The 243,793-nt window shown below is 44.3% G+C and overlaps 9 protein-coding genes and 6 non-coding genes across 20 annotated transcripts; 5 read left to right on the top strand and 10 right to left on the bottom strand.

Annotated features, from left to right (window-relative positions):
- Positions 1-5,669: 5,669 nt before the first annotated feature.
- On the top strand, positions 5,670-152,012 carry EIF2B3 (eukaryotic translation initiation factor 2B subunit gamma). Of its 2 annotated transcripts, none has more exons than XM_060083102.1 (12): positions 5,670-5,765; positions 10,956-11,112; positions 17,210-17,355; positions 60,882-61,041; positions 72,663-72,774; positions 104,074-104,163; positions 124,698-124,825; positions 125,976-126,166; positions 127,983-128,060; positions 128,620-128,768; positions 143,847-143,947; positions 151,794-152,012. In XM_060083102.1, the coding sequence occupies exons 2-12, from the start codon at positions 10,965-10,967 to the stop codon at positions 151,844-151,846; spliced, it is 1,356 nt and encodes a 451-aa protein (XP_059939085.1). In that variant the 5' UTR covers positions 5,670-5,765; positions 10,956-10,964; the 3' UTR covers positions 151,847-152,012. The 2 variants fall into 2 exon arrangements, with proteins under 2 accessions (XP_059939085.1, XP_059939078.1); XM_060083095.1 differs by having other exon boundaries at positions 143,844-143,947.
- On the bottom strand, positions 23,532-23,638 carry LOC132484718 (U6 spliceosomal RNA). Its single transcript, XR_009531277.1, has one exon. It is a non-coding gene; the product is annotated as a U6 spliceosomal RNA (small nuclear RNA).
- LOC132479538 (small ribosomal subunit protein uS14-like) lies at positions 97,093-97,272 on the bottom strand. The gene has a single exon (XM_060083085.1). The coding sequence runs from the start codon at positions 97,261-97,263 to the stop codon at positions 97,093-97,095; it is 171 nt and encodes a 56-aa protein (XP_059939068.1). The 5' UTR covers positions 97,264-97,272.
- Positions 152,013-158,159: 6,147 nt separating the features above from the next.
- Positions 158,160-173,694, top strand: PTCH2 (patched 2). 2 transcript variants are annotated; one of them, XM_060083070.1, is made up of 22 exons: positions 158,160-158,538; positions 158,987-159,179; positions 165,474-165,663; positions 165,771-165,840; positions 166,030-166,121; positions 166,762-166,957; positions 167,559-167,680; positions 167,829-167,976; positions 168,062-168,193; positions 168,276-168,431; positions 168,516-168,608; positions 168,887-169,012; positions 169,106-169,224; positions 169,331-169,679; positions 169,829-170,141; positions 170,233-170,375; positions 170,450-170,630; positions 170,758-171,038; positions 171,128-171,265; positions 172,318-172,460; positions 172,548-172,647; positions 173,021-173,694. In XM_060083070.1, exons 1-22 carry the CDS (start codon positions 158,446-158,448, stop codon positions 173,282-173,284), a joined length of 3,642 nt encoding a protein of 1,213 aa, XP_059939053.1. In that variant the 5' UTR covers positions 158,160-158,445; the 3' UTR covers positions 173,285-173,694. The 2 variants fall into 2 exon arrangements, with proteins under 2 accessions (XP_059939053.1, XP_059939043.1); XM_060083060.1 differs by having other exon boundaries at positions 169,808-170,141.
- A 2,525-nt stretch (positions 173,695-176,219) lies between these two features.
- LOC132484854 (U5 spliceosomal RNA) lies at positions 176,220-176,337 on the top strand. Its single transcript, XR_009531386.1, has one exon. It is a non-coding gene; the product is annotated as a U5 spliceosomal RNA (small nuclear RNA).
- Positions 176,338-177,466: 1,129 nt separating this feature from the next.
- On the bottom strand, positions 177,467-185,378 carry BTBD19 (BTB domain containing 19). 2 transcript variants are annotated; one of them, XR_009531127.1, is made up of 9 exons: positions 184,817-185,378; positions 183,296-183,509; positions 183,150-183,203; positions 181,905-181,964; positions 181,737-181,805; positions 181,528-181,659; positions 181,278-181,403; positions 180,868-181,150; positions 177,467-180,630 (listed from the first exon to the last, which is right to left on the bottom strand). XR_009531127.1 is itself a non-coding variant. In XM_060089700.1 (8 exons), the coding sequence occupies exons 1-8, from the start codon at positions 184,900-184,902 to the stop codon at positions 181,016-181,018; spliced, it is 876 nt and encodes a 291-aa protein (XP_059945683.1). In that variant the 5' UTR covers positions 184,903-185,378; the 3' UTR covers positions 177,467-181,015. The 2 variants fall into 2 exon arrangements, 1 of the variants encoding a protein (XP_059945683.1); XM_060089700.1 differs by having other exon boundaries at positions 177,467-181,150.
- A 1,687-nt stretch (positions 185,379-187,065) lies between these two features.
- DYNLT4 (dynein light chain Tctex-type 4) lies at positions 187,066-187,728 on the top strand. The gene is given in 4 exon segments (XM_060089699.1): positions 187,066-187,415; positions 187,417-187,525; positions 187,527-187,589; positions 187,591-187,728. Coding segments are annotated over 4 exon segments (660 nt in total).
- A 13-nt stretch (positions 187,729-187,741) lies between these two features.
- PLK3 (polo like kinase 3) lies at positions 187,742-193,048 on the bottom strand. 2 transcript variants are annotated; one of them, XM_060089697.1, is made up of 15 exons: positions 192,376-193,048; positions 192,109-192,216; positions 191,898-192,014; positions 191,629-191,758; positions 191,460-191,547; positions 190,575-190,670; positions 190,289-190,487; positions 190,051-190,177; positions 189,756-189,847; positions 189,421-189,514; positions 189,201-189,284; positions 188,945-189,107; positions 188,658-188,787; positions 188,366-188,479; positions 187,742-188,258 (listed from the first exon to the last, which is right to left on the bottom strand). In XM_060089697.1, exons 1-15 carry the CDS (start codon positions 192,583-192,585, stop codon positions 188,067-188,069), a joined length of 1,944 nt encoding a protein of 647 aa, XP_059945680.1. In that variant the 5' UTR covers positions 192,586-193,048; the 3' UTR covers positions 187,742-188,066. The 2 variants fall into 2 exon arrangements, with proteins under 2 accessions (XP_059945680.1, XP_059945681.1); XM_060089698.1 differs by lacking the exon at positions 187,742-188,258 and having other exon boundaries at positions 188,400-188,585; positions 188,695-188,787.
- Positions 193,049-202,020: 8,972 nt separating this feature from the next.
- BEST4 (bestrophin 4) lies at positions 202,021-205,374 on the top strand. The gene is made up of 9 exons (XM_060089694.1): positions 202,021-202,172; positions 202,264-202,358; positions 202,951-203,184; positions 203,370-203,524; positions 203,924-204,001; positions 204,296-204,481; positions 204,581-204,661; positions 204,773-204,927; positions 205,101-205,374. The coding sequence occupies exons 1-9, from the start codon at positions 202,021-202,023 to the stop codon at positions 205,372-205,374; spliced, it is 1,410 nt and encodes a 469-aa protein (XP_059945677.1).
- A 2,999-nt stretch (positions 205,375-208,373) lies between these two features.
- Positions 208,374-211,041, bottom strand: RPS8 (ribosomal protein S8). The gene is made up of 6 exons (XM_060089696.1): positions 210,936-211,041; positions 210,433-210,539; positions 209,876-209,975; positions 209,316-209,491; positions 208,956-209,085; positions 208,374-208,536 (listed from the first exon to the last, which is right to left on the bottom strand). Exons 1-6 carry the CDS (start codon positions 210,937-210,939, stop codon positions 208,427-208,429), a joined length of 627 nt encoding a protein of 208 aa, XP_059945679.1. The 5' UTR covers positions 210,940-211,041; the 3' UTR covers positions 208,374-208,426.
- On the bottom strand, positions 208,655-208,723 carry LOC132484774 (small nucleolar RNA SNORD38). Its single transcript, XR_009531324.1, has one exon. It is a non-coding gene; the product is annotated as a small nucleolar RNA SNORD38 (small nucleolar RNA).
- Positions 209,190-209,255, bottom strand: LOC132484775 (small nucleolar RNA SNORD38). The gene has a single exon (XR_009531325.1). It is a non-coding gene; the product is annotated as a small nucleolar RNA SNORD38 (small nucleolar RNA).
- On the bottom strand, positions 210,052-210,155 carry LOC132484776 (small nucleolar RNA SNORD46). The gene has a single exon (XR_009531326.1). It is a non-coding gene; the product is annotated as a small nucleolar RNA SNORD46 (small nucleolar RNA).
- On the bottom strand, positions 210,623-210,702 carry LOC132484764 (small nucleolar RNA SNORD55/SNORD39). Its single transcript, XR_009531315.1, has one exon. It is a non-coding gene; the product is annotated as a small nucleolar RNA SNORD55/SNORD39 (small nucleolar RNA).
- An 11,232-nt stretch (positions 211,042-222,273) lies between the features above and the next one.
- KIF2C (kinesin family member 2C) lies at positions 222,274-239,901 on the bottom strand. 2 transcript variants are annotated; one of them, XM_060089692.1, is made up of 21 exons: positions 239,710-239,901; positions 238,760-238,854; positions 236,838-236,939; positions 236,622-236,670; positions 234,337-234,459; positions 232,504-232,626; positions 231,853-231,953; positions 231,108-231,203; positions 230,398-230,452; positions 230,144-230,306; positions 228,866-228,956; positions 228,534-228,597; positions 228,363-228,454; positions 227,456-227,598; positions 226,468-226,672; positions 226,239-226,349; positions 225,300-225,367; positions 224,857-224,962; positions 224,650-224,763; positions 223,047-223,170; positions 222,274-222,937 (listed from the first exon to the last, which is right to left on the bottom strand). In XM_060089692.1, the coding sequence occupies exons 1-21, from the start codon at positions 239,774-239,776 to the stop codon at positions 222,855-222,857; spliced, it is 2,175 nt and encodes a 724-aa protein (XP_059945675.1). In that variant the 5' UTR covers positions 239,777-239,901; the 3' UTR covers positions 222,274-222,854. The 2 variants fall into 2 exon arrangements, with proteins under 2 accessions (XP_059945675.1, XP_059945676.1); XM_060089693.1 differs by lacking the exon at positions 232,504-232,626.
- Positions 239,902-243,793: the final 3,892 nt, after the last annotated feature.

Raw genomic sequence — 243,793 nt, 5'->3', positions numbered from 1 at the left:
TTTAAAAATTGATTAAATCACTTATTTTTAAAGTTGGCCCATCAGTTTAGAGCATAAATGTCCAGATTCTGACCTTCAAAACCACCAACAATGAAAATTCTGCGTGCTTGAAAGGAAAGATTGAATTCCTAGTTAATGAAGTTTCTTTCCAAGCTCTTTATGTAAACAGTGGAGCATCATTTGCTCTCTAACTTGTCATGAATCTATTAGGAAACTGCTGGGCTTATGTACAAAAATAAAACACAAATATTTTGGGACCTGCAATTGGTTGCCAAAGTAGAGTTTCTCTTTTCACTTTTATCTTTCACTCAGCACTCTAAAAATAATAATCCCCTGCCCCACTGACAAGTCCTCAGCCAGATGGAGTAGATGAATATTGTGATGTGGCCAGTAAATTCCCAAAGAGAGATCTCTTGCAGACCGTGGGAAGAGTATTTCTGAGCCAAGGCCCAACTTTTGAAAGGTTTCTTTTGTCTCCCATAGTTTAAAGAGAACTTTAGAGCTTGACCTTCTTAAACTGTTTCCCCACCACATACAAACACATACACATAAATGTCCCTTAGGGAAGAAATGTGAACAGGAAACAAACATTATAGGGAATAGCCTGTATTCAATAAGCATTTATTAAATACTTCCTATGTAATTAATAATTAAAAGTAAATAATAAGAATGAGGCTAGGCATGAGGGCTTATAATGTAGATTGACTTAGTGAAAAGAAGTGTTTCCAAGAAGAGATGTTGTCAGTGACCCAGGCCCTCAGCCCAGCTTTCCTACCACCAAATGGGAGGACAAGGGGAAATTTCTGAGAAATTTCTAATTTGTTTAATATTATTACTTAGCATGTCCCAGATCCTGTGCTAGGATCTGTGGAGAGAGAAGTAAATAAGATACAGCCTTTGTCCTCAGGGGGCTCCCAGTGTGATACAGAAGACATAAAAAAGGAGATGACAATCCTTTGTGGTGAGTGCCATAATGTAAGGACTAGAAGCAGTGGGAGCCAGCAAGAGGTCCATGAGGCAGCAGTTCTTAAAGTAAGCTCCGTGGACCTCAGCGAGTCCCCAAGACCCTTTCAGGGGATCTATCAGGTCAAGGATTTTTTTTTTTTTTTTTTTTTTGGCGGTACGCGGGCCTCTCACTGTCGTGGCCTCTCCCGTTCCGGAGCACGTGCTCCGGACACACAGGCTCAGCGGCCATGGCTCATGGGCCCAGCGGCTCCGCGGCATGTGGGATCCTCCCGGACCGGGGCACGAACCCGTGTCCCCTGCATCGGCAGGTGGACTCTCAACCACTGCGCCACCAGGGAAGCCCCAAGGCTATTTTTATAATAATACTAAACACTATCTGCCTTATTACTTGCCTCTTTCACTGCACTGATATCTGCACTGATGGTACAAAAGCAGTGGTGGATAAAACTGCTGGTGCTTTAGCATCAATCAAATCAGAGATACCAAACTGTATTAATAGTCACTGTATTCTTCACTGCCACACACTTGAAATAAAAATTAAAATTAAAATTAAAAAAATAAAACAAAGTAAGTTTCACTTAATGTCTTTGATGAGGCAATAAAATAATTTTATTAAATCTTTGTCCTTTAATATTCTATGTGATGAAACAAGAAGTACACACGTAAAACTTCTGTGCATATATGAAAGAAGTATGATAGTTGTCTCCAGAAAGGCACTTGGGCCATTGTTTGATTTTTGAACTACTGCTTTTTTCACAAAACACTATATTTACTTGAAAGAAAAACTGACAAACTGTGGACAAAAAATTATCAAAATGAGTAAGTGGGCTTCCCTGGTGGCGCAGTGGTTGAGAGTCCGCCTGCCGATGCAGGGGACACGGGTTCGTGCCCCGGTCTGGGAAGATCCCACATGCGGCGGAGCCACTGGTCCCGTGAGCCATGGCCGCTGAGCCTGCGCGTCTGGAGCCTGTGCTCCCAAACGGGGAGAGGCCACAACAGTGAGAGGCCCGCGTACCACAAAAAAAAAAAAAAAAAAAAAGAGTGAAGTAAGCCACTCACTTCAAGGAAAACCACTAACAATGATAATATTGGAGCTTTCAAGAGAAAATCAGAAGTCTGGGAAACTTGTATTTGTCATCACAAGCTTGCCAACATTCTTAAGGACTTTTCTAATGAGATTGGTGGTGATATTAACAAATGTGACTTTAAAAATATTGTATAATGAGTCAACATTGGGAAGATCTACATAACCTAGTGAACCAGTATTTTACAAATGATCAATGCATCAAGTTGCAAAATCATGCATGGGTAAAATGCCCATTCAGAGTGCAAGTATTATAACAGAGTACAAAATGGTCATTGATATAAATGATTCTACATCGCAACTGATCTTTAACAAACTACCACTTATTGAGTTTGGTGTGTAGTATCGAAGAATACCCACGTTATCTGACAAAGGCTATTAAAATATCTTTCCCTTTTCCAACGATGTATCTGTGTGAGGTCGGGTTTTCATCACCCAAAACAACGTATCACAACTGATGAGAAAATTCAGCTGTTCTCTATTAAGCCAGATATTAATGAGACATGCAAAAAGATGAATGAAACCATTGCATTGTTCTCACTAATTTTTTTGCTTTGGAAACATAGTTATGTTTTCATTAAAATTTTACTGTTACCATGTAATAGGTTTGTTTCAATTTTTATGAATTACTGTTTTTAAAATTTCACAGTTTGAATTTTTAATATGGTAGATATCAACAGATATAATCTATACAAACAAAAGTTCTTTGGGGTTCCCAATCATTTGTTTTTTTTAGAAATTTATTTTATTTATTTATTTGTGGCTGCATTGGGTCTTCGTTGCTGAGCGCGGGCTTTCTCTATTTGTGGCGAGCAGGGGCTACTCTTCCTTGTAGTGCATGGGCTTCTCATTGCGGTGGCTTCTCTTGTTGCAGAGCACGGGCTCTAGGCGTGTGGGCTTCAGTAGTTGCAGCATGAGGGCTCAGTAGTTGTGGCTCACGGGCTCTAGAGCACAGGCTCAGTAGTTGTGGTGCATGGGCTTAGTTGCTCCGTGGCATGTGGGATCTTCCTGGACCAGGGTTCAAACCTGTGTCCCCTGCATTGGCAGGCGATTCTTAACCACTGTGCCACCAGGGAAGCCCCCAATAATGTTTTTCAACTAATTTTTATTGGAGTATAGTTGCTTTACACCCAATAATTTTTTAGAGTGTAAAGGGTCCAGGGACCAAAACGTTTGAGAACTGCTGCCCTAAGGGAATAATTTAAAGTGAGTTTAAACTGAAGTAATCCCTCAACTACTTTCCTCAACTAGAGGAGAAAGTCCTCTAGCTCCCTGAAAACATTTGCTAGTTTAAACATGAGCATTTAAAATGGATGACAGAACCCTCTTGCACTGTTGGTGGGAATGTAAATTGATACAGCCACTATGGAGAACAGTATGGAGGTTCCTTAAAAAGCTAAAAATAGAATTACCACATGACCCCGCAATCCCACTACTGGGCATACACCCAGAGAAAACCGTAATTCAAAAAGACACATGCACCCCAATGTTCACTGAAGCACTATTTACAATAGCCAGGGCATGGAAGCAACCTAAATGTCCATCGACAGATGAATGGATAAAGAAGATGTGGTACATATACGCAATGGAGTATTATTCAGCCATAAAAAGGAACGAAACTGGGTCATTTGTAGAGATGTGGATGGACCTAGAGACTGTCATACAGAGTGAAGTAAGTCAGAAAGAGAAAAACAAATATCATATATTAACGCATATATGTGGAATCTAGTAAAATGGTACAGATGAACTGGTTTGCAAGGAAGAAATAGAGACACAGACGTAGAGAACAAACATATGGACACCAAGGGGGGAAAGTGTGTGTGGGTTGTGGTGGGATGAATTGGGAGATTGGGGTTGACATGTATACACTAACATGTATAAAAAAGATAACTAATAAGAACATACTGTATAAAAAATAAAATTAAATTAAAAAAAATGAATGACAGACATGAAGTTGAATGCTGTTCTTACTTCATAACTAGTTCTTACCTCAAAACCATGCTATAATTCCCAAGGCTTCTGCTTGCTTGGGCAAGGAGAGAGAGAATCTTGCTGCAGAAGGAAAGGGTAGTCAAGTTTCAGGTCTCTTGTGGCCAAATCAATCACTTCACGGCTCGGCTCCCTTTTACCAACTCAGTGTTTTGAGTTAAAACAAATAATTTTCAAATAACTCATCACCAGCATTCTAAAGTGAAGGAGAGGCAGGGCAGGGATAGGCTGGTTTTATGGATGTGGCTCAGGACTTTTTCTTAGTAAGTTCTAAGTTGAGCTCCTATTCTTCTGGCTGAAAGTCTGGGGAAAATTACAAGTCCTATCTTTCTCATTGATTGCTGTATCCCCAGCATCTAGCATCTAAGATATTGGTTGGCACATATTAGGCACGCAATAAATATTGTTGAATGAGTCAAACTCATTTATTTTTATTGCAGAAATTAGACTCTGCCTCCTAACTGGCAGGGAGCTAAGGCAACTCAAGATTTAAGAGATAGAGAGAAAAAGAGGAAGCTTCCAAAAGATTAGGAAATTGCAGGAATGTGTGTGTGAGAGAACGACCATTGTTCCTGCTATCTAATGTAGTTTAGGGAATTCCTTGGTGGTCCTGTGGTTAGGACTCAGTGTTTTCACTGCCCTGGCCTGGCTTCAATCCCTGGTAAGATCCCCGCAAGCCACGCAGCAAAGCAAAGGAAAAAAAAAAAAAAAAATCAGATTATGTAGCTTAACAATCTGTGTCAAAATGTACTGCTTAAAACAAAAAAATTATTTTATTATTATCTCTCACAACTGTTGGAGTCTAGACTCAGGTGTTTGGGTTCTTTCGTGCAGTTGCCCCTGCTTCCAGGGAGTCTGTTCTCAACACAGCAACCAAAGTGATCCTTTTAAAAACTGTTATATCGCTGCTCCTCTGCATAATTCAAGGTCCTCACAATGGCCTACAAGACCCACAGGAACTGAATTCTTCACCCTCTCCCCCATTGCCTCTCTAGCCTCCTCTGCCATTATCCACTCTCACCCTGGCTTACTTTGCTTTAGCCATATTGGTCTCCTTGCTGTTCTTTGAACTTGCCATCTCTCTTCAGGGCCTTTGCACTTGCTGGCTAATCTTCTGGGAAGGCTCTTACCCAAGATACACATTTGACTCACTCTCTCCAAGCCACTGCTCAGTGTCACCATCTCAATGAGATCTTCCCAAATCCCACACCCCGACCAACTGTTTTGATGGCTACAAGTGGATGTTTTCCATACCATAATAGTCTGGTTCAGAAAGCCAACGCTGAGTCGCCACATTAGACCTCACTGGACATAGAAAACCTTGGCAATCCTTGGTGAGTTCTCCACTGGCTAGCCCCATACCGCAGCTCCCAAAGAGCTCTCTTTTCGCAGAGTGGCAGTTGAGGCCAGGTCCTAGAAGGAGAACTGCCTGAAGGAAGAGGTTGTGACTAGTTCCCCTGCCCTGTGAGGGACGCTCAGTGGGCCTTGGTGATGTGTGAATGAACGAAAAGGCTCAGGCGTCCCCGCCTCCTCGCCTCCTCCCCTCCTCCCCGCCGTGCCCTTCTTGGCCGGCATCTATCACTCGGTGCTCGTTCCTTCTCCGCGGGCCTGCCCAGCTCGTCCCATCGATCTGCCCGGCCATCGCGCGCCTGCGCCTTTGGGCTGTCAGTCGGCGGCGGCGTGGGGAGCCACCCGAGCGAGCGGTTGTGGCGAGCGGGGACCTGAGGTAAAGCTGCGGCTGGTGCGCTGCCAGGCTGCGCACGAGCTGGCTGGCGGGGTGAGCCGCGCGGTGGAGGCCGCCGGGCTTCGCTGCACCGGAGGGAGGCGGGCTCCTCGAGCCTGGTTAAGGAGGGCCTGAGTGGCTGGCGGGGGTGCAGAGTCTGAGTCGCCAGCTCGAGTGCCTGCCCGACCCGGCCGCAGAGCCAAGTGCCCGAACTAGACGGAAGCTCGGGGGAGAATCCGAGCCAGCCACCTCGTGCAACAGATGGGGAAACTGAGTTTCAGGGAGGGGAGGATCTGCTAGAAGTCACAGCGAGTGAGCACCAGACCCAGGACCAGACGCCCTGAGCACAATGCCTAGTCCTTTACACTTAAGTCCTTCGTTCATTTATTCTGTTTTTGGTTGTTTAGGTGCAAGACAGTGAAATACAATAAGGTCTGGCTGAGAGGTCAGTTATGATACGGTGTTTTATCTTACCAGTTTACAAAGGGAGAAGGCAGTGTGTGCTGTGACGGAGGCAGGTCTGGGATGCCATGAGCACCCCCTTTAAAACTTGAGTGGCTAACGCGTCTTTGCCTTCATTCCCATCACCCAGAGTCGTGGTAGTGACAGAGACATTTGACAGGCTGCCTGGTATCATGGGTGGTTATGTTCATGATTATCACCCAGAGCCTCACTGAGAGCAGGAACCTCTGTGAACCTAGTGACCTGGGTTCTAATGTTTGAGCTTGAGTCTTACCACGGGGTTGTTGTGAGGTTCACAGATGCTCATTCCACAGAGCACTGATTGAGTGCCTCGCATCTGACGGGAGTTGTGTCAAGTACTGGGGATACAGCAGTGACAGTCAAGGAACTCATAAGAAATAGACGTTTAAATAAATGCGCAATACAGCCTGTAAAGGTAGAGATGATCTGTACATAGTAGAGTGGAAGCACTTAAGGAGAAAAGAGTTACGTCTCCAGGAGGGTGGGAACGGATAAGAATGGCTTTTTAGGCAAGGTGGTTCTTGAACTGAGTCTTAAAAGTCTAATAGGTGATTAAATACTAGGCACAGGAGAAAGGCAACCTAAGAAGCAAGAATAGCAATACAGGGACCAGAATTATGGTTCAGCTGGCACAGAAGGCTTCCATGACCTGTCGAATATCAAACACATAATGCTTGTCATGGGATTGACATTATTATGTGTGCTTTACATAGATTAACTCATTTAATATTTATAAATCTCTGTGAATTAGAAACTGTAATTATTCTCATCTTAGAAAATTAAGAAGACTGAGGTGGAGAAGTTATGTAGCTTGCCCTGGATCACACAGCTAATTCATGGTAGAACTAGAATTCAGACCCAGGCAGTCTAGCTTGAGGGCCTGTGTACTTAACCACCAGTCTCCCTTCTAGAAACTGCGGACGCTGAGAGTTTTAAATGTCAGGCCCCTTGTTACCTCACCTGTAAGTGGCAGAACCAGAACTCAGACTCAGGTCTTTTGACCCTTAAGGGTCCAGAGCTCTTTTCAACATAACATCAGATGTTATGGGAGTTATACAGTGCCAGATTGAAGTTAAATTCCAATCTTGAGGCAGTGCCTGCTGGAATTGAAATTACCACATCTTTAAGTTGTGGATGTTGTGCAAGAGCCTTCACTTTGTGCTTGGGTGTACAGGGTGTGAGTGTTGTAGATTAGATACTGACGTGAGGAGCACAGGACTGATCACAATTATGGTAAAGGTGCAACATTATTTGCCAGTTTGGTGTTAAATAATTTTTTTTTCTAAACATTGAATTTCACACTTGTTTTTAAAAGGTTACATCATTGGTTGTAAGTCAAAGAGTACTTTTATTTTAAATCAATAAGGATTTGTGATTTTTTAACGTCTTTATCTGAGTATAATTGCTTTACAATGGTGTGTTAGTTTCTGCTGTATAACAAAGTGAATCAGCTATACATATACATATATCCCCATATTCCTCCCTCTTATATCTCCCTCCCACCCTCCCTATCCCACCCCTCTAGGTGGACACAAAGCACCGAGCTGATCTCCTTGTGCTATGCAGTTGCTTCCCACTAGCTATCTATTTTACATTTGGTAGTGTATATATGTCCATGCCACTCTCACTTCGTCCCAGCTTACCCTTCCTCCTCCCCGTGTCAACTACATTCTCTGCATCTGCGTGTTTATTCCTGTCCTGCCCCTAGGTTCTTTAGAACCTTTTTTTTTTAAGATTCTATATATATGTGTTAGCATATGGTATTTGTTTTTCTCTTTCTGACTTACTTCACTCTGTATGACAGACTCTAGGTCCATCCACCTCACTACAAATAACTCAATTTCATTTCTTTTTATGGCTGAGTAATATTCCATTGTATATATGTGCCACATCTTCTTTATCCATTCATCTGTCAATGGACACTTAGGTTGCTTCCATGTCCTGGCTATTGTAGGTAGAGCTGCAATGAACATTGTGGTGCATGACTCTTTTTGAATGATGGTTTTCTCAAGATATATGCCCAGTAGTGAGATTGCTGGGTCGTATGGTAGTTCTACTTTTAGTTTTTTAAGGAACCTCCATACTGTTCTTCCTCCACACCCTCTCCAGCATTTACTGTTTGTAGATTTTTTGATGATGGCCATTCTGACTGGTGTGAGGTGATATCTCATTAGAGTTTTGATTTGCATTTCTCTGATGATTAGTGATGTTGAGCATCCTTTCATGTGTTTGTTGGCAATCTGTATATCTTCTTTGGAGAAATGTCTGTTTAGGTCTTCTGCCCATTTTTGGATTGGGTTGTTTGTTTTTTTGATATTGAGCTGCATGAGCTGCTTGTATATTTTGGAGATTAATCTTTTGTCAGTTGCTTCATTTGCAAATATTTTCTCCCATTCTGAGGGTTGTCTTTTCGTCTATTTTATGGTTTCCTTTGCTGTGCAAAAGCTTTTAAGTTTCATTAGGTCCCATTTGTTTATTTTTGTTTCTATTTCCACTTCTCTAGGAGGTGGGTCAAAAAGGATCTTGCTGTGATTTATGTCATAGAGTGTTCTGCCTATATTTTCCTCTAAGAGTTTTATGGTGTCTGGCCTTACATTTAGGTCTTTAATCCATTTTGAGTTTATTTTTGTGTATGGTGTTAGGGACTGTTCTAATTTCATTCTTTTACATGTAGCTGTCTAGTCCCCCAGCACCACTTATTGAAGAGGCTATCTTTTCTCCACTGTATATTCTTGCCTCCTTTATCAAAAATAAGATGACCATATGTGCGTGGGTTTATCTCTGGGCTTTCTATGCTGTTCCATTGATCTATATTTCTGTTTTTGTGCCAGTACCATACTGTCTTCATTACTGTAGGTTTGTAGTATAGTCTGAAGTCAGGGAGCCTGATTCCTCCAGCTCCGTTTTTCTTTCTCAAGATTGCTTTGGCTATTCGGGATCTTTTGTGTTTCCATACAAATTGTGAAATATTTTCTTCTAGTTCTGTGAAAAATGCCATTGGTAGTTAGATAGGGATTGCATTGAATTTGTATGTTGCTTTGGGTAGTATAGTCATTTTCACAATGTTGATTCTTCTAATCCAAGAACATTGTATATCTCTCCATCTGTTTGTATCATCTTTAATTTCTTTCATCAGTGTCTTATAGTTTTCTGCATACAGGTCTTACTTTTCCTTAGGTAGGTTTATTCCTAGGTATTTAATTCTTTTTGTTGTAATGGTAAATGGGAGTGTTTCCTTAATTTCTCTTTCAGCTTTTTCATCATTTGTGTATAGAAATGCAAGAGATTTCTTTGTATTAATTTTCTATCCTGCTACTTTACCAAATTTATTGATTAGCTCTAGTAGTTTTCTGGTAGCATCTTTAGGATTCTCTATGTATAGTGTCATGTCATCTGCAAACAGTGACAGTTTTACTTCTTCTTTTCCGAGTTGGATTCCTTTTATTTCTTTTTCTTCTCTAATTGCTGTGGCTAAAATTTCCAAAACTATGTTGAATAATAGTGGTGAGAGTGGGCAATCGTGTCTTGTTCCTGATCTTAGTGGAAATGATTTCAGTTTCTCACCATTAAGGATGATGTTGGCTGTGGGTTTGTCATATATGGCCTTTATTATGTTGAGGTAAGTTCCCTCTATGCCTACTTTCTGGAGGGTTTTTATCATAAATGGGTGTTGAATTTTGTCAAAAACTTTTTCTGTATCTATTGATATGATCATATGGTTTTTCTCCTTTAATTTGTTAATATGGCTTATCACATTCATTGATTTGCGTATACTGAAGAATCCTTGCATTCCTGAGATAGACCCCACTTGATCATGGTGTATGATCCTTTTAATGTGCTGTTGGATTCTGTTTGCTAGTATTTTGTTGAGGTTTTGATTTATGATCTTTTATTGTGCCTCTCTTCTGTGGTAGCTGCTGTAAAGAGATTTTTTTGAATGTCAGACAGGTTCATTTATTACCTTGAGTGTGAAAAAAAAAGGAGTTAATTTGATTTGTTTCTGCAATTGGGCTCTGCAAATCTAGGTTAAGATACAAGCCTACCTTTGTGTTTATAGTGATATCTTTCTAGTTGGGGGTAATGAGAAGATGGGGGCAAATGACTGGATTATTAGAAGAATCCTAATTCATTTCACACTTTTCAGAGATCTAATGTGCTTGCATTTGTGCTGTTAATTCTAGTCAGAAATTTAAAATTTTTTTCAAGGAATATGAACTCACATATCAGAAGCCAACTTGGTAAACTCCTACTCCTTTAAGAGTCAGCTCAAGCATTACTTTTCTGTAAAACCTTCCATCTTTTCTAGGAAGACTTAGGTGTTACCGTCACTATACATGCCTACTGCATCTTAGCTGTATCCCTGCCATGGCATTAATGATAATATATTGTAATTTACTCTATTTGTCTTCACTTAATTGTGAGCAACTCAAGAACCAGGGCCAGATTTTTTTTTTTTTTTCTTAATTCATATCCCTCCTCCAGCCCATCTCCCCAGGCTGGAGCTGAGAGTATATATCCGTGAGTAAGAGAATAGGGTAAATGTGATGTTTAGACTGCAGCTAAGGAGTCTTTCTTATTCTGGTTATTGGAGTTGGAAATGATGTATTTGTCATAAGTGGATATCAATAACCTAACTAAAAATAGGATTAATACTGTATGTGCTTTGATTTTTGTTACTTCTTTTTCTCTTGTTTTTCTCTGTGATTGCAGTTTGTAAAAATGGAATTTCAAGCAGTAGTAATGGCAGTTGGAGGGGGATCTCGGATGACAGACCTGACTTCCGGTATTCCCAAACCTCTGCTTCCAGTTGGGAACAAACCTTTAATTTGGTACCCATTGAATCTACTTGAACGTGTTGGATTTGAAGGTGAGTTATGGCAATGAGATGTATTCATAAAACTTTTAGGGTGTTTGATCCCAGTGATTTGTCAGTTTTATGAGGGTGAGACAGGACAAATGAAAGAAGACTAGGACTCAATGTTGGCTGGAGACTGGCCTCTTTAAATTAGGAACTCAGGAGTACTCTATCGCTGTGTGAAAAATGTTGAGAAGATAGTGCTACGTGTTACTTTTTTAGAGCTAGTCTCCACAGTGATCTAAGATGAACCCTGGAAGGATGTCAGAACATGATATGAGGAATACAAGTGCCTCATAGTCAGTACTTACTGAGAACCTGTATGTGCCAGGTAATATATTAAGCACTAGGGTACAGAATTGAAAATATTAACTCAGACCCTCATTTCTAGAACCTTAAAGTCTATTGGAAAGATACACATGTAAACAGATTATCGTTGTGTAATGTGATAAATGTTATAACAGAGGCACATTATAAGTGCTTGTTATAAGGAAGTTGCTGTTTCTACTTGAGGGATTCAGAGAAGGCTTACAGAGTAGCTGACCCTTGAATTGAGTCTTGAAAAATAGATTACCAGGCCTACCAGTGTGGAGAGAGCATTCCATACAGAAGTAATAATGTATGCAGAGATAGAGTCATGATCAACACAGCATGTTCTGGCAGCTACTTTTCATTTTATTTGGCTGTAATATCAAGTGTAAGGGGGGAGGAGTAGATGTAATGAGAGAAATAAACAAGGATCATGCTATGAAGGGCCTTGTATTGCATGCTGATGAATTTAGATTTTTTTCCTGAAAGCAGTGGGGAACCAGTGAAAGGCTTAAACCGAGGTTTAATATGGTTAAATTAGTGTTTTAACTATTCTAAGTCCTTTGCATCTTTATATAAATTTTAGAATCAGCTTATCAGTTTCTACAAATAGGGTTGCTTTAATTTTGATTGAGATTGAATTGAATCCATAGATCGGTAGGAAGAGAATTCACAGCGTAATAATATTGAGTCTTCTGATCCAGGAGCATGGTATATCTCTCCATTTATTTAGGTCTTTTGTAATTTCTCTCAACAGTGTTTTATAGTTTTTGGTGTATAGGACTTACACATATTTTGTTAGATTTATTTCTAAGTAGTTGATGTTTTTGATGTTATCATAAATGGTAATTATTCCAGTTTCCAGAAGTTTGTTGCTAGTACATAAAAATACAATTTCTTTATGCTGACCTTGCATCCTGTAACTTTGCTAAATACACTTATTATTAATTCTTGTAGCTTCTTGTAGATTCCTTAGGATTTTCTACAGTTTGACCTTTATAGGTCAAACTGTAGACATTGACATTTATAGAACATTGACATTTATAGACATTCCACCCAGTAAAGGAGAATGCACATCCTTTTCAAGTTCTAAGAACCTTTACCAAAATTGACCATATTTTTAAAAATAAAACAGGTCTCAATAAATTTATAAAGATTAAAATCATACAAAATATATTCTCTGACCACAGTAGAGTTAAATTAGAAATCAATAACAGAGAGGTATCAAGAGAATCCCTAAGTATTTGGAAATTAAACCACATATTTCTACATAACCCAAAGAAGAAACCACAAGGGAAATTTTTAAAAAAATTTTTATTGTAGCATAGTTGATTTACAATGTGTGTTAGTTTCAGGTGTACAGCAAAGTGAATCAGTTATACATATATCCACTCTTTTTTTTAGATTCTTTTCCCATATAGGCCATTATAGAGAATTGAGGAGTTCCCTGTGTTATACAGTAGGTTCTTATTAGTTATCTATTTTATATATAGTAGTATGTCTATGTCAAACCCAATCTCCCAATTTTACCCCCCCATCCCCTTGGTTTTCTACATCTGTGACTCTGCTTCTGTTTCGTAACTAAGTTCATTCGTACCCTTTTTTTAGATTCCACATATAAGCGATATCATATGATATTTGTCTTTCTGTGTCTGACTTCACTCAGTATGACAATCTGTAGGTCCATCCATGTTGCTGCAAATGGCATTATTTTGTTCTTTTTTATGGCTGAGTAATATTCCATTGTATATATGTACCACATCTTTATCCATTCCTCTGTTGATGGACATTTAGGTTGCTTCCATGTCCTGGCTGTTGTACACAGTGCTGCAGTGAACATTGGGGTATATGTATCTTTTCAAATTATTGTTTTCTCTGAGTATATGCCTAGGAGTGGGATTGCTGGGTCATATAATAGTTCTATTTTTAGTTTTTTAGGGAACTTCCATACTGTTCTCCATAGTGGCTGTGTCAATTTACATTCCCATCACCAGTGTAGGAGGGTTCCCTTTTCTCCACACCCTCTCCAGCATCTATTGTTTGTAGATTTTTTGATGATGGCCATTCTGACCAGCATGTGGTGATACCTCATTGTAGTTTTGATTTGCATTTCTCTAATAATTAGTGATGTTGAGCATCTTTTCATGTGCTTTTTGGCCATCTGACCAGAAGGGAAATTAGAAAATATTTTGAACTTACTGAAAATGAAAATCCAGTGTATTAAAATTTGAGGGATATAGCTAAAGCAATGATTAGAGAAAATTTTTTAGCATTAAGCACTCTGTTAGAAAAGAAAAAAATGTCTCAAATTATCATCTAAGCTTCTACTTTGACAAGCTGGAAAAAGAGCAAATGAAACCCAAATAAGAAGAAAGAAGGAGATAAAAATAATAAGAGCAGAAATAAATGAAATAGAAACCAAAAGTGTTAGAGAAAATCAGTAAAACCAGAAGATGGGGGGTTTTTTGAAAAAAAATCAATAAAATTATTAAATCTTTAGTTAGACTGATCAGAAAAAGGAGAGAAAACACAAATTACTAATAACAGGAATGAGAGAGGGGACATCACTACAGATCCTATAGACATTAAAAAGATAATGAGCAGGGGAGTTACCTGGTGGTCTAATGGTTAGGATTTGGTGCTTTCACTGCTGTGGCCCAGGTTCAATCCCTGGTCTGGGAACTGAGATCCCACAGCCATGCAGTGCAGCCAAAAAAACAAAGAAAAAAGATAATAAGTAAATATTGTGAACAACTTTATGGTGATAAATTTGACAACTCAGATTTTTTTAAAAATTGCTTTGGAAGCTTCATGAAGGATCAGTGTGGAGGAGTTAAGACTATAAGCAGGGAGATGAATTAGGAGATTGTTACAAAAGTCCACACTAGCAATGAAGAGGGTCTGAGCTAAAGCATTAGCACTAAGGATGGAGAAGAAGGACCACCTGAAAAGGTTGTTGATTAATGGGGATGGGTAGCAGAAAGAATGGCAAGAGTTCCTTCTACTTTTTGCTTGGGTAACTGGGTGGATGGTGATGCCAATAATAGGAAAGGGAATATGGGACAAGGAACAGGTTTTTTGTTTTTTTGTTTTTCATTTCAGGTGACTTTTATTTTTTTTAATTAATTTTTATTGGAATATAGTTGCTTTACAATGTTGTGTTAGTTTCTGCTGTACAGCAAAGTGAATCAGCTGTATGTATATATATATCCCCTCTTTTTTTGGATTTCCTTCCCATTTAGGTCACCACAGAGCACTGGGTAGAGTTCCCTGTGCTATACAGTAGGTTCTCATTAGTTTTCTATTTTATGCATAGTAGTGTATGTATGTCAATCCCAGTTTCCCAATTCATCCCACCCCCCCTTCCCTCCTTGGTATCCATACGTTTGTTCTCTACATCTGTGTCTCTATTTCTGCTTTACGCGTAAGTTCATCTGTATCATTTTTCTAGATTCCACATATAAGCGATATTATACGACATTTGTTTTTCTCTTTCTGACTTACTTCACTCTATGACAGTCTCTAGGTCTATCCACGTCTCTGCAAATGGCACAATTTCGTTCCTATTTATGGCTGAGTAATATTCCATTGTATGTATGTACCACATCTTCTTTATCCATTCCTCTGTTGATAGACATTTAGATTGCTTCCCAAGGAACAGGTTTGAGTGAAGACAATGAGTTTGGCTTTGGCCACAATGAGTTTGAGGTGTCCTATAGTTAGATATAGCAAATCAGAATACCAGATGGAGGTGGTGCCAGATCCTGGGCCCCAGAGTTGTGATCCAGTGTTTATTCCACTCATACCTTCTTGAGACAGACCCATGAACACTTCTTTGCAGTAGTCTGTGTGACACTGACGTTAAGGGATGTGTTTTATTTTTTTAATTAAACATTTTAAAAAATATTTATTTTAATAAAATAAAATAAAAATAGTTATTCGGTTGTGCTGGGTCTTAGTTGTGGCTCACAGGCTCCTTAGTTGTGGCATGCAAATGTGAACTCTTAGTTGCGGCATGCATGTGGGATCTAGTTCCCTGATCAGGAGTGGAACCTGGGGCCCCTGCATTGGCAGCGTGGAGTCTTAACCACTGAGCCACCAGGGAAGTCCCAAAGAGATGTGTTTTAGAAAAGATTTTCTTTTTAGATCTCAGTCTCACAGGTGAAGGACACATCTTAATACACTTTTAAATATACTACTTCCCTTTATTAAGTTCTTATGGATTTGTCATTTATAACCCTTTTTTTCTTTTTACTTTTGCTATATATCTTTAGTTATGCTTGGTGATGGCCTTTTGTGGTATATAGAAAATTCCTTCTCAGTGAGGCTCAATCAGAATTTGGAGAATGTCTCCTAAACATTGGATTCTTTAGTTGAACAGTAAACTCTATGTTCACTCTGTTCATATTGTTTGTGATTTTAGGGAAGTTAACAGGGCCCTGCTTAGCATTAGTCTCTCTCCATACAGAAGAGTCCTGGTCCAATTATGAGACTGACTGTCCCGTATTTATAGTTACTCCCTTCACTCTACCTAAAATGTCCTCTCCAACCTATGGAAGTGTCACCTTCTCTTTGAAATCACAAAGAGTTTAAATCACAAACAGTTTTAATCAGAGCATAATCATCCTCTATGCTTTCATCACACTCTGTTTTTCTATCTCAGTACCTCTCAAGGCCTGCTTTATGCTGTAGTTAGTGGCATGGGAGACTGATCTCCCTGAGAACAGGTACTGTGTCTAATTCATCTTTGTAACATCAGCATTTTATGTACAGTATGTACTAAAGAAATTTTTGTTGGACTTGAATTCATCATGGCCTGCCTCAGAGGCGATCCCTTCCATGAAGCCTTCCTTAATTAATCATTTCCATGTCTGATTTTTTCCATGTTACGTTTCTTAAGAATAGGGGCCATGTTTAGTTCATTTCTGAATTCTCAATGCCTATTTATCCTTTATATATTAAATGTATTTGTACTTATTGGTTGAATGAGTGAGTTAGTGACTGAAAGAAAGACAAATGGGGAAAGGAAGAAAGAGAGAAGGAAAGAAGAAAGGTTAAATGATTTGAAAAAGAAAGAGGAAGAAAGAAGGGAAGAAAATAGAAAAGAGAATGATTATAGTGAAAGGGAGAGATAATTGAGCACTATCATGGAGCAAGTAGTGGAAATTGTTATACTTTAGAGATGCTAAAATCTTATCTTCAGATATCAGCAACACATGTTATATTGCAGTGGATTACATTACCCTGCCAAAGATCTATGACAAAACCCCAAGTTTTCTGTCATTAATTGATAGCTACATGGATAAGGTGAAGGCATCTATTACATGGAAACTGCCTGTTACTAGGTTCATTGTGATCCTCAGTGAAGCACTAACGGCTGTCTGATGGAGAGTGGTGATAGCTCTTTCTTTGGAGTTAATGAAGAGTTAAAATGTGATCCTATTTGTATATGCTTTGATAAATGCTCTTCTAAATTCTTTACATCAGGAAGAAGTGGTGTGTAATGTATTAGTTAAAGCGTGGGCTCTAATCATACAGACGCGAGTTTTATCTTAGATCTCGTTTACTAGTTTTAGTACCCTGAACATTTCTTTTACTCCAAGTTTTCTCATTTGTAAAATGATATTGCTGTAAGAATTAACTGAGAGAATGCACATAAAATACTTTGAAAAGTCTCAATAATATTAGCTGTTATTACTAAATCTAGAAACAGACCAAATCTAATTGAAAAAGTGTAACCATTGTCTAAATGAATGAGAGTTTTTGCATTTTTTCCTTCTTTTTTTCTTTCATGCTATAGAAGTCATTGTCATTACAACCAGGGATGTCCAAAAGGCTCTATGTGCAGACTTCAAGATGAAAATGAAGCTAGATATTGTGTGTATTCCTGATGAAGCTGACATGGGAACTGCAGATTCTCTGCGCCACATATATCAGAAACTTAAGGTGAAAAACTATTTCTTGATTTTTATTGTTCATTGAAGATAAATATCATCTGTGTGTTTCTGTATGTTTTCCCAATGCATTGCAGTTTACAGTGCTTTTTGTTCTTAATATTTTATTTTTTATTTTGTTTCATTTATTTATTTATTTTGGCTCCGTTGGGTCTTTGCTGCTGCGCGCAGGCTTTTCTCTAGTTGTGGTGAGCGGGGTTTACTCTTTGTTGCGGTGCGAGGGCTTTTCATTGCAGTGGCTTCTCTTGTTGCGGAGCATGGGCTTTAGGCATGCGGGCTCAGTAGCTGTGGCCCTCGGGCTCTAGAGCGCAGGCTCAGTAGTTGTGGTGCACGGGCTTAGTTGCTCCGCGGCATGTGGGATCTTCCAGAACCGGGGATCTAACCCATGTTCCCTGCCTTGGCAGGTGGATTCTTAACCACTGCACCGCCAGGGAACTCCCTACAGTGTTTTTTAAAAAATATATTCTTGCATCACATACTTTCTTGCCCATGTTTCAACTGCTTTTCAGTTTGGTTACTAGTGAAGACTTAGACAGTTGTTACAGTCACTAGTTTCCAATATTTTTCAGTCATACTACATCTTTATAAAAAAGATATACTTCAAATATACTTCAAAAGATTCCATTTAGGGGCTTCCCTGGTGGCGCAGTGGTTGAGAGTCCACCTGCCAATGCAGGGGACACGGGTTCGTGCCCTGGTCCGGGAGGATCCCACATGCCGTGGAGCAGCTGGGCCCGTGAGCCATGGCCGCTGAGCCTGCGCGTCCGGAGCCTGTGCTCTGCAACGGGAGAGCCCACAACAGTGAGAGGCCCGCGTACCGCAAAAAAAAAAAAAAAAAATCAGACCAGTAGTTGACTCTGCAGATGAGAGATCGACTGGAAAGAAGTACGAAGAAACTTTCAAAAATTTCAGCTCCCCCACATGATAATATTTGAATATTCAGTCTCCTTTGATTAAGAAATTAACACGGGTCTATGGTTATGAGGGTACAGTCTCCCCAGTGGCCTGTGGCCCGTAAACTGAGAAAGATCCACTGTCAGTTGTTCTCAAATTGATGTCCTTTGGAAAAAATTCATTCTGTGTGACAATGTTGCTATCTTACTTGAGTTGGGGGGCAAAATTTCTCCTACTATTTCTAGTGACTGCAAACAGACGTATTATTATTTTCAACCTACCTATGCACTAAAGAACAAAAAATTAATGCAGATATGTACACGGCCTTTCCTTCCCTTTATTGGGGAATAATTTACACACAGTAGAATACACAGGTATTAATTATATAGTTCAATGAGTTTTGACAATTATATATACCCAGGTTATCATTATCCAAATCTAGAACATTTTCATCACCTCTCAAAGTTCCTTTGTGCTTTATTTTAGTCAATCCTTCACCTTTAGAGTCAACTGCTGTTCTGATTTCTATCACTATATATATATTTTTAAATTTATTTATCTTTATTATTTATTTTTTGTTAGCTGCGTTGGGTCTTCGTTCCTGTGGGCGGGCTCCTCATGGAGGTGGCTTCTCTTGCTGCGGAGCGCGGGCTGTAGACGTGTGGGCTCTAGAGCGCAGGCTCAGTAGTTGTGGTGCACGGGCTTAGTTGCGCCGCAGCATGTGGGATCTTCCCGGACCGGGGATCAAACCCATGTCCCCTGCCTTGGCAGGCGGATTCTTAACCACTGCGCCAACAGGGAAGCCCTATCACCATATATTAATCTTGCTTGTTCATGAACTAGGTATAAATGAAATCATATAATTTTATTCTGGTTTCTTTTGTTCAACATAATATTTTTCAAATTCATTCATATGATTGCAGGTATAACTAATTTGTTCTTGTTTATTGCTGAGTAGTATTCCATTGAATAAATATACCACTATTTACCCATTTTTCTGTTGATGTTCATTTGGATTGTTTCTAATTTTTAGATATTATGAATAAAGCAGTTATGAACATTGTTCTGCAGGTCTTTTTGTAAAAATATTATAGGTTATAGGGCTTACTTTATTGCAAACTGCCAAATAGTTTTCTAAGTGGTTGTACATTTTACACTTCATCAGCAATGTATAAGAATTGCACTTGCTTCACATCTTCATCAACACTTGGTATTGTCAGTCTTTTTAATTTTAACCATTCTAGTGTGTGTTATGTACCACTATCTGATTGTGGGTTTTTTTTTTAATAACTATGTTTATTCTTTTTTTTAATGATATTTTGTTTATTTATTTTATTTATTTAATTTTGGCTGCGTTGGGTCTTCGTTGCTGCATGTGGGCTTTCTTTAGTTGCGGCGAGTGGGGGCTACTCTTTGTTGCAGTGCACGGGCTTCAGTAGTTGTGGCATGTGGGCTCAGTAGTTGTGGTTCACGGGCTCTAGAGCGCAGGCTCAGTAGTTGTGGTGCAGGAGCTTAGTTGCTCTGTGGTATGTGGGATCTTCCTGGACCAGGGCTCGAACCCGAGTCCCCCGCATTGACAGGCGGATTCTTAACCACTGTGCCACCAAGGAAACCCTCATTGTGGTTTTAATTTGCATTTCCTTGATAATAATGATACTGATCACCTTTTCATGTGATTATTAACCATTTGTATATCTTCATGGAATGTCTGTTCAAGGCATTTGCCTTTTTTTTGAGTTGTTTGCCTTGTTATTATGATTATAGAAATTTTTTATGTACTATAGATGCAAGCCTTTTGTCAGATATGTGTTGTGAATATTTTCTGCCAGTCTGTGGCTTGCCTTTTTACATTTTTAATGGTGACTTTGATGACCAGAAGTTTTCAATGTTGATGAAATCCAGATTACTGATTTTTTCTTTTATGGTTAGTACTTTTTGTGTCCTAAGAAATCTTTGCTTACCCCAAGCTTATAAAGATATTCTTTTGTATTTACTTCTAAAAGTAAAAGTATAAAGGTTTACTTTTTTCTGTATGGATATTCAGTTGTTCCAGCATCATTTGTTAAAAAGACCTGCCTTTCCCCATTGAATTGCCCTGAAGCCTTAGTTGAAAATCAATTGACTGATTGTGTGTGCTATTTCTTTTTTCTTTTTTTAGATTTATTTATATTTAATTTATTTATTTTTGGCTGCGTTTTTTGGTCTTCGTTGTGGTGTGTGAGCTTCTCATTGAGGTGGCTTCTCTTGTTGCAGAGCAGGGGCTCTAGGCAAGCAGGCTTCAGTAGTTGTGGCCCACGGGCTCAGTAGTTGTGGCTCGTGGGCTCTAGAGCACAGGCTCAGTAGTTGTGGCGCATGGGCTTAGTTGCTCTGCAGCATGTGAGATCTTCCCGGACTAGGGATTGAACTTGTGTCCGTCACCAGGGGAGTCCCTGTGTGTGCTGTTTCTGTTCTCTCTACTTTGTTCCATTGGTCTTTTTGTCTCTCCTTCCCGTACCACATTTAATAAAGTATTGATTATTTTTAACTTTATAAAGTAGTTCTAGAAATCAGGTACTATAAATCTGCCAACTTTGTTCCTTTTCCTGAAGATTGCCTTGGCTATTCTAGGTCCTTTGGATTTCCTTTTTCTTAAAATTGCCTTGGTTATTCTAGGTCCTTTGCATTTCCATATAAATTTTAGAATTAGTTTGCCAGTTTTTACAAAAAAAGCTTTCTGGGATTTTGATTGGAATTGCATTGAATCTGTAGGTCAATTTGGGGAGAATTGACATCTTCATATTGAATCTTCCAATCCTTGAATATCTGTTTATTTAGATTTTCTGTAATTTCTCTCAGTAATGTTTTTATAATTTTCAGTATAGAGGTTCTGAACATCTTTCAGTAATTTTATTCCTATTTCATTTCAATGTAATGATATTGTAACTAGTATTTTTAATTCTATTTTCTAATTGTTTATTGCTTGTATATAGCCATACAACTGTTTTTTTGCATATTGACCTTGTGCCCTATGACTTTCTTAAATTGTAGATTCTTTAGGATTTTCTATATACATCATCATGTTGCCTGCAAATAAAAACAGTATTCTAATATATCTTCCTTTCTAATCTTAATGCCTTTTATTTCTTTTTATTGTCTTATTGCCCTGGCCAGGGCCTCCAGTACAATGTATATAGGCATTTCCTTTCACTTTTTGGCCTCCTTTTTGTCTTTCTCTGCTTCCGCCCAAGTCGGCTTTGGTGCTTCTGATTACACTGGGGATTTCTAATACCATAATGTTGGGTGTGTTGCTTTCTTTAGTGCAGCTGCTTATTTCTTTAGGGAAGATATGGGGAATTTCACTAGGGTCATGAGAACTCTGTTCTTTCACAGGGATAGACGCCAGGTTTACCAAGAAGCTAAGGGTGTTTAGTGGTCTTCCCAGGAGCTGTTTTAGTTACTGTCTAACAATTTAGTATGGAGGTATAAACTAAACTCTATGCTCCCTAATCTATAAATCTTAGAAATGTTATTTTTGCCCTAGCCTAGAACTGGAGATCCTGGGAGTTTCATGCAAATAAGTTCCTATAACTCTTAGAGCCTTGAGAAATAATAGGGGCAACTATTAATAAATAGGAGAGAGCATGAGATGAAGGGTAAAGTAACTGCCAAAAGGACATTTTACTCCCAAGTCACTACCTCTTCTTATGGTTTTGATCACTTACTTCTTATTTTAGGGCTTCTCCTTATACCTAGGATCAGAATCCTCATTAAGTCATTCTGCACAGTCTAATTTCTATTCCTCCCTTACCCCTTTGTTTTCACATCATTTACCCGGCATCCTTTATATACAGTCCTACCTCTGAGCTTTCTTCTCAAGCTGTGACTTTGGCTAGCAAGTCTCTGCTCTCTTTGCTATCTCCACTTGGTTTCTCCTATACCAATGGCGCCTGAAATCCTGGCTTCACATCAGCTTGCATTCCAACCTGGAACAGAAGGCAGCAAAGCTAACCTGTGGAGAAACATAAATAGACGCCTGAATAGCCATTAAGAACAAAGTAAAACCTGAGCCAAAATTCAGAACCGTCTGATTGGGATCAACATGAGCTTGTAGGAAGCACAGTGGAAATACGTATAAACAGTTAAAAAAGTGAGACAGCCTGAGGAGGCAGTTTGTTAGTGTTTGCTGAGGGATGACAGGTACCTCCTTAAGGGAGAAAGTTGTACCCACAGGCTGTGCCATGGTTTAAAAGTAGTGCTACTTTGAGCCATTTATTTCTCTTCCCCTGTGCCCACAAAGCAGCTTCCTAAACATTTGGAGACTCTTTTTCAATAAGATTTTAGGTAAGATAAGAATATTCCCTTTGTGAGTTTCAAGTTTATTTGCTTTTGATTCTTTTATCTTTACCTACTTCCTCCAGATTGAGTTCCCCAAATATAACTGTGAGGTTATCCCATGTGGCTTCTGCTTTGCTCAGAGAAAGACCACAGTAGTATATTCGCTTTATGTGGCTTCTTTGTTTAAAATATGTTTTATTGTTTTCGTTTATCATCTTTGTCATTTGCCTTGCATTTGCCAAATGTATTGCAGTCCTACTTGTATGTGGAAACTTCTGTCGTGTGTACTTATAGAATATTGGAGCTGGACATCATATCTGCTACGTTATGGTTTCTCAACATATTTCACTTGGTTTTATTCTTCTGGCACTGTTTTCTACTTCATTTTGCCTTATCTCATCCCAAATTTTTGCTGATTTACTGGCTTTTCACTTTTTGTTTCAGCTGCCCAAACCTCTTTCCCTGACCTATCAAGAGAGATTATTGGCTCATTCATTCTCCCAGGCCCTGCGTGAGTGAGCTTCATTCTTATAACTGGTGCTGATAATATAAAAGTTCTTAGATTTTATATTTTCTTCATAATTGTGTTTCATATTTGCTGATGAATGATTCAGTCTTACCTATGTCTGAACTCATTCATTCGGCAAATATTTGTTCAGTCAACTAATAATAATGATTATAATTGTTATTGAAGGGGCTTCCCTGGTGGCGCAGTGGTTGAGAGTCAGCCTGCCGATGCCGGGGACAGGGATTCGTGCCCCGGTCCGGGAAGATCCCACATGCCGCGGAGCGGCTAGGCCCATGAGCCATGGCCGCTGAGCCTGCGCGTCCAGAGCCTGTGCTCCACAACGGGGAGAGGCCACAACAGTGAGAGGCCTGCGTACCGCAAAAAAAAAAAAAAAAAAATTGTTATTTATTAAATACCAATTGTGGACCAGTTATTTTTTTTAACTTTTTTTTTTTAATATGAAATGCTTCATGAATTTACATGTCATCCTTGTGCAGGGACCGTACTAATCTTCTCTGTTTCGATCTGATTTCAGTATATATGCTGCCAAAGCAAGCACTTTTTAAAACTTTTTATTATGGAAAATTTCAAACATGTACAAAAGTACATGGAACATTGCCTATGTATCTGTCACCCAGCTTCAATAGTTATCAACCCATGGCAAATCTTATTTCATCTGTATTCCCACCCAACTTGCTCCCTCTCATGTTCTTTTGAAGGAAATCTCAGACATCATGTTATTTCATCTGTAAATATTTCAGAACATTGCTATATGAGGGCTTTTTAAAAAATAAAAATAAAAGTATAATGCCATTATACCACCTAAAAAAAGAAATTAATAATTCATTAGTATCATCAAGTATCCAATCAGATATGAGTTTCTAGTTGCCTCATAAATAGAATTTTTAAATCTTTTTAGTGTGTTTATTTAAATCAGGAAGCAAATAAGGACTACACATTATAATTGATTAAAATATCTCTTTTAATATATAGATTTCCCCTCCATCTCTCTTTTTTCTTTTCCCCCCCTTATCATTTATATGTTGAAGGAACTGGGTATTTTTCTTGTAGAGTTTCCCACAGTCTGCATTTTGCTGATTGTGACCCTGTGGTGTCGTCTTTTTTTTTTTTTTAATACATGTATTTATTTATTTATTTATTTATTTATTTTTGGCTGCGTTGGGTCTTTGTTGCTGCGCAGGGCTTTCTCTAGCTGCAGCGAGTGGGGGCGGCTCTTCGTTGGAGTGCACAGGCTTCTCATTGCGGTGGCTTCTCTTGTTGCAGAGTACGGGCTCTAGGTGCGTGGGCTTTAGTAGTTGTGGCATGTGGGCTCAGTAGTTGTGGTGCATGGGCTTAGCTGCTCCAAGGCATGTGGGATCTTCCCGGACCAGGGCTCAAACCTGTGTCCCCTGCATTGGCAGGTGGATTCTTAACCACTGCGCCACCAGGGAAGCACTGTGGTGTCATTTAAAAAGTACTCCTCTCTCTGTATTTTCTATAAATTGGTAGTTGGACCTAGATGCTAAATTAAATTCCAGTTTGAATTTTTTTGGCAAGATGCTTTTGTAGGTGGTGGTGTCTTCTATCTTGAGGCAAATCATTTTCTGATTGTCTTTTTTTGGTGTTAGCAGCTGTTAATGATCATTACCACCAGTCCCTAGTCCTTGTCTCTCTGGTGGTTTGGCTGTCTGAAGCTTATTACTAGTAGATTCCTTAAGAAGTGGTCATGATATCAGTGCTCAACAGATTATCTGCAGCCTTTGTATTCATAAGCCAATTTATGGGGATATAATATCCTTGACTCACATTTTTTCCTTAAATATCTTAAACGAATTCCTTCTTTATCTTCTATTGTAAAGTGTTGCTGTCAAAACAGTCCAAGTGAAAATCTGCTTTTCTTTCCCTTATGAGTGAATTGGTCCTTTTGTCTAGGCTCCCAAAGGAGTTTTTATTTTTCTTTAAAATCTTGTAGTTTTACTACATAATACATCCCATTGATGTTATGAATCATATTTTCTAGATATGTAGTATGTCCTTTCCCTGTGAAGTTTCTGCCTTTTTTATTACTTCAGAGAAGTTTTTTAGAATTACAGTTTTAGGCATTCGTTCTGTTACATTGCTTTGGTTTTAGTCTTTGGGACTCTTATGTGTATGCTGGATCTTTGTTGCTTATCTTCTCTTTCTGCTACTTTGCCTCAAATCCTTTTTATCTTAAAAAAACTTTTTTTTTTTTAGGATTTTCTTCCTTTTTTACATTCTGTTTCCCTTAAGGCAGCGGTCCCCAATCTTTTTGGCACCAGGGACCAGTTTCGTGGAAGACAGTTTTTCCATGGACCAGGGGTGGGGGAGTGGGGGATGTGGTTTCAGGATGATTCAAGCGCATTACATTTATTGTGCACTTTATTTCTATTATTATTATTACATTGTGATATACAATGAAATAGTTATACAGCTCACCGTAATGCAGAATCATGGGAGCCCTGAGCTTATTTTCACTTGCCACTAACTGATAGGGTTTTTTTTTTTTTCCTTTTCTTTTCCATTGTGGTTTATTACAGGATATTGAGTATAATTCCCTGTGCTATACAGTAGGACCTTGTTATTTATCTATTTTTTTAATAGATCTTTATTGGAGTATAGTTGTTTCACAATACTATGTTAGTTTCTGTCGCACAACAAAGTGAATCAGCCATGTGCATACACATGTCCCCATATCCCCTCCCTCTTGCGTCTCCCTCCCACCCTCCCTATCCCGCCCCTTTAGGTGGTCACAAAGCACCGAGCTGATCTCCCTGTGCTATGTTGCTGCTTCCCACCAGCCAACTGTTTTACATTTGGTAGTGTATATATGTTGATGCTGCTCTCACTTTGCCCCAGCTTCGCCCTCCCACCCCATGTCCTCAAGTCCATTTTCTTTTTTTTTTTTTTTTTTCTTTTTGCGGTATGCGGGCCTCTCACTGTCGTGGCCTCTCCCGTTGCGGAGCACAGGCTCCGGATGCGCAGGCCCAGCGGCCATGGCTCACGGGCCCAGCCGCTCCGCGGCATATGGGATCCTCCCAGATCGGGGCACGAACCCGTATCCCCTGCATCGGCAGGCGGACTCTCAACCACTGCGCCACCAGGGAGGCCCCTCAAGTCCATTTTCTATGTCTACCTCTTTATTCCTGCCTTGCAACTAGGTTCAACTGGTAGGGTTTTGATATGAGTCTGCAAGCAATTGATTTATTATGGTCTCTGGGCAGTCAAACCTCTCTGCTAATGATAATCTGTATTTGCAGCTGCTCCCCAGTGCTCCCTAGCTTAGCATCACCGCTTCAGTTCCACCTCAGATCATCAGGCATTAGATTCTCATAAGGAGGGCACAACCTAGGTGCCTCGCATGCACAGTTCACAGTAGGGTTTATGCTCCTATGAGAATCTAATGCTGCTGCTGATCTGACAGGAGGTGGCACTCAGGTGGTAATGCGAGCAATGGGGAGCAGCTATAAATACAGATGAAGCTTCGCTTGCTCGCTTGCCTGCCCGCTGCTCACCTCCTGCTATGCGGCCTGGTCCTAACAGACCATGGACCAGGACTCCTGCCTTAAGGCATTAAGAACTGCGTTTTATTCATTCTTGTGTTCTTCCTAGTTTAGCTGTTATTTCTGAAATGTTTTTTTTCTTTTATTTCTAATTCATTCTTGAGTTCTGGCATTTCATTTCTAACTTTTCTAATTCAGATTTATGTTGTTCTTTCAATTTTCTATCATTTTCTTATTTTAGATAATTTTGAAATCTTAGGCTATGAATATAATCTGTCTTTTGAGCATGTCTTTCTGACATCTGCTTTTATGGTAGAAATGTTATTCTAACTTTTATTATTATATTTTTCAACAATAACCTTGTATAGGATTTGACTGTAATCCTTTTCTATTACTAATTTTAACCTGAAATTAGTTTTCCTAAATTTTTAGAAGGGAAGGCTGTGTTGTCAGCATAGCTTTTCTAGCTTCATAGCTCTAGAGCCCCCTCTTTTGAGATCTTTCTCCTCTGCTTCTTATCTCCATTTTATCTGGCCTTTCTCTTTCCTTTGCGCTGATTATCCCTGTGCTGCCCAGTTTGGATTCTTTTCCCAGTGGTTTCTCCTCAGTGCAAGACTTCATGTTGAAAGTGAGTATTGGTTCGTTAATTTCGAGAATTCACCAGCCCCTTCAGACCTTACTGAGAATAGATAAGGGGACTGTCTTAGGAGAGTTTAATGGAAGAGTTAGTGATTGAACCTTAGTCATTTACTTCAAAGCCCATGCTCTTAACTACCGTACTGTGCCAGAGAGACCCTGGGAGGCTCTTGCAGTAGCCTGGTAAGAAATGAGGAAGGACCAAACCAAGTCAATGGCAGTGGTAATAGAGAGAAGGGAACAAATTGGAGAATATTTAGGACACCTTTAAGGCTAATTAACTGGATGTGGGAGGAAAAGAAGGAGTGGTCAAGTGTGACTTCCAGGTTTCTAGCAAGAGCAACTGGACGGATGGTGGTAACATTCACAAAGTTAGAGACTGCAGGGCAAGGAATAAATTTATAGGGGTAATATAATGTGTAACTACATTTAGCTTACTAAATATACTCTGCCTTTGCAATTCCACAAATTTTGATACTTGTACATCCACCTGGAACATGTTCAGTTTCCTCTATCCATACCTAAATAACTAATTCCTGATCTTCCTTAACTTGGATTTCCCCCCAAAAGCAGAGCCTGAGATAAGGGTATGGGTATGGGTAGTTTATTTTGAGAAGTGATTCTAAGGAATAGGAGTGGGATTTAAAGAGTGATATAGGGAAAAAGGGAATGGCCATCTAAGTGTGTGTTATGGACTTGGTTACCACTGTGGGCAACTGAAGCTTAGCTCTGGAGACCTTCTCAGGGGCCATGTGGAATGTACCTTAGAGTAATTGCCCAAGACTTGGAAAAGAGGAGTATTTATTCACTAGCTTCCTTTACCCATTGGTCAAAGGTTGCCCCATGGGTATAAATTTCCTCACACTTTAAGGTTTGTATGTGTGCCAGAATGGCTGAGTGGGTTCCCACAAGTATCCCACATGGTGGTTGCTAGAAATTTCAGGACAGCAAATGAGAGATGACTGGTGCACGAAGTGAAATGCTGTCAGGTTACATAGCTGATGCAAGAGAAATGTCTGGAATAAAAAGATGGACCCACAGAATGCGAGATGGGTCACAAGAGATGTCTTACTCATCTTTCAGGATTTGGCTAAAACTTTGATTGCCTCTGAAGCCTTCCTTAGCCTCCAAGTTAAAATTAATTGCCCCATCTAATTGTTCCCTAAGCACCCCTGTGTTTATCCTTATTATATAACTTTTTATATAAAACTGTATTGTAATTCCTGTTAGTTATCTGTTTCCCTCTCTTCCTATCTCTTGATAGATTGGGATAGAATTAGAGTCCGAGGGAACAATTTTCTTGTTTCAGATGAGAGAAACTGAAGGATAGTAAAGGATTAAACCAGCCACTTTAAATATTAAAGGCCATAAGGATCTAGGTGGTTGGAAACTTACCTTCACTGTAGAATCTACAGTGCCCAGCACAGAATTTGGCACTTATTACTGGTCAAAATTTAAATATTTTTGAATGGATGAATGAATGATGACTGACTGACTGAATGAATAATAGATTGATGGATAAAAAGATAAGAGTTTGGCTTCAGACCTGTTAAGAATTAGATTCAAGTAGGATATCTAGCAGGTAGTTGATAAACTTATGTAGAGTTCAGGAAGAAGATCTGAGCTACAGTTACAGGTCTAAGAGTCATCAGCTTATAAGTGATAGCTGAAGCTATGAATGTGAACCATCTTTCCCACAAGAATAAGTAGAGTAAATAAAAGATGGAGTCCAGGGGCTTCCCTGGTGGCGCAGTGGTTGAGAGTCCGCCTGCCGATGCAGGGGACACGGGTTCGTGCCCCGATCCCGGAAGATCCCACATGCCGCGGAGCGGCTGGGCCCGCGAGCCATGGCCACGGAGCCTGTGTGTCCGGAGCCTGTGCTCCGCAACGGGAGAGGCCACAGCAGTGAGAGGCCCGCGTACAGCAAAAAAAAAAAAAAAAAAAAAAAAGAAGATGGAGTCCAGAGGGCCTTAGGAAACACCAATACTGAATAGACAGCTAGAAGAAGAGAACCCTCTGAAAGAGAGACACTCATGATCATGGATGTTTTAAAATAATAGATAAATAATAACTAATACATGTGGTTCAAAAATTTTAAAAATATAGGGCTTCCCTGGTGGCGCAGTGGTTGAGAGTCCATCTGCCGATGCAGGGGACATGGATTCGTACTCCGGTCCGGGAGGATCCCACATGCCGTGGAGTGGCTGGGCCGGTGGGCCATGGCCTCTGGGTCTACACGTCCGGGGCCTGTGCTCCACGGTGGGAGAGGCCACAGCAGTGAGAGGCCCACGTACCGCAAAAAAAAAAAATAATAATAATAATAATAATTTAAAATATAAAAAGGTTTATGGAGAAATGTTTTCCTTTCTTCCCTATCTACCAGCCATCCAGTTCTCCTTATTAGCCAACGTTATTAGTTTCTTATACTTTGAGGGTGTTTCAGTTTAGGATGGAAGCAACTTGAACATTTTTATAAGAGAGCAAAAGAGACAGTGGAAAAGTACAGAAGAAAGGAGATAAATGATGGATAAGTTTCCCAAGGAGACAAGAAGGAATTAAGGTACAGTTTTGGGCAGGAAGAAGGCTTACATCTTCCACTGAAATGAGAGGACAAGAGGGAAGAAAAGGCTCAAATGCAGATCAGGAAGGAGAGCAGGAATTAAAATAATTCGCTCCTGAGGCCTCTATATTTTTGATGAAGTAGGAGGCATAGTTGTCTGTTGAGAATGTAGAAAGAGGAAGATGATGGGATTGGGACTTGTGAGTAATGAAGCTTTAGAATTGCTACTGGAAAATGGGAGAGAGCTGACCAGAGACACTGAGAAAGAGGTATAGTGGCAACATCAGGGGTGTAGCTGATGTTGAAGAATATAAATTTATAGTTAATTCAGTTAGCACAATTGTTGGGGGGATTTCCTTTTTTTTTTTTTTCCCCCTTTCACCATTGCTCAGGTGTCTAGGTATGGAGAAGACATGTTTGGATTGATCAAGGGTATGGGCAAGGTCAGCATTTGTACCCACTGGAGAGAGGAGAAAACTGAGGCTAGGAAGAATGAGATTTGGCTAAGGACTTAACGGACAAAGCCCTTCCTTCTCTTCTTTCTGGCATGATCTCGGCACAAGCTTTCCTCCCAGAGCCAGTCCCTCCAGATTGGATCTGAGCCCTGGGTGAGAGTTTATACATTCATTCTTCTTCTGTGGGATAGCTAGTTTGCTTTCATTTCTTTTGCTATGTATAGTGCTACAATGAACATCCTTGCACTGGTTTATTTGCACTCTTGTTGTGAAGGTAGACACCTGAAGTGATGTGTGGGTTGTAAGTTATGTGCATCTCCAAGTTTACTGGATACTGGCAAATTGTTCTCCAAAGTAGTCATACTAGTCTACATTCCCACCAGTAGTATAAATGAAGAGTTCTGATTTCTCCCTGTCTTCACTAACAACTGATGTTCTAAGATTTTTACATTTTCAGTAATATGGGTGTGAAATGGTACCTCAGTGTTGGGGGTTTTTTGTTTGTTTGTTTTCGTTTTTGTTTTTTGGCCATGATACGCGGCTTGTGGGGTCTTACTTCCCCAACCGGGGATTGAACCCAGGCCCCTGGCAGTGAGAGCACCGAGTGCTAACCACTGGACCGCCAGGGAATTCCCCTCACTGTTGGTTTAGTTTTGCATTTTCTTGATGACTTGAGAATTTTTTGCTAAGTATATTGACTCTTTTCCTTTTCAGTGAATTTCCTGTTCATATCATTTGCCCACTTTTTGTTTGGGTTGTTTGTCTTTTTCTTGCTAATTTGTAGTATATACTCTCTATGCTCTGTATACTCATCCTTTGCTGATTATATGGGTTGCAACTTTCCCCCCACTGTTACCCCTCTTCTCTCTTTGTTTATAGTATCTTTTGTCATACAGAAGTCTTAACTTTTTTTGTGTGGTGACCTAGATCAATCTTTTCCTTTATGGTTGGTGCTCTTTGTGTCTTACTTAAAGTATTAAAGATAGACTCCTGCCATCTAAAACTTTACAATTTTGCTTTTCATATTTGGATTTTTAAATTAGTATTTATATTTACATATGACATGAAATAGATATCTATTTTTATCTTTTTCCCAAATGAAGAGTTGGTTATCCCAGCACAATTTATTGAATAATCTTTTCTTCCCCGACTTATACCAAGCTCCACATATACGTGGGACTATTTCTAAGCTTTCTGTTGTGTTCCACTAGTCCAGTTGTCTTTTCCTTCGCTGATATCCTATTGTTTTAATTACCATAGCTTTATAGAAATTCTGTCTAGTAGGATGACTCCCCTCTACCTCACCTTATTATAATTTTTCTTTAAAGTTGTCTTGGCCACTCTTCACCTTTGACGTATGAATTTTAGTATCAGCCGTGAAAAATCTTATCTTAGTGTTTGATTGGAATTACAGTGATTTTCAGATTAATTTGGGAGAGTTGGCATTTTTTAATACTGTCTTTCTATTCCTCGAACATAATATGTCTCTCTTTATTAAAGCTATTTTTGTGTTTTTAAATAAAGTTTAATAATTTCCTATAAAAATGTCTTACACATCTTTTGTTGAATTTACTAGTAGATGCTTTCTAGTGTTGTTATTGCAATGGTACTGTTTTTAAAGGTCCACATATTATATTTGGTTATGTCTTTTTAGTCTCTTTAACTCTAGAACAGTCTCCCCTCCACCTCCTTTTTTTTCTTATGCCATTGACCTATCAAATAAAACAAGTATTTGTCCTGTAGAGTCTCCCACATCTCCAGTATGTCTGATTGCTTTCTATTGATGTCATTTAACTAATTTTTGATCGATATTTTGTTTTATTTTTTTATTGAGGTATAATTGACATGCAATATTAGTTTCAGGTATACAGTTATAATGATTTGATATTTGTATATATTGTGAAATGATCACCACAGTAAGTCTAGCTAACATTCATCACCATATGTAGTTACAGAATTTTTTCTCCTGGTGATGAGAACTTTTAAGGTCTACTCTCTTAGCAACTTTAAAAAATGTGCAGTACAGTATCATTAACTGGTCACCATGCTGTACATTGCATCTCCATGACTTACTTATTTTATAACTAGAAGTGTGTACCTTTTGTCTCCCTTCACCTATTTCTCCTACCTCCCGCCCCCTACCTCCAGCATCTACTAGTCTGTTCTCTGTATCTGTGAGCTTGGCTTTGTTGTTGTTGTTTTAATATTCTGTGTATAAGTGAGATCATATAGTGTTTGTCTTTCTCTGTTTGACTTATTTCACTTAGCATAATGCCTTTGAGGTCCATCCATGTTATTGCACATGGCAAGATTTCACTCTTTTTTATGGCTGAATAATATTCTGTTGTATTCATATACCACATTTTCTTTATCCATTCATCTGTCAGTGGACACAGGTTGTTCCATATCTTGGCAATTGTAAATAATATTGCAGTTGACACTGGCTAACTTGTTTCTCTTTTTCAGTATTTTCTTGTAAACTGGAGTTTGGCTCTAACTGTTGATTAGATTCAGTTTCAAGTCTTTTGGCAGTAATACTTCATATGTATACTTCATATTTCATTATATTCAGATCTGAAATCAGACATTTCTTTAAAAAGCCCTGATTTTGATTATGATGTCAGTCATACCTCAAAAAAGTGGTTAAAAAAAAAAGAGCCCTGGTTTCTTTTTGTGGAACATGATGTTTATGGACTAAAATCTGGGCTCTAGGAAAAATAGAAGCTTTTAAATTTTATTGTAATTGATTTTTCAGTTTTTCTTTTATGGTTTGTGATTTCTGTGCCTTGCTTTAGAAATTCTTCCCTATTTTAAGGTCTTAAAGATATTTTCTTATAATCTCATGTAAAAGTTTAGTCTTGCTTCTCACATTTCAGGCTCTAATTCACTTAGAATATCTCTGTTTACTTCAGTCTTTTTAAGTATATCTCAAAGTTTTGTAATATCCTTCATAAAAATCTTATTTATCTTTTGTTAGATTTGTTCCCAGATTGTGTTTTCATGCTCTTTTTATTAGTATATATACTGTATATGTAAATAATACATATATAACTTAAAGAATCAAATAGTTCTACAAGACTTAGAGTGAAGGACAAGGGTCTCCTGCACTATCATTCCTCATTCCTTATTTTTGCTCTTCAGAAGCAACTGCTTTCAACTCTTCTTTTCTTCCTTCTGATAATGTCCTCAATATTTTTTTAAATAAATTTATTTATTTTATTTATTTATTTTTGGCTGTGTTTGGTCTTCGTTGCTGCGTGCAGGTGTTCTCTAGTTGTGGCGAGCGGGGGCTACTTGTCCTTGCTGTGCACGGGCTTCTCATTGTGGTGGCTTCTCTTGTTGTGGAGCCCAGGCTCTAGGCGCGCGGGCGTCAGTTGTTGTGGCTTACGGGCTCTAGAGCACAGGCTCAGTAGTTGTGGTGCTCGGGCTTAGCTGCTCCGCAGCATGTGGGATCTTCCCGAACCAGGCCTTGAACCCGTGTCCCCTGCATTGGCAGGCAGATTCTTAACCACCACATTACCAGGGAAGTCCTGTCCTCAATATTTTTAAGTATCATATTTATACTACTATTTCCTTTAATTTTTATTTTTTAAAATTAATTAATTATTGGGCTTCCCTGGTGGTGCGGTGGTTAAGAATCCGCCTGCCAGTGCAGGCGACACGGGTTCGAGCCCTGGTCCGGGAAGATCCCACATGCTGCGGAGCAACTAAGCCCGTGTGCCACAACTACTGAGCCTGCGTGCCTAGAGCCCATGCTCTGCAACAAGAGAAGCCACCACCATGAGAAGCCTGCGCACCACAGTGAAGAGTAGCCCCCGCTCCCTGCAACTAGAGAAAGGCCACGTGCAGCAGTGAAGACCCAACACAGCCAAAAATAAACTAAAACAAAAAATAAATAAATTAAACAAAATTAATTAATTATTATTTTTTGGCTGTGTTGGATCTTTGTTGCTGTGCACGGGCTTTCTCTAGTTGCGGCTAGTGGGGGCTACTCTTTGTTGTGGTGTGTGGGCTTCTCATTGCGTTGGCTTCTCTCGTTGCAGAGCACAGGCTCTAGGTGTGCAGGCTTCAGTAGTTGCAGCATACGGTCTCAGTAGTTGTGGTTCGAGGACTCCAGAGTGCAGGCTCTGTAGTTGTGGCACACGGGCTTCGTTGCTCCACGGAATGTGGGATCTTCCCAGACCAGGGCTCGAACCCGTGTCCCCTGCATTGGCAGGCAGATTCTTAACCACTGCGCCACCAGGGAAGTCCTTTTCTTTAATTTTTAGATAATATCTATTGAATTTCTAGTATGGAAAGTAAGGATTTGACTCATTTAACACTTTGTCTGCCCCTCTCTATGTACATAGGCAAGCTCCCCCTTTCCTAATCTCCCAAATACAGTAGCATCATAATTTTTATTAAATCAATTATGAGGGCTTATTTATAGCTGAGTCTTATAGTGTACGAGTATTATATTCCCCTTTTAAAAAATCAACTTTATTGAGTTATAATTTGTATACAATAAAATACACCCATTTTAAATTGTACAGTTTGATTTTTTTTTTAAATCAGGTTTATGGAGGTATAAGTTACATACATAAAATTCACCCTTTTTGGTATACTGAGGTTTTTTTTAATTTTTAAAAAATTTTATTGGAGTATGGTTGATCCATAATATTGTGTTACCTTCAGGTGTACAGCAAAGTGACCCAGTCACACACACACATATATCCTTTCCCCTTCAGACTCCCCCACCCCCCATATAGGATATCACAGAATACCAAGTAGAGTTCCCTGCACTACACTGTAGGTCCCTGTTGGTTATCTATCTTATATGTAGTAGTGTGCGTGTAGTATACTTAGTTGTTTTGTTTTTTTGTTTGTTTTTAATAAATTTATTTTATTTATTTATTTTTGGCTGCGTTGGGTCTTCACTGCTGCACGCAGGCTCTCTCTAGTTGCGGTGATCAGGGGCTACTTTTTGTTGCGGTGTGCGAGCTTCTCATTGTGGTGGCCTCTCGTTGCAGAGCACAGGCTCTAGGCACGCAGGCTTCAGTAGTTGTGGCACAAGGGCTCAGTAGTTGTGGCTTCTTGCAGGCTCTAGAGCACAGGCTCAGTAGTTGTGGCGCACAGGCTTACTTGCTCTGCGGCATGTGGTATCTTCCCAGACCAGGGCTCGAGCCTGTGTCTCCTACATCGGCAGGCGGATTCTTAACCACTGCACCACCAGGGAAGTCCCTATACTGAGTTTTGATAAATGTACTGTGGTGGTATAACCACCACCACAATCAAGATATAGAAGAAAAGTTCTATCAACTTTTCCAAGCTCCTACTTTTTTTTAAAATACAGTGTTTTGTTTTTCTTAGTTATTAATTGCCTCACTTTTAAAGTTTCTTAGTTTTCTGTTTCTATTGCTCATTCATCCTCAGATCCTTTAAAAGGAACATAAATGTATCTATATGTTTAAACACATCAGGTATTCTGTCAATCACTTTTGTTTTTCCTTTGAGACAACCCTCCTGGAAGCCATCCATTCTCTCTTCAGATTTCTACTGGTTGCTGTCTAGCCTGCGGCAGATCTGTCATCCTGGGACTTCTCTTCACCATCATTCTGTGAATTCCCTTCTCTCTTCTGTATTGGATGCCCTGGTTCCTAGATCTCACGTTTTCCTCTTTCTTGGTTTACTCCCTCGTTTCGAAGGAACCCGGTCCTTATTGGCTTTTTAAAGAGAGCATAGAAGTTAAATATTTTGAGAACTCGCATGTTTGAAAATGTTTTATCCCATCCTTACTCTTGAATGATAACTTACCTTTGTATAGAATTCTAGGTGAGAAATAGTCTCTCAGAATTTTTTGTTCCAAGACCAAACAGACAAACGTCTTTGATGACTACCTGTGCCATAGGTAGATTTTTTTTTTTCCTCCAGAGTTTACCCTTTCACTGAGGTCCCATTTATGCAGGGTCTCAGTTCAAACTCCCAGGTTTCATACCAGCTTCAAGATACATCTTTTAGCCCAATGTAACACTTTAAAACCCCAGTTAGGGCAGCCAAGATTTCAAATTAGTTTTCATTTCCTTCTTCAGTTCTGGCACTTGGTATTTTCCTATTCTTTCTCGTAAGTTTGAATACATTTGGAGTAATTTTTTGTTATTGTCTTATCCAAAATTCTTAGGTGTTTATAACCATTTTTGGGTTCCTAGTCCATTTTCCAACACCAGAAGTCTCTGTGCTAAACACTTTATATGCATTGTTTCATTTAATCTTCCAACTATACTCTGAGGTAGATGCTATCTTTATCCCCCCTTTTTTTGTTGTTTGGAAAGATATCCCATGTTTATGGATTAGAAAAATTAATATTGTTAAAATGTCCACACTACCCAAAGCAACGTACAGATTCAATGCCATCTCTGTCAAAGATCCAATGGCATTTTTTACAGAAATAGAAAAAAAATCCTAAAATTCATATGGAACCACAAAAGACCCCTAATAGCTAAAATGTACTTTTCCTGAATCATTTTTTTCTTCTTATGTTTTTTTCAATATCTTGTAATAACCCATAATGGAAAAGAATCTTAAGAATATGTATATATATATATTATATATATATATAATATATATATAATATATATAATATATATATAATATATATATATAATATATATATAATATATATATATAATATATAATATATATATATTATATATATATATAAAACTGAATCTTTATTCCCATTTTACAGATGAGAAAAGTAGGGCTCAAAGAGGTTGAATAACTTGCCTAAAGTTCAGGTGGAAAGAAAGACTGTGCATTAGGTGCCAAAGTCTTGGTAAGTGCATTGAGTAATCGAGGGATTAATAGGATCCTGTCTGCTAGGTACAGTCAGATGGCACTTATCTCAGTGGAAACTGACTTTTTATTCAGGAGTGCAGTAGTGGAGTGGGTTAGGGACATGGTAAAGAGTTAGAAGAGTACTATGCGCCCTCTAGAGGAGTATCAGGAAACACTACTTGGATCTGCTTATTGAAAAGGGAATGCTTCATGAATATCACTTTCTAATGGAGTATTGTGGAAAAATAGGAATTTGTGATGGTGGGGTGATGCGGAGGGATAGATATTACTTGTGTGAAGGAGATAGAATAGCTCCAGAAAAAAAACATGAAAATGTTGGTAGATTTGTTGAAGAATTACTATAAAACTGAGATATGGGGGTATTTTTAGCTCCAAATTGTGTGATCTGAAGGCCTCACCCAGTGTTAAACATATACCTTTAAAACTTATACCCAAGTCTATATATTTTTTTGAAATATACTAAAGAAGAAAACATGCCAATTAAATAACTTAACTGGTATTCTTTTGTCTTTCTGGGTGGCAGCCTGAATTATATCCATTTAAGGTTAATTTGATCATTTTTTTAAAAGTTGAATAATAATGGGAGAGAACAGAAAAGCAGATGAAAAATGAAATCGAGGGACTTCCCTAGTTGCGCAGTGGTTAGGAATCGGCCTGCCAGTGCAGGGGACACAGGTTTGAGCCCTGGTCCGGGAAGAGCCCACATGCCGTGGAGCAACTGAGACCATGTGCCACAACTACGAGCTCTAGAGCTGCGAGCCACAATTATTGAAGCCCACGCACCTAGAGCCTGTGCTCCGCAACAAGAGAAGCCAGCACGCCGCAACGAAGAGTAGCCCCCACTCGCCGCAACTAGAGAAAAGCCCATGTGCAGCAACGAAGACCCAACGCAGCCATAAATAAATAAATAAATAAATAAATTTTTAAAAATCGAAAAGCAACAGTGACCTGCTTTGCAGTAACAGCTGATTATTCACACAAGATCTCTATCTATAGCCATTTGAGCACTTTTGAGGATAATTAAATTGGCTAAAGCTTTATAAATGAGTACATTTGAGAAATTAGTTAATTTACTTCAGAACTTTAGCTTCTGTTCTTAGAGACTACTCTAAAGTAGGGAGTTAATTTATTAGCTAAATATGAGGATGTAAATTTTATTTTCCTTGGAGCTACCTAGAACGTTTGCTCTGAAGATCGCAAGGGAGATCTTTCATAGTTACTGTGCGTGTCTGGCCTGGGTTTCTGATCCCCACAGCCACCTTGAAAGGTAGATGGTATTACTCTATTTTGCAGTTGAGAAACCTAATACTCAGAGAGCTTAAAGAACCTGCCCCAAATCCCACACCTGGTTAGGTGCTGAGCGAGAGCTAGAACCCAGTCCTGGACTTTGAGATGCATTTATGAATTTCAAATGCCTATGCTTTTTTTACTCAATCATGTTGCCTCCAAAAGACAAGTATCAGTAGTCCTTATAGTCTACTCTAACTCTAGACTCTTGGCTTTAGAAGAGGTTTAGTTGGTCTGGTATTTTTCAAAATTATATTTTCCTCTTCTTTTTGGGTCTGTGCGGTTGGTAGTTATCTTTATATATGGGCTTTTATATACAGAACTCTTTCAAAGTATGCAATTCAGTGGTTCTTAGTATATGTAGAACTCTTTATATATATATATATATATATATATATATATATATATTTTTTTTTTTTTGCATTGGGCCTTCGTTGCTGTGTGTGGGCTTTCTCTAGTTGTGGCGAGTGGGGGCTACTCTTTGTTGCGGTGCACAGGCTTCTCATTGGGGTGGCTTCTCTTGTTGCAGAGCACGGGCTCTAGGCACCTGGGCTTCAGTAGTTGTGGCACATGGGCTCTAGAGTGCAGGATCAGTAGTTGTGGCACATGGGCTTAGTTGCTCCGCGGCACGTGGGATCTTCCCGGACCAGGGCTCAAACCCATGTCCCCTGCATCGGCAGGCAGATTCCTAACCACTGCGCCACCAGGAAAGCCCTAGAACTCTTAAATAAATATTTTTGTGTAAAACATTTAAAAATTAACAAATCTCCTAACAAGACTCAAGGAACTATGTTGTATCATTGTCTTCCAAGAGTGCTGCTTTTGCTCGATGATACCTTTTTCTAAGTGGAGGGAGATCAAGTGTTGTAGGGAGACTTTCTATCCTGTCTAGACCATATGAGCAAGAAACCTGGCTCTTCTTGAGCAACAAGATCTCTTATCTCTTGTGCAGGAAGTAAGGATGCAGTCTGTGGTCAGCACATAAAGCAAAGCTGGCTGATTCCTTGGACATTGAGCCTAACTTACATTAGATGCTCCTCTGATTGTCTGAAGTAAGTGGCCAATGGCGCCATTTTTGTGCTTTAGAAACAGTGTATTCCTTAGATACGTGTTTTGGGAACAGGTTAGTGAAGTATATTTAAGAGGCCTCAGCAGACTAAATCTATAATGGAGTTCTGTAGCCTGTGTTTAAAGCACTTATCTTATATTGCAGGTCTCATGGCTTCTCTTAATTTAGGGATTGTGGAGCTGATAATTTTCTATCAAATCTAGACAGGAATCTTTCTTTGGTGTCAGGCAGACCTCATTTACCCCCTGCCTCAGTTTCACAATGAAGGAAATAGGGATAATGATACCAACACATTAGTTAGAGGTTTAGTTATTTAAGTCCTTTGATGTAGAAAAAAAACTATTGTCACATGTCTTATGAAACAGCTAACATGCTACAACAAAGAACAAACTATGCTGATGAAATCCCCATTGGAGAGACAGCTTATTAGAAAGATTGAGCATATGTGCTATTTTTAGGTGTTCAAAAAGCTAGGTGCAAGTTGTTTTCAGTTGAGTGCTTGATGTCTTTATCAAATTACAAATCTCTGTCATTCTTTCCTGGAACCTTTCATTTTGCCCAAGGATTTGTTTTTGGCAGATTTCTATCTGCTTGAAAAAAATGAGTACACTTTGGTCAGGGGAAGATCTGAGAACTTGGCCCCAACTTGCTTGAAGACTTTTTTAAGTGGTAACTTTCCTTCTTATGACTGCTTTGGTAGGCTGTGGTTGCCCGGGAGGGGCTCAGTGTATCCTCGATGATGCCTCCGTTGAGCCTGCTGGTGGCATAGAGAAAACCCAGGAGTTACGACAGATAGAAGTTAAAAAGTTAGATGATGGAATTTTTGAACCTTTTCTTCCATTTCCCATACCCCCTCCAGGAAATCTCGATGGAGCTTTTCTCTTGACTGTACTAATCTAGTATATGTGTCCACAAGCTTGAAGTGCTTTCATCTTACCCTTGTTGGAACTCTGGTCTGTGGGATGGGATTTCTACAGCCCTGTACCACATTTGGTAGCCAGAAAACTTGCAAGTTCTGTGTGAGCTTGATTCCTTTGAGTCTCTTTCCTTCTGTAGGGAAGCTTTCATGGAATGAGGGCTGTAGGGTAGGGGGGAAATGTGATCATTAGGATTATGATAGAAAGCCCAGGCTGTCATCACAAACTCTCTTTACCTTTGGGTGACAAGCAGCCCACATAGCTTAGGTTTTTTGAAACTCTTGGTTGGGCCACCTGTCCTGCTCTGAATGATAAGGTAACACCATAGCCTGACCAGTGAAATGGACCCTTATGTACAATTTGTGGGAAGTCAGTAAGGATTCTGTCATCATGACCAGAGAGTTCATTTGAAGAAGGCTGTAGCTACCCAACCTTTTTTCAGCTCTTACCTTGGGTATCATCTGCTCCAGCAAGCTTTCCCTAGCTTTCTAAGACTGGTTTAGCACCATTTTTCTGTAATCACACAGAGGATTTAAATTATCTGTTAAATCATCATCTCCCTGCACTAGACTGCGGAATAAGAACCATATCTGGGCCTCTCATAGAGAAGATGTTCAATATTTGTTTGGTTTTGGGGTTTTTTAAATAAATTTATTTATTTATTTTTGGCTGCGTTGGGTCTGCGTTGTGTCTTTGTTGCTGCACGTGGGCTTTCTCTAGTTCCAGCAGGCGGGGGCTACTCTTCGTTGTGGTGCGTTGCGCTTCTCACTGTGGTGGCTTCTCTTGTTGTGGAGTATGGACTCTAGGCACATGGGCTTCAGTAGTTGTGGCTCGTGGGCTCTAGAGCGCAGACTCAGTAGTTGTGGCTCTCAGGCTCTAGAGTGCAGGCTCAGTAGTTGTGGTGAATGAGCTTAGTTGTTCCGCAGCATGTGGGATCTTGCTGGGCCAGGGATTGAACCCCTGTCCCAGGCATTGGCAGGCAGATTCTTAACTAGTGCACCACCAGGGAAGCCCCTCAATATTTGTTTTTAATGAATGACAGATGGAGGTAAGCTCTTTGTAAACACTTGGAACAAGCTTCTTACTCCTTTCATATAGACACAGATGTTTATGTGAGTCTAAGCGTGAGTGGATGAGATTCAGTGATTGTAGACCAGAGGGATCATAACATTGGCCGTCTGGTGTTCACTTTATCTACATCTGTAAGTTCCCACCAAGCCTTATGTTTACTGACATGACTGGCCCTCTACCCCAAGCAGGTTATCCCAGAGGGAGGATTATTTTCTTTTATTTTATTGAAGAGGTAGGATGGCATAGTGAAAAGAATACAGACTTTCACAAAAACAGGTAGACCTGGATTCTAATTCTTGTTCCATCACTTACTAGCTATGTCACCTTTGATGATATTACAAGTTCATTCCAAGTTTGCATTTAATTCATCTATAAAATATTCGTATTTTTCATTTATTCACAAATATGTATTGAACACCTGCTATATGCCAGGTGCTATTCTAGAAATACAGTGGTAAACCAGATAAACAAGATCCCTGCCCTCATGGAGTTACTTTTTAAGGAGAGAGAGAGATATAATAAATAAGGAAACAATAAATAAATAATTTCAGGTGATAACAAGTGCTAAGAAGAAAAATAAAGTCAGGGGACTTCCCTGGTTGTCCAGTGGCTAAGACTCCGCACCCCCAATGCAGGGGGCCCGGGTTTGATCCCTGGTCAGGGAACTAGATCCCACATGCCGCAACTAAGAGTTCACATGCTACAACTGAAGGTCCCGCATGCCACAACTAAAAGATCCCACATGCCGCAACTAAAAAGAACCTGCATGCTGCAACTAACGATCCCATATGCTGCAACTAAAAGATCCTGCACACGGCAACGAAGACCCCGCATGCCGCAACTAAGACCCAGCACAGCCAAATAAATAAATAAATATTTTCTTTTAAGAAGTCTGATAAGGGGATAAAGAGTGGCGGAGGAAACAATAGCCAAGACATGGAAACAACCTAAATGTCCATCAGCAGATGAATGGGTAAATAAGATGTGGTACAAATATACAATGGAATACTACTCAGCCATAAAAAAGAACAAAATAATGCCATTTGCAACAACATGGATGCAACTAGAGATTATCATACTAAGTGAAGTAAGTCAGAAGGAGAAAGACATATAGCAAACATATATTTCAAACTTGTATGTGGAATCTAAAATACGACACAAATGAACCTATCTATGAAACAGAAACAGACTCACAGACATAGAGAACAGACTTGTGGTTACCAAGGGGGATGGAGGGTGGGGGAGGGATGGACTGGCAATTCGGGGTTAGTAGGTGCAAACTATTACATATAAAATGGATAAACAACAAGGTCCTACTGTATAGCACAGGGAACTATATTCAATATCCTGGGATAAACCATAATGGAAAAGAATATAAACAAGAATGTATATATGTGTACACTCAGTTATGTGTATAACTGAGGCACTTTTCTGTACATCAGAAATTAACACAACATTGTAAATCAATTATACTTCAATTAAAAAAAAGTGGTGGAGGAAGGAGAGCTCTTTTAGACAGGAGATAATATTTGAGAAGAAACCATAATGATGTAGGGTAGTGAGCCATAAGAAGATCTTTCCTCGCAGAGAGAATAGCAAAGACCCTGAGGTAGGAATAAGTTTAGTATGTTTGAGAAGCAGCAAGACTAGTGTGACTGGAGCACAGTAATTAAGTAGTTGAATGGTAGCATATGAGGCCTGAGGGTTGGGTAAGAACCATATCATAAAGGATCTTATAGACTGTAGTAAGAATTTGGAACTTAGATTTTATTCTCTGTTGGGAAACTTTGGGGGATATTGAGTGACATCATGTGGTTTATGCTTTTAAAAGATTACTTCAGCTGCTTAATGGAAAGTAAAACTGTACGGGCATACCTCAGAGGGTTCAGTTCCAGACTACTACAATAAACTGAATATTGCAATGAAGTGAATTACATGAAGTTTTTGGTTTCCCAGTACACATAAAAGTTATGTTTACACTATACTGTAGTCTGTTAAATGTGCAATAGTATTATGCCTTTAAAAACAATATACAGGGGCTTCCCTGGTGGCACAGTGGTTAAGAATCTGCCTGCCAATGCAGGGGACATGGGTTCGAGCCCTGATCCTGGAAGATCCCACATGCTGCAGAGCAACTAAGCCTGTGCGCCACAGCTACTGAGCCCATGTGCCACAACTACTGAAGCCTGCGCGCCTAGAGCCCGTGCTCCACAACAAGAGAAGCCACCGCAATGAAGCCCGTGCACCACAATGAAGAGTAGCCCCCACTCGCCGCAACTAGAGAAAGGCTGAATGCAGCAATGAAGACCCAGTGCAGCCAAAAATAAATAAATAAAATAGATACAACATTAAAGAAATTAAAAATGTTTTAAAAAAAACAACAACACAATGTACATACCTTAATTTTAAAAGTACTTTATTGCTAAAAAATGCTAACCATCATCTGAGCCTTCAGCAAGTGGTAATCTTTGCTGGTGGAGGGTCTTGCCTTGATGTTGGTGGCTACTGACCAATCAGAGTGATAGTTGCTGAAGGGTGGAGTCACTGCGGCAATTTCTTAAAATAAGACAACAGTGAAGTTTGCCGCATTGATTGACTTTTCCTTTCACTAGCAATTTTTCTGTTGCATGCAGTGCTACTTGACAGCATTTTACCCACAGTAGGACTTCTTTCAAAATTAGAGTCAGTCTTCTCAAACTGTGCTGCTGCTTTATCAACCAAGTTTGTGTAATATTCTGAACCTTTGTTGTCATTTCAACAATCTTCACAGCATCTCCACCAGGAGTAGAGTCCATTTCCAGAAACCGTTTTCTTTGCTCATCTGTAAGAAGCAACTCCTCATCCATTAAAGTTTTATCATGAGGTTGCAGCTATTCAGTCACATCTTCAGGCTCCACTTCTAAATCTAGTTCTCTTGCTATTTCCACTATACCTGCAGTTACTTTCTCCACTGAAGTCTTGAACCCCTCAAAGTCATCCGAGAAGGTTGGAATCAGTTTCTTCCAAACTCCTGTTAATATTGATATTTTGACCTCTTCCCATGAATCACGAATGTTCTTAATGGCATCTAACATAGTGAATCCTTTCCAGGTTTTCAATTTACTTTGCTTAAGTCCATCAGAGGAATCACTGTCTATGGCAGCTATAGCCTTATGAAATGTATTTCTTAAATAATAAGGTCAAAATGACTCCTTGATCCATGGGCTTCAGAATGGATGTTGTGTTAACAGGCATGAGAACAACATTAATCTCGTACACTTCCATCACAGCTCTTGGGTGACTAGGTGTATTATCAGTGGGCAGTAATATTCTGAAATGAATCTTTTTTTTTTTTTCTGAGCAGTAGATCTCAACAGTTGGCTTAAAGTATTCAGTAAACCATGTTGTAAACTGATGTGTTGTCATCCAGGCTTTGTTGTTCCATTTGTAGAGCATAGGCAGAGTAGATTTAACATAATTCTGAAGGGCTCTAGGATTTCTGGAATGGTAGATGAGCATTGGCTTCAACTTAAAGCTGCATTAGCCCCTAACAAGAGTGTCAGCCTGTCCTTTGAAGCTTTGAAGCCAGACATTGACTTCTCCTCTCTAGCTATGAACGTCCTAGATGGCATCTTCTTCCAATATAAGGCTATTTCACCTACATTGAAAATCTGTCGTTTAGTGTAGCCACCTTCACTGATTATCTTAGCTAGATCTTCTGGATAACTTGCTGCTTCACCTTGCACTTTGGTGTTATGGAGATGGCTTCTTTCCTTAGACCCCATGAATGAACCTCTGTTAGCTTCAAACATTTCTTCTGCAGCTTCCTCCCCTCTCTCAGCCTTCATAGAATTGAAGAGAGTAAGGGCCTTTCTCTGGCTTAGGCTTTGGCTTAAGGGAATGTTGTGGCTGGTTGATCTTCTATCCAGATCACTAAAACTTTCTCCATATCAGCAGTAAGGCCGTTTCACTTTCTTATTCGTGTGTTCACTGGATTAGTACTTTTAATTTCCTTTAAGAACTTTTCCTTTGCATTCACAAGTTGGCTGTGGCACAAGAGTCCAGCTTTCGGTCTGTCTCAGTTCTCGACGTGCCTTCCTCACTAAGCTTAATCATTTCTAGCTTTTGATTTCAAGTGAGAAACATGCGACTCTGCCTTTCATTTGAACACTTAGTGGCCATTGTACGATTATTAATTAATTGACCTAATTTCAATATTGTTGTGTCTTAGGGAAGTCCGAGGTAGGGGAGGGCGACAAGTTGGTAAAGCAGTCAGAAGACACACAGCATTTATCTGTTGTTTGCAGTCTTAATGGGTGCAGTTCATAGCACCCCCGAAAAATTACAAAAGTAACATCAAAGATTACTGATCACTGATCACCATAACAAATACAATAATAATGAAAAAGTCAGGGCTCGACATACAAACCTGGGGATCATCAACAAATTAAATGGTATTTAAAGCCAATGTCGGGACTTCCCTGGTGGCGCAGTGGTTAAGAATCTGCCTGCCAATGCAGGGGACACGGGTTCGAGCCCTGGTGCGGGAAGATCCCACATGCCACGGAGCAACTAAGCCCGTGCGCCACAACTACTGAGCCTGTGCTCTAGAGCCCGCGAGCCACAACTACCGAAGCCCGCACGCCTAGAGCCCATGCTCCCCAACAAGAGAAGCCACTGCAACAAGAGAAGCCTGTGCACCGCAACGAAGAGTAGCCCCCGCTCGCAGCAATTAGAGAAAGCCCACGCACAGCAACGAAGACCCAATGCAACCCAAAATTAAATAAATAAATAAATTTAAAAATAAAATAAATAAAATAAGTCTAGCAAATACTGTTATGAGTTTTTTTCACCTGTGTTCAGCTTCTTGGATTCAGGTGTAAAGTAGGCAAAGAACTGGGATTTATCCAACATTGGAGCTTTGCCAGATGAGTACAAGGTATAGAGTGGTGAGGAAGGCAAAGATGTATATAAGGGAGTAATTATAGTGATTGATCACCATAAGCTGTGTAAGTGAGGTCAGCAGGGGAACAAGGATGTGAAAAATCAGTGTAGTGAATGAATCAAGGATCCTGTTAGAATCAGAATTGCTGGATTCAGAGTACCAAAGTAAGTGAGTTGGAAAAATAGGAGAAGGTGGTGGTCAAAGAATAGGATGTAAGCTCAGTGAGGACAGGGATTTTTGTTTTGTCCACTGCTATGTCTTTAGCCCCTAAAATAGTACCTGGTCATATTAAGGGTTCAATATGTGTTTTATGAATTAATAGGATATTTTAAAATGAGACTTTGGAGATAGTGCAGTTATTGGTAATGCCAAGGAATAGAGTATGACAAAATGGTTGAGTGAGGTGGAGCAAAAAATAATCAGCAGTGAGGTCAAGGAACCCTAACATAAGGATGTTGAAATTACTGAGGTAATAAAAGAAGGAATGAAACAGAGGAAGATAGTTCTAAAGCAGTTTTTTTTAATCTTAATGAATATTTATCAAAGTTATGTGTACACATCATTTAAAGAGTTCAGCAGTTCAGAGTTTGTCCCTAAAAATTTTAGTCCCCTGTCGCCCTCTCCTCATAGTCTTTACCATAAAGGTAATCACATTCTCTTCTTTTATCTAATGATTTTGCTTTTTACCTTTGTATCTCTAAATAACATGCTTAAATGGTTACTTTCTGTTTTAGACACTACTTATTGATTCCCTACTATGACAGATGAGGATTTTGCTCCTTCTAATATAGTTATATTGTAATTTTGGAAGATCAGTATTTAGTGTTTGACTGTGTAGTTTGACCATGTAAACTGCTGAGCCTTGTGGTGATCTACAGTTTCTTTCCTTTGCCACACCATTTTTTTCCCTTCAAGGTTATAATCATAGCTTGTCTTTCCTATGCTTAGTTTTCTGTGAACTTATTGATTAACCCCAACTTTTTACTGGTTTTCTAATCGTCTTTCAAGATATTTAGACTCCTCAGCTGTTCTGTCAATTTCATCTTCCTAAAGAAGTCTCTCCCAGAGTAGTAGTGATTGCCTTCCATGCCTGGTGTGTGTGTAGTTATCATTCTGTCATCTCCCTTCACCATCATGAGGATTTACTTTGCCTCTTTTCTTCAATTTCCTGGAATCCATATTTTCCTTTTTCTTGATTTACTCCCTTGTTTTTCTGAAAAACATACTAGAGCTTCCTGACAAAATTTGTTTGGGAGCTAAATTTTTTGAGACCTTGCATGCCTGGAAAATCTCTTTATTCTACCCTCATACTTGATTGATAGTTTGATAAGGAATAGAATTCTCAGTTGAAAAGCTGATCCTTAAGAATTTTGAAGGCATTGCTCCATTGTCTTTACCTTCCAATGTTGTTAAGTCTTTTGTAATTACTAATCTTTTGAATCTGATCACCTTTTTCTCTGGAAATTTGTATCATCTTCTCTTTGTCCCAAGTGTTCTGAAATTTCATGATGATGTACTTTCATGTGAATCTGTTTTATCCATGTGAACCCTCCACTCAGTGAAACCTTTCAACTTGGATATTCATGTCCTTCAGTTTAGGGGAACTTAAAAAAATCATTTTGTTGATGATTCTTATCTATTTTTTTCTGTTTTTTTTTTCCTGGAAACTTACTATTCTGATAATGGATCTCTTAGACTGGTACTCTAATTTTCTTATCTTTTCTCTCATATTTTCCATTTTTTTATCTTTTTGTTCAAATTTTGTGTATGGGTGGAGCCTGTTGACTATGAGCTTCACTGTAAGGGGGTGATATGGTAATGTGGTTGGGCTCTTTCAAGGGAATCTCTTACATCTGTATCTTTAGGTTTTTTCTCTTTCTGCTGGCATTCGAGGAAATGAATGAGGGTCAGGGCAGGGAGGGGAAGTGGGTGTCTCAGAATCCTGTATGTATTCTTTTTTTTTTTTTTTTTTGGTGGTACGCGGGCCTCTCCCGTTGTGGAGCACAGGCTCTGGACGCGCAGGCCCAGCGGCCATGGCTCATGGGCCCAGCCGCTCTGCAGCATGTCATCTTCCCGGACCGGGGCACGAACCTGTGTCCCCTGCATCAGCAGGCAGACTCTCAACCACTGTGCCACCAGGGAAGCCCTGTATTCTTTTTTTTTTTAATCCCCCCTTTTCTCTAAGGTCCATCCCCTCTCCCTACTGCCAGCTGTGATTATGCTTCTTCCCCAGTCCAGATATCCTCTATTTTATTCTCTTCAGCCATCTACAGCGGTGGGACCTGTGCAGTAGTTGGGTTGCACAGAGTAGAAAAAAGGGATCTTTCAAAGGGCCTTTTTATTTTAACCCCTCCCTTCCCAGCTTTCTACTCATATCAGTTTCTGAGCCTTTTGGGGAGTCTGCTATAAACTGAGTTGGTTCTCAGTTTTCCTACGACTGACTTAGGAGTCATTGTTTTCAGTGTTGTATTCTCTCCCATTTTTCCTGTTTTTGTGCATTTATGCCCATTTAAAATATCCTATTACTATTATTCCATTGATGTTTTGGGAAAGGGAAATATAGTTGTGCCTCTTCAATCTATCATCTTTACTTAAAACTTTCACCATCTCTAAAGAAGGAGAAGGGTGACAAGGGAGTTCTGTAGCTGACTGCAACAAGGAGCAGTAGGTGATTTTGTCTGTTGTCACGTGCTTCATGTCATGAACTGGGGTAATGGAGTGAGAGAAATGGCCTGGAAATGATAATGAGTAAGGAGTTTACTTACTCCATCTCTGGGCCCTTTGGTTGGAGGACAGTATGAAGGACAGAGAAAACGTCCTAAACAATTCCTTCGGTTCTTTTATAATCAAGAGTGATAGACTGTTAGGACCTTAGAATTAGACATCTAATCTAATCTTTTACCCTCCACAAGAATGTATTCCCATGGAGGTTATGCTAGGTTGTGTTTGAAAACCTCCAATGGGTATTTTTCATGAGCTTCTAGGTATCAGAATGTTTTTTGTAATGTTGAACTCATCACTGCTTCTTTTTTGTTTTGTTTTGTTTTGTTTTTTTGGCCACACCATGTGGCATGCGGGATCTTAGTTCCCTGACCAGGGATCAAACCTGTGCCTCCTGTAGTGGAAGCACAGAGTCTTAACCACTGGACTGCCAGGGAAGTCCCTCATCAGTGCTCCTCTTAAATTTCTACTTTTTGATCATATTCTGTCCTTGAGCAATCAAAACACATGATCTTCCTCTTCCAGTGGCAGCCTTTCAGTTATTGGATCCCCAAGTTCTTCTCTTCTCCTGTTTAAGGATTGCTAGTTCCCATAATTTGCAGACCCGTCAGTATCCCTGTAACTTCCTCTGACCTCTCTGATTTGTCAGTGTCTCTTTCAGAATGTGATGTTCAGAAATGTGGTCTGAACAGTGCAAGTCACAGTGGTGTTATTTACATTCTGTGATCTGGAGGTCATTATTATAAGAGATGTATTAATTTTTTATTGAAGTATAATTAATGGACTTACAATATTATATTAGTTTCAGGTTGTACAACATAATGATTGATATTTTTATACATTTCAAAATGATCACAGATTTATTAATTTCAATAAAAGCAAAGTCTTATAATCATACAGTACTTTACAGTTTTCAAGTATCATACATATTATTTTGAAATACAACCTATCTTCTAGTTTTTCATTAAGTATGATTTAGTTTTAAATAATAAGATGCCTGACCAAACTTAAATGTAACATGGGTATGTATAAAGAGGACACAGATTTGTTTAGCACCACTATTATTGTTAGGGTGTGTGTGTGTGTGTGTGTGTGTGTGTGTGTGTGTATTTTGGAAGGCAATGTGATGGCAAAGGGGCAGATCACATAGTGTTTCTGAGCCTATTTTTTTGTCTATAAAATGAGTTTAACTATATTGATATTTTAGAATTACATGAATTTAGAATTAAATGAAATAAAGTATATGTAAGAGCTTTGTAAATGGTAAAATGCTGTCCAATTTTAAGTTACTTGTCTTTGCCATCAACTTAGAGATAGCATAGCCTTAGAGAACCAGTTGAACTGACAGTAGCAGGTAGAGTGTAACTAGTTTTTGAACTGGAATCTTTATGGATTGGAATTCTAAAAGTATGTGGTTAGTCAGGCTGTTGCTAAAAAGGTGTTCAGAGACACATCCTTTAATGAATTAACTTGGATTGTTGCATTCTCTTTAACCAGAATGGTTACCTGATTCTGGATTTTTGGGCCTAACTGACTTAACTGAGAATTGCCATACATGCCATACATGGATTATGGCTTTCAAATTAATTCAAGTTTATTTATTTATTTTAATTTATTTTTAATTGAAATATAGTTGATATAAATAGTGTATGTTACAGGTGTACAATACAGTGATTCACAATTCTTAAAGGTTATACTCTATTATAGGTATTATAAAATATTTACTATATTCCCCATGTCGTGCAGAAAGAATTCAAGTTTAATTAAATGTGCTGAGCCTCAAAATTATACTTAGGGACTTCCCTGGTGGTGCAGTGGTTAAGACTCCATGCTCCCAATGCAGGGGGCCTGGGTTCGATCCCTGGTCAGGGAGCTAGATCCCACATGCATGCCACAGCTAAGGAGCCCATCTGCCGCAACTGACAGGGCACAACCAAATAAATAAATAAAATATAAAAAAAAATTATACTTAACATGATTTAATCTTTCATCATGATTCCCAAAGTGGATTAGAAACTCAGGACTTTAGGGTCACCACCATCATTAATGCCACTGAACCCAGAGCATAGCTCTAGATAAAGAACTGAGAATAGCTTGACCCTTGTAATCATACCGTTTTATGCCATGAAGGACTTCAGAGTTGGTGCAGCCCTCTCATCTTATAGATGAGGAAACTGAGGCCCAAAGAGGGAATGACTTATCAAAGTCACATGTGGAATTAATAGGAAAAATAAACATATCTAATCTTAGAAGTTACTTTTGGGGGGTGATAAAACCTTGATTTTAGTTTCTTTTTTTTTTTAACTAGTTAATTGTCTGTTTCTCATATTGTTATAAACTCCCCTCTTTCACAGCCCTCTGCTGATCTTCTTCCGAGCTTTCTGGTTTCTAAGTAAACTAGACACTATTTCTATGTCATATACTTCAGGATAAAATTAATATTCAAGGGCGTCCCTGGTGGCACAGTGGTTGAGAATCTGCCTGCCAGTGCAGGGGACACGGGTTCGAACACTGGTCTGGGAAGATCCCACATGCCGCGGAGCAACTAGGCCCGTGAGCCACAACTACTGAGCCTGCACATCTGGAGCCTGTGCCCCGCAACAAGAGAGGCCGTGATAGTGAGAGGCCTGCACACCACGATGAAGAGTGGCCCCCGCTTGCCACAACTAGAGAAAGCCCTCGCACAGAAACGAAGACCCAACACAGCTAAAAATAAATAAATAAATAAATAAAAATTAATATTCATGTTACAGGCAGAAAATATGTAATGTAAGAGCATACTCTGTGGTCTGAAATGAGGCAATGATGCATTTATCCTGTGAAGTATTTGTGTGTGACATGAAGAAAAAGAATGAAATTATTTAATATAAATTCAGAATAATAAATTATTTCAAAGCAAAGGTTTGATTTGAGAGAACAAAAAGCTTTTGTTATTTCTCTATTAATATCAGTGCATTTGGAGATTAAAATTAAATTACAGATATCTAAATCCTGGAAGAGAAGTGACCAGCATTTTTATGTAGAACTCATTTAACAGAAATTAACACATTCTCAGTTAGTTCTTAGCTTCACACAGGAAAGATGAGTAGAATTCTATTTGTTCTGTACTGAAGAGGCAAAACTTAATGTAGGAAGGTGAATCAACTAAAAATATTATGACTATAAGTATTGAACCTACATTTTAAAATTATAAGTGTAGCATATCACCCTCTAGCCATGCTGTCCAGGACAGCAGCATCTTTTTTCCTTTGAAATATCTCTGTCTTTTCTTCTTTGGAGGCAGCAGGTTCGTCCCCTGCCTCATTGCTTTAGGAAGCTGCCAAATTTTATTTATTTATTTATTTATTTATTTATTTTTGCGGTATGCGGGCCTCTCACTGTTGTGGCCTCCCCCGTTGCGGAGCACAGGCTCCGGACGCGCAGGCTCCGGACGCGCAGGCTCAGCGGCCATGGCTCACGGGCCCAGCCGCTCCGCGGCATATGGGATCCTCCCAGACCGGGGCACGAACCCGTATCCCCTGCATCGGCAGGCGGACTCTCAACCACTTGCGCCACCAGGGAGGCCCGGAAGCTGCCAAATTACCTCTGTGATCCCTGTCCTAACTCCAAACAGTCACAGTATCTACAAAGGGTACTCAGCTCTGTCAGAAAGTCTGATGCTTCTAAACATCTAAAATTGGATTTTTTTGGACTTCCCTGGTGGCACAGTGGTTAAGAATCCACTTGCCAATGCAGGGGGTACAGGTTCGATCCATGGTCCGGGAAGATGCCACATGCTGTGGAGCAACTAAGCCCATGCACCACAACTACTGAGGCTGCGCTCTAGAGCCCGCGAGCCACAACTACTGAAGCCTGCACACCTAGAGCCCATGCTCCAAAACAAGAGAAGCCACTGCAATGATAAGCCCGCGCACCGCAATGAAGAGTAGCCCCCGTTCGCCACAACTAGAGAAAGCCCACTCGCAGCAACGAAGACCCAACGCAGCCAAAAGTTTAAAAAAAAAAAAAAGATTTTTTTTGTTTATTTAAACAAAAATGTATATTTGTTGAAATATAATTCACATATCATACAATTCACCCATTTGAATGTACAACACACTGGTTCTTAGTATATTCACAAATGCGTGTAACCATCGTCATACTCAATTTTAGAACATTTTCAACACCTCAGAAAGAAGCCCCAACTGTTTCACTATTACTCTCCCCCCCCCCCCACCCCGCACTCCCCGTTCACCTTAAACAACCACTAATCTACTTTCTGTCTCTGTAGATTTCCCTGTTCTGGACATTTCATATGATGGAATCATCCAGTATGTGGACTTTCACGTCTGTCTTCTTTCATTTAGCATGTTTTCAACGTTCATGCAAGTTACAACATCCACTTTTGGCCCTCCATATCTGTGGGTTCTACATCCACAGATTCAACCAACCATGGATCAAATATATTCAGAAAAAAATTCTGGAAAGTTCTAAAAGCAAAACTTGAATTTGCCAGAGTTCCTTATATGTTTTAGATACTGATTTCTTGTTGATTTTTTTAAATTGAAGTATAATTGCTTTACAATGTTGTGTTAGTTTCTGCTGTACAATCAAATGAATCAGCTATATGTATACCTATATCCCCTTCCTCTTGGACCTCCCTCCCACCCCACCCCACCTCCGTCCCACCTTTCTAGGTTGTCACAGATCACCGAGCTGAGCTTCCTGTGCTTTATAGCATGTTCCACCTAGCTATCTATTTCACGCATGGTATTGTATATATGTCAATCCTGATCTCCCAGTTCATCACACCCTCCCCTTCCCCGCTATGTCCACATGTCTGTTCTCTACATCTGTGTCTCTATTCCTGCCCTGCAAATAGGTTCATCTGTACCATTTTTCAAGATTCCACATATATACGTTAATATACGATATTTGTTTTTCTCTTTCTGGCTTACTTCCCTCTGTATGACAGACTCTAGGTCCATCCATGTCTCTACAAATGACCCAATTTTGTTCCTTTTTATGGCTGAGTAATATTCCATTGTATAGGGCTTCCCTGGTGGCGCAGTAGTTGAGAGTCCGCCTGCCGATGCAGGGGACACGGGTTCGTGCCCCGGTCCGGGAAGATCCCACATGCCATGGAGCAGGTGGGCCCATGAGCCATGGCCGCTGAACCTGCACATCCGGAGCCTGTGCTCCGCAACGGGAGAGGCCACAACAGTGAGAAGCCCGCGTACCACAAAAAAAAAAAAAAAAAAAAAAAATCCATTGTATACATGTACCACATCTTCTTTATCCATTCATCTGTCATTGGACATTTAGGTTGTTTCCATGTGCTGGCTGTTGTAAATAGTGCTGCAGTGAACACTGGGGTACATGTGTCCTTTTGAATTATGGTTTTCTCAGGGTATATGCCCAGTAGTGGGATTGCTGGGTCGTATGATAGTTCTCTTTTTAGTTTTTTAAGGAACATCCATACTGTTCTCCACAGTGGTGGTATCAATTTAGATTCCCACCAACAGTGCAAAAGGGTTCCCTTTTCTCCACACCCTCTCCAGCATTTGTCGCTTGTAGATTTTCTGATGATGGCCATTCTGACCAGCGTGAGGTGATACCTCATTGTAGTTTTGATTTGCATTTCTTTAATAATTATTGATGTTGATCCCCTTTTCATGTTCCTCTTGGCCATCTGTATGTCTTCTTCGGTGAAATGTCAATTTAGGTCTTCCGCCCATTTTTTCATTGGGTTGTTTTTTTTTTTTTTTAAGAAGATGTTGGGGGTAGGAGTTTATTAATTAATTTATTTATTTTTGCTGTGTTGGGTCTTCGTTTCTGTGTGAGGGCTTTCTCTAGTTGGGGCAAGCGGGGACCACTCTTCATCGCGGTGGGTGGGCCTCTCACCATCGCGACCTCTCTTGTTGCGGAGCACAGGCTCCAGACGCGCAGGCTCAGTAGCTGTGGCTCACGGGCTCAGTTGCTCTGCGGAATGTGGGATCCTCCCAGACCAGGGCTCGAACCCGTGTCCCCTGCATTGGCAGGCAGATTCTCAACCACTGCGCCACCAGGGAAGCCCGGTTGTTTGTTTTTTTGACATTGAGCTCCACGAGCTGTTTGTATATTTTGGAGACTAATCCTTTGTCTGTAGCTTCGTTTTGCAAATATATTCTCCCATTCTGAGGGTTGTCTTTTCGTCTTGTTTATGGTTTCTTTTGCTGTGCAAAAGCTTTTAAGTTTAATTAGGTCCCATTTGTTTATTTTTTGTTTTTATTTTGCTTACCCTAGGAGGTGGGTCAAAAAGATCTTGCTGTGGTTTACGTCACAGAGTGTTTTTCCTATGTTTTCCTCTAAGAGGTTTATAGTGTCCGGTCTTACATTTAGGTCTTCAATCTTTGAGTCAAATTTAAACAAGGACAAGGAGGTAACAGGAAGTGTGCCTACATTTATTGATGCTTTTGTTTGCCCGTACCAGGTTGAACTCTGGGGATACAAAGATAAAAGAGCTCCTTATGAAGCTCAAAGTCTAGGTGGGAAAAAAATTGTAATCCAGTTTAGTGATTTAAGGTCAGTAATGGATCAGAAAAGACTTCCATCTCTAGATGAGATAATATATTGGCTCTTCCCTTTCTGATAACTGTGACAAGACCAGAATCTTGATTGATGAATGTGTGGTGGGGTGGAAAGAGAGACTAGGGAATGCATTCTTGGCAGTTTACTCTTAACAAATTAACGTTAACTATGTGGAGGGAGGATTGTGAGAAAGAAGGCTGAATTAGGTAGGTGGAGTCATATTTTGAAGACCCTTAATGTCATGCTAAGCAATTTGAACTCAATCCTGTGGAGTAATGATCTCCAAAATGGAGTGTTCTCAAAGCCAGAAGGTGTGCAGGATGGAGTTCCAGAGGTAAATATTAGAATATCTATAAATAAATAAATAAATTAGAATATCTAGTTCATTTTAATTTTATCTCTTCTTTTAAATCTATTTTTACATATGTTATAGAAAGAGCATATTATATCATTTATAGTGATTTGTGTGTTTTGGGTTTTTTTTAATTTTTAATTTTTGGCTGCATTGGGTCGTTATTGCTCCGTGTGGGCATTCTCTAGTTGTGGTGAGTGGGGACTACTCTTTGTTGTGGTGCGTGGGCTTCTCATTGTGGTGGCTTCTCTTGTTGTGGAGCACAGACAGGTTCTAGGCGTGCGGGCTTCAGTAGTTGCAGCACATGGGCTCAGTAGTTGTGGCTCACGGGCTCCAGAGCACAGGCTCAGTAGTTGCAGTGCATGGACTTAGTTGCTCCGTGGCATGTGGGATCTTCCCGGACCAGGGCTCAAACCTGAGTCCCTGCATTGGCAGACGGATTCTTATCCACTGTGCCACCAGGGAAGTCCCGATTTGTGTGTTTTTAAATAAATATTTTAAGTGGGAATAAGTGGATAAATATTTATCTTTTTTTTTTTTTTTGGTTTGGACAACACTATTTTAGGGTGTCTTTAAGCAGAAAAATTAAATAAGCAGTGGAAATTGGAGTATGGATTAGAATATGGGAAAACTGCTGTGAGAGAGACCAGTTAAAAGACTGGAAAAGGGCTTCCCTGGTGGCGCAGTCGTTAAGAATCCACCTGCCAATGCAGGGGACATGGGTTCAAGCCCTGGTCTGGGAATATCCCACATGCCGCGGAGCAACTAAGCCCGTGCGCCACAGCTACTGAGTGTGCGCTCTAGAGCCCGCAAGCCACAACTACTGAAGCCCGCGTGCCTAGAGCCCATGCTCCTCAACAAGAGAAGCCACCACAATGAGAAGCCTGCACACCTCAACAAAGAGTAGCCCCCGCTTGCCACAACCAGAGAAAGCTCGCACGCAGCAACGAAGACCCAACGCAGCCAAAAATAAATAAATAAGTATATATTTTTTAACTTAAAAAAAAAAAAAGACTGGAAAAATATTTTGAGGCCTGAACTAAGACAGTGCAGTGGAAATAAAAGAGGAGGACTTGGGACCAGTGAGATGTGAGGAAGGGGTATTGGGTAGGAGATGTGAGGAAGGGGTACTGGGTAGGAAAGAGAAGACTTCAGCCCTAGGCTATGGCCAGCTTTCTGTCTTCCGATCCTGGATGGTGGTGACACTATAAGCTAAGGAGCAGAGGAAGGATATTTCGTTCTAAGCCTAAGGATTATCACATTTCTTATTTACACACTAAGTTGGTCATTCCTTCCTGCACCTGCTGGTCAGACCTTAGTAAAAACAAAGTGGCAGTTGGCCCTTTGCTGAACACTTTGGGGACTGCAGACTGGGAATCTTTTCCAAGTATTTCAACCAAAATTGAGCATAGTGAGGTCTCCGTTGTAGTTAGCCATCAGTAATTATTAAAGCACCAAACTACTCTTGGGGATTGGATTGGGATTGGACCACATAGGTAATGTAAATTGTGACCATTCACGGTCACACCAAGTAGCTGAATTCATTAGTTACGAATGGGCAGGGGTGGAGTGTAGGGTGGTGATTTGGATCATAAGCCATTGTTTGTGGAAGTGCTGAGTGGGTAAACGCATGGTAGTTACCTTGCTCTGACAGTTTTTTTCCAGGGGAGTAAGTGTGTTTTTCTTTCTCCTTTCTGTAGGAAGTTGTTTCCCAGATTGTGTTATTTATAACAATCTGTCATGGAACAGCTTCCAGGAAAAGAAAAGAGGCTAGTCCCCATAGCTCCCCCTACCTCCTACCCCACCATTACCACCACACACACATACATCCGGTTTTGTTTTTTTCTTCTAGTTTTACTCAATGGTTTTGGCTTGATTGAAAATGTTCTTATAATGACAGATTTCTGGACTTTGCCATGGCTTGGTAATTGGGTTTTCTAAACTTTATTTGTCTGCTTTAGCCAAGACTAATTGGCAGCAGTTTGAATTTTGAATTCCTGGGTATCTTGAATACTAAAGTGCTATCTTCTACTTTCCCTTGAAGACCTTGTGTGTTTCCACTTGGTGGAAAATGCACACATTTGCTGTCCTTTAGAGCTGTGCTTTTTGCCCTTGACATTGCCTTGGTTCCTCTAGAGGAGCAGGCTTGGGATAAAGCTCACTGAGGACTGTTAGAATAGTGAATAGGGAGGTCTGTGGAGATGCCAGTTGGTCTCTGCAGAAGATGAGGCATACTGTGGTGTTAGAAAAGAACTGGTCGCCCAAAACACAAGGCAGCTGAGGGTTGGTGTGTCCCAGGAACTTTCAAGTTAAGATATACAGTTGCTTCACAGTCCAAACAGTCTATGTTTATTCATGGTTTGTGATCACACATGATCAGAAATACTTCTGGCTCTTAACAGTTTTTCCACTTTCTTTCTCTGGGCTCCAGTTAGTAGAAGAACATTTGCATTTCTAGAGTGGGCTTTGCATTTTTAGAATAAAAATAAAAACAATAGTCATTTATTTTCTTCCTGTTACAACTTTTATTAAAATGTAAAGAAAAATAGCACTACGAAGATGAAAGGATGATTTCATTTTCCTTTTAGACTTTAGTTTCTTCTTCCAGGATTTCTAGCTTTGGAAACAAAGTACAGTTTGTCAGCAGAGACCTTCCTTTGGAAGTGGAGTTGCAGAGAAGACAGGAATGTGTTTGGTCTCAGTGAGAGTGGTGCATTCTCTGGGAGCAGAGGCAGGAAGAGGGCCTGATGGAATAGCACCTCCATCTGTATCCAAGGCCCTGCCCTTTCAGACTGAAGCCTTTCTTCTCACGCTGAGAACAGATGGCAACCAGACACAGGGGAGGGCTCTGTTCCTTGTGCTCCTTGGGGATTTTGCATTCAGCTTAGCAAAAAGTCGTCTAAAAGCAAAGAGGTAAATGAGGCTGCAGACTGTTCACAATTAGGCAGGACTTGTTTGACCTTCACTATGCTGACAGATTTATTTTTTGCAGATATTGAATGATAACAGCATTTATATTCCAAGACAACATTGTCACCACTTGAGAGGCATCTGCATTGGGGTCGTTTTCTTCACTCTGGAGTACACTTAATAATTAAATTTATTGTGGAACAGTCAGCTTGCAGAAATCAGTCATCTTATTAAAGAAACTTAGAAAAATAGAAAGGATTTTTTTTCTTCAACAAACTGTCATTTTCATTATAAAGAAATGGGGCAACTTCTGTACTGCTGTAAGTGACATGTCTTTAGTAAATGGTCCATACTTCCTCCCTTCTAAGCATTGTTAACAAGAAGTAGGATTCTGCAAGCTATTTCTTCCTTAGCTTGCATGTATGTGGGCTGATCTGTTAATGTTTGACAGTTCCTGGATGGTTGAGCTGCAGACTTAAGGAATTTTTTTTTCCTAAGAAGAAGATGTTTATAGGAACTTTTTTTTTTTTAGCTCAGTTAAGATCCAGAAAAAATTAAGAGAGCTTTAAGTAGAAGAGTAGAAAAAAATCCAAATTTGAACTTCTTAAACTTAAGAGGCCTTCAAAAGGAATTGTTTAAGCTATAAATAATGAGTTATATGTAGAAAAAAGAAATGACGGTTCTGGTACAGATTCTGTATTCGGCATAAGAAATTGCAGGCAGTAAGATAAGGCATTCTGATGGTTGAGTCACTTCCTGAGCAAGTATGATTCTTTGCTTTCCTAGAATGTAAGTTGAAATTATCTATATTTTCCCCCAAAGCAGGAATCTTGATTTTTTGTTTTTTGGTTTTTTGTGGTATGCGGGCCTCTCACTGTTGTGGCCTCTCCCGTTGCGGAGCACAGCCTCCGGACACGCAGGCTCAGCGGCCATGGCTCACGGGCCCAGCCGCTCCGCGGCATGTGGGATCTTCCCGGACCAGGGCACGAACCCGTGTCCCCTGCATCGGCAGGCAGACTCTCAACCACTGTGCCACCAGGGAAGCCCAGGAATCTTGATTTTAAATTAAAATCTTAGAAAAGTTGGAGCTACTTACAGAAGTTTCCATGTAGATATTTACTTTATTCTTAAATCTGGAATAATTTACTCCAGTGTTTTTCAGACTTTTTAAAATAGCAGAACCTGTACTGTTATGAGGATTAAATGAGTGCTTTTATTATACATACCTGAGGTTGTATTATAATTGTTTATTAGCTAGACTGATTTCCCAAAGAAGGGCACATTATAATATATTCATGTGTTATTTATTTCCTAGTATTGTAGAAAAGTGACTTTAAGTTTTTTTAAATTAATTTTTATGGGAGTATAGTTGCATTACAATGTTGTGTTAGTTTCTACTGTACAGTAAAATGAATCAGCTATACATATACATATATCCCCTCTTTTTTGGATTTCCTTCCCATTTAGGTCACCACATTGCATTAAGTAGAGTTCCCTGTGCTATACAGTATGTTCTCATTAGTTATCTATTTTATACATAGTATCAATAATGTATATGTATCAATCCTAATCTTCCAATCAAAGTGACTGCTTTAAAATAAAGTATTTCATAACGATATTGAATCATCAGACTTTGCCAAGGTGCTTTTTGAACTGTAAAGGGATGTATAAATTTAAGATCACTAACTCCATACTCACAGAAATAGACAATGTGGTGGTTTTCATACTCTGTACATTAGAGCCCAGGATTCCAGAGGTGCCTCAGGGACAGCAGCAGTAAGGCGTACACAAAGGGGAGGTAGGAATTCCAGACCCTCCCCCAACACAGCTCAATTAGAATGACCCCATTTATTTTACCTGTGCTACTGCTATAAAAAAGGTTTGAGAGCAAGTGTGCAGTTTGTGTTCTTTGAAGACATTGTAAGTTTATCCTGTGATGATTTGTGTGATCCATTGTCCTTTGTGATATTGACTTTTCCCCTTCTCCATTTGACAGACAGATGTACTGGTCCTGAGCTGTGATCTGATAACAGATGTTGCCTTACATGAGGTAGTGGACCTGTTCAGAGCTCATGATGCATCACTTGCCATGTTAATGAGAAAAGGTCAAGATGGCTTAGAACCAGTTCCAGGTCAAAAGGGGGGAAAAAAAGCAGGTAAGGAGACTAGAGTTTGATTTATTTGTTTGTTGGGTTCTTATAATTATTATTATCATTCATGCTTTCACTTAAGAAACATTTATTGAGAACTGACTCTACTGTGCTAGAGGTTGATGACATAAAGTCAAATAAGACACAGTCCCTGATTTGAAGAGGCTTATAACTATTTTTTTTTTTTTTTTTTTTTTTTTTTGTGGTACGCGGCCCTCTCACTGTTGTGGCCTCTCCCGTTGCGGAGCACAGGCTCCAGACGCGCAGGCTCAGCGGCCATGGCTCACGCGCCCAGCCGCTCCGCGGCATGTGGGATCTTCCCGGACCGGGGTACGAACCCGTATCCCGTGCATCGGCAGGCAGACTCTCAACCACTGCGCCACCAGGGAAGCCCTGAAGAGGCTTATAACTATTGATTAGATTCTGTACCATCCAAGAGGCTTTTGTCTGCAGAGAGGAGCACTCAGAACTGTTTGCATTGTGTTTAAAACTCAAATAATTGAATACATATACTAAGAAACCAAAAAATCTAATTTAAAATCAATGTTTAAAAAATAACTAAAATTTGATTACAAATTAAATTAGATATCTTTAAGCAATTAAAATTATTATTACAAATTTAGTATGGTTGATTCTTCTGAATACACCAATCACCCTGAACAGCCAATAAACAAAATAGTCATTAACCATGCTTTGTCTTCTTAGGATTACAACATACTTATCTTGATATTTCCTAGAATTCTAGTAGTGGGTTATATTTTTTTTTAATCTTCAGAGGGTTATAGTAATCTTACCAGACCAAAAAGAAAAGGAATAATACTCTAGTCCAGCCAGGGTTATAGAATTTGGCTTACTGACTTGTTAATTGATTTTTAGTTAAGGCATAGTTCATGATTGCTTTTCCCAGAGTATTTCAAACCTGAGTCACTGATTCTATGACTGGGCTACTTTTAATAACTGAACTCATGGGACTTCCCTGGTGGCACAGTGGTTAAGACTCTGCGCTCCCAATGCAGGGGGCCCGGGTTCGATCCCTGGTCAGGGAGCTAGATCCCACATGCATGCCACAACTAAGAGTTCGCATGCCACAACTAAAGATCCCACATGCCACAACTAAGGAGCCAGCGAGCAGCAACTAAGGACTCTACATGCTGCAACCAAGACCTGGTGCAACCGAATAAATACTAAAAAAACCCAAAACTGAACTTATGACCAAAAAGCTTTGTTAGATCATACTTTTTATATAGGCTTTAGTTTTTCCTGGAATGATGTATTTTTTCCCTGGAGTTTTTCCCTGGAATGATGTGTTCTTTAGGTTTTTCTTAGTCAGAATTATGTAACCCATTGTCCTGTCATTATATATTGATGCAGTCTGTTGCAATTATTAGAAGCTATGTATGGCTTATTAGTATCTGACTATTATTAATAGAGCCACCTAGAATGTTCATTCCTAGGATTTGAGTAATGTAGTTTGTACTTTTAGCTCTCTTCTTCAGGGCATTTGGTTAACTTGTAATTTTGGATTATAGCATTGAAACTTCTTTCTAGTTGCTGTTTGTGCTAAAGCAATCACTGGTGCAGATCAATTGTTGAATCCTCTTTCTACCTTGTTATTATGTATGCTTCTCATGTGGATCAGTCCTTTTGTTCTTGACATAGTTTCTACTTCTGTGAGGTCTGGTTTGCTTACAATTCCCTGTATTCAGCCTTTTCTACCTATACAGATAAAAACAACTGTGTATCCAGACTTTATAAACATATGTATATTTTACAAATATTAATGTTTTCTTTTTTTCATACTCCTCTACTTATAACAATTTTAGAAAATCAAATACCCTACTATAGTTACTCTTCTTGGTATTATAACTTTTTATTATGTTACACATTAGCCTTTATCTCTTAAGTATCATTATAAATGTGTAGCTTTTCACAATTTTATTTTAAATTAACTGTAACTATTATCTATCTATTCAGTTTAAAATGTTTTGATGCTTAAGTTGTCACAACGTGGTTAGTGGAAGTTACTTTATGTTGGCTCTTCTATTCTCTTTGAAAAGGTATGATGTATACTGGTAACTTGCTGTATGGTTATAGTGTGAGTATGGAGGTCAGGGAAGCAGGAAATGGTACTGGAGAGAATACAGGGGTTAGACTAAAGAGTTTGAACTTTATCCCCAAAACAGTGGGGAGTTGTTTGAGGAATTTTAAACAAGAAAATGTCATAATCAGATTTGCGTATAGAAAGACTTTTCATTCTTAACATGAAATTTTGAACTCCTCTCAATATCTGTATTTTGTTATGTTTGACGGCTAAGTTTCACCTAAATGACTGAGTTTTAAATTCTTACCATGGAATGCTATGCATTTCAGTGATAAGCATTTTTTTAAAAGAATCCTAAATTTCTCATTGTGTATTTGGCCTGCCTCTTGGCTGCTCTTATGTGCCAGAACAGCCTGCAGTTCTCTCATTCTCAGATACTGTTCAATATAGTCTAGATCCCTTAGGTCCAAGTTTCCCAAACTGTGTTCTTACTGGCTTATTGGAGAATGCCTAATGGCTAGATGTGTCAGGAACCATCGTTAGCCCTGTTGCCACTTCCTTCTCAGATTTGTAGGAGCTGTAGCTACTGAGGAGGGCAGGATCAAACTTACGTTTGGATTTTTTGGACTGTTTTTTTTTTTTCCTACTACAAGCCTTTACACATGATGTTCTCTACCAGAAATGCTCTCCCCTTACCCACAACACATGCACTCTAAATCCAGCTTAGCCTTCAAGTTATTTGCTGAGAGAGGTCTTCCTTGACCCTCTAATATGAAATTATAGCCCCTTGTTTGCCTACGTATGGCAGCCCTACTCTCTTACTTACTCTCTCCTCTACTGGACCATAAGCTCCGTGAGAATAGGGGTCATGTCCAGTTTGTTCACTTTATCCCCAGCGTCTGGCTCAGTTATGGCCGGTGGTGACAAGTAAGTAGATATTACTGAATGGGTTGAAGGGCCTGCCTATAAAGGTAGTTCTTTTTGCCCCCGAGGTAAGAGAAAGTAAATTCAAGCCCTAGATGTTTAAATCCTAAAAATTTGAGTCTGAGCTGTAGTTAGATTCATGAGTGGGTATTATAAGAGCCCGAGTTTCAGCAATATAGGTTTAGCACACTGACACTACATTGCCTATTAATTTTTTTTTCTTTTCTTTTCTTTTTTTTTGCCACACCACGCAGCGTGTGGGATCTTAGTTCCCCGACCAGGGATTGAACCCGTGCCCCCTGCAGTGGAAGCATGTAGTCCTAAACACTGGACGGGGAATTCCCATTGCCTATTAATTTGTGTTTAGAAATGTTTTCAAGATTTTTAAATTAAACAGCTACTGCTGTAGCATGGTTGTTAAAAGCACAGGTTCTGGAGTTCAGACTGTGTGGGCTTCAACACTCAAAAACTGTGTGGTCTTGGACAAATTGTCTAACTGACCTGAACTTCATTATCTTTAGCTGTAAAATGAGACTGAATCCTTTGGGGATTTTTGTGTGAGAATTAAATGAGATGTTTGTAAAGCATGTGATCTGCTACTTGACACTATAGTTGGCCCTTCGTATCCAGGTTTCGCAATATGGATTCAACCAACCAGTTGTGTAAAGATAATTAATTTCCACTTACCATCCCTTGCTTGTTAGAAAATCCAGGATTTCCTTCTTTCTCAATTTCAGTGAGAACATAGTGTGTTTATTTTGCTTAATTACAGATTAACATGTTTACTAAGGGGCTTTTCTTTCCCTGGACATTCCTGTGTGCAAATGTTTAATGCTACTATGATTTTATGACACAAATTATTGACTATTATCTCTATAGTTCCACCATGTCTCTTGGGATATATGAAATGGAAAAAGTTCTAGGAAATTGTTTTTTAACGTATCCAGTTCACTGTAGTATTTCTCAAACTCCTTCCTAGTTCTCAGAGTTATATACAGCTTTGGTTCAGACTAGAATTAGTATATATCAAAGTGCTTCAGAATCTCACAAGTGAAGGCTGTCACTTGGTTGTCACCTCTCAATCAGCTTAGCTCCCTCTGTATTAACAAATGCTGGCAGGCAGTTCTGAGCCTATATTTCTTTTGCTTCAGCTTCCTTGATTTTTCTCAAAGCTCTACTGCAAAAAAAAAAAAAAAAAAAAAAGCAAAAACCTTCTATTCCTGCTTAGGCTTCTACTTATCTTTTTTCTCTTCTCAATCCTATTCTCACTGCCCCCTCCCCCCTTTTTTCCCTAATTATATCCAACAGAAGTGACTTGAAATCCCTGCATACTCAAAACTGAAATTCTTGTGATTGAGGAAACAGTATACAGAAGTAAGTTCAAATATGCTAGAAATTGTGTATCACAATGTGACAAGTACAGTAATAGGAGCATGTACAAAATACAGGGAACAGGTTAATGTCTTAGTTACAGGGAAATATGTTTTAAAGACATGATATTTGAAAAAAAGGAGTTGAGCAATTTACTTAGGTACAGATTGGGTAGTTGGTATGAAATCAGATCCCTGACTAACAAATGCATTAAATTTTGATGTAGTCATTGAATTTAGGACATACTATGTATAAAATCTGTGCTAAGTCCTATATGAGAAGCATAAATAATCAAGATTTGCTCATAAGGTAAAATCCAATGAATGGGGCTAGGTAGTTTTGTTATTCACCAACTTTTATATCCATCTATGGCCTAATAGCGCTTTGTGGATAGTTGTTCAATATTACATCAGTGCTAAGTGGTAGAATCAGAACTTGAACCCGTGCCTTCTAACTCCATAGCCTGGGCTTTCTACTTCTTTTTTTCTTTAATTTAGTTTTAATTTCTATCAATGTTTTATATGCCCATAATTTTAAAAGTGATGTAATTCTCCAAGGTATATTACAATAAATAGCAACCCCCATCTTGTCTCTCCTCACCTCACTCAGAGGCGGCCACTTTCAACATTTTTAGCTAATTTTTTTTCACATTTAACCCCACCTCTCAAATAACATGCTTTTCTTTGTTATGTCTTGATATTTTTAGTTTTTGGAATTATCTATTTACTTCCTACTATGAAAGTGAAAGATTTAGTTCTATTTTACCACACCTTCTGCCCCCACCACACATATGCAAACTTCCAGTCTCCTCAGCTTCCTAATATAGTTACTTATATTGTAGTGTTGATTAACTGAATATTTGATGTTTACATTATTTTGAATGTGTAAATGGTATTCACAGCTGAACCTGTAGTATGTCGTTACTTTTCTCTTTCTTCCTTTTATTTTCCTAAAAATTGTCTCATTTTTTCATTTGCTTTGTTTTCTATGTATTTATTACTAATTCAGACTTAACCCCAGTTGTGTGAATTTCCTCTCATTACTTTCCAACACACTGTTTCCCTCAATTTCAAATTCTTAAAGATCTCTCTCCTAGATTCTGGACTAGTTGCTCTGCTGTGTAACTGTCATTTTAGGTTCACCCTTCACTCTCATATCTTGAACCTCATATTTTCCTCTTTCTTAGTTTATATCCACTTTTTTTGCGGGGGGCGGCTGGGTATGAACTTCCCTTGGAAATCCTGTCCCCTCAAAATTTTGAAAGTATTATTTCACTATCTTTTAGCTTTTCTATTAAATCCAACACCATTGTGATTCTTGATTCTTTTTGTATGAGACCATTTTTTTTCCTTTCTAGAAGCTTATAGGATCTTATTATTTCTAAACTTCTAAAATTTCACATTGATATGCCTTAGTATAGTTTAATGTCATCCCCTGTGTTGGATGCTAATGGGCCTTTCAATCTGAAAATTCAAGTCCTCAGTTCTAAAAATTTTTTCTCAGATTAATTACCTTTAAAAAAAATTAAGTGAAATTTTATTAATACGTTTCATGTTCTCTTCAACTGTAATTCTCTATTTTGTTTGCCTGTTTTATTTTCAGTGAGGTATAGTTGGTTTACAATATTATATAAGTTTCAAGCATACAACATGGTGATTCACAATTTTTAAAGATTATACTCCATTTATAGTTATTTTAAAATATTGGCTATATTCCATGTGCTGTACAATATATCCTTTCAGCTTACTTATTTTATACATAGTTCTTCGTACTTCTTAATCCCCTACCCCTATCTTGCCCCTCCACCTTCCCTCTCCCCACTGGTAACCACTAGTTTGTTGTCTACATCTGTTAGTCTATTTCTTTTTTGTTATATTTTCTTTTTTGTTTTATTTTTTAAGTTCCACATGTAAGTGGTAACATACAGTGTTTGTCTTTCTCATCTGACTTAGTTCACTAAGTAAGCATAATACCTTCCAGGTCCCTCCATGTTGTTACAAATGGCAAAATTTTCATTCTTTTTTGTGGCTGATTAGTATTCCATTGTGTGTGTGTGTGCATATACATATATATATATATATATATATATATATATATATATATATATATTACATCTTCTTTATCTATTCACTTGATGGACACTTAGATTGCTTCCGTATCTTAGCTGTTATAAATAATACTGCTATGAGCATTGGGGTGCATGTATCTTTTCAGAAATGCAAATCAAAACCACAATGAGATGTTACCTCACATCTATCAGAGTGGCTGTCATCACAAGTAACAAGCGTTAGCAAGGCTGTGAAGAAAGGGGAAATTTTGTACACTGCTGGTGGGAATGTAAACTGGTGTAGCCACTGTGGAAAACAGCATGGAGGTTCCTCAGAAAGCTAAAAATAAAACTACCATATGATTCACCAGTTCCACCCCTGGGTATATATCCAAAGAAAATGAAAATACTAATCTTTTTTTTTTTTTTTAACCCACCACTCAACTCAAACTTTAAAACGTCTACCAATGTGATCTTACCCCCTCCCAACTCACTATTGTCCCCATCTAAGGTAATTATCAACACCTTACTGAATCTTATTTATCTTGTTTTGGCTTTCCTTTATCTCAGCTTTATGTATTCTAAAAATATATATTGATATGTATGTATTTTAAAATTTTTATTTATTTATTTTTGGCTGCATTGGGTCCTTGTTGCTGTGTGCAGGCTTTCTCTAGTTACAGCGAGCAGAGGCTATACTCTTCGTTGTGGTGCACGGACTTCTCATTGCAGTGGTTTCTCTTGTTGCAGAGCATGAGCTCTAGGCACGTGGGCTTTAGTATTTGTGGCACACCAGCTCAGTAGTTGTGGCTCACAGGCTCTAGAGCACAGGCTCAGTAGCTGTGGCACATGGGCTTAGTTGCTCTGTGGCATGTGGGATCTTCCTGGACCAGGGATTGAACTGTGTCCCCTGCACTGGCAGGCGGATTCTTAACCACTGTGCAACCAGGGAAGTCCTGATATATTTTTTAGTTGCTTCTAATTTTATTTAAAAAGATAGCATGATGGATGTAATCTAGTGGGACTTACTTTTTCCAATATTATATTACGGGCAGCTACAGTTTCTTCATTTTGAGTGCTATACAAAATTGCACTGTATAAGTACACTACAGTTTATTTATTCACTTTTCAAGCAATGGGGGTTTAGATTGATTCCAAATTTTTGCTGTTGTCACCAGTGCTGTTATGAACATTTATGTACATATTGTTTAATGGGCACATGTAAGAGTTTCTTAATAGAATTGCTGGGTCATAGAATATATGAATGTTCAATTTTAGGGGTAATGGTAAACAGTTTTACTCTTTTCCAAAGTGGTTATATCAGTTTCCTCAACTACCAGAGATTTAAAAGAATTCATTGCTCCATCTACTCTCCAGCACTCAGCGTTGTCAGATTCTTTGCGTCAGTTGAGCAGAAGTAAAATGGTATCTTATCTCATTGTGATCTTTGTGTACATTCCCTTGGTCTCTCGAGGTTGAGTATTTGTTCACTGGTCGTATTTATTTTCTCTTCTGTGAAATGCCTGTTTGTATATTTTGCCTAGTTTTCAATGAGTTATTTGCACATTTCTTACTGATTTGTTTCTTACCACTCATTTGTCAGTTGGATATACTGCAAATATAGTTTCCCAAAAGAAAATGGGAAAATTTTTTTTGCGGTACGCGGGCCTCTCACTGTTGTGGCCTCTCCCATTGTGGAGCACAGGCTCCGGATGCGCAGGCTCAGCGGCCATGGCTCACGGGCCCAGCCGCTCCGCGGCATGTGGGATCCTCCCGGACCGGGGCACGAACCCACATCCCCTGCATCAGCAGGCGGACTCCCAACCACTGCGCCACCAGGGAAGCCCCTCTCACTTTCTTTAAAACGTCTTATGAACAAAAATTCTTAACTTTAATATAATGAAATTTACCAAAATTTTAAAAGCATCTTTTGTGTCTTGAACTCCCTACTGTAAGTTCTGAACAAAGTTAACTTATGTTTTCTTTTTTCTTTATTTTTATTTATTTATTTATTTATTTATTTATTTTTGGCTGCATTGGGTCTTTGTTGTGGTGCACGGGCTTCTCACTGCAGTGGCTTCTCTTGTTTCAGAGCATGGGCTCTAGGTGCACAGGCTTCAGTAGTTGTGGCACGTGGACTCAGTAATTGTGGCTTGCGGGCTCTAGAGCGGAGGCCTCCATAGTTGTGGCACATGGGCTTAGCTGCTCCGCAGCATGTGGGATCTTCCCGGACCAGGGCTCGAACCCATGTCCCCTGCATTGGCAGGTGGATTCTTAACCACTGTGCCACCAGGGAAGTCCTTAACATATTTTCTAATAAGAATTTTAAAGATTTATGCTTGACACATAATTCCTTTATCCAAATAGAATTGTGTCTTGTATATGGTGTGAGGTTGGCATCCAGTTTAATCTTGTTTTCCATATAGATGTCTCTTTTTCCTTCCTCCATTTATTAAATAGCCTCTCCTTTCTCCAAGGAGAAAGGGTGAGAATCTTCTAGCAGCACATAAGTTATGAACTTATGTAACCTAATCACAAAAGTAACATCTGATTACTTTTGCCACTTTTTGTTGGTAGAAGCAAGTAGCCAGGCCAGCCCATACTCAAGGGGAGGGGATACAGAAGGGTGTGCAGGCCAGGAAGCAGTTATCATTCTTAGAGCCAGCCTGCCACAGCTGAACTCACTAGTATGTCTAGGGCCTTAGCTGTGACAGCTGAGTTTCTCTTTCCATTTAGTCTCTTATCATACAGGAGAGTAAGGGAAATGTGACTGAAGTGCAACATAGCTGAAAAATTGACTTGTTGGGAATTATTGCTCCCAGGACATTCAGTAATTCAAGGTTTTTTGTGGGCCTAAGGAGTTGGATAGGGTAAGCACTCCAAATATATCCAAAAATAACATCTCTGTGTTATTTCCTTTTAAAATGTTGGCTCGTAATCAGAGCTTTGCAGACTTTGTTATATTCTCAAGTTTCCATGTAATGGATGAATTGATATATGTCAGAGTTGCTGTGTGACATTTGAAATTCTCTGCAAAATTTAGTTTCAATTGAAATTCTCTGTAAAACTTACCTTCAAATTGGCATTATTTACCCTTCCTTCTTTGGTGTTCACTTATCTTGGTAATTAGAAAAAAACAACATGTAATTTTTTATGATAGTTTCTCCCTATTCAGATTAAAACACTGCCTATGAGATAACCAGAGACCATCTGAAGGAATGGATGCTTTCACGAACCTGAGCTAAACACATTATACACTTGAGTAAAGCATTTGGTTTTAGGTATATAGGCAGCTGCAGCCAACAGGGAAGCATGTTCAGTTGTATAGTAGCCATTGTCTGTCAATAGGAGGTAGAAAAATTCATCTTTAGAGATACCATTTTTCCTAGAGCTCACCTTTTAGTTTCTCCCTTTCAAATAGGTATTAAATCATTGCTTTATTTGATTGTTGTGAAGATCAAATGAGAGCATGTATTTTGTTTAATTTTTTAAACTTAAACATTTTATTTAATGTTTTAGTTAATAGCACTAAATAGTGCTTTACAAATATTAACTCATTTAGTTCTCCTAAAAATCCTGTGAGGTAGGCGTAGGCACTATTATCCCCATTTTACAGGTGAAACTGAGGAATGGAAGTTTATTATCTTGCTCAAAGAGATACAACTAATAAGTGGGATTCATACCCAGGTGGTCTAGCTTCAGAGGCTCTCTTCTTAATCGTTATGCTATGCTGCCTCTATGTGAAAATGTTTTTGTAAGCTATAAATAGATACTGTATGGATGTTAGTAGCAGATTTTATTAAATGTTCAACACTACACTAGATGTTGTGGGAGATCTAAAGGAATCATAAGTCTGCCTTTGAACAGTTTGTAATCTTGTTGGGGAAAAGAAATATCTAACACAGAAGACAGCAATAATATGGCATCCTATAAGATCATTGTCTACCAGAGAACTCTCCACATCTAGTAAATATCTACCTTATTTTCTTTCAGTGCTCCCATACACAGCACAAAATCTAGTGCATAGTAGACATATAGTTAATGTTGGTTAAATGTGGATGCCCTTAAATGCTATTCCCATTTTCACAGTGAGCAAACCTAGGTTATTATTTACAGAGAAACAGTTGCAATTTCTTTCTGTGCCATGCAGTGGGCTTGTGGTTCATCTACTTAATTTGGCTAAGCAGTATCTTGACTGGCCCTCTTTTTTTTTTTTTTTAACTTTTAATTTTTTTGATATATACTGGTTTAGTTTTTTTTAATTTATTTATTATTTTTATTTTTCGCTGTGTTGAGTCTTAGTTGCTGCATGCGGGCTTTCTCTAGTTGCAGTGAGTGGGGGCCACTCTTAGTTGCGGTCCGCGGGCTTCTCATTGCGGTGGCTTCTCTTGTTGCGGAGCACAGGCTCTAGGCACGGAGGCTTCAGTAGTTGTGGCACTCGGGCTAGTAGTTGTGGCTCATGGGCTTAGTTGCTCCACGGCATGTGGGATCTTCCCAGACCAGGGCTTGAAACCATGTCTCCTGCATTGGCAGGCGGTTTCTTAACCACTGCGCCACCAGGGAAGTCCCCTACTTATTTAGTTTTGACAAATAAAAATTCTGTATTTAAGGTATACAACATGATGTTTTGACATCATATGTAGATGTTGTGAAATGATTACCACAATCAAACTAATTAACATATCCATCACCTCCTTAACTTTTAATTTTTGACACAATTTTACATTTACAGAAGGTTACAGGAGTAGTATAAAGGTCGCAAATATCCTTTACCCAGATTCCCCAAATGTTAACATTTGCTCTAGTATTCTCCCGCTTTCCCTCTTATAATATATATTCCATGTGAATCTAATGAATATATAACATATTATATATGTAATTATTATTTTTCTGAGCTATTTATGAGAATAAATTGCAGATATGATTCCCTTTGCCTTTAATACATCAATGTGTATCTTTCCCCCACACCCCACACTCTCTTAAAACAGAAAATTACATTGGTACCATACTTTAATCTACAGACTTTATTCAGGCTTCACCAGTTAACCTAATAATATCCTTTAGAGCAATACAAAAAAACTTTGACTGCCCATGTTTTAAACATTGTGGTGAGTATGTGTTACATAGCACTCACTCCTGTATTTGGTTCTAAAAGCAATGTGAGCAGGTGCCCTCTTCCCTGACTTAGTCATACAGGTGGGGCAAATGGCTTTGTTTGATTTTCCTTTTTTGTGTGTGATTCAGTGGAGCAGCGTGACTTCATTGGAGTGGACAGCACAGGAAAGAGGCTGCTCTTCATGGCTAATGAAGCAGACTTGGATGAGGAGCTGGTCATTAAGGGATCCGTCCTGCAGAAGTAAGCCCTGGGGTTTTTCTTTTTGGCAATTCTCCTTGTCTTAAAACAAAATAAAGCCACCCAGTGGATGGGAAAGAGGGAATGAAAACTAGATTAAACTGTGTGAAATTGACAAAAGTATGTGAATGTTTTCCCATGAGATAGAATGGAGGCTTTTCTTCACCACACAAGCTTAGCTTTTCCCTGTGTCTTTTCCTGCCAAGGTAGAATCAAATCCTGCACAGGAGCGGGGCAGAGCAGCTGTGGAGAGAACAGGGAACAGGACTGTCTTTCCGACAGTGTTATAGAACTTCTTTTTTTTTTTTTTAATTGTGATAAACACACAACATAAAATTTACCACCTTAACCATATTTAAGTGTACAGTTCAGTAGTGTTAAAAGTATGTGGACATTGTTGTTAAGCAGATCTCCAGAACTTTTTCATCTTGCAAACCTGAAGCTCTGTATCCATTAAACAACAACTCTCCCTTATCTGCTCTCCCCAGGCCCTGGTAACCACCATTTGACTTTCTGTTTTTCTGAATTTGACTACTTGACGTACCATTTATAAGTGGAATCATGCACTATTTGTCTTTTTGTCACTGGCTTATTTCACTTAATTAGTATAATATCCTCAAGGTTTATCCACATTGTATCATGTGTCAGAATTTCCTTCCTTTTAAGGCTGCATAAATTCCGTTGTGTGTATACACCACATTTTCTCTATCTGTTCATCTATCAGTGGACATTTGGGTTGCTTCCACCTCTTGGCTATTGTGAATAATGCTGCAGTGAACATGGATGTGCAGATATCCCTTTGAGATCCTGCTTTGAATTCTTCTGGATATATATCCAGAGGTGGGATTGCTGGATTATTTGATAGTTCCTTTTTTTTTTTTTTTGAGGAACCTCCATACTGTTTTCCATTTTACAATCACACCAACCATGATGAGGATATAATTTCTTCATATCCTCATCAAAGCTTGTTATTTTCTATATTTTTGACAGTGGCCATCCTAATGGCTGCACCTAGGCAACCTCGTCACATTTTCTTCAATCAGCATTTTATTGACTGCTTGCTCAGAAGCCACTATACTCAGAGCTTTACTGCCTGATGCCAGTACATAGGAATGCTTAATAAATGTTTGGAGCCTGGATGAAATGAATGTAAGAGGAGTAATTGGGAAAGAAAAATGTCTTACTGGTTGGTGGGTTTTTTCCTGTTTGTTTGTTTTGCTATCCAGCACAACAGAGGTAGGAGACATATTTCAGAGTATATATTTTAATGAAAATGAAATTAAACTCTAGCTTCAGTTGGCCCAATTACCCTTATGGATAAGAGTTCTATATTAGAGCCTTGCAAAGAAACACTTGTGGATTAAAGTGGATGCTTCAGATTGCATCACAGAGCTTCCTACTACTAGTTTCTAATTAAATGTGAAAAACAAATTAATTTTAAAAATGGCAGAAATTTCAACAGTAGCAAACACAGTAAGATAATCAAACATAATAAAGCTTAAAAATTGGTGGCCAAGGAAAGAAACAAGATTCTGGTGAGGAACAGAAGGGAATAACAGTAGGCTCCGAACTCCACCCTATCACCACTCCCCAGAAGCCATACTGATGTGTTAATGAAACCCTGCAAATTCTCACTAACAGCTCCAGGTCTGGAAAGAAGCAAACTGAGTACATATCTATACATTTATCTTCTTCTGACTGAGAAGCAGTGAGAACAACTGATAGGGAGTAAATGATGCAGCAGGGAAAACGAACAATGAGGTTGACTCTTTAACAGAAACAAAAGATGTAATCCTAAAAAAATGAATAGGTGAAATAATGTGAAGCTGGAGACTGTCCTTCCATAGGAATGGGGTAACCCCTTACGTATGTGGAATGAAACAAGAATATTTAACAGAATCTCAGGAAAGAGAAATAATTGGACAACGACTCTACAGTACCTTGGTGAGTTCCCTATACCCTTTCCATCCCTCCCACTCACATCATTCCCTGAAGCCATAGAAAAGTACACAGAATACAAAATAAGCAGCACTCACATGGTAGCCAGTCTCAGATACATGAGGATGAGAGATAAGAATTCATCTATAATATATCAAAATAAATAAAACAAGCATGAACAAGACCAAAAGAATCAGTGTGTCAACTGTGCAAATATATAGCAAAAATGAAAGCAAGAAAAATGCCCTGCAAAAAAAAAAAACCTGCCCTGAGAAAAACATAACTCAATGAATAGAAAGAATTTCCTTACAAATATACAATTCTACCACTGCAAAACAACTCAGTAGAATATGAATTTCATAAGTAAGAGTTCAGTGATGAGATGATAAAACAACAAAATGAGATAAAAGAAGATATTATAGAACTAAGAAAATAAATTGAGGACCAAATAACTTAATTACAGAATTAATTAATTAATTTAAAAATAGCAAAGAGCAGAACTGACACCACTGAAAATCAAATTATATTCATAGAGGAAAAGTTTAAGATTTTCAGTAATTTAGATGAAAATGAAAATAATTGAAATTAAAATCTAATAGAAATAAAAGACAAAGATGATTCAATATAGTTAACGTCTCTGAAATAGAGAACTGAACATGTGACCAAAAGATGCATTCAAAGATATAAGGGATTCTTGGTAAAGCAATTTAATTTAAGGATTTTAATATCAAGTTGTAAGGATTGGGTAAATATGACTTCTGAAACCCCACTAAGACAACAGTAAAGGGATTTTAGAAGGGTGTAAATCCAGAAGGCTAAAGAAAATGAAAAAGGAAATAGCAACACCAGAAATTGGGAAGCAGAAAAGCAGGACAATTTAGCATACCTGAGAAAGCTGAATGCTAAGCCAGAAGTGGGGAAAGCTGAGATGCAAGCTGATTTGCACTATAAAACTCTCAAAAGAATTAAGATTCAACAGCACCAAGTACATCTAGTAGTGAGGCTAAAAACAGGATTACTTCAAAGTTTGTCTAAAAAGTAGATCCTTAGATTTCCTCCCCCAGACCTCACAACTCTAGTAAGAGACTGGAGATTTATTCTCAGAAGAGGGTAAAATAGAGGATCTCTGGGTTGGGGCACCAGGCATAGATGAGGTTGGAGGTACCATGCGGAAAGTGGGGATTAAGTGAATGTGTGTTCTGAGGTCTTCACCTTCCTTCTTCCACTTGGCTCCTAAATACTAGCAGCCGGGCTTACACATGTCAAACAAGCACATTAGAAGATTCTTCTCTGTGGTAGCTGAGTCCAAAAGGAGAGACCTAAAGATATAGTCATCAGGGAGTTCCCAGCAGATGACATACTTCTTGGCTCTAACTACATTGAATTTCAAAGTTGACAAAGTCCACCACATGTTCAGTGCTCCCAATCACATATTTATTGTGCCAGTCTTAGAAGTTGGACCCAAAAAAAGCAAGGATTACCAGATTTAGAGGCCAGAACAAATAAACAGGTGGGGAAAAAAAAACAATAATAGGAAAAAAATCAACTTGAAGGAAACAGAAATTATGCAGAGAGAAAAAAACTCCAAAAAGGTAACATTTACTATTAATATTTGAGCATCTGAGTGCCACTGTTGTAGGAGCTAGGGACACAGCAGTGAACAAAGCACACTAAAATCCTTGCCCTCATTGAGAGATGAGAGAATATTGCATTCATGAACCCAAAAGCAGGATGCTATATTTAAAAAGGAACATTTAGAGAACACGTAGTGCTGATATTAAAATGAAAAATTTAATAGAAAAGTTAGGAAATTTTTTTGGAAAAATTTTTCACAAAGCAGAATAAAACAACAAATTGATGGAAAATAGAGAAATGATAAGTAGATTAAAGGAGCAGCCAAGGAGTTCCAATATTTGAATATTAGGAGTTCCAGAAGGAAAAAACAGAGAAAATGAAGAGGGAAGAAATCATCAGTGAACTGTTACAAAAAACATTTCTCAGAATGAAAGAAGCTGGGTTTCTAGACTGAAAGGAAAGTGTGCAGCAAAATGCATGAAAAGAAACATAGCAAGTTATCATTGTGAAATGTTATAGCCCTGATACCAAAGAGAAAATTCTGCAAGCTTCCAGAGAAGAGGGTGGATATCATATATAAAGGAATTAAAATAACTTTCAATTTCTTAACAGCAACCCTAGAAACTATAAAATAAGGGAAGAATGCTTTCAGAATTCTTAAATCTATATCTAGTCAAACTATCAAGTATGAGAGTAGAGTAAGAACCTTTCAGGCATTTGCTTTCCATGCATCTGTTTCAGGAAGCTACAAGAGGATATAGAACACCAAAACCCTGGCATACATTTAGAAAGAGAAAGACATAGGGTATAGGAAAAAGAATCCCTAGGATAATGATGAAGGGAGATTCCAGGATAACACCTGTGTATATGGGATAGATGGCAACCAGACCAGATTGGAATAGGTCAGGAAGATTTGAGAAAATTTTCTTCAAAATGTTCATATTTCTTCTGATGAAAATGATAGAATACTTGATGTGCGTCGACATTTTGAGAGGAGTTTTGAGCACTTAATTTGGAGTTGAATTATTGATAAGTATCTAGAAAACTAAGAAATGAAAAGACAAGTAATGCCAAGGCAAAGAACAAAAATGTGCAGGAGGGACTTCCCTGGTGGTCCAGTGGTTAGGACTCCGAGCTTCCACTGCAAGGGACACAGGTTCAATCATCCCTGGTCGGGGAACTAAGATCCTGCAAGCTGCATGGCACAGCCAAGAAAAAAAAACGTTCAGGAAAAAAAAACATTAGTTACTAAATGGCTCAGGTGTAACTAATGTTATATATGCATAATAATGTAATCACTGACTATCTAGCCAAAATTATGATACAATTACTTTGGAATAATGGGAGGGAAGTTTAGTCTGTTGGAAGTATGAGGGAAGAAAAGAGAGATAAACTTCCTCTTTCATAGTTAATAGCTAATACCTAAAGCTGAAGTCATAATAACTTAAACATTGATTATTAAGCTAACCAAAATAATGAAACAATTATATTAGAAAGGTAGAGAATACAAGAAGTACAGGTGTATGTAGTGGAGGCAGGCTGGTGATGAAAGGAAGCTAAATCCTCATCTTCCATAGTGGGAAATCAACAGATAATGTCGGAATTGGAAAATGAAGAAATATCAATATTAGAATGTTATTAGAAATATGAGTAGAAATACTAAATGGATTCACTAAAAGAATTGAAATGGTGTGCTTCTGGGGGACAGAAAATGGGAAAGAAAGGGAATGGAAGACTGAAATTTTTCATTGTAAACCTTGAGAGACTATTTATCTCTTTATGTGCATATTTAACTTAAATTTTAATTTTTTAATTAAAAATAAGATATAATAAAATTTTCTGAATCAAGTGAAAAATTGACAGATTTTGAGAGTATATTGTTATTGTGTTCTATGAAAATTTGGCCAGTTGTATCCTAGTAAACTTACTAAACTTATCCCTAGATAAAGAATTCTTCAAGGGCTTCCCTGGTGGCGCAGTGGTTGAGAGTCTGCCTGCCGATGCAGGGGACATGGGTTTGTGCCCCGGTCCGGGAAGATCCCACATGCCACGGAGCGGCTGGGCCCGTGAGCCATGGCCGCTGAGCTTGCGCGTCCGGAGCCTGTGCTCCGCAACGGGAGAGACCACAACAGTGAGAGGCCTGCGTACCACAAAAAAAAAAAAAAAGAGTTCTTCAAGCGTCCAGAGACAAAAAGCTAATCACTTATATGAGAGTAAAAATTAAGCATATCCCCAGTTTCTTCACTACATTGCAAAGCAGAGGAACACAATCTGTGTTTTCAGAAAAAGAAAGTGGACCTCACGAATATTATTAATAGTGAAGGTATCATTCAAATATAAATGGGAAGGGCCTCCCTGGTGGCGCAGTGGTTGAGAGTCCGCCTGCCGATGCAGGGGATACGGGTTCGTGCCCCGGTCTGGGAGGATCCCATATGCCGCGGAGCGGCTGGGCCCGTGAGCCATGGCCGCTGGGCCTGCGCATCCGGAGCCTGTGCTCCGCAACGGGAGAGGCCACAACAGTGAGAGGCCCACATACCGCAAAAAAAATATATATATATATATAAATGGGAAGACATTCTCAAACATGAAAGGAATCAAGAATGTGGCACCTATGAGTCCTTGGTGGGGGGGAACAAAATAAAACTTCTTGACAATGAAGGCAGCCAAGAATTCGATCAAAATAAAGAATTTAGTGATAGAGAAGCCATAGTAGTCATAAAACAAATGGGATATTTATGTTAAAACAGAAACAAAGAAATAAAACATCTCTGCTGAGACAGTAATAATTAATTCTGGAACGTGAAAGTATGGATGATGATTATTTTTTTTCTTTGTACTTTTCTGTATTTTAAATTTTCCTCCTTTTTTTTTTTTTTTTTGTGGTACACAGGCCTCTCACTGTTGTGGCCTCTCCCGTTGTGGAGCACAGGCTCTGGACACGCAGGCTCAGCCGCTCCACGGCATATGGGATCCTCCCAGACTGGGACACGAACCCGTGTCCCCTGAATCGGCAGGCGGACTCTCAACCACTGCACCACCAGGGAAGCCCTCCAATTTAAAAAGTATTAAAAACAAGAAAAACATGTACTACCTTGTTGATTAAGCCTAAGGACCTAAAGTGAGGAGGATTCAGGGTACTGTTATTTCTAAAGATACAGTCCAGTGAATGAAGACATTTCTGTACAGTAAGTCCCCTACATATGAACCTTCAAGTTTCGAACTTTCAAAGATGCAAACGTGCATTCCATCAGCGTCAGGCGTGAGTGAAATTGCACCTTGCCCTCTGTCTCCTGTTGCTGATGATCCTTCAGCTCCACCACCACCTCCTCTCCCTCCTCCAGTCAGTAACTTCTTGCCTGTTCACTCGATGCCAGCCCCTGTACACCAGCTGTTGTACTGCACTACTATACTTTTCAAGGTACTGTACTGTAAGATTTTAAAAGCTTTCTTTGTTTTTTGTGTTTGTTTTTTATGTATTATTTGTGTGAAAAGTATTATAAACCTATTACAGTACAGTACTATATAGCCAATTGTGTTAGTTGGGTACCTAGGCTAACTTTGTTGGACTTATGAATTTGTCATCTTCATAAAGATGACAAATCTTTATGGTCTTGGAATGGAACTCGTTCGCATGTAGGGGATTTACTGTATTTGACTTTGCTCTTGCTTTTGGGAAGTGGCGTTCCTGGTTTAGTAGACGTAGATGCCTGCTGGGGAGTATTGCAGCTGGGGAGAGTCTTTACTCTTGCTGAATTAAAACACTTTCTGCAGTGGACATGGCTAGTGGCTTTTGTTGGATTTTTTATTTCTTTCTTACCCGATTGCAAAAACAAACCTAACTGAACTCCAAACCTTTCTATTCTGTTTTAATTTTGTTGTAATTTTAAAGATATATTTATAAATTCTTTGATACATTTCCTCTGAAGAAAACTCCCCTTGAGCATGAGCTGGACTTAGGAACTTGCTTCTAGTGAATAGAGTGTGGTAGAAGTGATGGGATGTCACTGCCAAAATTAGGTTATAAAAAGACTGCAGCTTCTGTCTTTGGTGCCCACTCATGCTCTCTTGCTCTCTCTTGAATCACTTACTCCGGGGAAGTCAGCTGCTGCGTTATGACACAGCTCTAGGAAAAGGAAAGCTAGCTTCCATGTCATGAGGACATTCAGGTAGGCTATGGAGAAGCCATATGGTTAGGAACTGAGGACTGCCGGCAACCATATGAATGAGCTTGGAAGCAGGTATTCTGAGACCTGTTAACAGCCATGTTGAAAGCAGGTTCTTCTCCAGTAGAGCCTTGAGATGACTGCAGTCCCGACCAACAGCTTGGCTGCAACCTCATGAGAGAACCTGAGTCAGAACCACCAAGCTAAACCACTCCCCAATTCCAGAAACTGTGAGATAACAAACGTTTGTTATTTTAAGCCTCTGAGTTTGAGGTAATTTGTTATACAATTATAGATGACCAATAAAATCCTAAATCTCTAGGCTTTGAATCAAGAGGTTTCTTAGAAACAATGAAGTTGAAAGACATCTGGGGAGGAGGAGGGGTGTTCAAATAGGATATAGTTCCTTTCCTTTCAACCTCAGTTTGCTCCCCACATATCCTTGAAGTAGGGAACATCAGTGGCTGCATGTGGGATGCATCCTGCCTCAGCTGGATGCCTTTGCTGAGACCTTGGACAAACCACTAGTTCAACCCAAAACATAAGGACAATGGACAGTCATCCTATGGTCTTACTAAACTTCAAGGGCTTTTGTTGTTTAAATATGGTCAACAGATAGTCCTAATTTTTCTTTCTTGTGTTCCTAGAGAGAGAGAGAGAGCGAGAGACCTGGGTTAGAATAAATTCCTGAGAAGAAGAATTACCTCTTCGCCCATGGTGTCCATTGTTATAGTGCCGAATGATAAACGTTGAGATAAGCTGCCTAGGTCCCCCTTGAAGGAAGGACTCATTACTTAGCAATAGGGAGTGTAGTCCACAGACAGCCTCTAGCTGTCACCAACTTCAGGATCTATCTCATCTGTACAGAATCACATTGGCTGAGGTTATGCCCTCGCTGGTGCAGCCTGCATCCTGTGACTGAATGAGGAAGAGGTGTAAAGGCTCGGCCATTCTGACAGGCAATACTTGCTTCAGAACTCTGCTGGATTGGCCAAGGCTTTGTAGAACCTACATCTCAGTTTTTCCTCCACCCAATCTTGCTTCCTCCCCTTCCTTACTCAGGTGTTGATCCCTTATAAACATCTTGCTCCCTAAATTCTGTCTCATCATCACTTCTAGAGAATCCAGTCTTCAACACACAGTAACATGGTTTTCCCTGTGGTTTGCCTTGCCTGATAAAGCAAACTCTCACTTTTGGAGTGATCATTCTTTCAATTGTAGAATAAAACTTCCTGGATGGTTTTTTTCTCTGAAAGCACACCTGTTGCACTGGCCTCTGCATGTATAAAAACTGTGATGAATGGTATCTAATAACATTTGTGCCTCTTATAACTCCTGACTGAGAATGTACCAAAAAATGTATATCCATTCAATTAGAGTCTTTCCAGCCTCACATTCCTGTAAGCATTGATTTCTTGTCTGTCTTTCTCACAAGGCCAACAGTTCTCAACCCTGGGGAGCATATTTTAAAATGTTGATGTACCCTAGAGGTTCTTATTTAAATAGTCTGGCATAGGATGAGCGTTTTTTTAAAGTTCCTTGGGTGATTCTAATGTACCAATGTTGAAAACCACTGTACTAGACACTCCTTTCAATTTACCAGTTTGTGGCCCTATAGTGCTGCTCTATAAATATTTGATAAAGGGATAGTTATTTGGTTTATCAGAGTGCAAAGGAATTTTCCAGCTCCCTAGGAATAAATGGAAGCAGTGATGAAAGTGGATCCAGCACCTGAAACTGCTGCTTGGAACTCTGATTCTCATTTTCCAGGGGCTACAGGTCATGTTCATAGCGGAAGGAGAGGATTCCAGCTAATGGAGGCAACATCTGCCCAACACCATAGATATGTTTGCAGGACCAAATAAATCAAATGGCAGCCCACTAGTTTTGTGGTGTTGCAGTCAGGCCTAATATGTTGACATTTGAGCATTCAGGGTTGGGTGATTCTGGAGAACTAAATGACGTATCAGTTAGAAAGTACTTAGCTGACTGTCTTCCTCTAATAAGGACCCTTGTAATTACATCGAGTCCACCAGGCCACCAGGATAATCTAGGATAATCCACCCATCTCAAGATCCTTAACTTAATCACATCTGCAAATTCCCTTTTGCCATATAAGGTAACATGTTCACAGGTTCCAGGGATTAGGATGTTGACATCTTTGAGGGGCCATTATCCTGACTACCACAGTCTTCTTGGTTTTTTAACATGGTTTCCAATAGCTGTATAATGATCTGTCATATGAATATATATCATTTATTAACCATATCTAGTATTGCTGGGCATTTAGGTTGTTTCTAATTACCTGGCACTAGATTTTTTTTTTTAAGTTGGGTTTATTGAGGTATCATTTACCTACAGTAAACTTTACTCTTTGTAGTACACAGTTCTGTGTCTTTGAGAAAAGTAAGTACAAATACCTCATGTGTCTATGGTCTCTGGGTTGGTATCCTCTCAGGCTAGTTACCACTCAGCCTTTAGAAATGTGTTAAGAATTTTGGAACTTCCCTGGCGGTCCAGTGGTGAAGACTCCGCACTTCCAATGCAGGGGGCGCAGGTTTGATCCCTGGTCGGGGAACTAAGGTCCCACATAATGCGTGACACAGCTAAAAAAGAAAGAACGGGTGGGGCGGAGAGAGAGAAGGGAGGGAGGGAGGGGGGAAAGAAACAAAGAAGAAACATGTTAAGAATTTTTTTATATAAATTTATTTTATTTCTTTTTTAATTTTTGGCTGCATTGGGTCTTCATTGCTGCATGAGGGCTTTTCTCTAGTTGCGGCGAGCGGGGGCTACTCTTTGTTGTGGTGCACAGGCTTCTCATTGTTTTGACTTCTCTTGTTGTGGAGCACGGGCTTTAGGCACGCAGGCTCAGTAGTTGTGGTGCATGGGCTTAGTTGCTCCATGGCATGTGAGATCCTCCCGGACCAGGGCTTGAACCTGTGTTCCCTGCATTGGCAGGCAGATTCTTAACCACTGTGCCACCAGGGAAGCCCACTTTAAGAATTTTAACTGAATTCTTCTTATCTACTTGTATGGTAGCCCTGTCTTCCTTCCGTGCTGTGCCATATGTGAGCCAGTGTTGATATCTCATCTCTCCTTGGAGTCTCTTGTCTTTCCTTAGATTTCTCACTACTTGGTTGCCCTGTGATGAGCTCAAGAAAAGTTATGATTTTGTAGTTTATTCTTTGTTGTTGTTGTTAGAATGAGAGCAACTCTCTTTCCAGCTTTATAAATCTTAGATGAAAGACAGAAGTCCTAGCATTTGATTTTCCCTTTTTTTATAACAGCTTTATTGAAGTATAATTCACACAACATACAATTACCCATTTAAAATGTGCAATTCCATGGTTTTTAATATATTCACAGAGTTTTGCAACCATCACCGCAGTCCATTTTTAAAGCATTTTTACTACCCCCAAAAGAAACCTGGTACCCATTAAGGTACTCCCAATTTCTCCCCAGTTCTCCCCTCCTGCCCTAGGCAAGCACTAATCTACTTTTTGTATATATATATATATTTGCCTATTCTGAACATTTCATAGAAATGTAATCATACAATATGTGACCTTTTGTGACTGGCTTCTTTCACTTAGCCTAATGTTTTGAAGGTTCATCTGTGTTATCGCTTATGTCAGTACTTCATTCCTTTTTATTGTTGAATAATATTTCATTGTTTGGTTATATCACATTTGAGTTATCCATTATTTATCAGTTGATGTTGGCACTTGATTTTAAATCATCTTTTATTCCACCAGTGAATCACTTAGGATTCCTATCCAGAATTTTGAAGGATCCTAAAAAGAACATAGAGCATACTTATTTCCTCAGACAACTTCTATGCATGTTAGAGAGACATGACCAACACTGTAATAGGGAAAAGTAGACACCCATTTCAATCCAACATTTGCTTGTTGGATTTAATTAGAAAAAACTACATACGTATTTCAGGCTGTTGGACTTTTAAAAAAATCATAGTTCTCACAAAAAGTGAGAAAATTTGTTTGTTACCAAATCTGGATAAATGGTTGATTTGGAAGGTAGTGATAAGTCAGTGGACTCATTTAATTTCACATTGTTTTTTGTTTTAGGGTTTTTTTTGCGGTACGCAGGCCTCTCACTGCTGTGGCCTCTCCCGTTGCGGAGCACAGGCTCTGGACGCGCAGGCCCAGGGGCCATGGCTCACGGGCCCAGCCACTCCACGGCATGTGGGATCTTCCCGGACCGGGGCATGAACCCGCGTCCCCTGCATCGGCAGGCAGACTCTCAACCACTGCGCCACCAGGGAAGCCCTCACATTGTTTTTTAATGTCGCTTGAGTTTGGGACTACAAGCAAGCTCTAAGTCCTCAAGAGAGGTGTTCATAAATTCAAATCATATTTGTCTTCCTGATAAACTCTGGAAAAGATATTGAGTGTCTGTTATTTCTGGTGTCAGAAGCCTATAGGGTCAACTGCCATTTCATATCAAAAGGACATTTCCTGTATTCTTGTGATTGCAGTCTGAGTGCTGTCAACATATAGCTCTTTCCTAAGTATGAAGTCAAGCCACAGAGATGCTAGGATTCTCTCCTTTCATTTAGGTGGTCATGGCCATCAGAGAGAGCCTACTTTTCCTACAGCATCAGGAAAGGATGGTGATGGTAGTGGTGATGGTGGTGGTGGTAGTGATGATGATTATGGTGATGATGATGATGAGTATGATGACGATGATGACAATAGCAGCTATGGTTTTTCAAGTTTTGTGCCTGGCATTGTGTTAAAGGCGTTTTTACAATAACCCTATGAAGTAGATACTATTATATGCCATTTTACAGATGAGGAAATAAATGAAGATTAGTTAGTAATAAGAAATCTCAGTAAATATTTGTTGAATGAATAAGTTGGAAATCACCTAGTGACCAGCTATAATTGAGTCTGTAATCTAGGGCTTTGGCACTCTGTGATGAATGTTGAGGTATAGAACAAGGATTGGCAAACTTTTTCTGTAAGGGGTAAGTAGTAAATATTTTAGACTTTGCAGACCACCTGGTGTTTGTTGCATTTATTCAACGCCGCTGTTACAGCACAAAAGCATCCATAGATATGTAACAGATGAGCATGACTGTGTTCCAGTAAAACTTTATCTACAAAAACAGGCAGCAGGGTCATCCAACTGGCAGGCTGTAGTTTACCAGCCCCACTAGAGTTGGGTTTTTGTTGTTGTTGTTGTTTTTGTTTGTTTGTTTTCCTCTCCCTCTCTATAAAGAGTATCTGTGATGGGACCTTGTTAACACAGCTTGTTTCTTACAGCAGTCAGGATATAGCTGACTGGATCTGGAATTCTTTCTGTGAAAAAAGAAGCAAGGGGTTTGTTACAGATTTTTTTTCTCCTAAACCATTTATCAAAATCAAATTTTAGGAAACAGAGGAGGGTTTCTTTATTTTTTAGAAGACCTCAACATAAAGATGCAATGAAAGAGTATCTCTTAATGTATTGAAAATATGATCTTATTTATAGATATTTTAGAATCATAAACTGTCACAGCTAGAAGGTCGTTTGGTCCAGTCCCCTATATTTCAAATAATGATACTGAAAGCCAAAGGAAAAGGGGTTTATTCCATATCATTATCTAGTTAGTGACAGATCTGGTCCTTTTCTGTTAGTTTATGCTTTCTACTTTTCAGGAACACAGTGTTCAACCGGCAAATGTTTATTGAGTTTCCTCCTCTTGTTAAACCACTGTTTTGGTATTTAAGGAGGCAGGAGACTATCTCAAAGAGTTCATTAGCCTTGGTGGAAAGTAAGATTATGCATATAAAAGCCTAACGAACAATAGCAAACAATATCAGATTCTGAACAATTATGGCCAACAGTGTTCTAAGAACTCAGGGGAAGCATCAAACCCTAGGGGCTGAGGTGGTCAGGAAAATGTAATAGAATACTTTGGACTTGAAGGATGGATTTGGATCTGATATGGAAAGGGACATGGGAAGCTGAATCCTGTGTGGGGAGAATGCTCTGAGCAAAGGTGTGGAGGCAGGGTATGCAAGACTTGTTTAGGAACAGTTTAGCCCAAATGGAAGATCCCTACTGGGGAGCACTAGGAGATAAGGCTGGGAAGTTAAGTTGGTACAAAAATAGAGGGACTTGGGCTTCCCTGGTGGCACAGTGGTTAAGAATCCGCCTGCCAGTGCAGGGGACACGAGTTCAAGCCCTGGTCCGGGAAGATCCCACATGCGCGGAGCTACTAAGCCCATGCGCCACAGCTACTGAGCCTGCGCTCTAGAGCCCACGAGCCACAACTACTGAGCCCGCATGCCACAACTACTGGAGCCCACGTGCCACAACTACTGGAGCCTGTGTGCCACAACTACTGAAGCCCACGCACCTAGAGCCTGTGCTCCACAACAAGAGAAGCCACCACAAATGAGAAGCCCGCGCACCACAACTAAGAGTAGCCCCCACTCACCACAACTAGAGAAAGCCTGTGTGCAGCAACAAAGACCCAATGCGGCCAAAAATAAATAAATTAATTATTTTTTTAAAAAAATAGAGGGCCTTGGGCTTCCCTGGTGGCGCAGTGGTTGAGAGTCTGCCTGCCGATACAGGGGACATGGGTTTGTGCCCCGGTCCGGGAGGATCCCACATGCCACAGAGCAGCTAGGCCCGTGAGCCATGGCTGCTGGGCCTGCGTGTCCGGAGCCTGTGCTCCGCAACGGGAGAGGCCACAACAGTGAGAGGCCCGCGTACCGAAAAAAAAAAAAAAAAAAATAGAGGGCCTTGAATACTGGGGAATTATTAAAGACATTTTGAGGAGAGAAATAATATTTATAATTCAGGATTCTGAAAAGGTAGTCTGACAGCAGTACGCAGGATAGATTTAAGGTATAAGACCTAAAAAGAAATGCAGCGTTGCATTGCTAGGTTGACAAAATTCCAAAGGGTAAAGGATTTTGTCCTTTGGAATGCAGAAAGAACTACTTGTGGTCATCTATTATTATGTGAAACAAGGGACCTGACTCATTTATGCATCCATCAAGCACTGATGTTTATGCAACATTAGATTTGGCAGGTTTAGACATAAAGTTCTTAGAAGCCAGAGTCATGTGTTTCTATAATTACAGCTAGAAGGTGGAGATTGTCTCCTGCTTTCTCTTTACCCTCCCTGGGAACTAGTTTATTGCTCCATGTGGTGAACCGTTAGTAAATACCATAGTCCCAGTGGTCCCTGCCAAAGAGAGCAAGGTTTGAGCATGATATGATCAAAGAAGGTGGACACAGCCAAGAGGTAAGGTGAAAATGAAGAGCAGATGGAGGTATATTGTTCCTTCATACCTATTGAGCTCAGGGCCTTGGGTAAATGCTGGGGCCATTAAGGCCAGATCTTCTACCAGTTTCCTAAGACTAGGTTGCACATTTCTTTTTTTTTTTTTCTTTTTGCGGTATGTGGGCCTCTCACTGTTGTGGCCTCTCCCGTTGCGGAGCACAGGCTCCGGATGCGCAGGCCCAGCGGCCATGGCTCACGGGCCCAGCCGCTCCGCGGCATATGGGATCCTCCCAGACCGGGGCACGAACCCGTATCCCCTGCATCGGCAGGCGGACTCTTAACCACTGCGCCACCAGGGAGGCCCTAGGTTGCACATTTGATTGTTGGCAGATTTTTTTTCTCTCCATTCCATTCTTCTAACTTGTAATCTACCCCCCAGTGATTCAGGGTCTTTGGTGTATAGCTGTAATAGGGCAGCTGGCTGGATAAATGAGCAGTAAAAATGTTCCTCCCAGGGCTTCCCTGGTGGCGCAGTGGTTGAGAGTCCGCCTGCCGATGCAGGGGACACGGGTTCGTGCCCCGATCCCGGAAGATCCCACATGCCGCGGAGCGGCTGGGCCCGCGAGCCATGGCCGCGGAGCCTGTGTGTCCGGAGCCTGTGCTCCGCAACGGGAGAGGCCACAGCAGTGAGAGGCCCGCGTACAGAAAAAAAAAAAAAAAAAATGTTCCTCCCATTCCTATGGCACTATTCCTATGGCTCCTCCTCGCCTCAGTGAGATGGTGGGATAGTTAATTAGATTCAGATTTTCAAGCACTTTTTGAATATCAGAATACAATACTTCCTGTCTTTCTTTTCAAACTGAATTTCCAAAGGTGGGGGCTAGTTCCTATTGGGAAGTCACCAAGTTATCTTGGAAAAGGCATTTGTGTATATAGAGAGCCAGAAACCTCTTGTTTTATAGTTTTCTTTTATACGTATTGGTTGTAGGAGAAAAGGACAGTGATGATGGAATGTACATCCCGTCTGTTTTCTCTGTTTCCAGCAGAGGAGGGAGTATTTGCTTGATTGCAAGGAGAGTGTTCTGTTTTGTTGGGCTTCAGGCATATTTGGTCCTGGAAAGTGAGATAGTGTAAGACACTTGGAATAGGAGTCCTGCTGAGCCTATGGTCAGGTACAGAAGCATTCTCCCTCTGTCATCAGACAGTACTGGTGACTTCACTCCACTGGCCCCAAATTCGTACTACCTCAGTGGATTTGGAGAAAGCACAACACCTTTGCCACATGTCGAATTGATGCATTACTGACTTGGAAAGGCACTATATGTAGTGGAAAAGAATGTTACTGATAGAAAGAGCATGGTACTAGAAATTCAAGTCCAGAGAATTTAGAATTTAGTCTTGAGACAAAAGCTGTATGACGCTGAGCAAATCACTTTGCTTGTCTAAGCCTCAGTTTCCCCAGCTGAAATTGGCTTAGTTGTTCTTTAAAGCCCCCCCCCCACTGCTCAGCTCTAAAATTCCCATTTTATTTCTGAAAGACATGTGTTTTTAATAACTCATAAGTAAAGGTATTTGTGCCAAATATTTAATAAGAAAATCATGTAGCTTTTCTCCAATGTTATGTTGTTTTCTTTTGAATACTAGTCAAGGGTTTTATTACTGGAAGGGTAATGAAAATATTAAAACAAGCTTCTCAACAATATCTTTTAAAATGGAATAAAATGTTCACACGTTCATCTTGGAAAAAAAGACAGAAACTTAAGTCAGAGCCTCAAAGATCATGGCCAGATCTCTATTTCTGGGACTGCAGCTGATGAAAAATGGGTTCACATTCTTGATTATTTTCCTGATGGTGTGGAAAGTCTTGAAATACGTGCTGTTTATCTATATTAGTATCCCCACTGCTACTTACCAGCTGTAACTCCTAGAGTACTTCTCCACTTTGCAGTTCTTTGAGAGGAGGGGGGAGGAGCCTTTCCCAAGGTGTCTTGTCCAGTATAGGCACTGAAACTTTAACTGTTCTATACTTTTAACTCTTACATCTATAAAGTGACACAGATAGGGTTATTTATTTATTTATTTTTAAATTTTTACTGGTGTATAGTTGATTTACAATGTTGTGTTAGTTTCAGGTGTACCTCCAAGTGAATCAGTTATACATATACATATATCCACTCTTTTTTTTTTTTTAAGATTCTTTTCCCATATAGGCCATTACAGAGTATTGCGTAGACCTCCCTGTGCTATACAGTAGGTTCTTATTAGTTATCTATTTTATATATAGTAGTGTGTATATGTCAATCCCTATGTCCCAATTTATCCTACCCCCCTTATCCCCTGGTAACCATAAGTTTGTTTTCTACTTTACTTCTGTTTTGTAAATAAGTTCACTTGTAACCTTTCTTTCAGATTTCACATATAAGCAATACCATATGATATTTGTCTTTCTGTGTCTGACTTATTCGCTCAGTATGACAATCTCTAGGTCCATCCATGTTGCTGCAAATGGGATTATTTTGTTCTTTTTTATGGCTGAGTAATATTTCATTGTATATATGTACCACATCTTCTTTATCCATTCCTCTGTTGATGGACATTTAGGTTGCTTCCATGTCCTGGCTATAGTAAATAGTGCTGCAATGAACATTGGGGTGCATGTATCTTTTCGAATTATGGTTTTCTCCAGTATATGCCCAGGAGTGGGATTGCTGGGGCATATGGTAGTTCTATTTTTAGTTTTTTGTTCACTTGTTTGTTTGTTTTTATTTTTTTGGCTGCGTTCGGTCTTCGTTGCTGCACATGGGCTTTCTCTAGTTGTGGCGAGCAGGGGTTACTCTTCGTTGTGGTGCGTGGGCTTCTCATTGTGGTGGCTTCTCTTGTTGCAGAGCACAGGCTCTAGGCACACAGGCTTCAGCAGTTGTGGTACAGGGGCTCAATAGTTGTTGCTTGTGTGCTCTAGAGCACAGGCTCAGCAGCTGTGGTGCACGGGCTTCACTGCTCAGCGGCATGTGGGATCCTCCTGGACCAGGGCTCGAACCCATGTCCCCTGCATTGGCAGGCGGATTCTTAACCACTGTGCCACCAGGGAAGTCCCCTATTTTTAGTTTTTTAAGGAACCTCTGTACTCTTCTCCATAGTGGCTGTACCAATTTACATTGCCACCAACAGTGTAGGCGGGTTCCCTTTTCTCCACACCCTCTTCAGCATTTATATTGTTTGTAGATTTTTTTTTCAGTACGCGGGCCTCTCACTGTTGTGGCCTCTCCCATTGCGGAGCACAGGCTCCGGACGCGCAGGCTCAGCGGCCATGGCTCACAGGCCTAGCTGCTCCACGGCATGTGGGATCTTCCCGGACTGGGGCACGAACCACGCGTCCCCTGCATCAGCAGGTGGACTCTCAACCACCGTGCCACCAGGGAAGTCCTATAGATTTCTTTGATGATGGCCATTCTGACCGGTGTGAGGTGATACCTCATTGTAGTTTCATTTGCATTTCTCTAATAATTAGTGATGAGCATCTTTTTTTTTTTTTTTTTTGCGGTACGCGGGCCTCTCACTGTTGTGGCCTCTCCCGTTGCGGAGCACAGGCTCCGGACGCGCAGGCTCAGCGGCCATGGCTCCCGGGCCCAGCCGCTCTGCGGCATATGGGATCCTCCCGGACCGGGGCACGAACCCGTATCCCCTGCATCGGCAGGCGGACTCTCAACCACTGCGCCACCAGGGAGGCCCGAGCATCTTTTTATGTGCCTTTTGGCCATCTGTATGTCTTCTTTGGAGAAATGTCTATTTAGATGTTCTGTCCATTTTTTGATTGGGTTATTTTTTTCTTTTTGATATTGAGCTATATGAGCTGTTTGTATATTTTGGAGATTAATCACTTGTTGGTTGCTTTGTTTGCAAATATTTTCTCCCATTCTGAGGGTTTTGTTTACGATAGATAGGGTTATTTATAAGAGAACCCCCATGTCACTATTCTTAAGTCTTTTTTTTTTTTTTTTTTGACTGGCGACAGAGTTCAGAGAAAAGTCTTCCAATCTCCTTTCTAGGTGGTTAAAAGCTGTGCTACCAATTCCTGATCATTTCAGGGCTTCTGCAGTACAAATCAGCTTTCCTTATGGCTGGTTTAGGATTCAGCTTTCTTAGATATGCTAAATCTCTGACCACTATCCTTCTTTACAGTTTCTAAAATTTTGTTACTGTACTCTCCTCTCCTAATCTTTGTCCTTGGGGGTAATGCCTTCAAAAACAAAATCGAAAAACCGTTTACTGGGCTTCCCTGGTGGCACAGTGGTTAAGAATCCGCCTGCCAATGCAGGGGACACGTGTTCGAGCCCTGGTCTGGGGAGATCCCACATGCCACAGAGCAACTAAGCCCGTGTGCCACAACTACCGAGCCTGCTCTCTGGAGCCCGTGAGCCACAACTTCTGAGCCCACATGCCACAACTACTGAAGCCCGCCTGCCTAAAGCCCGTGCTCCACAACAAGAGAAGCCACCACAATGAGAAGCCCGCGCACCGCAATGAAGAGTAGCCCCCTCTCACCACAACTAGAGAATGCCTGCGCACAGCAACAAAGACCCAATGCAGCCAAAAATAAATAAATAAAATAAACTTTAAAAAAACAAAACAAAAACTGTTGGGCTTCCCTGGTGGCACAGTGCTTGAGAGTCCGCCTGCCGATGCAGGGGACACGGGTTCATGCCCCAGTCTGGGAAGATCCCACATGCCACGGAGCGGCTGGGCCCATGAGCCACGGCCGCTGAGCCTGCGCATCCGGAGCCTGTGCTCCGCAACGGGAGAGGCCACAACAGTGAGAGGCCCGCGTACCACAAAAAAAAAAAAAAAAAAAAAAAAAAATCTTACATAGAAGCCTGAGATATGAAACATAGAACAGGGATTTATTCTGATTCAGGTTCCTGTAGCAGTTCCCGAAGCAGCTCCAGAAAACTCTCAGACTCTGTGAAGCACAGTATTCCATTTTATAACAAAGAAACTGACATGAAGAAAGATTATGCCATATTTAAGTGATGAAGCCAGAACTAGAATCCTGGCTCTTAGTCCAGTGCTCTTTTTACTACACCAAGCTGCCTTTCAACTTTGACTTAGCTCACTATTAAGCCAGTGATATCACAGAATACAAGTGGTCATTAGTCTCAAGATTAGAATAAAAACAGAAATCCTTAACATGGCCTGAAACCTCTCCAGCCTCATCTTGTGCCTCTCCCCGTCTTGTTTTCTGTGTTTTAGCGGTCCTGGATGACTTTAGTTCCTCATACTCACCAGTCTACCTCAGAGTCTTGGCATGTACTATTTTCTCTGCCCAGAGTGCCCATCTCATTTTCTCCACCCCTTTCACCTAACTCCTGCTTTTCTTTCAGGTAACAATCAAGAATTTGTCATTTGTCATTCCTGCGACTTACAGTGTCAACAAGATCAGGCATTTGGGGTGGTATGGCAGGTGCCTTCCTATAAAACAGCTACCAGGTAGTTATGTAATAGGTGCTTACTCCAAAATCTGTCTCATTAGAATTATAGATAACTAGTAAGTAGCCATGCTTCATAGATCACTCTCTTTCCTCTACTTATGAGCAACCTTGGTGGTTTCAAGCACACCTTCGTCTCTAGTTTCTTTTAAATTGTAATGATTAGGCAGTAGGGAATTAACTCTGGCTCTTCTAGTGGCAGAGAAGATGCTTCTTTGTTGGAACATGTTTAAGATTGCCAAACAAAATAGAAGGTGATTGTCTGAAGGTCTTCAAAGAGAGAAGTTGTTTATGTTGTTGCATTGAACACTTCAAGATGGCTAAGTTGTCATAGAAGGCTTTTATCCTCTTTGGAATTGTTGCTTCTGGTTCTTATGAGTCATTGTTTCAAGTTTCAGATCTCCTGGCATCTGAATTCAGGAGGCATCCATGACATTTCCTTCACCTGTCAACATTTATATTTATGCAAAGAGAAGCGTATGTTAGAGTTAAGTTTCTTCTGTATTTTGAGTTTTTGTCCAATTGAATTTTCGTCATTCTGTTCCCATTCCTTGCTATTCTCCTGTCCCCAAGTTTGGACTCGGTTTGGTTTGGAAAAAGCCATTCTGTATAGCCATATAAACTATTAGGACATACTCAGTTTAGGTTAGTGGAGGCTTTCTTTCTTCACTAGGTTGTTGTGGACTGTCTCAGCATATATGCCAGTTCTCCCACTAGGCTAGAAATCCTTGCAGTCCCATTCATAGCAGTGCTGGAAGTCTAATAAGGTGTCCACATGAAGTGTCTAGATGAATTTCACTTTTTAAACATGCAGTTACCATAATCTGTTTCTTTACCTATCTGCCTTTTTCTACTCATTCTTCTAGGTAAGGAGCGTTGTACTATGAGCATGTCAGGGAATAGAACTCCCAGTTGGCCTTTGCTATAACTTATGCAATGAGCAGGATAAAAACAACTCAGTTTCTCCTGCACACATGATGATTCTGGGGAGGGAGTTTTGTCTCAATTCTATAGATTTGAAGGAAATGAGCATCTGAATCCCTTAAGATCTTTGGGGTTGGGCGTGGGGGTTAATAGATCTTATTAACTAAAGGAACTCAGACCTTTTTTTAGAGTTATTAAGAGATTTGGGCATTTAAATTCTTAAGTTTATTCTGCTAGGGAGAAAACTGGTATGATTTTAACCATAGTAATTACTTGGTTTTGGGGGTTTGGCTGGGGTTTTTTTTTCAGTATTTATCTTCTCTTTAATGGGTATATTTCTTTCTTTCTGGGCTGCCTTTCTGAGCTGCTTTTTTATTCCCTAGCTCTGTAATTTTACATTGTTTTGTTTTGTACAATGTTGGTGGTACACATAGCTCTGTGTTCAGTTTTCTTTGAGTTAAAGCAAAGCTCTCAGAAAAATCTTGAGTCTTCAGTTCTGCATAATCCTGAGGACTAGTGTCCATGTGGCAGTCTTTCTTCCAGCTTCTCTGGAAATCTTAAAACTTTGTCCCTCACACACAGTACTTCGAGTTGTTAATATGAGGAGAAAACTTGGGTAAGTAAATATTGAAACGAACACAGGTACAGCTTGGTCTTTGAACTCCTTGACATTTAAAAGTAATTTGCCCAAAACAGGCAGCTACTTCTTTGATAGCATTTCTTAACATCTGCTTAGAAACTTGGAAGCAGAATGATAAAGAGTTCCTCTAGGCTTGTCTTAGGTCAACACTTAGAACCCCATTCCTTAGCAAATTCCTTCTTGAATGGTACTAGTGGTTGATGGACTCCTAAATAGGGTATTCAGCAAGGGAACAAGTACAAAAGCAGGGATTTTTTAAAAAATTACAGCCAGGCATTCTACCTTTCTTGCCTTGGATTTAGATGTGAGACTGGAACAGGGCTTCATCTATATAGAACTCCTAGGATTATGTATGGAGAAAAGAAAGAAGTTGCTTGAGAGACCTTATGAGGTAATAGAAAAGCCTTAGAGTCACAAATACCTACATTTCAATCCCAGTTCTACTACTGTCTACCTCTGTGACCTAGGAAACTTACTTAACCTCTCTGAGTCTGTGTTTTCCTAATCTGTAAAAGGAAGATGGAGATGTTGTGAAGATGTGAAAGCACATTGCAAAATGCCTGGCACATAATAACTATTCAGCAGATGCTGGTTCCAGTCCTTCCTTCCCTTAAGTAACTAGAATCAATTAGAGTATTGGGTTAAAGTTCACACACAGGGAATTCCGTGGTGGTCCAGTGGTTAGAACTCGCCACTTTCACTTCAGGGACCTGGGTTCGATCCCTAGTTGGGGAACTGAGATCCCACAAGCTGCATGGCGCAGCCAAAAAAAAAAAAAAGCTTACACATAGCAATATACTGAGAACAGATGTGAGTTGAGAGCATAGGAGAGTCCTGGGTTAATCAGTGTGCTATAGTCTGAACCATAATGATCATGTGCTATACATCTTGACTGACTCAAGAAGAAGTAGAAAACCTGAGTAAACCTAGAGCAATTAATGAAATCAACTTAGTAATTTAAAATCTTTCAACAAAGAAACGTCTTTGAGGCTTCAAAATGTAAGAATGGCTTCTTTAGTGAATTCTATCAGACAGTTAAAAAAGAAATAATACCAACCCTTCACAAAGTCTTCCAGAAAATGAAAGAAGGAATACTTCCCAACATATTCTATGAGACCAGTATAACTCTTTGATACCAAAGCTAGATAAAGAAAACACAAGACCAATATCCTTTATGAATATAGGTGAAAAAATCTTCAAGAAAATATTAGCAAAATGAATCCAGCAACCATGCCTAAGTGAGATTTATCCTAAGGGTGCAAGATTGGTTTAATATCTGAAAAACAATTAATATACTATGTTAATAGAATAAAAGATTAAAAACTACATGATTATCTCAATAGACACAGAAAAAAACATTTTTAAAAATGCACCACCCATTCATGATGAAACCTCTCAAGAAGGCTTCCCTGTTGGCCCAGTGGTTAAGAATCTGCCTGCCAGCGCAAGGAACATGGGTTCGAGCCCTGGTCTGGGAAGATCCCACATGCCGTGGAGCAACTCAGCCCATGTGCCACAACTACTGAGCCCACATGCCACAACTACTGAACCCCACACGCCTAGAGCCTGTGCTCTGCAACAAGAGAAGCCACTGCAATGAGAAGCCCATGCACCGCAACAAAGAGTAGCCCCCACTTGCCACAACTAGAGAAAGCCTGTGCGTAGCAATGAAGATGCAACGCAGCCAAATATAAAATAAATTAGAAAAAAAAAAAAGACTTTCAACAAACTAGGAATTGAAGGGAACTGCCTCAGCCTGATAAAGGGTATCTACAAAAAACTTAGAGAATACAAAAAACTTAAATAATGTCATATTTAATAGTGAAGGACTGAATGTTTTCCCTTAAGATGGGAACAAAGCAAGAATGGCCTCTCTGGCTTTTTCTATTTAACATTATAGCCAGTTCATTCAGGCAAGAAAAAGACATAAATGGCATTCAGATTGGAAAGGAAGAAGTACAACTACCTTTATCTGTAGACAGCATGATCCTATATGTAGAAAATCTTAAGGAATCCACAAAACTACTGGCATTAATAAGAGTTCAGCAAGGTTGTAGGATACAAGATCAATGTACAAAAGTCAATTATATTCCTATATACTGTCAATGGACAATAAAAATGAAGTTATAAGAAAACAATTCCATTTATAATAGCATCAAAATGAATAAAATACTTAGGAATAAATTTAATAGAAGATCAAGACATAATACTGAAAATTACAAAACCATGCTGAGAGAAGTAAAGTGTGGGGGTTTTTTTTTGAAGTTTTAAATTTTTTATTTTATATACAAAGAGCTAGCATTGTTTCTGCATAAGGTAGATGTGCTGGATGACCCATTCAGGGAAGTTCACTTAGTCCAACTTAATGAAGCTGATGTCCTTCATGTACTGGAGGAAACACTGGCGGCACATATTGAGGCCATATTTCTGGATCGTACTGTGCCGGTTTGAGCAGATGCGGCAAGAGCGAGAACCCTGGCCAAATTTTTTTGGATGGCTCCAGTAGAGCTGCTGGTGAACCATCTTGCTTTCTCGGCTGCAGTGAGGCAAAAGGCAAGAGAAATAAAGTTTAAGTATATGGAAACACATTCCAGTGTTTCTGGATTGGAAGACTCAATGTTGGGTTTTTTTTCTTTTAAGGTTAATATTTTTATTTTTTATTTTTTTATTGACGTATAGTTAATTTTAGTTTCAGGTGTACAGCACAGTAATTCAGTTATATATATGTAGTATAGTTCCCTGTGCTGTACAGTAGGTCCTTATTGGTTATCTATTTTATGTATAGCAGTGTGTATATGTTAATCCCAACTCAATATTGTTAAGATGGCATTTCTCCCCAAACTGATCTTTAGATTCAACACAAACCCATCAGAATCCCAGTAAAGTTTTTGTAGAAATTGACCAGTTGATCCTAAATGTTATGTGCAAATTCAGAGGACCCAGAATAACTAAAACACTTTTGAAAAAGAACAAAAAAGTTGAAGAACTCATACTTCTCCAATTCAAAACTTGCTATAAAGCTATAGTAATCAAGACAGTATGGTACTGGCATAAGGATAGACATACAGAGCAGTGGGACAGAATTGAGAGTGCAAAAATTTACCCTTACATTTATGGTCAATTGAATTTCACCAGAGATGTCAAAGCAACTTAATGAGCAAAGGATAGTATTTTACACAAATGGTGCTGGGACAATTTGATATTCACATTCAAAAAAATTAATTTAGACCCTAACCTCTCTCCATACACAAAAATGAAAATGGATTACAGACCTAATATAAGAGCTAAAACTGTAAAAGTTTTAGAAAAAAATCTTTGTGAAATTGAGTTAGGGAAAGAATTCTTAGTTAAAACACCAATAACATAATTCATAAAAGAAGGATTGATAAGTTTTATATCCTCAAAATTAAAGTCGCCATTCAAACCTCAAAAGACACCATTAAGAAAATAAAAACATAAGGACTGTTAGAATTCAAGGAGATGATAAACAACCCAATTTCAAAATAAGCAAAAGATTTTAATGGACACTTCACCAAAGAAAATATACAGATGGCTAATAAGAATATAAAAAGATTCTCAATATTGTTAGTCACTAAAGAAATGTAGATATAAACAACGAGATGCTATTTTACACCCACTAGAATGACTAATAATTTTTTTAAATATTTATTTATTTATTTTGGCTGCGCTGGGTCTTAGTTGCAGCATACAGATCTTCATTGAGGCATGTGGGATCTTTTAGTTGTGGCATGCAGACTCTTAGTTGCAGCACATATGCAGATCTAGTTCCCCAACCAGGGATCGAACCTGGGCCCCCTGCACTGGGAGTGTGGAGTCTTACCCACTGGACCACCGGGGAAGTCCCTATAATAATTTTTTTAAAAACAGAAAAAGCAAATCTATAGGAGGCAGATTAGTGATTGTGTGAAACTGAGAGTGAGGGGATTTATTGGTTGCAAACAGTCATGTGAGATTTTATTTAGGTGATAGAAATGTTCTATAACTGGATTGTGGTGATAGTTGTACAGCTCTGTAAATTTTCTAAAACTCGTTCAATTGTACACCTAAAACAGGTGAATTTTATGGTATATAAATTATACATCAATAAAGCTGTTTAAAAAAGACACTCCAACAAAGCAACCAGCCAAATTTAGATATGGCTTGTCAGGGGAATAAGGAAGGGGAACTTTTTTTTTTTTTTTTTTTTTTTTTGGCTGCGTTGGGTCTTAGTTGCTACACGCAGGCTTTCTCTAGTTGCGGCAAGCAGGGGCTACTCTTCATTGTGGTGCGCGGGCTTCTCATTGCGGTGGCTTCTCTTGTTGCGGAGCACAGGCTCTAGACAAGCAGGCTCTAGAGCACAGGCTCAGTAGTTGTGGCTCACGGACTTAGTTGCTCCGTGGCATGTGGGATCTTCTCGGACCAGGACTCAAACCCATGTCCTCTGCATTGGCAGGCGGATTCTTAACCACTGTGCCACTAGGGAAGTCCCAGGAAGGGAAACTTTTTAAAAATGAAATTGCCAAATACATTGTGAGGCTTTGATTGAATCCTGATTCAGACAGACTAACTGTGAAAAGACAAATTTGAATTTGGATTGGATATTAGATGACATTATGAAGTCGTTGATAATTTTATTAGGTGTAATAATGACGTAGTGATTATATTTCAGAGTCCTTATCAGTTGGAACTGCATACTACACATACTGCAATATTCACAGTAAAATGACATTATGTCTGGAATATGCTTTAAAATACTATATTAGTTTGCTGTAACAAAGCGCCATAAACTGGGTGGCCTAGAACAACAGAAGTTTGTTGTCTTAACAGTTCTTGAGGCTAGAAATCTGAAATCAAGGTATTGGCAGGGTTGGTTCCTTCTGAGGTCTATGAGGGCGAATCTGTTCCACCCGTCTCTCCTAATTTCTGGTAACCTCAGGCATCCTTGGCTTATAGATAGCATTCTCCTCGTGTCTTTATATTGTCTTCACTCTAAGCATGTCTGTCTCTGTGTTCAGATTTCCCCTTTTTAAGGGTACTGTACTAGTCATACTGTATTAGGGGCACTCTAATGACCTAACCTTAACTTGATCATCTACAGACGTCATATTTCCAAATAAGGTCATATTCACAGGTACTATAGGTTAGGACTTCAACATCTTTTGGGGGGACACAATTTAACCCATAATAAATACTACAGCAAAAAATTTTTAAAGATTAGAAAATGTTGATAATTGTTGAAACTACTTGATGTGCACATGGGAATTTATTATGTTTTTCTCTTATTTTGTGTATGTTTGAAATTTTCCATGATAAAAATTTAAGAAATGTGTGTGTGAAAGCAGAGACTTAAATTGATATTTGTACACTCATGTTCATAGCAGCATTATTCACAATAACCAAAAAGTGGAAGCAACTCAAGTATCCATAGACAGATGAATTGATAAAGAAAACGTGGTACATACATACAATGAAATATTATCCAGAGTTCAAAAGGAAGGAAATTTTGACACATGCTCCAATATAGATAAATTGTAAAGACGTTATGTTAAGTGAAATAAGCCAGTCACAAGGACAAACAAATATTGTATGCTTCTTCTTATATGAGATTCCTAGGGTAGTCAGAATCATAAAGACATAAAGTAGAATGGTGGTTGCAAGGGGCTAGGAGGAAGAAGGGAATGGGGAGTTAGTATTTAATGGGTACAGAATTTCAACTGGGAAAGATGAAAAAGTGCTGGAGATGGATGTTGGTAACAGTTGCATTACAATGTGAATGTAGTTAATGCCACAGAACTGTACACTTGAAAATGGTTAAAATAGTAAATTATACAGACCAGCTAAGGACTTTTATGAAGATACTTTAAAAGCCATTGATCTTTGCAGTTAAACAGTAAATGCTTATCCTTGCATCTTTCCCAATATTTATTTCATGTATACATTCCTCATTTATTCTAAAATAATATTATTAATAATTGTTATAATTAATACCTATTGGTTTTGTTCCTTGCTTTAAAAATTGGTATTCCTGGGCTTCCCTGGTGGTGCAGTGGTTGAGAGTCCGCCTGCCGATGCAGGGGACACGGGTTCGTGCCCCGGTCCAGGAAGATCCCACATGCCGCAGAGCGGCTGGGCCCGTGAGCCATGGCTGCTGAGCCTGCATGTCCGGAGCCTGTGCTTCGCAACGGGAGAGGCCACAACAGTGAGAGGCCCGCGTACCACACAAAAAAAAAAAATTGGTATTCCTGTTTTTAAGATCATAAAAAGATGCTTGATTTCCCTTAAATTTTAAACATTACAAATTAAAATTCTAAAATATACAACTTACTATTTTTAAAATAGGTCTATAAAAATAATCCTAATGGCTTATATTGTCCTAGGTTTTCTAGACTTTTAAATTTTTGTCCTTTATTTGTTCTGCTTTTCTAAGATCTTTTCTTCTCCACTCTCCTTTTTTTATAATAGACCTTTTTGAAAGCATTTTTAAAATTCTTTTTATGTTAGATGAAGAGAAGAAAAAGCTTCTTAGGAAGCTTTTCAAAGATCCTATAGACTTTGAAGATTAAAAATTTTATACCATTCCTCTGAGTTTTCATCACTGAAAGGATTCCCACAAATTTTTCATATATATATATTATTTTTATTGTAATAAGCTTTTTCTATGGTTGGCAACTTGTTTTAACTTATTTTTTGAACATAAAATTATAACTATTTCTAAATGTCTTATCATTTCCATTTACTGATTTCTTACTTTATTTTATACAAATCCAAAACATCTTCCTGGCCCAGAGCAATCAACCAGTTACCCAGATCTTGCCGGTGCCTCTTTGAGGTTTTTTGGTATTGTTTATTTTGTTTTCTTCTAAAATATCAATTCTTATTTCTAATACCATTTAAAAACAATTAAATGGGGGCTTCCCTGGTGGTGCAGTGGTTAAGAATCTGCCTGCCAGTGCAGGCGACATGAGTTCAAGCCCTGTTCCAGGAAGATCCCACATGCCTCGGAGCAACTAGGCCCGTGCGCCACAACTACTGAACCTGTGCTCTAGAGCCCGCGAGCCACAACTACTGAGCCCACATGCCACAACTACTGAAGCCTGCACGCCTAGAGCCCATGCCCCACAACAAGAGAAGGCAACATAATGAGAAGCTCACGCACCGCAACGAAGAGTAGCCCCCACTCGCCACAACCAGAGAAAAGCCCGCGCATAGCAACAAAGACCCAACACAGCCAAAAATAAAATAAATAAAATTTATTTTAAAAATAAATGGGAAAAAATAAAATAAGGAAACAACTTTTTTGGCAACTTAAATGGCATTGATCTCCCGGTACCAAGATTCACATTCAATACAAATTTAATGCGAAAGAAAAAAAAATCTCTGAATTGCCCGTCTCTGTTCCTTCATTGTATTCCAGATTTGTAGCTAAATCTCTAGCTTTGATTATACCAGCTAAATTTTTGGAAATTTTTTTTAATGCAAGAACTTTCTGGTTTTACCTACTTTATGTGATGAGAGTAAAAAGCTGAAAAATAGTTTATAAACTGTAAAATGCTGTATGAATGTTAGTGCCATATGAGCTAGGGATTGGTAACAGTTTAGATGATTACTCAAACTTTTTTTTTTTTTTTTTGCGGTACGCGGGCCTCTCACTGTTGTGGCCTCTCCCACTGCGGGGCACAGGCTCCGGACGCGCAGGCTCAGTGGCCATGGCTCACGGGCCTAGCCGCTCCGCCGCATGTGGGATCTTCCTGGACCAGGACATGAACCCGCGTCCCCTGCATCGGCAGGCGGACTCTCAACCACTGCGCCACCAGGGAAGCCCCAAACTTTTAAGTTATTCCTTTCCCGGGTATATGATACAAGTTGACTTCAGCTATAAATATGAGAGTAATATATCTACTTCATGAGGTAGTTGCAAGGACGAAATAATTTAAGTAGAGTATGTTGAATGATTCAAGGAATTTGTAAACCAAGGAACTGAACAGGAGAGTTCAACTTTCCAGATTGGTTAGATCAAGGGATAGAATTATCAGGGTGTGAACTTCAGATGAAACCCAGGCACCACAAGGCAAGTAGCCACATTCACATTTGCAAAATTCTATTTCCTGAAGAATTTCTTAGAACTCAATACTCTCAGGAAGTTAGAATTGGGATGTATCTTCTACTTTCTTCTTCATCCTCATTGTATACATTAATTGGCTTAGTGGGATTGTGTAGGTTATGGGTGTGAGATCCGAAATCTGACTCTTCTCTTGCTCTTTTGGAAGCATTTTGTTCCCCCTTCTTCCAAAAGAGTGGAAGCCCAGGGTGGTGTACCTTAATCTATTTGATAAATTACTTCTAGGGTATCTAGATCCCATGAGAATAATTTTCCTTAAGACTATGAGCCAGTCAAAGCAGAGTAACACAAGAGTAGAAGAAAGATGACAACCAGGCAGCTATGACTGGAATTGCCATTTTTCCACCCTACTCCTCCCCTCCTCTCCTTCAGCTATCTTTATTTTATTAAATAAAATGACCTTGAACATTATATTATAAGCATGACATTTCTTAAGGCTGAAACCAAAGATGGCAGACTAAATAGCAACTAGGGAAATGCCTTAATTTGACCTAATTTATTCATGTATTTGTCTATTCAACAACTATCTATTAAATATTTATTCTGTGTGAGGTACAACGCTAAGTGCTAACACTATAAAAATAAATCTCTGCCCTCAGGGAACTTTTATTAGTCTAGTGGGAGAGAGCATAAGTAAGTAAGCTGTTACTTTACTGTATGGTAAGTTATCTAGTAGAGGTGGGCACCAAGTGTTGTGGGAACACAAATTTGGGTTGTCAGGGAAGGTTTTCTAGAGGGAGTATACCCGAGGAGAGCCCTAATGAATAATTAAGAGTCGGGACTTAGAAAGTATTCATAGAATTTTACTTCATCTTCTATGAACATGGAGTAATACATGCCAAATACTAGAGGAATGCATGGCTAAAGTGTGGCCTGCAGGAAGTGGGGCAGTTGGAGTAGAAGCAGGAAAATGTTAGTTACAAGAATTGTGGGTAGGAATTTGTAGTAAAATAGAAGAATGACTTGTCAATGATTTGATGGCTCACAAATTTTCAATGTCTTTGGCAGCCTGAAGACCTCATAAAGTGTGAGATAGGGCTTATATAAAGAGAAAACCTTTTCTGTGGTAGGATCAGAGCCGATATCCACCTTCTTGGTCTTCCCAGAGTGGGGTGTAGGCAGCATGGCTCTCACCCTTATTAACTTTCTAATGCCTACTACCTAATAATAGGATAGAACTCATGTGACCCTCTTCTCTCTTATTTTTTTCGCAGGCACCCTAGAATACGTTTCCACACAGGCCTTGTGGACGCCCATCTCTACTGCTTGAAAAAATACGTTGTGGACTTCCTAATGGAAAATAAGTAAGAAGGAGGGGCATAGAGTCAAACCTACAGCACTTAAGCTACCTTATGACTTAATTAACAGTTTTAAACCTTGACAATAACCAGTTATATAAATAACACAGTTTGTTATAGAAATGAATTCATGTTACAGCATACTGTTATTTCATCTGTACCAGAGTCTCCTGCTTGTATTTTGGGGACCTGTACTATGATAAACCAATAATTTATTTTTATAAAACTAATAGCATCTTATGAAGCATCTCTCTGCAGTTTCAGGCTCTTCTTCCTTCCTTCTGCAAGGGTGAGCTCCTCAGCTCTGGTGCTATTTGTCTGCAAGCAAATGTCCTTTCCCTAGGCAATTATCCTATAGATGGGCCCTCTTAGCAAAGGGCCAGACACTTACCCAAGAGGAGGAAAGAAAGAAGAGCAAGTTTTCCTCCAATTTTGGAAAAGTCCTTCACATCGAATAAAGTTTCATGAATGCAGAGAAACAAAATTTGGTACTTTCCCTGATTTTGCTTTGATAACAGAACTGTGGGCCTTAAATACTTCCCAGAGACTGTGTCTGGCAGATCATAGGACGTGGATTTCCAGAGAGAAAACTTCCTTTTGTGGTTGATCTCAAGGATTTTTGATAGGAAATTCAACTAGAGTCCTCAGAGGAACAGGAAGGAAAAGATTTAATAACTGCATGGTTAAGAAGAGGAGCAGCTAGTCTTCCTTGATGGCTGCTGGATAAGTTTCTGCCTTGAATAGTACTGGTAGACTGGAAAGCAATCAGGCTGGTACCGCAGCAGCAAGTTCCCTCAGACCAGCTGGGGAAGGGAGTCTGAGAACCTGAGTTTAAGTGCTAAGCATGCACTTAAAGTCAGGAATATTAAGGGGATATATACAGGAATATTAAGGGGAAGAGGAATTGTTCCTCCATGCCCAGTATAATATTTCTTGCAGCATCCTAACCCTCACCTGCCTACAACACCTGCTAAACCACTACAGAAAGGCCCATGTAGAGCCAATGGTGAAACAAATCATCTGGACTCCTAGAAAGCTTTCCCAGGGATTATTGTTTCTCTATTTTTTCCACCAGGACAGTATTGCCCTGCTCCCCTCTGATTTATTATTCTGTTTTTCATTCAATCAACACATATTTATTAAGCACCTGTTAGGAGGCAGGCATTGTGCTAGATCAACTGTGGGATCCATGGTGAATAAGCAGACATGGACCCTGCCCTCATGGAACTTACAGCCTTAGCTCCACAGTGGATTGTAGAGACTTTGCTTTTTAAATAGCAAGGAAATTGCTACCAGGATTAGAGTGATCCAGGACCCGTTTTCCACATACCAGTGTAGGCTATCCATACTATAAAAATGAAGTTAACTCTTTGCCATTAAAGGTTTATTATTTATTTATTTATTTATTTATTTTGTATTTATTTGGTTGCTCTGGGTCTTAGTTTCAGCTCGTGGGCTCCTTAGTTGCAGCTCACCCACTCCTTAGTTGTGGCAGGAAGGCTCCTTAGTTGTGGCACGTGAACTCTTAGTTGCGGCATGCATGTGGGATCTAGTTACCTGACCAGGGATGGAACCCGGGCCCCCTGCATTGGGAGCGCAGAGTCTTAGCCACTGCGCCACCAGGGAAGTCCCTAAAGGGTTTATTTTTTATGCCCAAATGAAAATGAAGTCCTGTGAAATAGGTCCTGCCCTTGACATGCTGAGAGGGGATACAATAGTGGTAGAGATCATGATTTTTTTAAAAATTATTTTCCTATGGCAAATTTCACACAAATACAAAAGTAGAGAAAGTGATGTAATGAACTCCCATGTATCCATCACACAGCTTCAATAGTCACCAATTCATGGCCAATCTTTTTTTATATTTGCTACCGCCAATCTTGCTAGTGTCACACTGGATTATTATTATTATTTTTTTTTTCTTTTTGCGGTATGCGGGCCTCTCACTGTTGTGGCCTCTCCCGTTGCGGAGCACAGGCTCCGGACGCGCAGGCCCAGCGGCCATGGCTCACGGGCCCAGCCGCCCCGCGGCACATGGGATCCTCCCAGACCGGGGCACGAACCCGTATCCCCTGCATCGGCAGGCGGACTCCCAACCACTGCGCCACCAGGGAGGCCCACACTGGATTATTTTAAAGCAAGTCATTATGATATAATTTCGTCTGTAATTATTTCAGTTGTAATTATCTATAAATATTTCAGTATATATCCCTAAAACATAAACAAATACCTCAATATTACTATCACACTTCAAAAAAAAAATCTAACAGTACTTCCTTAACACTACCAAATGGGATTGTAGCTTTTGGTGTCTGGCTATGCAGACTGTTTTGCAACAAAGCTAGCCTCATCCTGGCTGCTGTAGCTCATTTGGCCACCACCAGTTAGCAGCTCCCACACCTGACAAGTGTAGTACAGTGGTGTTCCTTGAGGACAAGCCTAAGTTTGGTGATTCTGTGGCTCCAGCCCAGAAGCTCTGCCAAATGGGGCTTTCCCAGAGCTTGCTGTGATAAAGAATTATACAGAGCCTCAGCTCCACTACCTCCCCATCTCAAGGTCTGTTAAAGAGACCCTTACCTCTTCTTCGCCCCATCTACCCTTTACCTCTTCGAGTTGTTGGGATTAAAGGCATTATATTGAAAATTGGTAAATTTCAATATAGAATTAGGAAAAGTATAAAGGCACAGCAGGACAAATTAGAATGGTACTTGAGGGAGGTTCTTTATTCCTGGCTGGAATAGTGGAGGTTATGTCTCAAAGCTTTGAGAGATGGGATTGAACAGGTTGGTGGGAGCAGTGTGTACAAGGCCTTAACAGCTGAGCAGGGAGTTACAGGTCTTTAAACAGAATAGTCCCATATGGAATGAGCAACGATTCAACCTGGCAGGGGAACATAGACTATTCCGAATGGGAAAGAGACTCTTTCAAGGTAAGTAAGAGGCATATATAGTAATCTGACTATGAAGACTCCTTTAGGGATGGAAAGGAAAAAGTAAACCTAGGAGACATAGCTTCAAGGAAGGACTGCTTTAGCAATCCTTTGTTTCACCTATGAAAATTAACATTCTGCCCTGTATATTTTTCTAGTTGTCTACATGTTAATGTCTTCCACCCAAATTCCTTGACACTAGATACCTACCTGGATTGGTAAGGCATTCAGTATATGCTTGGTGAATGGAAGGAAAGGAGATGTGGTGACAGTTTAGACAGCAGAAGTAATTTTGTACATCAATAGTTAGAGAAGAGACGAGTATTTCTGCAGTTGACTAAGTAGAAAAGCTATAGGGAAAGCTGTGGAGAAAAGAAAACTTATACTGTCTTTGACAAGAGAAGTTTAGTAAGTGAGCTTTGTGACCCTGGACAGGTGTCTACCTTTCTGTACCCCACTTTCCTCATCTGGGACACATTGTACCTGACACATGGTGGTTGTGAAAAATACTTGTAAAGAGCTTAGAGCAGTAGTTGGTGCATAGTAAGAACTTTTAATTGATCACCTACTGTGTTGCTAGATGCTAAAGATAAAAAGATGGAGTTTTACCTTCAAGTTGCTCACAGTTTAGAGAGAGAGGGACAGGTTAAATTATTACAATAAAATGTGCTAAGTAGTATGAGAGTATAGTAGAGTTGCATAATAGTATACTAGAAGCACAAGGGAATTTGGGGGGAATGATGGAAGTACTCTATATCTTGATTTGCAGTAGTGATTACAGTAGTATACATTTGACAAAACTCATTGAACTGTATGTTTAAAGTAGGTACATTTTATTATATGTAAGTTAAATTTACCAAAAAAATTGATTTTAAGAGTTTAAAAAATGAATTGGACTTACCACAATTTTTTAAAATTCAAAGCAACAGGGGCTTCCCTGGTGGCACAGTGGTTGAGAGTCCACCTGCCGATACCGGGGACACGGGTTCGTGCCCCGGTCTGGGAAGATCTCACGTGCTGCGGAGCGGCTAGGCCCGTGAGCCATGGCCACTGAGCCTGTGCGTCCGGAGCCTGTGCTCCACAACAGGAGAGGCCACAACAGGGAGAGGCCCGCGTACCGCAAAAAAAAAAAAAAAAAAAATTCAAAGCAACAGACATTTAATATATACCTAAATATATTCTAACTGCTGTGTTGGGGGCTGAGGATACCAAGATGAATACAAAGTCTTATAGGCCATTGTCTCTATAACCTTGAGAAAATTACATTATGAAACAAGAGGAAAAAAAAAAAAAAGCCAGAGATCCCCAGGCTTAATAAATGGGAAAAGGGCACCTCAGGCAGCAGGAGTGTCATGACGGCTGGAAGATGTTCCAGCAGCAGTGGGAGGGAGGGAGGGATTGAATGGTTTTTGAGCTGAACTAACATCAGTGGTTCAGATTAACTTTAGTGGCAAAATCCATCACTAAAACTGGGCAGAAATTAATAAGGTAATGTATCTCAATATTGATTTTTAGCTAACAGTCCATCATTTCTCAACTGGCTTAATATAGCATTCTCCTTGGTAGTCTTCTGCCTCCAGGCTCTCCCCTTTTAATCCATCCTCCACAAAACTACCAGAGGACTTTCTAAATTGCAAATCTGACTGCATCATTATTTGGTGACTAGCATTACCACGTCCCAACATTTACCAGTTGAAGTAATGCATGGGCCCGGGAGTAGTGCCTGGGGTAATAAGGATGAGGCAGGAGTTTCCTTAGGGATGCCACTGTTTGGCTTGGATGCTGATATCTTTTGCTGAATGTCTGCTAGTCTACATGTGCATTAAGACATTAGCTTCATCAGTATGTGATCTTAGAACTAACTCAAGCTTTCTAAGTATCAAATAAATCTTAGAAGCCATTTAAAAAAAAAAGAGGATTGGTAAGTTTGACTAATAACAAGTTTTTAAATTCTGTATTGTGGGGGGAAAACAAAACCGAATAAACATAGTGTAAAAGTAAACAACAAAAGTGGGGGGAGGGGATATTTGCAATACCAGGATAGCCCAAACACTAGTTTCCTCACATTACAAAGAGCACTTTAAAATCAATAAGGAGGGCCTCCCTGGTGGCGCAAGTGGATGAGAGTCCGCCTGCCGATGCAGGGGATACGGGTTCGTGCCCCGGTCTGGGAGGATCCCATATGCCGCGGAGCGGCTGGGCCCGTGAGCCATGGCCGCTGAGCCTGCGCGTCCGGAGCCTGCGTGTCCGGAGCCTGTGCTCCGCAACGGGGGAGGCCACAACAGTGAGAGGCCCGCATACCGCAAAAAAAAAAAAAAAAAAAAAAAAAAATCAATAAGGAAAAGACTAATGACTCAAGAGAAAAATGGGTAAAAGTTATAGGTAGTTGGTTCATAGAAAAAGCTAGTACACATATGAAAAGATGCCTACTCTTATAAATAAAAATGCATGTTAAACAGTTTTAGAATACTGTCTTTATTGTATGGCAAAGGTTTTTAAATTTTGTGATGAAGCTAGTAAAGCTGTGGGGAAATTTTCTTACACTGTTTTACATAAACTTTTTGTAGGGTAGTTGATGATACCTATCAAAACTTAAAATTATATACTCTTTGACTAAGCACTTCCTCCCCGAAGAATCTATCCCACAGAAATATTTACTTAAGAGTATGGAAATATTCATTGCAAAATGTTCTTTGCAACATCCTTCATAACAGGGAAAAGTTATAACAATTTAAACAGGGTAATTAATTATATTATTGTGCAACTGTTAAAAAGAATGAAGTATAACTCTGTGTGGTGATAAAGGAAAGATTTCCAAGATATATTTACTAAAAAAAGCAAGTTGCAGTATTAGCGTGTATTTTCAGTGTAATATTCTATTTTTTGTTTTAAAGAAATAAGAAGATATACATATATATGCTTTAGAAGGTCTTTTTATCCATTTCTGAATGCAGTATGACAGATGGATGTTCCAAAGACTGTCTTGAAAATTTTAATTCAAAAATGTCTTGGATTGGGCTTCCCTGGTGGTACAGTGGTTGGGAGTCCACCTGCCGATGCAGGGGACGTGGGTTCGTGCCCCGGTCTGGGAAGATCCCACATGCCGCGGAGCGGCTGGACCCATGAGCCATGGCCACTGAGCCTGCGCGTCCGGAGCCTGTGCTCCGCAACGGGAGAGGCCAAAACAGTGAGAGGCCCGCGTACCGCAAAAAAAAAAAAAAATCTTGGATTTTATGTCCAGAGCCAGAGCAGAGCTTAGACTGAGTATTGTCACTGTGATGCTCTTGATGCTGAGTGGTGAGCTAAAAGTTTCTCCTCTTTTACAGTGTTATCTGATCTAAGCCTAAGGAAGCTGGCCTCTTAGGAACTTTTTGTTTGGCTTAGCAGGAGTTGCTCCAAAAGGAGAGTGGTCCTGTAGAGAACTGAAGCAATATGCTGGCTCTCTGAGCTGAAGCCCGGAGAGACAGGCAGTTCATACCAGAATTAGTCCTGGTTTCCTTTACCACAGAAACCCAGAAAACATTGTCTTTCTCGCCCTTTTCCTAACCTGCTAGACCTGCTAGCTGTTTAAGAGACCTAGAGGAAATTAATCTTCTTAAAAGGAAGAATTAAAGCTGAATACTTCCTTCCTGTTCAGAAAAACCCAAAGTTATAATTAACCTCTTGTAGTGTTTGAACCCAATCCATCTGTGTAGGACATACAGTCTTAGGGTTTGGCCTTCAGAGCACCAACCATGTACCAGATATTATTCTGGGTACTTTTCACACTTCATTCAGTCCTTAAAATAGTTCTCTCATTTAGGTATTATCTTCATATTTATAGAAGAGGGAAATGAGGCTTAAAGTCATTTGCTCAATGTCATACAGTCAGCACCCCGACAAAATCAGCCACTGTTGATGAATTGATTGCTAGCAACATCTACCACGTATCTCAGATGTCTCTGTGTTACAGACACACACACCTGCACACATACCTGGGGGGATAAGAGAGTAGTCACAGCTTCCTAGTCTTAGCTACACAGGGATGCAGAGGAGTACAGATGGGCCCCACAAACTAAAGTCAGGAATTGGGGATAGGCAACCATGTTACAAGGTCAGAATCAGGGTGATAATTAAAGCCACACGCGAGATGACATTATAGACTGGCTAGAAACCCGTGAGTCGGCGTAGGAAAGCAGAGAAAAGAAACAGAGATGAGAGACCATGGGAGATAGACAGGAACCTTGGTTCCTTACTGTTCAGTTCAAGCATCCATGACTTAGCTCTACTTGGTTTCTTGTCCTTAGATGTCCTAGAGATTGCATGAAGTATCCTTTACTTAAATAACAGAACAAAATTAAGCTAAGAATTTGTGGTTTACATAACCTTCTAACCAGAGCTATTATGTGGTAGCTGTGTACTGACATCTGAAGATGTAGATGCTACCAAGATTAAACTAGGGTAGTCTCCTCTGGACTTCTTGGTTACACTCATTCTGATCTCTGGGAGTTCTGGAAATAACTTGCTGCTGAAAAAGGGACAAAGGCCTAGCAACACATTGTATTGACTTATAGTTAACTTAAATATAAGCCCCCCAGCTGAGCCTTGCCTAAGCTATCATAGGCGACCATGGGCCAGATTATGGTAGGAAAGATAACCTTTTTAAAGAAGACTTTTAAACTAGCATAATATTTATAATTAAAGCACTCCTAGGAAGAAGAATCATATGGAACCAGAAAGTCTAAAGCCAGAAGAAAAGATGTATTTAGTTTGGTGAGGATTTAAAAATAATTTCCCTATAAGTATAATGCTTAACTGGTATGCTTGCCTTCTTTCTTCCTTCTCTGACAAATTCTTAAATATCCATTAAAGCTTACCTAGATATTACTCCTTTAGGAAGTTTTTTCTCAATTTTTTTTCCCTTCACCCCCTTAGAATACCTTGCTCTGTGCTACCATAGTATTCTGTGCTTATCTCCATTAGGCATGAGATCATTCTCTCTTCTGATCTTGTATAATCTTCAATTATTACATGCATCCTATTAAACTGAATTTGCATGTCTGTTTTTTCTACTTTTTTGAACCCCTTGAGGACAAAAACCAACTCTGATTCATCTTGTGACACACAGTAGTTGCTCAGTAAATATAAAGGCAGCCAAACCATCAACTTCATATGAAGGCATGGAGTTACCTGTTTTGTTTCACTGTCATATCCCCACTGTCTAGAATATGCCTGGCACATTTTGGGTACTCAGTGAATAAATTCAAATGAATAAAATGTTAGTTGAATTGCTGTAAGCCTAAGCAGTCTCTCCAGCCTGTAGGATCTGAACCTGTTTTTCTTTCTCAAGACATATGCACCAACACTGAAAATTTATTCTTATAGAAGCTTTTAGTATTTTTGTTAAAAAGGGGAAAAGGATATCACAGAATACTGTATACCAAATACTTGATTCTAAAGTCAGTACCTTTTAATCTAAAACAATTCCCTGTTTACTCTTCCAGATTATATCTGTTTTCTTTGAAGGAAAAAAAAAACTGAAAATAAAGCATAGGGTTAACGCAGCAATCACCTTTTCTTCCCAATTACAGCTCTGCTGAGAGAAGAGGCAAGAAAACCCAAGCCCTTAGTATTCTCCTCTGCAGACTTGAGTTCCAGGCCCTATAAAAGTAGGTTTTCTGTTCTACCTCTTTGCTAACTAATATTTTGAAAGACTGACTTGAAATGGAAGACATTTAGAGAATTTTAAGTCTCTTTTGATTTGCTTACAAAGACAGAAAAGCCAGAATGCAAAAGTAGCTAAATTTTTCCATTTGCCGTGGACATAATTTTTAGACTTCCCCTGAAAACTTAAAGCCACGAGGAGGACCTGATCACAGATCAAGGCAAAATGCTAAAAATAACAGATTTAAGCAGAATTAAACTAAAACATGTGTTTTTTCAAACGTTGGATTTTTAATGCTAGTAATATTAATAATACAGAAACGTATTTAGAGTTCATTACATTTCCAAATCAGGAAAGCTCTGCTTCCTATCTCCAAAAATCCGAAGGGAAAACTTATTGCCAGCTGTCTGGCCTAGAGGGATTACACTCAATCATTCACACAGTCACTCATTCGTTTATTCAAATAAATATTTATTTAGCACTGACTAAATGTTTACTGGTAGAGAGACAGTAAGCAGAAAATTTTAAATCCTGTAGAAAGTGCTGTGGTTGCAGAAAACATGGGATACTAGTTAAGATAGTATAGTGGAGAGAGTCATAGGCTTTGAGATAGATGTGGAGTAAGTTTCCACTCTCCCAGTTATAAAAGCTGTGTTAACCTTAAGCAAGATAACTAACCTTTCTAAGCCTTGATTTCCTCACTTATAAAATGAGGACCATAATACCTACCATGAGGATTGCTGTAAGAATTTGAGATATGTGTATTAATTTCCTAGCATGGAACTCGCACATGATATGGATTTAAAAACTACTGTGAGATAATTGTGAACATTTTAGTGTATTTCTTTCCATCATTTTATTTATTTTTATATATACATATACACACTTCAAATTGTGCTGTAGAAATAACTGCTTTCTGCTTTCTTTGTTTTTTTTGAATTTTTGAATTTTATTTTTTTATACAGCAGGTTCTTATTACTTATCCATTTTATACATATTAGTGTATACATGTCAATCCCAGTCTCTCAATTCATCACACCACCATCCCCACCCCCACGAGTCACTTTCCTCTCTTGGTGTCCATACGTTTGTTCTCTACATCTGTGTCTCTTATTTCTGCCCTGCAAACTGGTTCATCTGTACCATTTTTCTAGGTTCCACATATCTGCATTAATATATGATATTTGTTTTTCTCTTTCTGACTTACTTCACTCTGTATGACAGTCTCTAGATCCATCCATATCTCTACAAATGACCCAATTTCGTTCCTTTTTATGGCTGAGTAATATTCCATTGTATATATGTACCACATCTTCTTTATCCATTCATCTGTTGATCGACATTTAGGTTGCTTCCATGACCTGGCTATTGTAAATAGTGCTGCAGTGAACACTGGGGTGCGTGTGTCTTTGAATTATGGTTTTCTCAGGGTATATGCCCAGTGGTGGGATTGCTGGGTTATATGGTAATTCTATTTTTCTTTTTTAAGGGACCTCCATACGGTTCTCCATAGTGTCTGTATCAATTTACATTCCCACCAACAGTGCAAGAGGGTTCCCTTTTCTCCACACCCTCTCCGGCATTTGTTGTTTGTAGATTTTCTGATGATGCCCATTCTAACTGGTGTGAGGTGATACCTCATTGCAGTTTTGATTTGCATTTCTCTAAAAATTAGTGATGTTGAGCAGCTTTTCATGTGCTTCTTGGCTATCTGTATGTCTTCTTTAGAGAAATGTCTATGTAGGTCTTCCGCCCATTTTTTGATTGGGTTGTTTGTTTTTTTAATATTGAGCTGCATGAGCTGTTTATGTATTTCGGATATTAATCCTTTGTCCACTGATTCGTTTGCAAATACTTTCTCCCATTCTGAAGGTTGTCTTTTCGTCTTGTTTATGGTTTCCTTTGCTGTGCAAAAGCTTTTAAGATTCATTAGGTCCCATTTGTTTATTTTTGTTTTTATTTCCATTACTCTACGAGGTGGATCAAAAAAGATCTTGCTGTGATTTATGTCAAAGAGTGTTCTTCCTATGTTTTCTTCTAAGAGTTTTATGGTGTCCAGTCTTACATTTAGGTCTCTAATCCATTTTGAGTTTATTTTTGTGTATGGTGTTAAGGAGTGTTCTAATTTCATTCTTTTACATGTAGCTGTCCAGTTTTCCCAGCACCACTTATTGAAGAGGCTGTCTTTTCTCCATTGTATATCCTTGCCTCCTTTGTCATAGATTAGTTGACCATAGGTGTGTGGGTTTATCTCTGGGCTTTCTATCCTATTCCATTGATCTATATTTCTGTTTTTGTGCCAGTACCATATTGTCTTGATTACTGTAGCTTTGTAGTATACTCTGAAGTCAGGGAGTCTGATGCCTCCAGCTCTGTTTTTTTCCTTCAAGACTGCTTTGGCTGTTTGGGGTCTTTTGTGTCTCCATACAGATTTTAAGATTTTTTTGTTCCAGTTCTGTAAAAAATGCCATTGGTAATTTGATAGGGATTGCATTGAATCTGTAGATTACTTTGGGTAGTATAGTCATTTTCACAATATTGATTCTTCCAATCCAAGAACATGGTATATCTCTCCATCTGTTGGTATCATCTTTAATTTCTTTCATCAGTGTCTTATAGTTTTATACACACAGGTCTTTTGTCTCCCTAGGTAGGTTTATTCCTAGGTATTTTATTCTTTTTGTTGCAGTGGTAAATGGAAATGTTTCCTCAATTTCTCTTTCAGTTTTTTCATCATTAGTGTATAGGAATTCAAGAGATTTCTGTGCATTAATTTTGTATCCTGCGACTTTACCAAATTCATTGATTAGCTCTAGTAGTTTTCTGGTGGCATCTTTAGGATTCTCTATGTGTACTGTCATGTCATCTACAAACAGTGACAGTTTTACTTCTTTTCCAATTTGTATTCCTTTTATTTCTTTTTCTTCTCTGTTTGCTGTGGCTAGGATTTCCAAAACTATGTTGAATAATAGTGGCGAGAGTGGACATTCTTGTCTTGTTCCTGATCTTAGAGGAAATGTTTTAAGTTTTTCACCATTGAGAATGATGTTTGCTATGGGTTTGTCGTATATGCCCTTTATTATGTTGAGGTAGGTTCCCTCTATGCCCACTTTCTGGAGAGTTTTTATCATAAATCGGTGTTGAATTTTGTTAAAAGCTTTTTCTGCATCTATTGAGATGATCATATAGTTTTTCTTCTTCAATTTGTTAATATGGTGTATCACACTGATTGATTTGTGTATATTGAAGAATCCTTGCATCCCTGGGATAAATCCCACTTGATCATGGTGTATGATCCTTTTAAAGCAATGTTGGAATCTGTTTGCTAGAATTTTGTTGAGGATTTTTGCATCTATATTCATCAGTGATATTGGTCTGTAATTTTCTTTTTTTTTGGTAGTATTTTTGTCTGGTTTTGGTATCAGGGTGATGGTGGCCTCATAGAATGAGTTTGGGAGTGTTCCTTCCTCTGCAGTTTTTTGGAAGAGTTTGAGAAGGATTGGTGTTAGCTCTTCTCTAAATGTTTGATAGAATTCACCTGTGAAGCAATCTGGTCCTGGACTTTCGTTTGTTGGAAGATTTTTAATCACAGTTTCAATTTCAGTAATTGTGATTGGTGTGTTCGTATTTTCTATTTCTTCCTGATTCAGTCTTGGAAGGTTATACCTTTCTAAGAATTTGTCCATTTCTTCCAGGTTGTCCATTTTATTGGCATATAGTTGCTTGTAGTAGCCTCTTAGGATGCTTTGTATTTCTGCAGTGTCTGTTGTAACTTCTCCTTTTTCATTTCTAATTTTATTGATCTGAGTCCTCTCCCTCTTTTTCTTGATGAATCTGGCTAATGGTTTATCAATTTTGTTTATCTTCTCAAAGAAACAGCTTTTAGTTTTATTGATCTTTGCTATTGTTTCCTACATTTCTTTTTCATTTATTTCTGCTCTGATCTTTATGATTTCTTGCCTTCTACTAACTTTGGGTTTTGTTTGTTCTTCTTTCTCTGGTTCCTTTAGGTGTAAGGTTAGATTGTTTATTTGAGATCTTTCTTGTTTCTTGAGGTAGGATTGCATTGCTATAAACTTCCCTCTTAGAACTGCTTTTGCTGCATCCCATAGGTTCTGGATCGTCATGTTTTCGTTGTCATTTGTCTCTAGGTATTTTTTGATTTCCTCTTTGATTTCTTCAGTGATCTCTTGGTTATTTAGTAACGTATTGGTTAGCCTCCATGTGTTTGTGTTTTTTATGTTTTTTTCCCTGTAATTCATTTCTAATCTCATAGCATTGTGGTCAGAAAAGATGCTTGATATGATTTCAATTTTCTTAAATTTACTGAGGCTTGATTTGTGACCCAAGATGTGATCTATCCTGGAGAATGTTCCATGCGCACTTGAGAAAAAAGTGTAATCTGCTGTTTTTGGATGGAATGTCCTATAAATATCAACTAAACCTATCTGGTCTCTTGTGTCATTTAAAGCTTGTGTTTCCGTACTAATTTTCTGTCTGGATGATCTGTCCATTGGTGTAAGCGAGGTGTTCAAGTCCCCCACTATTACTGTGTTACTGTTGATTTCCTCTTTCATAGCTGTTAGCATTTGCCTTATGTATTGAGGTGCTCCTGTGTTGGGTGCATATATATTTATAATTGTTATAGCTTCTTCTTGGATTGATCCTTGATCATTATGTAGTGTCCTTCCTTGTCTCTTGTAACATTCTTTATTTTAAAGTCTATTTTATCTGATATGAGTATTCTACTCCAGCTTTCTTTGATTTCCGTTTGCATGGAGTATCTTTTTCCATCCCCTCACTTTCAGTCTGTATGTGTCCCTAGGTCCGAAGTGGGTCTCTTGTAGACAGCATATATATGGGTCTTGTTTTTGTATCCATTCAGCAAGCCTGTGTCTTTTGGTTGGAGCATTTAATCCATTCACATTTAAGGTAATTATCAATATGTATGTCCCTGCTACCATTTTCTTAATTGTTTTGGGTTTGTTTTTGTAGGCCCTTTTCTTCTCTTGTGTTTCCCACTTAGAGAAGTTCCTTTAGCATTTGTTGTACAGCTGGTTTGGTGGTGCTGAATTCTCTTAACTTTTGCTTGTCAGTAAAGCTTTTGATTTCTCCATCAAATCTGAATGAGATCCTTGCCAGGTAGAGTAATCTTGGTTGTAGGTTCTTCCCTTTCATCACTTTAAATATGTCATGCCACTCCCTTCTGGCTTGTAGAGTTTTTGCTGAGAAATTAGCTGTTAACCTTATGGGAGTTCCCTTGTATGTTATTTGTCGTTTTTCCCTTGTTGCTTTCAATAATTTTTCTTTGTCTTTAATTTTTGTCAATTTGATTACTATGTGTCTCAGCATATTTCTCCTTGGGTTTAACCTGCCTGGGACTCTCTGCACTTCCTGGACTTGGGTGGCTATTTCCTTTCCCGTGTTAGGGAAGTTTTTGACTATAATCTCTTCAAATATTTTCTTGGGTCCTTTCTCTCTCTCTTCTCCTTCTGGGACCCCTATAATGCAAATATTGTTGCACTTAATGTTGTCCCAGAGGTCTCTTGGGCTGTCTTCATTTCTTTTCATTCTTTTTTCTTTATTCTGTTCCGCAGTAGTGAATTCCACCATTCTGTCTTCCAGGTCACTTATCCGTTCTTCTGCCTCAGTTATTCTGCTATTGATTCCTTCTAGTGTATTTTTCATTTCAGTTATTGTATTGTTCATCTCTGTTTGTTTGTTCTTTAATTCTTCTAGGTCTTTGTTAAACATTTCTTGCATCTTCTCAATCTTTGCCTCCATTCTTTCTCCGAGGTCCTGGATCATCTTCACTATCATTATTCTGAATTCTTTTTCTGGAAGGTTGCCTATCTCCACTTCATTTAGTTGTTTTTCTGGGGTTTTATCTTGTTCCTTCATCTGGTACATAGCCCTCTGCCTTTTCATCTTGTCTGTCTTTCTGTGAATGTGGTTTTTGTTCCACAGACTGCAGGATTGTAGTTCTTGCTTCTGCTGTCTGCCCTCTCTGCTTTCTGCTTTCTTTATTCAGTATTATTTCATGAGCATTTTCCTGTGTCATTAAAAAATTCTTTATGATCAGAGTTTTGCCTATATGCTATTCTATTATATATGTGTTTGATTGTTCTTCCATTGTTGGATATTTGGTCGTTGTCTATTTTTTAACATTAAGAAGAATACCTTTTTGTTCAAAGATCCTTTTTTATTGTCTAATTATTTTGTTTATTCAGCAAATATTTATTGAGCATGATGTATTTTCCTTAAGATAGATTTATAGAAATAGAATTATAGGATAAAATAATATGAATGTCTTCAAGACCTTTGTTATGTATTGCCAGTTACTTTTCAGAAAAAATTTTACCAGTTTATACATTGTATGAGAAGCACCCTTATCACTAATGAGAATTATTTTAAATCTGCTAATCTGTGAGAGAAATTGAATCTTTTTTAATTTTTATTTATTTATTTGTGTGTGTGTGTGTGTGTGTGTGTGTGTGTGTGTTTGTGTGTGGGGGGGGGGGTACGCGGGCCTCTCACTGTTGTGGCCTCTCCCGTTGTGGAGCACAGGCTCCAGACGCGCAGGCTCAGCGGCCATGGCCCATGGACCCAGCCGCTCCGCGGCATGTGGGATCTTCCCGAACCGGGGCACAAACCCGTGTCCCCTGCATCGGCAGGCGGACTCTCAACCACTGCGCCACCGGGGAAGCCCTGCATCTTTTTTTTAATATTTATTTCTTTAAAATATTTTTATATTTTTTTGAACATTTATATCTATTTACCTATTAAAAATATTAATCTTTTGTCCTGTATGTAACAATTATTTTGTCTTTTTTACTTGGTGGAGTTATTTGTTTGCATCTGATAGTCAAATCTGTTGTTCTCCTTTGTGATTTCTTATTTCTTAGGAGCTTATAATTTTATGACATGAGGCAGGTGTTTCTGGGAAGGCTGTGTATGAGAGGGAAGGGAGAAAGTGAGGTTGCCGAGGCCCAGAGCAGTGTATCCAGCTGCTGGTCTTCAGCCCCAAGGTCAGGATGCTCACAGTGGGTCACAGTGGCCTGTCCCACTTCTTGGCACAGCTTTGAGCTACGTCTAGTTTGAGTACAATGCAGGAAGAGTAATTTTGTCCTCCATTGTGCTGCTAGGCCAACCGCATTATGAGAATTGACCTGATTGCTGAGCCCCAGCAGAGGCAGGTGGGACCTGGCAGGACTGCTTCAGGTCCTCTCCTCAGATCCTTGTCTGGTTTCCTTAAAGGGTTCTGCCTAAAAGGGCTCTGTGCCAAGGCTTGTTTGCTTGCCTCTTGCAGTGACAGTTCTGTTTGGCCTATAGTGTAAATATCATGGCTCCGAAATCCCCCAGCTGTCCATGCTTTGTCATTTCTTCAAAGGGAACTGACTTGTTTTCCACCAGAGGGGACCAAGGAACATTTGCTACCCACACTGGTTAGGAGCATTAAAAGGGGAGAAAAAAGCTAAGAGTGTTATTTCGTTCTTTGAATTTATATGGAAATTTTTAATCTCCATCAAAGGATCAGTAGAAAAAGCACATTGAAATTCAATACAAGAGCTTCCAGCTTACACAGAATTCTTCAAAGATGTTTGACTTGATCTTTTAAAAATGACAAAAACCATGAACTGTGTAGCTCCAGGGTTCCTAATTTTGCTTACCCTCCTCAGCCTCCACCTCTGTCTTGCCTTCCTACCTACACTCCATCTGTGTGGTCCTGTATCAGCCTGCAGAGCTTCTTTGAATAGGGGCTGAGAGAGAGGGTGGGAAGTATGAAGCAGCAGTCAGGTTTATAGGGCTGCTTATACATTAACCCCTCTCTCAGGCCACATTATCTCATCTTTCAGAGTCTTGTAACTGGTCTCTCTGTGCTCATTCTCCTTATTCCAAGCCTATTTTCACTGTTATCAGAATTACCTTCCTAAGAAATAAAACTGATCATGTCGCTTTCCTGCTTAAAAACTAACCACTGGCTTGTCTCAGTCCAAACTGTCTATAGACTGCCACAGAAGGCTTTCATGATCTGGCTCTATTGCCTCCTTAATCAGCCTCATCTCCTACTCTTCTCCTTAAATGCATAATCAGGCTACTTTCCACTGGATTATGAATTCTTTGAGAGCAGAAACAGTATATTTCCAAGGCACAGAACAGTGACTGGCATATTACTACAGTCTTATTAAATGCTAAATTAATTAACTAGTGATTTAAAATTCTAACAAGATCACAGTATGAGAGAGAAAACTAAAAATCATATGGTAGTCTTTCATTTCCTTTGCTAAGTATGAATCAGAAGCATACTCACTGTACTAAGGATCAGGTTCCTTCTTCCCCGTTACAGATTCTTGGTCATTTAGACCCAGCATCCTGGCTCGATACCCATGAGGAAGCACCATGCCTCCAGGGACCCAACGAGGCCAAATGAAAGAGAGCTCCGAAGCTCTTGACCAAGGTTGCTTACTGCTTGTATCTGAATGATATAGTACAGGAATGTTTTTGCCTTCTGGAGGTTCTTCTACACATTGATCTTTGGTCCGATTTTCTTTCTGTAAGTGGTGTCCTAGACTGATCTGATTTCATGAAAGTAAATTGAAGTTAACTTTGTTGTGGAAATTCTTTGATAGCCATTGGTAAATAAATACAACTGTTAATAATGTGAGGGAGCCCACTCTTAAGTAGAAGGGAAGTTGAAATCTGTGTGGGAAATACTTAGTCATCAGAATGAATTTTAAATTTGCGAAGTCTGAATCAAACTAGGAGAGTAGTACCGTAGAAGCTGTGAGAAAATGAAAGACAAGAAACTTAAAGAAGAGCCTAAAGTTGTAAAATTTGATAATTTGCATAAAAATAGAAGAATCACCTGTAATTCCTCTACTGTGAGGGAGTGTAGAGTAGAAATTGTGTATATAGTCTTTGAAAAGTGTTATTCAACCTGTTAGTGTCAGAAAATGTTTTAATCCATTACCATAACAGAATAAAGGAGAAAAAAAATACAGTGAGCTCCATAGATGTAAGAAAAAAATTTTTTTAGTAAAAGTCAGTACCCATTAATTGATGAAAGCTCTTAGCAAGTTAGGAATAAAAGAGAAGTTCCTTAACCTGATAAAGGGTATTTATAAAACCAATAACATGTGCCAGGTATTGGCTATAAAGCATGAAGCCCAATATCTACACATAGAGGACAGTCAATAAATGGTGGCTTTGATGATAGGGAAAAAAAACTGTAACAATCATCAGTCTAAATGATAAAATAGGGACTTCCCTGGTGGCGCAGTGGTTGAGAGTCTGCCTGCCGATGCAGGGGACGCGGGTTCGTGCCCCGGTCCGGGAAGATCCCACATGCCGCGGAGCGGCTGGTCTCGTGGGCCATGGCCGCTGAGCCTGCGTGTCCAGAGCCTGTGCCCCGCAACGGGAGAGGCCACAACAGTGAGAGGCCCATGTACCGCAAAAAAAAAAAAAAAAAAAAAAAAAAAAAAAGTTCAGTAAATGATAAAATAGAAGAATTCCCTTTAAAATCAAGAATAAGTAAGGATGACTGGAGGACTCGCGGGGTGGCTCACTGCGCTGTGTAAAGTTTTCTCCACGGGGGGCTGGGTTCACATGGTATGTTAGGCCTCAGTGTGAGGGTCAGGACTCTGAGCGGCGGGCAGTCCCGGGGCTCCCGTAGGAGTCTAGGGAAGGGTGTGGGTCTGGGGCACCCCCATCACAGGCTCCGGCATTCCTCCCCCTTTTCCGCGAGCCGTGTTTCCAGCCCTGGGGCCTCAGGCTCACCCCACTGGTTGGCCTGGAGCCTCGGTTTCCTCCTAGCTCTGGGTGCCGCCGTCCCCTCCTCAGAGTTCCCCCTCTCCCCATCCTTTCACTGGTGTGACTTTGCCCCCAGGGGACTTTTAGTCACCTGCGGAGGCATTGTTTCTGTTGTTACAAATGGGAGGGGCTGCTAGTGGCATCTAGTGTGTGGAGGCCACGGATGCTGCTGGACGGCCTACACCGCACTGAACAGCACCCGTGACAAAGCATTATCTATAGTGCCCGGGTTTGGAAACCCTGCTCTAAGGTCTTAGAGTCTTCAAAGCCCTGGATGAACTTAAAGACAAGTTATCTCTGGAGTTCAAGTTTGAGTTGAAACCAGCCTCAAGTTTCGCCTGTCCTCACCCGTGGATTTCTGTGTGACCAGGTGGCTTTGGAAGAACTACCAATACGTCCCGGCATTTCTCTTGGCCATTGAGGAAATCAATAAGGACTCCCATCTGCTCCCCAATCTGTCCTTGGGTTTCAACCTCTACAATGCCTTTCCCAGTGACCAAAGGACCTTGGAAAGTGCCCTGTTTGGGCTCTCTGGAGGAAATCAGACTCTCCCTAACTACAACTTCCAGGGACAGAGAAAATCTGTGGCCATTGTTACAGGAACTGCATTGGCATTTTCAGCCGAGATTGGAACAGTTCTGGAGCTCTACAGAAGCCCACAGGTCACGTATGGTCCTTTTGATCCCATCCTGAGTGTTAAAGACCAGTTCCCATCGCTCTATCAGATGGCCACTATGGACAGCTCCCTGGCTCAAGGAATGATGTGGTTATTGCTGCATTTTGGCTGGACCTGGGTGGCGCTATTTGTATCTGATGATTTGAAAGGCGAGCAGTTCCTCTGGTATCTGAAGCAGAGATGGTGAAGAAAGATAAATGCCCTCCAGAAGCAGGACCCGCATTGATCACCTGATGGCATCTGGAGCTGCATCCGTTTTTGAGGAAAGTCCAATTTACCAACAGTGCTGGAGACCACATATCCTTAGATGAAAAACAGAACCGTGTAACATGATAGGATATCCAGAGTGCTGTGAATTTTCCTGCTGGTCTTGGGCTGCTGGTTAAAGTAGGAGAGTTTGTCACCACTATTCCATATGGTCAAGGCCTGGTCATCAATGAAGAGATGATAGAATGGTCTGTTGTCTTCAAAGAGGTACAGAGTCATTTCAGTCTTGGAGATAGACATTAAGGAGGTATCTGAAGCATGTCCAGATATGAGACTGAGTATGCACCTCCTTAACTCAGTCCTAAATTCACATTTAAACTTTTTTCTATGTCATCTTAACCACATATATTCTGAGCTAATGCCTATAAAAAGAACAGGTCTCTGTATAAGCTCTTGTCTTAAATTTCAGGTGTATCTGTTCATACAGCGGTCAAGTGAATAAAATGAATGGAGTTATGAAGTTAAAAAAAATGGATGACTATTAGTACTTCTATTCAGCGTTAGTATATTGGAGGTCTTAGCCAATATGGTAAGATAATGAAAAATAAGGATTAGAAAGGAAGAAAGAAAATTGTTGTTTACATAGTTGGTATGATTGCCAGAATCTACAGATAAAATATCAGTATTAAGATTGTTTATCAAGGCAATTGGCTACAAGATCAAAATACAGTGAATTGAGTTTGTATTGACCAAAAAGAAGAAGAAAATAATTATTTAAAAGGCACCATTTATAACAACAAAAAAACTAAGATACTCCAGATTAATCTTAGAGAAAATATGCAAGACCTTTACAGAAAATGTTTTATGTTTTTTTAAATAACTTTTTTTCAAAAGGCCAGAGCATTCTACCTTCTCATGGGTTATTGCCAGTTAATAGTCAAAGCACCATGTTAAGATACACACACGTGCACACACATACAAACATGCAGGCACACACTTTGTAGATAAGTCTTGTAAAAGACTATTTTCTGCATAGATCAGGGAAAGGGCGTCTCAGACTCAGTACACTATCCTCCCACCTCCAGCCTGAAGCTGATAGAGAATGTACGTCCTCTGCTTCTCCAGAACTGCCAAATCCTTGTCATTTCTAATCTCTATCAGTCCCAAGGTGGCATGACAGGAAGGAATTTAGCTTTTCCTTGGATGCACAGTCTTTGATTCTGATTGGATCCAGATAGTCAGATTTCTCATATTTGACCACTCTTTCTTCCTAGGTCAATCACTTCCATCCGGAGTGAACTGATTCCATACCTAGTAAGAAAACAGTTCTCCTCAGCTTCATCACAACAAGGACAAGAGGAAAAAGAAGAGGATCTAAAGAAAAAGGAGCTGAAGTCCTTAGGTCAGTGCTTGAGTTGGTGCAGTAAGGTAGGGGTAACAATACCTTTGGAAGAATGGCTGGGCAACTTAGCCCAGCCCAAGATGCCTGTCTCAAGGCAGCAGGTTTTCATCTAGCCAACAGTTAGGACAGGCTAGCTGACGCCACTCCCTGAGCTCTGGGTGGGCTTGCTCAAGCAAATCTTGTCACTGTGCTCTTCAAGGACAGGCTAATCATGCCTCAGGTCCATTCTCTGGTTAACAGCTCTGGTTTGGCTGTGTTCCTCTCTAGACCTTTTTGACTTTGAACTCTGCGCACCACTTCTCAGTTCCCCTATTCTCTAGGCTCTGGGAGCCCCACTCCTGGCTAAACTCAGCCTCTCCTGTCAAGGGAAGAAAGGTGAAGGGCTGTATAATGACAGTCCAACCAGAGCCAACAGACTATCACCTTTCCAGGATGTAGGGACGAGGTCAGTCTTGTTTGCTCTCATATCCTTGCCTGGTCCCTGGCCCAGTCCTGGGCTCATAGTAGATGTTCCAAAAAATGTACTTATCAAAGGAATAAATGGAGACAGTATAACATGATGGTTAAGATATCAGGGCTTAGCATCTCAGACCTGGGTTTGAAATTTTGCTCTGCCATTTATTAGCTCTATGACCTAAGGCAGGTTATTTAGTCTTCTGAGCCCCAGTTTTCTTACCATAAAATAAAAGATTTCAAATGATTGTTGTACGAGTTGAAAAACTGAAGCCCAAGTCCTGTGCTATTTCTCTCATAGCACAACTATCTGATATGATAATGGAGGCTAGCAGCACAAAGCCAACATGGCTGGTCACTAAAGCCTGGACAGTTGCTTCTGCTACCCCATGGTGTACAAGAGTCATCTATTTTATTTTCCATAGTAGTGCTTGATTGTCAGTCAAACTTGCTTATAGGACCTCTTTTTAAGCATTTTTATATCATACAGTATTTCAGATGTACAGGAAAGCACATTGCCTCTTTTAATTTGATTTAGGCTTTCAGGTTTTAGTGGAATTTCCCCAGGGTCCATGCTGCATGGGTGCATTGCGAGGGAAGAGGTTTGAGCTGTACCCTCTTTCAAAACTTGACTGATTCTGTATCCTCTCTGTCATGTCTCTCATGTACTTGCTCGGTTTGGGTATTTGTTTTGAAGATATTTACAGTTTTATAAAAGAAGCCAATACGCTGACCTTTGCTCCCTATGATGCCTGCTGGAATGCCTGTCAAGGAGACAGCTGGGAAGATTTGTCCAGGTCACAGGTGCGCTGTTACGTCCACATCATGAAAGAGGGGCTCTGCTCTCGAGTGAGCACCCTAGGACTCTACATGGAAGCCAACAGACAGGTGAGAGGATGGGTTTAGAAGGGAAATCGTGGGAGTTCCTGTCCCAGGAACAGACTGAGCCTTTTGTCTTATTTCTTCATTAGATACACAGTGACTTGTTCAGAATCCCTCTCATTCCAAAGGTTGAACAAGACCTGGCGTGTCAGGAGAAACCATTGGGGTACCCAAGTACAACAAAAGGGGAAGTGAGGGGTCTGGTCCATAGAGGCAGAGCCTCTGTGGCTCCAAAGAAAGACCAAGATCTCCAAGAAGGCTTAACTTCTGGCCTGTGGGTTGAACAGCTTTCTTCTGTTCTGCTCAGCATGGGGATATCTACAGCACTTCATAAACAAGCAGATAAATACTGTGTAATCATTACTGTGATGACGTAAACATAGGCACACAGAGGAAGCTTTCTTAAGGAGGCAAAGGAGCAGAGTATAGAGTAGCCAGATGGCAAAGCATCAAGGAAGGAATGCCCATGAGAGAGAAGTGTCTGGAAAACAGCATTAGAGCATGAGGAGTCTTGCCAATCCACCCTTTTAATCCTGAGGTTTGTGAGATATGAAGAATGAGTAGCTTCTATTGAAGGGGAAGCAGTGCCCTAAAGGCAGGCCAGGTTTTAGTTAAGGCAAGGGGTGAAAAAGGGGGCCAATGAGAGGCCGAGTGTGTGCAGGAGCTCTTTATTGTATAGCAGGCACAGGAGGAAGGGAACACTGGGATTGGGATTGAATCCCTGAAGAAAACCTGACTCAAGAATCTTCAGGACCCACACCATGTGGTAGATGTGGTCCCAGCCCCAGACCTCAATCTGGCCTCAACCTGGATTGGTTAAATCCAAGGGAATCCAAGCTAGAGAGTTTATGAGAAACCACAACTAGTCCCATGTTTGCTCAGGGCAGTCCTGGGTAAAGTTAGCCCCAATTTAGGGTTAAAGGTATAGAAAGCTTCCTTAATTTGACTTTTAGTTCTCTTTCTTCAATTCTATGACTAGAGTCTGTCCGACTGGTCTGAAAGCAAGTCTACAGATAACCTGAGGCCAGAGAAGTATCCTCTGAAGTGTCAGTAGGGGCTGTGCATCAGACAGGCCTGAATGGCCTAGGCTGAAGTGTAATAGCGGAGATCCCAGGGATAGGAACTGAGGGATTAGCCTTCACATCTCCATTGTAGCCAGTCTAGCAAGGCCTCCCTCAGCTAGTGTTACTACCACACACAGTGCTCTGACCAGCATTCTGCCCATGCTGGAGAATCACAGATAGACACACTATCTGTGCCTTCCTAATGGGTCCAGAGATAAAACATTCCATACCCATAACATTTTCAGTTTTCTCATACTGGAAAGAGAATAGTGTGAATTTCCCCTTCAGCATTTTATTTTGCCTGGTGAAGAACATGGATGCCTTCTCAGGGTCTGTCCTGATTGTGGAGTTGTCTAACATTACTCCCATCCTCACCTCATGCATGACTACTGTGGTCCAGGAGGTGAGCAGGAACCTAGGATGACTGTGGTCAGGCCTCAGGAAGCTCCTTGCTCTCTTTAGGCCTCCTCTCCCAAGTGCTGCCTGGGTATCTCAAAGGCTTGTCTCACAGCCTCCCAGCTGAGGGAGGTGGCATTACTTTCAGGGAGGAGAGTCTCAGCTAGGAAACTGAGGATAAGATTATCTAGAAGCTGCTTTGTAAACAATCCCTGTCCTAGGGGAAATGCATCAGCCTGCCTCATCCAGACAGGAAGCTGTGGCTGAAAACTCCCCACATCTCTGCTGGACACAGGGTTCTACTTAAGGTGCTTTCAGGTGTTTTCTGGTCTGTCTTTATTGACCAAACCTCTTTCCTCAAGGTGTCCAAATTGCTACCCGTTATCTGTCCGGAAGAATCACTGGTCCATTCATCAGCCCAGATTGTCAGCAAACACCTGGTAAGTGCTAGCTTGGACAGGGCAGTTATGGGACAGTGTCTGGGTACACTGAGGCTTGTCCTTGAGAAGCTGGTTTGGGGCTTCTCCCCAAACCAGCTTCTCCCAGCTTCTCCTTAGGTCAAGCCCTGAACCTCGTTGGCCCCAGGGAAATCCCAAACTGAGTTCTGGTTATAAAATCTTACCTTCCAGCCCAGGCACTCAAGAAGATTGCCTGGACAGGTGCTGAGCCCAGCCACACAAACCCTGTAAGGAAGGTCCGTTATATAGTCTTTGGACTCAGACACAGGAGCTTTCCATCTCTATCCCTCTTCTTACCCTGATTTGAGCACTGTCTTCAGGAGAGCACGTCTACATACAAGTGCATGAGTGTGTAAGTTTGAGTTGGTCTCAGAGATATTATGTGACCTTGTGGCCCTGAGAAATACTGATGATGATCCCTCTTGCTAAAGTGTCTCTAGGGAAAGATCCCATTAGACCCAGCTCAAGGGATCTGGAGGGTTGGTTTGCAGTTGGTTGAGATGGGTGGACAAGTTTTTATACTTATATTTGCCTTTTGCAGGTTGGAGTTGACAGCCTCATTGGGCCAGATACACAGGTTGGAGAGAAGTCATCCATTAAGCACTCAGTCATTGGTTCATCCTGTGTCATAAGAGATAGAGTGACTGTCACCAGTTCCCTTCTCATGAACTCAGTTACCGTGGAGGAAGGGTATGTTTCCCCTTGTACGCACTTGAGGCAAGGCCCCTGGTATCTCTGGGAGGCTTTGGAGGCCAATCCAGCCTAGGAAAGGCGTCAGCTTGGGGAGAGGAAGAAAGGGGAAAGGATGAAAAAAGGAATAGTGCCTAGGCCTTGGTTTTGGCTCCATAATATTTAATATGGTCTCTGAAAGCATTTCCATCAGTCTTCTCATACTTATGACAATTGTAGTCCTGGGAGAAGCTGCCTTCTCTTGCTTTGATATTCTACATGATGGGATGGCCACAGTCGTGAGCCACTAGCAGGACTGGAATGACACTGTGCCACTGTCTAAGGGTCACCTTCCCCCATCTCAGCATCCCACAGCAGCCCTGAAGAAAGCAGAGGCCTAGGAGGACTGGGCATATAAGCCACTTTCCATTTTTGAGGGAGAGCTTCTCTGTTACAAGTTATAGAGAATCTTTCCCCATTTTAAGATGCTTTAGAATGCCCTAAAATCTTAGTTTATGAACAGCCTGAACTTGGAGTAAGACTTGAATGATGCTTAATAAGATTCTTCCTCTGTATGGACCTCAGGTTTTTTCCTTGTATAAAATGCAAACATTAGTGGTGGAAGAGAGGAAAGATATTACAAATGGTTTTCAGACTTTTTAGAAAGGAAACTTTTTCTTAAGATAAATCTTAAGCAGAAACTCATTATTTAAAACTGGTAAAAGCACAGTTGTTTGGAATACAGTGGGGAAGGGACACTTATCCTTCCTATAGAATGTGAAAACCGAGCTATAAAACAAATTTTAAAAATCACTAGGCTAGGGAATTCCCTGGTGGTCCAGTGGTTAGGACTCTGTGCTATTGCTCCCGGGGCCCAGGTTCAGTCCCTGGTCAGGGAACTAAGATCCTACAAGCTGTGTAGTGCAGCCAAAAAAAAACCCAAAAAAACACCACTAAGCTAGATCAGCCTGAGATAGATTCTAGCTCTGACGTCTGTTGATTTCTCTGTCCGGGAACTGATAGGAGAGAAGGATAGGGGAAGACTGAGGCCAGTGAAAGCTGAACTACCTCTCACAGCTGCCCTTGAGGGATTAAGCGAAGCATTTTGGGGAGAGGCAGTACATAGGGATAGAACTAAAGGTTAAGCCTTTGCTCTTTAGGAAGAGTGGCTGATGGAAGACAGTAGACAGGGTGGAAATGAAAAGTACTGTAATAAAAAACCAGGAAAGTTGGAGACCATTGGGGTTATTGGCCACCAAGACCTGTCCTCCCCTAAGCCTACTTCCTGACGACTCCCAGAACCCTGGCAAAGAGGCCTAGAGCCTTCTGTCAGGAGTTTGAAAGAATCTTTTCTGGTGAATTTGACCAGCCCAAGAAGAAGAACCTGAATTTATTTACATGAGAGATTTCCAACGGCCCAGTCAAATCATGCTATAGTGAAAATTATGGATGGCAAATTCCATTCACGTGCTGTTTTAGAATCCTTTCCTAAATATGAAGAGATAATCAAAGATTACCAGAGATCTAAAGAAAGCCTCTATCATGAAAGATAGAGACCAAATCAGATAGAAAAAAGCAACTTAAAAAGAGATAGAGACTCTGCAGGGAGAGAACGATGCTTTCAAACAACCTGTCATTTCAAAGAACAAAAAACAAACTCTAGGAAATTTAAAATATGATAACAGGGCTTCCCTGGTGGCGCAGTGGTTGAGAGTCCGCCTGCCAATGCAGGGGACACGGGTTCGTGGCCCGGTCCGGGAGGATCCCACATGCCGTGGAGCGGCTGGGCCCGTGAGCCATGGCCACTGAGCCTGTGCGTCCGGAGCTTGTGCTCCGCAAGGGGAGAGGCCACAACAGTGAGAGGCCTGCATACTGCAAAAAAAAAAATATATGTGATAACAAAAAGGGAAACCTCAATAAAAGAATTGGAAGGTAAATTTGAGATTTCACAAAAAGTAGAACAAATATATAAAGAGATGGAACATAGAAGAGAAATGATAGAAAATTAGAGGACTAGTCTAGGATGTCTAACATCTGAATACCAGTTCCATAAAAAGAGAGCTGAGAAATCAGAGAAGGAAATTGTTTAAGAAATAATATAAGAAAATATCCCAGGGCTTCCCTGTGGCTCAGTGGTTAAGAATCTGTCTGCCAACGCAGGGGACACAGGTTCGAGCCCTGGTCTGGGAAGATCCCACATGCCGTGGAGCAACTAAGCCTGTGCACAACTACTGAACCTGCATTCTAGAACCTGTGAGCCACAACTACTGAAGCCACATGCCACAACTACTGAAGCCCGTGCACCTAGAGCCCGTGGTCCACAACTAGAGAAGCCACCACAATGAGAAGCCCACGCACTGCAACAAATAGTAGCCCCCACTGGCCGCAACTAGGGAAAGCCCACATGCAGCAATGAAGACCCAATGCAGCCAAAAATAATAAGTAAAATTTAAAAAAAGAAAGAAAATGTCCCAGAACTGAAAGATACGAATTTACAGAATGAAAGGGCCTACTAAGGGTCCAGCCCAATGCTAAAAATAAACCCACATCGTTGTGAAACTTCAGAACGTCAGAGACAAAGCATGCTCCCAACTTACAAAGGGAAAATAATAGGTCATATACAACTAATCAGGAACCGGAATGGCTTTGGACTTACCAGTAGCAACAATGAAAACTAGGAGATAATAGAACAATGCCTTCAAAATTCTGAAGGAAAATTAATTTCAACCTAGAATTCCGTACTCAAGGTAAGTGTTAATGAAGTGTGACAGTAGAATAAAGACATTTTCAGACATGAAAAGGTGTGTCCCACCAAAATGAAAAGTAAACCAAAAGGAGATAGATGAGAAACAAGAGATCCAACTCAGAATAAGGCAAAAAGAATCCATGGGGTGATGGTGAAGGCAGATCCAAGGGTGACTGCTATGCATGAAGCATAAAGGGAGCAGTTAGTCCAGAGTGGAATTCAGGAAACACTTATTTAGGAAGAAGAAACTGATAAAATGCCAGATATATATAAACATCTTGAAAAATTTAGACAACTGGCTGAAAGTTAGGTTTGAATTAGTAATAACATAGAACACTAACAAAAACAAAACCGTTATTAACTCTGTTTTTTAAAAAGTTGTACAAGAAAGGAGAAGGCATCAGAGTTGCTATGTGGCTCAACTATGAAATAGAATTAACATAGTTATAATAAACACTGAGCACTGACCAAAATTATGCTATAGCTATATTGAAAGGATGAAGGGTAGGAAGGGGAAAAGGGATCAGTGGTGGGGAGAAAGGAAAGCTAAATCCTCATCTTCCATTGTGGGATGTCTATTGACAGTGCTTAAAACTGAAAAATTAAGATGTAATGTAAGCATGCTATTATCTATAGACATGGAAGTAAATACTGAAATACTCAGCAAAAAGAAGTCAAAGAGTTGTCTCTGGGAAGAAGGAAATGAGTTGAGGGAACAGGGGACTACTATTTTTCGTAATAAAACCATCAGAACAATTTGCTTTAAACTTCATGCATGTATAACTTTAATTGCAAAAAAAAAAAAAGCCAGAAATTTTTCTGGTACACTGCTACCAGTGGTGTGCTGATAAATTGTTAACAACCAGTTCTCCAAAGGAAAAAATAAGTGGCCTGATTCGTAGCATTTGCCAATTCCCATGATACAAAGTTTCCCCCTATGACCAGTGATATCAGTGAACACTGAGTTGGGAAGAGACGCTACCAGTCAGCTCTCCCAAGCAGGACGAGCTGGCTCCAGCACAGCACTGATAATAGGAACCTGTCTCAAGTATTTCACCGTTTCATCAAACACTTAAGGACTCACTCTATGCTGAAGAATGTAGTAGGCAACTGAAGACAGAAAACTACATAAGGCTCAATCTCTTCCCTCAAGGAACTCATAAGCTATATGCAACAAGAAGCTACAAGTGCTGTGATAGAAATCTGTATGGTCACAGAAGAGGAAAGGGTCAGAGAAGACTTAATTAAGGAAATGACCCTTGAACTGAATCTTGAAAAATGAGTAGAACCCCCCAGGCTGGAGAAAGGAATGTTCTAGAGACATCAAGAATATAAAGTGTGAGAGAGCATATCTTATTTCAGAAACAGCTCCTCATTTTGATGTTAGCTCAGATTTCACCACTTAAAAAGAGGCTCTGCTCACTATCCTCTCAGAAGTAACCTGTCCCAGCATTCCCTGTTACATCTTATTTTCTTCATTATAACATTATCACTGACTTGCCTTATCTTGTTTACCTGTCTATCACAAGAAGATGTTAGTTTGAGAATGGTAAGTACCTTATCTTTCCGTTTCACTGTTATATCCTGAAGGCCTATGGGAACTCAATAAATATTTGTTACATGAAAGAATGGTAAGCAATTCATAATGACCACAATATAGAATTCAGAAAGAAATGGATATGACAGGAGACAAGGCCATATAAATGGACAAAAGCCAAATCATGGACTATCCTCTAAGGAGTTTAATGGGTAGTGGTAATTTAAGAGTTTAAAGAAAAGGAATAGCATGATTAAATTCCCATTTTATGAAGATCATTTTGGCTGTGGTGAGAAGGACGATCTGTAGAGGGTAAATACGGAAGCAGGAAGACTACTGAAATAATCCTGGTGAAATGGAAGAGGTCCTTAACTAACGCAATAGCAGTGGAGATGGAGAGGAGAAGTAACAGGGTGGTAAAAACTATAAAGCATGTTGACTGCCTGGGTATGTGAGGTGAAAGAGAGAGAAATTAAGGAAAATTCTTAGATTTCTTGCTGGAGCAATAAGGTTTCTGGTGTGCCAGTCACTAAGATAGAAATCAGTGGAGAAGAAGCAAGATTTGCAGGGTGGGAAGCAGAGAAATGACACGTTCCATCTGTGACAAGTTGAGCTCGTGGCAGGCAGCCTGACATGGAGCACTTGCTGTATAGGACTGGAGTTCGGGAAACAAGCCTGTGCTTGAAGTACAGGTTGGGGGCGGTGGGCATGGAGGTGGTAACCAAATCCATGGATACAGCTGAGACCACCCAGGAACAGTGTGTGGCATTGAAAGAAAAGAAACCAAGGCAAAACCTTGGAGAACATCAGTAATTTTAGACATAAGAAAAGGAATCTAAGGAGACTGACAAGGAACGAGCAAGGAAGGAATGTAAGGGACAAGGGAGAGGACAGTTGGTCGGTGAAGCCCAGGTTTCTAGTTGGGAAAACAGGGTAGATGGTGGTGTGCTCACTGAGATGAGGAAGGGTGAGGGAGGAGCAGATCTGTGGGGAGATAAGGCTTGTGTGGGGCACATGGGATTGGAAGTACCTGTAGGACATCCAGGTGTGTGGAGGTAGCTGGTAGCCAGTTTGTGAGTAGAGGTTCGGAAAAGAGGTCAGACCCAGAGACCTCTTCCTGAACTCTAACTTATTTTCCTGTCTCCATTTTTCTTTCTCTTCCAAATCCACCCTTCCAGCATTGGTCCTATGGATTAGAGCATGAGCTTTGGGGTCAGACTGCCAGACCGAATCCTGGGTCTGTCACTTACTAGTCACTTAGGGGATTGGCTTTACCTCTTTGAGCCTGATTTTCTCATTATAAAATAGGGTAAAAACTGGGTTGCCTCATAGGTTTATTGGGAATACTAAGTGAGCTAATAGACATAAAGCACTGAGAACAGTGCTTGGCACAGAGAATGTTAGCTGTTATCATTATCATCTTCTTCAGTACTTTATCTCATCTCACTGAGGTGACATGTTGCCAGTGTTGTCGTCCTAAAGAACATCTCTGATCATATCCATGTTCTATTCAAAAACTTTTGAAGAATCCCCATTACCTTTAGAATAAAGTTTCAGTCTTTTGGAAGAAGTTGAGAAGGATCGGTTTAAGTTCTGCTTTGTACATTTGGTACAATTCCCCAGTGAAGCCATCTGGTCCTGGACTTTTGTTTGTAGGGAGCTTTTTTTAATTACAGATTCTATTTCATTTCTAGTGATTGGTCTGTTCGAGTTATCTATTTCTTCTTGATTCCGTTTTAGAATAAAGTTTCAACTTCAGAGTTTCTCATGTTTCTCATGATCTAGCTCCAACACTGGGTCCTGGAATGTTAGAATGAGATGGGGCCTTAGAAATCATCCAGCTCAATTTCTGCATTTTTACAATGAATAAATCGTGGCAATCCAGACTTTTTCCTTATTGTTCCTGTGCTACTCCATATCCCATTCCAGATTCCTATGTAAGACTGACAGATGTCACCATTCTCTTAAAAACCAGAACTACACTCTCCTTTATCCATTTGATCACCTGGTTCTAGAGTAGCTCATGAGGCTTTGTAACTTCCACTCTGTCTCATCTTGCCTCAGACCTTCCAAGGAAGACAGTGCCATAACTTTCTTGTTTGCTCTAATTGGTAACCTCTCCCTCCCCTCCTGTGGGTGGACAGACAAAGGAGCAGCTCTCTAAAGCCCACTGTTAGTGTCCTGAATTGACATGAGCAGACTTGGTAAGGAAACTAAGGCTCTGTAAGGAACTCCAGCTTATTTATATGAGAGAAGTTCATAGAAAGACCTAGCATAATATCCCAGAGTCAGTTGCTGTTTTGGGGGAGGTATAATCTTGGACAGCCTAATAAGATTTCTAGCTGGGGAAACAGTAAAGGTTTAGATGGTGGCTGCTGCTGTTTTTCCAACTAAAAAAGTTTAGGTGAAGCTATAGGCAGCCCACATGGGACTAATGACTAGGAAGGCCATTAGAGACTACCCAACCCTGCATGTTAGCTTCTGGTGATAAGATGAGACATCTTGCATCCCATATGAAATTTTTCCCATTATTTTTGGGTCATTTAGTTTAGTTTTGCTTTGTTTTTTTTAATTTTATTTTTGGCTGCATTGGGTCTTCATTGCTGTGCACGGGCTTTTCTCTGGTTGCGGAGAGCAGGGGCTACTTTTCTTCATTGTGGTGTGCAGGCTTCTCGTTGTGGTGACTTCTCTTGTTGGGAGCACGGACTCTAGGCGTGTGGACCTCAGTAGTTGTGGCACACAGGCTCAGTAGTTGTGGCTTGAGGGCTTAGTTGCTCCGCGGCATGTGGGATCTTCCCGGACCAGGGCTTGAACCCGTGTCTCCTGCATTGGCAGGCGGATTCTTAACCACTGTGCCACCAGGGAAGCCCCGGGTCATTTAGTTTTAATTACTTATAGTAAATTTAGGAAAGGTGATTAAATTGCAGTCATGTGAGACTTGATTACCCTGATGCTATTACATCTGGACTAAATGGCACAGTAGGAGCATGAATTTGTCTAGAAAGGAGTTTCTCATATTCTTAGTCTGCTTGTCTCTGCCAGCATTGGTGAGCTGCTAAGACTTTCTGGATAGCGGCTTGGACACCCGCCCAAGGTCCTCAGGGCTTAAAGGATGCTAATAGGACCGACTTGGGGAAGGTGTAGGCAAGATGATGCAGAGAAGCCTCCTGCCTGTCTTTCTGATTTTCTACCACTTCCAATTTATATGACAGCTGATGTTCAGCAATCGAAAGGGTAGTGAAAACTTCATTGTCGAGGCTTCAGTGTCAATCCTGTGTTCTGCATCTTTGGTCCTCTGGTCCTGATTGACATCTCCTGCATTTCCTCCTAGTCCAAGGTGAATGACCCAAGCGGCAGTCTAGGGTAGCACCTTCACAGGCAGGCAGGCTGGGGAACCAGGATTTCACCTGGATTTTCCGTGCTTTCTGCAGGCAGCAAGTGCAGCCCTCAAAGCCAAACAAGATACAGTATTGCTGCTTCTCATTGTTACCCTGAGTGTCCTCTTTACCGACACTCAACTCACTGCCCTACCCACTGAGCCCCTTACTTTTCCACTCCCCTTTATCCCTGACATTCACTGTGCCTGAATTGCCTCTCTTTAGAGATCTTTACCTGTAGAAATCCTGCCCATCTTCCAAGGTCCCATATGTATTCTAACTGCTTCATGCAGTTTTCTTGAATTTTCCTAGCCAGAAATTATCTCTCCCACCTCTCTGTTCCCTGTGCGCCCATCACTTTACTTATGCTCATGTGACACTTACTGCATCTTTCTTTTTTCCTCAACTAGACTGTAAATTCCTTGAATACAGAAATACTCCTCATATGTCTTTGTATCCCTTAACTCCCAGTACTGTATTTTTTTTTTTGGCTGCATCGGGTCTTAGTTGCAGCACACAGGATCTGTCGTTGCCTCGATGCGCAGGCCTCTTTCTAGTTGCGGTGGCGTGCAGGCCTCTCTCTAGTCGTGGATGCAGGTTTTCTCTCTCTAGTTGTGGCGTGTGGGCTTCAGGGCACGTGGACTCTGTAGTTTGCGGCACGTGGGCTCTCTCATTGAGGCACGTGAGCTCAGTAGTTGCGGCATGCAGGCCTAGTTGCCCCACAACATGTGGGATATTAGTTCCCCGACCAGGGATTGAACCCGCATCCCCTGCATTGGAGGGCGGATTCTTTACCACTGGACCACCAGGGAAGTCCCCCCAGTACTGTACTTTTTATATACTAGATACCTTGTAAGTATTTACTGAATGAAAAATAGAGATCCCTAATTTAAGCCCTCCTACTGTAACTGACTATCAGTCAAAAGAGCCCTGTCAACTTCTAGAAAAAGTCATGAAGTAAGTGCTTTACTCCTTCAAACTCACCAAAATGAAAACAAACAAAACCAGAAGAGGAAGCTTCATCTATAATAAAACTAGATAACTGCCATGTACCCATACACAGACTAAAGAATATCTGCCAGACACAATGAAATTTAGGTCAGATCCAAAGAGAACACCAAGATTTGACCAGCATAAGGAATAGGGGCATGGACGATCCAAAGGAGAAATGGCAAACACCACTTTTGCAAAATCTCAAGGCACATAGAACTGAAAGAAAAAAACATCAAGGCACATAGAAGAGAGAAAACCAGGCTGGCCTCATAGTTTTCTGTGACAACATTTAAGGCCAGAAGACAGTGAAACAACATTTAGAAAATTTGGAAGGAAAACAGTTGTGACCTAAGAATCCTATATGGTTGAAATATAAAATCATCAGAAATACTCCAAGGCTCAGGAGATTTGTCACCCATGAACCCTCTGGAAAATTCTACTCGAAGACGTAATATAGCCAAGTAAGTAATGAAACAAAATACTGACAAATGGGTAGGCTGAGTATAAAAGTGAACTCCCTTAAACATAAAATTAAGTCTGTGGCAGTTAGAGTTGAAAAAAGATCATAATTGTTCAAAGAATTCTGTCCATGTTTCTTCAGTCACACTTTAAAAAAAAACAAATTATAAAACTTTGGCAAGATCCCCTGGACTTAAGGGGCTCCTTCGGACTTTTGATTCATTCCCTACTTGGAACCATTTGCACTAAGCCCATCTTCTTTTTTTTTTTTTTTTTTTTTTTTGGCGGTACGCAGGCCTCTCACTGTTGTGGCCTCTCCTGTTGCGGAGCACAGGCTCCGGACGTGCAGGCTCCGGACGCGTAGGCTCAGTGGCCATGGCTCACGGGCCCAGCCGCTCCACTAAGCCCATCTTCTTAGACTACTACAGCTTATTTCTTTTAAGATTGTTACATCTTGGGAATTCCCTGGCTTTCCAGTGGTTAGGACTCCACACTTCCACTGCCGTGGGCCTGGGTTCAATCCCTGGTCAGGTAACTAAGATCCCGCAAGCCACGCGCAGCACGGCCAAAAATAATAATAATAAATTTTTAAAAATAATATTGCTACATCTTTACTTTTATTCCCCCCAAGCCCTTTTTCTTAGCCTCTGCTTAGGGAATATAATTAGATTTCTGAGGAGGAAGACATTTTTCACTACTAAACCTTTATATAGTAAAGGGAGACACATAGAACTAAAAGGAAGAAATGTTCAGCCTGCTCATTGGAGCCAGTACATTTTAATCTAGAGGACCCAAGAGCAAGAGTGACCAGAGACAGGAAGAAAGTCAGATGTTTCTTCAAGTATTGTATCTCATTACATGAATTAACCTGGATAAATCTCACAAATGTGATGTTGAAGGGGAAAAAAGCAAGTTGCAGAAGGATACATAGAGAATGATAGCATTTATATAAAATTTTTAAACTTTGAAAAAGAATACTATATATTATCTACTAATATATGTAGTAAAAATGCTTAAGAACAATAAATACCAGAGTCAAATAGTAGTTACCTCTGGGAGGAGAAGGAGGGAAATGTGAAATAAAGAAAAATACTTTATTTTTGTATTGTTTTTTGGTGGGTACACAGGTGTTCTGTATATTCTCTGGACTTTTCCATATGCCTGAAATATCTCATTAAAAATAATACATGATGGAGCAGCTGGGCCTGTGGGCCATGGCCGCTAAGGCTGCGCGTCCGGAGCCTGTGCTCCACAACGGGAGAGGCCACAACAGTGAGAGGCCCGCGTACCGCAAAAAAAAAAAAAAAAAAAAATGTTCTTCATCTAGAGGAACACCTGGACCAGGGCCTCCTGGGCCATTAGGAGCTCTGGCATCTGGAGAGATACAGGCAACTCAGCCATAATCTTTGGGCTGAAGCAGTGGGTTGGCCTAAAGCAGACCTTTAGTCACATGCCTAAAAAAGCTACGTGTATCTCCAGTTCCTTACTCTTTTCTCCCCCAAGGTTATGAGTAAGTTTAGAAAGCCTGCCAGCTAATCCCCAGAGAAGAACCTGCCTGTCCTCAGAGTTAACTAAGAAGTTTCATGGCTCCTTACCAAACACTGCCAGTCAACAGCTGAGGCAGAAGCCCGTGAAACCGTGGAGAGTCACTTACCACTGTGTAGGCTTGGGCACATTGCTTAACTTCTGTGAGCCCCACTTTTCTTTGTAAAAATTCGAATAAATGCCAGCATTGCTGCAGGTTTGCTAAAAGGATTAAGTTACATAATGAATATAAAGTGCTTTGTGTAGTGACTGAGCTGTATTAGACATTAGATTTATGTGAGTTCCCTTCTCTCCTGGAATAAACTGAAGAAAGTCCTAACTAAAGCCAGAGGAGGAATGAGAATTTGGAGGTACTCCTGCTTCCCAGGTGAGGGCTTCTTCCTCCTGTCATATGTTACAGTATCTTGGCAGTGATCTTACAATAGGCATCTGTTTTTCTCATGGCCTCCTCTCCACTGAAGCATTAGGGTTCTTGGGGTAATTTCTCAAGGCCTGCAGCTTTGCTTAAAATTTGACACTACCAAGAAGTGAGGACCAAAAGCCCATTAATCTTAGCCATCTCTGAGCAGCATGTTAGAGAACACAGCCAGGCATCGGCACAGCAGAGTCCTTATACCAAGCTGAGAGTTAAAAGTAGGATTCAGAAACTGTAGTTCTGGCACTGGGGCCAGGTCTTTTCATGAGCTGTATAGGAAGTCACCTCCCCTCCTGCTTTAAGAACTGAGGAGAAAAGGCAAAGTCTTTACTGTGGATTGGCGACCTGGAGGGGGGCTTGTTTGATATGGTAGTGTCTGTCCTTCCCCTCCAGCCTGAGCAAACACACATACTACCTGTAAAATCCTTAACGTTGGAGTTCTTCCTGGACAAGAGGAAAGCTAAATTGGCTTAAAATTTTTCCAAAGTACCTCAGCCTTGCTAGGTGACTTGTGACTGCAACAGTGATCATAGGAAACAGTTGAAGAAACAAGTGGTAGAAAAGATTTCACACTCACTAAGCATTTTGTCGTCTCAAAGCCTTTCACAGATCCACTACTGAACAAGAGCTTCAGAAGAACCCCCAGCTTCCCATCAATCAACCCACTTTTTCCCTATCACATCTGCAGAATTTCTAGTGGTGGTTTATTTGTCTCAGAGGGAGTTACACACAAACTGGATGAGACAAGCAATAAAGCAATATGGGAGGTTCTTGAGACCTTAATCAAACCTGTTAAACATAAGGAGAACCCAGGCTATCCATTGCTGTAGAAATCTGACCTCAGTCATTCCAGATTCTTCCTTCCAGAAATGGTTCCAACTTGTGTCCCAGATTCCAAAATAGCCATTTAGTACTCTCTAATTATGGCTGCTGGAGTTCCTGTTGGCGGTTTCTTGTTTGCTGACTATGTTTACCCCTAGCCTAACTCCAGAGCATGCTACTACTCTTAAACTACTGAGTAGGAAGCATCCCCTTTCTCCCACTTTGAAAAAAGAAATGAGACTTTTCAGTGACAAACTAGTAGCCAGTTGTAAGCCTGCTATATCTCAGAAGCCTCTGTGTCTGAGGCTTTCTATACTTCCTTACACTTCTCTTGGGGTGAATTTTCCCCTAGGAGCAGGAGTCACCCTAACCGCTGACTGGACTGCTTTTCCTCAGGCAGAGGGCAAATTGGAAAGTGCTGGAAGGTCCCTTAATGCCCACCCACTGAGTGTATCCTGAGTCTGAGCCAAAAAACAAACTAATACTAGGACTTCCCTGGTGGTCCAGTGGTTGAGACTCCACACTTCCACTGCAGGGGGCATGGGTTCGATCCCTGGTCAGGGAACTGGGATCCCACATGCCGCATGATGCAGCCAAAAAAAACCTAAAACTGTTTCTACCCATCTCTAGCCCGCACCACAGAGGTGCTGTGGCTTTGGCCTTTTGCTGCTTTCCAACAAGCTTTAACCTTCTAGAAGAACAGAGATAAAGAAGGCTCTGGAATGCCATAAAGTGCTAAAATTCCTTTTTGGCAGTTTACTAAAGTTTTGGCATTTGGGAAGAATCTTTTTCTTTTTAATATTTATTTTATTTTATTTTATTTATTTTTTGGCTGCGTCAGGTCTTAGTTGCGGTACATGGGATCTTTTGTTGCGGCGTGTGGGCTTCTCTCTAGTTGTGGTGTGCAGGTTTTCTCTCTGTAGTTGTGGTGCGTGGGCTCCAGAGCGTGTGGGCTCTGTAGTTTGCGGCATGCGGCTCTCTAGTTGAGGCACGCAGGCTCAGTAGTTGTGGTGCACGTGCTTAGTTGCCCCGCGGCATGTGGGATCTCAGTTCCCCGACCAGAGATTGAACCCGCATCCCCTGCATTGGAAGGTGGATTCTTTACCACTGGACCACCATGGGAGTCCCAAGGAAGAATCTTTTTTTTTAATGGCCTGTGCATGATAGTTTTAGTCCTTGGAATGGCCTCTTTTCCATCTCCCATGCCTCCTGGGTTGCTTGAGGATTATTATTTTTTTGTGTGTGTGTGTGGTACGCGGGCCTCTCACTGTTGTGGGCTCTCCCGTTGTGGAGCACAGGCTCCAGACATGCAGGCTCAGCAGCCATGGCTCATGGGCGTAGCCGCTCTGCGGCATGTGGGATCTTCCCGGACCAGGGCACGAACCCGTGTCCCCTGCATCGGCAGGCAGACTCTTAACCACTGCGCCACCAGGGAAGCCCGAGGATTTTTTATTTTAGTTGGTGTTTTGTTTTGTTTAAATGGATACTCACATCCTTCCTACTCACCTTTTTCTCCCCTCCAGCTCCCACTTCTGACTCTTTAGAGTATTAAATATTCCCTTGTTAGGATGGAGCTCCTTCCACAGAGCCATCTTGGGTCAAAAAAACAACTAGTCAGGGCTTCCCTGGTGGCTCAGTGGTTAAGAATCCGCCTGCCAATGCAGGGGACACGGGTTCGAGCCCTGGTCCGGGAAGATCACACATGCCGCAGAGCAACTAAGCCCGTGCGCCACAACTACTGAGTCTGTGCTCTAGAGCCCGCGAACCACACTACTGAGCCCACGTGCCACAACTACTGAAGCCCGCGCGCCTAGAGCCTGTGCTCTGCAACGAGAGAAGCCACCGCAATGGAAGCCTGTGCACCATAACCAAGGGTAGCGCCCACTCGCCACAACTAGAGAAAGCCTGCGTGCAGCAAAGAAGACCCAACACAGACAAAATTAAATTAATTAATTAAAAAAAAAAAAAAACTAAGCAGTCCCAGACTTCCTCTAGCCTTCTCTCCCCTTAATTTCTTTCTTTTTTTTTCTTTTTTTTTAACCTTATTAATTTATTTGGTTGTGCCAGGGCTCCTTAGTTGCGGCTTGCTGGCTCCTTAGTTGTGGCATGCAAACTCTTAGTTGCGGCATGATGTGGGATCTGGTTCCCTGACCAGGAATCGAACCCAGGCCCCCTGCATTGGGAGTGTGGAGTCTTAACCACTGTACCGCCAAGGAAGTCCCCCCTTAATTTCTTGGTATGGCATTATGATTAAATGTATGAATTCTGGAGTCAGGCAGACTTAGTTTTGAAATTACTACTTGGCAGTTATGTGGTTTTAGGTAAATGGTTTAACTTCTCTTAATCTGTTACCTCATCTGTAAAATTTGGTTATTTTTACTGCATCAGAGGTAAAAGTGGTACTTCCAGAATGATTTAGGAATGTCCCACATGATTTTACTGATGAAATGGCTAGATTTGTAGGTCACTCCTGTAATGTATATAGAATATTTAGCACAGTACCTGGCCTGAGGTAGGTATGCAATAAATGCTAGTGAAGATTTTCAAAAGGACTTTTCCCCCACCCACCCACCAGTCCTCAGAAGCCAAGAAGATGCTTTTTAAACACATTCAAATGCTAAGAGCCAGTGGAGCTACTCTTGAGATTGTGGCTTTTATGAGTAATCTTTTATGGAGTTGGTTTAAAAAGCATCCTTTTTTTCCTAAACAAGTATGGTTTTGATTAACCAGGGTCTATGATGAGAGCTGTGGGGCACTCACTGTTTCCATAGCTGATCTCCTGGGAAGATTCATGGGATCTGAGCCTCCAGTGAAATTTGGTATATATTCCCAGATGAGAAACAGGAGCAATGGATCAGCCCAGGGACCAGGGCCAGCTTCCACCCCCAGACCAAAGGAAGAGAGATTGGGTGGAATTTAGACCTCCCAGTCTGGGGTGCCTAAAGAACTGAAGGCAGACTGGTTGCTTTTTTCAGGCTTTGGGGGAATATCATTATGAGTATATACAAACTCTGGTCTTCTCTAAAGCCCAGTCCTCTCCTGGCCCAGCTGAGCCATTCTGTCTTCTAATGATAAGCTTGTAGCCATTAACTGGACTGGCCAGCTAGTCCTGGCATATGGAGGAGCCAGAACCCCCAACCTATAGTGACAAGGATAGTGATGAGAGCCATGGACACTCCCTAACTTGGTTACTGTGTTACAGAAGTAACATCCAGGGCAGCGTCATCTGCAACAATGCTGTAATCGAGAAGGGAGCAGACATCAAGAACTGCCTAATTGGAAGCAGCCAGAGGATTGAAGCCAAAGGTAAACCAGAAACCAAATTACAATCACAGGTACCATTTTTTACATATCACAGTAGCACAGATAATGCTCAGTGCTGGTGAGTATTGGGGAACAAGCATATGCATACACTTCAGGTGAGAACATAGATTGATAAAGCTATCTTAGGAGGGGATTGGCATCACTGTCAAATTTTTTAACTTTGACTTTACAGTTCCATTTTTAAGAATTTATCTTGTTAGATAAGCTCATATATATTTATGCAGCCTTACTACCAAAAAATTGAAAACATAACAGAAAGATCTGATGACCCAGATTGGCACCAATACTCTACAGTGGCTGTTAGGCATAAGAGAGAAGGGCCAGTGATCCAACAAACTAGCTCTGGCCTCCTGCAGTCCTTGAGTACCTCATCTGACCTGATAGTTAAGAGAGAGAGTCCCATAGATTCTTGGCCTGGAAGAAGGTTAGCAGCTTCTTCAGAAGCCATTTTCTCAGAGCCATCCTCAACTGCTTAGCGATGATGCTGTGAGCTTTATTGTTAGCTAGCTCTGCACTGTAGCTGTAGAAAGACTGTATGGTGCTTGAGAGACATGCAGGCATCAGGATTTCCGTGCTGGGCTGGTCAAATTTGAATGGTCCATAATTTGGCTGGGTATTTTTAACCAAAAAGTAGACAAAGCTCAAGATCAGTAAGGATGGCTCATTCCTTTTCAGTTTATTCCTAAACCTAAAATAGGATGGGATAGGGGAGTTGCTGAAGTAACTAAACCCACCAATTCTAAATTGGTGTAAGCCACATCATTTTCCTTCTCCCAGTAAGTAGAGGCCTTCTTCAGTTTTTTCTCCTTCCCTTTTTAAAGTTGTATACTTCCCTTGTGAACTTTAGACTCAAACAGACCCGGGTTCAGATCTCAGCTCTGCAGCTCACTGGATGTGCACCAGGTTAAGTTTTTAATTTCTTGGCCTCAGATTTTTGAAACTAGAAAAATTGAGACAATAATACCTATCTTGGAGGATCGTTGTGAGAAATAAATACAGTTAAATGTTTTGAGGAGTACACACAGCTTCTGGAGCATACCAGGGGACCTAGAGCTCCATATACACACCATGATGCTCTTGTGTCTCTCCGTGCCTTTGCACATGCCCCCTCTCTGGAATTCTTGATGACTCTGCCCAAGTGCTTTCTCTATAGAACCTTCCCTGACTCTTCCCATGATTCCTCACAGTCCAAATGAGCACTCCTTCCTCCTCTGCTCCTTTCTCAATACCTTTATTAAAGTACATACACAAATTATGGCTATTATTTATGAATCTACCTTCCCTACTAGACTGAGATCCTCAGGCCAAGGGTTGACTTATTTCAATATGTATCCCTAGCTCTCAGAACAGGTCCTGGTTTATCGTAGATAGTGGGAAGGGGAGAGATGAGTGAATGAATTTTGGATCCATAAAGGGAATTTGGAGGCATTTCAGGGCAGAGAGTTCGGGTTCCAAGAAAGGCATTTGTGAGATAGTTGCAGTTATCATGAAATCTCTTCTGGCTTCTCTTCTAAACTTATGCTGATGAAAGGACCACATGCAACACCGATAAATGAACTGGGGAGATGTGGCCTTGGCCTGAAACCACGCTTCAACCTTTTTCTTCACTTGAGACTAGATGCAACTCTCCTCTTCATTGCCTTTCTTCTCACATTTCAAGTGCTTTCTTCTTCTACGTGTGAGAATTGTCATTTCTAAGAGGCCTTTCCTGGGTGTCACTAGTTTACCAATAAGGTTCTTTGTTATAAGCATCATAAACTAATAACTCTGGCTGATTTAAGCTGATAAAGAATTCATTGTAAAGGTAGGTAGCTCACAGCTCTAAGATAGTTGCAGAATCAAGCTTAGAAAATGGGTTACAGCCAAGATTTACACTCCAGATCATTCTGGTGAGGACACAGCTGCCATCCTTGCTGAACACTGGTTATCACAGCTGGCAGTGCTACTCCAGCCACCCAGCAGGTGGATTCTCTCTGGTTCCTGCTTTTTTGTGTGGTGGCCCAGCCCAAGGTTTGTGGTGGCTGCATTAACAGGTCAAGCCTAGATCCTATACCCCTGCCCTAGCTTCAGGGAAGGCTGGCATTTTTAGTTCACTTAGTAGGAGACAGACTCCACCCAGTGTCTCACCAAGAACCTTTGAGCAGGAGTGTTGGTCAACAGCGGTGCCCCAGCTATTGGTACTTTCTGCTGTGATCCCGTACCAGCTGAGAGTATATGAGCTTAGGTGAGGGGTGAGACACCAGCTTGAACTCCAGCACAGGAGGCATGGATGGCCCTGCCCGCCTGGAGTGCCACTGGCCTACAGCTATTGTTTACAGCTTTAAAATGTTCTCACATGCATTGTCTTATTGGATTCTCATAACAGCCATCTAAGGTAGGGATTCATTATTGACCCATTTGGTGAAGTGGAAACTGAGACTTTGAAAAGTTGAAATTTACCCAAGGTCATAGCTAGTACATGACAAAACTGGGTCTTCAGCCTGAACTATTGACAGCCTCCAAAAAGATCAGAAGAAGAAGCCATTCCTGGCTTGCCTAGCAGAATTTGGTCACTGATACCCTTTTTCTCCCTTTAGTCCATCTTTCTCGGACCAATAGGAAAAATATATTCGGCCTCCATATTATGGCTCTTACTCTCCTCAGGAACGTCAGGTCTTAGTTCTTTCCCCTGCTCAGCATACCACTTCACCCAGGCCTACCCTTGGCTTGCAGAGAAGCTTGTTTTTTGAGCATCTGAGGCCTGTTGGTTGTTTCTTAAAGATAGGATTCAGAACACCAGCCTTTTCTCTGATTCCATGGAAGGCCTTGGAAGGGATCCCCAGAGCTTCAAAAGCAGCCGCTCAGCTGGTCTGTGGGGCTGCTTTCTTATCCCATCCCCTCCCCTGTCTCCTCATTGCATTTGTCTGTCCTGCTTTGTTCTCTCCTATTTGGGTTTATGGCCCCACACCATGTTTGTTCCACCTCCTTCTTGCCTCTTTGTCTTTGTAAATTATCTCCTGCTCAGCAAAAACTAGAAACATCCCCTAGTGCTTTTCTTCTTTCAGTCCCTCCTGGAGCCAGGAGCTGCTTCCTTTTGTTGTTTTTACTGGCATATTTGAATGAGTGAACTCCATTTGCCACTGCCCTAGGGTGTCCCTCCTTTCTTGTTTGCTGGAACCTGGAAGCTCACAGTTTCTGCTTGTTCTTCTCCCCACTTCCAGCAAAGTATTGGTGCTCCTTTCTTTTACTTTGCAAGGACCCCTCTTCATTCTGTGTGCAGAATGCATGAATGTCAACTGAATGCCAGTATTGAGGCACATCTCCCATCAGGGAGCATAGGGATGTGCCAGCCAAACCCCTAGGATGTCACAGGCTGCAGCGTCTCCTGGGCTTTCTGGTTCTAAGTACATGCCCTCTCCTTAACGGTCCTGAAGGAGAGATGGCCAGGGAAGTCATCTGGACTTTAAACTGGAGAACCCCAACATTTCTTGCTCTGTCCTCTATGCTAGAGAGACCAATGCATCCAGCACAGTAGTCAGTGCCTTCCTGCCACAGGTACTCCTGGCCAGTCACCTGTTCCCACTATCACTTATCTTTTTTTTTTTAATATTTATTTACTTATTTATTTTGGCTGGGCCAGGTCTTAGTTGCTGCACACGGGATCTTCGTTGCAGCATGCGGGATCTTTAGTTGCAGCATGCAGGCTCATAGTTGCCACATGTGAGCTTCTTAGTTGCGGCATGCATGCGGGATCTAGTTCCCTGACCAGGGATCAAATCCAGGCCCCCCGCATTGGGAGCGTGGAGTCTTACCCACTGGACCACCAGGGAAGTCCCCACTATCACTTTTCTTTGAGGCTGAGCCACACTGAGAATGCAAATTCCAAACCATCAGTGCAACAATCAAGACCTGTTAACTACGGATGACCCAGACAAACATCAACTCAGGTCCTCACTAGCAAAGAGTCAGGAGATGGCAAAGTAAGTCCCCAGGCAGTCTTCCTCCCATGGAGGGATTTCAGGAAAAAACATTCATCCTCAGAAGCAATGCCGTCCCCTCTCCAAATCCCAGTCATTTGCATGCCACAGAGCCACCACATCCATAGCAGTCTTCTACACCAAAAATGGGACTATCATAACCCAACGTAGGCCCCTCTGCCCTTTTTTAGCACTACCAGGAGAACAAGGCGTTTTCTAACAATTCTGGCTTTACTCACCCCACCCAGCATGCTCAGTTAATGAGATTATCTCTGGCAAAAGTCCTGGCAACCAAGTTTGACCTCCTGCTCAAGCCAACTGAAAAGCCACAGCCAACAAAGTCAAAACCTGGGAAACTAATTGGACATTTCATCTGTGTCTTTTATTACTGTCAGTGAGAGAACTTGGATCTCTTCCCTGATCCCACAGTGATCAGTCCTTTGGCTGTGAAAGTAGACCTGATGGGTACAAAGGTCAAATCCTGGCTAGCAGGAGTCCTCCCCAGCTTCCCAACAGTGCAGCTTTTCATTTGTGACTTGTCATTCCCTTCTACCTCACTGGTTTTTTTCCCAACTTACTTTCCTCGCTTGTACTCTTCCCTTTAGGATCTTTCCCGACCTGATTCCAGCCCAGAACTTTTCCAGTGTGTTTATTGGAGCCTGCTTCCAGCCCTGGCCAAGCGGAACTAGTACTGCTTGTTTTTCCCCTTCAGGTTTCCTCCAACCTTACTGAATCTCCATAAAAATACATCTTCCCCAAAAATGCCAGATAGTCTTCCTCCCCTGAGTCCCAGTGAGCAAACCAGAGATGGTTCAGGTATTTATTTGGAGCCTAACAGAGCAGAAGAAGGTGTTGTTTGCCTCAGCCTAACCCCTCATTAACCCCTCTGGTCTGGAGCACTGAGGACCAAGAAGTGTTAATGAAACTGGCACTGTCTTCAGAACATTCCAGTGTCCCTGGAAACTAGGAAGAGACTGGGTGAAGGAAGAGCAAATGTCAGAGTCTGGTTATGAGATGATGTGGCTAACTTATGGCTACAGGTGGGTAAAGGGCAAAGAGGAGCTTTTAGAGGTGCCCTGGGAAGCTAGCCAGAGAAGCGTTTCCTTTGTTCTTTTCTGGTCAGTCTTACCTCAAGGTAGAGCCTGATTGACAGTCACACTCCAGGACTGGCCCCAGCCCTAGGGAATCTAGCAGCCTGAGCAGTGTCTGGGCCTCCCTCCCATTCCTCTCACTGAAGGAAGCAGATGGCTATGAAGTATTAAAAAAACACCTCCTAGGGCAGGAGTACACAGGCCAGACCCAGCCACATCCTGTAACTTCCATTTAATACTTATCAAGCCTCTTTACATCAATTATTTTATTGAATCCCCACAACTTTGTGAGGAAACTGAAGCCCAAAGACATTAAATAATTTGCTCAAAGTCAAATTACCAATAGAATTCAAATCTCTGTGGCTCAGAGCTCTCCTATTCTGCACTGTCACCTTTTCTTCTCACATGAGATTGCCTCTGTCAAATACAATGCTGAAACAAGAAACTCTGTGAAAGGCCTAGACCTTGGTTTCTCTTCCTACTGGAGAACATTAGAGAAATAGGCCCGAAGATGCTCTAGGCCCACTAGGACCTTTGCTGTAATGCACCAGATGTGTCAGTTATATTCTCTTTGACAAGGGGATTGGAGGCCTTCTCCTCCATACATGCTCCTTTTCCCACTTCTCTACCCTCACATAACCCCCAGAACACACACACCTTCAACAAACAATTACCGCCTATCTTCCAGGCTCTGGGAGGCTAGGGGTGTAAAGATGAGTAAGACTTGCCTCTTGCTGTCCAGCTGCTCACAGTCTATTATAGAGACTCAGATGAGTAAAGAAATAAATGCAGTAAAGTTTCACGGGTATGATGGTAGAAGACTGTCAGGGTTAATTATGGACAGAAGAGAGAAATTAGTCAGTTCCTGGCACAAGGATCAGGAACACCATCTCAAAGGAGAGAATTTAGGCTAAATCTTAAAATTGTTGGCTATTTACCAAATATACAAAAGGGAAGAACCTCTCAAGCAGAGGGGAACCATGTAAACAGGCACCTGACAGCAAAAAACAATCTGATATGTTGGGAATTGAAAATCATTTGGAAAATCTAGAATATAGTGTATAAGGGAGATATAGCAAGAAACAAAACTGGAAAGGTGGATAGAACAGAGGACATGTCTGAAATCTCAATGTCTCCAAAGCTTCAGTCAGAAACCCCCTTTCTACTGACAGAGCAGAAGTAGGCTCCAGGCTGTGGGCAGTATGAACAGAACAAAACATCTCTTACTATCAAACTTGGTCCCGTCGTTAACGATCTTCATTTTGCTGCACCAAACCCTTCTGAGGCTGAAGTAGAGCCTCAGGAAAGTCAGAGTTTCTGCCTCACCTATCAGGGTCACTCTCAAGCCCCCATGTGTGGCAAGAAAGGTGTTGGACCTTTAGAAGCCAAGCTAACCCAGAAGGAATCCATTTTCAGCCAGGTGGTCAGCCTTTTCTGTCTGAGCCAATAGAGCACTGAAAGCTCTCCTGCCTCCTACATCTGCTCCATACCTCCAGGGAACAAGCAGACAGCGTGCTCCTGGTTTCCCCTACCCCTTCCAGACCATTGGTTCACTGCCTCCTTTCTATAGCTCTTACTCCTTGAAAGCTAACCCTCTTCTTAGCTTTCACCCCATCATTGGTAAGCTCCCAGGGCACTCGCCTAAATATATTGAGGGTTCACAGTCTTCCCCTTTCCTCCCTCTCTTTTTCCAAACATCTTGGACAACGTAAACATATTCATCGCTGAACCATCCAGCCCCTCAGCTTCACCATTCCCTGACCTTCTCCACCAACCTTCACTCCCTTGCCACTTTAGCTCTCCACTTACATAACCATACCCTATCCCTGTCATTACCCCAAACCTCTGAAATCTTTCATGTGCCAGGAGCTGTGCTAGACACTAAGGTGTGATCATAAATCCAATGCCCCTGCCCTCAAGATTCTTACAGTGAAGTAGAGATAGAGATACACATCAGGTGGAGTGTTTTCAGAGAGCAGGAAATGGACAGTTTGGAAGGGAAGGCATCACGTAGTGGAGGTGCTTGATTAGGGCATTTAGGCTGAGTAGGGAGGGAAAGAAAGTCACTCTAGGTAGAGGGAACAGCACGTACTAAGGTCTAGAGCTGTAAAATAACATGGCTCCTAGGTACAAATGGAGAGTGATGGAAGATAAAGCTGGAGACGTAGGCAAAGGTCAGGTCATAGAGGGCCTTATGAGTTTGGACTTTATAAAAATAATGATGACCACTATTTGTCAAACACTCAATGATTCTTTAACTCATTGAATCCTCACAATAACCCTGTCGAGTATGTGGTATTATTTACATGTGACATATGAAGCATCTCCCTTTCTCCTTTGAATATCTCCATTTAACTATTTAGTCTCTTTTCTTCTCACTGTTTTCCCCCATTCCCTATCCTCTGGCCACACCACAGTTTTTGGCATTCCTCTTTCTTACATCTTTATGTCTTTGCTCACATTGTTCTAACAGCCTGGAATGCCTTCCCTTTGATATACTTTCTAAAAAAACTCTATCATTCCTTATGACTCAGTTCCAGTCCCCCTCCTATGTGAAGTCTCCTGAGAGCCAGGTGCATAGAGAGCCAGCCCCCTCCTCCTGTGTGGGAAGATGCTGTCTCTTCCAAAGTCCTTTCGACAAGTTGTATTCCCAAGAGCTTCTAAAGAGCAGAGCCACATAGGAGAGGAATGAATGTTTATGAACACAGTTAGAAGTAATTGGGTTTGAAATGACATATTTTGCTGCCATTTCTTAAACAATCTTTTCTTTTTCTTTTATAGCCAAACGAGTGAATGAGGTGATCGTGGGGAATGACCAGCTCATGGAGATCTGAGTTCTGAGCAAGTCAGACTCCTTGCTCTTGGCCCCCAGAACTACAGATGTTGGCTGGCCCACCTGTTTGACTCTGTATTTATTTCCCAATAAAAGAAGGGCTCCCAAAGGCATGCTGGAGACTTAGGAGTAGTCCCAAGCTCCACATCAAATGGGCTCCAGAGATACACAGTGTGTGTTCATGTTGTAGAGACCATCTGGAGCTGGCGTGCGGAACAGTGGCCTAGCTCTTGTACACTGAGGTTATCAGGCAGGGGCAGTAGCTGTCCAGTGGTGAAGTTCCTAGGAGGGCTACTTTCTGACTGGCTGGCCCAGCCTAGTCCATAAAAGCATCTCCCACCTGAAAGGACCTGGGGGTACTTCATTCCCTGACCCTAATCAGGCTTTCTAGACCCATAGGCCTAGCTGCTGCCATTGCGACCTCTGCATCTGATGTTCCCTCTACAGCTGTCAATTTGGGCAGCCTGGCCCCTGACCCTCAGTCCAGGACTTAACTGCTCTGCTCCCATACCTCCCACACAGATTCCTGGCCCCTTACACCACGCCACCGCCAGCCTCACCCTCTAACCCCTGCCATTTACTTCCTATCCTTCCAGTCTCGGGTCAGTTTCTCCAGCTCAACTATTATACCTTGGAGACCCTAAAGCAATCAGGAGGCAGCCCCTGCCTAGCCAACAAGCCTATCCCCACAGGTTTTAGTGGAGGAAAGAACAATAAAAGAAAGCCATGGTTTGAGAGAAGCCAGACCCCTTCTCACCTCCTCCTAGTGAGGTCTGCCCAACGTGGTAAGGAAGAGCCAGCAACCTATATCATTGTTTGAAATTCTTTCTGAGGCTTCTCCAACTGCACTCCTTTATACCCTAATTACAGACTCTCCTGCTTCAGATCATTGAGAAGTGAGACTTCAGCACTCACAGCTCTTCTGGAGCCCTGTGCACCTTGCCTTCGCCACCCTCGCTCCCAAACACACACACTCTGCTCTCGCCTCTCCCTACATTGCTTTTACAGCCTGCAGGTGTTTGGTGGAAGATGAAAGTGGTTCCTGGGGTGAGATTTCACCTCCTAGAATTATCAAAGGAAACGTTTCTCTTGATGTGCTCACTGTGGGTGGCTGTAATTATAAAGAATGATTTGAAATACTGGTTTCTACATTGCTTCAAAAATCTGAAGTCTCTCAAGTTCATTTGAGTGATCTTGCCTGAATCTTACTTAGTTGCTTTTATTGAACTTGTCAGAGACTAGATGAGCATTCCTACCCTGGGGGATCTCCACCTCCGCCAGCCTTCTTGGTTGCTCTAGAGCTCCACATTCCTCCCGCTGGTCAGGACAAGGTTCCTGAAAGTTTGTCCTAATCAGACAGGAGCTGAAATGGCCCAGCAGAGTGGTTGACATTGATAGGACTGCAAGGGAGGTGGGAATAAAGAGCTGTGGTAGTGCCCAAGATGATCCCCTTTGGAGGTGATATTAAATTTGTGGGACTCCGATGATGCTAGAGACAGTTCTGGCCTCGATGGAAGAAGACCTGCCCTGTGGAATGTTGATTGGCTTTGGCCAAATCACTGTCTCTCTCTGTCCCTAAGTTTCTACATCTGCAAAATGGAAAAGTTGGACTGGGTGACTTTTAAGTGACTTTCTCAGGTTTTGTCCCCTCTCAGAGCTTTCTGACCCTTGGGGTCCAGGTGGCCCAAGAGGCCAGAAGACTGCTCCTTGACTGCAGAAAGGGGATAAAGGTGGGTGGATTTGGAGGTAGGGTGGGGTAGGGGAAGAGAAGGGATGGATTAAACTGTCCCAGAGCCTTCCCATACCCCTTTCTGATCTTCCCCACTGAGCTCTTGGAACCCCTGACAGTAAAGTAGAGGAAAAGCCTCTGCTCTACCTTCCCTTGCACAAGCCCACGAGCAGCTCCTGCTCCAAGGAAAGGAGGGAGCTGGAGAAAACACAGGGTGGGTTTCCCTGGTGGTGCACTGGTTAAGAATCTGCCTGCCAGTGCAGGGGACACGGGTTCGTGCCCTGGTCCAGGAAGATCCCACATGCTGCGGAGCAACTAAGCCCACGATCCGCAACTACTGAGCCCACGTGCCACAATTGCTGAAGCCCGCACACCTATAGCCCATGCTCCACAGCAAAGAGAAGCCACCACAGTGAGAAGCCCGTGCACCGCAATGAAGAGTAGCCCCCACTCACTGCAACTAGAGAAAGCCAGCGCGCAGCAACGAAGACCCAATGCAGCCAAAAATAAATAAATAAATAAGAGTTTTAAAAAGAAAGAAAAAGAAGACAAGGTAAAAGTCCCCCAGGGGAAGACCTTGCGGAGTTTGAGTCCCAGCTGGGAACAGCCCCCAGCTCAGGACACTGCTGCTATTGTCTCCAACAACTCCAGAACGGGCTGAGTGCCCAAGGTGCTTTGATTTCTCTTCTCTTTGCTCTATTTGTCTGCCAGAAGGCAGGGACAGCTTTTGTTTCCTTTTGGCAGCATCTACAGAGGTTTGAAATGTAGTGAGCAACTGAATGTCCACTGGCCAGCTACCTCCCCATGGGACAGAAGCCAGAAGAGCCAGGCAGGCAAAAGAGTTGACAGAATCCGCCCTGCCTCTCTCTCCCAGTGACGCTGCGTGAGGGAAGTGGAGGAGGGGGGGAAGGGGGCCTTTAATGCCAAATCAAGGAGGACTCTGGGGAGGTGTTGAGGGTTTTGGGTTTTGGGAGCTTGCCAGATCAGACACACAGTTTGATGGCTACTGGTGCAAGAACTCCTCCCCCAGTAACCCATCTCCCCTACCTGCCAGCAAGAGCTCCCTGAGCCTGTAAGGGGATAGACCGCCAAGACTGCCCTCCAAGCTTTTTCCAAGGCGAGAGGCTGAACTTCCCAGTTCTTCACCACATTACTTTTGCTAGCCCACTCCCATCTGCAGTGGAAAGCGTCAGGGAAAACTCTAGCTGGTTCCCAAGAGTGATCTAGGGGTCTGCACAGCCTAGTTTAGAAGCTGTTCCTATTTCCAGAGAATTGCAAACAGTAGACTTTTTTTAATCCACAGGCATCCCTACCCCTAAGAAGGTACATAAGCCAGGTCTTGGTATGCTGCTTTTTAAATAGTTAAATGTGTCTGAGGAAGGGGGAGAGGGGTGTGGGGAAGGACCACCCAGACAGAAGGTCTAGAAAGCTCAGCTCTGATGGAGCTGACAGGGAGATAAAGAGGCTGAGCAGGAGAACACATTCTACTAGAGGTCAGGATGACCTATCTTCAGCCTGAGCCATCTGCCACCACCCAGAAGGCTTGCATCAGGGGCTCTTCTGCCATGGATAAATGGGGAAATTCTGCCTTGATTCTTATCTTCTCTCCTTCCCTCACCATCAAGGTAAAAGGCCATTCTCTGATCTCTGGTTGCAGCCACTAGCACTAGAGACTTGACAGGTGCTACTGGAGTAAATCTGCCTAGAGGGAAGTGGCATACATTCCCAGGCTTGGCCCCTAAACATAATGGGTGGTAGTGGGGGGCTGCTAGGGCATCTGTTTCCCTCCTCCACATCTCAGTGTCATTGACTGCCTGGCCCAGGTAACAGAAGCCAGCCCAAAGCATGGTGAGTGAGTAGCTTGGGGAATACCAGGGAAAGAAGGCCTGCACTGGCTGCTCCCTCATGGACCCTACCCTGAAGCCAGGCTCCCACCAGTGTGTGTGTGGCGGGGCGGGGGTGTGTGTGTTTTGCTTCACTTTTCCTGGCACTGTTCCTCAGCTATATATATTATCTCATTTAATCCTTAGGGCAATGTCAGAGATTATGTGATTTGCCCAAGATCTCATAGCCAGTAAATGAAAGATCCAGACCTTGAACCATGTCTTCTCCTTTTAGATTCTGTCACCCTCCCACCTCTCCCATCCAGATCTTCTCACTTCTGGAAACCTCCCTGAGTATTCCAGCTCACAGTGGTTTACCATGTGGTCTCTGTGCTCCCTCTTAGGCTATGAACTTCTAAAAATCAGGTACTCTGCAACCCCAGAGCTTAGCAAAGGGGTGGCTCCATAAGAGACCTTAAGGAATATTTGTCTCAATCAGTAGTGAGATTTACTCCTTGGTGATAATGAATGATTGCTTTTCTCTTTTTGTTATTCCTTGGAGAATTTCTCTGGTTTGGGCCCAAGACACATACCAAGGTCCAGTGGAAGTGACTGTGAACCAGGCTATTCCATAGTTGAAGCAAGCTGTTTATAGAGAGAAAAGAGGAGCTTCTTCCCTCCCTGTTCCCTGGGGTCTGTGGCTTTAGCTCACCCTGGCTGAGCTCAGCTGTACTTAGGAACTCAACTTTCTTGGGGAGAAGAAAGGTCACTTTGGAGCTCAGAGCAGTCAGAGGGCACTAGGCCCTGGGTTAGAATTGTTGGAACTGCAGACCAGTTTCTCCCACCCTGGTGTTTGGACTTTACAAGGCAAGAAGTTTTCTCAGCAGGCAGGCCCTGCCCTGAAAGCATCCATAGAAGTGCCAGACTTTACCACAGTTGTTAGCAATGGTGGGCCTGTTGTGGAAACAGTCCCAAGGCCCAGGTGATTAGCAATCTATTTCTGCGTGGACCTTATGTCTGCAAATCTAGCGAGAAGGAAGGAGGCCTCAAGAACTACTTACAGCAAAGCCTCTCTACTTCCAGTCCTGATGACACCCAGCCATACTCATCTTTTGCTAGAGCTGCAAGAGCAATCTGGGGGCCCACATAACCTAGTTTAGAGGCTATTTCTATTTCCAGAGAATTGCTGAGGGTACACTTTCTTTATCCACAACAGGACCCTCTTCTCTATGACCGGGAGGAACAAAGTGCTATGCACGTATGCTGTTTTTACCGTGTAGTCACTACTTAGCCAACACCATCACTTATGTATTAGTTCCTCCAAGGCATTTTGCTGGATGAATGTACCAATGGAAGTGGCAAACCTGCTAGGTGTTCACCCGCTTGGCCTAAAGTTCCCCTTTACCCAAAACTGAGGAGAGATCTCCAGGGAGATGATGTTAACTGACACTTTTCAAAAAGCCGTTTGGCAATGTGTAGCAAGACCCATAAAAATGTTCATACTTTTTGACCAAACACCCCGACTTCTGGGAATCTGTCCTAAGGACATTCTCCAAATGATTGATACAAAGACTACGTAGTAACATGAACTGTTTGTGATGTAATCATAAACAAGTCTGGAAGAATTGACCAAGAAATTGGCCAGAGATAATAGTAGTTGTGTTAGAGTAATGAGTTTACTGGAGATTCTTTTTCTCTTTCCCAAACTTTACATGCTAGTATATTGATTTTACCCTCCTCTGCCACTCAGGGTTAATCGGTCAGGAACCTGCAGAAACACACTCAGAGGCCAGACAGTTGATGAAAGTTTAATAAAGGGACTAGTCTCTGTTTCCAAGTCACTTCCAAGACTGGTTTGTGCAACTCTCAAATGACTCACTCAGCAATTATTGAGCACCTACTTACTCTCTAGTGAAGGAGGCAGACTTTCAAGTACATAAATTGTATTATGTGCTATAATAAATATATAAATTGAGTGTTATAAGGCACACAAAGAAAGAAGCAATTATCCATTAGGAGGGATGGTATGACTCAAGGAAGACTTCAAAGGTAGATGGTTGATTCATGTTCAGTTTGGGGCCTTTTTTTTTTTTTTTCCCAGGCCGCGCTGAGAGGCTTACAGCATCCTAGTTCCCTGACCAGGGATTGAACCCGGGCCCTCGGCAGTGAAAGCGCATAGTCCTTACCACTGGACCGCCAGGGAATTCCCTCATGCTCCGTTTTGAAGGTGGCCTGCCAAAACAAGAGGGCCACGTGTACAAAGGCAGAAATACATGGAATAACATGGTGGCTTTAGGAAATTACATGTGGCTCTGCAGGGCTGGAAGGAACATGGGGTGGGTGTGAAGGAACTATGGGAGGGAAGACTTTGATTAGATCCTGCAGGGCCCTGTGCTCCAAGTGGGCTTTGTGTTTTGCAGCTGTCATCAGATTCGCATTTTAGAGAGATGACTGGCCTCAGTGGAGGGAGTGGACTGAAGGGGGAAAGAATGGAGGCAGAGAGTTGTGAAAAGCAGTCTTTGGGGCTTGGCTGGGTCGGCCAGCAGATAGCTTTTCTCAGCATTGGTCTCTCCTGACTTAACATTTGGCCAACGCATCGCCTCTCCGGGTTCTCCCTCCCTCCTCCCCGAGGGCAGGCAGGCGGGTGGGGAAGCAAGGAGAGGGGTGGCCCTGCCTGGGTGGTCTCCTGCCCCGCCCCCCCGCGGCGCCGTTGCCTAGCAACGGATCCGGCCGCGCAGCTCCGGGTAATTTGCCGGCGACTAAGCCAAAGGGAGGGCGTAGCCCCGGCCTTTCCCTTTTTCTTGGACTACAGACGCCTCCTCAGCACTGCGGTCGCCACCTCGAGCCGCGCCGGGCGTCGCGTAGCTGTTCCTGCACGCGGGACCCACTTCGGCCCCGCACCGCCCTGCACTCCTACAGCTCACGGACACCACTGTACACCCGTACCCGCGGCTAAGCGGCCCCACTGAATTCCGACGCGGGACCTCGCGGGACCTGGGACCAGGCCAGCCTATGGGGGCTCCCAGATAACGCGGGTTGGGGGCGCCCATGCCCCCCATCCCCGCCAGCATGGCTCGGCCGCCACCCCTCGGAGAGCTGCCCCCGGGCTACACACCCCCAGCTCGATCTGCAGCACCCCAGGTGAGTGGAGGGGAAGCCGGAAGCAGGGGCCTGGTCTAGAGACCCCAGGTCTGTCACTCGGCAAGGTGTGATGTCTCTTAAATGCCATGTGTTACTGGCCCTCCCCCGGGAAAGCTGTGTTGTGTGTCTGTCTGTCCATGTCTCCTCCTGCTCTGCCCGGTGAGAGTAGGTGTGTCTATGTCCACCTCTGTGCACCTGAGAACAGGTGTGTGTATATGTATCCTATCTCAGAAAAGGAATCTGTGCCTTCCTCAGGTGTATATTGGGTGGGAAGCAGGGAGTCGAGTCAAATTTTTTCCAAGTTTGGGCCCGTGTCTGTTTAGGTCCTCTGTCTTGTATCCAGAAACCAAGAAGCTAGAGCTTGGTAGAGGGTGTAATAAGGGGAAAAGGGAAAGGTTTCATGCGTTGTTGCAGTAATGCCTGGCTGACCCTTCTCTTTCCACCCCAGATCCTAGCTGGGAGCCTTCAGGCTCCACTCTGGCTTCGTGCTTACTTCCAGGGCCTGCTCTTCTCTCTGGGCTGCGGGATCCAGAGACACTGTGGCAAAGTGCTCTTCCTGGGACTTTTGGCCTTTGGGGCCCTAGCACTGGGTCTCCGCGTGGCCATCATTGAGACAGACCTAGAACGGCTCTGGGTGGAAGGTGAGTTGAGGACACTGGCCATAGCTGCTTGCGTATGGTGAGAATAGGGTGAGGAGCTGGCAACTGAGTTCTAGTGGGCTTTGTGCTGGGTCTGGAGGGGGCACCTGCCTGCCAGAGCCTGGGCGTCTGGGAGCCCTGCTCCCTCACATCCATAAATGGACATCTGCAGATGGTGGAACCCTGTGAATGTGTATATGGAACAGTTATCTGTGAGTGCGTGTGTGTTTATTTAGCATTTACTGGCAATCTTTTATATGTATTTGACTGCACTACAGTGCTTGTAAAGGCAACTAAAACAAGACCCATCTTTCAGTAGCAAGGAAAGTAAAATATATGCTGGGATATAATATACAATATAATACAAAGCAGAAAATGATTATGTTGTATAAAAGAAGGCAGGGAGAGATCGCATCTAACTAGGAGAATCAGAAAAGTTAGAACTAGGAGGCTGGGGAAACAGTAAATCATCTGGCAGGCCTCCAGGGAGAGGTCCCATACACTGAGGTCCCCTGCAACCATTTAGTGGAAAAGTGGCACAGAATCTGTACTTTGAGGCAACAGCAGAGTCAAATGGAACCAGATCTTCACTTCCTAATGGCAGCATTAGAGTAAAATAATTCCTTACTAATAGTTTTGACATAACTCTCCTTTGCTGGAGCCTGGTATGGCAACCCTTTAACAGAGTCCAACTCCCCTCTGTTCTTTCCTGGGAAATTTACATTTGTGGGCTCTCCCAAACTTCCCCCAGCCCTGGCCCACACCCTTGAGTTAGGCAGGGCCCAGGTTAGACTCTCACACCCTTGAGTTATTTTAAATGCTAGCAAGCCCTAGGATCCAGAGCAGATGTTTCTTGGAGCCTGCCTGCCTACTGGGCTCCCACACCCCATCCCCACCCAACCCCCCAGCCCTCTGCAGACCCTCACATATATACACACTCTAGGCCAGCCCTGGGGTCCAGAGCAGATGTTTCTCTGTGCCTGCCTACCCCCAGCCCCAAGACAAACGTGCGCACACACGCACATAGCCCCACCCACACTACTGCTGCCTGGGTGGTCCCAAATGACTCTTGGATTTCCTACCACAGTAGAGGCTGTCTCCCACCTCTTCTTCCTTCTCCATTCCCCAGATCTTCCCAATCTAAACACTGCTTGAACCTCCATGTTTCCTCATGCTTTCTCCTACACTCCAGCACAGGATAGGCTAGATCCCACTGGATTTTTGCTGCTGCTTGTACGAGGGTGATATAAGAGGGTGGTAATCAATTCCTAGGTCTTTTCTCTTTATGTCAGAATATCATTCTGGGGCTTCCCTGGTGGCGCAGTGGTTAAGAATCCGCCTGCCAATGCAGGAGACACGGGTTCGAGCCCTGGTCTGGGAGGATCCCACATGCCGCGGAGCAACTAGGCCCGTGCGCCACAACTACCAAGCCTGCGCTCTAGGGCCCGCAAGCCACAACTACTGAGCCCGCGTGCCACAACTACTGAAGCCCACACTCCTAGAGCCTGTGCTCTGCAACAAGAGAAGCCCGCGCACCACAACGAAGAGTAGCCTCCACTCAGCGCAACTGGAGAAAGCCTGCGCACAGCAACAAAGACCCAATGCAGCCAAAAATAAAAATAAATAAATTTATTTAAAAAAGAAAGACATTACTTAAAAACAAAAAAGAATATCACTCTGCCCTGTATTAGCTGGGGCTATGGGTGAGGTAAAAGCAGTGATCTTGACCTGATCTTTTCTCTGTACATCTGTCATTGAGGCTTCTTCCAACAATGCCCTAGGCAGTGAGGACTGAAGGGTATTTTCCATTCCTTTCCTGTTTTGTTAATGCAGAAAGCAAAGAAAGAAGCTAGACATTAGCTATCAGTTCTGGACTCTCCAGCTTTGCCATGGTGAGATTTGGAATGTGACTTCTCCTTCCTGATCAATATTAGAACTGAAGGACTCAGACAAATTCTCTAAAATAAAAATCACAGGGGATCCCCTGGTGGTCCAGTGGTTAGGACTCCGTGTTCTCACTGCCGAGGGCCCGGGTTTGATCCCTGGTCGGCGAACTAAGATCCTGCAAGCCAGGTGGTGCGGACAAAAAAAAGAAGAAGAAGAAGAAAGGAAGGAAAGAAGGAAAGAAAAGAAAAGGAAAATCACAACATGTAGCCCAACTAGTACTTACAGGAACAGTGATAGAGATGGTTTGAAACTGGAGCTGTCCCTGAAGATAAGGAACATACAGCCCTTCTGTCTGGAAGGCAGGGGACAGCCACATATCAACTGGTGGAACCACTATTCACTCAGACACCCAAGGCTGAAACCTTGAGAGTCAGCCTCAGTTCTTCTTGCTCACCTGATTGGTCACTAAACAATTAAAATTCTTCCTTCTCAGCCTCTCTCAGATCCCTCCTTTCCACGCTTGCAGCTGTTGCTCTAGTTGAGGCCTGGCAGTACACTCCTGATTGTATCATTTAGCATGCTTTTAGCCACATGAAAGAGAAAGGGAAAGAGGGAGGAAGGAAGAAGAAGACTGATTTATTATCCCCCGCAACAAGGAGTCTAGCAGTAGACAGTAGAGAAGTTCCAGAATGGATAATTCAGCAATCTAAGGACATCAGCAAGGACCCAGTTTCTTTCTGTCTTTCTCCTCTGCCTTCTGCATGTTGGGCTTTTGTCCTCAGGCTTATCACCTCCTTCTCCCAAGGTGGCTTCTGCAGTGGTGGAAAAGGGAAGTCATCCCTGTCTTGCATCCCATTTTGAAAGTGAGGAAAAATACACCACCTACCCCTCCCCACCATCCACCCCCACCGACTTCCCATTTGGTTATATACTTTGGCAAGAACTGTGTAGCATCCTATGCCTAAATTCTTCACTTGGCAAAGACGGTGGAATTACTGTGATTGACTTATCAGACTAATCAAACTTCACCTCCTAAGGCTGGGGAAGGGCCCAGCTGCCCTGAATCACTAGGCCTTTCAGAGGATGGCCCAGGAAACTGAGGTCTATTAAGTGACTGATCTTTCCCCCTCACCTTCAAATCTGCCTCCGCACTGCCCTCCTGTGGTGCTTCTAAATCTGGCCAAGTCAGTCCCTGCTTAGAGTCCTTCCACCACTCTCTACTGGGTACTGGGGAGTCTCCAAAACCAAGTTCAAGCTCCTTAGCATAATCTAGGTTGCTTATCCAGCTTTGTCTCTGCCTCACTCTTAGCAGCCCAGCAACACGGAGCCTCTTATAGTTACCTGCACACACTTGGTACAGAACCCCTTTCCCTGACTTCTTTCCCTGGCCAACTCCTATTCATCATTCACAGCTCAACTCCAGAATATATCAGGTGATGAAAAAGCCAGGTCATCTCACTTCTCTGCTTAAAACATAACATGGCTCCCATTCCACACAGAGACAGCTTGAGTCCCTACAGTAGCTTACAGGTCCTTAGATGTGAAATTTCTGGACCAAAGATTATGAACATTTCTAAGGATCCTAAAATATACTGCAGTATTGCTTTCCCCCAAATATTGTACCAAATTAAACTCCTGCGGTAGGTAAGTTAGAATGCATTCCTGTAAGCCAGAAATGAGTACTACCAATTCTTAAATTTTTGCTAATTTGAAAGATGATAATTCATTGCTATTTTAATTTGCATTTATTGGATTACCTATAAAGTGGACTCTCTTTCCATGATGGCTAACCAGTTATATTCTCCCTTTTGTAAAGTTCCCCACCACCACCACAGTTCAGTGGCTATTATTTATTTATTTTAACATCTTTATTGGAGTATAAATGCTTTACAATGGTGTGTTAGTTTCTGCTTTATAACAAAGTGAATCAGCTATACATATACATATATCCCCATATCTCCTCCCTCTTGTGTCTCCCTCCCACCCTCCCTATCCCACCCCTTTAGGTGGTCACAAAGCACCGAGCTGATCTCCCCTGTGCTATGCGGCTGCTTCCCACTAGCTATCTACCTTACGTTTGGTAGTGTATATATGTCCATGCCACTCTCTCACTTTGTCCCAGTTTACCCTTCCCCCTCCCCATATCCTCAAGTCTATTCTCTAGTAGGTCTGCGTCTTTATTCCCGTCTTGCCCCTAGGTTCTTTATGACCTTTTTTTTTTTTTTAAGATTCCATATATATGTGTCAGCATACAGTATTTGTTTTTCTCTTTCTGACTTACTTCACTCTGTATGACAGACTCTAGGTCTATCCACCTCACTACAAATAACTCAGTTTCGTTTCTTCTTATGGCTGAGTGATATTCCATTGTATATATGTGCCCCTTTTGTATTAACAAACGTGATGATTTTGATGTCTCCTTCCCCTGTTCCCCCTGCTTCTTCCCCACTCACTTACAGTCTCTTTTTCTCTCCAGTTCTTTCTCATTTTTCCATCATATCATTTCTCTCCCAGCAGCTATTGAATAATAACTCCATATCTGTACCTACTGTGTTCTGGACAACTTCCTAAGTACTTTGCTCGCATTGATTCTAATTCTACCAAGGTAGGCATTTCTCCATTTCACAGATGAGAACATTGAGGGTCAGAGAGACTAAGTAATTTACTCAAGCACAGACCAAGCATCAGAGCCAAGACCCAAAGCCAGGTCTGTCCAGAGCCTTTGTGCCCCCCCGGCCCCATCTCTTCTTGCCTCACAATACATCCTAGTGCATCTGTCCTCATATCTGTCATCATCAGCAGCAGCAAAGACTTATCTTTTTCTCTTCCTCATTTTCTCTGAGGATTCCTTATTCTCTTTGATGTCGTGTTTTGTTTTTTTTTTTTTAATTTTTTGGCCACACCACGTGGCTTTCAGGGATCTTAGATCCCTGACCAGGGAACGAACCCGTGTCCTCAGCAGTGAGAGTGCAGAGTCCCAACCACTGGACCTCCAGGGAATTCCCTTGATGCTGTATTTTAAATTGTGCTTGTCTCTCTCTCTTGCTTTCTTATTAGCTCTGTCCGGGTTCCTTCTTTCTCCCGTGCCTCCTTCCCTTCAGCAGACTCACTTACTGTGAGGAGCTTATCTCTGCCCTCCCCTCCTGTCCCTCCCTGTGGCAGCTCTGGCCCAAGCCTGGTGAAATAAACACTGCAGTACGGACCTACTGCAGAGGCGTGGGGAGTCAGGAAAGGAAGAAAAAGAGTAGGTGGAATTGCCAGCGGAGAAGGCAGGATGATGGCTGTGTGAGACTGTTGTGGGAATGGGAGGTGTGAGCATATGGGTGAATCTGTGATGGGGAGTTACCAAGGGTTTGGGACTCGCATGAGTGAGGGGATTGTGTGGGTTTGGAAAAGAGATTGGGGAGCATGATAATCCCAGGTGGGGCTGGAGTCTCAGAGAAGCAGTCCGTTGGGCCCCAAGGGTGGCAGTGACCTACAGGAAGAGGCCCCAGATGGGTTGAAGCAGGATTATGGGTCTAAGACCAGGCCAAGTCCACAAAGCCTCCGAGGTGGTTTGGCCCTGGCCCTCTCCTCCCCCAAACCACAGACAGGTCATAGCATCCCTCACAGCATCCCCGCCTCCCCAGATCCCAGGTACAGAGCTGGCCTCCGTGGCCAGTGCAATGCAGGACTTGATCAAGGAGGTGAGGGCAGGCCTGGTGCCGGGACTCCCCGTTGCCTGAACAGAGAGACTGGTGAAAGGGATCTTCTTCCCCAGGCCCGCTTTGATGTCACCTCTGCCAGGATCCATGAGTGCTTCCATGAGTGGAAGGAGTATGTTGGCAGCATCACACTGAAAGACCGTCTGACCCTCCCCCGCACCTGTGCCACCACAGAGCCATCATTGCCAGGCACACCCCACCCCTTTGCAGAGCAGTTTGCAAAAAAGTGTCTGGATATAAACCACTGCCTGGGGCAACCTGAACTAGGAACCAGCCCCAACGCTGGACCTGTTCTTTTAGGAGACCCTCCAAGGGCAGCCTCCCTATTGGCCCCTCTGTCCCTCCTTGTCCTCCCCACCAGAGTAGAGAGGGACTGAGTGAGGGCTCCCTTACCAGGACACCCCCAGAACCCCACTCTGGCCCAGCTCATGTTGATCTCTTGTTTTAAAGTTATTTGCTCCAAACCCAGCCAGCCGGGTTCGTGCTTAAACCTTAGGTCGCACAAGAATTCCACAGAGCCACACAGCTGGACCTCTCCACTCCGGATTCCAAGCAGAGGGCCAGGAGCCTGGGAGTCAGCATGGCCATCAGGGAGAAGCTTCCCCCACTTGTCCTGGGAGGCTTCTGTGGGTTAGGGTCCCACGTCCCCCAGAGCTCTGATCCACTGAGGCTCTTTCCCCCCAGCTTTTTCTTTCTGCTCTGGCAGCGGGCAGCCGGGTGAGCCAAGAGCTGCAATACACCAAGGAGAAGCTGGGGGAGGAGGCTGCATACACCTCCCAGATGTTGATACAGACCCCGCGCCAGGAGGGGGAGAACGTCCTCACACCTGAGGCACTTGGCCTCCACCTCCAGGCAGCCCTCACCGCCAGTAAAGTGCAAGTATCACTCTATGGAAAGTGAGTCTGGCTGAGCCCCTGAGCAGCTGGGGGTGAGAGGTGCTGCAGCAGGGCTGGAGCGGGAATCCCCCTCTTCTGCTGATGTCCTGTGCCCCTGGCTATTGCAGGTCCTGGGATTTGAACAAAATCTGCTACAAGTCAGGAGTTCCCCTAATTGAAAATGGAATGATTGAGCGGGTGAGTATCCTGAGCTGTTCTCTGAGACTAGGTAGAGGTGGAGCCTTTTCTGCAGTAAGGGAGGGCTTGGAGAGGCGGGGGTGGGGGGGATGCGTCGGGAGGTGGGGGCATTGCAGAGGGCATCCTACAAAGATCATGGAGAAAAGAGCCCAGGGACAGGACTGATGTGGCCTGGGATGTCCCTGGCAGATGATTGAGAAGCTGTTTCCCTGTGTGATCCTCACCCCCCTCGACTGCTTTTGGGAAGGAGCCAAACTCCAAGGGGGCTCTGCCTACTTGCCGTGAGTGCTGCCACAGCTGCTCCCAGGGCCCCGCTTCATCCCCTGCCAGGAACTCCCCAGCAGAAAGGAGGGTGGGAGTAAGGATGATGATCAAAAGCTCACCCAGGGCCTAATTACCTCCCAGGCCAGGCTCAGAGCACCGGCAGCCTCAGGGCTCTTTCCACATCCCCCTTCCCCTCACCTCTGAAGGAGCGGCAGACCTGTCTTATTTAGACAAAACACGAAGATCTGTAAGATCTGAACAAAGGACAGAAAAGATCCCTAGAAAGACTTTGCCAGGGAGAGTTAACTAGGTGTCAGCTCAGCTGTGACCCAGGCCAGAAAGAAAACCTGCTATAAGCAGGTGCCTGTATGGTTATGTATTAGAAACAAGGGTAGACAGTTTGGGAAGGAATGCAATGGGGCTTTTCTGGGCCTTTTCATTGTGTTAAGTACCATCTGTCTTGAGGTCCATCTCAGCCCCGGTATCTGTCCACAGCTCACTGCAGCAGCCTGCTGGGCTGAGCCTTGCCCACCCTCCACACACAGGGACAGATGAGCAGCTAGGAGGAGGGTGGGCTACTACATGGGTCCCATCGCAGTGGTCTGGAGGGTGGGCATTGATCCTTGATCCTCACCAACTCTGGGCTCTCCCCTGCAGGGGCCGCCCCGACATCCAGTGGACCAACCTGGATCCAGAGCAGCTGCTGGAGGAGCTGGGCCCCTTTGCCTCCCTTGAGGGCTTCCGGGAGCTGCTAGACAAGGCACAGGTGGGCCAGGCCTACATGGGGCGGCCCTGTCTGCACCCTGACGACCTCCACTGCCCATCTAGTGCCCCTAACCATCACAGCAGGCAGGTGGGTTCCAGCCAGGTCTGCCAGGGACAGGTTATTTTCCTTCCCTTTCCCCTCATATGTTCCCCCGTTCTAGGAGAGAGCAGCCTGCTCTGTGCTCTGCCCCCCCATTTCCTGGACGTTGTGACCCTGCCCCCACTGTGCTAGACACCTAGAGGGTTCCATTCCAATTCAGCTCTGCTAAGAGACCCTCAAGCGGCCTATGAATCCCTTTGTCCTTTTCTAAGCCCAGAAAAGCTGTACTTCATCAAAATACACGTGTACGGGGAAACAGGACAAATTAGCTAAGCACGAGTATCATACCTGATTTCCTGAGTGTCTGTGTGGCCCTGTGAACGTGGACCTTTTTCCAAAACCACCGGAGTTATGCCAGCTCCTCCCCGCAGCCTATCTCTAGGCCTCTGCTCCCGCTTGTGGCCTCCTCTCTGCAGGACACTAGCTGCTCCCTTACAGAGTAGGCAGGAGGCTCAGCAGAATAGTTATCTACACTCCAGGCCCACAGAGCTCCGTGGCAAGCATGGTTCCTGGAGGTTCCAGCCCAGAGACACCCAGTTACCCAAAACCAGGGCTTTGAGTAATGAGCCCCTCCGCTGTCCCCCTCCAGGCTCCCAACGTGGCTCAGGAGTTGAGCGGGGGCTGCCATGGCTTCTCCCACAAGTTCATGCACTGGCAGGAGGAACTGCTGCTGGGAGGCATGGCCAGAGACCCCCAAGGACAGCTGCTGAGGTAGGGCCTCCCCTGGGAGTTGGTAAGGGCACCCCAGGTATGGGGAGCCACACCCCGATGCCAGGCAACTCTGGCAAAAGCCCCTTGCACACCCCCTCCTGGGTGTTCAGACCAGCTCTGACCCCTGCTTCTCCTGTACCCCAACCAGGGCAGAGGCCCTGCAGAGCACCTTCCTGCTGATGAGTCCCCGCCAGCTCTATGAGCACTTTCGGGGCGACTACCAGACACACGACATCGGCTGGAGCGAGGAGCAGGCCAGCACGGTGCTGCAGGCCTGGCAGCGGCGCTTCGTGCAGGTCAGCGTGGAGGCGTGGAGATGGCGAGCGCGGCGCTCTGAGGCCGCTGCCACCTCCTGCCCCTCACACGGACCTGTCTCTCCAGCTGGCGCAGGAGGCCCTGCCTGGGAACGCGTCCCAGCAGATCCACGCCTTCTCCTCCACCACCCTGGATGACATCCTGCACGCCTTCTCTGAAGTCAGCGCTGCCCGCGTGGTGGGAGGCTACCTGCTCATGGTGGGTCCTCCTGGCCCCTTGTCCCCCACCACCGGCCCCCACCCTGGGAGGCCCTATGCAAGACTGCCCTCTCTCCCCACAGCTGGCCTACGCCTGCGTGACAATGCTGCGGTGGGACTGTGCTCAATCCCAGGGTGCCGTGGGCCTCGCCGGGGTGCTGCTGGTGGCCCTGGCGGTGGCCTCGGGCCTCGGGCTCTGCGCCCTGCTCGGCATCACCTTCAATGCCGCCACTACCCAGGTACATCAAGACTGCGGGGCAGACTTGGGGGCCGACGGCCCAGGCTGCTCGGTTCCCCCAGCTGCCCACCCCGTGCCCCTCCAGGTGCTGCCCTTCTTGGCACTGGGCATTGGCGTGGATGACATATTCCTGCTGGCACATGCCTTCACAGAGGCTCCACCTGGCACCCCTCTCCAGGTGAGGCCTCGTCCTCCAGCCTGGGCTCATCTGAGGCAGTGCTGCGTAGGGGCTCAGAGCCTCTTGGTTTGAGTGACCTTGGGCTGGTAATTAACCTCTCTGTGCCTCGTTTCCTCATCCCTAAACAGGGGTAATAATAGTGCTTGTGTCGTAAGGGTTGTAGTGAGGATCGGTGAGGTAATTCAAGTCGAGTACTTAGAACAGCACGATAAATATTAACTGCTATGAGGCTCCTTTCCACCCCCTCTGCCGTCCTTCACGCTGCCTTGTCCTGACAGGAGCGCACAGGTGAGTGTCTGCAGCGCACAGGCACCAGCGTTGCACTCACGTCCATCAACAACATGGTCGCCTTCTTCATGGCCGCCCTAGTTCCCATCCCTGCACTGCGGGCCTTCTCCTTGCAGGTGAGGCCTCACAAACAGGGCCCGGGCTCAGGGTGGGCATGGAGCCGGAACAGGCTTCATCCAGGCTTTGTGCCCCTCCTGTCCATCCCGCAGGCGGCAGTAGTGGTTGGCTGCAACTTTGCAGCCGTGATGCTTGTCTTCCCAGCGGTCCTCAGCCTGGACCTGCACCGGCGCCACTGCCAGCGCCTTGATGTGCTCTGCTGCTTCTCTAGGTATCCCTACCCCACCAGGCCATCCTTCCTTGGCCCCATCCCGTCCTGTCCCTTCAGCAGCATTTCCAGGCACAGACCCATCACCCCCTCTCTCTGCCTCTTCCAGCCCCTGCTCTGCTCGGGTGATTCAGATTCTGCCCCAGGAGCTGGGGGATAGGACAGTACCAGTGGGCATTGCTCACCTGACTGCCACTGTTCAGGCATTTGCGCACTGTGAAGCCAGCAGCCAGCATGTGGTCACCATCCTGCCTCCCCAAGCCCACCTGGTGCCCCCACCTTCTGAGCCACTGGCCTCTGAGCTCTTCAGCCCAGGAGGGTCAACACGGGACCTTCTAGGCCAGGAGGAGGGGACAAGGCAGAAGGCAGCCTGCAAGTCCCTGCCCTGCGCCCGCTGGAATCTTGCCCATTTTGCCCGCTCTCAGTTTGCACCCTTGCTGCTCCAGTCCCACACCAAGGTAAGCCTCCAGGCCCAGGCAGGTCGAGGTGAGACACAGCAGAGGCTTCTTAGGTATCTCTGGGCCCCAAGAAGGGAAGAGGGCTTAGCCCAGCATCTGAGGGCCCAAGGGTATCCCTGGGCCTCCAGCTTAGTTGCCGTTTCCCACAGGCCATGGTGCTGGTACTTTTTGGGGCTCTTCTGGGCCTGAGCCTCTATGGATCGACCTTGGTGCAGGATGGGCTGGCCCTGACAGATGTGGTGCCTCGGGGCACCAAGGAGCATGCCTTCCTGAGCGCCCAGCTCAGGTACTTCTCTCTGTACGAGGTGGCCCTGGTGACGCAGGGTGGCTTTGACTACGCCCACTCCCAACGCGCCCTCTTTGATCTGCACCAGCGCTTCAGTTCCCTCAAGGCAGTGCTGCCCCCACCGGCCACGCAGGCACCCCGCACCTGGCTGCACTATTACCGCAACTGGCTACAGGGTGAGAGGCAAGGAGACCGGCAGGGAGGGCTGTGGCCAGCAGGAGCTCCCAGAGCTCCAGGCCAACCGGACCCCACCCTGTTTTCTCCCAGGAATCCAGGCTGCGTTTGACCAGGACTGGGCTTCTGGGCGCATCACCCGCCACTCATACCGCAATGGCTCTGAGGATGGGGCCCTAGCCTACAAGCTGCTCATCCAGACCGGGGATGCCCAGGAGCCTCTTGATTTCAGCCAGGTTGGGAGAGGACTGGAAGGGTCAGGGGCTCCAGGCCCCATGGGCCCAGCCTTCAGCTCTCTCTGCCTCTACAGCTGACCACAAAGAAGCTGGTGGACAAGGACGGGCTGATCCCACCTGAGCTCTTCTACATGGGGCTGACCATGTGGGTGAGCAGTGACCCCCTGGGTCTGGCAGCCTCACAGGCCAACTTCTACCCCCCACCTCCCGAATGGCTGCATGACAAGTACGACACCACCGGGGAGAACTTTCGCAGTGAGTCCCAGGGGAACCCGAAGAGCCTAGGCCTGGGCCCACACAGGCCCTACCCTAAGGCCCTGCCCACTGCTCCCTGTGCTTACTGGCCACCCTTCCCTCTCCCTCCGTCCCCTCCCCTCCACAGTCCCGGCGGCCCAGCCCCTGGAGTTTGCCCAGTTCCCCTTTCTACTGCACGGCCTCCAGAAGACTGCAGACTTCGTGGAGACCATTGAGGGGGCCCGGGCAGCGTGTGCCGAGGCAGGCCAGGCTGGGGTGCGCGCCTACCCCAGCGGCTCTCCCTTCCTCTTCTGGGAGCAGTATCTGGGCCTGCGGCGCTGCTTCCTGCTGGCAGTCTGCATCCTGCTGGTGTGCACTTTCCTCGTCTGCGCCCTGCTGCTGCTCAACCCCTGGGCAGCTTCCCTCATAGTGAGTCCTTGCAGGGGTGGGGCTGGAGAGACCCATAGCTCCCCACCCTGCCCTGCCCAGGAGCCCTGGGTGAGCCCTGCCCTCCCCAGGTACTGGTCCTGGCAGTGATGACCGTGGAGCTCTTTGGCATCATGGGTTTCCTGGGCATCAAGCTGAGCGCCATCCCCGTGGTGATCCTTGTGGCGTCTGTAGGCATTGGTGTCGAGTTCACAGTCCATGTGGCTCTGGTGAGCACAGGCACTAGGGGAGGGGTGGGCCAGCTGACTTGGTATTCAACAAATATTGATCAAGCACCTACTGTGTGCTAGGTACTATTTAAGAACTGAGGAGATAAGAGCACTACAGACGGGCTTTACCTTCAAGGAGATTATTCTAGAGCATAGAGATAAGCAATAAACAAGTAAACAAACAAATAAATAAGCAGCCATTTCAGTAGAGAGGAGGGACAAAGGCCTGACCAGAAAGGGGTGAGGACAGAATGGAAGGTGAGAAAATGGGAACCAATGATTCTTTTGGATGGATTTACAGTGAAGAGGACCAGAGAAATGGGGTGGTAGCTGGATGGCAAGATCCCACCAAGACAGAGAGATTAGAACAGAGGCAGGCAGGCCTCTCGCACAGCCTCATGGTCTCTGGCAGGGAAGGAGTGTGGGTGGGGTGGGGGGCGTGGACCAGCTGGCAGCTCCAGCACAGACCTGGCCAGACCCCGCAAACAGCTCCCTTCTTTCTTCCCCCGTAAAAGCCTTATTATTTTTCCGCGTATAAGAATAATATATACTCCTTGGGAGACAAAAAATGTCAGCATGCTGGAAAGTACCAAGAAAGAATTAGAAATCCTCTGAAATGCCACCCCTAGAAGTTATCACTTTGGTGTCCATCCTTCGAGACCAGGGGTTGGCAAACGTTATTCTGTAAAGGACCAGATAGTAAATATTTTAGGCTTGGCAGGCTATATTGTCTCTGTGGCAACTCTGCCGGGGTAGCCCAAAAGCATCCATAGATACTATGTGCACGAAAGGGTGTGGCTGTGTTTCAACAAAGCTTTATTTACAAAAAAACATGGGACAGACTGTAGTTTGCCAACCTATTCTAGACATCCCTGTGTCTCACTCATCTATACAGTGTTACCTATATGGACTCGTGCTTGCGTCCTGGGCAGCTCCCAGGGACTCGGTTCACCGGGCCTTCTGTGGGCCAAGGCATGGGTGAGCCCTGGGGACACAGATGAGCTGGCCATGGTTGGCCAAGGAGCAGCTCCAGGACCGCTTTATTCCCTTAGGGCTTCCTGACCTCCCAGGGTAGCCGGAACCTCCGGGCTGCCCGGGCCCTAGAGCACACATTGGCCCCGGTGACCGATGGGGCCGTCTCCACATTGCTGGGTCTGCTCATGCTTGCTGGTTCCAACTTTGACTTCATTGTAAGGTAGGGGAGGGCTCGGGGCGAGGAGGCAGGGCTGGCCTGCACTGGCTGCAGGACCTGCCCAGGCTGACCGGCCCCACACACCCCCAGGTACTTCTTCGTGGTGCTGACAGTACTCACACTCCTAGGCCTCCTCCATGGGCTCGTGCTGCTGCCTGTGCTGCTGTCCATCCTGGGCCCCCCACCAGAGGTGACCACCCTCCTTCTGCTCCCAGCCCAGGGGACGGGGTGGGACAGAGCCAGGGCAAAATGCCCTCGCCGGCCAACAGACAGGGCTCAACTCACAGGGACCCCTCCCCATAAGTACCACCAGCTGAAGGTGGCAGCCTCCCCCTTCGCCCAGACATCATGTCCCTACCCCTCAGCCCTCCTGACTTCTTCATGGGACCCACCTTAGCCATTTAGGTGCAGGGTTTGCCCCAGACCTCGACATCCTGTCCCTTGTCAGCTCTCATATCCTGCTGGAAGCCGCCAAAGACCCCAGCTTCCCAACCAGGGAGGTGCTAAAGGGGGCTGCGTCCCCAGTAGCCCCTGGGCTCACTGGGGCTGGTGTCTCCCCCAAGGTGGTACAGATGTACAAGGAGAGCCCGGAGGTCCTGAGCCCACCAGCTGCACAAGGAGGAGGGCTCAGGTGGGGGGTAGCCCCCACCCTTCCCCAGAGCTTTGCCAGAGTGACTACCTCCATGACCGTGGCCTTCCGCCCACCCCCACTGCCTGGTGCCTACATCCACCCGGCCTCTGAAGAGCCTACTTGGTCCCCTGCTGCCACACCAGCTGCCAATGGCTCCAGCAACCTCAGTTCTAGGGGACCATGTCCAGCCACCTGATGAAAGAGCAGCTGAAGCATGGAGACCCTGTTCAGGCCACATGAAGGCACTGGGAAGCCATGGGGGGTTATTGAACGCAGGGCGGACTCCTGGAGAGCCCTGCTGCTGCTGCTGTCTGCCTCCATCCCCTCCCCTCCCCAGCCATCACAGACCTCCCTGAGATCCACACAAAACCACCACCCTCTAGGCTGTGAGCAGCCTTGCACACCCGGGTGTTCCGTGTCTGTGCCCGTGACCAGGTGGGGTGAAAGCCAGCAAGCACTTCAGGCTGCAGTGCAGCCCTGTCCCCACTCCCACCCCACCCTGCTGCCCCCAGCAGACCAAGCCTGAGGGATCCTCTAGCACCCTTCGCCGGTCCTGGTCCCCCACTGCTTGCTGACTCCTGGGTTGGCTCTCTGTATCCTTGCCCACCTCTCACCACATAAATTATTTATATGGAGACGTTTATTTTTGTAGTTTGTATAGATGTTAGCTATGCTGAAAGATTTATTTTTAAAAGTGAAATATATTCTATATGAACTCATCTCAAATGACTTTGGTGCTTCGTTTTCAGATAGAGCTGTGAGTTTGCAAGTGGAGGCGTCGGGGCCGCAGGTCGTGGGGCTACCCTAGTCCTTGGTGTGTTTATTCACCTGGCACGTGAAGATGATGTTCAGCCAATGTGTTGGTCATATATGTGGTAACAGGGTCTGGCCGAAGTGCTTAGTACACAAAGTGATACAAATGTTTTTGATGTCAAACCCCACCGTGTGGCTTTCAGAGCCATCATAAGCCAGCCTTGCGCACCTCTCCAGACTCATCACCCACCTTCCTTTGTGAGCGGCATGGGGGGATGGGCAGAGGGACACAGCCAGGCAACAGGTGAGAGGAGAAGTGGAAGCAGATCAAAAAAGCATCTGAGGGAATTCCCTGGCGGTCCAGTGCTTAAGACTTGGGCACTCTCATTGCCGGCCTGGGCCCGGGTTGGATCCCTGGTTGAGAAACTAAGATCCCACAAGCCGTGCAGCCAAAATTAAAAAAAAGAAGAAGAAGGTGGCCAATTGAAACAGAGATGGGGATAGTATTTTAGGAGTTTTGTGCCCAGACCAACCTCCAAGGCAGAGTCCTCGGCAAGTCAGCAGTCAGCTTGGCGCCCCAGAGGCATCTTTGGCCAGACAGCTACGGGATCAGTAGGGGCACTGTTGAAATTGAGGTTGCATTAGCAACCAGTGAGGCTCTGTATTTAAGCTGTTTGTTCTGTGAAGGCTGAACAGGCCCACTATACAGATGCCTGGACGGTTCTGGCCACACCCCTGGGTGTAGAGTACAGAGTCTTATCTGACGCATGAGGTGGGGGAGGTCTTTTATTGCCCTTCTCCAATTATCCCAGGGCTCAGTCTCAACTGACACACATACACACCCTGGATTCCAGCCACCCACTCACCAGGAACGATCCCACCCCCAGAGTACTGCCTTCTCACACTCCACCCCACCAGGCCAAAGGCCAGAAAATCATGTTCTGACCAAAAGTGGGCAGGGAGGTGCGGGGCGGGGGAAGACTTCTGCAGCTGAATCAACACTAAGATGCTTGAGAAGACTTAAGAGAAGCAGGCGGTTGGCTTGGAACCTAGAGTAGGGGATGCATCCAGGATGCCCAAGGGATGGACACTGGATTTGGAGCCAGTAGTGTTTGGGTCACTTTGGAGGGGCTTTTGGGTAGAGCAGAAGAGCTCACCAGGCTGGAATAGTGCAAAAGATGTCACTCCATCGGTGCCACTTACCAGCTGAGTGACCTGGAAAAGTCAGAGAACCTGAGCCTCAGCTTCTTCATCTGTGAAATGGGAAGATTAGAGCCTATCTTGTAGGGTACTAGTTTTTCCTTTCAGGATTTTAAATGAAATATTTATGTAAGACATCACCCGGCTTCTCATAGGTGCTCTCTATTTCTGTAGTTTGTGGGATATTAGATATGCTCAAAGTCTGTGCTCCAACTGCATGCTTAGTGAATAACCCTGAAACACTGCCCAGTGTCCTGGTGTGGCAGCAGCTGAAGGATTCCAGCCAGTTGGAGCCGGACCACCCCAGGAATGGTCAGTTCCGGGGCATTGACCACAGCCAGTCTTGGGGACAAGTCCCAGTGTTTGCAGGACAGCCCACCCTGTGTGGCAGTGCACACTCTTCAGCCCTGTTCATGGCTCCCCATCACTGATATCACAAGATCAAAGCCAAGCCCTTTCCAGGCCTAACTCCATCTAGCCTCTGCCATCATCCCAGCTCTCTCAGGACGGCGACTGGCCGGATTCACACCCTCATTCAGACACACCACACTCTACTCCAGACAGACTGATTACTTTCTATGTTCACCACCCATAACTTCACAGAGGCCATTCCCTCTGCGGAGAACACGTTTCCACCTCCCATAAACCCGAACCATCCTTCCAGATAAGTTGGATGCCATCTGCCCCAGAAGGGGTGGTAACCTGCCTCCTACATGGTCCAAAGTCCCTGAGTGTCTGTGCTCGACCGTTTCTGCTTCTGTCCCTAGAACAAGGTTGGGGGCGGGTGGGGGGAGGGGGTGGTCCCTGAGGGTACCGAATGGTAGGACTTAACCTCAGCCTGGGTAAGAAAGCGCCGGCTCCCGGGCGGACCCACAGCGACGAGAGAGCGCTGCAGCCCTGGGGTCCCCACGGTGCCGCCCTGCCTGGCCAGCGACTGGTGTCGCCCAGGGGCCGGAACGGCCTGCGATTTGCATACCCATGGTGCACCACGAAAAGACAGTTTCACGCTGCTTGAGTTCCCCCCACGGGGTTTGTCCACTGTTGCAGGGCACAGTGCCTATTAGAAATCTATGGTCTGTGTAAATCCCACGCAGGGAGTGCGAACTGCGCAGGAGCGGAGCAACCATAACTGAGCTGTTAGGTTGTTCTGGGAGTGTTCCAAGCGGAAGCGAGTAAGCATATTGTGGTTTCTTTTCAGAGTGTATAAATTTATCGCTTTTTACTGAAGATTTCCGTAAAGAGAAACAGTTTTGAGAGTTTGCCTTATTTTTTGAGGTTGCGTATTTTAGCCGGGGTACATTTTGGAGTTAAAAAAACGAGAAGTTAGGGCTTGATCCTGTGTTTTAACAACTTGTCTGTAATTACCCGGGGGAATTTAAACAAAAGTTCCGTGTCGGATGTTGGAGTTCCTTTCCGATTATTCACTTCGTTTTGCGAAGTGTGCCTCTTTTACTTTTCTGCTGGTTTCTCTCCAAGGCTTTGCAGTAGGTGATGAAGTTGACGAAATAAAGGAAGGCGTGAAAAAGCACTGAACGTTTTTGGCTCGACGTACAGCGAAACAAATTAAACGCAACAATGTTCATTTCCAATCAGGCTTATTGGTTCCCTTCCCAAAAATAGCAGAGAAGGCAGTTTGGTCAGATTATCCCCGTTTAATGCTCGCTCGATGCCAGTTTTCCGTGTAAATATACACGGCTCCTTCTCTTAAGGAGCTTAAGTTTTTGGTGAAACCAAGAACCAAAAAAAAAAAAAAAAAAGGTACATAATACAGAATCTCAGTGAAAAGTGCTCTATAGCAAGAGCATTATTGAGAGGACTGGGCGAGCTAGCAAATGTGTTCTCTTGTTCCTGGGTCTTAGAAGATCTGTGGCTTTAAAGTGAATATTATCTCCTACCTGGTGTCCTCCGAATTCACAGTCATCAGCTGTTCCCAGTGACTCTCATATTCAAAGTGTATGCTTCACGCAACCGCATACGTTTTACCTCCTCCAGTGCTAGCAAGCTGGTCCAAGAGTTCTTGGATTCCGGCAATAGCCTCCCAACCCCCGCCTCACTCCCTTGACTGTCTTTGTCCCAATCCTCCACACAAAGGCCAAGTAATTGTTTAAAATGTAAATCCGATCACACCACCACATCGCTGTGTAACATGCTTTTTCTTCAGAGTGCAAACCCGCCCCGGAATATCATACATGCATTTCTTTACTTGTCTGCTCTTTCTCCTCCTAGAATGTAGGTTCTGTGAGGCAGAGACTTTACCTGATTTGTCCTCTGATAGATCCCATGACCCTAAATCAATGTCTAGCACATGAACACTCAATGAATATTTGTGTAACAAATGAATGAAGAGATTTATTTTCTAATCACATGTACTGTCCCATTACAGTCCTAAGCACTTTACAAAATTAATCTTCCTGAGAACTAAATAGATTCTATTTTTATCTCCATTTTATAAATAAAGAAACTGAGGCATAAAAAATTAAATAGCCTCAATCAAATCACAAAGCCAGAAAGTGATGGAGCTGAGATTCAAACCCAGGCAGCTTGGCTCCAGAAGAGGCGTTCTCTTCATCACTGTGCTACTTAGCGATGGGGTTCAGGACATGCCATCCTAAAATATGGCACCTCCACATTGAGTATTTTAAGCTGAAGGAGTTTGAGAAAACAGGAAAGTCATTCTGACCTCCTCACTCCCCCAACGCCCAACACACACACACACACCCATGAAACAGGTCATAAAACTCTCAAGTGAGAGCTGCCCTTAGTATACCGAGAGGAAAGGAGCATCATCTCCAAGGACAAGGAGACTCTGAGAATTCTAAAGAGCAAGTCTTGCTAAATTCCCCCCAGATTACTACCCTTTAACCTAGCATTAAAATACTCAGGCTTAACTGTTTCTTTTGGTCTTCATTTCCTTATGAAGGCTCCCATGTCACGTAAAAACTTACATTAAATAAATTTGTAGGGACTTCCCTGGTGGTGCAGTGGTTAAGAAACTACTGAGCCTGTGCTCTAGAGCCTGCGAGCCACGAGTGAGCACTTGTGCCACATCTACTGAAGCTCGCACGCCTAGAGCCCATGCTCCACAAGAAAAGCCACCGCAATGAGAAGCCTGAGCACCGCAACGAAGAGAAGCCCTCGCTCTTCGCTCTACGAAGACCCAAAGCAGCCAAATACAAATAAATAAATAAATTTATTATTTTTTTTTAATTGTATGCTTTTCTCCTGTTAATTGTTTTTGTCAATTTAATCTTCAGATCCAGCCAAGGACCTGAAGAGGAGCAAGGAAAACTTTTTCCTCAATATTACCTTTTCTTTCAGCAAAATGAATCATGCTCTACTTGGTCTGCACTGTGCTTTTCTTACCAAAGATCATGGATTTCTTTTTTTGTTTGTTTTTCAATTTTAGCTGCGCTGGGTCTTTGTTACAGCGCACGGGCTCTTCGTTGCGCTACACGGGCTTCTCTAGTTGTGGCATGCAGGCTTAGTTGCTCCACGGCATGTGGGATCTTAGTTCCCGACCAGGGGCGGCACCTGCATCCCCTGCATTGGAAGGCAGATTCTTAACCACTGGACCGCCAGGGAAGTCCCAATCTTGGATATTTTTTAATATCACTGTAGGAATATACCATAGTTAATTTATTTAACCAGTCCTCTAGGTTAAACCAGTCCTCTAGGACTAGTTTGTCTTCAATTTTCATTATCCAAACAAAGTGGTACTGAGGGTAACCACATTTTTCAGTCTTGAGAAATAATAGCAAATAACTATTTTTAATCCATGTGCAATATATTTTTACATAAAATCCCTGAGAAAGAAGAAAATTTTTTTCCAATTAGGGACTTCCCTGGCGGTCCAGGGTTAAGATTCCACACTTCCACTGCAGAGGGCACGGGTTCGATCCCTGGTTGGGGAACTAAGATCCCACAAGGCGAGAGGCACAGCCAAAAAAAAAAATTAATTAATTGTCCCTAATTTCACACTGATAGTATCTTTTTTTTATTTTTATTTTTTTGGCTGCGTTGGGTCTTTGTTGATGCACACGGGCTTTCTCTAGTTGCGGTGAGCAGGGGCTACTCTTCGCTGTGGTGCGGGGGCTTCCCATTGTGGTGGCTTCTCTTGTTGCAGAGCACGGGCTCTAGGCGCGCGGGCTTCAGTATTTGTGGCACGTGGACTCAGTAGTTGTGGCTCATGGGCTCTAGAGCGCAGGCTCAGTAGTTGTGGCACACGGGCTTAGTTGCTCTGCGGCATGTGGGATCTTCCCGGACCAGGGCTCGAACCCGTGTCCCCTGCATTGGCAGGTGGATACTTAACCACTGCGCCATCAGGGAAGCCCCACACTGATAGTATCTTAATGGAATAAAATAACATTTAAATAAGAAAACGAAGTCTTCACTGAACATTTACAGAGCACTGATTATGTGACAGGGACTGGGGAAGTAGAAATGAATAAGGCACCACTCCAGGCCCCAGAGATCTTTCTCCAGGCAGATTCAGATCCTCAAGAAGACAAAAATGTGTAACAAATTAAAAGGGAGCATGGGGAGTCTTCAATAACCAAGAAAGTAAATCCAGAGCTGGAGGACCATTGCCTTCAGGACCAGTGAATTTATGCAAAGGCAATAGTTGAGAGAAGAGTTGCTAATGTTTGGAACCACTAGTAATTTTGAGTTCCCTAAAAGTGAAATAGATTATATTTTGTCCTGAGGGCAGTGGGAATGTTGAGGAACTTAATAAGGAGAGTAGGGCTGACAATCTTACACAGGTCTGGCAGCAGTGTGGGAACAGGTTGGGGAGGGGGTCGCCGCTGGAGTGAAGGCAGGAGGATTAATAAGAGCCTGTGGCAGTGATTCCCGCCACAGACAGGACTGGCTGAACTGGGCTGAGAGAACTGAACCAACTGAAAAGATCTTGTAGGAGAGGAAAAATAATTTTCTCTCTCCTCTCTGTGCTCTTGGCTGAGACCTTTGTAATAAGACATCTTAACAAGAGAAAACAAAAAAAACCCCCATAAGTTTATTAGCATGTATATCTCATGTATACATGGGAGATACCCAGGGGAAAATGAGTAACTCCCTGAGGTGGCCTAAAATACCTGCTTAAATACCTCCTTCAGCTAACAACAAGAGAAAGAAAACTGTGGGGAGGCCAGTTATAGGAAGGCCATCAGGAAAAAGCACCAAAAGCAAGGATAAGGTTTATTAAGCAGATTTCACTGACTTCACTGGAAGATTCTTCTGTGAGTTAGTCATCCTGGTACAGACAGGGAGACACCCTTACAAATGGAGATTTCCATTCTAAAAACTTCCCTTACAAAAGGGTAACTTCTCTGTTTTCAAAACTTCTCCCTTTTCTCAAAATAATCAGCTTAAAATAACTTTATGACAAAAAGGCATATTTTGGGGTGGCATATTCTGCTAAGTTTCAGTCTCTTAAAAGGTAGAAGCCACGGGAGGCAGATGTGAGGAAGAGGAATAAAGCAAGGATGAGCGGTAGACTTCTGGCTTGGGCACCCACGGAGATGAGAAACACGATGGGAGCAAAACTGGAGAAAGATGATGGGCGAGGTCAATTTTGGATTGAGTCTGAGGTGTCTGTGGGACATTTAGAGGGAGATCGTCAGGAGGCAGGTCTGGAGTTAAAGAAGGGGCTGAGCTGAAACGATATGTGGGAATTAAAAGAGTAAACAGGGTGGGCGAGAGTGCCCAAGGGCCGGCTGTAACGCCAGAGCACAGCGCGAGGGAACCCACTTCCCGGCCTCGCGAGGGCCTCGAAGCCAAGGCTCAGCCCACTGACGCGCCGCTCAGGCCCGCCCTCCCCCGGAACCTCACCCACAACGCCTGCGCGTGTCAGACTGCCGCCCCTCCTGCGCCCCGCTAGCCGGGCATTCTAGGAGCGGAAACCCGCTCCGAGCGCGGAGCATGTTGGGAGCTGTAGTTTAGGAGAGGCCCAGAATTCCTCGCAAGTCGCGGCGTTTGGTCACTTAAAGGGCAGGTCCAGAAAGCGATGATGCTCCCGGGGCAGGGTACCCCTCCGGCGGCGGCACGGGGCGCCCCGGGCCGCATCCCCTCTCCGCAGAGCATGGCATTTCCACGCCTCCACGATCTGTTCCACCTGTAGGGGAGGCGAGTCATGGCGGAGTCACGCAATGCCTACCTCAGCCCGCAGATCCTGGGCTGCGCCCCCCGCCCTTCCCCCCACGCCGCGGAGTGAATCTGAGCCGTGTTCCCCGCGTCCGTACCGGGATGAGCGGCTCCCGCCGGTTCTGCTCTTCCAGGGCGCTCAGCTCTGCCGGAGCCAGCAAGGCCAGTCTCAGCTCCCGCACCACCGGGGCCGCCACCTCGGCCACAGGCCGCTCCAGCACCGCCTGCCGACGCCAGCGTTGAGCCCAGGCGGGCGGGGGCACCTGCCCAGCCGCCCGCTCGCCAGGTTCCTGCGGCCCGAGCCTCCTTCAGCGCCCCCACCCCGCGCTCCCCTCAGCTCCCGCTCACCGCGCCCACGCGCGCCCAGCTCCGGGCTGCCAGGACCAGCTCGGCCTCATCCACGCAGAGCCTGTCGCTGCGCAGCAGGAGCAGCAACGCGGGTGCCGACAGCTCCAGGAAACCACGGGTCCGGAGGGTCTCCTGTGGGTCCGCGATTGGGTCAGGGGGGAGCAGGATGAGGCGTGTGGGGTTGGGAGTATGAAGGTCGGGAGCTGTACCTGGCTGTGGGCCTCTATGAAAGCTACACAGCGCTCCTGCAGCGGTCCCAGGCCAAAGGATACGGCAATCTGAGAGCAGAATGAGGGAGGTTGGGTTAAGACTGGAGGGGCCATGTAGCCCGGCCCTCCACAGGGGGACCACCTGCAAGCCTGTCCAGCAACACCCACCTGCAGGGCCTCGCAAACCAGCTCCACATCCAGCACCTTCATCACAAACTGCAGGCACAGCTGGGAACAGAAACGAATGTGGGTTGTGCCCAAATGTCCCCGTTCCAAGACCCCAGCCCCAGTGCAGAAGCAGTGAGCAGGCTTGGAGCAGTGAGCCACCCAGGCTTATAGCAGCCCCAGGCCCATACAGACCTCCCAGGCCAAGGGAGGCAGGGAATCACCAGGGCCTGAGACTTGGCAAACCTGGAGGAACTAGAAACTAGCAAAGCCAAGCCCAGCAGCCTACCTTTTAGTACATTCCTCGCTAATCAAGCTAGATAAGAGCCACGTGAAAATTCCACTCTCCCTTTCTCTCAGGACACTTATTTTTCTCCACGTGTCCCCCCTCTGGACTCGAAGACACTTCTCTTTTAACCAGAAACTTGAATTTCATCCACAACATCTCCCTCTCACCCTCCACATCCAGAAAAGCACTGGGTCATGCCAATTCCACTTCTCTCAAAGCCATGCACCTCTCTCGGGCAACCACTGCCACCACCACCCCCTTACTGGACTGGTAAGCCCTAATCCCTTCACCCCTTAGCTTCCAAATCCTCACTCCTTTATCTGAAACCTCATGAATTTCCACTGCCCTCTGGGTAAAAGAAGTCCAAATTCTTGAAAGTTCTGCAGGAACCAGCCCTTGGCATGCTCTCCAATCTCATATCTCCCTCTCCTCTCACACACTGAGTGCAGCCACACTAAATGTCTCACCAGCATCTTTTGTACCTCTGTCTCTGTAACTAGAATGCCATCTTTCCTCTCCCCTTCTGAACAAACTCCTACCTGTTCTACCCGATCCAACACAAATGTTTCCTCCTCCAGGAAGTCTTCCCCTCCTCTCTCCCTGGTGGCGAGACTAGAGACTCTCCGTACAGTCTCAGCACCATTTGCCCTTATCTGTCACACTTCTTATGGCACTGAGTTAAGAGTTTTCTTGTGTCTGTCTCTCTTTGAAGAACAGGGATCAAGGCTAATTTATCCTGGTATCTACAGCACCATCCATAAACGCCCTACATGCCCCCACAGGGCACGCGCATATCCGTTTGCACACAGGCACACATAAATGCCTATCTACACAGAGATACCCATACTTCTGTCTGTACCGGTGCACGTTGCTCTCCAGGCTAGCCGGTGTGTGAGGCAGGATAGGAACTGAGCCCATAAGAGGCGGGGGAAACGAGATGAGGCGCCACATAAACCCACCTCTCGCAGTTCCTCCAGCCCATACTCCACAGCTGCCGTCAGCACCTCCAGCACCTGCAGAGTGGGTGATTGGGGGAGTGGAAAGGAGTCTCCCCCATCCCTCAGCCACCCCTCCTCCTACCCAGACCCCTGCCCGGTGGGCTCACGGAGTGGCGGTGCAGCTTGGCACTGTTGGTGTACAGAAACTCCAGCACTGCCAGGAAGGCCTCAGCTGGCACGGTGCTCAGCACCACAGGGCTAGGCACCCCGGGGCCCGGCTCTGAGCCCAGAAGTCGCTGGAAGAAGTTGCATCTACATGCCAACAAGCACCGGTGGGCAAACACCTCCTGCCGTTCTTGACCGACCACAAAGCAAACATCACTGTGGGAGAGAGGGGCAGAGAACTAGGAAGAGGAGGCCAGAGTCTCTGTGCAACTCTAGGCTTTGCCTTTGCCCAACTCCGTTTCCTTATCTGCCCTGTAAAAGAGACAGTCCCTCCAGCCGAAGGTCTGGGTCACACAGGCATGGTTCTAATTCCAGCTCCATCTTGTGGTGCCTAGGCAAGAGACTTCCTACTCATTAACTCTCAGCTTTCTCATCCCTGAAATGGGATGCGAATCCCAAAACCCTAGGAGGTGGCTAGGTTTGATCAATTGATCACTGAGGGGGCACCAGGGCTGATACAAGGTTGATCCCAATACCCCTCTCCTCCCCCCGAGCCTGTGTCTTGGGAGAAGGGAAACTTTTTGGCTTCTCCTCCACAGACTGCAAACTCAGCTTTTTCAGCCTCCTCCAGACTCAGCTTTTTCAGCCTCCTCCAGACTCAGCTTTTTCAGCCTCCTCCAGACAGGAGAGGGTAGGGTTGGGGGTGCAGAGTGCACCAGCTGCAAATAGACATGTCAGTGAGGCACCATCATGAGGCCAGACCACATTTTCCATCTTCACGATCACTACCGGCCCCAGCCTCTGGGCCTCTGAACAGCATAATGGGTAGGAGGCAGGAGATGAAGCTTGAGCTTCCTGGAGCCTCCCAGTCTCAGGTCCAAGGCCTGAGGGTTCCCACTGCTCAGACCAGACTGCGATGCCCAAAGAAGTAGGGTTATAGGAGTCACCGACCCGTAGGGAGGGGCCCAGCTCTGAGGCAGTGGGAATAGAAAGCTGCATTCTAGTTCTCCTGACCAGCGTTGCCCCCGTACTCTGTCCCTTGGTTTCAGACAGCACAGCATCCTGGGCAGGCAGTGAGCCCCAGGCAGCACCCTTGAACTACTCCCTGTCTGCAACTCTGGCTCAGTCTCTTGAGCTTTGTTCCCCTTGTGAGTCCGCAGTTCCCAGAGCAGGGTTATCGGCTCCTCTGCCTCCCTAGGGAGGCACTCGAGTTACATCCATTTCTCAGGGTCCAGGGGGCGGAGGGCTCTTCTCTGCCAGGAGCCTAAGATCCAAAACAGGAAGGCCTTTCCCTGAGGTCACATAGCTGCTCTGAGCTCCGGTCCCCAGTGCCCCCACCTCTGGCTCTCGTAGACACTAAGCGACCAGTAGTAATCCTCTACACTTGACTTCCCCAGACTGAGTTCACCAGGGAGGAGGGTCAAGTCCTAATTCCCCACTTCCTCTGCACCCAGAGCTTCCTCAGAGTCATGGGGCCCAGCAGAGGCAGCTAGGGAAAACCCACAAACAGGGCCCCCCCTCACCTGTATAGGGGGTTGTTGACGAGGCTTCGGAGTGCTGTGGAAAAGGGCGCAGCCTCCCCGTGCACAGTCAGTCCTGGGGTCTCCATGGGTGGGGTAGGGCAGGGGAGTGAGCAGGAGGAACAGCCTAGGAGGCCTGTTGTCTGCTGGTCCGTGGGAGGCGGTAGGTGGAAGGAGCAGGAGGCCTGGTTGAGCCCTAAAGCTGGTGAGGAGCTAGAAAGGCCCGAGAAGGAGGGGCAAGAGCTTGGGAGGCCTGTTTGCTGAGAAGCTAAAGTTTAGGAATGAGGCAGGAGGCCCAGGTTCCTGAAGGCATCAGAGGCCAGTGCAGGAGGCCAGAGGCTTGGCTTGGGGATGGGGACTCAGGGAGGGGACCAAGAGAGGCCAAGGTAGAGCGGACTGGACTCGGGAGGAGAGGCTGGCTGCGGATGAGGCCCCAGCTGGGAGCCTGCCCAGGCAGCGCTGGGGTGGGAAGCCTGTGGGTTTCCACGGAAACTAGAGCCCAGCCAGAGACGAGGCCCCGCCCAGCTCCCACAGGCCCAGAGAAAACTTCAGCCCTAGAGGGGCCCTAAGCAGAGTCGGAGGGTCTTGGCACCCTGGCTCCTGCCTGTCCTGGGTTCAGAGTTCAAACTCCCCGCCCCCTCCCACCCTCCCCCCAACAGGCACACAGGGTCAAGATCGGGCTAGCCAGGCCTGGGGAACCCCCCTCCGTGGGGAAAGTCCTTGTCCCTATGGACCGTTTTCAGGGCCCAGACCTGGCTTGTTTGGGAGGTGGCAGTCCTGTCGCTCCCAGAGGGGGGTCAGGTGAGGAGGTGTCACCTCTGAATGAGGAGTCATGGTCTCTGGCCTCCCTGAAATGCAACCGAAGGGGGGCGGCAATCTGGGCAGTAGGGCACACAAGAGGTGTGGACAGCTGGGGACAAGCCCCAGGGCACTGAGGTCAGCAGGGTGCACTTAGGAGTGGAGTCACCACTGTTGCATCAGGTCTGTGTTCGGATGGGTCTCCCTTCCCCCTCCCCCAGCCCTGAACTGAGGAAGTCATCCAAGCCACACCCTAGCTCTGCACAGGAAACGGAAACGTTTGCCCTAGTTGAGGCTGACAGGGAGATGACAGGGCGGGGGCGCTCCTTCCCGTAGGCCCAGGTCCGGATTTCTGAGGGGCCTCCCCCACAGCCTCAGGGTTTCCCCATATCCCAGGCCCTCTGAGACTTGCTTACAAGTGGAGAGCCAGTCTTCACAAGGGGTGAAGTGGCCAGTGGGTCAAGAGCTCTGGGGTAGGGGGACACCAGTCTGACCAGAGCCCCTCTCTACATCTGCCCCTTCAGTCATACTTGTATGCCCTTGGGCTCTAAGCCCCCGCTGATCCCTCTCCCCTGACGACTCAGTCACCCGGCACGTGCTCATAGTAGGAACATTCCCAGGTTAAGCCAGAGCCAGAACAGGAAAGAGGGAACCGGGAAGAGGGGGGTGCTTGCCCAGTAACCCATGGCAACTCCACAACAAAGGCATGGGGCCCTTAACCTCCCACCTGCCAGCCAGGCCAGCCAGGCAAGGGCTGTTAGGAGAGAGCTTGGAGGCCAAAGGCTACAGGTGACTCAGGTGTCTGAGGAGTTTCGGGAGAAGAGGGCAGCCATCCCAGAAATGATTCTGGAGGTAGGGCCAGAAGCCAAAAGCGGAGAGTGGAAGGGCCATCCTGAGTCACCCGGCCCCAGCCGCAGCCAGTTGTAGGGATCTTTGTGCCAGCCACCATAAGAGCAGGTAGGGGTGGAGGATGGCTGGATTCAAGACTCACAGGGCTAGAAGGATCTGTGGGGGATGAAGGAGTTGGGTCTGTCTGTCCCTCCCTCTGGTCAGGGGGTGGAGGCGCCACTATCTAGGCTGAGGCAGAGGGCAGATACATCTCCCCCTTCTCCTGCTGGTGAAGTCAGGTGGAAGGGAGAAAAGGAGGTGTACTTCGAGCTCATTTAACTAACCTCCATAGTGCCCAAGGAAAGTGGAGCTCAGGGGGCAGGGATACCAAGATGATAGTCTGAGCAGCATCTCTCCCCTTATTGTGTCCCTAACAGCCCTTAACCCTCTAAGCACCTAGGAATCCACGCAGCCCCGGACTATTTGATTCACCTGTCCCCCAAAAAACAGGTAGAAAGGGATTAGGGGGTACAAACTCTTATCATTAAGTAAGAGACGGGATGGTGTACAGAGACGGCCAGTGAGGGCCATCCCGTCCAAGCGTGGGTCTTCCAGCCGGCAGGTCCATGGCTGGCAGGCCTGTGCCCTCCGGACACGAGGAGGAGGAGACTGCCCAAGACCATGGGCTGAAACAATCACCAGCGCGGCCTCCAGGCCGTCTGCCCAGCATCGATGAGACCCGACCAGACGGCCAGGGCCGGGCCTCCCGCCGTGGCTCCGTGCTAGGTCCGGCCTCGTCCTTTTCGCGCCGCAACTCGCTGGCCGGGCCAGGCGCAGGTCTTGGGGGTCGGCGCCCATCCCTGGGCCCCTTGCCCCCTCTAGGCTCGCGGGTCAGCTTCTGTGGCTTACCCCTGGTTGCCGCCCGCTGGGCAGCGCCCTCATACCGCACGGAGTCGGCGCCACGGGAGCGCTGGGAGGGCGCGCGCACAGCGGGCCCTGGAAGCGGCGTTGGAGGCAGGATTGCGCGACGCGTTCTTCTCCCGTGCCGAGGCCGGGCGGCTGGCGCCGGAGCTGTGTGAGCTGGTGCGTGCGCCTGCGCCTGCGCGAGCTCAGCCCGCCGCGCTACAAGCTGGTGTGCAGCGTGGTGCTGGGGGCCGCGCTCCGGCCAGGACGTGCGCGTGGTCAGCCGCGCGCTCTGGGACACGGCGCGCGACGGGCTGGCCACGGCAGCGGTCACCAACGCCTCCCTCTTCGCCGTGGCCACGGTCCACAGGCTCTACTGCGAGTGAGGACTCCCCCGAGTTTTGCAAAAACGGTTTATTATACCAGGAGGAGGCCCTCCCTGGGGGTCACATCCCAATAAATAAATGTCTGTCAATAAATAAAAGTGGTCCATAAATAACGCCCCCTAGCGGGGGGCTAAGGCTCAGGCTTTTCTTGGAGAAGGGGTAGGAGGCCGCCTCCAACCCCAGTAAAGCTGGTCCCTGATTCCCTGGGGGATTCGGCCCAGAGCCCCCAGTGAGGCACCAAAGGAACAGGGAGGGCCACAAAGGCAAGGGCCAGAGCCTTACAGGCACAGGCGTCAGGCCTGAGGGCTTGGGTGGTGGCCGGCCCCGCAGGTTGGGGCCTAGACTGGGCAGCGGTCCCGGAGCAGGCGCAGGGCATAGCGGAGCCGCTGCCTCAGGTCTGGGGAGCAGCCCAGCTGCTGAAGGTGGGAAGCGAGGTAAGTACAAGCACTGCGATTGCGGGCCACAAAAGTCACAAGGAGGGGCTCCCAGCCACTGAGGATCAGCTTGGTGTGGTCTCCATAGAAGTTCACCTGTGTGCAGGAGGGTGGCACTGATCAGGGCCTAAGGCCCAGATCGTTTCCTCCCCAGCACCCTGGACCTCCCAGACCTTACCCCCAACTCCAAGAGGAGCTCTTACCTGGATGGTGCCATCACTAAAGAGCATGAGTAGGGCCTGATCAGTCTTGACCCACTGCAGCAGGAGTGGGGGGACAGGCACCTCCACCTCTTCCACACTAGGCAGATCTCCACCCTGGGAGCAGGGGCAGGTCACTTGTCTGACATGAGTCAGTCCTCTCTCCATTCATGTCTCCCTTAGAGGTTCAGCTTCTAGCTGCAGCACCCACCCCCTCGCCTACCTGCCCCCAAAGGGGAACAGAAAGGGATCAGGATGTGTTCGTCCTCAATGTGCCCCACCCCAGTCCACAAACCTTCATGAGGCGCTGCTCCATGTAGGAGGCAAAATACCTCAGGACACACAGCTGAGGCTGCAGGGCCCGAGGCACAGCACCCACAGAGAAGGAGAAGTGCTTGGTGCTGGTGGGGTCGTAGTGCACAGTCCTGGAGGGGAGGAGATGGAGGCAGAAGTCAGACGGAGCCCTGTACCCACGCCCCTCCCCTGAGAGACTGCAGGTCCGGGAGCCCAGGAGCACACACCAAGGTACAGCCCTGCTGAGTACAGTGGGCTGGATACAAGACACCCCATGTCACCACTTACTTTCTGTTGGCTGACAGGGCCATGTGTGTGCCATTGTTGAAGAGCACAGCCACACGGCAGCTGGACAGTTGATACCCAAAGCCAAACTTGTTGGAATAGTCAACCCACTTGCTGACCCACACCAGAGGCTCTGGCTGGGCCAGGGGAGCGGGGTTCTGTTCAGCTGTCATGGAAGAGGAAGGAATGAGGACCTGTTCCTGGCCTCCCAGTCAAAGAACTCCCACCACCATTCACATATGCCAGACCCCAGCCTCACCTGGGGACATGAAGGCCAGGCAGTTTCTCAGAGCACAGAGGGCTGACTCCACCACTGTGGCCACAGTCAGACCTTCTTCAAACCCTGAAGGGGACGGGGCACTGAGAATTAGGCAATAGTCCCCCAGGTCCTAGACAGTGACTCTCCACCCACTCCTTCCCTCTAGGCCTGGTCTCAGGCCCAGCAACCTCTAGCACCCTTTATCCTCCTGGTGGCTCACCATCTCCACTGCTCGCCAGTGTCCCACGGGGTGAACTGTCTTCAGGTGCTGTCTCTACCAGGCTGACGGGGGCTGGACCTGAAGCTGCCGGAGCCTGGAGGGTTGGATGGAGAAAGGGAGTGAGACAGGCCCCGAAATCCAAATCCTTGAGAGTCCATGGCCCAGCCCTGCCGTGGCACCCGGGGCACCCCAGGTCAGCCCTGCCTGGCTGATGAGACACAGCCAATTAGGCCACCACGAGGCTAGATGTTTCATCAGCCTCTTTTATCCCAGGCTTCCCGCAGCTGCTAGGGTGGGGGTGAGTCAGGGGAACACTGTCCACGTGAGCACCTCACCCTGGGCCTGGCATCCTGATGGCCAATGGACATCCGAGTGAGGCTGTTCACCAAACAGGAGACTTCGTCCCGCTCCTCGGGATGGTTCTTATCTGGGTGGGGCGAGATAGAACCCTGAGAAATCTGTCCAGCCCCCCTGCTTCCCGCAGGGATGATACTGTTAGGCATACCCATGTGCCTGTGTAACACGTGCTCTCCCAAGGGGTCCCCCAGGACTCAGACTCACACCCTCACATGTACTTGACAAGCCCCCTGCCGCTCTGTACCCTCAAAACCACTGACATCCCAGACTCACTCTTACTCTTCTTCCTCCCAAATAGGCTCTTGGTAACTTTGACAAACAGAATCCTAGCTGGGTTAAGGGGTGTCAGGTCTGGGACTGTCACACAGCTGCTGACAGGGAGCCGGTAGGGGGTGTAGCCCTGAGGAGAGAAGGCATGTGAACAGAGAAGAGCAGCCCAGGGGTCCTGTCACCTGCTCCCATTCAATCCCCTGGGAATCCACAGACTGGACAAGTCTGGGGGGCCACAAACCTTGGTAAAGAAGTTGTGGCGCAGGATCTGGTCAATTGAGGGGCGGTCTTGGGGTGAGGCTCGAAGGATGGTGGCCAGGAGCTGCCGGGCAGGCAGTGAGAGGCTGGCAGGCAGCGTGTAGTGAACCTGTTTGATGCAGCGGTATGTCTCCTTCAGGTCAACTGTCTCAAAGGGGGGGCTCCCACATAGCAGTGTGTACCTGTGGGGCAGAGAAAGGGGGTCAGGAGTAAAGTGGAACATATGCCCCCCTAGGCACCCCCTGTGTGCACATAACCCTGGGACTCACATGACACAGCCCAGGGACCACACATCTGCCTCAGGGCCGTGGCCCTGTCTCTGCAGCACTTCTGGGGCCACATAGTTGGGGGTGCCACAGATGGTCCTGAAAGGGGGTAGGGAAGAGCAGAGGGCAAGGTTCAGAAGCAGCCTGGCTGGCCCCTCATCCCTGCCCCCACTGTGAGTCCAGACAAAGCAGCTGCCTGTCACCAAAGGCCAGAGAACTCCTGCTTGTTCTGAGACAATGGATGCCAGGGATGGCAGCTGAGTCCCTGCCCACCCGCCTGGCCCAGCTGCTCAGCTGCTCTGCAGGACAGGGGGAGGCCCTGACCCCCAACCCAGCCCCCTCCTCCAGGGTCAACAGAGGGTCCATCACTGATCCCTTCCTCCTTCCCCGACTCCCGTCTGTCAGAAACCCATACAGGCTGTCACCTCCTATGGTCTGTGCCACACTCACCAACACCACCTGTCATGCCCCCATAAACACTCAACTACCATACATGCTATCTGTTTTACACCCAGTCTTCGTTGCCGCAGCAGGTTATCGTGACACACGGGGTGTCATGTCCCACCATCCCTACACTCAGTCCATCTCACACACTCTGATGTCAACGTCCACATTCACACACAGGATCAGTCATACACCTCCAAGAATCTTTACACCCACCTGTCTCGGGGACTAAACATACAGAGGACCCACAGCCTCTCCATCATCCCCATTCACCCAGGCTGCCATTGCCACCTTCACACACACACACACAGCCCATCATCCTTTCCCATCTATCACACAGACACATCAGGCAGTCGTCATGCCTCCCACATACATCTTTAGTGTCTGTCACGCACGTCATCTGTGTCACACAGACTGTGGCCACCCCCCTCCTCAGACACTCACTTCTTCCTATGCTCTGGGGGCTCCAACCTGGTTGCCAGCCCAAAATCCCCCATCTTCAGTTCCATGTTCTCAGTGATGAAAAAATTTCCTGGACCGGGGTAGAGAAATGTGTCACACGCCTTTTTCTCTGCCTCCCCAACCCCCCATCCTGTTGGCCCAGGAGTCTCACCCAGCTTGAGGTCCCGGTGCAAGATGCCTCGCTGGTGCAAGTACTTGAGTCCGGAAAGGATCTGCCGAAGGTAGTAGCGCACCTCTGGCTCCAACAGGGTGTGCCGGGCCTTCCAGATGTGGGCCAGGGACTGCAGAGAGCCACTGCCTCAGCCCCTCGTCTGCCCTCCCGGATCCTCCCTCCATTTGTGCTTGCTGAGGAAGAGCAGGGCTCCAACTTTGGGTCTTAAGGTCCCCATTCCCTCCCCCACCTCCATCACCATCCCTCACCTTTCGGCTGCAGAGCTCCAGGAAAATGTATATGTTGTCAGCATCCTCAAAGTGGTGCGAAAAACGCACAATGTGGCGGTGCTGCAGGCCGCGGTGCAGCTCAATCTCGTTTAGGATCTGCAATGGGGACGCGGGGTTGTCATCCGCCAAGGGCTCCCACGCCACTGTCCCCACCCCACCCGTCGTTTGCTGGGACTGGGTCCCGGCTCACCTTCTCGCGCTGATGCGGCTTGGTGATGCGGCTCTGCGAGATGACTTTGACCGCGTAGGCATGGCCGGTCTCTGTGTCAGTGGCCTCGTAGCAGCGGGCGAAGCCCCCCTATAAGGAGGGGGCATCAGGCAGGGCGCTCCAGGGGAGCGCCATGGCAGGCCAGCAGAGGTTCCCGCGCCGAGGCCAAACGCCCCTGCCACGCCCCGCGGGGGCAAAGAGGCCGGCAGGGTCCCCCTCTACCCTCGCTGACACCACCCCCCAGCTCACCTTGCCCAAAAGGCGGCCTTTGAAGTAGGTGCGGCCGCTGCGCGGGTCAGTGATGAGGCGCCCAGGGTCCGGCGCCAGCGGCCCGGCCAGCACCTCCGGCTCAGGTCCCGGCATGGGACTCCCAGGAGGTCCGGGCCCGGCGGGGGGCGCTGGCGGGGCCGTAGCACGCGGGAAGGGGCGCGGGGACAGGAAGCCGGCCGCGGGCTCCATGAGGGCGGTGCGGCGCAGCGCGGGCCCGGCTAATTCTGGCTTCCGCCAGGCAGCGACTGCGCGTGGCGCTGGCTGGATTTGCTACGCGGCGCTCGCGCCCGAGATAGCCCAGCGTTTTTATCAATGAACGCCTGCCCCCTCCCTGGCGTCTCGTCATTGAGAGCCCGCCCCCTTCCTGGAGGCGAGTCACCAAGAAGCCAAGCCCTTCCTCGGGCCTTACGTCAAGAAGCTCCTCCTCCCACCCATGCACCCAGAGGCCCAGCTTCCTGTTCCAGCCTTGAAGACGCAGCCATACTGCTAGTCACCATGCGGGTGGTCATCAGGATGTAGAAGCCAGCTGTGTCCCCGGTCCCCTACCTCGCCCTGGTGACTGAGAGTCCCTCTAATGGGGGGTCCTCTTTTCCTCCATCCTTGGGGGCTTATGCTGAGGTCCGAGGGGGCCTGGACATCTGGGGGATCTCCCCGGGAACTAGATGGACTAGCGTTCCAGCCTGGAGGACAGAGGCAGGGGCGGCGCTCGCTTTTGCCTGAGCTCGTCACCAACACTCCCCCATTAAGTGCGCGGGAATTTGCGCGCACTGGCACTGGCCACGCCCTTGGACAAAGCCCCCAGGCTCAGGCCAGTGCTGCCCCCCTTAGGGCCTGAAAGGAATTGCACGCGCCCAGCTGGGCTTGCCTGGCGTGGGGAGGAGCGTGGAGACCTGGGCTCCTATGCTGAGTTTTGGGGTCAAACAGCCTGGCATTCAAGGCTTTTGACATGAGCCAGGCCACATCTTCCGCTACCCACATCCACACCTTTGAAGAGCAGATCTCAGGTTCTGGAGGGGTGCCTATTCTCTTTTCCTGAAAACATCCACTGCCCTGGATCAGCAGCCAGAGGCCAGAAAGTGAGGAATGGGAATTGTATTTTCTCAAATCTAGCAATAGACAATTGGGCAGGTGGTCCCCGGGCCGTCTGAACCCCTAAATCTGGTCCATGCCCACCGTTCCCATGGCCAGAGACAGAGAGGTGGGGACTTTTTTTTTAATTTACTTTATTTGAAGTATAGTTGATTTACCATTTTGTGTTAATTTCTACTATACAGCAAAGTGATTCAGTTATACATCTATATTAATTCTTTTTCATATTTTTTCCATTATGGTTTATCACAGGATATTGAATATAGTTCCCTGTGCTCTACAGTAGGGCCTTATTGTTCATCCATTGTATATATAATAGTTTGCATCTGCTAATCCCGAACTCCCAATCCATCCCTCCCCCACAACCTCTCCCCCTTGGCAACCACAGGTCTGTTTTCTATGTCTGAGTCTGTTTCTGTTTCGTAGATAAGTTTATTTGTGTCACATTTTAGATTCCACATATAAGTGATCTCATATGGTATTTGTCTTAATCTTTTTTTTGTTTGTTTGTTTTGTTTTGTTTTGTTTTCAGCCGGGCTGCGCAGCTTATGGGATTTTGGTTCCCCAACCAGGGATCGAACCCAGGCCCTTGGCAGTGAGCGCCTGGAGTCCTAACCACTGGACCACCAGGGAATTCCCTGTCTTAATCTTTTTGACGTACTTCACTTGGATTGATAATCTCTAGGTTCATCCATGTTGCTGCAGATGGCATTATTTCATTCTTTTTTATGGCTGAGTAGTATTGCACTCTATATACGTACCACGTCTTCTTTTTCCATTCATCTGTCAATGGACGTTTAGGTTGTTTCCATGTCTTGGCTATTGTAAATAGTGCTTCAATGAACGCTGGGGTGCATGTGTCTTTTCTTTTTTTTTTTAAATTAATTAATTTATTTAATTAATTAATTTTTGGCTGCATTGGGTCTTCGTTGCTGCGCGTGGGCTTTCTCTAGTTGCGGCAAACAGGGGCTACTCTTCGTTGCGGTGTGTGGGCTTCTCATCGCGGTGGCTTCTCCTGTAGAGCACGGGCTCTAGATGCGTGGCCTTAGTTGCAGCGCGTGGGCTCAGTAGTTGAGGCACACAGGCTTAGTTGCTCCGCGGCATGTGGTATCTTCCCGGACCAGGACTCGAACCCGTGTCCCTTGCATTGGCAGGCGGATTCTTAACCACTGCCCCACCAGGGAAGTCCCGCATGTGTCTTTTCAAATTATAGTTTTCTCTGGATATATGCCCAGGAGTCAGATTGCAGGATCATATAGCAACTCTTTTAGTTTTTCGAGGAAACTCCATACCATTTTCCATAGAGGCTGCACCAATTTACATTCCCACCAACAGTGTAGGAGGGTTCCCTTTTCTCCACAGCCTCTCCAGCATTTGTTATTTGTAGACTTAATTGATGGCCATTCTGACTGGTGTGAGGTGGTAGAAAGGTAGGATCTTAACCCCTCTGAATCCCAGGATCACAGGCTTCTTCCTGGGCTTGTCCTTTCACCTCTCTGTGCTCACTCTGTACCATCCAATCAATAATTAACCTGTTCAGTCCTCAAAGATCTGAGAGCACCTAGTAGGTGCCAAGCACTGTGTGTATAACGTTGGTCAAGGTTGCAGCCCTCATTTAGTTTACATTCTGCTTGATGGAAACAGATAATAGGCAAGTATATAAACAAGGTACCTGCAAGCTGTGAAAAGTGCTGTGAAGGAAGTATACAGAGGAGCAACCAAAGAGCTTATATTAGAAAGAGTAGCCAGGAAATTCAACAAATATTTATTGAGTACCCAATTCCTGTCAGTTTTATCTTCCAAATATCTCTGAAATCTATGCACTTCGTTCCATCTTCCCCAAGCACCCTAATCTGGGTCACAGTCTCTCAGGTTGGGATAATTGCTACAGCACCTTGCTGGTCTCCCTGCCTTTAGTCTCATCTCCATTTCAACCTCTCGCCATATGGATATGCCACCCAGTCCCTCATCAGGCCCACAAGAGCCTGCTTCTCTCACCTTGCCCTCCATGTCCCCTGAATGGAGAGCCAAACCAGCCAGAGAGGTGGAGAAATATTAGTAGTTCAGATGAGTGAGGGGGAGAGGGGAATGGGGGTGGGCAGGAAGGCCTTAAGTGCCATACTCTGGAGTTTGGTCTTTATTCTACAGGTCAGCAATTTTCTAGGGGGGTAGATGGTAGAGGTGAGGCCAGAAAAAGCATGAGGCATGTATAGTTTGAAAGGCATATTTGATATTGCAACTTTAAAATTTTATTTATTTGTTTGTTTGTTTGTTTGTTTTTGGCTGTGTTGGGTCTTTATTGCTGTGCTTTCTCTAGTTGCAGCGAGCGGGGGCTACTCTTTGTTGCAGTGCGCGGGCTTCTCACTGTGGTGGCTTCTCTTGTTGCAGAGCACGGGCTCTAAGTGCGTGGGCTTCAGTAGCTGTGGCACGCAGCCTCAGTAGCTGTGGCTCGCAGGCTCTAGAGCACAGGCTCAGCAGTTGTGGCACACGGGCTTAGTTGCTCCGCGGGATGTGGGATCTTCCCGGACCAGGGCTCGAACCCGTGTCCCCTGCATTGGCAGGCGGATTCTTAACCACTGCGCCACCAGGGAAGTCCCGATATTGCAATTTTATATTTGGAAAATAGAGCAAAATGTCTTTGTATGAATTTTCTAGGGTTGTCAAAACAAAATACTACAGACTAGGTGGCTTAAACAACAGAAATTTATTTTCTCACACTTCTGGAGGCTGGAAGGTCAAGATCAAGGTATTGACAAGGTTGATTTCCTCTGAGGCCTCTTTCTCGGTTTGTAGATGGTGGCAGTCTCCCTCTGACTTCACATGATCTTTTTTATTTTGGAGCGCCCCCCCCACCCTGTGCCTCGCGGCATGTGGCATCTTAGTTCCCCGACCAGGGATCGAACCCACACCTGCTGCCGTGGAAGCGGAGAGGCTTGTCTTAACCACTGGACCACCAGGGAAGTCCCACATGATCTTTTTCTGTGTGTCCTAATTGCTTCATCTCTTAAAGACATCAATCAGATCAGATTAGGGTCTACCTCAGGACCTCATTTTAACTTGACCTTTTTAAAGGTCCTATCTCCAAATATAGTCACAATCTAAGGTACTGGGGATTAGGAGAAGTCAAAGCTCCATCCATCTTAGGTTTTCATACAGGACTCTTTTTTTTTTTTCAGTTTTGTATTTTTTATTAGTAGGCTTTATTTTTTTAGAACAGTTTTAGATTTTTCAGAAAAATTGAGCAGATAGTACAGAGTTGTCATATACTTCCCCCTGCCCCTGCCCCCCACACACAGAATTTCCCCTATTATTATCATCTCACATTAGTTGGTACATTTCTTACAAGTAACTCTTCAGTGGTTTCCCATTGCTCTGAGAATGAAATCTAGAATCCTTGCAACCGTCTATAAATTTCCCCATAATCAGGCCCTGCCTAACTCTCTAAACAATCTCCTCTTGTCTACTTTGCTCCAGCTGGACCTTCTCTTTCTTCCTCACACATAATACCTGTTCTTACCTCTGGGCCATTGCACATTTATTCCCTCTGCCTGGAATACTTTCCCCCTAGTCTTTACTTATTACTCATTCATTCTCATCTTTTCTGGCTTAACTCACATGTCATCTCCTCAGAGAGGTCTCCCCAACCACACTACCTAAAGTTGGATTCCCTCAACAAATTAACCCATACAGGACTCTTCAACAAAGAGATTAACAAGAACAATACAAAAACCAAAAAGCAAGTTTATTAACACGTAGAGCTTATGTATACATGGGAGATATCCAGGGAAAAATGGATAACTCTCCCATGTGGCTTAGAATTTAGGCTTAAATACCACCTGAGTAGGCTTTCCTGCTGGCGCAGTGGTTAAGAATCTGACTGCCAATGCGGGGGACATGGGTTCAAGCCCTGGTCGGGGAAGATGTCACATGCTGTGGAGCAACTAAGCCCGCGAGCCACAACTACTGAGCCTACGTGCCGCAGCTACTGAAGCCCACGCGCCTAGAGCCTGTGCTCCGCAACAAGAGAAGCCACTGCAATGAAAAGCCCGTGCACTGCAACGAAGAGTAGCCCCCACTCGCCTCAACTAGAGAAAGCCTGTGCGCAGCAACGAACACCCAACACAGCCAAAAATAAAATAAATAAATTTTTATAAAAAAGTACCATCTGAGTAGAGAAAGGGGAGGGGAATGTAAGCCTCTTAGGGGAGAGTAAATAATTTCTAGGAAAGATGAATGGGCCCTTAGAAGAATGAATGGGAAGTATGATAGTTTATGACAAAAGTGGCCTGGATATGATATAGAATTCTAATTTCCTCTCCTGTGATATGAGATGAAACTCCCAGGAAGGGGATTTATGACCATTGAGTTCATTTTGGAGGCTCTGTCTTTAGGAAGTTAAGGGGAGTTCAGAGAAAGTCTTTCCCTGCATTTGCTGTTTTTCAAGTGCCTACAGCTCAAAATAATCAATATGCCAGAGTGGCATATTTTGGGGTGGCATATTCTGTTACCATCACTGGCTCCTCCCCTTGGGAGGTTAAAAGGCTCCTGAGCCCTCCTCCGGGAGCCATGGCATCAGGAGGACATCCTCCTGATGCTGTAACTGGAGGGGCTGGCAGCCTGTTCTGCCTCCTCCCTCAGTGTAACATATGCTGCCATTAAGGGATCTTATGCACCTGCCACATACCAGGCATGGGGCTAAGCATTTATCTTCTGGACTGCTCACAGTAACCTTATGATGTGGATGTGATTATTATCCCCATTTCACAGATGAGGAAACCGAGGCTCATGGGGCTAAGCCTCTTGCCCAAGGTCATATGCAGCTACCAAGGGGCAGAGCCAAGATCTGAACCCAAGATGTCTGACTCCACTATTCATCATTGCCTGACTTTTTCTTTTTTTTTGGCTGCGTGGTATGTGGGATCTTAGTTCCCCAACCAGGGATCGAACCCGTGCCCCCTGCAGTGGAAGCACGGAGTCCTGGACTGCCAGGAAATTCCCCTGCCTGAGTTTTCTCAGAGCCATTGTTCTCTGACCTTGCATCTGTCCTCCTATACTACTCCATGTCTCCCTGTCTCTCTTACTAGTGCCCTTTCTCCTCCCCCCAAGACTCTCACAACCCCCGCCCAAGCTGAGGTTTTTCTGAGCTCTCTGGGTCTCCATCCCCCAGAGGATGCTCTCAGGCCCACTGCTAGTTGAGCACGTATCCCACATTCCTTGCCCCTTGGCAGCTCAGAGTCAGAATCTCTTGACAGTATCAGGTCACAGAGGTCAAGGGAGTCTTTCAAGAATGAAAGATACCAAGTAAGGTTAGGACTCATGAGGGCCTACTGGATTCAGCAATAAGGAGATCTCAGGTGTCCTTGGTGGTGGCAGAGGTGGAAGTAAAAGAGCTGGACCAAAAAGAAGAGAGATGCTAATAGCTACGGTAGCATTTCATGCTTACCAAGCGCTTTATAAATATTAATTCATTTAATAGTCACAACAACTCTGTGAGATAGATACTATCATTCGGTTTCCCCAAGGGGAAATTAAGGACAGAGGGGTTAAACAGTTTGCTCAAGGTCAAGGTCACAAAGGTAGTTCACAGTGAAGTCTGGATTTAAAAATCTGGGTGGTCTGGCTCCAGACTCCATGCTGTAAACTGCCAAGTCATATATACAGCTCTCGGCTGTGAGGAGGGGAGAGGGCATTGGTGGTTAGGACTGGAAGAGAAGGAGAGGCAAGAGCCAGAGGAGGATAAGAAGGGTGGGGAAAATGATTTACAGGTGGAGTGGTTCCTTCTCCTGGACCATAAACCAAAGGGACCTGACAGCAGCTGGGAAGGGAGATAAAGTGACTGAGGAAGGAGGGGCTGGGTGGGGCCTGGGGACTGCTCCCTCCTGGGGCAAGCCTTCAGGTTCTGTACCTTTACCCACAGCTCTGTGGGAATTTCACAGCCCAGTGATCCAGAGAGTTGGTAACAGGCAGATGTGAGGGGGCCTCACATGGGGATGGGGGCTGAGGACTGAAATGCAGCCAGCTGGGCTGCCCTCAGGGAGCACTGTCAGAGAGAAGCTACCAGGACTTCAGGGCCTGAGCTCCCCCAGTCCCAGGGCCTGGCTTCCCAGGTACCAGAGACTCTTTAAGTGGTAAGCAGCCCAGAATGCTCTAGAAAAGCCACAGATCAGAGCTTGGGAAGGGGCTGCATGGCCAAGATAGCTGAGGCCCCAGAGCTGGTATCTTGCCCTTCCCAGGTCAGGTCCTGGGTCTTCCAGACGTCCAGGACACACACATGGAGTCCTGTTCTTTCCACATATGGACATCTCACCTGGGCCCTGGAGGGAGAACATAACTTGTCAGGCCATGAGATGGCTTCCAGACCTTGCTCATCCAGGGAGTTTCTTATAAAAAGTGGGGAGGGGGACCCCTCAGGTTAAAAGATACATGCACCCCAATGTTCACTGCAGCCCTATTTACAATAGCCAAGACATGGAAGCAATGTCCATCGACAGAGGAATGGATAAAGAAGATGTATTACATACATAAATGGAATATTACTCAGCCATAAAAAAGAATGAAATAATGCCATTTGCAGTAACATGGATAGACCTAGAGATTGTCATACTGAGTGAAGTCAGACACAGAAAGACAAATATCATATGATATCTCTTATATGTGGAATCTAAAAAAAGGGTACGAATGAACTTAGTTACAAAACAGAAGTAGAGTCACAGATGTAGAAAACCAACGGGATGCGGGGGGGTAAAATTGGGAGATTGGGATTGACATAGACACACTACTATATATAAAATAGATAACTAATAAGAACCTACTGTATAACACAGGGAACTCCTCAATTCTCTATAATGGCCTATATGGGAAAATAATCTAAAAAAGAGTGGATATATGTATAACTGATTCACTTTGCTGTACAGCAAAAAATAACACAATATTATAAATCAACTATACTCCAATAAAAATTTTTCAAATAAAATAAAAAGAAAGGAAAGAAAGAGAAAAGAAAAGAAAAGCCTGCCTGGGTTCAAGTCCTCCCCAGCTTTACTGAGATGACTCAGATGCAATCCTATCCTCAAGGGTTTCATGGGCTGGAGGGGATATCTCTCTGTAGATGGATTATAGGCCAGTATGATTAACTGATGCAAGGACGGACCTCAAAGGAGCAGTGAAAAGGAGTGAGGCCAGAGGCTGGTGATGGCAGGTGGAAGTGGGGGGCATCTCAGAGGTCTTATAGCCAGATTAAAAGCCAGGACCTGGCACTGTTTGGCTCGGGGACAGGCAGGACAGGCATCAGAGGAAAGGTCTCTGACTCTCAGTCTCTGCAGGATTGCCTGTTTCTGGGATGCAAACAGTGGGTGGAAACCAAAGGGAAAAGACTTGGCTTTTCATGGTAACAGCCGCCCAGGATAAATGCCTGCATGCTCCAGGCTCCAGGCATTGTTTCTCTGAATATTACCAACTGCCCTGTGAGGAAGGAGTTATTGATCCTGTTTTGCAAAGGAGGAAACTGAGGTTCAGAGAAATTAGGTATCTTGGACAAGGTTACAGAGAGCTAGGATTCAAACCCAGATTTGTCTCTCAAGCTTGTGCTCCTAACCACCTCTCCATGCTTCCTCTCTTCAGAAAACACTTGCATCGAGAACCAGCTCGCAGTGTGGGGGAAGGAGCTTCCCAGGCCAGGTCAGAGGTGTGATGTAGTGGCGTTTGGCACAGTGCCCGTCACTTAGTCAGTGCTCTGCGATCAGCAGCTGTTAAAACACTTAATCATGCATCTGTCTTCTCACCTGGAGCTGGGACAGTAATTCCTGTCACCCTGGCTTCAAGGACATGGTGTGAACTGTGGGGTCAATGATGATGGCATTTATGACACTCAAAGGCCAGCCCAGCCCTGCAGGCATAGGGAGACACATCCAGTTCCCAGCACCAGGGAAAGCTGGGTGACAGCCTCAATCCATCAATGATAACCTCAGTCCAGCCAAACTTTATGGGCCCAGGAGGTACTTAAGTGCTGTGGGGGTGAAGGCTAGCCCAGTTCCCCTTCCTCAGCACAGGCTGCTGTCCAGAGCAGGTAAGTAGATGTGGGGTGCGGGTGAGAGTGCCCTGGGACTTGAGAGACCAGCTATCAGCTTCGAGAGCAAGACTCCAAGGTGCGTGGGTCTGGGCTAGAGTTGGATCTCCTGTCCTCAGCAGTTCAGGACCCAGTTTTACTCCTAGCCCTGCAAGTGGAAGAGGAGCTTGGGGAAGCTTCATGCATGAAAGGGTGTAGACCTCAGCTCCCCCTTGCCCCACCTCATCCTGGTTTGACTCACACACCACTGAGTTCTAGGGGGTGGGGGTGTGCTCTGCATGCTCTGCAGCTCCCTCCCCCTTGTCTACTGACACAGGGTGAAGGCTGGGGTGGGGGGTGACCAGAGTTGAAGGAAGGTTGCCTGGGGATCTAAGGTGGGTGATGAGAAGACAAGCTAAGGAGAAGGTTTGCTGGGGGAGGACAGCTCTGGGAGCACCTCTTGTGACCTTCTGCCCCAGGCCCCCAGCACCATGACGGTTTCATACACCCTCAAAGTAGCGGAGGCCCGCTTCGGAGGCTTCTCTGGCCTGCTTCTCCGTTGGAGGGGAAGCATCTACAAGCTCCTCTACAAGGAGTTCCTCCTATTCATCGCCCTTTATGCTCTGCTCAGCATCACCTACCGGTGCGAGGGTGAGGGCAGGGTCTCTGGGCTGGCCTGTGGGTGACTAGGCTGCCTACCTCCCTCTAACCAGGCCTCACCTGACATTCCCCAGGCTGTTGCTGACCCAGGAACAGAGGCATGTGTATGCTCAGGTGGCCCGATACTGCAACCGCTCTGCAGACCTCATCCCCTTGTCCTTTGTACTGGGTAAGTTCAAAGAACCAGGGGTTCTCCCTTGTAGCCTCCTAACCATCTTTCCTTACCTTTGGGTTGGGTTACTAGCTCTGAGGGTCAGAATTACCCCAGCGGAACTGCTTGGAGGGCAACCAGAGCAGGCTCAGCAGGCATGGGAGCTGCGTGCGGGGTCCAGGATTTCCAGAGGACTAGGCCCTGCCTATCACGTGCTGGACCATCACTCCAAACAAGGCCCAAGCCACCTGCTGGCTTCACAACCCTCTGGGCACTGGAGGAGAACTGGAGAGAGGTGACACCTCCCTCCCAACCCCCATGTGAAGCAGGGCTCAGAGTTAACCATTGCCTGGACTTGAACCATCACTCCTCTTCTGCTTGAGGAGGTTTGCACTCTTCTTCCTCCCTGCCTGGTTTGGTACATCAGGGAGGGACCAAGAGGAAGAGGCTGTCCCCCTGACAGAGAGGCAGGGTGCTGGATCCAATGTGTCCTTCCCCCTGCCTTGGTTCCACCTGGCCTGGACCACACGCTCTGGGTGGGGGCAGGACACACTGACTCCTGAGACCTCCATCTTGCCTTCCCGTCCCCCCTACCCATGACGGTGACCAGGTTTCTACGTGACCTTGGTGGTGAACCGCTGGTGGGCCCAGTACACAAGCATCCCACTGCCGGACCAGCTGATGTGCGTCATCTCGGCCAGCGTGCACGGCGTGGACCAGCGCGGCCGCCTGCTGCGCCGCACCCTCATCCGCTACGCCAACCTGGCGTCGGTACTGGTGCTGCGCTCGGTCAGCACCCGCGTGCTCAAGCGCTTCCCCACCATGGAGCACGTGGTGGACGCAGGTGCGCAGCCCACAGCCCGACACAGGTGCCGCGCTGGGGGAGCCCTGGAGAGGACGGGACCGGACCTGCCCTGCGGGCCTCCTGGGAGGGGAGGTTTGACCACTAGGGGGGAGCTCCAGGGCCCCAAGGCGGTGAGTCCCCCGGGACAAGGATGAGTCTTCATCCCTCTCACTTCATCCCTGCAGGTTTCATGACCCAAGAAGAGAGGAAAAAGTTTGAGAGCCTGAAATCTGACTTCAATAAGTACTGGGTCCCCTGCGTCTGGTTCACCAACCTGGCGGCCCAGGCCCGGAGGGATGGGCGAATCCGTGATGACATTGCTCTCTGCCTGCTCCTGGAAGTGAGTCAGCCTAGGACCAGGCCCATCTGCTCTCCTCCCCCTAGTTTTGCAAACTGGAATAATAATTTTAGTGCTTAACACTTACATGGTGCCAATTATGTACAGCACACTGTTGTGTGAGGAAGTGAGGAAACTGAGGCACTGAGTGAAAAGAAACTTGCTCAAGTCACACAGCTAGTTAGTGGAGCTGGGAATCATCCTCAGACCTGGCTCCAGGCTCTGTCCTTGCAGTTACTTTGCTAAACTGCTTTCCATCAGTCACCCCAGCCTGATAACACCTCTGAAAGCAGAATGAGCCTCTAGACCTGGCCCAGGCCTAACGTGTGCTGGGCTCCCCTGTCCCCTCCCCATTCTTCCTTCCTCGCCTCCACTGACTTCCTCTTCCTGCTGTTCCACCAGGAGCTGAACAAGTACCGGGCCAAGTGCAGCATGCTGTTCCACTATGACTGGATCAGCATCCCCCTCGTCTACACCCAAGTAACTGCCTCTCACCTCCCCAGTCCCACTGCCTGCTGTATGTCCTGTGCTGTGTGTGACACTGAGAATTAGAGTTGGTACCTGCCCTGGGGCAGTTTGATCCAGTGAGACACTCAACAGCCCCAGGCTCATCTTCAAAGCCTCCCTGGACCCCCCCACTAAGATGATCCCCTCCTATCTGGTGCTGCCACACCTTGCTACATGTTTTATTGTACTTATTAGATCTGCCATTGGCCCTCGGGGCAGGGGTGGCATTTCTCCCTGCCCCACTTAGCCTGGCTTCCCTTTCTCCAGGTGGTGACCATAGCAGTATACTCCTTCTTTGCCCTCTCCCTGGTTGGCCGCCAGTTCGTGGAGTCAGAAGCAGGGGCTGCGAAACGTCAGGAGTCTCTGGAGGCAGGGCCAGCCCTGGGGGACCTGGACATGTACGTGCCTCTCACCACTCTGCTGCAGTTCTTCTTCTATGCTGGCTGGCTCAAGGTGGGCACTTCAGTGGTCAAGACATGGGCCCAGGGCCCACCCCAATTCTGGGGTTAGAAAATAGGGCTCTAAGCCCAGAAAACACTCCATCACCTGCAGGTGGCAGAACAGATCATCAATCCCTTTGGTGAGGATGATGACGACTTTGAAACCAACAAGCTTATAGACCGCAACTTGCAGGTGATTAGGGGTCTGGTGGCAGCTCACTGGCAGTCAGGCTCTCCCTCCCTGCCAGCTCTCAGCCCAGGCATGCAGGACAGCGGGATCCTTGTGACCCGCTGCCCGCCCCAGGTGTCCCTGCTCTCCGTGGATGACATGTACCAGAACCTGCCTCCTGTGGAGAAGGACTCATATTGGGATGAGGACTCTGCGCAGCCGCCCTACACTGTGGCCACTGTGGCCGAGTCGCTGCGGCCTTCCTTCCTGGGTTCCACCTTCAACCTGCGGTGAGTGGCCCACGCAGGCCGAGGCAGGACCCGAGTCAGCACGTGAGCCCCAGTTCCCCACCCACCCTCCGGGGTGCCCAGGACCCGGTCCCTCCTGCCCCAGGCCCCACTCTGGGGAGCCGGTCCCCCAGCTGCCAGAGGCTCGCTCACACCACCCTCCCGCCCACCTGCAGCATTAGTGATGACCCTGAGCAGAGCCTGCAGGTAGAGGCGTCCCCTGGGCCAGCCCGGCCGGTGACCGCTGCGCAGACCCCGATGCTCGGCCGCTTCCTGGGCGTAGGAGCACCCTCGCCAGCCATCAGCCTCCGGAACTTTGGCCGCATCCGAGGAGCCCCCCGGACCCCTCACCTGCTGCGCTTCCGGGCCGAGGAGGGCGGTGACCTCGAGGCCGCAGACCGCATCGAGGAGGAGGCGTCGGGGTCAGGGGATGAGGCTCAGGAGCCCTGAGCAGAGGCAGCAGGGCCGGGCCTTCCGGCTGCCTCCCCTAGGCCCTCCAGAGATCCTAGAGCAGCACTTCCATGCACCCTAAGCCGGAGCACTTAGGGACGACCCTTGAGAGGGCAGAGAGCCTGAACCAGAGTTAGGAATGCATCCACTTTGGCTTGGGGGAGGTGAAGCTAGGACACAAGAGGCGAAGTATAGAGGACTAGAGCCCAGGCGCATGATTAACTTCCTCCACAATGCGGGGCTAGGCTGGTTCTTGAGGAAGCATGAGTATCACTGAAGGGCTGGTAAAAAGTTCTGGGTACTACTCCCAGCGTTTGATTCATTAAATCTGGGATGGGGTCAAGAAGTTACATTTCTAATAAGTTCCCGGGGAATGCTGCTGCTGCCGCCCCAGGGATCACAATTCGAGTCATACAGAAAAAGATGTTTAGGATATTCCTTACCGTGATAACCTCACTCTGATGAGGGGTCAAAGTGTGTGCTGGGGTACTTTTGCTTCATCTGTCATATTCAATTTTTTGTTTACAATGAAAATATATTCATTTATTATCGTGCAATTAAAATTGCTTAACACTGAATTGGCATGCTTTGCCAATGGACTAAAGATGAGGGTTTGAGAGTCTGCCCTGAAGCTGATTCAGCTGAGACGTGAGGGTAGTCATATCTGAACCAAGCCCTTCTCTGCTCCCACCAACCAAACAGGGAAAAAGGACAGTTTAGAAAGCTGCAGGTCCATCCATCTCTGCGGTAGGACCGCAGCACTCAGCTGACGGTAATAAGAGGGGGCATTGTGGAAAACAGCCTCACAGAGCACTATATTAGAGTTGCTGCTAAACTGAGTTTCTCTAAGATTCCTGCCTTATATGCTCAGCCACCACTAAAGAAACTGGCGAATGCCAAAACTGAACATTAAGGCCAAAGGAAGACAAATGCCAGAATTCAAAGGAAGGGAAGCATTAAGAGTGTAGGTAGAGGTTGTGAGGACGCGCAGCCTCCTGTCGACTGACAGGATTATAGTGCTGGCTTCTACTTTCCTGCTGGGTGACGGGATACTGAATTTTTCTCAGCCTTGGTCGACAAATCTATACTGTGAAGACAAAGCACCTTGTGGTCACCATTCACTCAGAAGGCACCTGAGGTGTTTTGCTGGGTCTACAGAGGAGGTAGCCTTGCTCCAGGGTAAGAATGGTCATCTATGAGGGCAGTGGAGATGGACAGTTGATGAATTCAAGGCTCTTTAGAAAAAGAACCCCTTATCCTATGGACTAACTAGAGGGTGAAGGAGGGGAGGAATAAACATCAACGCCTTGTAGAGCTCGAAGGCAGTGTTGCTGTGCCATGCCCAACACACAGCTCAGCAAACATCAGCTAATGTTCAGGTGCTAAGGGAAGATCACTGGGTGGGAAGGCCAAGGCCAGGTCTCCCCAGAGCCAATGGTAAGGTTTTAGAGGACTGGACTGACTTTTTGTCCTTAAGTTTTTGTACTAGAAAAGGGGGTTCACCTTTCCCAAACGTCTATTCACAGAAGTCTGCAATTTAGCCAAGGTGATGGACCAATTAGATTTTGTACTTCTTTAGCTCTTAAGACATGTGCTCTCCAACAACTTTAAATTGGATAAAATCTTTTTTCTTTAGAACTCATTAACTTAAGCACATATTTGAGTGCCTGGTATATTGCCATGTACCTTTCCAGGTACTGGAGATGCCACAGGAAACATATCCCTGTTCCCCTGGAGATATATTCTAACAGGGCAAAAAAAGACAAGCAAATAAAATGAGCAAAATTTATGCCAAATTAAGGGATAAGGAGAAAAAACAGGGGCAAAGGACATAGCATGGAGGGGAGTACAATTTAAAATCCTGTGATCAGAGAAGAACTCACTAGACTAACAAAACAAAGACCTGGAAGGAATAAGCAATGTGGGTATATGATGGAAAGTATTCCCAACACAGGAAATACTAAGTGAACGTATGTTCAGTAAGGCCAGGATGGCAGTCACCATAGAAGGGACCACGTCCCACTGAGTTCCATACCATCTGGTAGGAATTTTGAGATGGGATGTCCTGTAAAAAAAGAATCTTATCTTTTAAAATGATCACTGATAGCTGGGATTGCGTTGGGGACAACAGAAGACCAAGTAGGATGCAGAGATGTGACCAGAACAGTAGAGGTGGTGTTAAAGGTTGAAGCAACAAGATGTGGTGACATTAGATGTGGGAGTTATGACCCAAGAATGACCTTAAGATTTATGTTGTCATATGAAGACTACTATTTGCTGCAATCAAATAATTGAGAAACTGTCTGAAAAGGGAATGCTGAAGAACGTGATCAGTTTTGAACACGGTGACCTTTTAGAGTTCGATTATGATATCCAAATGCAGGTGTCAAGTAGGTCTGGGCTAGTTAGAAAGATGGAGCTTAAACCACCTTTAAAAGTTGATGACAGACAACAATGTAGCTAAACTGAAGACAAGAGCTGACCCTTAGAGATTCAGCAGCCATCACTGGTAATTTTACGTACTTTTGAGTAAATCAGAGGGGAAAGGATTAGGGTTCAAAAGAAAATTAACTTCAGAAAGACATCCAAAAGCTGACAAGATACAGATTATGTAAATGTGTATAACCTGTTCAACAATGCAGAAATCTGGAACACAATTTCAAGGTTTCTAGACCATCCATGAACCTGAAATAAACCCCTAAAACCAAGGTCTGCACACAGGGTCTCTAAGAGAACCTTACAGAAGCAGCATGGTTTCAGGTTCCAATCATGGTCCAGTCAACAGCCTAATACTGTTGGGGGCCCCGTGCTGGGATGCCTCCCTCATACAGTCTCTCCTCAGCCTGCATGCCACAACCCTGATGCCACTGAAACCCAGCCTTGGGGGTGAGAAATGTTCCTCCTGCTATAAAAAGGCACATAATAGGCCGGGGCAAAGGGAGTTGGGGCACTCTACAGTGTGCCAAACAATCAAATATGCTCAGAACGCAAACACAGGGCAAAGAACAATAAACACCTTTATAACATGAGCTAAGATAGGAAGGAAGAGGATTTATTTGCCTTTCCGGGCCTTGATTTTCCTCAGATAGAACTCCAGCTCCTTTCCCTCTAGCACATAGCCATCTGCTCGGCCACACTGGCCTGGTCTTGAGGCGATGCAAGCTGCAAGAGAGTTATGTGGTCCTTAGCAAAATGACACTGTGGCCCTACCCACACCTACGTATCCCCTTAAGAGTCCATGTTGGTCCAGGTATCCTGGGGGAAGGCATGAAGCCCACTGTCTCCTCAGATATACTTTATCATCACTTAAAGTCAGTAGCAGAACTGGACAAAGTTTTCATCACTGAGACAACCCCCTAAGCCTGGACACAGACTTCTCAGAATACTCCTGAAACTCAGAGGCAAAAACCAAGCTCAAGCCTATGGGCTCCTGCCCACTATTTTCCATTTCAGCTTCAAACGAATGGGATGACCAAATATTCTGATTTGTGCTTGTGTGCTGTTACCAAACTCTCTAGACCACAGAGGGCACAGCACATCTTGGGACACCCCCGCTCCGCCAAATGCAAAAGCCATCTCACCAAGAAGCTTGCCCTGCTGGAACTGCTCCTCTAGAAGACTGCTAATTTTGGCATTCTTTTTCCTTTCATCATATTTCTTCTGAATTTTCTTTGATCGTTTTTTGTTTAAAATCTCTTCCTCCTCAGGAGTCTGAATAAAGGAAACACACATGGGTTAGTGGGGCCTCCCCAAACCCTATCTCAGGGAAGGAATGTCATAGCCTTCAACACTGCATATCCCATGTCCCTGCCACCTTCCTCAGCACTAAAGACTTTCATCTCTCCCTTCAGTAGCAGAACTGGACAGTTTTCATCACAAGAAGGCTGGAATCAGGGCGGCCTCCCCTCCCCCCACAGGAAGTTGGCTCCCCAAACACGCACCAGCTTGGCCCCCTTCTTGCGGCCCAGGGGCAGTGCATAGTGGGACTCGTACCACTGTCGGTACGGTGTGCTGTCAATGAGCACAATGCAGTTCTTCACCAGGGTCTTGGTACGGACCAGTTCATTGTTGGATGCATTGTAGACAACATCAATGATCCTTGTCTTGCGTGTACAACCTGCTCACAGGAGAAATTCAGAATCAAGCCATGTGAACCTAAGGTCAACTGTCCCCCACCTGTGCCCTAGTAGGGCCTAAGGAGATGGGAACTCTAAGCCTTTACAGAGCCATAGGTCATAAGCTCATCTTCCACACACCCATCTTTCCAGACGTGGCTGACACCCACACATACATGGTCTCTAGATTCAGCCCAATCCCTGAAGCTACAGGAGTTAAGAGGCAGGACAGGATGGAGAGAAAGTTCCAGAACCTCAAGGTCGTTGAACAGGAGAAACTTCAGTATCTTGGTTCAGGCCATGGACTTCCAGATAAAAGCACTTATTGAAGCTTAGAAAAGGTTTAGGTGCTGAGTTCCCACCCGCGCCTGCAGGGCCCCACTCACACTCGGAGCCCCAGGAGAAGTTCCCCACGTCCAGCCTCAAGGCCCGGTACTTCTTGTTGCCTCCCCGCACGCGGACTGTGTGTATGCGGCGGGGGCCAATCTAGAAAACACAAGGATACAGGAAGTAGGTTATCAAGAAGCTAGAGAGAGGGAAGGGAACCCGGGCTGGACGGAGGTAACAGTCAGTGTAACTATGACAAGTCCTAGCATTGGCAAGTGGCACACAGGTGACCAAGACGGCCACAACCACGCCTAAGGATAGTTCTTCATCACTCTAGTTACCTCCAAGAGGAAAAGCCTGATTCCAAACACTGAAAATTAAGTCTCCGTGCAACAAAATTTCCAGGTTTCTGACCATCACTGAGGAGACCACTCGCTCCAGGCGCCCTGCAGGTACCACTAGGACACAGTAGCTGTCACCATGCAATCTCTCCGTATTTACCCAGCACGCAAAGGCGAGGAGGCCGCCTAGTTCCTACAGCAAATCGCAGAGCCCCACAAAGATTCAGGAGGAGAGCAGGTGGGAGACCTGCCGGGCGGTGAGGCCCCGCACGCACCTTAGTGTTGGCAGCGGGGCGTCCCAGCTCATACTTCCGCTTCTTGTGGTAGGGCTTTCTCTTGCCCCCGGTCTTGCGACGCTTGTGCCAGTTGTCCCGAGAGATGCCTACGTGTGGAAGCGGGGGGAGGGAGCCTGAGCCAGGGAGCCCGGGGCCGGACCCCGCCAGCCCAACGCCCTGCGCCGGCGGCCGCACGCTCAGCTCTCCAAGGTTGGCTCCCCCATAGCGCAGTCGGGAGGTCACAGCATTTCCGAGGTGTCATCACGCGCGTGCGTTCCGGCCCCTTCCCGTCCCGACCCTGGCAGCCATGACGGTGCCGCTCGCGGCCCCGGTCCCTGCGGCCCCTGGAGCGGCCCGGGCGGCCCAAGCCCGAGCATCACCCTCCTCGCGGAGGCTCGCTGCCCGAGGCCCGGGCGCCCGCGCTCCCGGCTGGGCTGCGAGGCAGGATGGCGCCGGATTGAGCTCGTTCCCCAGCCGCGGCCCCAAAGCAGAAAAACACTCACCCATCGCTCGGTGCTGGCTGGAAAGAGAAAACGCAGAGCCTCACGGTTCGGTTTGTAAAACGTAGCCCCGCCTCTTGACGTCTCTTCCGGGCGCCGCAGAGAGCGGCCTTGGGTCGGAGGGCGGGGCGCCGAGGTCTTGGTCCTGAGAGGGTCGTGAGGGTGCTGCATCCCGGCCGAGGGTCAGGCTGGGGTGCAGCAGAGCCCGGCCTTGTACGCGCTTTAGGGGGAGGTTGAGAGACCCAGGGCACAATTCGGGCGGGACTTGCCTGGTTTTATTTACGTTTTGAAAAGACCTATTTTAGAAGCTACTGCTGTAGTCCTGGATGAGAGCTGTGAGTGCGTTGGAGAAGGGCGAAAGGCAGTAGAGGTGGAAACGAGAGGGGGACTTGGGTTTTGTTTTGAAGGGTTTGGTTTAGGGGGCGGGAGGTGTGTCAAGGATTCCGAATTCCTCACGTGACCAGTTGGATGAATATTGGTGCCACTTAGTGAGAATGGGTAGGCTGAGGTAGGAGCTGGTCTGGACGTGTTTATTTTGAGCTCTTGGTGACTCCCGCACGTGGGAATGACAGGCAGATGGATGGTCATGTCTGGTCCATCCATAGAGAAGGGATCTGGACAGAAGGTGTTACTTTGGGAATCCTTGGCGTGTAAATGGTAACCAAAGCTACCACAATGAACGGAACCTAGGGAGAGTGCATAGAGCAAACTTTTCTTGTAAAGGGTAAGTTAATACTGTAGCCTTTGTGGGCTGTAGGGTCTGTGTCACCACTCAGGGGTTTTTTTAAATTAATTTATTTTTGGCTGTGTTGGGTCTCCCTTGCTGCACACGGGCTTTCTCTAGTTGCGGTGAGCGGGGGCTACTCTTTGTTGTGGTGTGCTGGCTTCTCATTGCGGTAGCTTCTCTTGTTGCGGAGCACGGGCTGGCTCTAGAGCGCAGGCTCAGTAGTTGTGGCGCACGGGCTTAGTTGCTCCGCGGCATGTGGGATCTTCCCGGATCAGGGCTCAAACCCTTGTCCCCTGCATTGGCAAGCGGATTCTTAACCACTGTGCCACCAGGGAAGTCCCTGCGCCCGCTCCCTAAATAGCAACTCTCCTTTTTCTCTACCCACTCAATACTAACATTGTTTTTACATGCTCATTATCTGTCTTCCCACTAAAATATAATAAGCATAAGAGTAGGAACTGTGTTGTTCACTACTGTATTTCCAACACCTAGAATAATGCCTGGCATTTAATAAGTACTCAATAAATATTTGAATGGTACTCAAATATTTGAGTAAATTATTGTTCTACTAACATTGTATTCAATGGGTTTTCCCATTAGACTGAGGTCTTAAGAATATAGTGCACATATGTCATTCATCTCTCCATCCCCAGCCCCTTGGCACAAGAAAAAGAAAAGGCAATTGCATTGGACATAAAAAGGAGAAAGTGGGGACTTCCCTGGCGGTCCAGTGGTTAAGACTCTGTGCTTCCATTGAAGGGGGCAGGGTTTGATCCCTAGTCGGGGAACTAAGATCCTGTATGTCACTTGGTGTGGCCAAAAAAACAAACCAAACCAAAAAAACCCCCCAAAAAAGGAGAGGTGGATTCAAGGGGCATTTGTTGGGTGATGGGATTTTGTGATAGACTGGATTAAGGGGATGAGAGAAGAGTGACATGAGGTTTCTTCCCTGGGAAAACACATTAATGGTGGGGTGACACCGCCATTAATAGAGAACACAGGAGAGGCAGGTTTCTGGAAAGTTCAATCTTAGGATGAGTTTGAATTGCCTGTGGGACATATAGGTGCTATTCTTTGTATTTAAAGTAGTTGGAAAGATGAGTCTGAAGCTTGGAAGAGAATGGGACTGATAATTCCCACCCCCACCCACCATGGTCTCACTCCTCTATCCACCTAACCCAGTGGTCCACCCCATCAGCTAGTCTGTATCACATGAGCATTTTGTTGTTACTGCAGAAAAAGCTATAATCAAAACCCAGTGCTATTTCATAATACGAACACTCAAAGTAGGAATAAAAGGAAATTTATTCAATATGGAAGAGAGTAGTTTACAAAGCCACAGCAAACATCGTGCTCAGTGTTTTGTTTTTTTGTTTTTGTTTTTTTGCATTATGTGGGCCTCTCACTGTTGTGGCCTCTCCCGTTGTGGAGCACAGGCTCCGGACGCGCAGGCTCAGCGGCCATGGCTCACGGGTCCAGCTGCTCCGTGGCTTGTGGGATCCTTCCAGACCAGGGTGCGAACCCGTGTCCCCTGCATCGGCAGGCGGACTCTCAACCACTGAGCCACCAGGGAACGTGCTCAGTGTTAAAGACTGAAAGATTTACTCCTGAAATCAGGAAGAAGGCCAGGAAGCAGGCCTTCACCACAGTTATTCAACAGTGTACTGGAAGTTCTACCCAGAGTCTTGAGGAAAGAAATAAAAGACATCCATGTGTGAATGGAAAAATTAAAACTGTGTTTATTCACAGAACACAGATCACATCATCTTATAAAACTTCATCTTATAAAACTTCCTATAACAACAAAAAATTATTTGAGCTAGTCAACTAATTTAGCAGTTATAGGACAACATATCAATTCACAAAAATCTGTCTTATATGTATACACTAGCAATAAATAATCTGAAAAAGAATTTATGAAAACAATTCCACTTTAGGGCTTACGTGGTGGCACAGTGGTTAAGAATCCGCCTGCCAATGCAGGGGACACGGGTTCGAGCCCTGGTCCGGGAAGATCCCACATGCCACGGAGCAACTAAGCCTGTGTGCCACAACTACTGAGCCTGCGCTCTAGAGCCCGCGAGCCACAACTACTGAAGCCCACACGCCTAGAGCCCCTGCTCCGCAACAAGAGAAGCCACTGCAGTGAGAAGCCCGCGCACTGCAGGGAAGAGTAGCCCCTGTTCGCTGCAAATAGAGAGAGCCCGCGCGCAGCAACGAAGACCCAAAATAGCCAAAAATAAATTAATTTAAAAAAACCAGAAAAACAAAAAATTCCATTTTAAATAATGTCAACATTAATATTTAGGAATATATTTAATCAAGTTATTAGACTTATTTTATGTATATAAAGTTGTCTGTACGTTTGAAATTACTAGAAAGTAAATTACTTTTCAAAATACCATGTCAATACCATGCCAGAAAAGCAGAGAAAACATCAAACTTCCATATAAAGACAAAGCCTTACCCAGATCCAATTCACCCAAAGTCTATATGTAATTTAGAGGCACTGTGAGAAGTTATATTAGGAGCTACTTTCTTCCACGTTGTGGATGACCTCAATGTGGTAGAAACAGTGGGATTTTTGAATTCCAATTTTCCCACAGCATTCCACCAAAAAACTGTCATAGTCTTGGCAAATCTCCCCACCAGCTACCAAGGCCTTCAGGTGCTCATTGGGCTGGTAAGGGTGGATGTAGTGCAGGAAACAGCCGGTCCCGGGGTCCCCCATTCTAGGCAGTAGAATCTATAGCTGTCTGGGGTGTTCAACAACCTCGACATCTTGCAGAAGTAGGTAGCAAATTGCTCACGTGGAGGCGCTGTAAATGAGCTGAGTATTTTTCTGGGTTGTAGCCGCCACCGTCGTCTGCATCTGCAGATCATGAGATACTGTGGTCCGTACTTTGTCTTCTTTTAGCAGAGATGTAACCAAACACAAATTCCTGTGCCCAATGCACAGTGAGGCCAAATATTTCCAAAACGTTGGAGTTTGGAGCAGAGAAAGGTTTCTTGCAGGGCCATGCAAGATGGAAGGCTCATGCCCCAAAACCCTGAACTGGAGCCTTTTTTTTTAAATGTACTTGAAAGGAAAACATAGATGCATCTGAATCTCTGTTGGGGCAATATTCAAGACGGACTCTGGAGTTCTTGAAATCAGAGCCAGACAGTTCTCTGTGTCCCACACCATGCCCTCCAAGTCTCTACTCTTGCTTTAGCAGAAGTCAAACAGGAGCTCTATGATTCTGTGTGATCCTGGAGAGATCCTCTCTTCTGCTGTCCTCCTAGCCAGGCCATCACTCCATGTGCTTTGAGACCATTAACATTAATTGTCTTATGCCTTTGTCCCTATTTTCATTAGTCACCTTAAAAAAATCATCTCCCAGATTATACCTATCACCCATGCTCTAATCCTGATATAGGTATTATATTATCTTTTTTAAACCGATCTTCCACCATTCTTCATTTTCTAAAAATCTTCTGTGTCCTGTGTCATTCATCAGAAAATTCCTGTATATCTTCAACCTCTTCTCTGAATGTCTCCTTTTAACATAAATCTGCTTCTTTCAGGATTTTCTCTCTCTTCTTGTCAGCCTTCTCAAGTGGAGGATGACTATGCTGTTCTCTAGATGGGAGACAGTTGTGCTCCATGGTCTTCATTGCCAATTTCAGACCATTCTTACTCTATCTTCCCTAAAAACTAAACTTTGAATCTAAGACTACAACAGTCACTGCTCCTCTTTATTGAACTTACCTATAAATTCTAGTTCTCACCAATTTGTGCCTGGAAGATTTTATGTCCTGACTCACTGTCTCTTCCTCTAATAATACCCTTGTCATTTTTTGGGTGCCTACACATGAGCATCTTTACCTCCCTCAACCTTAACCTTTCACCAGCTCCTCTCCCCGTAAGTCCTTAAACCTGGGATTGGTCCAACCTCTTGTGCCTGACACCTGGGTTACAGAATGCTGCTGGTTAAAGGCACGTATCTCTGCAGACTACTGCCACTAGGGATTAAGAACAATAATTGGTATTAGGCCCTGGAGGATCTTTACAATGAAAGACTTACTTGGGGAGTTCCCTGGCGGCCTAGTGTTTAGGATTCTGGGCTTTCACTGTGTGGTCTGGGTTCAAACTCCAATTGGGGAACTGCCTGTGCAGCGTGGCCAAAAAAAACTTACTTGAAGCATAAACTCTACTGGACAAGACAAGATATTTAGACTGTAATAAATGCTATGAAGGAAATAATGCGCTGTCTTAGGGCAAACGAGTTAAGATGCTCTTAGATTGCTTCTCTGGGGTGACAAGATACCTGGTGTAAACTGAGACCTGAAAGAAAAAAGGAACATTTTGAAGAGCTGTTGATTCCAGTCTGAAGGAACATCAAGTGTGAAAAGCCCTGAGAATGGTGTGCACTTCTGGAATGGTGGAGTAAGGATCTTGGAAAACCACTCCTCCATTAAAGCAACAAGAACACTGGCAAAAATCATCAAAATCAACTTTTCCAGAACTCTGAAATTAACTAAAGACTTACAACAATGCAAGGAGCATTTATTCAAGAACAACAGCTAAAACTTTGTTCAGTGATCTTTATTGCTTTTTAATTTGCCCTAATCCCCTCCTCTTCTCCTAGCTCCACCTTAGTTTTGAAAACCTAGCCCTCTGGCTAAGGTACTTGTGAAAAGTGGCAGCCTAACAGCAGGTGGAGGGGGCAGATGGGTCTGGAGCTCCCCAAAAGCCCCATCCCCAAAGAACTATCACCATTTGACCTGTCTGGCAGCTGGCTGAAAAGCTCCATTCTTAGGGCTTGTCTTTATTTGATCTCGCTCAAAGCTCACTCTGTGAACAGCCCTACCCCTGGTGTTTATAAGAAGAAAAAGTCAGGGGCAACACAATTGCCTGAGGCAGGATTACGAGTTGGGGCTGACAAAAGGCTGATAAAAAATAATAATAATAAAATATTTTTTAAAAAAGGAGAAATAGGAGAATATGGGAGTTTTTAAAATTCCCACATTTTCCTGGGAATCTAGAAAATCTAGACGGTCATGTGTGTATGCAGGACTGAGTACATGCCCAGTAAAGACCTGCAAAGGCCCTAATATCGGTGATATATGGCTGACCTTGAAGCTCTGCACAAGCAGGAAGTGAAGGCTGTTCAGCACGAGCAAGTGGAATTTATCTTAGGTTTGCAAGGTTGGTTTAACACCTGAAAATCAATCAATGTAATATACCTTATTAATAATAAAGGGGAAAAACACATGGTCACCTCAAAACACAGAAAAAGCATTTGACAAAATCCAATATCCCTTCATGATAAAAACACTCAACAAATTAGAGTGTTTAGAACAAATTAGAACTTCTTCACCTGATAAAGGAGCCACAGCTAACATCATAATTTATGATCAGGAACAAGACAAGGATATCCACTCTCACCACTTTTTTTTTCTTCGTCTTTATTCTTTTGGCTGCGTCGGGTCTTCCTTGTGGTGTGCGGGCTTCTCTCTTGTTGCGGTAGGTGGGCTTCTCTCTAGTTGTGGCATGCAGGTTTTCTCTCTCTAGTTGTGGTGCGCCGGCTCCAGGGTGCATGGGCTCTGTAGTTTGCGGCACGTGGGCTCTCTCGTTGAGGTGTGTGAGTTCGTAGTTGTGGCATGCGGGCTTAGTCGCCCAACCAGGGATCGAACCGGCATCCCCTGCACTGGAAGGCGGATTCTTTACCATTGGACCACCAGGGAAGTCCCTCTCACCGTTTCTATTCAAAATTACATTGGGTGTTTTATCCAGGGAAATTAGGCAAGAAAAAGAGATAAAAGGCATCTTAATTAAAAAGGAAGAAGTCAAACTTTATCTATTTACAGATGACATGATCCTATATAGAAAGAATCTCAAAGAATCTACAAAAAAACTATTATGGTTAATAAATGAATTTAGTGAAGTTGCAAGGTACAATATCAGCACACAATGGGGGCGGGGGGAGAGGAGATAAATTAGGAGTTTGGGATTAACATATACACACTACTGTACATAAGATAGATAAACAAGGACCTACTGTATAGCACAGGGAACTATATACAATATCTTGTAATAATCTATAATGGAAAAGAATCTGAAAAAGAATATATACATATATATATATAACTGAATCACTGCTGTACACCTGAAACTAATACATTGTAAATTAACTGTACTTCAATTTTTTTTTAATTTGATTTATTTTTATTTTTATTATTTTATTTATTTATTTATTTATTTATTTTTGCGGTACGCGGGCCTCTCACTGTTGTGGCCTCTCCCATTGTGGAGCACAGGCTCCAGACGCACAGGCTCAATGGCCACGGATCACGGGACCAGCCACTCCGCGGCATGTGGGATCCTCCCGGACCGGGGCACGAAGCTGTGTCCCCTGCACTGGCAGGCGGACCCTCAACCACTGCGCCACCAGGGAAGCCCCTGTACTTCAATTTTTAAAAAGAGGTTAAAAAAAAAGATCAACACACAAAAATCAGTTGTGTTTCTATACACCAGCAATTAACAATCTGAAAAGGAACTTAAAAATAGTTCCTTTTGCAATAGCATCCAAAAGAATAAAATACCTAGGAAATAAATTTAACCAAGGAGGTGAAAGAGTTGTACACTATAAAATATTGTTGAAAGAAATTAAAGACCTAAATAAATGGAAAGACATCTTGCATTCATGGATTGGAAGACAATATTAGGATGGCAATACCACCCAGAGTGAATGTAATCCCTATCAAAATTCCATCAGCCTTTTTTGCAGAAATGGAAAAGCTGATCCGTAAATTCACATGCAATTGCCAGTGTTCCCGAATAGCCAAAACAATATTGAAAAAGAACCAACTTGGAGGACTCACACTTTCTGATTTCAAAACTTATGGGAGTTCCCTGGTGGCCTAGTGGTTGGGATTTCGGTCTTTCACACCCGTGGCCCAGGTTCAATCCTTGGTCGGGGAACTGAGATCCCACAAGCCTTGCGGCACAGCTGAAAAAAATAAGAAAAACCTTATTACAAACTACAGTAGCCAACAGTGAAGTATTGGCATAAGGATAGACATATAGACTTATGGAATAGCATTTAAAGTCTCAGAAATCAGCCCACTCATATATGTTCATTTTCTTTTTAAAAAATTTATTTTCATTATTTCTTCCAGTTTATTGAGATATAATTGATATATAGCACTGTATAAGCTTCAGTTGTACAGCATGATGATTTGATTTATATACTTATGAAGTGATTATCACAATAAGTTTAATGAACATCATCTCATATAGATATAAAATAAATAGAAAAAAAATTTTTTCCTGTGAGAACTCTTAGGATTGACTCCCTTAACAACTTTCATGTATAACATATGGCAGTGTTAACTATATTTATCATGTTGTACATCACATCCCTAGCACTTATTTATCTTATAAATGGAAGTTTTTACCTTTCGACTGCCTTCATTCAATCCCCTCCTCCCTCTGCCATCAACTGACTTTCAACAAGGTTGCCAAGACAATTCAATGGGGGAAAGAATAGTCTTTACAATAAGTGATGCTGGAAAAACTGGATCTCCACATGCAAAAGAATAAATTTGGACCCCTATCTCATAGCAGCTACAAAAATTAACTCAAAATGGATCAATGACCTAAATATAGGAACATAAAACTCTTAGAAAAAAACATTAGAGTAAATCACAGCATTGGATTTGGCATGAGATTCTTAGGTATGACACCAAAAGCACAGGCAACAACAAAAATGTAAGTTAGACTTCATCGAAGTTAAAAACAGTTGTGCTTCAAATGATACCATCAAGAAAGTGAAAAGACAACTCACAGTATGAGGGAAAATATTTGCAAATTATACATTTGATAAGGGTCCAGTATCTAGAATATATAAAGAGCTCTTACAAGTCAACAATAAAGACAATCCAACTTAAAAAACGGGCAGAGGACTTGCATATACACAAGAGAATTGAAAACATATGCTCAGACAAAAACTTGTACATGAGTATTCATAGCACAAATGGTCTGTTCATAATGCCAAAAAGTGGAAACAACCCCCAAATTCATCAACTGAAGGATAAACAAAAAGTGGTATAGCCATGCAATTGGAATATTATTTGGCCATAAAAAGGAGTGAATTGATACATGCTACAATATGATTCTTTAAAACATATGCAAAGTGAAGGGCTTCCCTGGTGGCACAGTGGTTGAGAGTCTGCCTGCCGATTCAGGGGATGCGGGTTCGTGCCCCGGTCCGGGAGGATCCCACATGCCGTGGGGCGGCTGGGCCTGTGAGCCATGGCCACCGGGCCTGCGTGTCCGGAGCCTGTGCTCTGCAACAGGAGAGGCCGCGGCAGTGACAGGCCCGCATACCGCAAAAAAAAAAAAAAAAAAAAGCTAAGTGAAGAAGCCAGACGCAAAAGACCACATATTATATGATTCCATTTATATGAAATGTCCAGAATAGGCAAATCCGTAGTGAAGGAAAAATAGATTTGTTGTTTCCTGGGGCTGCAGGGAGAGATGAATGGGGGTGTGTATGTGGCTGCTTGTGGGTAATATATATATATATTTTTTTTATTGAGGTATAGTTGACGTGCAACAGGATTTCTTTTTGGGTCATAAAAATGTTATGGAATTAGGGGTGATGGTTGCCCAATTAAATGAGTATACTAAAAACCACTAAATTGTACACTTTAAAAGAGTGAATTTTATACTGTGAATTACATTTCAATAAATGTAAAAATTACATTTTCATTATTTTTTGTTTGTTTTTGTTTGTTTGTTTTTTTGCGGTACGCGGGCCTCTCACTGTTGTGGCCTCTCCTGCTGCAGAGCACAGGCTCCGGACGCGCAGGCCCAGCGGCCATGGCCCACGGGCCCAGCTGCCCCGCGGCACGTGGGATCTTCCCGGACCGGGGCACGAACCCGTGTCCCTTGCATCGGCAGGCGGACTCTCAATCACTGCGCCACCAGGGAAGCCCACATTTTCATTATTTTTGAAAAAGCCCTGGCATATTCAAGAAATAAAGGCCAGTGTGGTTGGAGAACAGTGAGTGGTTAGAGAACCTCTCATTCATTCATTCAAAATACATTTTGTGTGCTTGTCATATGTTCAGGATATTGTGGATACAGTATTAAAACAAAAATCTTTGTTCTTATGTGCTTAAATAGCTAGTAATTGTATAGCACTTATTAAATGTGAGACATTGTACCTATTGCTGGGTGTGTGAACTCAGTTTTCTTTTCTTTTTTTTTTTTGGCCACACCGCGCAGCTTGCAGGATCTTAATTCCCTAACCAGGGATCCAACCCAGGCCCCTGGCAGTGAGAGAGTAGAGTCCTAACCACTGGACCACCAGGGAATTCCCAAACTCAATTTTCATAGTAATTCTATACTTTACCAGCATTATTCCCATTTCAGAGAGCACAGAGGTTAAACAACCCACTTAAGGTTCTGCAGTCACAGAGGTCGGATCCCACCCTGCACTATGGCTTCAGAAGCTGGGCTCTTAGCTTCCAAACCATTCTGCTCAAATTATATTCTCACTGGACCAATAGAGAGGAGCTGACCAGGTGGGGCCTAATAGGCCATGATAGGGCATTTAGAATTTATTCTTTGTGTTATTAAAGGGTTCCAAGCAGGGGAGAACCTATAAAGATTCTTCTGGCTGCTTGGGGAGAATGGGTCACTGGGAGTTAAGAATTCACGAAGCGGGGCAGTTAGGGAAGGTGGTCAGGTCTGGGATGGTGGCATTGGATCTTTGCAATTCTGAGGTGGGTATTGGTGGCCTTGTTTTACAGATGTGGGAGAAGCTAGGTATCTGGAAGCTTTTAAGGCCTCAAGAGTTAGTGCCATTTCTGTCCAACTTCTCACTTAGCTGAATTTCTGAATCCAGGCCCTCCCTCTATTTGGTTATTTAATGGCACCTCAAACTCCTGTAATTTTCTCACCACGAGGTAGAGAATGCCCCTACTTTACAATGAAGTAACTGAGGCTGAGAGGGCTAGAACCTGGTCCATCTGATCCCACTCTTCTCTGGAGTTTCTGCAGTAGCCCACATGCCCCATGCCCCACCGTGTCTCCCGGACTGAGGCCTTTCTAAAACACACATTTGGTTGTATGGCTCCCAGGCTAAAAACCTTTCAGTGGCACCTTACCATTTAGATAATTCATGTTCTGTGACACGGGATCTGGAGTCTTCTAGTTCCCAAACCATACATGCCCTATGTTTGGTGCCTCAGTCTACCTGGCAAACTTCTCCTTTTTCCAGATCAAATGTGTTACCCATCAGATCCTTTCCTGTCTAGCAAGGCAAGTGCTTTCGTGTCAGTGTTGCCACAGAATCTTTTGACGTGCCTTGAGCAGACTGTAAATGACAGAGCACCATCTCCTTTCTGCTTACGGCTCCTGGGCCCAGGAGAGGGCCTAGGACCTAGTCAGCATTGAACAAGGCAGAGGTTGGAGTCTTCACCATGTCACTGAAACTGCAGGTGTAGATTTGGTCTCCTGGGTAGAGTAGAGAATCAGCACTACCCAGAGTTGCAGTAGGGTCCTAAGTCCCAGAAGGCTCATACACATCCCAGGCACTTCCCACATACCACTCAACAGGCTGATTTTTTTCTCTTTATTGTTAGACACAATGTATAAATACATAAAACAGAAAACAGCAGGGATCCTCTCGGGCCTCAAAAAACAGCAGGGAAGGAAGAGGTCCCGGAAACTTTTTTTCAAGTACAAAACATATTAGTGCCCCGACCAAGGGTATGGAAGGCAGGCCAGGGCCAGCAGAACTGAACTAAAGGCTCCTTCCCTCTCCCAAGAGCCAGGACAACCCCAGGGAGCTCTCCACCAGCAGCCAGTCCACACGGGCAGAGTGCTGCCCAAGGGAAAACTCTACACCAGAGAGCCTTCCCTTCTTGGAGAGACGGGCAGCACATAAGATAACTAAAAGCTCCCTCTTTCCATCCTTGTTCCCTTCATGGCTACAAGTGAGGAAAAAGAAAGTCGTGTCCTATGCACTCTGACCCCTCCCCAGCTGCCCTGGGCCCAGATGCCCCCATACTTGGCATTTACCAAAGCTTGTCCCAGCTCAGACCCTGACTAGACCCACCAGGTGCCCAGAGTTCGCTGAGGAGGGAAGGGGAGGGGAAAAGGCTGGGTGTGACACCAAACAGATCTTTATTTGCAGTCGTCAATGGGGCCGTTTCTTGCTGCTTATTTGTTTGCTGGCCTGCTCTTCTAGCTGCATGGCCAGGCGCAAGGCCTTGAGGACATCTGGAAGGAAAGGGTGGTGCACCCGGGGTTAGTGGGTCTCTCAGAAGCCCCATTCCCTCTGGCAGAGCTGCCATCACCCGCAGAGGCCCCATCCTCTGGCCGCACCCACCTTGCAGGGCTGAGAAGTGCTTGGCTTGCTGGGCCAGGGCACATTCTGCTTTATTCACAAAGGTCTCCAGGTCGTAGTCTGGCTGCTCAGCCATCTCAGAGAGCTCCAGCCAGCCTGGCCCTTCCTGCAACAACACAGCGCGAACCTTGTCAGGTCAATAATGACCAAACCAATCTAGCAAATCATTCCTAGGGCTCTACCATCTGCAATGCAGATGCCCACTCCTCCAGCCATGGCCCATACCCTGCCTCCTGATCCTCTCCCAGAAATTCTCAGCTTGAATTCATCCTCTTCCCCACCCCAAACTTGTGCTGTGCCTTATATCAAATGAATGTTATCATCTGTCTTGATGCTCAAGCCAGAAATCTCAGCAAGAACTTCTTTCACCCTGCTTGTCCCCCAATCCTACTAATTCCACCCCCGAAATGGTTCTTAAATCTCATGCCCTAATTCCAATACCATGGCCATGGTCATAGTTGGTCTAGACACCAACATCTCTCTTGAACTCTAACCATCTTCTAACTGCTCTTAACTCCTAAGTGCCTCTACTCATGCTCGCCCCACATCCCGAAACCAGCCTCTATACTGTGGCCATAGTCAGGTACCTAAAGCTCTGATGTGACCATGTCACCACTTTGCTTTACTCCCTTCAAAGGCATCTACTGCCCTCATAACGAAGTCCAGGCCTTTGGTGTGAACCATTAAGGCCCTTTAGCATCAGGTCCCGGCTGACCTGTCCACAGCCTTGATCTCCTTCCCTCATCTGCTCACACCTTTTGCTCTGGCCAGAGTGCACCTCTCACTCTTCCTGAAACTACCACGTCCTTTCAAACATTTGTACCCTGAGCATGCCACGGAGGGAGGACACGTGTAGGCACTTATCCTACACGTTCCCTCCTCAGTTCTAAGTGCCCCGAGCTCTCCCCTCTGCTCTGCACTCTGAGAGCCCCATTCTTAGGGACTCTCCCCCACTTGCTCTTCCACAGCAGGGATCACAGCAGTGGTAGCATCTACCACTTACTAAACGCTGACTACATGCTGGGGACGGCTGAGTGCTTTAAAAACATAACACTTAATTCTCAGATGTAACCATCTTGTCTTGCCCATTTTGGGGATGAAGAATCTGGGGGCCCAGTGAAGCTCAATGACTTTCACAAGGAAATCAGCTTATAAATAGAAGAGTCACGATTGATCAAGTCTTACTTTCGGGCCTGTTATCCATACTTCAGGTTTTTGGCCCTTGGTCTCAGCACAGGAGCTGGCATATAGAAAGTACTCACCAAACATTCACTGAACAAACAAGACAAGGTTACCCTCCAAACCCTCAGTCAGGAGCATGGAGTAGAGAGCTAGCTCCAGCCAGAACGATGGAGGAAAGCCTATGTGTGCCAGGGTGGGGAAGGAGGTGCGGTAATTAGCTGCCCTAGAAGAGCAGCTGAAAAAATAAGTGGAGAATTAAGAAATGCTGGTGTAGACGGCTGCCTCTCGCCACCCCAGCCAGAAGACCCGGGGAGGGGCAAAGCCCAGGTCACGGTCAAGGAATGGCGCTGAGCCTGTGCTAGGAGGGATATCCAGTCTCTCCCAGCCAGGGCTAGCTCTCCACCTGTATAATCTCTTTGAGCTCTTCCATGGCCCTCTCCTCCAGCTCCCTGATCTGAGTCATGGCTTCATTGAAGCTGGACATCTGAGAAGACAGTTCCTCCTCTTCCTTGGAGAACTAAGGGGTCAAAAGCAGAGACACAACAGTGCGGCCCAGTCCCCATCTCAGGAGGTCACACTTCTGTCTTGCCTGGCCCACCCTGCCCCTTACATTGCCTGCGCTCAGGGCCCCGTTAGAGCTGGCTTCCATCTCTTCTGTTTCCATCTGAGTTGGCTGCTCCCCACTGGGCCCACTGTGGGGGCTCAGCTCCTTGACCCTGAGAAAACAAGAAGGTCTCAGATCCCACAGCAGCCTCCTTGGCACTCACGAGTGTGCAGCATCACTCAGATTGCGAGACTTCGAGGAGATGGACTAGCAGCTTTGCTTTGGCCTAGGAGAAGTCCCTCATTCACACTGCTCCCCACCAAAGCCTGAGGGAATCGGAAAAAACCTTGTAGCATCATATATGAACTCCCAGGCCTCAGATTCAGCGAGTCACAGGAGAGGAGACCATGGGCACTGAGTTGTCAGCGCTTCCTCCCTGCTCTTATTGTTGACATTCCCTCCCCAACCCTGCACCCCCTCCCCATCCCACCTGGTGTAGGTACTAGTACCTGTCTGCATATCTTAGTGTATTTAAAGTATATTCACAGGAGCTTATGCCTGGTGAGATCATGGCGATCTGCAAAAGAGGGAACGGGCACTTAAAGGTCAAGGATCACAGGGTAAGGGTGCTCTTGGAAAGGCTGCCAGCAGGTGTTCTTTAGGCTGCTAATACCCATGTGGAATTGGGGGCAGAACCCATTAAGCACCCACTCTGTGCCAGGCAACTTGCCCCATGAGCCCTGCAAACTAAGGTGCCTTAAAAATTGGTCCCTGGAGACTTCCCTGGTGGTGCAGTGGTTAAGAATCCGCCTGCCAATGCAGGGGACACGGGTTCGAGCCCTGGTCCGGGAAGATCCCACATGCCACGGAGCAACTAAACCCGTGCACCACAACTACTGAGCCTGCGCTCTAGAGCCCGCGAGCCACAACTACTGAAGCCCGCACGCCTAGAGCCCGTGCTCCGCAACAAGAGAAGCCACTGCAATGAGAAGCCCGCGCACCACAACAAAGAGTAGCCCCCGCTCACTGCAACTAGAGAAAGCCTGTGCACAGCAACAAAGACCCAACGCGGCCACACACACACAAAAAAGTCACTCACAGTTGTGGCCCTCTATTTCCTAGGCTGGGAGCCAATGACCCCTGAGGGAAGCCACAGAAGAGACGAGGACTGCCTCTCCTGCTTCCCCAAAGGTCCTCCTTCTGAATTCTGCAGCCCCCTTTTCATCAGGTAAGGGAGGAATGACCTTCCCCAAAACAAGAGCTGCACGGACATACAATAAAGGGAGAAGACCCTTTCCCCCCGTCTTGGGTAGGCAAAGAGGAGCCTGGTGTCCAAAAGCAGGGGTTGAAGCCCAGTCAAGTTAGAGCCTAGAAACCCAGGTGGCCAAGAGCACCAAGCCTCTTGCCCAGGGACAGGACCGCACCACCTCCAAAGGGACCCTACTCACCATGCAGGTCCTTGAGTTCTCCCCGATAAAGGAGTCCCTTAGCACCTGTGTCAGCTTGCTCTCGCGGAATGGGGTGTGAGCTTTGTTCTGTCCCAGAGCCCTGATGCACTCCTGGGGCACAGCAGGGGAAGCTGAGGTCCCCTCCCTCCTCTTGAGATGCCCACTCTCTCCCTCCCTCCCCCAGCAGCCCTCCAGGCCAACGCCCTCCCCTCCAGCTGGGCCCCACTACCTTCAGAGCCAGGAGACTCTTGTTGATTTCTGCGCCCTCCATGCGGGTCTGCCGGTCAGCACTGGAAGTGTCTGCGCCTCGCTCGTTCCCTGCCAGATCCACCAAAGAGAACTTGCCGTGCACTCTCCCTTTGGCTCGAAGAAGAATCTGGAAGCAGGCGTGGGAGCGGGAAGAGCTGGAGTTGGCAAATGTCTGCCCAGAGGTCCTGTGGCAAAGGAAGACAAAGAAGGACTATGAGCTCCCAGGGTCACCAGCCACCATGGCACCCCAGGTTCCAAAGCAGTCAGTTCTCCGGTAGCAGAGGAACACAGGTCAGGACTCTAAGATGTCTTGTGTCATCCTGTCCCACTTCTGTCCTACCCTCCCTCCAGCTCTGGACCTAGCGGCTTACCCTTGCAGTCAAAGTACTGGATTCTGTGTGAGGGCCTTGGCCAGACCCCAGGGCCCATAGGACATAGGGAAGCATGAGTTGCCTCTGCTGCAGGGCACACAGGGAAGGAGGGGCTGTCATGAACCACTTGCTGCAACTCAAGGGCCCTGGGGCGGGCAGCCCTCTCCCTGGGCCTCCATAAGCTGCCCAGCATCCACTGCACCACACCTAGGGCCCTGGTACTGCACTTCCCTACCTTTATACAGGAAGGGAGCTGTGGCCCCATCACTTCCAGCCTAGAGCACATCCAGAGCTCCTGTCTCCCACCACAGAGGGAGGGAACAGCAAGGAGAAACCCAGAGAAGCCAGGAAGCATGCCTTTAGGTAAAAGCCGGGGAATAAAGCCTGCCTTGGTCAGATTCCAGATACTTTGACTCGACCCTGATAAGTCTTGTCCTGGGTCATCAGCCCCACTGAGACCACTTAAGGCAGAGGCCTTCAGAGCCCGCACCAAGCCAGGGGAAGCGGCGCTCTGTGGAAACAGCAAAGGACTCAGCACTAGTCTGTCACCTGACCCGGCATTAGAAGGCGGCCCCTTCCCCTGGCCGGAACTCTGACCTGCAGGCACTGCCTATGTCGATCATCTTGATGACGTCATCAGCACAGCTCACCACGTGCTCCTGCAGCCCCACCACCTGCACCTGCTGCTTGCCATCCTCTAGCACGCGCAGCTTGGCTTTCTTGTTGAGCAGGTCGAACAGCTGTGTCAGGGGAACAGGGGAACAAGGCCAAGGCCATCAGGCGCCGGGCACCCCACTGACTCCTCCCTCCTTCAGGGCCGGTCCCAGCTTAGACAAGGGCTGGCAGCAGGAAAGGCAGGAGAAGCTGAGCTGGGTTATGCCAGACTAGCAGTGGGCAGTCTACTTGGGAGCTGAACCAGCCTGCCTCAGTTTGATGTGACCCTGCTACTTTACTTGCTATGTGAACCTGGACAAGTACTTAACCACCTAGCCTCGTTTCTCATCTGTACAATAGTGACAGTGACAGTAATACTTCCTAGTAGGGTTGTGGTGATGAGCCGAGACAAGTAAAGTGCTTAGAATAGTGCTTAGCACCTAGTAACATCTTAATAAGCAACCCTAGCTATTATTATTATCTAGACCCCACTTGGGGAAGATGACTCTGCAAAAGCATAGAGAGGTAGAAAGATACATAGACATATAGAGAGAACACGAGTGTGAGAATGGGGAAGAAGAGAGTTATGAGGGAGGTGTGTGGAGGGAGGACAGGGCACACACAGGCAAACCTCCCATCTGAGAGGGGGCCCTGAGGCATATTCCTGCCATACTTGTTGAGCGTGGGTACCATCCCACCATTGGATGAAAGCTCCCACACGCTTGGGCGAAGTGGCCCAGAGGCTTGACAACCCACAGGTTGTTTGGCTTCTACAATTTCTAGCCCACCTCAAGGTTTCTGAAACTTCAGGGGCCCCAACAGCATAAACAAAGGGCTCCCTGTCAGCTACCTTCCCATTATAGATCTCGAAGAATGTCACATAGACTTCCAGGCCCAGTTTCCGGTATCGGGGCTGATTCTTCAGGAGGAAGACGTCCCGGGCTGTGGGGGGAGAGGCTGGATTAAGTAAGCAACCTGCCCTTCTGTGCCCAACCCCACTGTGGCAGAACACACTACTTACAGGCCATCGCATAGATCCCTTTCGATGCGTTCTGGGCTTTCCCACAGAGGTCTCCACCCATCGTCTGCAAAGGGAAGGGGCAGAAGACCGTGGTAAAGGGCCCTTGGCCTAGGCCAGGGCACTACTGGCCCCACCACCACAGTGGGCCACACCAAAGCTGGGAGGGAGGCTGGACCTACTAAGGCCCCTCCTTGAACCTGGCACAGCAAAGGCATCTGGAGATGGGCATCTGCACTGAGGGGATTCTCTGCAACAAACTCATTGTCCTCCTTTTCAGAGACCTAGAATTGCGCTATGGGTAGGCTTGCTCTCTGCCAGGCCTGAATACTCACATGAGTCTTACCACTTCCCGTCTGGCCGTATGCAAAACAGGTTGCTTTTCCGCCTTCAAAGATTGTCTGTACGAGTGGCCTTGCTGTGAACCTAGGAGAAAGGATGGGGAAGAGTGTACATCTGTCCTCAAGTGTGCTCCCTGGAACATGGAGCACAAAGCAGGACTCCTGGGGGCCTCCTTCGAAGCATGAGCACACCTCTCACACAAAGTGGTCCCACCTGACCCCAGCTCCACTTAGAAATCTGAAATTCTCCTAGCCACCTGGGGAGCGCTGGACCGACCTGCCAGGAGCAGGCTGATGGTCCATACTCTAACTGAACCACCAGCACCTCCTCTACCCTGGAGACACAAGGTGAAAGCTTGAGCTTAGCAGCTGACTTCCAGCATAAGGTACACTGCAAAGGTCAAAGAAACCATCGAAAGTAGGAACCTAAATTATTTTAGGCTTTGTGGGCCTAAAATAGGTCTCTTCCATATATATATATATACATACATACATACATACATACATATACATATATATTTAATGATTCTTTAAAAACACAAAATCCATTCTTAATTTGAGAGTCATATAAGAAGGGATTGCAAGCCAAATTTGGTCCATGGACTATAGTTTATCAACCTCTGGTCTAGAGCAGTGCTGTCCAATAGTAGCCACTGCCACACATGGCTACTGAGCAATTGAAATGTGGCTAGTGTAACTGAAGAACTGAATTTTTTTTTTTTTTTTGGCCACACCGCATGGCATGTGGGATCTTAGTTCCCCAACCAGGGATCGAACCCAAGCCCCCTGCAGTGGAAGCACAGATTCTTAACCACTGGAGTGCCAGGGAAGTCCCTGAAGAACTGAATTTTTAACTTTATTTAAACAGTCGCATGAGGCTAGTGGGTGCTGTATTGGACAGAGCAGTTCCAGGGTTTGCTGAGTCTGCTAAGCCCAGTGGGAAATGGGTGGCTGCGCAGGACACAGGAAGACCCCCTAGGGCTTGCCCAGCCCAGCCTCAAAGAGTGCAATGGGTAATACCTCACTTCTGTCCACTCAAGCGCGGGCCACTAAAGCTGAAAAACGGGATGGGACAGCCCCAACAGGGCCTTCCAGGTGCTGGGAGCCAGATCCAGCTCTGCATCATGGCCCATCCAAAGAAAGCACAAGAGGAAGCCAGGAAGGGCTTCAGGGTCAGCATGTCTGTGAGCGTGGGTATTACCACAATGTCCCTCATTGGAAAGAGTAAAGTGTCAGGGGGAAGGAGGAGAAACAAAGAGGCAAGGGACTAACCTGTAGACGACTTCATTTGAAGCTGTTTCGTCAAATGCGAAGTCAAAGCAGAATGCTTGGTTCTCCAGATACTTTGTTAAATCCACTTTTAACTTGGGCTCATGTACCAAGAGGACACACTTGCTAGGAACGGAAATCACATCAATTTCTTTCTTGGCCAATTCTGCAGAAGGACAGTATTTCAGGGGATGCTCCCTGGACACGGGGGAACCCACAGTCAGTCCAAAGCCTCATTCTGACTGAATAGGGCTTACCTTGTTTATTCAGCGGTCGTTTCCTAACACAAACACATATCCTGTGCTCTTCAATCTTCAAGAGGATGAAAAAAGACAACCAAGAGCAAAAGCTCAGAGCAATATTGAAAGAAAGCTTGTCCAGAACCCGTCCAGTTCTAATCCCAAGTCTGGCTCAGGCAAGGGCCAAGATCTAACACTGGAACCCACTATGCCCGTAGTTACTCTGGAGCGTAAGAAGGTAGCTCTGAATTTTCTTCCCAGTTTCCTCACTCTGCTGCCTATAGGAGGGTTCAGCACACTTTCATGATTAGTAGTAAGAATCTAGCCAACCTACTGAAGCAGGGAGGATGGGGGTGTGGGAGTTGATAAAGATCAGACTCTCCCATCTAGGCCTCGCTAGCTTCAGCCCACCAAAGGGTATTAAAAAACCCCTTGAAGGTGAGTGAAGATTCCTGCACGCTCTCATTGCCTTAAGAGATGTTTCTGTCTCTCACTTGTACGCCTACTCAGGAAAAGAATCTGAAAAGGAATCATATGTATGTATGTATGTATGTATGTGTGTGTGTGTGTGTGTGTGTGTGTATTTACATATATATGTAGAGAGAGAGAGAGACTGAATCACTGTGCTGTACACCTGAAACCAACACAATGTTGAAATCAACTATGTTTAAAAAAAAATTGTACACCTACTCAGGAAGGAGAGGTAGAAACCCTTTGGGATTACTTACAGGATCAGTCACAGTAAGTGGATGACATTCCAAAGTAGCCCGAAATTCTTTAATCATCCGGGAAAATTCCCAGTTTGGAAAGCTGTTGTCATACTCCTGTTTGGGATAGGAGCGAAGAAAGACTGACTGCCAAGATGTTAAGTGCTCTCAGGCCTCAGAGCTAGGCAGCAACAACAGCTCTTCATATGCACACAGCTCTGCAGGGCTGACAAGCCCCCACACGATCTCATTGCCCCCCACTCTGGCTCTGGGCAGAGAACCCAGGAACAAAGTCTTGGGAACAGAGATTGGCAGGGGGCCTAGGCATGCACCAACCACTCTAGGAACTGGGGCAAGAGCCACTGTCCCACATCTTAGGAGACCAGCAGGCTGGGATTCCCCTGTGCCATTAACCCAACTAAAGGGAAATAATCCAAGCTGGAACTCCACTGTGGCACCCCTGCATACACACAACTAGGAAGTCGGGGGAGGCAGGCAACTGTGCCCAGCAGCCCACTGGACACTGAACTGTGTGATGGGCGTGCCCATTGGACATCAGCAGCAAACATTCCTCATCTGAGGGCCTTCAGAAAAATATCTGAATTATTTGTTCTCTGAATCCTGATGAGAAACTAGTTAAACTTCTTGGATATCAGAACTGGAGCCTCAGAAATGCTGGGGCCGAACTGTTATCTCTGTTGCAGACGAGGTTTCAGTTAAGGATGCCTGTCCAAAAACCCTTGCCCTTGCTTCCCAAGAAAGGTACCTGAGCTCGTTTTATTCTCATTTCAGACTTCTGGGCTCTTTTCTCTTCTCGCTTGTTCTTCATTTTTTCCATTTCCTTCACAATACAAGATTTCCTCCGAACTAGGGGGAAAAAAAAAGGAAGCCCTTTCTTTTACCTGTCTAAGCCAGCTTGTTCTTCTCTGGCTGTTGTGTTGAGTCCTGGGCCTTTCCCAGGACTAGGCCTTCTCTAGACCCTTGCTCTTATGTCACCATATGCATGGAGAGGAAGCAACAGCTATGACTCTTGGGATGGCCAAGCCCACAAGAGACTTGCTAATGTAGGGTACTCCAGGTCTAACCCAAGCCCTCTCTATGCCTCTGTGGCATCTTCTCAACAACCAGAAGAGGTGAGACCATCGCTGCTTGGTCTTGGTGGGCACTCTGGGCTGTTCTTCAGGTGTTGACCAAGACTTTAGCTGTGATAGCACCTCAACTACATCAGAGGGCTCCTGCCACCTGGCAGTGACAGGGTCACCTCTTGTGAAAGATTGATTCTGTGGCCACAGGGAAACACGACCCCATGTGACAAACATGGTTTGAATTCAGGTGCCAAGTCAAGCCAGGTGTGGGACAGGCTGTAACTACCTATCCTGCACTAAGAGCAGGGCAGCAGACAGCTCAGCGTGTCTACCTGAGTTCACAGGGTTTGCAGAAGAGCTGCCTTGGACGGAATGGACTTGCTCTTCCACCTCCTCGCTGACCATCGTCAATGGTATCTCAGCCACTGCAGGGCAGGAGGGCCTAGGGGGGCCGGCTGTGGGGGAACAAGAGTCATTGGAGAAGCAGGCAGGCATACGACAGCCATGCTCATCTGAGCCCTAGCGGGTCATAGGCCTGGAGGAAGGCTACCGACTGCCAGCTCAGCAAGGGCTCAGGCTCCTACCGTGTGAGCAAAGCTCAGGCTTTTTCCTGCATTTCGGCCCACACCTTGAACCCAACAAGTCCCTCCACAGGGGCTGGCTCCTGGGGTCAAGAAATCTTAAAGAGTGTGTGAGTAGCTCAGTGTGGGCTTCACCATGAAGGGAAAAGCCTTTAAAGGCCTACTCTTCAGGCTTGACCAAGCATGGGTTCTCAGGCCAGGCCAGGCCTTTCTACTCATTTAGGAGAAATTTCTGACTTCAGAACCCAGGTGGTTAACAGGAGCAAGGACTGAAAGCCAGGAATAATGGGAACCTGAGCAACAACCAACCATATATATTTTTAAAATAAATTTATTTATTTTTATTTTATTTATTTTATTTTTGTCTGCGTTGGGTCTTCGTTGCTGCGTGCAGGCTCTTCTCTGGTTGCAGCGAGTGGGGACTACTCTTCTTTGCAGTGCGCGAGCTTCTCTTGTTGTGGAGCACAGGCTCTAGGCGCGCAGGCTTCAGTAGCTGTGGCTCACGGGCTTAGTTACTCCGCGGCATGTGGGATCTTCCAGGGCCAGGGATCAAACCCGTGTCCCCTGCATTGGCAGGTGGATTCTTAACCACTGCGCCACCAGGGAAGCCCCAACCAACCATACTGATTCAACCCAGAAAGGTACAACCCATGGTGACTCACTACTTCCCATACCTGGTCGTGACCCTTTTGCTTGCCTTCACTTTATTAGAGCTGAATTTGATACACATTAAATGTAATGATTACAAAAATCACCTACTTTATTTACTAGTAACTAGTAAAAGCTGACCATTAAAAATGTTTGGGACTACCCTCTACCCTGCTGGCGCAATGGTTAAGAATTCACCTGCCAATGCAGGCGACACGGGTTCGATCCCTGGTCAGGAAGATCCCACATGTTGCGGAGCAACTAAGCCCGTGCACCACAACTACTGAGCTTTCGCTCTAGAGCCTGTGAGCCACAACTACTGAAGCCCGCGAGCCACAACTACTGAGCCCGCGAGCCACAACTACTGAAGCCAGCACTCCTAGAGCCCGTGCTCCAAAACAAGGGAAGCCACCAGAGTGAGAAGCTTGCGCACCGCAACGAAGAGTAACCCCCACTTGCAGCAACTAGAGAAAGCCTGCGTGCAGCAACAAAGACCCAGCGCAGCCAAAAATAAATTTTAAAAAAAGTTTAAAAAACTCCATTTATATAAAGTCCAAAAAAGAGAAAAAGTTAATTTTTGCGATCTGAAGTCAGGACGTAGGTACCCTTGGGGGCTTAGGAACTGGGAGGGGGCCTCAGGGGGACTTTTGGGGGTGCTGGTAATGCTCTGTTTGATCTGGGTGTCAGTTACATGAGTGTGTTCACTTTGTGAACTATGTAGTCAACCATAGGTTTACTCTTCTGTATATATTATGTTTAAATAAAGTTTAAAAAGTAAAGTGAGATGACTTCCAGATAAGGGAGCAGTGGGGCAGGAGCAGAACAATACGAAAGCCAGGGAGTGTAGGAATCCTAGGATATTCTAGAACAGGTTCAGAGTGATGTGTGAGGAGCTGCTCCCGGGCCTCAAACAGGGAGGACAGATTCATTACTCACTGGGAACTGAAAACCGCTTGCGGGAATTTGCAGATGCAGGCAGTTCCACCTCCATATCATTCTCCTGAGTGGTGATGCGAACCTCTGGGACAGTGGACATGCGAGTGGAGCGGCCTCGGAGACCTGAAGGACCAAGGGCAGCAGCCGATCAGTGCAGCATGATCAGGAGAGCCAACAGGCATAATAGAGGGGCGGTCGGGGGTAACCCTCCAAGATTCTATACAGGAAAGGAGCCCACCAACTCCCCATTCCTTCCACCCAAGGAAAGGAAAAATTAGAAAGGCCAAGTACTAGTGACCCCAAAACTAATTTGTTACATTCTGCAATCTGAGAGCTCCTGAGGGCTCCCACAAGAGCATCTGTCTTGAGTAAATGGAGGGACCTACGGACAATCTGAATTCATTTCTGGAGACATAGACCTAATCCCTGAAAAAAAGCATTCTTAACCTTAGAACAGCACCTACCATTCTACAATCTTCCCATACCGTGAAACATCATGAGGTAAGTATCAGTATTCCCAACTAATGGAAGACGACATTAAGGCACAGTGAAATTAAGCAACTTGCCCAATGCCACTCAACTAGTAAGCGTCAGAACCAGGATGTGAACCCAAGACTGCCAGATTCCAGTCTGGGCTTTTTCCACTGCTCCAAGATATTTTACAGAGCCAGGCCTGGGCCACATCTTTAGAAACCATGGGATCAGCTACATGAATTTTCTGGAATCTTAAAAGAATGCTTAACTGAGAGAAACAATTGAGTTATACTTTAATTCTTGCCAATTTCTACCCATCTATATAGTTTCTCTCCATAAGAAAGAAATAATGAACCAAAAATAAAAGAAGTAGTGAATTTGGAAATAAAACACTGGTGTCATATAAGAAAATATCAACTTGTACTGAATTTGAGTTTCCTAAATTTAGGCTGATCTGATGGCTCTATATAATCCCTACTTTTCATAAAGAGCATGAATTATTATAATTTTCCTATTTCTCAAAAGATCTATAATCTTGTGTTTCATTTCTACTGTTCAATATCATGCACATTCATTAAGGTTTTTTTTCCATTAAAAGGAGCGGTGGCAGTATCCTTTTGGGTCATGCACGTGGAGTGGGATGGCTGCCACCCCCATCTCTCCTGCAGGCCCTTACGGTGGTGTAGCCTGCAAGAGGGCCAGCAACACACCAGTCATGCCCAGCTCAAGCTCAAAACTGCACCACCTTTCACCTTGGGCCCCTGGGAACCTGAGGCTCCAGGCATGTCGTTTCTGGGCTCGAGGTGGCTGTGTTATGTCAAGGCAGTGATACCCCCTGGACTGGGACAGGCTGTGAGGTATAGCTGGTTCTGGGTTATAAGCTGGATTATTTGGGCAGTTTGTGCCTATAGCCACCGTCACAGATGACTGTAGTCAAATAGGTTTATGCTGACTCCTTCTGCAGAGAAAGCCCAACCTTCTGCTGGAGTTCGAGGCATTGCTATTATCTCTCCAATCTCACCCCACCCCAGATCACCACAGCACTGCCAACTCTACTTCTAAATGGCCCTGACCTAGCTTTTCTCACAGCCTGCCCACCACCTCACTCCAAGGCATGTTGTTCCCCCAAGGAGAGAAAACAAGCCAACAATGGCTGATTACTGCTCCGGATTCCACAGGCCAGTCAGCAAATTTCCCAAATGCACCAGGTCCCTGAGAGGTTGGCCTAAGTAAGAGCTGTAGGTTGAACTGTTGAATTCTTTCTCTTCTTTTCTTTTTTTAAAACTGCTTTAGAGGTATGATTGACATATAAAAAGCTGTAGATATTTAATGTGTACAATTTGATGGGTTTGGAGGTAGGTATACACCCATGAAACCATCGTCACAATCAATGCCATAAACCTACTCATCACCTCCAAAAGTTTCCTCCTGCTCCCTTTGTTTTGTATTTTGTTTTTTCCTTTTGTGGTAAGAACACTTAACATAAGATCTACCCTCACAGTAAATTTCTAAGTATACAATACAGTATTATTAATCATAGGCCCTATGCTATACATTAAATCTCCAGAACTTCTTTATCTTGCATAACTGAAACTCTGTAACCCTTTGACCAACACCTCTCCATTTCTTCCTCCCTGTAGGTTAGATTCTTCCTCACTGAAGAAGATGCTTGGAAGACAGGGCAGGACTCAGCCCACACAAAAGCCACCTGCTAAACTGGAGCAATGAGTCTACTTCACAGCTTCCTGAGCTCCAAGAACATCATTCCTGGCACAAACCCCGTGACAGTGAGCCAGTAGAAATCCATTTACCTTCCTTTGGAGCGGGAATTTTGGAGCTGACTGATCTGCGCTTTTGTTTCTGAAAAACAAAACAGACCACCACAATATATGGCTCTTATCAATTCTCAAGGGCCTATCCTGGGCCCATGTGCTGTGCTGAAGAACTAAGCAGCCCCAGAAAACAAATCAGCAAAGAGCCAACAAGCCAAATGGGGCACTGGCTGCAGTCAGGTGACAGGCACCTACCTGAACCGTTACATTCTCCTGCAGGGGCAGATTGTCCTTCGGGTGTAAGGGAAGAAGCTGTAAGAGTTCTGGGTTTATTGCAGCCACATCATCAAAATCAATCTGCAAGGAGCAAGTGAAAGCTTCTGTGAACAACATAGCTTGTTCAATCCAATTGCAACCTTTATACAATACAACCTTTATGTATTAATCAGCTATTCAAACACTTATTAGTCATGAGTAAGGCCGCAGGGGGAAGGTATTCAAAAATGAATTAAGACATGTATTGCCCTTGCTTTCAGTGAGCTCACATGCTAGTGGGAGACAGAAGCCATGCGCAGAAAGGGCTAGAAACCAAAGCAGCATGGGATAGACGAGGAGGAGAGAACCACCAAATGCAAAAGCTGGCGAGTACTTCAGTAGCCAGGCTTCTATCCACTTTTCTTGGACAGCTACAGACCTTTACCCTCCCCCACTCCCCCGATTCCAATCCCTAAACTACAGAGAGCATAAACAACACAGGAGACCAAAGTTCTGACATTAACTGATCCTCACTTTGATGATTCAGGAGGAAGGAATAAGAGTGAGAGTGTGAAGGCAGCGAGACACTAGGCAGGATCATAGAGTGGGGAACTGCCCCATTTGTCCCTGGCACTACTTTGGAAGGAGTGTGTGGTATAAAGAAAAAGAGTTGATTGGGATCAGATCTTGAAAAGGCTTTAATTCCTCACTAAGAAGTTTGGACTTTATTCCAAAGGCAATATTTAAGCTGGAGTGAGACCCAATAAGAGCTGTATTTCTAAACGAACAACAAAAACAAAAATAAGTCACACGGAACTGCTAATAGATGGTTGAAAGGAATTTTTGGAACCTCTTGATTCAAGGACAGATAATGTAAAGAATTCAGTTCTTCTGTTTCTCAAATATACCACCTAAATATATGCATACCTACCATAAGGCACTATGCTAAGCAAGCCCTTTACATGTGTTATCTATTAAGCTCCACGGAAAAGGGTCCAGGTCTGTCTTATTCACTTCTGTATCCCCAGTACCAAACACACTGGCTGGCATTTTAGAACCAGTACAAAAGGATTTGTTGAATAAGTCCTCAAAACAACCCAAAATAAGTAGATATTATTATCATCCTCATTTTAGAAATGAGGAAGTTGAATTTTTAAGAGGGACAGAAACGTGCCTGAGAACACATTAAGTAGTGGCAGAGCCAGACTCTAGAATCCAGGTTTTCATACTCTTAGCCTGGTGACCTCTTCACCACACCACAATGCCTCTAAAACATAAATATCTTAGGCACATCCCTCCTCTTCTCAAAATCCTTCCAAGGCTCCCACTGACTACAGAATAAAATCTTAAACAACTTAGTGCCAGAGACAAAAACCCTCTAGTTTCCTTTTTTAGCCTTTTTGCTGCTGCCAAGCATCCTTGGCCTTCCTCAATGCCCAGAGCCAGCTTCTTTACCAGTCCCCATGAGGGCCATCTCACTGTTTCTGCTAAGCTTTCTGGCCCCCACAAGCCCAGCTCATCCTCAGTGAGTTTCCACCTCTGAGCTGTTCTAGCATTATTCATCTGTAGTTGCCTTCTATTATTTGGTGTTTCAGAAACATACTTTTGTCTCCCCAACTAGATTATCAATTTTGCTCCCCAAATCAATATCATAGGTAGTGTGCACTCAGAGCTAGCTTGGGTGAGCAAGGTTTTAGAATTCTGTGCAGTTTACTTTCTAGAAACACAATAGAAACTGTTGATTGCTTCAATTTAGAACAGGCCTGCCTAAATAAAATCCCAATGCATTCAAAGAGGACCATATTTAAGATTAGGGAGGACAAGTCGACATCAAAAACAAGGCTGACACAAGTTCCATTTCCACACACATCTTTTAGGTAGGAAGGTGTTAAATGTGGTACAGGCATACTCATAGAACCTACCTCTTTGCCCTTTGTGGCTCCTCCTTCTGTCCATTCCACCGAAATGCAGGATTTCTCCAAGTTCACAGTCCTTACGTTGGCACTGTGAATTAAGCCTATAGTATGAAAAGATCAGAGTTACCCATCTTTTTCACTTTTAGGATCCCACAGAGACTCTTAATGTAGAGTTGGCCTGAAGGAAGGGACAGTTGACTTTCTTTCTAACCCCAGGAGACAAACCTCCTGGCACTTCACCCTTGGGATATCCCACAGTGAGGTAGGCAAGGAACAGTTCTTAAAACTGAGCTGCAGAGGATAAGGACTCATCCCTACTCAAAAGAGAGCCTACAGTGGGGTGAAGGTATGTCTGGGCAGGGGAATCACTCTAGTGCTTAGGTGAGCAGTTCCTCAACACAGCACTGAGGCTCTAGCGCCCTCAGGTTTCCCTATCTCACTCCTGACCTTTATGTCCGACCATTCTAGTGATATGGGTATTAGACCTGCCAGAGTTGAGGTAGCTGCTCAACTAAAAAAGAGAGGGCAGGATTGCAAACTCCTGAAGAGCAAGGATCTCGTCTGCCTCGTTACCCTGAATCCCAGTATCTGACATACTGCAAGTGCACAGCGTTTATGGGAGAATAGAGGGGCCAGAAAACCGAGGTCCCTACAAGAGCAGGGCAGTTGCAGGGGCGAACTTTGGAGGGGAAATGAATCCAGCAACCCTGACGTCCCGGAGAGGTCCAGTGACACAAAGGAGCTCCGCCCATTCCTGGAGGACGGGGAGGGGACCCACCGCCAGTGCAGAGGCCCCTGGCCCTGGTAGAGAAGACTGACTGCCAGTGCGGAGACCTAGACCTGGGGGGTGGAGGGGAATCCCCAATAGTGATTCAGGGCCTGCTGTTTGGGGAGGGGAGGTAATCTCTGCCGTCTCAGCCCACGGGTCCCCTTGGCCTCAGGACCCCGCCCCTCACCATTACTGCGCTGTATCTTGATGCCGAGACCGGGAAACAGGCGAGCCTGAAGAAGCGACGAGTCCATGGGTAGGCAGGAGCTCCGGGAAGAGAAACGCGAAATGCCAGAAAACCACAACTCTACCAACACTGCGAAGTCTTAACGCCGCGTAAACCGCCGAAGTTTAAATCCCGCGCGCCGGCGTCCCTGAACGTCATCACGCTGTCGCCGGCCTCTCTTCGCCAATCAGCGGCGCCCTGCAGAGCCTGTTGGGATACGTAGTCTCCGTGGAGGGGGGGCCTTCCGGGGCCTGGGACCGCCCACTCGTCAGGCCACAGCCGAGAACGCAGGGCTTGCTGAGAGCTTCGCGAGCAGTTGCGGCCAGAGGGGACAGGTTACAGGCGTTCAGAGGGTTGCAGTACTGCTGGGGTTCCCTAAACTGAGAAACCTCAAGATGGTGTCTCAGAGGGAGGGCTCACGGGTCCTACAGTCATGGGTTCGAATCCGAACTTCTTTAGTTGCCTGCTAAGTGACCTCGGACAAGTTACAAACTTTCCGACTTCACGCAGTGCGGAGCATGTTTCCTCCTTCGAGGAATTATTGCTAAGTTTCAATGAGGGGCTACATTTACAGTGAATGGAAGACCAGATTCACTAGCTTTTTATCGAGTGTCTACCACGTGGTAGGCATGGTGCAAGGCGCTGGAGATAGCAATAATGAAAGCGACACGTAGTTCCTGCCCTCGAACTAACATTTCTAACGTGAACAGGGGACAAAAAGAAGACAATTACAAGTAAATTACGATATGTAGTAAGTACTCTGAGGGAAACCGAGAACTGGAATACAGAAAAATGGAGGAACCTACTTTAGATAAAATAGTCAGGGGTGAAATCTTTGAAGTGATACTTAACCTGACTCTAGAGAACAAGGAGGAATGTCAAAATGAAGGGCAGGGAGGTGGAGAGGCTTCCAGACTAAAATCTGAGAATGATATATGCAAAGGCCCTGAGGTGGGACAGAACTTGATCTTGAAGAACTGAAAGAAGCCTGTATGGATGGAAGGCAATAGGTGAGGGGGAGAAGAGTGAGATCAACTTAGCATCTTGTATCCCATAGTAATATTATAATTTTGGCTTTTGTCCTAATGAGAAATCATTGAAGAATTTTGAGCAGAGGAGTGACAAGATCTGAATTACATTTGATTTTATGTTTATTGGGCTTGCTGCTGTGTGGAGAACTGATTTGAAGGGAGCAGGACTGGAAGTGAGGTGACCTAGTAGGCAAGAGATTATACCGGCCTAGCCTGGGGTCATGATACTGGAAATGTAGCTAAGAGGTTGGATTAAAGGTGGAATTTGGGAGGTGGAAAGGTGGAGTGAATGAGTCTCGCTGATGGGTTTGTGAAAGGATTTCAGTCTAAAATGAAACAGGAGGATCTGAAATGGAGAATCTCACAAAGGTACCCTCCAAAGAATGGAACTTAGAGACTGATTTCCTTTAATTGCCTGGTTTACAGAAAACAGACTTACTTCCTGACCAATGAACATCCACCAAGAATTACTCCCCATCCTCAAGCCAATGAACTTAATACTTTAGGACTCTGGTCAGACTTGCTTCTGGTCCATAAACACAACTCTGCCCAAACCCTCAACGGACTTGCTTGTATCTTGCTACAGCATATGTTTCTCAAATTGCAACTCAATTTCTGGTAATTCGAGCTTGCCTTGGTTTGCCTGTTTAGGTTGACAGGTTGGATACGTGGGTGAAGGAGAAGGGATAATCATGGATGACTGCTGGTTTCTGGCTAGAGCAACTGGGTGGGTGGTGGACTATTTCTTGAAATAGGGGAGTGGGGTTATGAAGGAAACAGTTTGGGGGGGTTAGGTCAAAAGCTTCACTTTGGTCATGTTGAGTCTGAGTTATATATAAGACTTCAGAGTGGAGGTGTCAGGTTAGCAGTTGGATACACAAATTAGGAGCTCAGGGAGAGATCCAGGCCAGAGATAGAGATTTGGCAGTCATTTTAGGTAGATGTATTCAGAGTCCTGGAACTAAATGAGATCTCCTAGGGAGAGAGTATAGATGGACATAAGAAGAACCATCATGGAGCCATGGGGCATACCAGCATTTTGAGGGAGGACAGAGGAGAAGTAAAGGAGGTGAGATTAGGGCGGTTTGAAGGGATGAGGAAAACCAAGGAGTAGAAGTAGAGGAAGGAATGAAGGAGGAAGTAACTCTGGAGAACTGCAATAAGGACAGGCAAGATGAGGACATGGAAGTATCCTTTAAATTTGCTAGCACCTAAGTCATTGGTGACCTTGAGCAGTCTTGGTAAAGTATTGAAGATGAAAGTCAGAGTAGAGAGAGAAGTGGGATATTGTTTACAGATACATACATATGTGATAAAAGAATAAAGATATGCTTGGGAATGATAAACACTAAGGTTCAAGAGAGCAGTTGCCTCTGGCAGAGAGAGTAAAGTGGTTGGAGAGGGGTACTTCAACAAAATAGAATTTTGTTTTTTAACATGAATCATGGGTATACATGATGTTCATTATGTTATTTTCTGTGGCTCCTGAGTTAGGAGGGCAATATAAATTCAGACCCATCCCCACCTTTTTTGCTTTTTCCACCTGTGGGTCCAAGTAGTTGCAAACTTCCTTGCTGCATCCCAAGGCCCTTAGGGCACTTGGGGTTTTTCAGGGGGCATTTCCAATTCCTCAACCTTGGGCAGACCTAGTGAATTTCTCCTGGCCCTGCATGGGTGATAAAACTCCAGCCCTCATAACTTGTTTCTTATTCCAATACCCTCCTGTTATAGGAACCTGAAGTCAAGGAATTAACACTGAGTGGTCCAAAAACAGTAAAACCAACAGGAAACTCAGAGTCTCCAAAGTCAAGAATTCCTTTTGTGCCAAAAATGAAGACAGTAGTCAGAGCAGCAAGGGGAACTGACCCAGAAGAGTCCCATGGTCTGAGAATAATGCAACCTCTAGGACTTTTGGAAACACAAAGCCATTAAATTGGGGACACTTATGTGTCCCAGGGACTCCAACATATTACCATGTACATATCACCACAATAGAGAGAAAAAGAAGCCCTCCCTTCCTTGAACTGGTAATAGAACAATCAGAGTCTATAAAATTGGTATGCTTTACATAAAAAAAATTGCAAGTTAAAAAAAATCATAGTGAAAGGATAGAACAATATGTTTAAAAAAAAGACCTATATGAAAAAACCAAAAACTAGAAACACTTTAAAAGTACAGCCACTGAAATAAAAAAACCTCTGGAACTGTACTACAATTCCCAATTAATTAAATGATTCAGTGGATGCTAGGTGAAAGGTTACTGAGTACAGGATGTTTGTACGGTGCCGGAGTATTGCTCCACAGATTTTTTGTTAACAATTTGTAAAGGGAAAGCACACCTTTATATGAAAAAACGTGGCAGTCACCATTTTAACCAAGTGATCAAACAGTATCACCAGTAGTGAGGCACCCTGACATTAAGTGTCTCCTGATAGGATACAAGATGAAGTACACAGCATCATCTAGGAGATAATGATGCCAAAAAATGTGTAAGCTAAATCCAGCCTCTAGACTTAGGTTTTATTCATTATTTTTTTCTGAACTACTTGAAAGTTGTGTTAAAAAAACACAATTTAACGAGTAAATTTGAAGATCTAATTGGTGATTAGACTGGTGACTCATGAATCGGGCAGCATTCCATTTAGCAACTAGGAGGGTGCTCTAAGTGGTTGTATAAAATGGAAGGTTTTTATAGGAAGGAGGGTGGGGCAAGGGAGCTATTAGCAAAAGAGAAGAAAGGATTATTTTTAGGCCAGGACATCTTTTTGTGGGGGAAGGGACCGGCAAGGGTTTTATTATACAGATTGATTCTTCTTTCTCTGGGGAATGAAGAGGGCCCATTTGGCAGATTACCTCATTGGTGTTGACTAGAAAATTCCAGACTAAGTGATTAAGATTACATTTCCAATGAAGGTTGAAACTGCCATAGGTTAGGTATTAAATCTAGGATTGGTGTCATGGGCTTTAGCACAAGTGACACCATTTTGGGCCTGTGGTTTTTCTCTTTAACAGTT

Source organism: Mesoplodon densirostris, chromosome 2 (genome assembly GCF_025265405.1).
Source record: "Mesoplodon densirostris isolate mMesDen1 chromosome 2, mMesDen1 primary haplotype, whole genome shotgun sequence".
In the NCBI taxonomy this organism is placed as follows: domain Eukaryota; kingdom Metazoa; phylum Chordata; class Mammalia; order Artiodactyla; family Ziphiidae; genus Mesoplodon; species Mesoplodon densirostris.
The sequence above is the reverse complement of the archived record's forward strand: the minus strand, read 5'-3'. Positions and strand labels throughout refer to the sequence as shown.

Coding starts and splice junctions, on each gene's coding strand:
- EIF2B3 (XM_060083095.1), top strand. CDS start 10,965: ATGGAATTTCAAGCAGTAGTAATGGCAGTTGGAGGGGGATCTCGGATG. Junction 11,113..17,209: donor TGAACGTGTTGGATTTGAAG/GTGAGTTATGGC, acceptor TTCATGCTATAG/AAGTCATTGTCATTACAACC. Junction 126,167..127,982: donor ACATGGAAGCCAACAGACAG/GTGAGAGGATGG, acceptor TCTTTCCTCAAG/GTGTCCAAATTGCTACCCGT.
- LOC132479538 (XM_060083085.1), bottom strand. CDS start 97,263: ATGGTTCACCAGCAGCTCTACTGGAGCCATCCAAAAAAATTTGGCCAG.
- PTCH2 (XM_060083060.1), top strand. CDS start 158,446: ATGCCCCCCATCCCCGCCAGCATGGCTCGGCCGCCACCCCTCGGAGAG. Junction 167,977..168,061: donor GGCAGCGGCGCTTCGTGCAG/GTCAGCGTGGAG, acceptor CTGTCTCTCCAG/CTGGCGCAGGAGGCCCTGCC. Junction 171,266..172,317: donor TCACAGTCCATGTGGCTCTG/GTGAGCACAGGC, acceptor TTATTCCCTTAG/GGCTTCCTGACCTCCCAGGG.
- BTBD19 (XM_060089700.1), bottom strand. CDS start 184,902: ATGGAGACCCCAGGACTGACTGTGCACGGGGAGGCTGCGCCCTTTTCC. Junction 183,204..183,295: donor CCAAGCTGCACCGCCACTCC/GTGAGCCCACCG, acceptor CCCACTCTGCAG/GTGCTGGAGGTGCTGACGGC. Junction 181,806..181,904: donor TGGTTTGCGAGGCCCTGCAG/GTGGGTGTTGCT, acceptor TTCTGCTCTCAG/ATTGCCGTATCCTTTGGCCT.
- PLK3 (XM_060089697.1), bottom strand. CDS start 192,585: ATGGAGCCCGCGGCCGGCTTCCTGTCCCCGCGCCCCTTCCCGCGTGCT. Junction 192,217..192,375: donor AAGGCCGCCTTTTGGGCAAG/GTGAGCTGGGGG, acceptor CCCTCCTTATAG/GGGGGCTTCGCCCGCTGCTA. Junction 188,480..188,657: donor TGGAGCAGCGCCTCATGAAG/GTTTGTGGACTG, acceptor CCCTGCTCCCAG/GGTGGAGATCTGCCTAGTGT.
- BEST4 (XM_060089694.1), top strand. CDS start 202,021: ATGACGGTTTCATACACCCTCAAAGTAGCGGAGGCCCGCTTCGGAGGC. Junction 203,185..203,369: donor GGAGCACGTGGTGGACGCAG/GTGCGCAGCCCA, acceptor TCATCCCTGCAG/GTTTCATGACCCAAGAAGAG. Junction 204,002..204,295: donor TCCCCCTCGTCTACACCCAA/GTAACTGCCTCT, acceptor CCCTTTCTCCAG/GTGGTGACCATAGCAGTATA.
- RPS8 (XM_060089696.1), bottom strand. Junction 209,086..209,315: donor GCAAGAAGGGGGCCAAGCTG/GTGCGTGTTTGG, acceptor TCCTTTATTCAG/ACTCCTGAGGAGGAAGAGAT. Junction 208,537..208,955: donor CCAGCAGGGCAAGCTTCTTG/GTGAGATGGCTT, acceptor ACTCTCTTGCAG/CTTGCATCGCCTCAAGACCA.
- KIF2C (XM_060089692.1), bottom strand. CDS start 239,776: ATGGACTCGTCGCTTCTTCAGGCTCGCCTGTTTCCCGGTCTCGGCATC. Junction 226,350..226,467: donor AGAGTCTCCTGGCTCTGAAG/GTAGTGGGGCCC, acceptor GCTGTGCCCCAG/GAGTGCATCAGGGCTCTGGG. Junction 224,963..225,299: donor ACACTAAGATATGCAGACAG/GTACTAGTACCT, acceptor TTGTTTTCTCAG/GGTCAAGGAGCTGAGCCCCC.